This window comes from Eptesicus fuscus, chromosome 12 (assembly GCF_027574615.1).
Source record: "Eptesicus fuscus isolate TK198812 chromosome 12, DD_ASM_mEF_20220401, whole genome shotgun sequence".
Taxonomy (NCBI): domain Eukaryota; kingdom Metazoa; phylum Chordata; class Mammalia; order Chiroptera; family Vespertilionidae; genus Eptesicus; species Eptesicus fuscus.
Window position 1 is genome coordinate 42,603,772 of NC_072484.1, and position 288,358 is coordinate 42,892,129.

The window sequence follows — 288,358 nt, forward strand, 5'->3', positions numbered from 1 at the left end:
GCTCTGGCTCTTTCATCTGATCAAACCTCCTGTAATTCTGAGCTCTGCTGAATCACTTCTGCTATTCCATCTTGTATGCTCCTGTATCAAAATGGGTATTTTTTAAAATGTATCTTGTCATTGCAAGTATTATAGATGTCCCCTTTTTGTTGATAAGCAGGGAATTATCCAAATTGATTCAATTATCTGTAGAGCACCTGGTCCAGTGAAATGTGTAATATGTGCAGAATAAATGAAAAGGAGGCGAAATGCCGAGAAAGCTGTAGAGTCTTATTCTTAAGCGCAATATATATATATATATATATATATATATATATATATATGAATATTATATATATTCTATATATATATTAGAATGTTAAAGTAAAAGATTTGAGAAATTATGTAATAATCTCACCACTTGTGCCAATATATTTTTATAGCTGAAAATTTAGAAAGGCAAAGAGGTTTGCTAAAGTCACCAACTTAGAATGCTTTCTTTTTGTGTGTGTGCGTGTGTGCGTGCGTGCGTGCGTGTGCGTGTGTGTGTGAGTGTGAGAGAGAGAGATAGAGAGAGAGAGAGAGGAGTGTGGGAGGCAGAATTTTAGGATTTTAGGACTGGAGAATAAGTAAGGGAGGGGCTGGAGCAATGGAGGAGATACAAGCTATGGAACACAACTTTTGAATTTTATAAAAAAGAAAAAGAAAATCCAAATACTCAATTCTTTCAGTGCTTCACGTCTTTTGATTTTAAGCTCACTACTATTTCAACTGAATTTCATTCCTAAGAGTAACAGAGTAATCAAAGCAGTGTTCAGTTCTGTGAGATGTTCAGTTCTGCCTGATGTTAGGCTTCTAAACTGTGTAGAAAAAGACAGTGCAATATTCAAAGTTTTCTTGAAACAAAAATAGGGCCAAGTCCACTCTCTTCATTAGTTTCTCATCTCACATGCTCCTTGTGCCTTCTTTCGGCACAAGAACGCTCCGTTGAGACAGCGTCATCCTCTCTGTGACACATTGTGAATTCGCACAGGGAGGAAGGAGATTTGGAGCAGGAGACAAGCAACTGGGACAAACAAGCCATCAGTGTGCAGGATCCCATTTTCAGTAAATGACCTTGCTAATGAAGAGAATGACACTGGAATGCCAACAGTGGCTTAAATAGAATTCTCCAAAATATCACTCTAAATTTAACTTTCTATATAAAGCCTGCCTCAAAGTTTTCCATAACCTATTAAAACATTTTAATGAATATCATTTTGTGATGGAAGGAGGCCATTATAGTGAACTTCCATTGTGTGGGGAATTTGCATTAATAGCTAAAAGGGTATTGGTCTCCGGCTCCTTAGCAACTGCAAGTGATTTCTTATACAATTTTTTCCTGCTTTAAGATGACCTTGTTCTTTTCCTTCCTAATTAATAATCCCAGGGGAGGTTAGTCTGAGAAAATGGTTATGAAAAAAATACCAATTTTATGATTGTGCTCATTGTCAAACTAACATTCAGAAAGAAACAATTAAACTGTTCCCTCTCACTCTCCAGGATGTTCTGAATGGCCTGTTCTATTGAGTTTTGGGAATTACCTTGTCTGAACAAAAATTGGATAACAATAATAATAATGTTTAACATTTGTGGAGTTCTTACAATGTGCAGGAACTGTTCCAAATGTTGTTCATGTATTAACTCAGTTATACTTTATAACAATCCTATGAACTCGGTGCTAATATTATGCCCATTTTATGTATGAGGAAACTGAGGCAGAGAATGATTGAGTAATTTGCCCAAGGTCATATGACTAGTAAGTTGAGAACCAGGATTAAAGTGAGGCTATTGGATTGTTGTTCATTTATAAGCTAGAGGTTCCCCTACTCGACAAAATGTAGGTTCCATGATTCTGCTCAGCATTTACCTCTAGGTAACTACCAGATAGAGATCACCCAAGAATTTGGCAGCTCAGTGAGATTTGTGAATTCTCAAATTCTGGAATATTAGAGTTTAAATGTACTCTAGGAATCTTGTATTCCAAGGTCCTATTTTACAACGGAAGATCCTGAGAGCATTAGTGCAGCTAGCACACGAGAGAAATAAAAATAATACACAGAACTAGAAGCTGTACCCGGGTCTTCAAAACATCTTGAATCTTTTTCCTTTGTTCCTGCATTGAATCTCAGAGTGCTGGGAGAATGAGTTCCCTTATCATGTGCTGGGAAACTTATTTATACTGATATAAATAATTTCAGTAAATGTTAGCTACTATATACCAAGGCCCACCTCAGCTTCTGAGCTACCTGTGGGAATGGTGGGGCCGGCTGGGTCATGACAGTCCAGCTTCTCTGTCAGTCAATCCTGCTTCCTTTCCTTTCTTCCCCTCACTGTTGTGAATCCTGAGAGCCCTCCCCAGCAAACTTCCTGTTGGCTAAGCTCCATCTCAGAGTCTGCTTTTAGGGACACCAGACAGGTGACATTTAACTATGTGTTTCATTGGAATTAAGCAATCCTTACCAAGACACAAGAACAGGTTTGTAGGTGCAATAAACAAGAGCATAAATTTCTATAAATATGTGTAATATATATTTATATCTCATTTAAATTTTGTCTCAAATATAAATAGAGAGAGAATGAGAACATCAATCATCTCTGTCTCAGTCATTCAACCCTTATCCCAAGGTAGCAGATGCTCATGATCAGAGCATGGCTCCTTGGAATGGATGTGCTTGGCAATGGTATTTCACATTCATTGCTATTAGATCAGAATTTGACATTGCTGAGCCTGCAAGTTTCCTTACTTCAGCTGTCCTAGATTGGAAATTGGGAGGGACCAGTTCCAGTTTGAAAACGTCATGTTAACTGCACTTGTTTCCTTGGGCTGCTATAACAATGCACCGCATGGTGCCTTATAACAACAGAAATGTATTCTCTCACAGTTCTGGGGGCTTCAAGTCTGAAATCAAGGTGTCAGCAGGACACCCTCCTGCTGAAAGCTCTAGGAAAGAGTCCTTCCTGTCTCTTCCACCTTCTGGCTGCTGCAGGTGTTCCATGGCTTGTGGCAGCATCACTCCCACCTCTGCTCTGTCTTCACATGTCCTTCTACCCTGAGTGGCTGTATCTCTTCCTTTCTTTAACAACACGAGCCATTGAATTTAGGGCACACTCTATGTCCAGGGTGATTTTATCTTGAGTTTCTAGTTAATTTAATTCCAAATAGAGTCACAGTCTGAGGTTATGGGTGGACACTAATTTTGGGGGATACTATTTAATCCACTACATGAACAAATAAGTTATTCACACAGAAGCCCCTCTTACTGGCACTTGATTCTTTTTTTAGTAATATCACCTGCTCCTTTTGAGAGCATGGTCAGTTTCCCAGGAGACCCTCTCCTCTAATATTGATAATCAGAATTTGGGATTTATTTCTCATTGATTCATGTAATCCTAAGACTCAGTTCATGGACAGGTATCAGTTAGGGTTCTGACAAAGAAACAGAACCAGTAGGCTGATAAAGTAGGATATAAAAAGATTTATTTCAAGGAAATGGCTTAAATGATTATGTGAGCTGCAAAGCCTAAAATGTGTAGGGCAGGCCAGCAGCCTGGAAACTCTCAGGCAGGCATGGGCATTGCAGTCACAGGCAGGATTTCTTCCTCAGGGAAACCTCATCTTTGCTCTTAAGGCCTTCAACTGATTGGATAAGGCCCACCCAGACAATCAAATAGAATGTCCTCTCCTGAAAGCCAACTGACTGTAGACATGGATTACATGTATACACTGCCTTCACAGTGACAACCAGATTGGAGTTTGATTGAGTAGGTCCTATAGCCTAGTCCTGTGGTCGGCAAACTGTGGCTCGCGAGCCACATTCGGCTCTTTGGCCCCTTGAGTGTGGCTCTTCCACAAAATACCACGGCCTGCGTGAGTCTATTTTGAAGAAGTGGCATTAGAAGTTTAAGTTTAAAAAATTTGGCTCTCAAAAGATATTTCAATCATACTGTTGATATTTGGCTCTGTTGACTAATGAGTTTGCCGACCACTGGCCTAGTCAAATTGACTGGGAAAACTACTTAGCACACAAGGGCTGGTCCATTATTGCCTCAACTACTTTATCTGACTCAACTACTTTATCTGACATTGGAAGGTCCTATTTGGCAATGGGTTTTCCTGCTAGGTTATTATGGCCCCTGTGCAAAATTACTTTACCCATTGTAAATTTTTTTAAAATTAAAATTGTTACTATAAGAACTCTAAAATTTTTGTTTGTTTTTACAGAGCAAGTGGACATAAAAATCCTATATAATAAAGAGGTAATATGCAAATTGACCCTCACGCCCTTGCATCACAAGATGGCTGCCCCCATGTCATCAAAAGATGGCCGCCCCCCATGTCATCACAAGATGGCCGCCACAAGATGGCTGTCCCCATGTCATCACAAGATGGCGGCCCCCAGATTGTCACAAGATGGCAAACAGGGGAGGGCAGTTGGGGGCAATTGGGCCAGCAGGGGAGTGGTTAGGGGGTGATCAGGCTGGCAGGCAGAAGCAGTTAGGGCAATCAGGCAGGTAGGCAGGTGAGTAGTTAGGAGCCAGCAGTCCCGGATTGCGAGAAGGATGTCTGACTGCCAGTTTAGGCCGACTGCCAGATCTGGCCTAAACCGGTAGTCAGATATCTCCAAGAGGTCCCAGATTGGAGAGATTGCAGGCTGGGCTGAGGGTGCAGGCTGGACTATGTGCTCTGGGCCTCTAGTATTTTATAGAGGAAAATCTATAAAACCTAGGCTGAGACCTATGCATCTTTCCTTATCCTAACTAAGGTTAGCTATATACAAAGAAATAGATTCTTCACTTGACCACTTTCTCAAGCTCCCAAAATGATGAACTGGAGAGCCTGGATTTGAACTCATGCCTGCCTGACAGCCGAGCTCATTCTTTCTTAATATCATTTAGCCAGTAAGTAGAGGGGCCAGGGCAAGATCTCAGGACTCCTGATTGTCCAGTGTTCTCTGTTACCACACTGAAGGTGATCCCTAACTATGAAATGGAGGCAAAATGGCAGAGTGTCTCATATGAAGGAAGACAGACAAAATAACCTCAAAGTTATTTTTAGCTGCCAAATGCTGTATTTCATATTAAGCTTTGCATTATTCAAATCTAGGCCAAAGCAAATCTATTTATGTTTACACAGGTTGGTATGTCTTTTGTGATAACTGATAATGGCATGAGAGAAGCGTTATGTTCTGTATGAAAATCCATTCACATCCCCAGTTTAGATGAACTAAAAATTAGCCTTATTATGATTGGTAAATATTTTCAAGTATAATTCAATAATAGTTTCAATCTTCTTTTGAAATAAAGCTCTATTTTAAGATAATTTTCTTACGAGTGGAGTAAAACCAGGTCTTAGAAACAAAAACACCAGCTTATCATCACTCAGGTCCTTATTATTTCTGGATGTGTATGATTTTATTTGACATTTAAAAAACTTTAAATACTTCAATGAGCCTGTACAAGAGAAACTTATTAACAAATTTCAACCTACTGTAATGTATCTTTCATGGTCAGGCAGCTTTGTGAAGCAAACTGAGGTCAACTCTAGTTAGTTTGGACATATTTTCATAATAGTTATTTTGTGCCCAGTGTTTCTTTTCTAACATTTGACAGGAGTTACCTGAATAATCACATTAATTATTATTATAAGAAATGTTGCTTACAATTTAGTGTAATTGCTTAACTCTATTATTTTCTATGAAGCCAATGGGATTTTAAGTGATTAGCAGGAATTACAACATTTAGATATTCCAAATTTCCTTTTGTACTTTTCTAGTCTGAAAGGATTTAACTAATTTTCATATTTGAAATTGGTCTCCATTGTTAAAGAGTCATGTATGACTAAGAATATTTAATAGCATTCGCCTTCCTGACATACTTCATTCAGCATTCCAGTCAATCCTGTTTTTTTTCCTAGAGGCTCAGATCCTTCCTTGCAGAGGACTGGTTTCAGCTGCACCACTCCTCAGGGTGATCACGGATTGAAATGCACATTGTAACTGGGTGTGACAAATTCAGTGGGAAAGCATAAAGCTTATCGGAGTGAATAGTATTCATAAGGACAATGCATAGTTTTATATAAATTCATCTGAATAATAAGGAATTCAGTGCAGTTGTTATAGACTTAACTGTTTCCCCAACATTTGAGATTGAAACCATAACCCGCAATGTGACAGCATTTTGAGATAGGGACTTGAAAGAGGCAGTTAAGATTACAGGAGGTCGTAGAGCTGGATCTATTCCAATACTACTGGGGTCCTCATATAGGGATGTGAGCATGCAGAGAAAAGGCCATGTGGGGACACAGTGAGGAGTCCACCATCTACAAGCCGAGGAGAGAGCCCTCAGGAGAAACCAACCTGATCTACAGCTTGATTTTGGACTTCCAGCCTCCAGAACTGGGAGAAAATGAGCCTTAGAGCTTTCTCTGGCGACTGAAGCTGCTCTGGCCCTGTGTGCAGCCAGCCAGAAGTGTTAGAGATTAGGCTCCAATTGTCCACAGTCATAATCTGCTGTATCAGGCATCTTTTGTGGGCTTCTTTCCAATTTCTTCTCACTTTCCCACTTCCCTCTAGTCTCTCTAGAATCACCTCCCAAATAACCTACTTGCACTAAATACTTGTCTCAGTGTCAGCATCTAAGGGAACCCCAACTAAGAGAGCCACTTAGGATTTCTGTGATGGCTCAAGGAAGTTCTATATGAAAAGTATCTGCATAATTTAGTAATAGGCTCAGTAATCTTATATAATAAAGCTCTATTCTAAGATAATTTTTTTAGGAGTGGAGTAAAACTGTGTCTTAGAAACAAAAATAATACTCTATGCTCAATAGTTAGCAGCTCAATAAATGTTATTATTGAGATGGCAGGTTCTTTCTGTTCTTCTGGCCTCCATTCTACACTAAATTCCGAGCTTAATATCTTAATAAGAGCCCTCAAGGGTTCACTACTCTAACTGGGAGAAGAGCTCATAAAGATGGACCAAGGAGCAAAAATATATCAAGGGACTTAGTGTGTTTACCCAAAGCAGGTAGGACTGGTGGCTGGAGCAGCTCAAACTGAGACCTTCCCATGGCCTGTCACACTTGACAGATTACTTTTTACCAATATGGGTTGGATGGGGAGTTTCTGAGGAACAGTATCCTTTTGCATCAAAAACCCTTAAATTAAATGATTATTATTCATAACAACTTACCTGGTTACTTGGTGTTGTACAAAGGGCACAGAGCTGAGACCACAACCCTGGATTTGAGGCCTGCATCCTGTTACTAATTGTGTTCACCTTGGGTAAGTCATTGAATTTTCTCTGGGTCAAAGATGATGCATGTGAACATCAACTGGTCTATTTAGTTTTTACCAAAGCCCTATAAGCTTATGATGTTTTAAAACTCAATGAATGAATTTTCATGAAATATTAATTTGAAAGTAAAAAGAGGTGGCCCAGAGTTGGAGTGTGAGACAACTATGAAAAAACTCAAATGCTAACTTGCAAATTTAAAGTTTGGTTTGTAAAGAACTCACACAACTTGGACGTGCATAGGATTCAAAAGCAAAATATTCTAGATTATTACACGTACTAGGTGCCCAGTGCACGGATTCGTGCACCTTGAAAGGAACTGTGGGCCGTGAGGCTGCGGTGGGCAATGGGGCAGGTCTCAGCCCATCCTCCACACCCCCACCCAGCCCCTCCCACCATGGCCTCTGGTCCCCTGTTTGTCCGCAGCCCTGTTCCCACCACCACCGCTCCCATGTGCTGACAGTGCAGAGCAATTGGGGCCGGTGCCAGCAGCAGGTGCGAGCGGCGGCTGCTGCCCCAAGCGCCCTTCAGGAGCAGGGGGAGGTGGAGAAGCCCTCAGGGGCGATTGGAGCTGGCAGTCCCCACTTCCACTCACTGACAGCGCCGAGCGATTGGGACCTATGCAGGGGTGCCAGCAGTGGGTGCGAGTGGGGCTGGTGCTGGCAGCAGGTGCAATTGCTGGGTGGGACTGCAGGAGCAAAGAATTTTCAGTAACCACCAGAGGCTTGCCCTGATGACAGACAGCACGCCTTGGTCTGGTGTCCCCACTCACCTGCTCCACCATCCCACCAGGGTGTTCTGTGCTCTGCCGCCTACTGCTGACGCCTGCCATGTTCTGCACGTGCCCCCTGGTGGTCAGCGCACGTCATAGCAACTTGTTGTTCAGTTGTTCTGCCATTTGGTCTATTTGCATATTAGCCTTTTATTATATAGGATATAGGATCATTTGAAATGGTGATTTTTAACACTCTGATAGTGCAACTTAGGGGCCTAACCTGAACCATCTGCAAGCAATGAGTTACTTGCAAAGAGCCCTGAGAGCTGTCGAGGAGGTGCTATATGGGAGGGTACAAAATATACATTGTATGAATGATTTCACCAAAAATCAATATGCTGCTCCTTTTCATGCTTGTGTATGGGAATACCAAAGTGAAACTGATATGAAATAAAAAGGAAGCAGACTCACCTATTTATGTTGACCTAGATAATTAAAGAATAAAATTGACCCAAGAGCATATAAAATGAGAAGTTTATATAAAATGAGTATATAAAATGGGTTTTTAAAGATTTTTTTTTCAGCATTTGCAAACACAACACGTGTCTTATGCCCTCTTTTCAGCAAGTGCAAAATTACTAGGTGCTTTTTCTAATCATCCAAACTTGAAACCTTAGAGCTAGCTATGCCAACTCCAGGGCCTTCAGGGAATATATGACATAAGATGAAAGGAGAAAGGGACATTTCATCAAAGGAAGGGTGCACACATCCTTCCCCAACACAACAAAAACCTGGCACATTTCTCATCCACACCTGCTGTGCTTTGTCTTGCACTTTAGCATATTCTCCTTTATTTGTCAACCTTTCCATCCAGATCTGTTCAGTCACCAAAGCTTCGCATTTCTGATGTCTGTCTTGCATCCTACCCTTTCTACTTTACAGCAGTCACCTTCATTGAGCCCGTATCCCTCAGACTTCCACCACATTCTCATATTTTAGGCCTTAAATTATATTTAAAAAATTCATCATTCAACAACGGCCATTCACCCAACTTCCAGCTTGTCACTTTCTTGAAATGTCTGAATCACAAGGTGAATATTATACCTATTGCCATTATTTGTTTTTGCTAATTTTCTTCTTTGCACAATTCAAGACTATATCATCAGTTTGATGTTTAACCCTTCAGTCATGGGCTTCTGCTAAAAAAATATGCTGAAGCTTTCCATCCCCAACAGGCTCAAATCCAGACTTGTTACTAGAGTATTAAGGTCAATTGTTACCTGGAAGCAAGCTCCCTTTCCAGTTTTACGTCCCACTCCTCCTTACACTCTACCCCCAAACAATTAAACTAATCTTTCTTCTGGGAATATTGAGCTTCCTATCATTATACTGTGGCTTCTGTTATTGAACTCTGCTTATAACTTCCCCTTAGTCCCTCTCCTTCATTTATTTAACTCTTTCTAGCTTCCAGATGTCCAATTTATAGAAAGTATCTTCTTCCAATAAATTTTCCCCTACCACAAGATTCAAATCATGAGCTCCTTTATGTCAGATGCTGTGTCATGCATTACCCTTAACTATTAGTAATCATTGCTAGTGATAATAATAAATAGTAATTATTGGCGGCATATATGAATTGATATTGTGAATTATCTTTTTGTATGTCTCATATTCTTGTTTCTATACTATATTGTGATCTCTGAGTCTAGATTCCATTATGTTTTCAAGTTAGAGAAAAAATTATAAACTTTTATAAATCTAGTTAAAACTTTTACTAAATCTCTTTGTTAGCACTATTATTAGATGCTAACAGGCATAGAGTGTTGGAAGTTGTGTCACAGTGGACTTGTCATCTCATAGGTCTGTGTTAACCAGATATATAGACTTAACAGAAATTAAAAGTGGACTATTCTGTAAATCACTTGTTTAATATATATTTATAGAAAAAATTCTACTTATTGAATAAATAAACATAAAATATATAGTTAATCCATTTTTATTAAAAGAATAAACCTATTATCTTATTTCGGAGAAGAAAATGTTCTATAATTTACTGTGATGATTGCATGACTCTAAATTTAGTAAAACTGTGCATTTAATACAGGTGAATTGTACGGTATTTAAATTATACCTCAATAAAGCTGTTAAATTGTATTAACCTACCTAAATATGATAGCTTCTTAAATATATGTGCTTAAATTATATTTAAAAAATTCATCATTCAACAATAGCCATTCACCCAACTTCCAGCTTGTCACTTTCTTGAAATGTCTGAATCATAATGTGAATATTATACCTATTGCCATTATTTTCTTTTCCTCCATACTTTTTCAGGGTTTTTAAACTATGTATAAAGTTTATGTAGACTCCATAAATATCCATTTGTCCTATTTTCTGCCATGACCACATTGAAAGAGCCATGAGGAAAATCGGACCAAACTCATGAATATGGTTAGACACATACCTACATGTACATACTTTAACACTAAGATTGTATTTGCTTTACTGGGTTTTCATTTAAATCTGCTGTGAAGAGATCATGGCAATTTCAGACAGAGTAAAGACAAATGTAAGTTCTTTGACAGAGAGTAGGATAACATAGCACTCTCATTCAGATTGCCACCCAATTAACACGGAATAGTTCCCTCAGTCAATACATCGTTAACTTAATTCCTTTCTAAGTGAACTTCCTCTGTTCCAATATCAGCATATTAGAAGTTATTATCACTCTGTCTCTACCAGATGCTTCTGGTACCAGATTGTTCAGAATCCTTCCGGGCTCCTAACCCCCAAAGTGTAGTGTTACATACAGTGTCTCCTACAGCTTAGAGCATGGCAGTGTTCTAAAACATCACATCACATCTCTATATAGTCAATATGGAAATTTACTGAAAGTAAACCTTTTAATTTAGCTAACGAAACAAATACACCTGTAAACACAGTCTAGCCAAGTAATGTCCCCAGTCTCAGCTTCTTCGAATCCCATTTGGTGCTAACAACTTGTAGTTTTTTGTCTCCTCCTTAAGTTAACACCCCCCCCACCCCCCCGCTTCATAACATTTTAAGGTTCAGTGCTTGAATGAAGGTGGTGCAATGAAAAGTACAGATGATGAGTTCAGAAGTTGTGGTGTTTTTTTTTTTTTCTAATAACCAAGACTTGAAACCTCAGACTCATGACTTTTGACTCTTAGTTGTCCTTGCTACACAATCTGATCAGCTGCTCTTGCATGTATATCTTCTCCCACAGACTAATTTGGCACTGACATGAGAATGGAGTTAGGGTGGGCGAGTAGTGGAAGGAATAGCAAAGGAGAAGCAAGCCCTAAAAGAAATGAGGACCATCTACTAGTATTTCACTTCATTTTCACTTGGTTTTTTTCTCACTATCTGGCATTGGATTAGGTCTCCACACCAGAAAGTAGCAGGAACATAATTATTGTAGTTGAATAGTGACGTGAAGATCTAATCAAAGGTGGGTCTCTTGTAGCTTACAGTTAGTGTTCCCCTAAATTATAGCAGTAGACCATGCACTGAATTATGCCCCAAAGAACTTGGTTACAGGTGTTTGGTCATACCTCAAGTAAGAAAAAAAATTTAATGTTTTAAAATCAAAACCATTGTTGAAGAAGTGTAGCAGAAATTTCAACAGGAAAAAAAGTATGCTTGAAAAAAAATAAACAATATATGTGACTTACTAATAATATCTATAACATAAAAACAGCATTATGTAATGCACCTATAGAAAAATTTGGGCAAATGACATGTTTTTCAAATCATAAGATATATGAATGAAGCACAGCTAAATGATCCTTTAAAATTAAGATACCAGAGGCCTGGTGCACGAAATTTGTGCACGGGTGGGGTCCCTAGGCCTGACAGGGGATCAGGGCCAATTGGGGCCAGGCTAACCAGGGCCAGGATGGAGAGGAGGCGATGGTCATCAGGCCAGGTGCAGAAGGAATGGACGTCGGACACCGACGCCACCATCATTGGTGTCCCGCCACCGTGCAGTTCCCTGCCTCTCCTCACCTCCTTCCCTCTCCACCACAACACCACTGTGGTGACCAGTGGCAGGCCCTGGGGCAAGGGAGGTTGGCTGCGGGCCCCAAGGAGGGAGCCGGTTCTCGGTCCCCCTGGGAAAGAAGCCGCATCTGCCACCATCTACCCCCAGTTCCCCGTCCCAGCCTAGGGGCTAGGGGGAGGGCCTGCGGGAGGTTGGCCAGCCAGGGGAGGTTGGCTATGGGAACACACTGACCACCAGGGGGCAGCTCCTGCATTGAGCATCTGCCCCCTGATGGTCAGTGCACATCATAGCGACCAGTCATTCTGGTTGCTTAGGCTTTTATATATATATATAGATATTAAAGATTTCCAAATTATAAAATATAATAAAAATAGATAGTTCCATAGGAGCAAATATTTTGTACTACTGTACTATTTAAATATGTGACATTGCTTTAAAAGGAAAAACATTATACAAATTGCAATGGCATTTACATCTAAAAATCACTGAAAATTGCAGAGTTTGATTATCCAAAGAAAGCAAGATAAAATGAATACATTTGTGTTTAATTGGAATATTGTGAAGTTTAATGAAATCAAACAACCTTGAAGGGATGTAGGTGATGGTTAATATACCACACTGGATTTTCAGATTAATATTAAAAGAAAACAACCTGATTCATTTCTGTTTATTCCAGTATTGAAACCAAGTGACACTCGTGGGAATTATTAGAGTGACAAATTAAAACAACAGATGGACTTGCAGTTGCCTGTATAAGAATGTCTTTTCACAAAGCCTGCTGACAATTTCAGAGATTATAAGGTGTTCTATTTCATTTCAGATAAAGAACATTACATTTTTTCTTTTTACTTGGCTGTCAATCTTTGAGGGCACCAAAGAAAATGATTTGAAAATGTCATGAAAGTTGCCGAAACTGGTTTGGCTCAGTGGATAGAGCATCGGCCTGCGGACTCAAAGGTCCCAGGTTCAATTCTGGTCAAGGGCATGTACCAGTAGGGGGTGTGCAGGAGGCAGCTGATCGATGTTTCTCTCTCATTGATGTTTCTAACTCCCTCTCCCTTCCTCTCTGTAAAAAATCAATAAAATATATTTAAAATAAAAAGAAAATGTTATGAAAGTCTTTTCTTGGGCCTTTTACAAGACACATCTTGTAAGATATGTATAAGACTCATTATTTTTAATTGATAAAGAGAAGAAAATAATATAAGTAGTTAGTATCTCCTAAAGTATGAATTTTCATATTATATGAGAGCAATTGTTTTAATGGACTACTAGAGGCCCCATGCATGAAGATTCATGCAGGAATGGGCCTTTCTTCCCCTGGCTGCTGGCACCACTTTTGCTCTGGCCCTGGAGCCGCCTTTCCACCTTCCCATGCTGCCCAGAGGCCCGGAGCAGCTGGGGCGGTGTGGAACGCCTGCGTTGTCACCACTCAGCACCTGCATATGCAAATTAACCCACCATCTTTGTTGGGTTAATTTGCATGCCCACTCCTGATTGGCTGGTGGGCATCACGAAGGTACGGTCAATTTGCATCTTTCTCTTTTATTAGTGTAGATAATTTTGACATGGTTTTTAAAGAAAAAACACCCAATTACCTACTATGTCTTTATTTAACATAATTACAAGGTTTTATTCTTAATATATAGGTCACTAAGTTTAAGCAGTCACTCAAACAGTGGCCATGGTAGCAGTTGACTTTGTAAATATTTTGTCCTTAGAGACTTGGGTCAATAGACAGGCCATTTTGTTCTGTATTGTTATTGAATATGTTTTTAATAAATAAATATTTAGGTCACTTACCTAACTTTTATATGAAAAATTCCTATTTTTCATATAATACTCATGCAGATACCCAAAATACATAATGAAGGCCTCTAATGGGGGAAAATGTCTAATTTCAAAGCACCTAATTCTACTGATTATACTGAAAGTCCATGTAGAGAAGACTATATGTTTATAAAATAAATTCTCAAACTGGATCCCAAGGATTTCTGCTTTTAGTAATGGCAGAGTGGCATTTAGTAGGCCAACTCTTTTTCTGGTAACAACTAGAAAGTCTGGATTAAAAAAAGAAACAACTGTCTGAAAGCATTAGAGAGGTGAGAAAGGAATAAAAGAAAAACAATTCTCTGCCCCCAAAATGAAAGTACCCAAAGAAATAAGCCCAACATTCATCACCACATTTTTCTTTGAGACATTTATTGATTCTTAAGAGGTGGTAAAAATTGAGAAGCTGAGCTGAACTTCTGGCAATGTTGTGACTGGGAGCAAACAAAAATTGGAGTATGCAGCCCACAAAGAAAAAGGGAATCTGGCCATCACTCTAGACCAGTGGTCCCAACCTCGTTTTGGCCATGCCCCATCTAAGCATCTCAAAAATCCTAATGCCCCCTCACCCCCCCCAACCTATGACATATAATTCTTATTATTAAAAAAAGAACTCCTATTCACATTGAGGAAGCCTAAAAGGCCATTAAGTTGGTATAAACAAGCTTCCAAAGAACATGGAATCCATGAAAGAGAAAACTAAAAGAATGAAAGGACAGTTGAAGTACTGAGGAAGAAATCACTAAGAAATTGTTAAAAAATAATGATAATATGAAGTGATATGAAAAATAGCAAATAAAGTTTCAAAACATATAATAGAGAACTGAAATGCATAAATATGTCACAAGATATATTTATATACTATATATGAGGTCCCTAGAAGCATAAGAAATGCAAAAAAATCACTATTAATAACTCATTCTCGAATTGCCCCCTTTAAGAATTAAATTGCCCCCCTGTGGGACATGTGTCCCACATTGGGAACCATTGCTCTAGACTCTCAGTTGAAACTAATGGAGCACTATATCCAATAGTATGTGTAAACAAATGGATTTGTTCTTACAGAGGCTGAAATCCAGTTTGAAACCAGATCAATTCTTGATTGAATTAGGGGATCTGTCCCTAGCTTGACTATTCACCAGAAGCAAAACTATATACCTTCTAGACAAATAGAACATCATTCTCTACATGTTTTCTTAAGTTATATGGAGTATTCAGTAAAAAGTTACAATGCATTCCATGAGAAAAAAAAATAGAAGAAACATAAGAGAAGGAAAAAAAATAGTAGGAACAAACACAAAAAGATCTATATATTCAAGTTATTAGACACAAACTTTAAAATAATTATTAATATGCTAAAATGTAGACAACATGATGGGAAATTTTATCAGAGAACTGAAAACACTAAAAAGAATCAAGTGGAAATTCTACAACTAAAACCTACAATAACCTAAAATGAAGAATTGCCTTCACCAGTTTGGCTCAGTAGCTAGAGCGTCAGCCTGCAGACTGAAAGGTCCCGGGTTCGATCATGGTCAAGGGCACATGCCCGGGGTGTGGACTCAATCCCCAGTAGGGGGCATGCAAGATGCAGCCAATCAATGATTCTCTCTCATTGTTGATGTTTCTATTTGTCTCTCTCCCTCTCCCTTCCTCTCTGAAATCAATAAAAATATATTTAAAAAATAAAATAAAGAATTAATAAATGGGTTTGATTACAGATTAGACAGATCTGAAGAAAAGATTCATAGACCTAAAGATAAGTCAACAGAATATATGAATGAAATAGAGATAAAAAAGGATGGGATGTAAGGAACACAGGAGAAAGGTTGAAAATGTGTATAATTGGAGTCATGGAAGAAGAAGGAAAAAAAATGGGGCAGAAGAAATATTTGAAGAGATAATGTGAGGAAATTTTGACACTGATGAAAGTTAGAAATCCACAGAGTTAAGAAGCTCTCTCTACAGAACCATGTGAAGTACCAGAATTAATCTATTCTGTTAGAAATTAAGATAATGATTACTTTGGGAGAATAGAAACTGGAAGAGAGCATGACGGAGGCTTAATTTGAGCAAAATTACTCTTCTTGATTTGGGTGTTTAATCTACATGTAAGTGTATATTCAGTTTGTGAGTTCTCATTGTGGTGCACATTGAAAATATGTTCACTTTATGTATTTTACACTTTAAAGAAAAATATGTAAAATAATAACATTATGCAAATTCCTAAGCAGGATTAATGTAATGAAAATCAACCAAATGTAGCATAGTAAAATTTCTGAAAACAAAACTCAATCATATGCTGCTTACAAGGCACACATCTTTTTTTTTAAAAGAATATATCTTTATTGATTTCAAAGAGGAAGGGGAAGGGAGAGAGATATAGAAACATCAATGATGAGAGAGAATCATTGATCGGCTGCCTCCTGCACACCTCCTACTGGGGATCGAGCCCGTAACCTGGGCATATGAACTTGGCCGGAATGGAACCTGGGACCCTTCAGTCCTCAGGCTAATGCTCTATCCACTGAGCCAAACTGGCTAGGACAAGGCACACATCTTTATTAAAGGGGCAAAAAATAAAAGTTGTAGAAGCCCTAGCCAGTTTGGCTCAGTGGATAGATCATCGGCCTGCCCAGCAAAGGGTCCAGTGTTCGATTCTGGTCAAGGGCACGTACCTTGGTTGCAGGCTCTTTCCCAGCCTGGGCCCTGGTCAGGGTTCCTTCGGGAGGCAACCAAACAATGTGCTTCTCTCACATTTTTATCTTTCCCTCTCTCTTGCACTCTCCCTAAAAATCAACGGAAAAATATCCTCCGGTGAGGATTAACAAACAACAACAACAAAACACCCAAAAAACAAACAAAACGTTGTAGAAGAATTAAGAGATAAATCAGGCCAACTCTTACCAAAAGAAAGTTTATATAACTATAGAGATGTCATGTAAAGTAGACATTACGGCATAAATAATACTAAATGTAAAGAGGGATATTTCATAATGATAAAGGAATCAATCCACTAACAAGATATAACAATTATAAATTTGTATGCAATCTACAAGGTAGCTTTACCTTATAAAAGAAATATTTTAAGAATAGTTGATAAAATAATCCAACCAAAAAACAAGTTAGACTATAGAAAATCTTAACACAATTATAAATTCAATCTGGATGTCAATTTTGACATATATAAAACAAGATAGAGAACACATTATTTTCAAGTACTCACACAATATTTACTGAAATTTTCCTAGTCAAATTTTACCTAGTCATTTTATAAATGAGAAAGTTGAACTGATTATCTCTGAGACAAGAGAAATGAAGCAAGTGGCTCAAGGTTATTATAATAGTATTAGAGCTTTTATCATAATATACATCTTAAATCTTCTTCTCAGTACTATAGCCTCCTCAACATCAATGAGTGAGGCCAAAAGTATATTCTAATAAATACTTTGCAACTTGGTCTTCTGAATGCCTAGACAAGAAGCAGTTGCTATGAAGACTGTAGCATAGACATAAAGGGAAAACTCTATTGTGTATCACTTTCTGGTCTAACTAGTGGTAGAATGGTGTTAGACAGTAAGCAAATGTGGTGTCATAAATACTGGGCTTTCAATTTATATTTGACAACATGACTAGGATGCAATGACTCCAAATACAGTTCATCATAAGTAACTGTAATGTGCTCCAGGAGAGTACACACGGTGAGCAGGACTTTTCTAAACCTTAAACCTCAAACTACTATAATCTTGTGGATTCGAAAGTAACTAGGAGGTCTATAGACAGTTTTGGTGAGTATTTCTTGGATGAGAGTGCCACTTCCCCCTGAGTTCCTGTGCAAAGAAGAACAGACATAGAACAAAGAGTTTAAAGTTTTGGTAAATGCTCTATGTACAAAATATTAATATTAGCACACCTGAGACTAATATTGAACCTTCTTTATGCAATTAGTATATTAGCTACTATTTACTTGATGCTCACATGTGCCAGGCTCTGTGTGAGATAATTTACATATGTTATATTTAATCTTCACAGGAAAATTTTAAGGTGGGCATTCGTCTCTCTCTTTTTTTTTTTTTTAGCTAATGGAGAACCTATAATTCTGAAGGTTTAAGTAACTTACCCAATGTCAATAATTTTAGTTGGGTTCATATCATTTCTATTTATCTTCACTGTCTACTCTTGGTCTATTCTCTACTGCAATCTGATACAGAAAAGTAATTATTCCAGAGGATACTGTGTAAGGTAAAGAGGAATGTGGACTACAGAAGAGCAACAGCAGATAATACAGATGAGGGCATTGATCAGAGAAAAGCCAGAACAAAAGCAGAGCTGATGTGAGTCTGAAAGAAACTGAACATCAGCTAGAGAGACAAACCTGCATTATTCATAGTTTGACTGAATGTGTGTGTGTGTGTGCGTGTGTGTGTGTGTGTGTGTGTGTGTGTGTGGCGGGGAGGCAGAGGGAGTGATGTGTGATATATGATATGTAAGAAAAAGTATGCATCTTTTAAAATTAACTGTTTAGTAAGCTGTATTTTGTTTATTTCATAGTATATTTACAATCGTATTCAATTAATCCTTTTATTAATTAATCCCTAAGTCATCGATTCTCAAACTGTAGCATGCATCAGTCACCTGGGGGACTTGTTAAGCATGAATTGTTGGGTTCCACTTCCAGAGTTCCTGACCTAGTGTGTCTGGGTGATATTCAAACTTTTCCTTTTCTAACAAGTTTTGAGGTGATGTTGATCAAGCTGGTCCAAGGTTACTTTGACAACCATTGCATAATAAATTGTTATAGATTAAACTGAAATTTTCAGGTAGGGATAAACAAATACAGCAAGTGGTTAATAAAAAATAAGGCCTACTATTTACTGAGCAGTTTCTCTTTTACCTATGCTGAATTACTTTATATCAATGACCTCATTTAACCTCCACAACAATCCTTTGAAGTAGATACTGTTGGTTTCCCATTTTATAGATGAGAAAATGATTAGGAAACTTGCCCAAAGTTGCATTGCTAGAACTATTTAAACCCAACTAGTCTGAATCTAAAAGAAGTCCCAAATTTATGTCTGCATGGTTCTCAAATATGTGTGCAAAAGAGAGCATCCAAAGAAGTTTATAAAAATTCAGATTCCTGGGTTCCTTATTCAGAGATTTTGACTCAACATCTTTATAATGAGGCTTAGGAATCTACATTCCCAACCAGCAACCCATTTTTTAGACACTGAACAAGCAGTAAAATTTTCTGGTCCCAGAGCAGGCGGGCCATGTAACTGGTAGAATTCATGATATGTTGGAGAGTGGGAATTTTTGAGCACTCTGGAGAGGCCGTGGACTATACCCCAGATAGAGTTGCCAGTGTTGACACCAGGCCAGGCCTTGAGATATGGCTTCATGGCCCCTTCCCCCTGTACCTCACAAAATAGCATTGCTAGATAGAACACTGTCAGCTTTCTGAAGAACAGGATGACCCTGTGAGTAACATGGTCGTCATTGGCATAATCTTGATGTTACTTGGGAAAAACTGTTTTGTCTTAGGATTGCTTGTTCTGCAAAAACAGGATGTGGTTAATGTGTTTAAAAGTGGTCCTACACCAAGGGTTGCTGCTGTCTGACCTACCTATCTGGAAGGCAGATCAGCCGCCGGCCGGCAATAAAGGTTCCCTAAATTTTAATTTGGTTTGGACTCCAGTGGTCTTTACTCGCATTCGCTCCACAACAGATATTATGTTATAGGATAAAGGTTTATTCTTGTCTGTGGCTGTTGTACAGACCCCATAGATCTTTTTCACCCATGTAAGCTTTTTTTTAAATTTTAATTTTAATTGTTTTTCTTTATTGATTAAGGTATTACATATGTGTCCTTATCTCCCCATTGCTCCCCACCCCCCACTCATGCCCTCACCCCCCTGGTGTCTGTGTCCATTGGTTAGGCTTATATGCATGCATACAAGTCCTTTGGTTGATCTCTCCCTCTTCCCCCAACCCTCCCACTGAGGTTTGATGGTCTGATCAATGCTTCTCTGTCTCTGGATCTGTTTTTATTCATCAGTTTATGTTATTCATTATATTCCACAATTGAGTGCGATCATGTGATATTTATCTTTCTCTGACATATAAACTATTAATTTCAGTTATATTTTTAGTTTATTATTTAACCATTAATTTAACAATTCCATAAAAATTTAAAATACGTGGACCATTATATATGGTAACTAGTGCACACTGATGACATTTACTTCTGCCCTTGGTCAATTGGCTATTCCAATTTAACAGTGATCCCCCAACATTGAAGGGCATCAGAATCCCACAAGGGCTATGTTGGTGGGTGTTGTGCGTTTACTAGTACTTGAATGAGCTTTGTAGGTTGTAATTCAGTAGGACCAGGGTGAAGTCCAAATGGCCCTATTTTTTTACTAGTACAACACTCTAAGTGACTCATATCTTGGAAACCACAGTTTCAGATCTTGTTCTGATGACAGTCTCTTCTAATTGTAAAGAGCTGATTACAGAGAGAAAACTGTGCCTTTTGTTCAGCTGTTTTTGAGTATATGTTCTGTTTGAATCCTTTCACTTTGTTGCCTCAGGGAGTCACAGATGGTGGTCCTGTCAGTCACAGCAGTCCAGCCTAAGATTAGATTGAGAGACCAGAGAGAGGGGCCTGAGCAGCTGAGGGGCTCCCACTCTTCTGATCCCAGATTCTGGGGCTCAGTTGGAGAAGTCACAAGTTATTGCTTCACTGGTTTTTCTGAAGCAGTCACATAATTTCAAGTAGAAAACTCACACAACTGCTTTCTAAAAGCATCAGGAGCAACACTCTGAATCTAGTTTTGGAGCTGAAGGAAAGCCATCCATTCATTCCCCTTCTAAATGCTAAGCAAAGTTATCAGCAATGGGGACTTTGTAAGAAACTAGAAGACATGCCATTGCCCTGGAGGTGGCTTAAATTGATTAGGAGAGTTAGAAAATAAACAAATAAAGAAATAAGTAACCATGGTTCCAACAGTGATAAGCATTACAGAAAAATAAAGCAATAATCTGAAAGAGATGACTGAGGATGAGATGGTGCCACTTAAATAGGGTGCTGACGGGAAAACACTGGGATGAGGTGTCATTTGAGCAAAATCTTAAATGATGAAAAGCAATTAGCTGTGTAAAGAAAAAGTGAGAGCTAGAGGAGAAAAGTTCATAATATTTCTGAGACTGAACAGCCTAGAGCTTCCCAGGAACAGAAGGATGAATAGGTCAGAAATAAAAAAGGGCCAGATCACGGAGGGTTCTGGCGATTAACACAGGCCACACACATGCATGAAGAATGGAATAAATAGAAAGGAAAACAATATTCCTAGATAGAAAGACTAAAAACTATGAATATAAAAACTTCCCCCAGGAAATAAAAAGAATTATTTTGTAACTTAGTAAAGTGATTCTAAAATGGATATGGAAAAAAGTCAAAAAGCAAAAAATTAAATGGGAGATCAGTGACAGAGAACTAGCCTGCTGTGTTTTAAAATATAAAGCCTTAATAATTTGAAAAGTGTATACCTGGGACATTAATCATTTTTTATCCATCATACTGAATAACCAATGAAATAGGAGAAGTAAAAAAAAGATAAAAATAGATATAGAGTTTTATAATGTAATAACAATGGCATTTCAAGTCAATAGGGAATAGATATACATCAGTAAATTGTGATGGGACAAATGGATAACTATCTGGAACCAAATATAGTTAGATCCATACCATGGTCATAGTCTGGGACAAGTCAATTTTAAATGAGAAATGTATATGTTAATATGGAAATGCAAAATGGTATAGCTACTTTAGAAAACAGTGTTGCAGTCTCTTATAAATATGCACTTCATCATATGACCCAGCTAGTGTATTCCTATTCTCAAGAGAAATAAACCCCATGTCCAAAACAAACAAACAAACATGAATATTATGTGGATTTATTTATATTCACCAAAAACTGAAAACAACCAAAATGTCCTTCAACTAGTGCATGAATAAGCAAATTATAGTGTGGCCATACTATGGAACACTACTTAACAATTTTGTTATATACATCTGGTAGAACACTATACTATAAAACTAATAAAAATTTGTAAATAGTGGTTGCAAGTATCAAAATGCATAAATATTATATATACTAGTACGTGATAAATGTAAGAATTACATATATAACACTGAACAAAAAAGTTAATTGCTATAGGATGCATGAATATGTGATGTTTATAAATAGCAAATTAGGACTATCAACCACATATATTTTTAAAGACATATATATATGTGTAGAAGTCTAAAGAGATGAATAGGCTTGATAAACATCGAGTTGGCTGATGTCTCTGGTGTGAAAGTAAATGAACGTAATAATGGTACTTGGGGACATGTGACTCTATTTGTAATACTGTTTAAGTTGAGTGGTGGGTGCAAGAATGTTTGTTATATTATCCTTAATATCTTTTTTAATGTATGGAATAATGTAAAAAAGGATTAAAAATGAAAAATAATGTTTTAGGATTTGCTTCAGAGGGACAGTTGCTTCAGTAGGTAAATAGGACTCATAATCATACCTGCAGCATGGCTTTATCCTGGGGATTAAATTCACTAATAAATAAATGTTCTTAGAGCAGAACCAGTACATTCCAGTGTGCTAATTGAACTCACATTTTAAATGCTTAATAAATATTGCCATTACTATTATTATTGTCATTATTATATTATATTCATAATTACCACAGAAATGGGGTTCATATGAACAAAAAGTCTAATCTTAGCAAACATTGATTACTCTAAGGCAGTAGTCAGCAAACTCATTAGTCAACAGAGCCAAATATCAACAGTACAACGATTGAAATTTCTTTTGAGAGCCAAAAACCGACTTCTGCACATGGGCCACAAAGTTTCAATCACACTGTACATGCATGCCCACACGTGGTATTTTGTGGAAGAGCCACACTCAAGGGGCCAAGGAGCCACATGTGGCTCGCAAGCCGTAGTTTGCCGACCACTGCTGTAAGGAAAAAGCAGATCATGTGCATATTAATTAACTCTGGTTCCTAAAATGTTTATAAAAATCATGATTAAGAAAACAATAGCAATCCTATCTAATAATAGACAAATATGCAAATTGACCATACCCCCGACACACCCACAAGCCACGCCCACCATCCAATCAGAGCGAGTATGCAAATTAACCCAAACCAAGATGGCTACAGCCACAGAGAGCAAGGTTTCCTAGGTAACAGAGGAAGCCAAGCTTTCTGCCTGCCCTTGCCAGGCCTAAGCCTCCACTCAAGCTACAAAGTTTCAATTACAGAAGGTAAACAAATTCAAACAAATGGCGGCAGAATGGAGCTTGAGAGAGGAGGCCAGGGTTGCCGCCGGAAACAGGGGAAGCAAAGCTTTCTGCACACCCTGGCTGGGCCCACCCACTAAGGCAACAAAGTTTCAATTATAACCCTAACACAAATGGCTGCTGGCCTCGGAAGGAGTCCCAGGCTTGGCTCCGCTCCAGGCTACAAAGTTTCAATTGTAGAAGGAAAATAAATTCCAGATACCAGGGCCTCTGCTTGGGTTGCCAGGGGGCATGGCCGGCCTGCAAACCACCACAGGCCCCTCGCTCAGGCCGCCCCACGCCCCAAGGGAACCCCCACCTGATCTGGGACACCCTTCAGGGCAAACCAGCTGGCCCCCACCCCTGTAACCAGGCCTCTATCATATCTAATAAAAGAGTAATATGCAGATTGATCATCACTGCAACACACAATATAGCTGCCCCCATGTTGTCAAAGATCCTGCCCCCATGTGGACACAAGATGGCCACTATAAGATGGCCAGCAGGAGAGGGCAGTTGGGAGGCACCCTGGCTGCAAGGGAAGGCAGTTGGGAGGCACTCTGCCTGCAAGGGAAGGCAGTTGAGAGGGACCAAGCCTGCAAGGGAGGGCAGTTGGAGGTGATCAACCCTGCAGGAGAGGGCAGTTAGGGGTGACCAGGCCGGCAGAGGAGGGAAGTTGAGGGCAAACAGGCTGGCAGCAGAGTGGTTAGGGGGTGATCAGGCTGGCAGGCAGAAGCTGTTAGGGGTAATCAGGAAGGCAGGCAGGCAAGCAGTTGGGAGCCAGCAGTCCTGGATTGTGAGAGGGATGTCCGACTGCCCGTTTAGGCCCGATCCCGGTGGGATCGGGCCTAAACGGGCAGTCGGACATCCCTCAAGGGGTCCCATATTGGAGAGGGTACAGGCTGGGTTGAGGGACAACCCCCCTCCGTGCACGAATTTCATGCACGGGGCCTCTAGTCTTATTAATAAAAGGCTAATATGCAAATCAACCGAATGGCGGAACAACCAGTTGCTATGCCACACACTGACCACCAGAGGGCAGACACTCAATGCAGGATCTGGCCCTGCTGGTCAGTGCACTTGCTCAGGGGAAGCATCACTCAGCCAGAAGCCAGGCTCACGGCTGGCAAGCGCAGCAGTGGTGTCGGGAACCTCTCCCACCTCCATGGCAATCGGACACCCCCCGAGGGCTCTCAGACTGCAAGAGGGCACAGGCTGGGCTGAGGGACACCCTCCAACCCTGAGTGCACGAATACGTGCCCTGGGCCTCTAGTATGCTATAGTAACTTTATAGTTATTTAAAGTTACCCAGATACCTTTCTCTTTGGTAGAAATTTCTTGGCTGTGAATCTTGGCTGAGTCTGTCTCCTTGGAAGCCCAAATAATCAGATATTTCCTTTCCCTCTGGCAGCTCTATTAAGCATGTGACCTAAGTTTGACCAATTAGAAGCTTCCACTCGGGACTTGGACACTTGAATGAATAAGATAAATATAGTGGGAAGTAACACCTCAACAGGACTAGAGATTGATACCCAAAAATAAGTAATAAAATTCACTTAAAAGGTGACAAATATTTTACACCAATTTCAAAACAAAGTCCTATGACTACTATTGTTTACAGATGGGTTCATTCATTTACTACGTAAATACTAGGAAGCTTAGATGGATGTCCTACCACGAGAAAATTCAAAGTCTCATTGGGAAGAAAGTTATAATTACAAGAACAAAGGTGACAGCCGCAACCACCACATTACAGTACAGTGTCAGAAGTGCTATCAGAGAGAGGCATATATCAGATATGTACAGAGGCATACTTGTAAAGAAGAAGTTGAGTCCAGCTGCCTGTAAGGGATCAGAGAGAGGCAGAGGCAGCTTCACTAGGGCACTGGAAATTGGATAAAACTCACTCTGCAGTCAAAAGGAGAAAGTCATTTTGGAAAGAATATTAGATGCAGAAGCATGTAGCCATGAAAAAACCTAGCACATTTAGGGAAATGTGAGTGGTTTTCCCAGAAGCCAGCACTGTGCTTTTACATGAAACCTATTCAAATGTTAGGTTAATACATGACTGAATGAATGCACGCATGAATAAAACTAAGCTTCGGGCAAAGTTTTGGTAATACTGTAAGTCAATAATTTCCCAGCTGATTTGTTAGCCCATGAGCTTGAATGAGTCTAATTCACTTCTCAGCTTAACTGTTGAGAAAGTCCATGACTATTTTTTAGCTAAGAAATCCATTAATAACATTACTACGTATGAGTGTTTACTGCTAATTAAAATATAGGCTACAATCTTACATTTTAAAAAATAATTTTCATGAAATTAATAGAAAATAAGCAGCTTAAATACCATAAATATTAGGTTAACTTACTTAGCACAATAATTTTAAAATCTCATTAGTTATAAATGTAATAATTTTCATGTTATATTGAAAGGTAATTAACCCTACAAAAAAGTGATGTCTCTGGATGAACAAAATGAGAAATATTAAAATATATAGTTTTTTATTTCTGTTTAACATATTGGACAAGAATAACCAGGGGGAAATGCTAGAATTTGTCAAGTGTCCTTAAGGTTTTTATGTTTTGTTCTGTTTATAAATAAGTCTCTTTTAAAGTTAAATTTGTCTAAATTTTACAGAAAAAAATAAAATTAAAATATACCATCTTACTTTTTTTTAAATAGTACTTCAGATCATTGACCTTTATTTAAGTAAGGGTTTCTTTTTTCTTTTCTTTGTTATTGACACTACTACAAATGTCCCCTGTTTTAGCCCTCTTTACCCCCCTCCACCCAGCACCTGCCCCCTACCTTGGGCCTTCACCACACTGTTGTCTGTGTCCATGCTTGTATGTTCTTTGGCTAATCTCTTCCATTTATTTTTAAATTCTCCAAGGTGAACTCAGTGAAGATGGATTGAGAGTTTTGCCAGCTTTCTCAGTGAACATTTTCATAGAGCCCAGTCCATGTGGCATTTCAACTCTGCTGAAAATGTTAGTCTGAACCTTTGAATTTATTGTATTGGTCCTTAAATTTAAGTCTAATTATAAAGAAATCATAGTTTCTTATTTTTCTACTATTATATGTCCCTATCTTATTTGTTATTTAATATTGATCTCTGACCTTCAGAAGAAAGAAGAACCAACGATGCTTAATGACTAACCATCTATAATAATCTATAATAATAAAAGCATAGTATGCTAATTAGACTGGATGTCCATTCAGATGACCTTCTGGATGAAGTCGAGGCTGCAAGGGAAGCCCAGGTCCTGGGTGCCGGAGGGAAACTGGTGCCGGCACCTGAGGGAAGGAAGGCCTACTCTTGCATGAATTTAGTGCATCAGGCCTCTAGTGGATATAATAAAAGCCTGATTGACCGTTACGGTGGAATGACTGGAACGACCAGTTGCTATGATACGCACTGACCACCAGGGGCAGATGCTCAATGCAGGAGTTGCCCCTGGTGGTCAGTTTGCTCCCAAAGGGGGAGTGGCCACTCAGCCAGAAACCAGGCTCATGGCTGGCAAGCACAGTGGCGGTGGTGGGAGCCTCTCCTGCCTCTGCGGCAGCGCTATGGAGCAGCAATCACCGTGGCAAGGAGTGAGCAGATGGGCAGTAAGGAGCGAGGGATCCCGGATTACGAGAGGGATGACCAACTGCCAGCTTTACGCCTGATCCCCCTAAGCCAGCAGTTGGACATCTCCCGAGGCTTCCCGAACTGCAAGAGGGAGCAGGCTGGGCTGAGGGTCCCTCCCCACCAGTGCTTGAATTTTGTGCACCGGGCATCTAGTAGCATGATAGTTTTAAGACATATTCATATAATTTATACAGTCATCATAATGCCATGAGGTCAATATTGTCTAACCTCACCTATTAGTCTCATATCTGAATTCCTGTCTTTCCCTTACAATTGGAGCCTTTCTTTCACCTTAAAACACACTTTACCTTTGTTGTCACTTTACCTCTTCCATTTCTTCATGTTTCTAAGTTAAATTTTACACCCCATACCATGTAATATTTTGGACATATGCAATCCAGGAATCAGTCACCTGGATTTCAACGGTGCCACACTATAATCAGACCTTCACTATTCCATGAGTAAGCTGGTGGGCTCGGGTTGCTCTAGTCCAAGGGATTATAAAGAGTTGATTCTTTCTCTCCCAATGCTGGCCATGTGGGTTTTTACACTTTGCCTTTAAATCACTTATGAGCAAACACACTTCCCTCCTGAGATAATTAATTTTTCTCTACTACGATGACTTTATACCTTCCTTAGTCTCACATTTTATAACACATCTGACCTTGTTATGCTAATGGTACTTCTTTCATGTAGTATTTTCAAGACAAATGAAAAAAGTTCTTGCTTAAGCCATCTGACATGAAATGATAATATCATTTAAAATAAGTCATCTCTCCCTTGAGTGGGCAGATTTGTTGCTGGCAGATCCTGATTTTATGTCTGTAGATATCAAGTACAACTTTCCACCTTGCATGGAACAGAGACCTTATCCATGTTGTTCATATGGGCATCAAGTCCACCCACATCAATTATCTGGAATGGCGATACCTTTATGTTCCCTTAGGGTGGCCAACGTAAACTTGTGTTTATAATCCTGAGTTCCCAATGCCCTTTACTTTTTGACTCTCAGGTACTGACCTTATATTATTTTAAATTCAATAATGCATTATGAAGAAAAATTGAGATATCTTATACAGCATTTTAAGCCTTATTTTCGTTTTTCCCAAAAGCAATGTCAGTTTATCTAGTCTGACATATTGCCCTGTTCTTTATATACTGGGGAAAAAATGGTCTTTTTCTGGTCTTATGTTAGAGCAAAACATGCAGACACACACAAGAGAATAAATATTGGGTGTGATAGTTCTGGCATTTTTCTGGCCATCCTACCTAATAATAGACAAATATGCAAATTGACCATTCCTCCGACACACCCACAAGCCACGCCCACAAGCCACGCCCACCATCCAATCAGAGCGAGTATGCAAATTAACCCAAACCAAGATGGCTACAGCCACAGAGAGCAAGGTTTCCTAGGTAACAGAGGAAGCCAAGCTTTCTGCTTGCCCTTGCCAGGCCTAAGCCTCCACTCAAGCTACAAAGTTTCAATTATAGAAGGTAAACAAATTCAAACAAATGGCGGCAGAATGGAGCTTGAGAGAGCAGGCCAGGGTTGCCGCTGCCAACAGGGGAAGCAAAGCTTTCCGCACACCCTGGCCGGGCCCACCCGCTTAAGGCAACAAAGTTTCAATTATAACCCTGACACAAATGCCTTCCGGCCTCGGAGGGTGCCCCAGGCTTGGCTCCGCTCCAGGCTACAAAGTTTCAATTGTAGAAGGAAAATAAATTCCAGATACCAGGGCCTCTGCTTGGGTTGCCAGGGGGCGTGGCCGGCCTGCAAACCACCACAGGCCCCTCGCTCAGGCCACCCCACACCCCAAGGGAACCCCCACCTGATCTGGGACGCCCTTCAGGGCAAACCAGCTGGCCCCCACCCCTGTAACCAGGCCTCTATCATATCTAATAAAAGAGTAATATGCAGATTGATCATCACTGCAACACACAATATGTTTGCCCCTATGTGGTAAAGATCCTGCCCCCATGTGGACACAAGATGGCCACCACAAGATGGCCACCAGGAGAGGGCAGTTGGGAGGCACCCAGCCTGCAAGGGAGGGCAGTTGGAGGTGATCAACCCTGCAGGAGAGGGCAGTTAGGGGTGACCAGGCCGGCAGAGGAGGGAAGTTGGGAGCAAACAGGCTGGCAGCAGAGTGGTTAGAGGGTGATCAGGCTGGCAGGCAGAAGCGGTTAGGGGCAATCAGGAAGGCAGGCAGGCAAGCAGTCGGGAGCTAGCAGTCCTGGATTGTGAGAGGGATGTCCAACTGCCTGTTTAGGCCCGATCCCAGTGTCCGACTGCCCATTTAGGCCCGATCATCGGGCTTAAACGGGCAGTCGGACATCCCTCAAGGGGTCCCGTATTTGAGAGGGTACAGGCTGGGCTGAGGGACAACCCCCCTCCATGCACAAATTTCGTGCACCGGGCCTCTACTTTCAATATTAAATCCTTAAACTTAAGTGAAGCTTTAAAGTTCAGATGATATATCCCAAAGTTGGCTCCGTTCACAACAACACTTAGTATTTACAGACATTTTTAATCTAATGGTTTAAGCTGTGTTACAGTAGATTTCTCAGAGCTTGATGGCAGTGTGGCTAATCAAAGTTGCGGAGCTAATGCACTGACCCATCCATAGAATGATTATCGGAGATTTATGGCTGCCACAGAGCAGCAGAAACATGCTAATTTGCATAAGGAATTTGAAACACATGGAAATTTGAAATGGTTCAACATGAGACAATTACTGCTATCTTAATTTCTTGCCTCTTTGCATGGCAGTACCCCAAATTGATCAATGCACATTTTCTCATCTTTTTTTTTTAAAAAAAAAAAAAAAAAAGAACGTTTTTCAAATTCTAGTTAACAGCGTGCTCTCCGTTCCTTTTTAATTCCTGAATATGCCACAGAATTACAGAATTTCAAAGGCAAATTGTCATTTATTTCCAAATATGATACCTTTAATTATTCTATAAAGAATAGTCATCTTCAAGATAGACAAAAATAAGAAGAAACTGCAGTTTAATTGATAGACTATAACATAGAAATAAGTTTTACTAGGCGAGAGCTTCAGGTTGTAAATTACTGGATTGAACAGGATGGTAAATCCAGGCACAATGGGAATTGGGGCAAAAAGGGGCCACAAACTATGCTTGACAAGCTCAGGGGAGGCCTGCAAACTCAGAGACCTACGTAATCACAAAGGATGGCCTAAAATTAAAACATTTTAAACTAAAAAGCAGTTTATGGTGGGTAGTCATGTCCTAGGCCCAGGGTCGGCAAACTGCGGCTCGCGAACCACGTGCGGCTCTTTGGCCCCTTGAGTGTGGCTCTTCCACAAAATACCACGGCCTGGGCGAGTCTATTTTGAAGAAGTAGCATTAGAAGAAGTTTAAGTTTAAAAAATTTGTCTCTCAAAAGAAATTTCAATCTTTGTACTGTTGATATTTGGCTCTGTTGACTAAGGAGTTTGCCCACCACTGTCCTAGGCTGGTATTTTCCCTGACAAAGGTCAATCTTTACCTTAACTGAGCCTGTCTATTGTCTTTTTTGCATGTATGATAAGATACTGTTGGAATGTCAAAGTAATTTTCCTTTTCATGTTCCCCTCAAAGCACAAGCACCACTCTGTGGAGACCACAAATTCCCTCATTATTATTGAGTTAATTGTTAACTATTAACTATCCTGCACCCACCTAAGTAAAAAAAGTATGTGTCTATCATTTTACTTTGTATCCAATTCCAGAGGATTCTCCCACTTTGCTTTCTCCCTAATCCAGTGGTTGGCAAACTGCGGCTCGCAAGCCACATGCGGCTCTTTGGCCCCTTGAGTGTGGCTCTTCCACAAAATACCACGGCCTGGGCGAGTCTATTTTGGAGAAGTGGAGTTAGAAGAAGCTTAAGTTTAAAAAATTTGGCTCTCAAAAGAAATTTCAATCATTGTACTGTTGATTTTTAGCTCTGTTGACTAATGAATTTGCCGACCACTGCTCTAATCTATCACCAAGGGATTTCATGTAGTCCACTTACATCTCCTGTTTTGATTGTAATGTATAAAACAAGGTGCAAAACTGCCATTCTCCAGAGCATTATCTCAATCCATTGAGATTCTATTTCCCAGCATTTGTCTACAGTTTGGCTCAAATAAACTCACAAAAATTTTTCCCAGGTTTGAATGTTTTCTGATGTTAATAGAACGCAAACCCATTCCTTGACCATAAACTAAGTTTCACTTTCTCATCAGCTATGGTAAATATAAATGCAACAAATATGGGAAATTGTTTCGATCATTAGAAAATAATGACTATTTACATGAATTGCATTTTTTAGTTTTTGATGACTCTAAAACATATTAGCAACTTTAAGTACAGGTATACATTTGCATGAATATATCATATTGGGATAAATGAAATATACACTGAGTGGCCAGATTATTATGTTATTATGATCTCTGAATGCATAATAATCTGGCCACTCAGTGTGTATGTATGTATATACATATATATATATATATATATATATATATATATATATATATATATCCTATCTAATAAAAGAGTAATATGCAAATTGACCATCACTCCAACACACAAGATAGCTGCCCCCATGTGGTCAAAGATGGCTGCCCCCATGTGAACACAAGATGGCCGCCACAAGATGGCCAGCAGGGGAGGGCAGTTGGGAGTGACCAGGCCCACAAGGGAGGGCAGTTGTGGGCTATCAGGCCAGCAGGGGAGGGCAGTTGGGAGGGACCAGGCCAGCATAGGAGGAATGTTGGGAGTGTCCGGGTCTACAGGGAAGGGCAGTTGGGGTGGACCCAGGTCTGCAGGGGAGAGCAGTTGGGGGGACCAAGCCTGCAGGGGAGGGCAGTTGGGGGGGACCAGGCTTGCAGGGGAGGGCAGTTAGGGGCAATCAGGCTGGCAGGGGAGCAGTTAGGCATCAATCAGGCTGGCAGTGGAGTGGTTAGGGGGTGATCAGGCTGGCAGACAGAAGCAGTTAGGGGCAATCAGGAAGGCAGGATTGTGAGAGGGATGTCCCAGATTGGAGAGGGTGCAGGCTTGGCTGAGGGACACACACCCCGTGCGCGAATTTTGTGCACTGGGCCTCTAGTGTGTGTATATATATATATACACACTAGAGGCCCGGTGCATGAATTCATGCAATGGTGGGGTCCAGCCAGCCTGGCCAGGGGGAGGTGACATGGGCGGTTGGCCGGCCTGCCTGCTGGTCGAACTCCTGGTCGAGGGAACAATTTGCATATTAGCCTTTTATTATATAGGATATACACTGAGTGGCCAGATCATTATGTGTTCAGAGATCACAATAATCTGGCCACTCAATGTATATGATTACCTTACATGCCTAACATCTGGTAACATGGTTCTTATGTAGCAAAACCTAATATCAGATGAAATGGAGTTGGTGAAGCTAAAAAGGAAGGAGAGTGAGGACTCCTGGGCCAGTGCCCAAAAGGACAAGCAGCATGAAGATTCAGAGAAGCCGAGAATACAGTAGCATCTCCTCTCCTGACCTTCTGAGTACAAGGGTGGCCCCAAGAGAACCAAGTGAACTCCTTGAATGTGCAGTCAGAGTTGACTGTCCCAAGGCAAAGAGCTAGTGAAGGAAATGAAGTTCTTTCATCTCTCTTGAGGTAATGACAGAAATTGCATTGCTAAATAAAGCAAACCTTCTACCCCCCAACCCCTCCGCCCCCGGCTGTGCTCCAAGACTGAACACTTTAAGAGCTCTCTGGTTGCTGCCTTTGTGATGAACTTGGCTTTCATATCAATTACCAATGCTTGGGCTAACAGGCTCAAATGTAATTAAACTTAAAATCAAACTTTGATCCTCCAGCATGTAGTGCTGTTTCCAAGGCCTGAATTTCAGACATTAGTGTAAAATGGAAGTGTAATGTTAATTACTTGTATATTATGTGGTCAAAAGGGATCACTGTTGAGTTTCTACTTTAATCATGGAGAGCCCATTTGATACTCAGATGAAAGAGAGGTAACGATTACCCAGGGTGAATTTAAAACTGATTTCATAACCCTGCTCATTTGAACACTCAGTCCCCAGTTTCTTTGCATTTTTTGATCTCCTCCTAATGCTAATTTTTGTACTGAATCACAGGCTGCTGTGTTTTGGTTGTTCCAGCTGAAGCAAAAATGATGCTCTGTCGCAATATCTCAAAACTCAAGAATTGTAATTTGTTGTGTGAAATTGTGTTTTAAATGATAGTGAGTTCTTTATAGGAGAACTAATGAAAGGTATTTCTATGACTCTGTAAAGAAGTTCTCAGAGTGGAATTTCAGATTTTCTTGACTAGAATGTGGAGAGAAATGGATAATTGAGAAGAATCATAGGCAAAGGTCACAGCATGTGTGTGCATGTGGGTGTGTTGTATGCCGGATGTTGTTTACTTTGGAAATAATACCCCACAGCGATATGAGGCCATTTCAATTAGATATAATTATGGCTATAATTAGGCCAATTAAGGAGCATTACTGGAAAGGAGGAATACTTCTGCATCAATGAATATATCTAACCAAGGAACTGTCAGCCAAAAAAAGTAGTGACCATCTAGGGTAAATAATTAGAGTTAATTCAGAAAGATGCACTTTAAGAAGAAAGTGGTATTTTACATTCTCCATGTTATAAATATACTCTAAAAGCTATGTTAGCCATTTCATGTTGATATTATTTTTATCTGTATGGTAAACAAATAAGCCAACTTGTTATTGATTAAACTATAAGGCTCCAGAATCCTTCACCATTTATAATTAATACAGTTTGCCATGCAGCTTAGTCTTTGCTGTTTAATTACAAGGACCTTCTTAAACCAGAGAGCCAAAAAAAATCCAGGTGCCGAGCTGAATTTACTCAGCTGCAATTTTTAAGATTGCTTCATGATCTGCAAAGTGACATCTTGGTATTACTCTGATGCATCCTCAATTGCTTGTGTTAGAATTATCATCAGGTATTCTGATGTTATTTAGACATTAATAATTTTCAAGCAAAGAAAAAAAGCCTCCATAAATACATTCTCTCTCCAACATATAAGAGATTGACAATATTTGAATAAAATTCTTGACATGATTTACAATCTACTGAACCCTGCTGTTCCAGTCCCACATACCAACACTCTTCTTGGCACATAGTAAGTGTTCAGCAAATATTGTTGAATGAAGAAAGGCAAGATAATGAAAACAGCATAGTGTCAAACTGACCCAGCCTCACATATTTTAGCTATATGACTTTAAGCCAGATATTTAACCTCTCTGGGCTTCAAATTCATCCTCTTTTAATAATACCTATCTGACAAGGCTACTGTGAAAATGAAATAAGACACCATAAATAAAGCACATGGAATATTGCCCCTGACATTGTAAGGGTTCAATAAATATTAATTCCTTTCATCAGATGTCTTTGCAATGCTGTGCATGTTGGTAAGTGAGCAGCTGCATCTCAGATAGCATGATACTTCTGGAATGGCTTAACCTCATTTATTTAATTAAAGGTAAATATGTGTGTTACAAAAATAACCACTGTGTAACATTACAATAAAAATATTAGGTTAGTATATATGGAATAAATTCATTGAGCCATCACCAGTATAAACTTATTTGATCCAAAAGTGAAGTGAAATAAGAAATGAGGAATGTCTAAGACTTGGGTTGTTAATGCTGGACAAATATTTTTGAATTAATATTTTGTCTTAGGTGGTATTACAGGGAACAATTGGTCATAAGGAACAGATCGGACTCCAGCTGGCTAAAGCAAAGGAAGACTGTTGTCCAAGCTGACAGCACAATATTAGGGAACATGCGCAGGAATTCAGGTAAACCACCAGACCTGTCAGGAAACAGGCCATTCACATTATTTGTCTCTCTAGGTTTCCTCTCACTCTATAGTCATTTCACCATTGGAAACTCAGCTTTTACTCATTCCTCAAACTGGGCTGCTCCAATCCCAACTTCCCATGGCTCCCTTTTTTCAATTATCCAACCGTGACTAACTAAAGCAATCTCAGTTCCAGGTTTGGGGTGAAACACTTTGACATATGGACTCTTTCTGGCCAGCTGATCATCCCAAATGGTCCTCAGAAAGTTGTAAAAAAGAGGATTTAAGCAAAGGTTGAGCATGACAGGCAAACAAATTAATCTCCTGAATTAGTCTAAAAACCACAATAAATATGTCAAATATATAGTCTTTATTCTAAACACTGTCCAGAGCTTTCCATATATTAGCCACTTTAATTTCTCAGCAATGCTGTGCTGGAACAATAGTTGGTATCTTCGTTCCAGGTGGGGGAAGTGAAGTACTAAAATATGATGCAATTATCCCAGGACCACAGGGCCAGCAAGGGGCAGAGCTGGGCATCTAGTCCTAGGTTTTGGCTTCAGAGTCTGTGAACAGCTCCATGGAACTGCTTTACTACTTGTAAACAAGTTTGACTTTAGAGCTCTGGGCATTGTCATCAAAAGCAACATTTCTAGGCTTCCAAGGACAGAATGGTGTCTTCCTGAATCCAGATCCTCCTGGGTAACCACTACTGACTCAAAGCATCTAGTTGGAATCAAGACAAAACCACCTGTTTCATGTGTTATCAATGGATGGGAGTTCCACCCTGTGAATCAATAGTAAAGTACACAAAATGTTGAAGGAATGCCCTTTTTGTGTCACTCATTCATCAACAAATATATCTCTATTTTTTTCTGTGAATCATCTCTGAGGCAAGCCACAATTTTTTCCTATCATAGGTTTAAACTCTGAAGAAAAGGAGTATTAGCTATCAATCTTATCAACATCTTGAATCAATTGCCTAACAGTGGCATGAAAATATTTGCAGATGTATCACATAGATCAATGTAATTTGTCTGGCCAATGTTCACGTAGTGAGGAAGCTAACTGCCCTCATATGAAGCACATAGTTTGATTACTTCCTGTCTTTGAAAATATATCCATCACCGAATGGTACTTCAAATAGTACTTTTAAATAAGAAAAGCTCTCCAGTACATAGCAAACATCAAATCCTTTTTATTGTAGACTTAAAATATAAGTTGTGGTATCTCAGGTAATTAACTTGATAAAATATGGTTGTAATAAGTCCACTGTGTAAAACAGAGGGGATATTTACACTTGCTAATGATTTCTCCATAAGCTATGAGTGACAAAATATTTTTAAAAGACAGTTAAAAATGAATCTTTGCAATATTTGAGAGGCATATTACAAACTCCCTTCTAGCAGATGTGCCTGTGACAATAAAGAGAAATAAGCTTCCAAATATTCGTGGGCATGTTTGTCCAGCATCCTAACGTGGTGTCCAATAATGTGTGCTGGAGATCAGGCACCTGGGAAGTGGAGTAATTGACTGACTGTGATTAAAGGCTGTGCCAAAGCTTTTGACGCCTTCTGAGGCACCACAACAAAACACATATAACAATGGTTGGTCACAACGCTAACACTGACAATTAACTTTCATGAACTCACTGAAATTTGCAACCTTCTGGTTTCAATTTTACAGTTCAGTTCTGCCAGATGGAGTAGGGAGAAAATAACATACATAATTAAAATCAATGAAGTAATATCAACCCTAACCACTAGGAAAAAAAAAATCAAGCAAGCAAGAAAAAGAAATCCCAATCATATGCTTTCCCACATCTGCAGCCAAAGTTAAAGATCTACATGTCAGAACTTAGAAGCCTTAAAGAATAAATCTTAGCTATGATGCAAAAACTGTAAACAAATCACTTAGGTCAGGATAATACCAAAGAATAATATACAAGACTATAAACAATTAGCTAATTGTTTGACTCAAGGAAAGAGTCAAACTCGCTTGGTTTTTAAAAAGGTAAAGAGTTGTGTGGCTGTTTATGATGATAATTAGAGGAATTGCAATGATAAAACTGAAATAAGGAAAAGTTTGCTACCTTGGGCAAAAATAGATATTCTGGCCAATATAAAGAAGATATAGTATAGTGAGGAGCACAGTGGCTGGCACATAGTAGGCCTTCAATTATTCTTAATTAGTGGATTGTTGACCCCATACAAGACCCTACTTTGAAACAGCATTTAATCCCTGATAAAGCATCACAAAGTAATGGGCAACAGCCAACCAGGAAACAATGGGGATAATCAAATTACCACTTTATTTCTTGAAATGTGTCAGACAATAAATTAAACCCAGATGAGGGAAATAAAGCTATAGCTATGAATAAATTTTATTTTTTGATGGAATAGAACTTACTTTATTATTATTTTTTAAGTTAAAAGGGAACATACATCTTATTCAGCCTACTGATTGAACATAGATTTTTTTTATGCCTTCTTCTGAAATTCCATTGAAATTGGAAAATATTTTTTAAAACTCTTAATAATCAGGCAAATGTCAGATGCTGATAAAACTGAAAAATATATGGGAAATGTGCCACTAATGGGGACAGGTGAACTGCCAACCACATCCAAAGAAATCTCAAACTGATCCAAGTGAATTTGAAAGGAAAGACCCAGGAATAATTCCCCCAAAAGAGAAATATGCTACATTATTTGTAAACATTAAAGAAACCAGCACTATTGAGGAAAAGATGAAGCTAGAAATGAGAAAAAAATGTGAGGCTATAGAACTAAGATAGGAAATAGATGAAAATCTTTAAATTATTAATAACTTCAGTAAGTCAAGAAGTTACACATACACTCATATATGTATGCAAATAAATATACACATATACATATCCTATATCATAAAGAGCTAATATGCAAGTGGTCATCACACACTCACACTGTCACGCCATAAAGGCTCAGACACTCAACACTGAGGAAAGGGGAATGGGGACCAGCCAGGGACAAATGAGTTCACAAGAGAGGAATGGAGACCACCCAGACTGTGGCCCGGGAGAGGGACAAGCTGCCCACCCCATGGTCCCGAGAGCCAGCGCCTGTGGGACAAACTGCCTGCCCTGTGGTTCCAGGTGCCTGTGGTTGTGGCCTGGGTGAAGCCACCTGCCCACAGTCCCCTGCAGCTGTGACCGGCTTGTGTGAAGCAGGCCCGGGTCCTGGGTGCCTGCAGCTAGCCACAGGGAGGGAATCCTGGGTCCGGGTGCGGGGCGAGGCAGAGACGGTTAGGGGCGATCAGGGCAGCAGGGGAGCAGTTAGCAGCAATCAGGCCAATAGGGGATCCATTTAGGGGCAATCAGGCAGGGAGGCAGAGGTGGTTAGGGGTGATCAGGCAGGCATGCAGAGGTGGTTGGGGCGATCACGCAGGCAGGCAGGCAGGCAGGCAGGTGAGCAGTTAGGAGCCAGTGGTCCCAGATTGCAAGAGGCAGTGGGACATTCCCTGAGGGGTCCTGGATTGGAGAAGGTGCAGGCTGGGCTGAGGGACCGCCCCCTGCCCTAGTGCACAAACTTCATGCACCAGGCCTCTAGTTTATGATATAAAACTATTAGCTTTGGGGACAACTAAAAATACTTCATGGAGTAATTTGAAAAGTTTCATTTCCTACTTAGAAAAAAGCATAAATATTTCAATTTGATGACATAAAAGATTCTGTCAAGATATCCTTCCAAAATATATCCTCAAAAATAAGACAGAACTTTCTCTAAGACCTTCAGAAGAAAAGAACACTGACAAGCTGAACATTCAAGAACATAATAATAACATGTACCCTTGGACTGAAGAAAAGCATGTCTTCAGACATACAGGACCCACTCATCAAATAAGATAAATAAAAAAACATAAAATAAAAATCAGACCTAGACACAATCACACTCTCTCAGACACCTCACTCATAGATGAAATTTTAGAACTTAAAGGACTAGATATATCTTTAAAACTTTAAGATGACAGAAAGAATATATGAAAATATATATATATATATATATATATATATATATATATATATATATATTATATTCATAGTATAAGCGGTCTAGACTTCTGAATATCTACACTACTTGTGAATCAAAAAATTACCAAAGACTTAAATATGGTCACAGTACCTATGGGCAAAAAATCTGTAAACATAGGTAGTTTGATTGTAGCAGTCATTGATTATTCCTAGATAAACAGTATAGTGGAATGTATAGTGTTGCCCTCTAAATACATGTCTATACAGAACTTCAAGATGTGATCTTATTTGGAAATAGGGTCACTGCAGTTGTAGTTCTTTAAGATGAGGTCATACTGGAGAAGAGTGGGTCCTAAATCTAGTGGCTGACTCCTTATAAGAAGAGGAGAAGACAGAGACACCAGAGAGGGGAACACCATGTGAAGACAGAGGGGGAGACTAGAAGGATGCATCTACCAGGGCATGCCGAGGACTGCTGGCCACCAGCACACACTGGGTGAAAGGTGAAATGGAACTGAGTCTCCCTCAGGGCCTCCAAAAGGAATCAACCCTGCTGACACCTTGAATTTAGACTTCTAGCCTCCAGAACTATGATAAAATAAATTGATTTGTTTTAAGCCACTACATTTGTGGTAATTTGTTACAACAGCCCTAAGAAACTAATGTAAACATACATCCTTCTTTTCATATGTGTATAAAAATTTAAACTTGGCTCAATAGCAGGCCAAGGCTGAGAATCCTTGCCCTAGAGCAATCATAGGCCTCAAATAAATTAGTCAAAACATCTTTTGATCATGTACAAGGATCATTAAATCTCATGTTATTACACAGAGTGAATACCTATTGCTAAAAGAAATCACCAACATTTTTCTACTAGATGATTACTTATTATAAATTATTGCCATATTATCCTTCTCATAATACCATCCACCTATGTGACATTCTTAAAGCAACAACTTAATGTACCAAAACTGTGTGTTTTTTTACTTCCTGCCTATTCTAGGCATGAACATAATCAGTTATAAAACTCTTAAACCAAATCCTGGCTTAACGTTTTTGTTCCTGGGTCTTACCTTTAAAATAAAAAAGAATGCCAGGTTGGTAAGCAATGTCTAGTCTCTTTGTAGATTCTTTTTCTCCCCCCATTTTATTTTTTACTGGGAGCCAAATAAATTCAAATGGCGAAACTGCGGTCCTTTCTAGGGCCTGTCAAATGACTAAAACAAAAGAGCACATATATACACTAATAGCTGGCATGTTTTTAGAATAATGTACTCCTGAGATGTTATAGAAACAAAGAGGTCTCTCAGTCGCCTCAGGTACTCTATAAAAACATACAACAAATGTGAAATAAGTGGTGTCTCGATATTACCCAAACAATTACTGTTATTCAGTAAAGGCTCACAATGGATACTATGAAAATACTTTTAAGATACCACAGAAACAATTTAGAATGACTATAAAAATGCTTTAGTAGGTCACACACTAAACAGGCCGTGTTGACTTCTTTCAAATTATAATACCCAATAATAAAATTGTAATAGTTCCATAGAGAAATTAAAATGTTCTACTAGGGGGTCTAGTCCTGATTCAAGGAGGGGAAGTTAAGCATATGCATAAAACCTGATTCATTCTCATTCATTCATCTCCTTTCCTCCCTCCCTCCATCCTTCTCTCCTTAGCTACAGAAACTGGAGAGCTTCTAATGAAACATGACTTTCAGCAGCACTGATGTAGGGAAGCTCAGCTGCAGTCTCTCCAATTCACAGTGATAGGCCAGCATGGCAACTGTGATTAGCTTTGGGGTATGTATTTGAAAATTTCTATGCCACCCAAGGTGTTTAGAAGGAACTATCTGATTCTGGTCAAAGCTCATCAATTATCCAAATTTCCTTTTTACTCTTACAAAAGTTCTACAGGGGAAACAGGTTCCTTTCAAAGTCTAATGTTTCCTTTTAGGATTTATCCCCCACAAACCAGGCTACAGTAAAAAAAAAAAAAAAAAAAGGAATGCCTTACTAATCAGAGGATAAATTATGAGCTTAAGGAGAAATTGCAGTGCAGAACCTACCAGGGAAATAGCATAATCCAAGTAAAAACCCTGGAAAGGATCCAAGTCTAGTAAAAAAAGAAATATTGGGGACATGAAGAAAACCTTGGACAACTCCTTTTGGACAATGCTCAGAGAGTCTCATTAGAAAACACTGTCAACAAAGTAAGGCTGAAAAGCCATGCAAACCGTGATTGCTTCAATTCACTTGGCAAACTAAAGACCTTCGGAAAATGCAGTTCTTTAATTCAGAAACAACTGCAATAAAGAACTTGATCCAAATAGACATATTGACCAATCTATTCCAGAACTGATGCTTCAGGAAGGAGCCCTGAATGTCACTGGTGTGAATCACAATGAGATACTTAAAATGTACGAGCTCATTGGGATCTGTTTCATAAAAAATAACATTGAAGATGAGTAAGAATTACTGTTTCCATCTGAAAAACAAACCCCTATCAGCCAAAGCATGATAAAAGTATGTGTTTTTTTTAAAAAAATCCATTCCAAGTACATAATTTTCCACCCAAAATATGACAGATGGGCTTTACTCAAATAAGTGATTGCACTTGGTAAGATAATAGCTGAAATGCTATTTCTTCTGGCGCATGCACAGTTCTACAGCTCCACTTACCAAAGGGTTTCACCTTCGTAGGACATGAGGGCGAATTGACTAAGTATCATTATGTTTCCAAGAAATACACAATACCGCTAGGGACTTTATATGGACGCATAAAGCCATTAAATTGGAGGTTTGTGGTAGTCATAGATGAGCAAATTTCCCTTGTTAAGGCTTACCATGCTCTGGATAAAACTGTAAAACATAAGATACACATTGGGAAAAGGGAAAGTCAGAGATTTTAGTCCATTCCCTGCTTTTCCCTTCACATCTGGTTCCTTATCAGCTGTGAAAGCTGCTGAAAAGTACCCGAGATTTTGCTGCAGGTCTGAACCGCAGGGGTGGAATTGGCAGTAGTAAAACCCAAAAGATTGAGCAACTAAAAGATAATACAGATTGTCTCCTGTTGCGTCTGTTTTCAAATTACTGTGTTTAAATGAACTTCTTTTTCAGCAAACTGTCTGCAGTCTCTCTTCTCCTGGCCTCCAGTGACCTTAACCCTATTTTTTTTTTTTTTATCTCCGAATGTCTCAAAGCACCTGCAACTTTGATCTTTCTCTCAAAAGCTTCATGTGAATAAGTACAACAATTTTTTTTGGATGCACAGTTTGATCAGTCGTTGGACTATTGGAACAACGAAATGTAATTTTACATTATACGCCCTCTTGGTGCATTTATTCAAATAAAAACAATTAAGAAAAAGGGGAATTAAAAGTCAAACTGTAAATCTGGTGCATTTCTTCTCTAGAAGAGGAGTGAGACTACTGGATATGACTGGCTTTTCACATGGCCTGCGATATCAGTTTCAGCTGGTTACAGTCACATTTGAGAGAGTAATGGGATTCTCTCCCACATCTGTATCACAGGCAGCAAGGCGCCTTCGGGAAGAAAAGCAGCACATAGGGAAGAGGAGATGCTTGACCACAGTATTGTTTCTTCTATGTCAAACAGCATGAAAATGAAAATATTTGTCCATTTTGAGCAATGGAGGTTGAATAATTACAATAACCTTTGAGGCTCCTATTTTAGGAACTCTTGTTTCTGTATGTATAGCCTGACTCATCATTACTTCTGTGTGTGAAACACAAACAGAGAGGGCACAGACAACCATTATTTAATAACTAGAGTCCCAGTGCATGAAACTCATGCACTGGTAGGATCCCTAGCAGCTGCCGGCTGCTGGCCAGGGCCTCCCTCCCTTCCCCTGGCTGGCCCCGCCCCCTGGTCAAACTCCTGGACAACTCCTGGTAGAGGGGACAATCTGCATACTACGCTTTTATTATATAGGATAACTGCCAATAACTTATCATTTGTTATCTAACTTTAAGATTAAAAAATACTGCAGATATATTGAAGTCTTCTACATATCTTTTTCCTCTCCCCTGTCTTTTCTTTCATTCTTAGTATTAACCACTAACACGAAAGTGATATATATTTATTTGACCATTATCTAATCATTTTTGACATTTATATAATGTCTAGAGGCCCAGTGCATGAAATTCATACATAGATGCAGTCCCTAGCCCTGGCCAAGGGCCAGGGTACAGCCTGGATCCCTGGGCTGCCCAGCGGCTCTGCATGGAAGCCTGGCGGGCAGCATGCTCTCTCCCGGCTGGCCTTGCAGACTGGCTCTTGCACAAACTCATGGGGAGCCCGACTGGCCCCTGCGGTCAGCGGCTACCGCCCGGCTGACCTGGAAGAGGCCGTGCGAATGCGGAGTGGGCTCCTCGCAGGGTCCTGGCACCTGAGCGTGGGGGCTTCAATGGTGGGTGAGCCCTGGCGTCCCGGGATAGGGTAGCAGAGGGAGTGAGAGCAAGCTTGGCAGACACCCTGCATTCCCACTGCACCTCTGTCCTTGTCACCCCTGCCCCTAGGTAGCTGTCAAGAGGTTGCAGCCCCCGGCCCAGGCACTGCAGGAGGTTGGTTGCCACCACCCATCCCCAGTTCCCAGCCCCAGCCCAGGGCCCAGCCCCAATCAAGTGATCAGGGCCTACTGGCCACTGGTCACTGTCTGTGGGGCTATCGGCTGGGGCCAGGCCCACCACCCGGCTCCCTCAGCACCTGGGAGCTGGGCAGCAGCCCAGCCACCATCGCCCGCCCCCCCCCCCCATCACCGCTGGTGGCCATCTGTGGGGCGACTGGCGGGGCGATCAGGCCCCCGCTCACACCTGCCTTGGCCTGGCACTGCCCGCTCACCTGCTCCATCATCCTGCCATGGTCCCACTCTCATCAGGGCCCATTGGGGCCGGCTGCTCCTCCACTGCCACCAGCTGCCAGGTCCACATCGTTGATGCCCGCCATGTTCTGTGCCGCCCCCTGGTGGTCAGTGCACACCATAGTGCACGTCCCAGTCGAGGGGACAATTTGCATATTAGGCTTTGATTATACAGAATATTGTTTTCTGTGTTCTAGTGTTATATATAAATGGTATCCTGGATGTGCCATATTATGATTTACTTATGATTTCACATTGAAATGAGAGCTTGTCACTCCTCCAGTCTCCATGCTGTCATTCTAAAACCCAGGGTCCATCTAGGTCATACTAGGCTCCCACCGGATTTTGAGTTCACTCTCCAGTCTGCTCCTTCCATCTTCCTCTTATTCACTGTGGTCTAGCCAGACCAACCTACTGACGTTTGTATTTTCTGTTTCCCTGCCTGGAATGCTTTTAAAACAGATTCATAGCACTTTTCAGTGCCTGTCATACATTGAGTGATTAGCTGACTGACTGACTGCTTGCAAGCCCACAAGAATATAAGGCCCATGGAAGATGAGACTTCTTTGGGGTTCATGTTCTATATCTAAAGTCTAGAATAATGCCTGGCCCAATAATAGGGAATAAGTGAATGATACATAATTCCAGTTCATTTATTTCAATTGAATCAAATTCCATGAAATAATAAATGCATATTTACAACATATATAAATAAATACAAGGTATTTATTGATTGGTCTACTATTGCATGTTATGTTGTTTCTAAATTTTTGTTATTACAAACAAGACCACAGTGAACATATATGTGTTACATAAATGTGAATGGTTATACAAGATGTATGCCTAGAAACAAAATTGCTGTATCTTCTGAAAGAAACATCATCAGCCTTGTGTAGCCTAAGGTAAGAAGGAATCCATTTTACTTTTTTCGTAACCACAGCCAATCATTCTAGCATTATTATTAAATAATTGGTCTCTGCCAACTGATTTACCCCCATAAGAACGTGGGTATGTTTCTAAGCTTTCTGTTTTTCGTCATTCATCAATTTTTATTATTGCACAAAATTTATACTATTTTAATAGCTTTGGCTTAGTATTTGGAAGGGCAATTACCCCTTGCTTACACAGGCCTAATTCTTTTACAAAATTGTCTTTTGCTATTTTTATTTCCTTACTTAGGATTTTTATTAAAGTTGCAGGGAATTTATGGAATAATTTTGAAAGAATTGACATAACAAAGATATTGAGTAATTTGCTAAAATAAATAGGCTTGTCTCTTCTATTTAGGTCATTTATGTACTTGAATAATTTAAAAATTATTTTCTATACAGGCTGTATTAGTTTCCTGTGGCTGTCGTAAATATTACCACAAATTCTGTGGCTTAAGACAGCAGAATGCATTCTCTTACAGCTCTGGTGGTGTGAAGTCCAAAGTCAATATGTTTGCAGGGCTGCAGTACCCCTCTAGGGGGGAATCCATTCAGTACCTTCTGTCTTTCAGCTTCAGGAGGTTGTAGGAATTCCTTGATTTGTGGCCTTGTGATCACAACATTGCAACCCCTGCCTCCACTGTCATATCGCCTCCTCCTCTGTGTGTCTCTTATATAGACACTTATCACTGGATTAAGGCCCACTTGTTAATCCAGAATAATCGCTTCATCACTATATCCTTAATTATTACATATTTTTTTCCAAATTAGGTAACATTCACATGTTCCAGATATTAGCCATGGATATTTTTCTGGGAAAGAGGGTGTCATGTAGGTCTGTATATACACATATGTGTGTGTATTTATACACACACACATATATCTATATCTATCTATATACATATAGATAGATATAGATATATAGATATATCTACTATATGCTTAGATATACTCATATAAGCCTCACAATAATAATCTGAGGTACCATTATGATACATGCTTTACAGATGTGAAAACTGAGACTTATCACAATGTATTTCAGGTTTATCTTTACTTCATTTTCACTTAATCGAGCAAATTTGCTCCTATATAGTTTCATTTTTCCCTCTCTTTTTCCTGATATCATATGTATAGTTATAACTGTTGTTTCAACAACCTCATGTTTCTTAAAGAAATGAAGAGAAGAGACTAGAGATACACATGCTGTCTTTTATATTTGCCCACCATATCTTCCTGGAGATTCAGTTGCCTATTTGCTGTCATTTCCTTTCATCCTAAAGGACTTCCCTTAGTGTTTCTCATAGGGCAGGCCTACTCTCAATGAACATGAATTCTCCCAGATTTTGTCTGTTTGGGAGTGTCTTCATTTTCAAAGAATAGTTCTGCTGGATTTAAAATTCTTGGTTAACTGTTTTGAAAATGTCATTCCACTATCTTCTGTTGTCCAGTTTTGCAGATGAGAAGTCAGCTAAATTTCTGACTTTGTTCCTTGCATGTGAGGAGTCAGGTTTCCTTGTTGTTTTCAAGATTTGTTTGTCTTTAGTTTTCAGAGATTTGATTATTATGTATCTAAGTATGGATCTCTGTCTGAGGTTTGTTGAGCTCCATAAGTCACCAGATTTTCATCAATTTTGTGCCATATTTCTTTAATTCATCCCCCTTTCTTTCCTCGATGTCCTTTTGAGATACTTTACACATCAATGGATATGCTTGGCATTGCTTCATAGATCCCTGAAACTCTTCAATTTTGTTTCCTATCTATTGTTCTAATTGTATAATTTCTATTATTCATCTTCAAGTTCACAAATTCATTTTTCTGGCATCTCAAATCTACAGTTAAGCAGCTCCCATAAATTTTTTATTATGATTATTGTTCTTTTTATTCTAGTACTAGAGGCCTGGTGCATGAAATTCGTGCACGGGGGGAGGGGTGTCCCTCAGCCCAGCCTGCACCCTCTCCAATCTGGGACCCCTTGAGGGATATCCAACTGCCCTCTCACAATCCAGGACTGCTGGTTCCCAACCGCTCACCTGCCTGCCTGCCTGATTGCCCCTAACCGCTTCTGCCTGCCAGTCTGATCACCCCCTAACCACTCCCCTGCCAGCCTGATCAACACCTAACTGCTCCCCTGCTGGCCCGATTGCCCCTAACTGCCCTGCCCTGCCGGCCTTGTCACCCCTAACTACCCTCCCCTGCTGGCCTGATCGCCCACAACTATCCTCTCCCGCAGGCCTTGCAGGCCTTGTCCCTCCCAACTGCCCTGCCCTGCCAGCCTGGTCACCCCTAACTGCTCTCCCCTGCAGGCTTGGTCCCTCCCAACTTCCCTTCCCTGCTGGCCATCTTGTGGCAGCCATCTTGTGTCCACATGGGGGCAGCCATCTTTGACCACATGGGGCAGCCATCTTGTGTGTTGGTGTGATGGTCAATTTGCATATTACCTCTTTATTATATACTAGAGGCCCGGTGCACGAAATTCGTGCACGGAGGGGGGTTGTCCCTCAGCCCAGCCTGTACCCTCTCCAATATGGGACCCCTCAAGGGATGTCCGACTGCCCGTTTAGGCCCAATCCCTGGGATCGGGCCTAAACGGGCAGTCGGACATCCCTCTCACAATCCAGGACTGCTGGCTCCCAACTGCTTGCCTGCCTGCCTTCCTGATTGCCCCTAACCGCTTCTGCCTGCCAGCCTGATCACCCCCTAACCATTCTGCTGCCAGCCTGTTTGCCCCCAATTTCCCTCCTCTGCCAGCCTGGTCACCCCTAACTGCCCTCTCCTGCAGGGTTGATCACCTCCAACTGCCCTCCCTTGCAGGCCAGGTGCCTCCCAACTGCCCTCTCCTGCTGGCCATCTTGTGGTGGCGATCCTGTGTCCAGGTGGGGGCAGGATCTTTGACCACATGGGGGCAGCTATATTGTGTGTTGCAGTAATGATCAATCTGCATATTACTCTTTTATTAGATAGGATAGAGGCCTGGTACAGGGGTGGGGGCCAGCTGGTTTGCCCTGAAGGGTGTCCCTGATCAGGGTGGGGTTCCCTTGGGGCATGGGGCGGCCTGAGTGAGGGGCTTGTGGTGGTTTGCAGGCCTACCACGCCCCCTGGCAACGCAAGCGGAGGCCCTGGTATCTGGAATTTATTTTCCTTCTACAATTGAAACTTTGTAGCCTGGAGCAGAGCCAAGCCTGGGGCTCCCTCCGAGGCCTGAATCCATTTGTGTCGGGGTTATAATTGAAACTTTGTTGCCTTAAGCGGGTGGGCCTGGCCACAGTGTGCCGAAAGCTTTGCTTCCCCTGTTGCCGGCGGCAACCCTGACCTGCTCTCTCAAGCTCCATTCTGCCGCCATTTGTTTGAATTTGTTTACCTTCTATAATTGAAACTTTGTAGCTTGAGTGGAGGCTTAGGCCTGCAACGGCTGGCAGAAAGCTTGGCTTCCTCTGTTACCTAGGAAACCTTGCTCTCTGTGTCTGTAGCCATCTTGGTTTGGGTTAATTTGCATGCTTTCTCTGATTGGATGGTGGGCGTGGCTTGTGGGCGTGGCTTGTGGGTGTGTCGGAGGTATGGTCAATTTGCATATTTGTCTATTATTAGATTAGAAGGATTTCCTTTTGGTTCTTATTTATTTATTTATTCATTTTTAAATCTATTTATTATTGATTTTAGAGAGAGAAAAAGAGAGACATCAAAGTGAGAACGAAACATCGATCTGTTATCTCACACATGTGCCCAGACTGGGGATCAAACCCAAAACCTGGGCATGTGCCCTGACCAGGAATTGAACCTGCCACCTTCTGGTGTACAGGACGACATCCAACCAATTGAGTCCACCTGGACTCTTTTTTATGCTTTGAAATTTCTCTACTGAGATTCAATATTTGTTAAGTCATTGTCATATTTTCCCCCTTAATTCTTTGAACACAGTTTTCTTTAGTTCTTTAAACATATTTAGTATGTTTAAACATATTTTAACAAAGACTACTTTGAAGTCTTTGTCTAAGTGTAACACCTGGGCCCACTCAAAATGAAGTTCTATTGACCACTTTTCTTCCTGAGTCCGGATTACACTTTTCTATTTCTTTCCATGTTGTATAATTTCTGCATTAATACTCGTCAGCTTATATAAGACATTCTATCAATTCCAGGTTCCAAAATATTTTTCAAAGTTTTTGTTTTTCATAACATGCCTCAATTTAAACTTCGGAACCTGCCTTCCAGGTAGTGTTTACCTCCTATGTCTTCAGTCAATTTATTCTTATTTTTAATTTTAGACCAATCTTCTACTGGTGTGCTCTATGTCTGCACAGCTTAGTGGTTGACCAGAGATTTGGTGGAAATTGTGCTCAAACACCTTGAGTCACTAAGGTTCCCATCCACTGCTGGTTTGTCTGAGCGAGGGTTGGAGAGCACATTCAGAATTGAGCTATATTTCAGGTCTCTTTGGCTTTCTTTTTTAAAAAATATATATATATTTTTATTTCAGAGATGAAGGGAGAGGGAGAGATAGAAACATCAATGATGAGAGAGAATCACTGATTAGCTGCCTCCTGCATGCCCCCCACTGGGGATAGAGCCTGCAACCCAGCATGTGTCCTTGACCGGAATTGAACCCGGGACCCTTCAGTTCACAGGCTGATGCTTTATCCAGTGAGCCAAAATGGCTAGGGTTTTTTGGCTTTTGTTTTCTGCCAGGCTCTCTTGGGTCTCTCTGCACATGTTGTTTCCTAGGCATGCAGGGGTATGAGGAGAGCTAATAGCTCATCTATGGTTCTCTCACCTCTGGGAGCTCCCTTAAATTCCTCCTTCTTCTGCTGCTCAACCCAACTGAGAGCACAACTTCAGGCTGATAAAGACACTGGTTTCCTCATTTATTTCCTGTCTGTCACATTCAGCTGGCAATGTTACAGGGTTTGTATTTCCATCCAAAATTAGATACACCCTCTACAGAAGCAAAGCTTTGTATCCAGACACATGTTGGTAAAACCCTTACTCTCACCAACCGGGCTATCAGTTAGGGGGTGGAAAGCCTCAGACAAGAAGTCCATAGACTTCTGGTGTTCTTATCCAAAGATCTAGCTGTCTTTTAAAAAATTAACACATCAAATTTTTATCTGCCTTTGGTCACTCTCCAGAGCCCTGAAATGATTGCTTGTGACAAATTGACCAATTTATATTCATTTTTAGGAAAATAATTTCTGACATTTTCATATATCATAGCAAGTAATCACAGATAACAGAATGATTTTAAATTATTTTTGATGCTCAATTCCACAAATTTACATATAGATATATAAATATTTCTATATGTTATGAATACATAGATAGATCTACATATAAAATCATATATATCATACTCATAAACAGAACATGAGAGAGTTTTGTGTCACTATTAATATATTTAAAAAATGAGCTCAGAAGAAGTATGCTCTACATTCTATCTAAGTTGAGGAAGTGGTGTAGCCAAATATGAAGTAGGGTCTTCTGAATTCAAATGCTATGCTTTTTACAACATATCATGTTCCTTTAAATCAAAATCCCAAGTAGAGACATGCCTTAAACCAAGGACTAAGTGTGATTCAATGGAGTAGATGGAGATAACCCAACCAAGAGACAAAAATTTTACCTCTTATAATATTGCCAATCGAATTTCTATGACCCAAGGACAAGTGTAGAACCTTGTAGAAAAGGGCTAGTAATCTCTCCTTTGCATTGCCATTTACACATATGCCCATAACCACCTCACTTCATCTGTCCTCTCTCTCTCCTTCCCTTATCCCTCAAAAACATCAGAACCATAGGCAAATTCAAAACCAGGTCTTCATAAGTAAAAATGTAGTTTTAATTCAGGAGAGAGGAAAAAAAAGTTACTTGCACCAATTGCTTCACTAGTAATTACTAAAGATAAATGTAAACTTGCCAATAAGTTCTAGAGTTCAACACAAATACTGGATAGGAGGATAGATGAGTGGATGGATAGATGGATGGATAAGTAGATAGATGAGATAGATAGATATAGATAGATGATAGATAGGTAGGTAGATAGATAGATAGATAGATGATATAGATAGATAGATAGATAGATAGATAGATGATAGATAGATAGATGATAGATAGGTAGATAGATAGATAGATATATAGATAGATAGATAGATAAACAGATAGATGAGAGATGAGAGAGTGAGCCATACTATGTGTCAGTCATTGGGCTACATTTGATCAAGAGATGTTTAAAGTAAAACTAAGTCTCTGCTTTGATGGAGTTTTGTCTCCTGAAGTATTGGAAATAGAGGAAAGTCAACTTTTTTGTTTTTTCTTATGTTATCTAACATCATTTTGGGCTGTAAATATAGTCTTTTGGCTAATCTTTCAGCCATTTGCACTTTTGGAGAGACATAAAGAAATAATGTTTAGAAATAATTTTAAGTTCTGCAAAGGAATAAAACACCAGAGATCACAAAATTTTGACATGTTATTCTGTATCTCTCTTGTTTATTTAATAAAAGATCTTCATATCTCAAGGCTATGAAGAATATTAATATAAACAAACATAAAATGTTTATTCGCAATACTGTATATGAACACTTGCACAATTACATGTTACTTGAACATAAAAACATTCAACAAGGAGAGAGATGAAAATTTTATATACATATGCTCATCTGAATTCAGGATATGAATACAGCCAATAAAATGCTGAACTAAACTTTCTTTTTGTTTTAATTTTTTAAAAATATATTTTATTGATTTTTTTACAGAGAGGAAGGGAAAGAGATGGAGAGTTAGAAACAGCGATGAGGGAGAAACATCGATCAGCTGCCTCCTGCACACCCCCAACTGGGGATGTGCCCACAACCAAGGTACATGCCCTTGACCAGAATTGAATGTGGGACCCTTCAGTCCGCAGGCTGATGCTCTATCCACTGAGCCAAACCGGTTAGGGCTTCTTTTAATTTTTTGTACCTTTTGTAAAGCACTCCCTTATTATAGTGAATTGTCACTCTTTCAGAATTTTTCTTAAGTACCTATTTTCATAACAACTAAGAAATTAGGAAATATGTGCCTTTAGACTTACCAGTAATGTTGCATAAGGAATGCATTATTTACCATCCTTATAATAAAAGCCTAGGTGGCATCACGCTCTCACATGATGCCCTCATGCACCGTCAGCACAAGATGGCTGCCATAAGATGGCCACCCTCATGTTGTCACAAGATGGCCTCCACAAGATGGCCAGCAGGGGAGGGCAGTTGTGGGTAATCAGGCCGGCAGGGGAGAGCAGTTGGGGATGAACAGGCCTGCAGGGGAGGGCAGTTGGGGGGGATCAGACCGGCAAGGGAGGGCAGTTGGGGGCTACCAGGCTGGCAGGGGAGGGCAGTTGGGGGCGAGATCAGGCTGGCAGGGGAGGACAGTTGGGGGCCATCAGGCCAGCAGGGAGGGCAGTTGGGGTTGACCAGGTCAGCAGGGGAGGGCAGTTGGGGGCCATTAGGCTGGCAGGGAGGGCAGTTGGGGGTGAGATCAGGCTGGCAGGGGAGGGAAGTTGGGAGCAACCAGGTTGTCAGGGGAGGGCAGTTGGGGGCCATCAGGCTGGCAAGGGAGGGCAGTTGTGGGTGATCAGGCCGGTAGGGGTGATTGGGCTGACAAGGGAGGGAGCAGTTAGGGGCAATCAGGCAGGCAGGCAGGCAAGCGGTTAGGAACTAGCAGTCCTGGATTGTGAGAGGGATGTCTGACTGCAGGCAGTCAGACATCCCCCGAGGGGTCCCAGATTGGAGAGGGTGCAGGCTGGGCTGAGGGATACCCCCTCCCATGCACAAATTTCATGCACTGGGCCTCTAGTCAGTGTATAAGATACAAAGCATCAAGAATGAGGGTGTCAGATAGGCTTAAGGGTTGGGAGAGAAGAAAGATGATTTGTCCAAAGTTCAGTCCCTAAACTTAGCTTAGGTTTGAAGCAACAGAGAGGCAGCCTGCTCCACCCCTGATGTTTTGCTTTTACACATCTAACTCTGTATTGATTTCCATGGACTCAGAACTCCTGTTCCTGATAATGAAGAGTAGATTATAGTTCTGCAGACATCTTGTGTCTTATTTTGCATCAGATATGCAAGCTGCAGTGTGAGTTCTGATGTCAGTTTAGTGGTGAGATGAGTCCTTGATTAATATGCCTTCCCCCGAATTAACATATTTTGGTGTATTTTTATTTCTCACTAGAAGCCCGGTGCACAAAATTCATTCACTGGGGGGGGGGGGGGGTGTCCCTCAGCCCAGCCTGCACCCTCTCCAATCTGGGACCCCTCGGGGGATGTCTGATTGCTGCCAGTCGGACATCCCTCTCACAATCTGGGAATGCTGGCTCCTAACCGCTCGCCTGCCTGCCTGCCTGATTGCCCCTAACCGCTTCTGCCTGCCAGCCTGATCACCCCCAACTGCCCTCCACTGCTGGCCTGATCTCATCCCCAACTGCCCTCCTTTGCTGGCCAATTTGGTTCTGATTGGTCAGTTTCTATGCCAGTCAGTGTCAAAAACTCTGCCTCCTAGGCAGCCATTGGCTCCTCACAGTTGACCCAGATTTGGTTCTGATTGGTCGGTTTCTATGCCAGATTTGGTTCTGATTGGTCAGTCTCTGGGCGTATCAATGGGGCCTGATCAGAAAGGCAGGGCTGATCAGCAGCCCTGGTGGAGGCCTGGAGAGAAATGAAGTGCGGCTGCTGACCAGGCCTGGAGCTAAAGAGAGAGGCAAGTGCTGATCAACAGCTGCCACAGAGGCTACGGATCAGACCCTGCTTCTCTCTTCAGGCCTCTCTCTGGGCCTGATTTGCAGCCCCCTCAGCATTAAGTGCTGGGTCACTGTGCCTGCAGCCATAGCAGTCAGCGCTGGGTCGCCACGGCAACCCAGTGCTGACAACAGGACTGACATCCAGTTGGTCTAGCCTCCCAGTCGTTGCGGATATGACGGACACAGGGTTTTTATATATTAGGATTAGAAAACCAGAAGTATTTTCAATTACTTTTGTTGTGAATGAGACAAAGGTGAAAATTATGAAAGCTGATGGGTTCCAAGGCATATGAGCCCCATGGATAACATTGTGCCAATACAGAAATAGATGGAGGGTAGTGCAGGTTGTGGGAACACATTGAATTTCTGAGATGTTAGCTGTTTTTCTTACCACTGATAAACCATTTTTTAGGCTTTACATTTTCTGCAAGCACTGTCTGCAGTAAATTTTATACTAAAAACAAAAGTATTAATTCTTCTCTGACTGCTCCATGTCATTGATCTCTGATAAACAACCTGCATGAAAATACTGTATGTGTTGTCTCACATGGAGTGTGAGAACAATGTCCCTTTATTAGCTTCCATGATAGTTACTATGAATAAGAATTTGACATTAATTTTCTAATTTATATTACAGGACAGTTAATACAAAATTTTCTTAAATACTGAAATTTGTTTGAGAGTTCTTTGCATCTAGTCTTTTAGTTGGAAATATAATTTTTGGCATGACTTATGTCTCTCATTTGCATTAGAAATATTTTTTGGAAGAGGGTATAGGGGGGATAAATGGTGATGGAGAAAAAAATAAAAAAATATTTTACATTCATGAATGACATTTTTATCATTTATAAGAATATCAGAATTACTTGGATATATTCACACAAGTGTGTGTTTATATGTATGTGTATAATAATGTAATACATAGATAATTTATTAGATAACATATTAGGTAGACACTGAAAACAATAACAAATAAATTATATGCACTTTGAGGATAGGGTTAGAGCTGGGTTTTTATTTTTTTATCTAGCTACTACCTAGAACAGTGCCTGCACAAAGCAGACCCCCAATAAATGTTTGTGTAAATAATGATGAATAAGCACATAAACACACACACACACACACACACACACACACACACACACATACACATATATTCACTACAGAGAGAGATGTAAAGTATATTTCACCATGGGTTTAGATCTTTGAAAACACATCTTATTATTATAATTTAGAAAAAATAGTCTAATGCTAACAAACTATGGTTGTTGTTTTTAAAATCTAGATCATAGCAGCAAAAAGCATTCAATGAAGTTACTGAAAACAACCCACCATAATGTACCTAAACCTACTTTTAAATTATTATTAGGTAAGTACCATGCTATTTCATCTTTATCCATGGATGGATGAAACTGTGATAGAATCAGTGAGCTAGAAATAGAAATAAATTCTTCTGATATCTATCTTGATGTAAAGGATTTTGACCAGATTAAAAAAAACCAGCTTGCAAACTTCTTTCAGCTATCGGCAGCGGCAGCGTTGGAAAACTTCCCAAGAGCATAAGGTTAACTCCTAAGGTGCCAATCCTATCTAATAAAAGAGTAATATGCAAATTGACCATCACTCCAACACACAAGATGGCTGCCCCCATGTGGACACAAGATGGTCGCCACAAGATGGCCAGCAGGAGAGGGCAGTTGGGAGGAACTAGGCCTGCAAGGGAAGGTAGTTGTGGGCGATCAGGCCAGCAGGGGAGGGCAGTTGGGAGGGACCAGGCTGACAGAGGAGGGAAGTTGGGGGCAACCGTGCCTGCAGGGAAGGGCAGTTGGGGGGGACCCAGGCCTGCAGCGGAGGGCAGTTGAGGGGGACCAGGCCTGCAGGGGAGGGCAGTTAGGGTGACCAGGCCTGCAGGAAATGGCAGTTAGGAATGACCAGGCCTGTAGGGGAGAGCAGTTAGGGGCAAACAGGCTGGCAGGGGAGCAGTTAGGCATTAATCAGGCTGTCAAGGGAGTGGTTAGGGGGTGATCAGGCTGGCAGGCAGAAGTGGTTAGGGGCAATCAGGAAGGCAGGCAGGCAAGCAGTTGGGAGCCAGCAGTCCTGGATTGTGAGAGGGATGTCTGACTGCCCGTTTAGGCCCGATCCTACCGGGATTGGGCCTAAACGGGCAGTCGGACATCCCTCGAGGGGTCCCATATTGGAGAGGGTGCAGGCTGGGCTGACAGACACACACCCCCTTGCATGAATTTCGTGCACCGGGCCTCTAGTCCTATAATAAGAGGGTTAACATGACAGGTTATTTTTCTTGCTTTCTTCACTCATTCATCCCTTAAATCATTCATTTATTCATTCTTCCTCTAGACATTAGTTGTTCAATGATTAATTTATTTAGCCAATATGTATTGGGCACCTACTACCATAGGCACTAAAGATTCAGAAGTGAATAAGCTAGAGTCCTTGCCCTGAAGAAGCTTCTAGTTATGAGAAATGTATTTATAAACATGCAATTATAACTCAAAATGCAAATGCAACATCAGTGATATGCAGTCTATAATCAATCCCAATAAGCAAACTAACCCAGCAATTGGGGTAAAGCTTTGGGGGTAAGAGACAAGAGGTGGAGGCCGGGAAAGCGCTCCCTGAAGTTATTCAACTTTATTAAGAGGAGCAATCCCTTTGAAAGAGCCTGCTTAAGCAGAGGTTAAATCTAATCCTGTTTTCTTGAAGAGATCACTTATCTTTTCCAAACTCCACTTTCCACATCAGTAAACTGCCAGAGTTGAACATGATTCTGAGTTTGCTTCTATTATAACATCCTATCATTCTAGAACAGCAGGCAAGGAGAAAAAAACAAACAAACCCATCACCAACCCACATCTGATAGTCTTCAAGTTGTCACTACAGTTTTACAGTCACAGGTGGCTGGTGCAGTGACGCTCCCTAAGCTGGAGTTCCCAAGGTATTTGGGCAATTTTAAAGAGGTGGCACACTACACACACATTGTAAAAAAAAATCATAACAACAAGCGCAGTCAAATTCAAATGATTGGGGGGTGGGAGGTGGTGGAACTTAATAAAAATGCACTTAGAGGGAAACCTTGCTGCCAGGACAAAGGTTAGCCTGACAGCAAGGTGTCTTTCATGGTGTGGCCCAAAGCGCTGTGCCAAGGCTACAGGTGTGCACTGTGGGGATAACGACAGTTCCAAAGCAATGCAAGGCTCATCCCAGAGCGCACTTATCCATCTGGTAGGCTGTAGCATATCCTTTTCATTAGTGCTTCCTCAGAGCACAAGCTTTTTTAATCTCTCCAAGAGCCCCTGCAGGAGCACCAGCAATGAACATTAGGAGACAAAGAAATGAACAAGGCCTACGCTCCCTAAATTGAAATCTCAATCTTTCTCTCTTATGCACAACATCCATTCAATATTAGCATAAGGAATTAAATACATGTATATGTGTATATTATCTATCAATCATCTATCTATTATTATCCTTATAAAACCTTATAAAAAATAGAAAATTGAACAATCTTTCAAGATCAGTTTTTTACTTCCTTTTTACCACTGGTGCTTTTTTTAAGAGGTTCATTCTGTATTGAGATAATTTTATTTGGCTTCAAATCAAGTTTCAAAAATTACTACACTTCATAACTTGAAAACTAAGCTAATTTTGAGTGCACAATGAATCAGGGTGATGCCACATAGCTCATTTTAATAAAGCACCTGAGGACAAACTAAGGTGCAGGACATCAGAGAGCTATGTGTTTTAGTTCATCAATACTTGCACTTTCTAGAATGTTAAGGACAGATAGCAGAAAAATTTCTCTTTCTTTCTTTTTTAAGTAGAATAACAATTTTTAAGTAGGGCTGGGTTGTTTGTATCTCTCAGTTATATACTTGCAAAATTCTCCATTTTCCTACAGCTATATGAATGTAGACATATAATTACTTTATTTTTATTATTATTTTTTAATACATTTTATTGATTTTCCACAGAGAGGAAAGGAGAGGGATAGAGAGTTAGAAACATTGATGAGAGAGAAACATCGATCAGCTTAATTACTTTATTGCTACAAATTAAAATATCAATGAATTTCATGTTTTATAAAAATATATTTTAGAATCACTGAATATTGAATTCCTTTTTGACATCTGACAATGACCTTAAACTTTACAGATATCTGCCTTTAAGCATTACTGGCATTTAAAGAACAGATTTATTGTTTGCTAATGAGATATTTCCTTTTATGTGAGTACAGTCCTAGTTGTTCATTTTTTACTTTTTCTCTAAGGTCAAATGTAGGATCAATTTAAAATTTTATAAGTCCCTGTCTAAAACTCTGTCCTACTGTAACCATGATGATCTACAAGGCTGCTTCCATTTCTCATATCAATATATGAGAGTTCTATTAGAATTTTAGGTGACAAATTGCTTGCAGCATGAAGCTGAAAAAAACAAATTAGAGAACTCCATAGCAGTACTGTTAGGGCATTTTCACTACCTATCAAACAGCAGAGTTTAAAATCAATTGGATTATATAAAATTCATTTTTCAACTCCAACTCATGTTTCTCCTTTCCATGAAAAATAAGAAAATTGAATGCAACATGGATATGGAACAAGGCTAAGAATAAATTTTTTTTTTAAGTATTGAAGAATTGAAGACCTAATGTTTAAAATCTAACATGTCAGAAATTTCTTAGCGCTGTAGGTTCTGCCAATGTTAAAAACATGAGAAATGCCTCCCTTTTAGAAATGGAATGGAAATTTAGGGTAAAATGAGTCATATTTTCTTAGTACACTAACTAGGTTCTATTATAAGTAATATACTCTTCACAGCAGCATTAACTCTGCAAGGAAAAGGTTTGTCCTTCTCTGTTTCTTTCACTGACTTCATGAAGGTTAAATACCTGAACTTTTAGTATTTTTGTTCTTCCTACCCATCCACCCCACCTCATTGTTGCTTAGGTTCTAACATCCTCATGGATTATCCAGACAAGTCCGGCTCTAACTTCCCTTCTTATTACTAGTCACACCTCTCTATTTACCTGCTGTTCATGATATCCTAGATGCCCTATTTTACCTTAAATTCAACATATTTGACATCAATATAATTATGTTGTATAAGTACTTCCTCTAAGAGAGCCGATGCTTCTTTGCTGTACTATTATGTCTCCAGTCTCCCAGCAATAGCTAGGAGTCATGCTTGGCCCCATTTTATTCCCACCCCACGTTAACTATTTGCTTTATTGATATTTTTTAGTGTAATGTCCAGCTCTCTTTCCTTTGTTTTCCAATACCAATCTCAGTTGGTAGACTTCCTTCATCTTTTATATACATTATCGATTTTAAAATTTATACCTGTTTTACCCCCTCCAACCTAGCCTACATATTAATCACTTTTCTTGCTGCAAAAAAAAATAGTATATTGTTCCTGTTGCTCTCTTAATCCAAAGTCACTAATGTTTCTCCATTTTCTAGATGATAAAGCTAATTATACTAATTACCTGGTCTACAGGTCTCTTAAAAACACATTTCCAGGCTTCCTTACAATCTCATCTCTCACCACTTCCCTGTGCAGTTCTGTTAGTTGATTCATTATTCCATGGACATGCTACATAGCAACAGCCTCAGTTGTACTATTTCCACTTCTGTAAATCATTTTTCCTTATTTTTCATAAGGCCCCAGCTCCTGCAGCCCTTTATAATGACTTCTCTCAAATGCCCCTATGATTCCTTATTCTCAGCTCCTAACCAGTTGCTGTCACATGTCTTCAGCACATATAAGATCAATAATAATATAGCTGATCTTCTGTCTTTCTGGGAAGTCCTCTTTTTTCTATTACCTAACATGACATTCTGTGCTGTACATACAATAGTCTTCACAAATATCTCTTTGGTCTTGCTGAAGATGATTATAAGAACTATACTACGTAAGTACATGGCTGTCACTAGAAATAATTTCATGGTGAATAGTCTTGGGCCCCTCCCATGTTCATGTTCATCATTCATTCATATTTGACTGGAACCTAAGTTGAACTTTACATAATTTAAGATTTAGGTAACCAGAGGAAAGAAGGAAGAATATTCTTAAGAAATAGAATAGCACATTTAAAGGTATGGGGGAGTGGGCAGTGGCTAGTGAGTAAAAAATTGAGCATGATATAAGTATAGAATATTGTTCACTTGGGAGTATGGCCAGATTGGAATTGTGTAATAAATACAATAAATGTAGAGGTCCAAGATTAGAAACAACTCAAATGTTCACTAAGTAAAAATAATAATTATATATTCATATAATCAAATACTATGTAGCCATGTAAAAGAATAAACACAACAACATAAATAAATCTCACAGGCAAAATTATACATATTGTGTGACTTCACTTATGTTAAATTAAAAAATAGAAAAAATTAATCTATTGCTGGAAGATAAAAAAAATTGTAACCGTCAGAGCATAATGGCTCGGGGGAGGCATAAAAATTCTTCTGATATTCTGGGAATATTCTGTTTTGATCTACATAGTGGTTATAAACAAACAAACAAAAAAGAACATTGAGCCATACACTTAAGTTTTTTCTCTTCACTGTTAGTTAGAATTTAATTTAAAAAAGCAAAAAAAGAGAATGTAGCAAAAATGTAAGCGCTGTACCAATAAAATATCAGTGCCATTTCTTGCTATTTTAAACAGAATTCAAACATTATCAGCAAAAAACCACATAACTTTAAGTAAAGCTCTTTTGTAGATTCAATGCACACAAATGAATGTAAGGATGAATACTCCATTGTGAGGCTAGAGTTTAAGGTGAACTTGCCTTTCTACCAGGAGCACAAGTATGGTGATAGCCAGAGGGAAAGCAGGGTAGGGAGAGATGGAAGAGGAAAAAAGGGGGATAAATAGGGACAGAAAGAGACTTTGGGTAATGGACACACGATGCAGTGTATAGATGATGTCTTGTTGAGTTGTACATTTGAAACCTATATGGTTTTATTAACCAATGTCACCCAAATAAACTCAATAAAAAATAAAATAAACACTAAGATGAGATCCAGACACATAAACCTCAGGAAATTTAATTATGCTACAGTTATGGTAAATTAGGATCACTAATATTCCAGTGAATTAAATATTTGATGATATAGATTGTTTTTAAAATCACTTTATTTTTCAATTACAGTTGACTTCATTATTATATTAGTTTCAGGAGTACATCCCAGAGATTAGACATTACATAATTTACTAAGTGATGCCGAAACCGGTTTGGCTCAGTGGATAGAGCGTCGGCCTGCGGACTGAGGGGTCCCAGGTTCGATTCCGGTCAAGGGCATGTACCTTGGTTGCGGGCACATCCCTGGTAGGGGGTGTGCAGGAGGCAGCTGATCAATGTTTCTCTCTCATCGATGTTTCTAACTCTCTATTCCTCTCCTTTCCTCTCTGTAAAAAAAATTAATAAAATATATCAAAAAAAAAAAAAAGAGGCTGCCTGGGACTCCAGCAGCCTCTTTCAAAAAAAATAAAATAAAAAAAAAATTTACTCAGTAATCATCATAATAAATCTCATATCCATCTGACACCATACATAGTTATTAGAATATTACTGAATATATTCCCTATGCTGTACTTTATATCCCTGTGACTTATTCTGTAACAACCAATTTGCACTTCTTAATCTCTTCACCTTTTTCAGTTTTTTATATCACCCCATCATCATCATAACACTCAATAAATGGTAGCTATTATTTCTTACAAATACTGTGCAATACAAATGAGTATATTAACTCATTTACCTCTCAGAGCTACTCTATAAGTTTGGTACTACTATCTGTATTTTAAAGATGAGGTAGCTGAAGTTGAGAAGTTGAGTAATTTTCCCATTAACCCAAATAGTAAGTGGCAGGGCCAATATTCAAAACAGGTTTGTCTGAGGGCAAAGCTTGTGTCTCATTAATTATTATACTCAACTGTGTCAAGACACTTGGAAATTAAAAGTCAATGCAGAGAGAAGTACTTTGGGAATAAATGTTGGAATAACAGTTCCTGTCTCAGCCCATTTTTACATAATTAAATAAAGAAGAAAATATAAAATAAAACACCTACATTTATGTGAGGAAAGAACATGTAGTTAATGTGTAATAGCTAAAACATAGAAATTTAACCACAGACCTTTAGTGAAAGAAAATTTAAACAGTGAACTTCAGAAAATTGCCCACTGAAGGAAATTTGAAAAGGTGAACTTCAGAAAAAAGAAATAGCTCCCCAAAAGAAGGTCTGAAAGACAAGAAAAAAAGAGCAAAATTTTGTTTAAAACCTGAATAAATATTTAAAATATAGGGTGTCCCCCCAAAATGTATACATATTTTAACAGCTGATAGCTCAATTTTGAAAATGAAATGTGTTTTTTTAAAATATATTTTTATTGATTCCAGAGAAGAAGGGAGAGGGAGACATCAATGATGAGAGAGAATCATTAATCAGCTGCCTCCTCCTGCACGCCCCCTGCTGGGGATTGAGCCCACAATTCGGGCCTGTGCCCTTGACCGGAATCAAACCTGGGACCCTTCAGTCTGCAGGCCGACACTCTATCCACTGAGCCAAACCAGATAGGGCTGAAGTGTATTTTAATAAACACTGTCTTTACAATTATTAAAAATACGTGTATACATTTTTTGGGACACCTATATATTTATCAGAAGTAATTATGTTGAATGAGAATAAATATAAAAATAAAAGATAAAATAAAGACCCTGTACAATAATCATCTATACTACTAATAGAGAAATATGCAAATTGGCTGGGATGCCGTCATATAATGACCAATCAGGACGGGGCCGGGGCTGTGGCAGAGAGCTCTCAGCAGGCCTGCGCCGGGAGTCCGAAGGGCGCGGAGCAGAAGGGAGAGTAGATAGGCAGTTAGGGGGACCAGGCCAAGAGGGGAGAGAAGATAGGCAGTTAGGGCAATCAGGCCAGGAGGGGAGCGCAGATAGGCAGTTAGGGCGATCAGGCCAGGAGGGGAGTGCAGATAGGCAGTTAGGGGGATCAGGCCAGCAGCGGAGAGCAGTTAGGCAGTTAGGGGGATCAGGCCAGGAGGGGAGAGCCAGTGATGGCGAACCTATGACGCGCGTGTCAGCACTGACACGCGTAGCCATTTCTGATGACACGGGGCCGCTGAGGCGGCCGCATGCCGAGGATGAAACATTTGCTGCTCCTGAGGATGAAACATTTGTGAAATAATGTTTTTTCCTCAAAGTGACACACTACCCGAGTTATGCTCAGTTTTTTGGCAAAGTTTGACACACCAAGCTCAAAAGGTTGCCCATCACTGGGGAGAGCAGTTAGGCAGTTAGGGGGATTAGGCCAGGAGGGGAGCAGTTAGGGGCATTAGGCAGGCAGGCAGGTGAGCGGTTAGGAGCCAGTGGTTCCAGATTCCATGCCTTAACTTCTCACAACACTCTCTCCCCAGCATTTTCTTTCAGGCTTTTGTTTGCTTCAACTGTAGCCTTTTGCCCCAGACAATAGATTGCATCCCTTTGGAAGCCAGGTGGTCCTACCCTGAGAATGCAGGCTGTCATAGTCAAGACCAGCCCTAAGCTGGGGAGTGGTTGAGACAAGGCAAGTAAAAATGCTACAAAGCTTTCCTACTGTTTTTAAATTGCCTTTTTTTTTTTTTGCATTTGCTTGGTTGCTGTAACCTTAGACTATTTTGCTGCAATTTGACAAAGTTGGTTTTGATAGTTTGGCTTGGTTTTTCAGTGTGGCTGTTACCAGTAGGGATGAACCCTTGGAGTTATCTACTCTGCCATTTTACCAGCGATCCAGAAGCATTGTTTTGAATGCAATATTTTCATGGAAATAGTTAAGTTGCTCTATGATAGAGTTGTTTTTTTTAGTGTGACCAGAACTGAATAGCATAATATTCTCCAATTACATGTATTTATATATAAAAACCTTTATTGTGTGCCTGTATCATCATAGAAATATTTGCCAAATTACTCAAATAGAAGAGTGGAATAGGAAGGTAACTAGCTGTCTTGCCATCAAAAGTAAGGCAGTCTAGTATATTGGAAATAACCCAGACCTGAAAACCCAGAAACCCTGGTTTTTAGTTGTAGCTCATAGTTTAATTAGCTGTGTGGCTGCTGTGGACGAAAAGAGGCCACATGCTAACCTGACTAGCTCAGGGAAGGCCTTGCAAACTATAGAGACCTATAGTAACCAAAAAGGATGGTCTGAAATTAAAACTTTTTAACTAAAAGCAGTTTATAGCAGATAGTTATGTCCTAGGCTAGATTCTTCCCTGACAAAAGTCAATTTTTACCTTAACTAAGTCTGTCTGTTGTCTTTTGCATTTATGATAACTAATCATTGGAATGTCAGGGTAACTTGTAACTTCCCTTTTTCTAGACTCCTCAGGGCACAACCAATGCCCCAAGGTGCCAGGAGGGAGACCACAAATTCTTTCACTGTTATTGTTATCATGTTAATTGTTGACTGTTAACTATCCTGTACCCACCTATGTAAAAGAAGCATGTGTCTATCAATTTACTTTTTATCCAATCCCAGAGGTTTTCCTGCCCTTTGCTTTCTCCCGCCTCCCTAATCTATCACCAAAGGATTTCATGTAACCCACTTAGGTCTCCTCCTTTGACTGTAATGTATAAAACAAGGTGCAAAACTGCCATTCTCTGGAGCATTATCCCAATATGTTGAGATTCTGCTTCCCTGCAACAGTTTGGCTCAAATAAACACAAAAACTCTTTACAGGTTTGAAATTTTCTTACGTTAACACTATAATTTAGCTCTTTTCTTTCTAGATTTTTCTACCTGTAGAATAAAGTTACCAGATGAGCTGTCTGTGAAGTTTTATCAGTCCTAAATTTCCATGGAGTGGCAGAAGAGAGGATGTAATTTATAGTTTTCAGCTGAATATACTTCACAATATATGATTTAAGTGAAGACTGAACAAACTTACATATAAATACAATGCAGCAGTTTGGGGATAAAAGTTCACATTGCGTGTCTGTGTCTTCCTAAGCCTGCTTCAGAAACTGGGTTGAAGGCTTAATATTGCCTTGAGTCCACTCAACATATTGTCTAATAGTTTGCTATGAATATTTAATTTGCAGTGTCAATAGTAATTAAAACAGGTCAAGTTTTGCATTTGTAAATATAAAAATACAAATAGTGAATTCTGAAATATTTAAAGAGGTCAATGATTTGTTATAGAGAGCACAATGACACTTGTAGCAAGGGGCCTAATTAAAACATATTGACATATAATTAAAAATAATAAAATGACTAATAGCTTTCAAATTTTTCTTATTTGAATTTGAACATTTTATTCAGTTTCCTGAAGACCAAAATGATGCTTCTCAGATTTCTACAGACCTGTAAAATCCTGTTTTTCTTTTATACTATAACTAGAGGCCCAGTACATGAAATTTGTACATGGAGGGGGGGTTCCCTCAACTCAGCCTGCACCCTTTCCAATTGAGAACCCCTTTCGGGATGTCCGATTGCCATTTTAGGCCGGATCCCAGGGATTGGGCCTAAACTGGCAGTCAGACATCCCTCTCACAATCTGGGGCCACTGGCTCCTAACTGCTCACCTGGCTGCCTGCCTGATTGCCCCTAACTGCCTCTGCCTGCCAGCCTGATCACCCCTAACTGCCCTTTCCTGCAGGCCTGATGTCGCCCCCAACTGCCCTCCTCTGCTGGCCAATTTGGTTCTGATTGGTTGGTTCCAATGCCAGCGTCTACAGCTTCGCCTCCTAGGCAGCCATTGGTTCCCCACAGCACCCAGATTTGGTTCTCATTGTTCAGTTCCTATGCCAGTCAGCATCAAAAGCTCTGCCTCCTAAGCAGCCATTGGCTCCCCACAGCACCCAGATTTGGTTCTCATTGGTCGGTTCTTATCCCAGTCAGCATCAGAAGTTCCATCTCCTAGGCAGCCATTGGTTCCCCACAGCACCCAGATTTGGTTCTCATTGTTCAGTTCCTATGCCAGTCAGCATCAAAAGCTCCGCCTCCTAGGCAGCCATTGGCTCCCCACAGCACCCAGATTTGGTTCTCATTGGTCGGTTCCTATGCCAGTCAGCATCTCCAGGCCTATCTCTGGGCCTGATCAAAGAGGCAGGTATTAACAGCAGTCCCCAAGGAGGCCAGGAGAGAAAGAAAAGCCTGGCTGCTGGTGAAGATCAGAAAGAAAGAGGGAGAGAGAGAGGTAAGTACACTGATCAACAGCTTCCACTGAGGCTGAAGATCAGACCCTGACTCACTTTCTGAGTCTCAGCCAACTGGGCAGTCAGTGCTGGGTTGCCAGGCTGCAGCTGGGCAACCCAGGGCTGACTTCTGGATGGTCTGCATTTGGTCGCAGGCTCGGTCCCTTCGCAAGCCTAAAGCCTCCACCCCAGGCTTTAGGCTTGGGAAGCGGGCACTCCCCCTCCACCCCCGCCTCTCCGATCACAGGCTCCACCCCTTCCCAAGCCTAAAGCCTCCGCCCCAGGCCCCTCCCCACTCTGATGGCCGGCTGGGAGTGACCTGGGTGCCGAGGAGGTTCCCGGGACCCAGGTATGTATGCAAATTAACTGTCATCTTTGTTGGGTTAATTTGCATACTCACTCTGATTGGCTGTGGATGTAGCGGAGGTACGGTCAATTTACATGTTTCTCTATTATTATGTAAGATTGATCAAATAAATGTGTAGACTTAGAAACTGAGATCTGATTCCAAAATATTCTTCAAAGAAACAAGAGCTTCAAGAATCTGCCAGTAGAGTAGCATTTAAGTTATAGAGCGTAGTGAGAAAAATATTTATTTTCAGCACAATTTCTGAGCATACTTGGCTCTTGTATGGGTAATATTACACCTAAGGAGACTTTCTTAATGGACAGAAATAAGTAAGCACTTTCATTCCACATCAGTTTTGCTCACAATTGATATTAAGAATAAATCGCATCTAGAAGTCTCCATGTGTTATTACTCTAATATACAGTGAGCACTTGATTGGTCAATGCAAATTTAGCCAAATTTGAGGCACAAAAGGTAATGATAGAGATGGCTAAGATAAGAGCAGCCAGTTTCTTAGAATTCCTACTATTGACAAGTTTTATATTAAGTGCTATAGATATGTTTGTATTTAAATCTCACAAAACCATGCAAGGTGGGTAAGATCATCACCATTTTAAAGATGAAGAAACTAAGATTCAATGAAGCAAACTGCATTGTGTGAACATTAGCACAGTGTGATTGGAATTAGAGGATAAAATGCAGGAAGGACCAGTTTGCACCTGAGACCTCAATGGCTGCTTGGCTTTTACAAAGTGACCTTTTTGGAGTCCCCCATCTATAAAATGAGAGCAGCAGCATTTACACTGTGTGATTGTTGTAAAATTTCAGTAAAATTTCCATGAATCATCTGATATATAAGAGGTACTAAGTAAATGATAGTAATTATTATCAGAGCAGCAGAGAGAGCATTCAATCCCAGGTCTACCCTCCCAAAACTTTTCCTTCAGTATACCATTTTGCTTTTTCATTTATAAACAACAATCAAACAAATCCCTTCCCCCCAGTTTTGCTGCAGCATTACAAGGTCACACAGGTGGTGGAGAGATGACTAGACTTGCCACTGGCAAACGTGTACTCTTTTTTTTATCTGGGTCCCAAAGGACCAAAATAACTATATGCTTGGATACTCGCTGAACTTCTCCAAAATGCTAACCCATGTTCTATAAAAAGAGGCTATAATAGGATTTTTCTTGGTCACCTAACAAGGTTACTTAGGTGTGAAATAAATTGAAGAAATAGTGAAACATAAGGTTTATTATTACATTATAGTACATAGTATGTAAAGTAAGGAATTATTATGATTATAATTATATTATTTTAAATTCAATTTATGAAAATTTCACATTAGAATTTTAATATCTCCAATGCACATTGGAGAATTTGCAGTCAAATTCTAACCTACCACTTAGAATTTGACTGACTAAATGTGAACTAACCAAATAAGAGAACTAAAATAGAAAGCAGTTCTTTCACTAAGTGATCATTTTTAAGTGTACTTAACTAAAGATAATAGCCACATTTATTGAGTACTTACATTTATTTAGAACATTGCAGGCCCTGTTCTAAATATTTTATATGTATTTGCTCATTTATTCCTATGCACATATTCTTCTAAAAACATCAGTGTTCAGTCTTCTAAAATATTAATGAAAGTTGGTTAAGAGTTACATATTGTAGCATGCATTTATTAGCTAGTTGCATTTGAGTAGATAATTTAAGAAATCAAAGAATTGGCCTTGATTTATTAATCAGATTGAGGTTACTTTATAATTTGACTTCAAAGGGGCACCTTTCTTCCTATGAGCCAAGATCCTTTTCACTCTCATTCTAGCGTCTGTCAAGAAGGATGCTGACAGGTCACAGAGAGGTTTTCCAAACATATGAAGCATCTATTTGAGAGCTCAGCCAACGTCCCCACTGTCAATTTATTTTAATGACAATCTTCTGGCTGAGTGACAATGAATGCCCAATCACAACTCTATTTTTCTTCAGGATAGCAACCACAGGCTTAAAATTTTGAGTCACTTAAAAAATATTAGATTTTCAAATTTGATCAAAATTTATATTATCAGAGTGAAGGTATTAATATTGGCTATCAAACATGAGTTTTATAAGTTATAAAGCAGTTTGAAAAAAATCTAAGTGCATTTCTCCCATAATAGAGGATAGGCTTACTTATTCATATTTCTATAAATTCTTGAAGGTCATATGGCCAGGATTGAATCTGCTCTAGTCCAAGGACAGGGTATGACTTAGTACATTTTTAATGAGGGAAAGCTTGGGAAATCTTTTCTCATTATGCCAACTAAGGCTATACTGTCTTCATTCTTGTCTTATTTATTTCCTCTTGTTCCCATTTGTTCTCTCATTCATGTTTTGGATTTTTATTATGTGTAAGATACATCTCAATGTTGAGAGGTTCAAATGAGAAAGAATTGAATGTCCTGCCTCTTAAAGATCTGGTGAGGCATGGAAACAATTGGTTGTACTAGTCACTGTGCTCTCTTCATGGTATGATTATTTCCAATATGAGTTCAATTTTCAGAATTCCAATCACCTAGAAACCATGGTATAGCAACATTTAATTATTTTGCCTAATTAATATAATACATCAACCACTCTTGTGGCTCTTAATATATTATCATGTCTTCAATACTTAATTATTTACGTATGCTAATCATCTATTAGATTGCAAGCACAAGCTGATTCATTTTTTGTATTCTCTAAAACAATTATCCCAATGTGCATTGGAGATACAAAAAAAATTATTTACTCAATGAAAGAACAAAAATGAAATGACCGAATCTTAGGTTAAATCTGTTGCTAGTAATAGGATATTTCTTATTCCTACTATTTACTTTTTCAAAGTTCATTACTTTTTTTAAAGCATATGTTGAAATTTTAATTAAAAAATTTTTCCTAACATCAGGCTTTAAGTATTAAATATTTTTCAATTACTTACTGATAGAATTATTATTAGTAACTAATTGATAAATAAAACACATGTTACAAATTTGGAAAAAAAATTATGCTTAAGAGTAAAAGATTAGTAACAATGCATCTACTAATGAGATGAGTTGGGAGAGTTGTATACCTAGGTAATAGAAGACTTTAATATTTTCAGTAGTTCCCTTGTTTGTTAACATGCAATATGACTCAGAATGGATAACAGGTATACCTTTCTTTTTGTAGTTTTGTTTCTTTATTCCCTCTGAAGTCTACTACTTGAGTTTTTAAAACCAATTGCATGCACAAAAAGCTAACAAAAACTGTGAGGATAATTTTTTAGATGAGATAAGCATGGTAAAAAATAATAAATAAATCTGGTTGATACTGGGGATTAAAATTAGACATCTTTTTATGTAAATTAAAAAGCAGATTTTCCAAAAAAAAAAAAAAAAGTAGATTTTCCACCCCAAAAGGAATTCATTTATTTTCTCATCTATCCTATATAATAAAAGCCTAATATGCTAAGTGTCCGGTCATCTGGTCGTCTGTTCAACCAATCAAAGTGTAATATGCTAATGATATGCTAAGGCTGCTCAACCACTTGCTATGATATGCACTGACCACCAGGGAGCAGACAGTCGACTGGTGAACCAGTCGCTATGACATGCACTGACCACCAGGGAGTAGACACTCTGATTGGTAGGTTAGCTTGCTGCTGAGGTCTGGCCAATCGGGACTGAGCGAGACTGGCCAGACATGCCCTGGAGCCCTCCCGCAGTCCCTTCCCGATGGCCAACTTCTTGCATCCTTCCCCAGCCCCCTTTGTGCACCAGTAGGGTCCCTTGGCCTGGCCTGTGTCCTCTCACATTCCGGGACCCGTCGGGGGATGTCGGAGAGCCGGTTTTGGCCCAATCCTGCAGGCCAGGCCGAGGGATCCCATTGGTGCACAAATTTGTGCACTGGGCCTCTAGTCCTATATAATAAAAGTCCAGCGACTGAAATGGCATAATGATAAGAACGACCAGAGACCAGACGACCACAGCTTCTCACCCCGGCTGGCACCCCCCCCCCCCCCCCCCCCCAGTGAGTGGTTAGGGAGGATCAGGCAGGCAGAGGTGGTTAGGGGCGATCAGGCAGGCAGAGGCGGTTAGGGGTGATCTGACAGGCAGGTAGAATGGTTAAGGGTGGTCAGGTAGGCAGAGGCAGTTAGGGGCAATCAGGCAGGCGAGTGGTTAGGGGCAATCAGTCAGGCAGAGGCAGTTAGGGGCGATCTGACAGGCAGGCAGAGGCAGTTATGGGTGATCAGGCAGACAGGCAGTTAGGGACAATCAGGCAGGCAGAGACGGTTAGAGGCGATCAGGCAGGCAGAGGTGGTTAGGGGAAATCAGGCAGGCAGGCAGAGGAATTAGGGGCGATCAGACAGGCAGGCAGAGGTGGTTAGGGGCAATCAGGCAGGCAGGCAAGTGGTTAGGGGCAATCAGGCAGGCAGGCAAGCAGTTAGGGGCCAGCGTCCCAGATTGTGAGAGGGATGTCTGACTGCTGGTTTAGGCCCAATCTGCAGGGATCCCTGCGGGATCAGGCCTAAACTGGCAGTTGGACATCCCCCAAGGAGTCCCGAATTTCAAGAGGGTGCAGGATGGGCTGAGGAACCCCCTCCCCGCCCTCCATGAACAAATTTCATGCACCAGGCCTCTAGTAAATATATAAAAGCCTAAGTGACGGTTATGACCAAAATGACCAGTTGACCAGTCACTATGATGAGCACTGACCACCAGGGGGCAGACGCTCAATGGAGGAGCGGCCCCTGGTGGTCAGTGCACTCCCACAGCCAACTTCCCACAGTCCCTCTTCCAGGCTGGACCACCTCCAGGGGTCCCTCCCTGCCGTTGGCCGGCCCCCTGATAGGCCTCAAACGCTGGCCAGGCCAACGGACCCCATCCATGCACGAATTTGTGCACCGGGCCTCTAGTTCTTTATAAAATGAGAATTATTTTTTCATACAATTAATATGGCACTGAGTTGTGCCACCTTGGGGAAGGGTGATGCAGGTAAAATAAATCTCTTCCTTTTATGCTCTCCAATGTGTCCAAAGTAATATTTATTTTGCCCCAATGGTGTGCTAGAACCTCTTCTTGGGGAACCAAGACCTCCACAAAAGCCCTCTCTTCTGTGGGTGACTGTCTGAGACCTATTCTCCATAGGTGCCTAGACTGTGACCAACGTGGGCCAGAGCTGGTTTGCATCTGCTGTAGAGTCCCTAGCTGTGTCCAAAGTTAGCAAGCACAGGGCTGGACAAGACTCCTCCTGGGCCCCTGGCATATGTAGCTGGACCCCCCAGCTCCCAAAAAGGCATTATTGTCCATGGAAGGACACCCTGTTGTTGAGGGGGGGAGATATGAGCAAGGCACACTTTATTTGGCCATGTTGTTGATGCCACTATATGAAAGTTCATTCATTTTTTTTAAAGACACCGTTGATGCCCTAGATGGTTTGGCTCAGTGGGTAGAGTGTCAGCCTGCAGACTGAAGGGCCCCGGGTTTGATTCTGGTCAAGGGCACATGCCCGGGTGTGGGCTTGATCTCCAGTAGGGGGTGTGCAGGAGGCAGCAGATCAATGATTCTCTCTCATCATTGATGTTTCTATCTCTCTCTCCCTCTCTCTTCCTCTCTGAAATCAATAAAAATATATGTTAAAAAAAAAGAGAGAGACACCGTTGGCCCATAAAAACATGGACAAAGGAATGATTTGTGTGCAAGTGGTGAAATATGTCCCCAAGAGTACAGGGGTGCTCAGCCAGGGTCTCAGGAAGGGGTGAGCCCCAAGATCTTGGGCCCTCAGCATCTCAAGATCAGGAATGAAAGAAGCCCATGAATGAGGCATTCTGCTGTGTGATTTGGTAACTAACTTCATTTAATCCCTCACAACTCTGTGAGGGAAGTGTTATCTCAGTGTGCACAGATTGAGACTCTGAGATTCCCGCAGCCTGCGCCTTGCCCAAGGTTATGCAGTTAAGGGGGTAGAAGATTTTGGATAGAAACTTGTGTTTATTTGACACTAAGCCACAGTTTTTTGTCCCCCACCACTCCACCATCCGGAAAAGCTGTGTGTTTATGACTTGTCTGGGGTAGAATGAGCTCTAGGGGATTAATGTTTTTTGCCTATCAAGATGGAATATTAAAAAAAAAAAAAAAAAAGAAGGAAAATCAAGCAGGGAAGCACCACGTTGGGGAGCTGTGGCTTCCACTTCAATCTGAGTTCTATACCTAGTGGTCGCTCAGTTTATCTGTACTGCCCTGCCCCAGGCAACCGACATTGGGACTATGTATCAGCCTCTTCAGGCTCTTAGCAGCTCTCCTGTGTCTCGGGTTTCTAATTCCATGCACATGCATAAGCCATCCATTCGTACTGGAGTTTTAAATCACATCAAAACAAGATATACTTTTTACTTCTTAATATTTAAAATCCAATGGAATTTAACCTTTCTCTCTACTTTTTTTGTAGAACTTCACAAATACCATCAGAGAAGCTTCCACAGAGGCAACCAATGTCAGAGTTACTTCTACAAAATGAGCAGAAATGTAATTTGCAGCCATTTCTTAACAACTTCAAGGAGATTTTCCAATTTAAACAGTGAGAATAATTGGATTGCAGAGAATTATAGCCTACTACATCTTGACAACTTTTGACAAGCATTTTTCCCATCTACGACAGAATCTTAGCTTTTAAAGTATAGAAATAGAGTTTTTGAAAAACACTGTGATGTCCAAGATACGCAGAACTAACAGGAAACTTAGTGGAAGGAGCTTTGTGCCATTTCACAGCGCATCGCAACTCCCAAAGAGGAAAAATCAAGATATGGCCATCAAAATTATGTGCATGCATGCCCTGTGACCGCACACAATGGGAACAGAAAGGAAGACACACAGTTGAAGCAGGCTGAAGAAATGACAAACATGCATCTTGAAATTAATGATCACCTACTATGTTTTGCCTTATTGTGCTAAGTCTCACCTCTGTTGCTTAAAGCAATGTGTGTTTCTGCTTTCTCACTTCTTTAAATAGCACTTGCAGAGAGTGATAAAATAACACAGGGCTCAGTGTGAATAGACAGAATCATTTAAACAAATGGATTTGTAAAACATGATTGTTTTAAGCCTGTCCGTGTCAGGCCTGCAATTTGAATTAAACATAAGGTGACTTCTTTCACTGAATCAATAATTGCAAATAGCATTGCTCGCAACCACGTTTTATTTCACAGACAAAAATGGTTCTTAAAAGATTTCTGAAGGCTATGCTTCAGCCACCTGCTGTTGAAGTTATTTGCTTATTTTATTTTTGCAAAATTTTTTCCTCTGCAGCATTAAAACAGATAGACCTGGAGTCAGCTCACTTGGAGCTGGAGTGCAGGGATGTTTAAAGGGCAATTTTCTTAATGGAGGCCATCACTTCCTGCATTCTTCCTACTGGCAAATCAGAACAGAAGAGCATGGGGTTCCCAGAAGCTGTGTGCCTAAAATTCTGACCAGTGTCAGCTGACTTGCTATCAGAGGCAATTTATACCACTTTTGTAGAGTCTTCTCGTGCATATGAACTTAGGACTTCTAAAATGTTCGTTTTATAGGCAACTTATGGAATCTTTTTTAATAGATTCAATAGTAGTCCTGATTAGTGAATAATTAAGAAACTAGATGGCATTTTCTCTTGATTGAGGCTGTTTGAGACAAGAAGCAGTTAGAGGACCCAGCTAAGCTGTGCCCAGACTCCTGGCCCATGGGAACTGTGAAATAATACATATGTGTTGTCCTAAGTCACTAAAATTATGGTAATTTATTCTACATCAGTAGAAGACAAATACACTTCTATACAAGTGCCTAACGATCCTTATATTGTCCATCTTCAGCCCCATCTCCCCTCCCCCTCCACACCTACATCACACAACAGAACCCAATTTAAATGCCTACATGATATTTTTCAAAGGAGTTACTTAGTAAGTGTTAGAAACTTTGGATGGTACCAGTACCTTCCAAAGATGTAAAATTTAAGGATAAATGTTACATGAGCCTTAAGAAGTCCTCCACATTTAGAGAAAACAGTAAGGGGAAATTCTAACTCTTCTTCCTTTGATGGAAGTGCACTGACGCTGGAAATAAGGAAGGAAGATGTAGACAAATCTCTTCATTTGAATGACAAGTGCTGAAATGAAGAAAGATATGGGCAAGGGGACAAGTTATTTTGCCCAAACAGCAGTCAGTGGCCATGCCAAACTTGGGAATAATAGGGTTGCTCTGTGACTTAGTTTATGCCTCATTCTGCAGATATTTCTTAATATGCAAGACCACAAGACCAGGAAGGACATGAGGCCCACTATATAACTCAACTTCAGGTTGAACCAAAATGGAAAGTTGGCCCTTGGTACACTACCTTCACAAAAGCAGTGAAGAAACCACCATACAGAAGTGAATTTCCACATGTGGGATGATCCATAAGCTCAGATCTTCCTAAATTCACTTAAGTCTGATGGCTTACCCGTGTTCCAATTAAAGGTTTGAAAGAAAATTACTGTAGCATCTGGGTGATTTTTGAAAGGATCCCAGGTTCCCATGCCTACTAATTTGGGATGAATACTACATCTCATTCACCTTTCAAGAGTAAAGGACCACGGGGTCAGAAAACTAGCTAAGTAGCTAGATGGCTGCATTCTTATGGTGGCTGATACAACCCTACCCAATAGGCCTCTCCATAGCTCTTTGTTATTATCTAATACTTAGAGGCCCAGTGCATGAAAATCGTGCTCTGGGGGGTAGAGGGGGGCTTCAGCCCAGCCTGTGCTCTCTCACAGTCTGGGACCCCTTGGGTGATGTCTGCCTGCCAGCTTAGGTCTGCTCCCCCCGGGTATTGGGCCTAAGCTGGCAGTCAGACATCCATCTTGCAGACCAGGGCTCTCGCAGTCTGGGACCCCTCCCTCCTTACCACCTGCCTGCAGCGGAGGTGGGAGAGGCTCCTGAAACTGCCACTGTGCTCACCAGCTGTGAGCCTGGCTTCTGGCTGAGCGGCGTTCCCCTTGTGGGAGCGCACTGACCACCAGGGGGCAGCTCCTGCATTGAGCGTCTTGCCCCTGGTGGTCAGTGTGTGTCATAGCAACCAGTAGTTCTGCCATTCAGTCAATTTGCATATTAATCTTTTATTAGATAGGATTAACCCCTTTGCCCCTCCTGCTCCAGATTCACTAGCCTCTCCTATCATAGGAACATGTTAGACACAGTCCCGTCCTGGGCCTTTCCCATGCAGTTCTCTCTGTCTGGATTGTTCTTCTTATCTTTTAATGCTTTCAAGGTTTTGCTCCAATTTCACTTTCTTGGTGAGGCCAATCCCCAAGCCTATAACTCCCCAACTCACCTATTTTACTCTTCTCCAAAGTATTAACTACCTTCTGACTTATTACACGCTTATTATGTTTACTATTTTTCTTCAGCCACAGAATATAAGCTCCCAGAGTATAAAAATTCTGTGTTGTTTTTTTTGTTACTGGTGTTCCCAGTGCTATTGAAAGTACTTAATAAATATTTTTTGAATGAAATAATACCTTAGGATTATTTTTAAAAAGTAGATCATATAGTCTACATCCCAAAAAAGCAGAAAAATGAAACCATGTTATGGAGGAAGTGTTTAACAATATCTTTTGGAAATATACATTTTAAGAACACACATTACACAAATAGTAGACAGATCAGGTGAATATGCCAACATAAAACACATATATGTATCATTGGTGTTCCTGAGGCTAAAACAAATGGAAAAAAAGACAATAATAAAATGTGATAGAAGAAAATGTACTACATGGGGACATACCTATGGAAACTGCCAATGGTCCATAACTCAAAAGTTAAAAATCAGTTTACTCACAAAATGAGAAACTTTGACTTCATTTCAGACCTTTTCTCACAATAAAAGTCCAATATGGTTCAGTCTTTAGAATTTTAATGAGAAAAAATTACTGACAAAATTTACATGCTGAGCTAATTTGTTGTTTTTATGACTTGGCATCTGAAGGAAAATTATCAGATAGGAACGTCCTCATTAATATTTACCAACTACTCATTAACAATTTATTCAAAATTTTATTAAATTAATGAAAATTTGTTCCATAAAGAATTCAAAGTAATGGGATGTTGTAAAATAGAAAGATTGGGCAAAAGCACTGAAACCATTTAAATGTAGAGTTACATACAATGTAAAGAAATGCAGTCAATGTGGTTATCAAATATAGTTCAAGTGTTACAAATATTTCTTTAAAGAAAAACCATAGTATGCTTTAACAACAATAATAATTATAAAACAAACTTAAAATTGTATCAATAAAAGAGGAAGGCAATAAGCAGTTAAACTAATGTTATCTTTAAAAGATAATAATATTAATGCTAGTGTTATTATCTTTAAAGGGGTGTAATTCATATATGTGTTTAACTGTGGGAATTAAATATTACATCTCATTTGTTGCAATAATGCTTAATAAACAAAGATAGCTAAAAGAATTAAAAATATGATGAAACTGTTCCAAATAATTAAATAACATTAAGTTAAAGAAAACACAGTTTATATTGCATAATACATAAATTTAAGAAATCAACCGTGGATACATATTAAAGTGAAAAATAAAATAAGATGAAAGAATAAAATTAAACATATTAATTATGACAGTAATCCTGAATAGTTAAACAGGTTATCTTATTTAATAAAATGGAGAAATTATTAGATTAAGATTTAAAAAGCAATTAATCAAGTCCAATTATTTTCATGGGATCTAAAAAACAGATAACTTAAAAACAGTGTTGCATAAAGCTTTAAAATAAAATAATTACCATAGATAGTACATAAAAGTAAAAAATTAACTAGAAGTTGACATATTAGTTCCAGAAAAAAAATCCACATCCAGATTGTTTTATTAGTATATTCTGTGAAACATTTGAGAAAAAATAATCCAATTCTACACAAACTCTTCCAAAAAAACAAGAGGATGAAGTATTTACCAATTCATTTATGAGGCCAACATTACCTTTATAACAACAAAGCCGTAGCAAGAAAACTACAGATGATGATCCCTCATGAAAATAAACATGAAAGTTCCACAAAATAGCAGCAAATTGAATCCAGCAATATAAAATGTTGAGATATAAATGGAAAACTTTAAGGAATGCAAAAAATGAAAAATGCTGCTAATACAGAAAAGTAGACTTAAAGTTTTTTAAACTGAAAAGTTGGTTTTTATAAGTATACCCAAAAGCTTATTATTTGGGACATAAGTAATAAAAGAAGACAAATCAGGTAAAAATAGAGAGAAAAATCATAACTTAAAAAATTAATGTTACCAAAGAGGAAATGAACATAAATTTTCAAAAATAATTTGTATGTCTCCATAAACATATATTGTAAATATATCAATGAAATTCATAACATACAATCAAAACTAAACAATAATTAGAAATATGGAAAGTAATTATGCTAGATTTTGGAGAAATAAATCATAAAAAATCTTTCTAAAATAGTGTCAATATCAATTTTAAAATAAATGATTGCTAACTCCATATAATATATATATATATATATTTATATATATAAATGTTCCATTATATGGAAATACTAGAAGTTTTAAATCATTCTTAAAATCAAACATAACCAGTATATCAAAAGTTTATATTACCAAAAAATAGAAAACTGCAAACCATTCTAATATAAGTAAGAATAAAATACTGGCTGAGTTTACCAAGAATTTTGTTAAATGTGCCCATGATCAAAAAGATATGTTTATTGCAATGCAAGAATAATTTGACATAGTAAACCTAAAACTAGAATTCACTACATCATTAGGTAAAGAAGGAAATAACATTTTCTTTTAAGGAACCTAGGGAATAATCTTGAAGAAGTAGAAGAAAAAGACTGAATCCCAGGAAAATTCCCAACCCTACTATAGCTCATTTCAAAGGCAAATGTGTAAGATTGGCTAAAATAGTTTTGTAGGAAGTGCATTTAAAGTAGGACTTATCAGAAATTTAAAAATATTTTTTATTTAAGTATCATAAAGTGATGCCGATTTAAATAGTGATGCATTTATTTATGAATAACCAGATCCATTAAAGAAAATAAATTTTATAAAATGATTTTAGAACTGGGAATGAGAATAAGGATTATTTTTTACATATGGACCTCAAGGTTTATAAATGCACAAATAAATAAACACAAATAAAATAATGAACTCTTGGGTACAGAGAACAGATTGACAACTGTCAGAGGGGAGGGGATTGGGGACTGGGTGACAAGGGTGAAGGGATTAAGCAAAGAAAAAAAAAAGAAATACTCATGGACACAGACAACCATATGGTGATTACCAGAGGAAAGGGAGGGGGGTTAATGAAGTTTGAAGAGGATAAAGGGGAATAAACAGTGATAGAAGGAGACTTGACTGGGGGCAGTGAGCACACAATACAATATATAGATGATGTATTGTACAATTGCACACCTGAAACCTGTAAATTTTATTAACCAATGGATGTCACCCCAATAAATTCAATAAAAAATAAATAAAAGTAAAATAATAAACTCTTGAGCCCTGCTTAATGATTTTTAAATGTGTAATAATTCTTGCATATTAAATGTTTAAAGTAAAATATGAAACCATAAAATAAAGAGAAAATATATAGGACCTTATAAACAAATTAAAGGCAGAAACATAATTTGTAATGAAAACAAGCTTAAAATTTTGAATATTTTTATTTACTTAATTATATTAAATCTCTAAAGGATTAAACAAATTATAATTTAATATAAATATTTACATCCTATGAGAAATATGGCAAAATGGAGCTCATTCAAATATGAAGAGAAATAAGACATGAATCCAAATAGTAAAAAAAAAAAAACACTTGTAAATATATTGACAGGAAATTCATAGAAGAAATACAAACTGTAAATTAATATTTGAAGAACATTTATACTTAGCAGCACTCAAAATGAGGTGAGATTAGACAGCTTCTTGCATATTTATAAGAGTGATAATCCTCCATACTTCCACCATCCTATCACAAACTGCAGATATTACTATTTGCTTGTGACTAAATTTTTAATATGTGTAGCAAGGATATTTGCACATGGTTTTTGAAAATTTAAAAGTTATATGTACTGCAAGTTCCTTTGCATTTTTCCCTCTCAAAAACAACAGTATCTTACCTAATACTAGACAAACATGTAAATTGACCGTACCTCTGCTATGCCCACCAGCCAATCAGGAGTGATATGCAAATTAACCCAACAAAGATGGAGGTTAATTTGCATACATAGGCACCGAGCGACCGGGGGCAGGCGGGATGCTTGCATTGTTGCCATGGCAATGACACAGGCATTCTGCCCCACCCCCAGTCTCTCAGGGCCTCTGGGCAGCTTGGGAAGGCGGGGCCGGAGCAGAAAGAGGTGGCTCTGGCCAGAGTGAAAGCGGTGCCGTCAGGCAAGGAAAGAAAGGCCCATTCTAGCATGAATCTTCATGCATCGGGCTTCTAGTCAGTAATAATTACTTATGGGAATGTTAAAGCAGAGAATAATGTATAGAATTTTACAATAGAATGTGATTTTGTGTATGTTTTCCTGATAACTTTGTGAGATCTACTTAGTAATATCTATGTTGAGATACATACTTTGAAATGTGCTTTAAAATGAGTTCCTTTACATTTTTCTTGCAATTATCATATCTATTAAAATAAAGTACTAACTTTAACTTAATCAGGGTCACATGATCATGTATTGACATGATCACACATGATGACTTGAGAACTATTTCTATTGTTAGTATTATTTTTTAAAAAACTCTACTAAATACTCATGAAATATTCCTAAAACCAAACCATTAATTTTACATGCCATAAACATATTTATGTGTGAATTTGATTCACACATCAATTTAAAAAACCAAGGCAGCATATCTGTCCCCACTGAACAAAGGAGAATAGAAAATTGCCTGAAGAGAATTACTGCTTCTTGCCTTCAGATGAGCCGGAGCTGCTTCTACTTATTAGATTGGTGCCAAACACTTTTCTAAACCCCTCACACTCTTAGGCTTGATCTGAGACCATTAGCTAGCATGGCCAGGTTTTCTGTACCAAGTCTTTAAGAAACAGCTGCTTAAATATTAGTATAAAATATAGACTAATTCAATTACACAGCATTCAAAGATTGTTTTCTAACTGCATTCCTGCCATCTGGAAAAATTTTCCACATACACCAATCTAAAGTAGCCAAAAGGAATTCGGTCACATACTTTGGTTGACTTTATTCTTAACTTTGTTTACTATTGAATATTTTCTTATTTATTTTCTATTGGACTAAAATCATCAGCTTTTAAAAGGAACCTTATTAATGTCCTGTTTAAGATTAAACAGTGCTTAGCACATGACTGAGGCTCAGTTATTATCTATCAATGCGTGACTGTCAGTTATGGTATTGAAATACTATCTACTTATATATAACTAGAGGCCCAGTGCACAAAATTCATGCATGGCAGGGAGGGGGGTAGGGTGGGGGTGTTGTCCCTCAGCCCAGCCTGCAGTCTCTCCAATCTGGGACCCCTCAAGGGACCTTCATTTTTTCCTTCAAGAGTGTGGTGGAAAAACCCTAGATCACCTTCTTGGATTCTTATAACCCAAATTACCAAGAACACTGCAAGTGGTGGCCTACAGGGAGCTTAGCCAATGAGTTGTCAGAAAAGGTATTTACTCTCAAACTGGTTTGGCTCAGTAGATAGACCATGGGCCTGCAGACTGAAGGGTCCCAGGTTTGATTCCTGTTAAGGGCATGTACCTTGGTTGGAGGCATATCCCCAGTGGGGCGTGTGCAGGAGGCAGCTAATGGATGTTTCTCTCTCATTGATATTTCTGACTGTCTATCCCTCTCCCCTCTTCTCTGTAAAAAAAATCAATAAAAATTTTTTTTAAAAAGGTGTATCCTCTGCAGCTCATGCAGCCCCTGCGTTGTGTCCACTGGGCTAGGGGCATGTCCCTGCCACCTGGTGGTGGCTGCCGGGGTCTCTGCACACCCCAGAGGCCAGCAGCCATCCCCCTGTGGAGGGCGCTGGGCTGGGGGCGTGGACACAAACCGCCACTTGGTGCTGGAGCTTGGAAAGCCTCTGGGGTGGGTCGGGAACATCCCCATCTCCAAACGCCCCGAGGCCAGGAGCCAGCCCCACCATGGGCCCCAGGCTCGAGGCTTGCAGGGACCCCGGGCAGCACGCAGTAGTGGCCGCCAGGGTCTTGGCACACCCCAGAGGCCAGCAGCCAGTGTCCGGTCCTGGGCACCTGGCTGGGGGCGTGGCCCCAAACTGCCGCTTCCTGCAGGAGCCTTTGCAAGTGGCTGGGGGAGGCCAGCAGCCAGCCTGACCATGAGCCTCAGGCTCGGGGCATGCAGGGACCCTGAGCAGCACTCAGCAGTGGCCACCAGGGTCTCAGCACACACCAGAAGCCAGCAGCAGCTCCCCGTCCTGGGCACCTGGCTGCGGGTGTGGCCCCAAACCGCTGCTTCATGCGGGAGCCTTTGTAAGCTGCTGGGGGTGGGGCTTGGCGCCTACACCCATAGGCTTTGAGTGGCCAGGGGGTGTTCTGGGACCCCTGCTGCTCAGGACCTAAGCACAGGCCTACAGGCTAGGAGCGGCCTGGGTCTGGAGGATGTTTCCTGGACCCAGGCCACTCAGCGCCTGCATATGCAAATTAACCGCCATCTTGTTCGCTCTGATTGGCTGTGGGTGTAGCGAAGGTGCGGTCAATTTGCATGTTTCTCTTTTATAAGGTAGGATAAACCACAAGCAGATGAGAGATTTTGAAAATTGAGCCACTATGACACAAGTTGCAAACTAGAATTTAATAGATTGTTAGGCTGAATGCAGCTCAAATTGCTAAATTGTTTCACTCACTTTTCATTTCATAAGATGGGAGATAATTTGGCTACTTATTGGTATATTTCATATGGTATTGGCCTCACTGTCAGCAAACCGGATCCAAACTTGATTCTGTCAATAAAAAGCTACTGTCTTAAAACAAATCTTCACTCTTTACAGTTTTTATTTTTGGTCAAAATTTTCCAGTGAAATACAATCATCTTACTTCACTTGCAATGCTACACAAAACAGCACTCTATGACAAAATAACTTTGGGAAACCAATAAAATGAAGTTTTTTATTAGAGACACTCAATTCATATTAACATATCAAAGGTTTTGAGAGCCCCCAATTAAGGTAATTTTTAATTTTTGTTAACCTCCAATTATCCAAAATTATTTGAACATTAAATATTTTATGTCAGATGGATTCTAGATTTATTGGGGTGATCACTGCATAATTATATAAATGTCTAATCACTATGTGGTACACCTGAAACTAATACAATATTGTATGTCAAATGTAATTTAAATATAAATAAAAACAAGACAGAAATAAACCTTTAGTTTTCTTTGGAAAGGTGTGTGTGTGTGTGTGTGTGTGTGTGTGTGTGTGTGTTAGTTAATCCTCAACCTAGTTTTTAGGGCGAGTGGAAGAGAGAGGAGAAGACAGAGAGAAACATCTATGGGTTGCCTTCTGCACTCACCCCACCCCAGGCCAGGTAGGTGTCTGCAACCAAGGTAAGTGCCCTTGACCAGAATCCAACCTGAGACCCTTCAGTCTGCAGGCCAACAATCTATCTGATCTATCCACTGAACCAAACCAGCTAGGGCTGGAAAGGCTCTTAAAACTCCAGAGAGCTGGTCCCTACCCTTTGGTATTCCTGGATTAGGCAATTTTTTATTCTTTCACAGAATTTTTACATACAAAATTACAATAATACCACAGGTAGGTCAGAACCATTTGAAATTTTGAAAAAGTAAGCTGTTTTATGTTAATAAATAATATACAAAAAATAGAATATTTAATAAAGGTATGTATCTGTACAAATGTAATTGAAATATGTGTCTTTGTACAAATGTAACTTTCTAAATATTAAAATATATTATTCCATAAGGGAAACTTGCAATAAATTTCATAAGGCAAAACAAAACAGCTCAAGATGTATAGTTAATATGAAGCAAGACTATAAATTAGTGACAAAAATTTTGAAGAGGAAAATACTTTGACCTGAAATTTAAGAAAAAAATCCTCTTTAAAAATTCTTAAATCAAAAAAAGAAACCAATGGACATGCTTCCCCAAACAATTCTGAGCTCTGTTTCTCTAGGCAAACAGAGCTCAGAATTGTTTGGGGAATCATGTCCATCAAAATTCCAAAATAATTAGAAGACTATCACATTTGGAGTGAAGTGTTGGCCACATTCAAGAAAGGGGTTAGTGACAGAGTTGAACATGAGACACATGCTAGGAAGAGGAGCCTGGTCCAATCCACTGACAAATCTCCTCCAAGAAACGGACAATATTCTGGAGGTAATAACAATGTGGACTCAGATGTAATTCCCCAAGATTGGAGATGCTTGTTTGTCAGCATAGGGTTTGTATTTTTGCATAACTAATATATCTTTTAAAAATAAAACTCCCTATTGGTATGTCTCACTCAGGCCATCAGGAAGAGGGATGTAACTTGGCTTTCTCAGGTGAGGAGTCTCAGCGGGTGGAGGGATGGTGACCAGTGCAATGAAAATATAAGTCCCTCAGCTCTTCAGATACCACTTCTACAGTCCAAAGACTGGTGACAATGTGAGGAAATGCATTGCCTGGATTGTGCACAGACTGAATAAGATGCTCCAAGTCGGCAGCCTAGACTATGAAGAATATCACAGATGCATCAAACTTCCTTATCCAGTTGGTCCAAGGCCCTGCCTAGTTGGGACTCCCTAACTGTAAGAGAGCTCCATGTGATTCATCAGAAAAGGAGACAAAGCTACAGAAAATATTCTTACCCAAGTTCTGTTTTAAGCCAGAGCTGTGCCCAGGGAGCACAGGGAAGCCACCAGGAGGCTGATGCCCCTTGTGAACACAATGGCTTTTCCACAAAGAGCTAGTCCATCCTCAATTCCTTCCATCCTTAAGTTTATCAAAATGTTCCTCATGCAAATTTTAAAAAATATTATATATAGTATTTTTATTATTTTATTCAACTTACCCTAATATAATTCCTGAGAATTAAAATTATTTTTAAGTAAAAATGATGTGAATATAGAAATTTTTTACAATTGAACAGTCACAGTTCTGGCATGAAAAATTACTCACTAAATGTTCGTTGAATGAATGACTATTAATTTGGTGTTAAATCAGCTGAGCCTTTCGTACAGCCTTTAAAAGGTAAACAAAAATAAATTTCTCTAAACCTGCCTGATATTTAAATCCTGAATCTGTTTGTTTGCATGAGAGAAAAAGAAGATAATGAGTGTGACATCTGTTATCCCCAAATAAACTAGATTTGTAGGGCATTTTGCCCAGAGACTTTTTTATTTCATTTTGGAAATTAAGCTCAAGGTAGCTGACACCAGGAGGCACCACGGAGGGTAGCATATAAACCTAACTTTCCCCAGCCTTTTTCCACACAAGCTTAGCTGAGAGAGACATGAAAATACACAATCCAGCCAGGGATTAGATAATTTTCCTTTAGAAAGTAAGCTTTCTACTAAAATGTCAAAATAAAAGTATTTAAACCTTCAATATCTACATGTACACCTTACATTAAAAATACCATTTGAAGCAAAATGAGAAGGAAAACTAACATCGAAGTTGAAATAGCTGTCATGTTAAACTCGCTTAAGAGCTGTCTGGAGTATGTCATAAGCCAAGATCACATGGGCTCCTAGGACCTCCACATTTGTTCTTCTTGTCTAAATTCTGCTTTCCACCCATCCCTGCCTGGACCTACACTAGTTCCTCGCTCTATTTTTAGGATTCCTTCCCGGGTATCTGATGTGTGTGGAGGTTTATCAGTTCAACCTCCTCTAAATTTCTATAAATCCAGGATTTTGTTCACCCAACCAGGTGCCAGCGAGGCTTTTGCTTGTCAGCTCACCTCATTTCGATGCAGGCTTTATCTCCTGCAGGGCTCCAATTAGTCCCTGTGCTCGTGAAGATGCTCAGAGTCACTTGACACATTCAGAATCAAAACTCCTCTCTGTGTTGACTTCCACCTGGCAGAAACTTAGCAAGGGATCTGTAAAGACCACACCACCTAATGTCTTTCCTTTTGGGGGGGCTTCCTCTTCCTTAGGGCTTTAGAGACTGGATAAGTCAGTGTTTCTTTCATTGTGCAATTAATTATTTACCTCTCTTCTCCTTATTAACCTCTTCTGCCTGATCAATGCTACGACCTGGCTATTGAACATTCAGAAAATGACAGTGTCATTACTTTTTACTCTAGAACTTTTATTTTTTTCTCTTTATTGAATTTATTGGGATGATACTGGTTAACAAAATTATACCGGTTTCAGGTGCACAATTCTATAACACATCATCTGTATATTGTATTGTGTGTTCCCCATGCCAAGTCAAGTCTCCTTCCATCACAATTCATCCCCCAATACTCTACTCCACCTCCTTCCCCTCGGGGAATCACCCCACTGTTGTCCATGTCCATGAGTTTTTTTCTTTTCTACTCAATCCCTCCACCACCACCCCAACCAGCCCCCTCCCTGACGGCTGTCAGCCTGCTCTCTATCTCTGAGTATGTCTCTATTTTGCTCATTAGTTCATTAGGTCCCACATATGAGTGAAATCATACAGTTAGACATTCCACCATTTGTTTATTTTTAATATTTAACATTTCAAACAAACATGTTTTTATATAATGTTTTTCTCACTGAGGGGGAGGGCTTCATCTCATGGTCCAGTAAAAGAGCTCATATTCAAAGAACATGTTGGTACTCCATAACACAGAACACTTAAGCTTAGCGACACTCACTCACCTTACCCTGAATCATGCAGCAAGTCTGCTATCCTGTTATTCTAGTTCTGTGACTTTCCTATTACACAAGATTTAACCTCTCCATAGTTTCTTTACTAGTTTTTGCTTGAAGAAAAATGAGTGCTTAAGCTAATAGACAATTTGTCTGCCTTGTGTTGCATTTGTTGTCTAGGCTACTAGTAGCAAGTACAGAAGCAAGTGCAAGAGGGAGAAAAGACCATCCTCTGGCTAAGTTCCAAGAGGTGTTGGTTCTAGTCCTGACTGCCTTGTTGTGGCCTAAGGTTTGGTGTTGGACCATTTACTTTATAATCTTGGTATCATTTTCTGACAGAATGTTAGACTAGGTTATCTTTAAGGAGATTTTCAATCACAATGTCCTATCAAACTCTATTTGACATATACCTTAATAGTGAAGTCCAACTACTTAAGTTACATTAACTTTTTTAATACTATGATATAATCTAGTGTGAGTAGGGCGGGAGCTATTTTCTATGCCCTTACACCTAAAGCACTTGACTTCTCCTTAGTCCACTAAGGAAATACATATAGTAAGCATTCAACAAATACATGCTGGCAAAATGAGGAAAGAGGAAGAAAAGAGATGAGAACTGAAAAAGAGTAAGAAAACAAGCAAACTTTCTCTTTAAAATCAACCATCTCCTATTCACCTAAATTGTTAGGGCAGACTAAATTATGATCTGTCCCTGGAAATTAACACCCTTTACAACCTGTTTTCATTGGCACAGAAAAGCACCCGCACTCTTCACCCTAGTATTTCTTTTCTCTCTTGAAATTATGGGGGTAATGTTTCTTTCCAATACTGTTCTCCTCTGTGCTCTTAAGCACTGCACTTAACTCAGAATAATTGACTACGTGACATCTTGAGATAGGAGTGATGTTAGGTCAGCAATCTAAGTCACATATCAAACTAAGATGGTATTATGGGACACATCACATTTTAATCAGTCGGAGCTTAGATAAACGCAGGAATATTGATAGCATTTATGATTTGTCTAGCAGCCTGTGGTGGGACTGAGCAATAGCAGTTTGAAATATAGTCCGTGGATGTTAATTAACATTAATCGTAATGGAACTCCTGTGGTATTATTACATGATGTCCGTGTGAATTCTCTAATAATTTATAATGCTTGATGTGATCCCACAGCATGTGACAAGATGTATGATTTTCTGTAGCTCTGCTTGATCTGCAGCACAAATTGACTTTGGAGGCCATGGGATCCGTGGCTAATACATACCCCTTACAGGAGTCTCCCTTCTACAGAGGCATTTCCGCTCTTCCAGAATCAAGAGATAGCATCAGGTGCTCAACTGAAACATAATTGTATAGTGACTAAACACTATCTCTCAGGAAATACATAATTTTTCACAGGGACTTATAATTGGAAAGTAGTTTCTTAATTACTAGTTCATGGTTTCCTGGTTCAGATGCCATGATTTTGAGCCCCTGATGCTCTAATCGTAGACTAATTGCATCCTTGAAATCTAATTGTCCTGTTCCAATCCTGACAGCCACATGTTTTTGCAACTGCTTCCTGGGAGGTGTAAGAGGGAAGGGAAAATGAGGGACTTATAATAGCAGACTAACAAATTTAAGGATACTTAGTCCCACTCCCAAAATTCTTCAAAGCCTTGAAATCTCAAGAGGGAAAGAAGCAGTCACATGTTAATGATACGTTTCCTCCGTGTTATTAAAGCCCTCCCACCAGTGTTATGTTAGGTGCCTGAAAAATGAGTGAAAAAAAATGCTAAGAAATGCTAATTGTATTCAACTGGCCTTTTTCCCCCTCTAATTTGTACCCACAAATTAGCTCTTGTTAATCTACTTGTAAATATCAGTTGCAAAAATATGAGAAGCAAATGAACAGTCTTGCAGCAAATGATGTATTTTTTCCTCCAGAACGATCTTTCCATTTTCCTGCCCACTTATCCATACATTGAAATTGGTGCTAGTGAGTGAGACACAAAGAATTTCAGCTGGTGTGAAAGACTTCATTTGCCTCTTTCTATGCAAAACCAACAGACCCTTAGCCTGTGGGGGGAAAAAATGCATATTTCTTCCTTTTGAAAATATCACAGAAGCAGCTGCTCCTTAGCTATTTTGGGTGGATTTTCTGAGAACAGCTTGTAACTGCAATACTGTATATGGTAGAAGGTTGGCAAGAGCCTGGCTATGGGAGGGGAATAAGTAAGACCTAAAACCAGGGCAAGCTCCAGTAACTGACAAATGGGTGTTGGGGATGGAGAAAAAGGCCATGCCCCCAAAAGGAAAGAAATGGGTGGGAAGACCCAATGATCCTAATGGCAACATTGTTAGCCTTTTTATTTATCTAAATCAAGCTCCACACTGCCAATCTGGTAACACAATTTTTTTGTAAGAAAAGACATCCATTAGTAGTGAAGACAGCAGAAAGAATAAGGAAGAATAAAAGAAGAGAAATTCAAATGTAAATGCAATCCCAAGCTGCAGCAAGGCAACAGGTCCCGGCCTCCTTGCCTCTGCACTGGGTCTGAGGACAGCTCAGCAGAGCCGGAGCTTACAGACACCTTAGTTCCACATTGGCCTGCACATCATCTCTCTGGCTATAGGCTAAAGAGTTTTAGGTCCCTATTCTGAGTCATAGTGTCCAATCCTTGTGTGCGGCAGAGAAACATGGTTAACTGTGGAGAGTGAGTTAGTAGTCAGAGTGTCATCAGAAGAGCATCAGTACCTGAAGTCCAGCGGATAAAACAGAGCCTCTCAGAACCCAGGTTCTTAGTCATCAGAAAGGTTCAAAGCAGCAGTTACTTTGAGACATCAGGCTCTAGAAAACACGCTCATGACAACCTGATGTGTTATTCCCCAAGTTCTATGAGCTTTTATTCAAACATCTAATCTCCAAATTGCAAGTATTTTATAATCTCAACATCTCAAATCTAACTCTAACCTGGATTCTCCCAGGAAAATCTATCTGTGTTAATCATAGTTTCACCCGCTTTTGTTTCAAATATTTAGAAATTAACAACTCTTCTGATTGATTCATACAGGAATTCTATTTTTGATATTCGTTTCTAACTAACTCCTCACTGCTGCCCTTAACTGTAGATATTTCATTTTAAAAAATCACCAATTGATGAGTCATATGAGGCAAATAAAAATTCCAGTTTTCTGAACATTTTGAAACATAAAGTCTACCTGAAAATAATGCATTTATGAACACTAGAAGAATTGTTCATGGTGACCCTTTCATAACCTCTAGTGCTTTGGAAATCTAAAAGGATGTTTATGTTATCACAATGATCAAAGTCATTCTGAACTTTAATGAGGAAGGTCAGGGATGCTAGATGTCCTGAAATGCACTCACAGTCCTATACGATTGAAGATTCACTCTGCACTATGTAAGACTGTCAGAAATCCCACAGGACATTCTTAGAGATGAAATGACATTTATAACTTCCTAAATCTATAGCATAACTCTGTTTTAAGTATATACATAAGGTTTTTTTTTTTTTTTTTGCATGGGCTTAGTATACATTGACTATTCTAGAAATGCAACTACTGTGTAAATGAGAAAAGACTGTACTTTCTTTGGACCTTAACCAGGAGTTGATTACCATTCTGTAAAACCACAACATCATGGAAATGCCATTCATAAAATCTGAGTTGCAATACAGTGCACCCACATCAGACCACATCTGCGGCAGTCACACTTATGGTGATTCCATATGGAGGTGCAAACACTGACCACTTCATGAGCATCTTGGAAATACAGATTTCCTTTCCCTTAAAAGGAACCTCCCTAGATCAATTACAGATGTATCCCTAACTGCTGTTTAGTTCATTTGGATGAGGTTTTTCTTGTTATCATGTAATTGCCTCAAGGCGAGGGTCTGTGCCTTGGACCGCCATCAGCAAAGCATGCTCGTTCTCAGAACCCTCTACTCTCTCAACTTGGACCGAGGCCTACTGAGTTCTTTGGCACTCGAACTCTACAGTCAGGTTCTGACACTTTTCTCTTGTTCTTTCTTCTCCTTTCTCAAGGTCTGACTGACTTGAATAATGTAACCCTCTCTGTGTCTCCGAGATAACCTTGGTACTTCCCCCTCCTCCTAAAGAGTCCTCTTCTCAGTCAGTACAGACATACCTCATTTTATTGCGCTTTATTTTGCTGTGTTTTGCAGGATTTGTGTTTTTCACAAATTGAGGGTTTGTGGCAACCGTGCATGGGACAAGTCTATTGGTGCCATTTTTCTAACAGGCTCAAATGATGTTTTTGTGTTTTTTTTTTAGCAATAAAGTATTTTTTAATTAAGATCATGCATTGCATTGATTTTTTTCAGACATAATGCTATTGCACACTTAATAGACTATAGTCTAATGCAGTGATGGGCAACCTTTTGAGCTTGGTGTGTCAAACTTCGCCAAAAAACTGAGCATAACTCGGGTAGTGTGTCACTTTGAGGAAAAAACGAACTCCAAGACTCTAGTCGCAAATGTTTCATCCTCAGGAGCAGCAAATGTTTCATCCTCGGCATGCGGCCGCGTGTCATCAGAAATGGCTATGCATGTCAGTGCTGACATGCGTGTCATAGGTTCGTCATCACTGGTCTAGTGTAAACAAATCTTTGATATGCATTTGAAAACTGATGAATTCATGTAACTTTCGTTATTGTGATGTTCCCCTTATTAAGATGGCTTAGAACCAAACCCACAATATCTCTGATGTATGCCTGTATATAATTCCTGCTCTTAGATGATAAAATTATTCAAATCCAAATAAAATGGTCTGTCTTTTCCTCAGTAGTGTAGATATAGTCATACAAAGACTCAAAAGTCTGGTCCTTATAGGTTCCTATAATCAAAATGCATATATCAGACATCACAGCCATGAAAATCATCCAATTGCCTTTCTCTGACAGAATTAAGTCACTTGTTATATTTGACTTTATATAGACTTTTCTACAGAGATGAAACTGAATTAATCAATTGGCAAACTTTTCTTATACTCTTTGTACTTATATTAATCACTACCAATCGATAAATTGACATTCTTTTTTCTATGTAAATCTTTTGTGAGCTGAGTTGACTGACTCCATTCCCTGGGTCCATTCAGAAATGCAAATATCCTGTCTAATCTGCCAGATTTTAAGAAGACTTCCAAAAATTTAAGGATAAGTGAGTCCTTATACTCAAACTGGGTTAGTGTAAATGGAATTTATGATATTTTGTGGTAGTACTGTTGGTATGCTATTTAATTAGTATATAGGTGGGCCACCATTTACCAGGTTTAAGAGACCACGAGGATGAAAGAGGGAATATATACTTTGAACTATTATGTGACTTTAACAATTGTGGAATAGGAGGCATTCATGAGTCCATGTGGATGTTGAATATTTCACTCAACTAGCTTCATGACCTTCAGCATGATATAGTCTTTTAATGAGGAACAAAATATAAAAGAACGTCTCATAGTATATACACTACTTATTTTTTTAAAAAGAGAAAAAAAATAAACTAGAGTCTATACCATTTCAAGTCCAAAAGGGAATTCCCATTTTCAGCAATGTTAGAAATCTGACAGCCTGACATGCATAATGAAATTCAGTCAACACTATGAAAGAATGAAATAGATTAATACTGTGGGAATGGGAAGGAAATCACAGATTTTGTTACCCAGAAGAATGTACAATGTCAAAATAAGAGCTACACAAATGGGTAAATATTAGGAGAAAAAACTAATAAGGAATCAAGTAATAAAATACATTTGGAGATGCATAGTTTTTTGGAATTATAAATGTCTCTAATAATTATACAAAGAAGTCCTAAAAAGTGAAAATTATGTGAACTGTGCCTTCAGAAATATTACATAAAATAATTGCTATATACAGTGTCGTTAAATAAGCTAATTACCTGTTACAATTTTGTTACTAGACTTTATTTTTTAGAGTAGTTTTAGGTTCAAAGAAAAACTGAGTGGAAGGTACAGAGATTCTAATGCATAGGCTCCCCTATTATTAATGACTAGAGGCCTGGTGCATAAAATTCGAGCATGGGGGGGGGGCCCTCAGCCCAGCCTACACCCTCTCCAATCTGGGACCCCTTGAGGGATGTCTGACTGCCCATGTAGGCACGATCCCACCCTATACGGGTAGTAGGACATCCCTGTCACAATCCTGGACTGCTGGCTCTCAACTGTTCGCCTGCCTGACTTCCTGATTGCCCCTAATCGCTTCTGCCTGCCAGCCGGATCACCCCTAACCACTCCCCTGCCAGCCTGATTGATGCCTAACTGCTCCCCTGCCAGCCTGATTGCCCTTAACTGCGCTCCCTGATGGCTTGGTCACCCCTAACTGCCCTCCCCTGCAGGCTTGATTGCCCGTAACTGCCCTCCCTTGCAGACCTGGTCCTTCCCAACTGCCCACCCCTACTGGCCATCTTGTGGTGGCCATCTTGTGTCCACATGGGGGCAGCCATCTTGTGTGTTGGAGTGATGGTCAATTTGCATATTATCTTTTATTAGACAGGATAGAGGCCTGGTGCATGGGTGGGGCTGGCTGGTTTGCCCTGAAGGGTGTCCCGGATCAGGGTGGGGGTTCCCTTGGGGCATGAGGTGGCCTGGGTGAGGGGCCTGTGGTGGTTTGCAGGCCATCCATGCCCCCCAGCAACCCAAGTGGAGGCCCTGGTATCTGGGATTTATTTATCTTCTATAATTGAAACTTTGTAGCCTTGAGTGGAGGCCAGGGCTGGTCAGGGTGGGTGGAAAGCTTGGCTTCCCCCATCGCCAGGAAAACTCAAGCCTCCTACTCTCTACAGCTCCATGGCTGCCACCATTTTTGTTGGGATTTATTTATCTTCTATAATTGAAACTTTGTAGCCTTGAGCAGAGGCCAAGGCAGGCCAGGAAGCTTGGCTTCCTCCATCGCCTGGGGCAACCCAAACCTCCCACTCTCTCCAGCTCTGTGGCTGCCGCTATTTTTGTTGGGATTTATTTATCTTCTATAATTGAAACTTTGTAGCCTTGAGTGGAGTCCAGGGCCAGCCAGGGTGTGCAGGAAGCTTGGCTTCCACCATTGCTGGGGAAACCCAAGCCTTATGCTTGTTCATTGGCCACAGCCATCTTGGTTGGATTAATTTGCATACCTGCTCCTGATTGGCTGGTGGGCGTGGCTTGTGGGTGTAGCTGAGGTATGGTCAATTTGCATATTACTCTTTTATTAGATAGGATTTTTAAAATGTGTGTGTTGGGGGGATGTAATAATCACTACTGAAAGAAAAGTCATAAGTATCTACAACACTTGGAAATAAGTGAAATCTACTAATATCTGGGATTAGCCATCAGTATGAAATAACATGAGAGGTTTTCTGAAGCCTCTGTGGAAACAAGATATCAAACAGAAAATAACCAAAGCATAATGTGATCACAACTAAGGAACCTGGAAAAAATTCCCTTAATTTTTTATACAGTCTTTCTTCATACAAAATATAGGATATGCACATTGGGAAGTCTAGGTAAAGAGGATGCCCCATAACCAGGAGTGATCAATTTGCCTGTGACACAGAATGAGAGAGCAGGCCCAAACGAGCACTCCAACTCTGATGAGTGAACAGCCATCAAAACCATCATGGTCCTCCCAGTATCTTCTTTTTTTGGCTCCGGTTGAGCATATATACTTCTGTCTACAATTGAGTTCAGGAAGAATAAACAGCCCACTTGGGTGTTTCCCCCCACCCCACCCCCACCCCATGATATTTAATTATCTGCATTCTGTTTAAAGAAAGAAACAAACACTCTTTTTCATCCATCCAAATTCTAAGTGAACACTGTCTATAGTCATAATAACATCAGACTTTAGGTATGCATTTGAAAAACAAGTTCTTAAACTGTACATCTATTGTAACAAAGCAATCACAACAAGGAATATGAAGATTGATGTGACATTTTTGACATCCACACAGTTGTAAACCATGTGAAAAGTTTAACCTTTTGCACTCGGATGTCGAGTGTGACGGTTATTGAATGTATCAATAATTTGAAATATAAAAAAATCCAAATAAATAAGTTTGTATGAAAAGAAACTCCAATTTTTTATTCTACTGCCGCGCTTTGTAAAATCTGGGGTATTTAAAAAATTAAATGCCAAGTAGAATAAAGGAATTGAGGAAAAAGCAAGCGAGTGCAAAGGGTTAAAAATGTTTATTTTATAAGAATTTAGAGTATAAACAAAAAGAGTGCAAGAAGTGCATGATTAAATGACAAGTTAACTACATAAGTGGTAAAAGACATCTATCTATCTATCTATCGATCTATCTATCTATCTATCTATCTATATAAAGGCAGTGACCATAATGATTGAAGGCTCGATCGAACACTGGAAGTCAGTCCTGCAACCCAGTCCCCGGGCAACCCAGTCAGTCCCCGGGCAACCCAGCATTGACTGCTGCCGCTGTGGGCGCAGTAGCCCAACACTGACCGCTGTGGGTGCAGTGACTCAGCACTGAGGGGGCTGCAGATCAGGCCTGGAGAGAGGCCTGGAGAGAGAAGCAGGGTCTGATCTCTAGCCTCCGTGGCAGCTGCTGATCAGCCCTCTCCTTCTCTCTGGGCCTCTGCAGGGGCTGCTAATCAGCCCCACCTCTCTGATCAGGCCTGGAGATAGGCCCGGAGATGCTGACTGGCATAGAAACCACCAATCAGAACCAAATCTGGGTGAGCTGTGAGGGGCCAATGGCTGCCTAGGAGGTGGAGCTTTTGACACTGACTGGCATAGAAACTGACCAATCAGAACCTAATCTGGGTGAACTATGAAGGCAGATCCTAAGGTGGGGGCTGAGGAGGGGTTTTAAGGCAGTTGCAGGTGAGATCAGGCTGGCAGGAGAATGCAGTTAGGGGTGCGATCAGGCCGGCAGGGGAGGGCAGTTGGGGGCAAGATCAGGCCAGCAAGAGAGGTCAGTTAGGGGTGATCAGGCAGGAAGGCAGAGGCAGTTAGGGGTGATCAGGCAGGCAGGCAGTAAGCAGTTAGGAGCTAGCAATCCCAGATTGTGAGAGGGAAGTCCCCGATTGGAGAGGGTGCAGGCTGGGCTGAGGGAATCCTTCCCCGCCCCCCCCCCCCCCCCCCCCCCCCCCCTTGCACCAGGCCACTAGTAAAGTACGATTTAACTTTTCAGACTGAACTCGGAGAGACCAAGAGGAGACAAAAATTATTTTAAATATATATTTAGGCTTATGGTTTCTACTTTTATTGTAGAGATCTAGAAAGAGCATCATTTCCACCTTTTAACAACAACAACAACAAAATGACAAATTTCACATTCTCAACTTTTCTTGAACCCATCAGAAAGCTGAGGTTGCAAGGTGATAAACTAGCTTAAAATCCCAGGAAATATGGGTGCATGTGGGTAGGGAGAAATCAGAAGCACCTGTTCATCAGGGCAGAGGCAGACAGACACTGTTACAAATAATTCAACTAGACTTGTTCACAAATGCATGGCTGCCATGTATGGGCTGATGAAAGTGGGAAGCCTGGGAGAATACAGATAGAGGGAGAGTTTGCATCCACTAAAGGCTCTTCTCACTGAACCTCCCTGAATGAGTTCTGAGGATGCGTTCCCTTGCCTCATGGGGCAGGAGAACAGCAGCTTGGCAGAGGAGCACAATTTCCCACTCAAATCCTTCTCTCTTCTTTCAGAAGAGTGGCTCCTATTAGTCTGATTTTTTTAATTAAAAAATATTCAAAATTTATTTTTAAAAGGTGACATTTCTTGCTGAGATTTACAAGAAAAACAGTGCTAAATATATACATTAGTCTTATGATTTTCAAAGCTCTTATATGTATATTTTCTCATTCAATTATCACAATAGTTCTGTGGATTAAGTATTAGTTTCCTCATTTATAAATTGGAATGAGGAAGCCCACAGAAGCTAAATGCCCTTTTTCTTTTTCTATATTTAGTATATGGTAAAATCAGACTTAAAAAAAGCATTTCCATCATCAAAATCAGTGTTCAATATAGTTTTATTTTGTTTCTTCTACTCTGTTGCATATTTAAGAGATAAAATTTTTATTGACAAATCCTATAGAAGCTACTTTGGATAGTTTAAGGTTTAATCCTATTATTATAGGTAGGGGCTTAGAGATTTGAAACTGCCTTTTATGCATATAAAAGCATTGTATAGGTAGAAAATCCCAGTGACGCTGCAAAAATGCTTTTAGAACTAAAATATGAGTTTAGCAAGGTCACTGCACACAAGGTTAAAATACAATAATCATATGGCCTACTATTATGGTTGGTCCACTGGGAGTTTCTACTGAATGGAGTAATTGTTTGTCATGGTCTCTTAGCTTTTCCTTATCTGAACCTAACTATCTCCCAGGTTTTGGGGGGTCTCTCAGAATTGTTCAGTTTAGGGTTCCCCGTTTTTCTCCCAGCCTCTTAAATGTGCAGCTTAAGATTTAGTAAATAAACTCAAGGTAACTGTGAAGTTTCTTGAAACACTTCTCTGTGTAGCTTTTCCCTTTGTGATATCCTGTCTATTTTTCTAGCTATTTTAGCTGCCCCAAACTTGTATCTCAGTCTCCACAACTCATCAAACCTCGAGGCTCTGCTTAAGATCCCCAAACCTGAAATGGATTCCGCAAATGCTTCGAGATAGAAAGCTGGGATGATTGTCCTGGCTTGCCTCATTTTTCCCTTCTTTTAGGGATTATGACTTTTCGCTTCTTGCTGTCCAGTGTTGAAAGCAGTTATTTCTTATTTTGCCCAGTGTTCTAGTTGTTTATGACATGAGGTAAAATCCAATCCTGATTTCTTCATCACAGCTAGAATTGAAAGCATGAACTTTATCATATTAAAATAAACAGATTCATTATACTTTAGTGCTATATTTACATTAATAGTAAAACACAATATAAGATGTCGAAGACATTTAATAGCCATTGTTATAGTTTATTCTTCATTCTTATTTGAGCTAATGGAATGGAAAGTTTGAGATACTGATTATGCTGATCAGTTTAGTCTATGGCCTTCCAAGCAAGGAAATGAGAAGGTGGTACACAGATAGATAGTTTTAATATATATATATATATATATTTTTATATTATTTTGTTTGTTTGTTTTTTTTAAATTTCTTTATTGATTAAGGTATCACATATTTGTCCTCATCCCCCCATTCCCATCCCACACCCCTCCCCACGGATGCCCCAACTCCCTGTTGAACTTAACCATTGGTTAGGCTCATATGCATGCACACAAGTCCTTTGGTTGATCTCTCTCCCCTCCCCTCCCCCTCCCCTATCCTCCCTCTGAGGCCCGATAGTCCGATCGATGCCTCCTTGTTTCTGGTTCTGTTCTTGTTCATCAGTCTATGTTGTTCATCATTTCCCCTAGATGAGTGAGATCATGTGTCACTAGAGATATACTTATAAGAACTGAATGTGAGACGAGCAATAATAGTTATGCTGACAGGCAAATGAATCAGTCTGTAGTGAGTTTCTTTCTGGACCAACAGTTCTTTTGAGACCCAATATCAATGACCACCAGTTCCTTATGTGTACATGTCGGCACTGACCCCTCAGCTCTGGATGGTGGACAAATGGTGATAATGCAGGTCCGACTCCCTCTGGTTTGGTCTCGGCCGGACCCAGGGGCACGGCTTCACCCCGACTCAGGGGCGCGTGGCCTCACCCAGACCCAGGGGGCGCGTGGCCTCACCTGGACCCAGGTGCGCGCGGCCTCACCTTAATATATATATATTTTTAATATTGAAAGTTTCAAATGTACAGAAACTATAGGAAGATAGTACAAAGAGCTGCTGTTTACCTGTATTAGTTTTCTATGCTATGTAACCAATTACTACATAGGTGGAAGGGTAAAACAACATACATGTGTTATCTCACAATTTCTGTCATGAGAGGAGACATAGCTACGCTGGGTATGCTCTCAGTCTCTCCATCAAGGTGTCAGGTAATGTTCTTTCCTGGAGTTTGGGATCATCTTCCACACTCACATGGCTGTTGGTAGAATTCCATTTCTTGCAGCTGAAGCATTGAGGTACCTATTTTCTTCCTGGCTGTCAGCTTCAGGACACTCAGCTCCTAGAGGTCACTTGCCATTTCTTGCCAGGTGGCCTCCTCTCAGATCTTCTCCTAATGCAGCAGCTTACTTCTTCAAAGCCAACAGAAGGGTGTCTCTGACATCTAGATTCTCATTTAAAGGGCCCACCTGTTTAGATTAGACCTGCTTAGGATAATCTCCCTTTGATTAATGTAAGACGGATGATTTGATATTTTAATTGCATCTGCAATGTCTCTTCACATTTGCCAGATAGTGTAATCTAATCACAGTGACAGCCTTGTAGTCACAGGTCTCACCCACACTCAAGAAGCAGGGAGTATACAGGATGTACACAACAGGGGTCATCTCAGCATCACCTGTCAGAATGTTCTTTGCACAGCTGCCCTATAATAACATTTTGCCACATTCACATTTGCTTTAATTCTGTGTGTGTGTGTGTGTGTGTGTGTGTGTGTGTGTGTGTCTTTTAATATATATATTTAAAAGGAGACATAAAATCTCTAAGGTAAGAGAGAGCAACATTATGGAAATTTGAGAGAATAAAATTAAGAATACACACAAAGAGTCAAATAAGTTAATGCAACAGAACTTCCACTGTCACCCTGAAATTACTACAACCAATGGAGGTCAGCTCTGCGTGGCAACAGGAAGGCTCAGAATGTAGGCAAAGGAAGTAAGGGCAGCAATGGAAAGCCTGTGGCTTCAGGTCTCAGTCCTGATTTTGAGCCTGCTTCGCCATTTACATTTGTTTATGGCTTTTGGGGAGTTATTTAGCTTCTGTGAGTCTCAATTTATCACATATAACATATACATTAAGCATAAGGATGAAATGAGACTATGAATCTTAAGGGTCTGTATACAGAAGGCACTCAGCGAACTATGCAACTGTTGATAGCTGCTGAATGGGGAAATGTTGACTGTAATTTTTTAAATAGCAGAATAAGTAATTTTCAGGTTTTGATGCTTATATAAGAAAATGTTAAGTTTGATACTGATGTAGCCATTTCACTGTTAGTTCCAACTCAAGACTTTCAAGGCACAGACACACTGATGTAACTAATACCAAGAAGAGTGACCGAATCTGTGAGTGAACAGCTGACACAACAGTAAGCATTAATATGTCAAATACTGGACAAATGCTGCCGAAGCTCTCAGATCAAACACCATGTCTATGAAAAACTGTGTGAGGTGGTAAAACAAGGCATAAGAGAGAAGCTAATGTGTTTGTATCATTTGTGAAAGAATTAAGAATTTATCTGAGAATCTGATAAATTCAAGTATCACAGAAAAACCTGGCTATTTGGGCTTAAATATTGGTATAAAAAATGTAAGAATTGTTACGAAGAAAATTTGTGACATTATAATCATTGTAACACTATCTCTCACTCTGTAATAACCTCACTCAGCTACAAAGAAAACTTTTGTGGGGGGAAAAAAAGGAAGAAGAAAGAAAACCTTGTTTGTGGCAATGCTAATTAGAATAACATAGTGTTAAGGAAATGATCGTTATTTTATTTTGATTGAAATTCTGCCACTACTTCATATCATTTTCATGATTATAAAACTATAACCCCAGTTTTGTAGCAAGATAATTAAAACATTTAATTTTCAGTCAAAATGTGCTTAAACCGGATGCCTCAAAAAGCTCACTGATATTTAAGTCTTACTGAAATACCCATCCTGTTCTGGAAGATCTTGACAGCTGGGTATCAGTTGTACCGACCTAAACAAGCATTTTCTTTGGTGACAGCAGGTAGGAAAATTATATGAATTACGGTAAGTTAAAAACCAGTATTTTCAAAGGCAGATTCATCATTTTTGCTTTAACAGTAGCATCACTGTGCAACTACATGAAGGGATAGCTGTGAGCCTCGCTGATAGGGAAGGCTGAAAAAGTAGAATATTTACTCAGGGAAAATGGCTCTGGAGGGCAGCTCAGGCACATTCAAGGTCACTGTGATTTACCCACAAGTATTAACAGACCTCTTAAGATGTTCAAGCTCTGGCTAAGAAAATTCATTGGGCACAAGTAGAGGAGGAATTAAGGTATTTAAAAAGGGGTTGTGATGCAATGGGGAAAACATTTTATTTAAATGAATATTCATGTAAAGATTTTTAAAGCTCTGGACTAAAATTTAGCATGTTTCTCCAAAATCTAGGTTTGGTTTGAAGTAATGACAAATGAAATTAGGCTGACTCATCTTTTATGCTTCCCCATCTGTCCTTTTCTTAGACCTGACTGCCTGTAGCTTGGGCTCATCCCTGGAAGCCTGCAATCCTGGGAGATGAACTTAGCAGTTATTAGCACAAGGTTTTGGATGACAAAGACACAATTAATTATTTAAGATGGAAATATGATGTGAGGAGAAGCTGACCCAGAAGTGAACACCAAAGACTGCAGCTTTTGCTAAAGATGATGATGTTAGGAAGAGAACCTACAAAGGGGCAGCCAAAAAGGTAATAAGGGAAATAGGAGATATGTGTAAAACACACTGAACTATCAGAGAGAGAGAGAGAGGAAGAGATCCATAGAGATAACATAGGCAGCTGTAGTTAATTTCCAAGAACAGTTTTAGTGAAGTGTTGGAGGCAGAAACAAAACTGAAGCATTTGAAGAGTGAAATATTTATGAGAAAATTAAGAATATATGGAAATGGAATGGGCAGGCACCCTGAGCCCATCTATCCACAGGGCGCTCGTGGGAGCTGCTGTGAGCCCTTGCTGGGTGTGATCTTGGACAAACAGGGACGCACTCCCCCCCCCACCTCACTCCCGGCAGTAGAAATTCTGAATTCACTCATCCTGGATACCTGCCCACTGATGTCTCAATTATGTGGCTTCAGTGCCAGGGCCCTTCAGAGTGCTTCAGTGCCCCTCACTGGCAAATGCACTGCAGGTGCCCCTGTGAGCCACCACTAGGAACGCGCACCTATCCACCACAGGTGCGACAGCAAAAGCTGAGTTTTTCCACCCCACAACTACAGAGCTCTGGACACCACAGTCACGCCTTTCCAGAGCGCAGGCCTCCTAAGCCCCATCACCCCAACAGACGGTTCCTGGGTGCCATTGTGAGTCCCCACTGGGCATGGGCGATTTCAATCAAGGGCGCAAGACAGCAAAAATTGGGACACCCCCCTCCATGGCTGCTCACTTCTAGACATCGCAGTTGTGCCTTTCCAGCTCGCAGGCCTACATCAAGAGAACCCAAATAGTTCAAGTAGGGAGCTATGCTAGATTACCAAGCCCAGGAAACCTGAGAGAACACACCAGTAGCACCATCCCCAAAAGAACCTGGGTAGCAAAGCAATCAGATCTACAATTACAATGTTACAGCAAAACATGGGAAGACAAAAAGCAATCCCCAAAGGAAAGAATCCCCAAAGGAGGAATTACTAGAAAGGTAGTTAAATGAAATTGAGGCTAGTAACATATCAGAGAAATAATTCAGAGTAATGGTTATAAGAATGCTCAAATGGCTGGATGACAAATATACACAACTCAATGAGAATTATAAGGAGCTGAATGAGAATGTCACCAACATGAAAAGGAACCAAAAGGAGATGAAGAATGACATAGCTGCAATAAAGAACACAATGGAAGGCTTAAACAGTAGACTAGAAGAGGCTGAGGACCACATCAGCTAATTAGAAGACAAGGTAGGAAAAAACACACAAACACAGCAGCAACTGGAAAGAAGACTTAAAAAGCAAGAGGAGAGCCTAAGGGAGCTTTGGGACAACACACAACGAAACAACATCTGCAAATAGGGGTACCAGAAGGAGAGAAAGAGAGGCAAGGAATAGAAAACCTGTTTGAAGAAATAATGATGGAAAACTTCCCTGATATTGGCAAGAAAAAAACTATGCAAGTCCAAGAAGCACAGAGTCCCAAACAAGATGAACCCAAAAGACCGACACCAAGACACATCATAATTAAATTGGCAAACACCAATGACAAAGTAAGAATCTTAAAGGCTGCCAGAAAGAGACAGAAAGTTACCTACAAGGGATCTCCTACAAGGAATATCAACTGATTTCTCAACAGAAACACACCAGACCAGAAGGGAGTGAAATGAAATATACAAATTGATGCAAAACAAGGGACTGAATCCAAGAATACTATACCCAGCAAGGCTATCATTCAAAAATTGAAGGTGGAATCAGGAGCTTCACAGACAAAAAAAGGACTAAGAAAGTTTATTACTACCAAGCCAGCAATGTAAGAAATGCCAAAAGGACTGCTGGAAAAAGAAGAAACAGAAAGGCAAGAAGAAACACAAACATCTAATCTAATAATAGACAAATATGCAAATTGACCATACCTCCGACACACCCATAAGCCACGCCCACAAGCCACGCCCACCATCCAATCAGGGCGAGTATGCAAATTAACCCAAATCAAGATGGCTACAGCCACAGAGAGCAAGGTTCCCTAGGTAACAGAGGAAGCCAAGCTTTCTGCCAGCCGTTGCAGGCCTAAGCCTCCACTCAAGCTACAAAGTTTTAATTATAGAAGGTAAACAAATTCAAACAAATGGCGGCAGAATGGAGCTTGAGAGAGCAGGCCAGGGTTGCCGCCAGCAACAGGGGTAGCAAAGCTTTCCGCACACCCTGGCCGGGCCCACCCGCTTAAGGCAACAAAGTTTCAATTATAACCCCAACACAAATGGCTGCCGGCCTCGGAGGGAGCCCCAGGCTTGGCTCTGCTCCAGGCTACAAAGTTTCAGTTGTAGAAGGAAAATAAATTCCAGATACCAGGGTCTCCGCTTGCATCCGAGGGGGTGTGGCAGGCCTGCAAACCACCACAGGCCCCTCGCTCAGGCTGCCCCACGCCCCAAGGGAACCCCACCCTGATCAGGGACACCCTTCAGGGCAAACCAGCTGGCCCCCACCCCTGTACCAGGCCTCTATCCTATCTAATAAAAGAGAACTATGCAGATTGATCATCACTGCAACACACAATATAGCTGCCCCCATGTGGACACAAGATGGCCACCACAAGATGGCCAGCAGGAGAGGGCAGTTGGGAGGCACCTGGCCTGCAAGGGAGGGCAGTTGAGAGGGACCAGGCCTGCAAGGAAGGGCAGTTGGAGGTGATCAACCCTGCAGGAGAGGGCAGTTAGGAGTGACCAGGCCAGCAGAGGAGGGAAGTTGGAGGCAAACAGGCTGGCATGGGAGTGATTAGGGGGTGATCAGGCTGGCAGGCAGAAGTGGTTAGGGGCAATCAGGAAGGCAGGCAGGCAAGCAGTTGGGAGCCAGCAGTCCTGGATTATGAGAGGGATGTCCGACTGCCCGTTTAGGCCCGATCCCAAGGATCGGGCCTAAACGGGCAGTCGGACATCCTTTGAGGGGTCCGAGATTGGAGAGGGTACAGGCTGGACTGAGAGACAACCCCCCTCCGTGCACGAATTTCGTGCACCGGGCCTCTAGTTAAGAATAAAAATGACAGCAAACAAGTACTTATCAATAATAACATTAAACATAAATGGATTAAATGCATCAATCGAAAGACATAGGGTAGCTGAATGGATAAGAAAACATGACCCATATATTTGCTGTCTGCAAGAGACAAACCTCAGAACAAAGGATTCACACAGACTGAGAGTGAAGGGATGTAAAAAACATTGTTCAGGCAAATGGAAATGAGAAAAAAGCTGGGGTTGCAATACTTACATCTGATAAAATAGACCTAAAAGAAAGGACATAACAAGAGGCAAGGAAGGCCACTACATAATACTAAAGTGAGCAATTCAACAAGAAGATATAACTCTGGTAAACATATATGCATCCAATACAGGAGCACCCAAATACATAAAACAACTTCTGGAAGATATCAAGGGAGAGACTGATAGCAATATAGTCATAGTAGGGGACTTTAATACTCCACTGATACCACTGGATAAATCCTCTAAACAAAAAATCAGCAAAGAAACAGCAATCCTAAATGACTCACTAGATCAGATGGACTTAATTGACATCTTCAGGACATTTTACACCAAAGCCACAGAATATACATTCTTCTCCAGTGCACATGGGTCATTTTCAAAGATAGACCACATATTAGGATGCAGGCAAAGTCTCTTCAAATTCAATAAGATAGAAATCATAACAAGCATCTTCTCAGACCATAATGGCATAAAACTAGAAATCAACTACAATAAAAAAAAAATCAAACACTTGGAGGCTAAATAGCATGCTATTAAACAATGATTGGGTTACCAAAGAGAACAAAGAAGAAATTAAGAGAATCCTGGAAACAAATGACAATGAAAACACAACAATCCAAAATCTATGGGACACAATGAAAGCAGTCCTGAGAGGGAAGTTCATAGCTCTACAGGCCTACCTCAAAAAACAACAAAAAAATGGTAATAAGCTATCTAAGCTTGCAACTTAAAGAACTAGAAAGAGAGCAACAAGAAAAGCCCAGAGTAACCAGAAGGAAGGAGATAATAAAGATCAGACACAAATAAATGACATAGAGACCAAAAAAACAATATATAAGATCAATTAAATCAAGAGCTGGTTCTTTGAAAGGATAAACAAGATTGATGAATCTCTAGCCAGGATCAACAAGAATCAAAAAGAGAGGACCCAAATAAACAAAATCAGAAATGAAAGAGGTGATGTAACAACTGACATCACAGATATACAAAGGATTGTAAAAAATACTATGAACAACTCTACTCCTACAAATTGGACAACCCTGACGAAATGGACACATTCCTAGAAAAATACAAGCTTCCAAAACTCAATCAAGAAGATTCAAAAAACCTGAATAGGCCGATAACTACTGATGAAATTGAAATAGTAATCAAAAAGCTTCCAGCAAACAAAAGCCCAGCTCTGGATGGCTTCACAGAACATTCACAGAAGAATTAAAACCAATCCTTCTCAGACTTTTCAAAAAAATTCAAGAAGAAGGCACACTTCCAAACTCTTTCTATGAAGCCAGCATTACCCTAATCCCAAACCAGATAAAGACACCACAAAGAAAGAGAATGACAGGCCAATATCCCTGATGAACATAGATTCTAAAATCCTCAACAAAATTCTAGCAAACCGGATCCAGCATTACATTAGAAAGATCATACACCATGACCAAATGGGATTTATTCCAGGAATGCAAGGCTGGTACAATATCTGCAAATCAAGAAATGTGATATATCACATAAACAAAGCGAGAGACAAAAATCACATAATCATATCAATTGATGTAGAAAAGGCATTTGACATAATCCAACACCCTTTTCTAATAAAAATGCTCAGCAAAGTGGGAATAGAGGGATCATACCTCAACATAATAAAAGCCTTATATGACAAACCTACAGCCAACATCATACTCAATGGGCAAAAACTAAAACCATTTCCCTTAAGAACAGGAACAATACAGGGATGCCCGCTTTCACCACTCCTGTTCAACATAGTACTGTAAGTGCTAGCCACAGCAATCAGATAAGGAGAAGAAATAAAGGGCATCCAAATTGGAAAAGAAGAAGTAAAATTGTCCTTATTCACAGATGACATGATACTGTACTTAGAAAACCCTAAAGACTCCATCAAAAAATTATTAGACTTAATAAATTAATTTGGCAATGTAGCAGGAAACAAAATTAATGCCAAGAAATCTATGGCATTTCTATACATCAACAGTGAACTTACAGAAAGAGAGACTAAGAATACAATTCCATTTACCATCACACCAAAAAAAATTAAGATACCTAGGAATAAACTTAACTAAGGAAGTAAAAAAAACCTCTATTCTGAAAACTATAGGACATTTAAAAAAAGAGATAGAGGAAGATATAAATAGATGGAAGAGCATACCATGTTCATGGATTGGTAGAATCAACATCATTAAATTGTCCATACTACCCAAAGCAATCTATAGATTCAATGCACTCCCCATTAAAATACCAACAGCATATTTCACAGACCTAGAACGAACTCTCCAAAAATTCATCTGGAATAAAAAAAAGACCTTGAATAGCTGCAGCAATCCTGAGAAAGAAGAGCAATGTAGGAGGGATCTCAATGCCAGATATCAAGTTGTATCACAAAGCCACTGTTCTAAAACTGCCTGGTATTGGCACAAGAACAGACATATAGACCAATGGAATAGACTAGAGAACCCAGAAATCAACCCAAAACACTGTGCTCAATTAATATTTGACAAAGGAGGCAAGAGCATACAACGGAGTCAAGACAGTCTCTTCAATAAATGGTGTTGTGAAAATTGGACAGATACATGCAAAAAAAATAAAACTAGACCACCAACTTGCACCACACACAAAAAAATTAAAATGGATAAATGACTTAAATATGACAGGAAACGATAAAAATATTAGAGGAATCCACAGGCAGCAAAATCTCAGACATATGCCGAAGCAACATCTTCACCGATACAGCTCCTAGGGCAATAGAAACTAAAGAGAAAATAAAAAGGGACTACATCAAAATAAAAAGCTTCTGCACAGCAAAAGAAACCATCAACAAAACAACAAGAAAGCCCACTGCATAGGAGAACATATTTGCCAATGTTTTCTCTGATAAGGGTTTAATCTCCAACATTTACCGGGAACTCATACAACTTAACAAAAGGAAGATAAACAACCCAATCAAAAAATGGGCAATGGACCTAAATAGATACTTTTCGAAAGAGGACAGAAGGAAGGCCAAGAGACATATGAAAACATGCTCAAAGTCACTAATCATCCAAGAGATGCAAATCAAAACAACAATGAGGTACCATCTCACACCTGTCAGAATGGCTATCATCAACAATTCAACAAATGACAAGTGCTGGTGAGTATGAGGAGAAAAAGGAACCCTCGTGCACTGCTGGATGGAATGCAGACTGGTGCAGCCACTGTGGAGAACAGTATGGAGTTTCCTCAAAAAACTAAAAATGGAACTCCCATTTGACCCAGTGATCCCACTTCTAGGAATATATCCCAAGAAACTAGAAACATCAATCAGAAAGGATATATGCACCCCTATGTTCCTAGCAGCACAATTCACCATAGCTAAGATCTGGAAACAGCCTAAGTGCCCATAGCAGATGGGTGGGTTACAAAACTATGGTACATCTACACAATGGAATACTATGCTGCTGTAAAAAAAAAGGAACTCTTACCATTTGCAACAGCATGGATGGAACTGGAGAGCATTATGCTAAGTGAAATAAGCCAGTCAGAGAAAGCTAAATATCACATGATTTCACTCATTTGTGGAATATATTGAACAACATAAACTGATGAACAAAAATAGAGCCAGCGGGGGAAAATATTTTAGAATATAATAGAAGTAACCCTGTTATTTGCAGATTTTTGATATTTCCTACAACTTTTGTAATATCATACTACGTTAGTATAGTTTTGGTAATATTATTATACTTAAAATCCTTTTTTCTTGAAATATTAATGTTTATTGCATGTAATATTATTAGATTTACAATCATTTTTATTGAATAATTTTTGTTTATTGCATGTAACATTATTATATTTACAATCATTTTTCTTGAGATATTAATGTTTATTGCACGTATTATTATATTTAAGATCATTTTTCTTAAAGTGTTTATTGTCTGTAAAAAAAAATCTGTATACACAACTCCTTTCAGGGGATCCAAGCAAATGGAAGTAGAATGCCATAGATATTAGATTAGAACATGTTGAAATGATGAGGGCAAGTTCAAGTCAGGTTTAGTTTTTACATGAAAGCTAGTTGCAATCTATTAAAGGAGGCTGCAGATCCCACACTGAGGAATTTATTAGGCTTTATTCTGTGGGTGATGTGGCATCTTCTGCATCCTCCTCCCACCTCCTGCAACACTGTAGTCAGTATTGATGATGTGCTGGTAATTGCTCAGGCAGCCTCACTGTGGGGCCCCAGTGACATGAGGCATGGTTATGAGGCATAATTAAGTAGAACGTGTTGCTGAATATAAAATGTATACTTCAGAATATCATAGGTCAAAACACAATGTAAACACTTTAGTATGGTTAAAGGTTATTGAAATATGGAGGACAGTTTGGAATTTCACGTAATTTTCCCATCTTCTTGTAGAGGGTTTGTTTTGCTCTTTGACCTTAAATGGAGTTTTGTCTTCCTCTTTCAATTATTCCATATATAATAGACCCATGAAGCTTACTCCACATGGATCCAAAAAGGAAAATGGATATAGCCAAAGCAGTGAAGTTAGTCAAGCCCTCACCAGGCTTTCAGACTTTTTATTCCCAGTCTTTTAAAAGAGAACTCCTTGTTTCCATATTAATAGAAAAGCTTGGAGGATTGTGCAAAGAATCAATGTTGAATTGGGGTGGGGGTTATTATTTGTGTTATTTAAGAGAAAGTTCTAACCCACAGGAAGAAGAAAATTCCTCTGGGACTGTAAATGAGGTAGTCTAAATGGAGTGGAGGGACAAGCAGGTTTGAGATAGAAGAGTCATGGTTACGGCTATGGATGGAAATACCAACTAGGATGGAATGAAAACATCCAGGTAAGTTTGGGTGAATCTGAGGACCTCAGACTTATGTCTCTCTACCCAGGCCCAGACTGGGAAGACTGTAAGTATTTGAGAGGAGTTCTAAATTTGAAGCATTACATACACATGCTATGGACATAAAAGAGGAGAAATGGCTGATGAAGGTCCTGGAAGCAACCTTACCTCTGGTTTTGTGCCAGAGCAGTGATCTGAACACCAGAGTTTGCGTGTTCCTGAGACTACACATATATTTTCCAAGGGTAATAATTTTTGAAGGTTTATGTTAAGTAAAGTTAATTTGCACGTGTTCAACTTCCAAATGTACTCCTTCCAAATTGCACTTGCCTGGAAACTGACAAAGAACTCACCCCTTCTCCTTTTACAATAGTTCTTCCATTTTACAAAACAAGAACATATTCTTTGGTATGTTGCCCCAATTGTAAAAACTTATGGAACACAATAAAAGGGACAATATGAATGATTGGTATTTTTGTTGAGAAAGTATATGAGTCAAATAATTGAATTAAAAAGGTTAATTTGTAAATCAGATAGTTATTCAGTCTTTATGTTAAAAAATTCAGGTGGGATCTAGAGTTTCCAACTGTTAAATCATTAAAAGTACTCTTTATTATACATCACATTGTGAAATTTGGCATATAACTAGGGAAGACATAAACAATTGAATGATATTGCTATAATAAAACCACTGTCATTCTCAAATATTTATGTATGTGGACAAGATTTCTGAACACCTACATCTGTAAATTTTTTTTAATGAATAGAATTATTAATCTTATTCAATGAAAGGTAACATTCATCCATAAATTCTTAAAATAATTAAAAATATCTTCATCTTTTGTATATGGAATGGATTTTCAATAAAATTTTACCTTTTTAATAGATATTCATTAAATTTTATAATATATTTGATTCTTTAGATTAACTGGGTACTTATAATAATGGAGTTGATAAACACAAAGAAATAATATTTTTTATCATTTACACCTAATGCTCACAGAAATGAAAAAAAATTAATATTTTTATAGAACAGTACGGAGGGGTAGATCAGTTGGATTTCACTACATTAGTGCTTCATAAAAAACAACACCAAACCTTAGTATCACACAACAATTATATCTTACTAGAGGCCTGGTGCAAGAAATTCATGCACGGGGTGGGGGTGTGTGTCCCTCAGCCCAGCCTGCACCCTCTCCAATCTGGGACCCCTCAAGGGATGGTAGGATTGGGCCTAAACGGGCAGTCAGACATACCTCTCACAATCCAGGCCTGCTGGCTCCCAACTGCTCACCTGCCTGCCTTCCTGATTGCCTCTAATCGCTTCTGCCTGCCAGCCTGATCACCCCCTAACCACTCCCCTGCCCGCCTGATTGATGCCTAACTGCTCCCCTGCCAGCCTGTTTGCCCCTAACTGCCCTCCCCTACAGGCCTGGTCACCCCTAACTGCCCTCCCCTGAAGACCTGGTCACCCCTAACTGCACTCCTCTGCAGGTCTGGTCACCCCTAACAGCCCTCCCCTGCAGGCCTGGTCTCCCCCAACTGCTCTACCCTGCAGGCCTGGTCACCCCTAACTGCCCTCCCCTGAAGGCCTGGTCACCCCTAACTGCCCTCCCCTGCAGGCTTGATCACCCCCCAACTGCCCTCCCTTGCAGGCCTAGTCCCTCCCAACTGCCCTCTCCTGCTGGTCATCTTGTGGCAGCCATCTTATGTCCACATGGGGGCAGCCATCTTTGACCATATGGGGGCAGACATTTTGTGTGTTGGAGTGATGGTCAATTTGCATATTACTTTTTCATTAGATAGGATAGAGGCCTGGTTCATGGGTGGGGGCTGGCTGGTTTGCCCTGAAGAGTGTCCCGGATCGGGGTGGGGGTTCCCTTGGGGCATGGGGTGGCCTGGGCAAGGGGCCTATGGTGGTTTGCAGGCTGGCCACACACCCCCAGCGACCCAAGTGGAGGCCCTGGTATCTAGGATTTATTTATCTACTATAATTGAAACTTTGTAGCCTTGAGCAGAGGCCAGGGCAGGCCAGGGCATGCCAGGGCAGGCGGGAAGCTTGGCTTCCCAGATCACCAGGGGCAACCCAAGCCTCCTGCTCTCTCTAGCTCTATGGCTGCCGCCATTTTTGTTGGGATTCATTTATCTTCTATAATTGAAACTTTGTAGCCTTGAGAGGAGGCCAGGGCCGGCCAGGGTGGGTGGGAAGCTTGGCTTCCTCCATTGCTGGGGCAACCCAAGCCTCCTGCTTGCTCCAGCTTTGTGGCCAGCCGCCATCTTGGTTGGATTAATTTGCATACTCGCTCCTGATTGGCTGGTGGACATGGCTGTGGGTTTAGCGGAGTGATGGTTAATTTGCATGTTTCTCTTTTATTAGTGTAGATTTGCTCATTCATCTGGAGAAGCTGGAGTTGGCTTTGTGACTCTGTTTATCTTGAGCTGGTCTTGCTCACACACCTGTGTGTTTCACTGTTGACTGATTAGGAGACACTCAGCTCTGCTTCAGGGATCCTTCATCCTCCAGTAGAGGGTGAGCCCAGTCACCCAAGAGCTTCAAACACTTCTGCTCACATCACATTCCCAGCATCACATTGGCCAAAGCCAGTCACAGAAGCAACACCAGAGTCAAACTGGGAAGACAATACAAAGTTACCTGGCAAAGGATGGCTGAAGCATTAGTTCTAGTTTTGCAACCTACCACAGGGTGATAATTAAAAGTCTTTCAAGCATTAAAATAGATAAGAACAAATTCTGAAGGGAAAATGAAAGAGAAATATAAACCGTAGAGGTAAAGGACCAAGAAGAATTTGTGAGTCTTAAAGAAGAGTTTGTTCAATGTTTGTAATATAGATGATGGTGAGTATCAAATCATTATGAATTCAGTTACACTGGATATATTTTTTAAAGGTGAGGCAGCAGTTCTATTTTAAAATGTCAATATTTACAACATACTAAACTTCTATCCTTTGCAACTATTTAAATTTATGATGAAATAAACTAAAAATGTGTGAGTAGTGATTGAATAGACTTTCAAACTTATTTTGGGGATAGGTAAGCAAAATAAATTGAATTCCACTTATAAAGACTTTGCAGAACCCAAGCTCAAGTCTGACCAGAGTTCATCATATTCGGGCTCCTCACAACAAGAGGCAAAAATATCAGCAAGGCCGACCTTCTTTTTTGGTAAGCACTTAGATGTGAGATTTCTGTGTCATGTGCAAAGTCCCTATATTAACTCAAACTTTCCTAAGCCTTATGGCATAGCTAGAAATCCTGAATTAGACTTTAGGTCTGGGTAAACAACTCATGGGTCATTACAGCCTTAAGGACTGAGATAGGAAGTGAATTACATGGCCTTAACGACCAGCAGCAGAGGAAGATACACAGAAGGAAGTCTCACCATAAGACCATGCCCTCTTTAAGATTAACAAGTATCATTGTTAATCATACACTATAACAAGTATCATTTGGCAAATCATACACCAAATTCCTGGCCATTTCACTTCAGCAAAAACAGTACGGAGAGGCACTGAGCAAACAAGCTGGATCACATTATAGTGGAGACAATGAGATCCCAGGCTGATGTCTGGAAACCAGAAGGAACAGCATCTCAACCCGAGGAGAGAATGGCAATGAGACACAAAGCCAGCTCTCAGGTGCCAGGAGGCTTTGCCAGACTTTCCCTGCACCCAGCAGCATCCTCGTGGGAAGGAGGAGGGGAAGGGAGATTCCTTGAGAAAAAGGTTACCTTCTGAGTTATGACCCACAAAAGACTATTAAAGGAGAAGAGACTGAGATGTTTTAATTTAAAAGATTGAATGGTTTCTGACAACCACATGAATGTGTGCTTCAGAGCAAGATGTAATCCATTATTGGAAAATTCATGCTCTATATTTTGTACATCTAAGTTGCAGTCTCCTAACATTGACTTGGCTACAAATAACAGTAAAAGTGAAGAATATAGAAACTTCTGAATGTTATAAAATGCCAAGCAAAATTTAGTCCATTTTAGATAATGATACAGAAATTTTAAGAGTACTCATATAGTATTTTTTATATCCATGAAAACAATTGAATATTTGATACAAATAAAAGAATATGTGTATTAACTCAAGAAAATAGTACCAATATAAGGTGATTTAGAAAAAATATATAGATTTGGGGGTAAAAAATCACCCATCCATATAAGAAATTTCTTATCAAGTCATTATAATCTATTATACCTAGGTTGTAGACTTATTTCATCTATTCATTTTATGAATGCTTAGTGTTTAGCTTTGATAGAAAAACTAAATTATGCACGTATTGAAATTTAGTCCTGCCTGTCTGAAGCAAGCAAATTAACTAAATGATTTCTCAATTTTCCTTCCAAGGCCTATGATTTAATGAAGTTGTGTGAAAGATGACTAAACAGAAAATGCATGGTAATGCTATCAACCTTGAGTGTTTTCCTTTAGAGACGTGGGTGGCTTCAGAGCCTTGATAGGAAGGGGAGTGTGACCTTTTAATGAAGGACTGAGACACATTACATGTATTCATGAGGTATCTACCGAAACCCATTACAGCAATTGCTTAGGCCTCTTTATTGTGAGGTCAGAAAAACAGGACAGAATATTTTTTAGGGCTGGCTTTAAGAAGGGACCCAGAATTGGATATGCTGGGATAAATGACTAATGCGTCTGTGTCAGTCACAATCCAGTCAAGAGACAGAAATCCTAATAGCTCTTCTAATAGAGAGGATATAATATGCAGAATTAAGTCTGTATAAAGAATCGCTAACTATAGTAACTGAAAAGGCAAAACAAAACCACTGAGCCATGATGGAGGCAGCACCTGCCTGAAGCAGCTATCACACCCATGCTAAGATGACATCTTTAAGTGGGGCTCTGGGGGACTGAAAATCATATCTTTCAAGGTCTGGCTGGTGCCCATGTCCCTAAGGCTGGCTTTGCAAATGTTACATACATTCCAAAAGGGTTAATTTCTGCCTCTCTAAAGAACTGCTGCTATTGGGTGAAGAAGTAAGACTGGGGGAGTTGGGGAGATGATTAAGAGTACAAACTTATAACCAGTAGATAAATAAGGCCTGGAGATCTAATGCACAGCACAGTGATTATAGGCAATAATACTCTATTATAAACTTCAAAGTTGCTAATAGACTAGATAATTCTGTGACGTGATAGGGTGTTAGCTCATCCAGAGGTAATCATATCTAATCTAATAATAGACAAATATGCAAATTGACCATACCTCCGACACACCTAGAAGTCACGCCCACAAGCCACACCCACCACCCAATCAGAGCAAGTATGCAAATTAACCCAAACCAAGATGGCTACAGCCACAGAGAGCAAGGTTTCCTAGGTAACGGAGGAAGCCAAGCTTTCTGCCAGCCGTTGCAGGCCTAAGCCTCCACTCAAGCTACAAAGTTTCAATTATAGAAGGTAAACAAATTCAAACAAATGGCAGCAGAATGGAGCTTGAGAGAGCAGGCCAAGGTTGCTGCCGGGAACAGGGGAAGCAAAGCTTTCCGCACACCCTGGCTGGGCCCACCCGCTTAAGGCAACAAAGTTTCAATTATAACCCCAACACAAATGGCTATGGGCCTCAGAGGGAGCCCCAGGCTTGGCTCTGCTCCAGGCTACATAGTTTCAGTTGTAGAAGGAAAATAAATTCCAGATACCAGGGCCTCTGCTTGCGTTGCCAGGGGGCGTGGCCTGCCTGCAAACCACCACAGGCCCCTTGCTCAGGCCGCCCCATACCCCAAGGGAACCCCCACCTGATCTGGGACGCCCTTCAGGGCAAACCAGCTGGCCCCCACCCCTGTACCAGGCCTCTATCCTATCTAATAAAAGAGTACTATGCAGATTGATCATCACTGCAACACACAATATAGCTGCCCCCATGTGGTCAAAGATCCTGCCCCCATGTGGACACAAGATGGCCACCACAAGATGGCCAGCAGGAGAGGGCAGTTGGGAGGCACCTGGCCTGCAAGGGAGGGCAGTTGAGAAGGACCAGGCCTGCAAGGAAGGGCAGTTGGAAGTGATCAACCCTGCAGGAGAGGGCAGTTAGGGATGACCAGGCCGACAGAGGAGGGAAGTTGGGGGCAAACAGGCTGGCAGCAGAGTGGTTAGGGGGTGATCAGGCTGGCAGGCAGACGCGGTTAGGGGCAATCAGGAAGGCAGACAGGCAAGCAGTTGGGAGCCAGCAGTCCTGGATTGTGAGAGGGATGTCCGACTCCCCTGAGATCGGGCCTAAATGGGCAGTCGGACATCCCTTGAGGGGTCCCAGATTGGAGAGGGTACAGGCTGCGCTGAGGGACAACCCCCCTCCGTGCACAAATTTCGTGCACCGGGCCTCTAGTAGCAATATATAAATGTATCAAATAAACAGTTGTATACCTTAAATTTTATATGCCAATTATATCTCAATAAAAATACATTTTAAAAAAAATGAATCAAGAAACAAATGGAACAAGTCCATTTCCTTTCCATCCCCTGCTCCAGTTTTGAATTCTCTCTCTAGCACATCTAATGGCAGAGTCTTGTTAAGGAGATAATTGCTAAGCAAAAATGTGGTTTTCAGAGTCCCAGCTTTAGTAAGATGAAGCAGAGCAAAGAAGAGTGAGTTTGAAGCTAAAAACCAAGAGCTTGATAATTAGAATAGGCCAAAAATATATAGACAGCAGATTTTCAAGTCTATAGAAAACAAATGCATGGAAGTGTACATCCAAAAGGTCAAAGACAAAAACATCAAAAAATGATTTAAAGAGTAAATCCTAACAGTGATAGGTCAAATACAATATCTTTATATTTTCATCAGAAAAAGATGCTGATGTTGAGGGGTGAAAATTTTTATGGTTTCATTTCAAAATATACTTGGGGCTCAGACTTGCTCTTTTGCAGCGGGAGATAAGAGTGATGTTGATGCCACTTCAGCCTCAGCTCTCTGAGATTGTCCAACTCAAGAGATGTTTTTTAGCACTAAAGAGCAGTACAGACAGAGAGCCATTCTGATTGTTCAGGTAGGACCTAGAGAGCAAAAACATCATTATTGAGTCTCTCGGTTGAAAACCCAATCCAAAAACTTAATCCAAGTGTTACGTCTGACTCCTGCAGAGCTGTGCTGTGAACCCATCTGTGATTGCTCGCCTAGAAATAACGTGGCACCTGTGTGAAAACATGAGAGGGTCTGTACCCTGGATTTTGTGTTGTGTATGTTTTCCTTTGCCATCCAGTTGCTAATTCTCTCTCACTTTCTGTATTGTTCACACCACAAACTACATGCTTAATAAGGTTATAATCAAAATGAATATGCAAACAATGAATAAGATCATTGCTTTAAGAAGATACAAAGATGTTCTTTCCAGATTTATGAAGATATTAAAAGTTACAGAGTAAACCTTTCCTAAAATTATAGATCTAAAGTATGACAGAATTATAGAACCCCAATACATTGACCCTTAATCCATAGTAATTTTCATTATATAATGTCACCTCCCTAATATCAATATAAACAACTTCAATGGTACCATAAAGAATGTTGGGTATGAACTAGAATTATTTTTTAGAATAGGACACAAGTCAAACTGGATGTGCCAAGACATGGGTCATTTCCATTTGGCCCCATATGAAAGGCCTGAAAAGCCTTAGACTAGATCAGCTATTGTGATCCCCAGAACCATGTGGTTCACACTGATTCAATTAATAAAACTGACTTAGAAGGAGGTATATTATCCAATGCCTTTTACAGAGTACAGAGGGAGTAGGAGAACTTTTAATTCATTTAACAAAACTATCACCCAGTTCTAGAGTGCCAAGCATGTATGAGGTGCTGAATTAGTAAGATGAAGAGGACATGGTCCTGTTACCAAGGAATTCAGATTCTCACTGAGTCACATCAGATAAAGATGACCCGTAAAGTATTAACTGTTACATTGAGATAGACACAAAATGCCATGAATGGAGACAGAGAACATGAGATATTTGTCATCCTTACACAGGAACCAACTCATCTGTTAATGTTTTCCAGTTATAATGCATACCAAGTCAATATGTCTACCCCATAACTAGACTCCATAGAACAACTCCCAAATTATTAGGAATACTTTTCTTTAGTTCAATAATAGCTACTGTAACTTCTAAGACAAGCAGCAAACTTTCACAGACACAGTAGGGTTCACACACATCTCAGAATTAGTTTGGGTGAACCACTTACAATAAAACTGCCCTCCCTTTACCAGACCTCTCCAAAGTATTTAGAAGCACAAAATACATGGCAACCAGGTCAGCGTTTTTGTGTATGTGTGAGAGAAGAATCAATGTGGGCATCTAAGGCCCTGGCAAAATGCCGTGATATGACAGGTTACAGGAGAAAGGAGGCTCAGACAAAGAAAATAAGGGAGAAAATGGGAACAAGTGACGTGTCAGAAAATCCATTTTATGTTATGTACTATTGTTCTTCTTCTATATGCCAGAGACCTAGAGGCATGCCAAACGCAAATGGATAGTGGAGATAAAACACACACACACACACACACCTATATAATAAAAGGCTAATATGCAAATGGTCATCACACCCTCACGTGTAATGACTGATCAGCAGGAGTCTGCGTGTGCAGCAGGCGCGTGCGGGTGGGCGGGGCTGCATGAGTGACAAGGCGTGTGAGGGTGGGCAGGGCTGTGTGACTGGTCACCAGGAGATGCATGGAGCACCTCTTGATGCCCCTCCCCCCAGCTCCCACCTCTCTCCTGCAGAAGTGGTGCAGTTCCCACCAGCTCCCACAGGATCCCGCAGAAGCAGTGGGCTACCTACTGTGTGTGATTTCACGTGCTGGGCCACTAGTGTGTGTGTGTGTGTATATATATGTATACATATATACATATATATATATACACACACACACACATATAGGGTAGGGCAAGAGTAGTTTACAGTTGTTCATATGGAAAAATGATACAATAATTAATAAATAATAATACAGGAATAAACTCTATATTTGACATACTCACAACTGTAAACCTGCTTTTGCTCCACCCTGCATATATATATATATATATATATATATATATATATATATATATATATATATATATAATAGTCATAGAATTAACAATCATATCTAAGTAAATCTCTAAGACCCATCAAATAGATATTCTCAATATATAATCAAAATTATGATAGTCTTCATTGCTTCTAGATCTCTTCTCCTTTCTCTCTCTCTCTCTAAGTACACAGCAGCCAAAAGGCAGGCAATTCTGCATTTTGAGATTGCAGAGTAACAGCAAGAATAAGCCTATGTTCACTTGACATCAGCATTTCAGACCAGAGCCTCTGATTTTCAAGAATCAGAAACAAGAATACTATTTCCACCAGGTTACATCTGAGCCAGAGGGATAGCAACAGATTTTAAGGAAGAGAGAAACCGGAAACAGTCTAAGACTTGGGAAATCAACCTGCACAGACCCTCATCACATAAAATTGCCATGCTCCTCACCAACAGGAAGTCTTGAAACTGCTGCTAATCTTAGTAGTAACAAACACACCAGATCGAATCCTTGGCAATTGCCTTCTTGATTCCTGCTTTCACTAAGCTCTTAAAGAATTCATTTATCACTTGGGCCATGTGGTGATAAATGGAGTTCATTCAGTGCATCCTCTCTAATTAATTAGTTTGTTTTCTGTGCTATTATTGGAGACACAAGTGTATCTATTAGCCCTTGGGGAGTTCTCTCGCATGCAGGCTTTGAAAAAGGTGTTTCACAGCCCTGTAAGGTGCTGGCTCCCTAATGATGTTTGGGCTTCAATAGGAAGTAGAAGACCTTCCCAGGAAATCAGATTTTCCTCCAGCCCAAAAGGGAAAATAAATATCTGCAGGATTGTGCTTCTCTTGAAGTGGCTATAGTTTCAAAGCAATACAATATAACCTCTCTTTCTGACATGCATTTTGTCAGACTGAGGTTGAGCAGTTAGGTTGCTAATTAAGTTAACAAGTGCTGTGTGCAGCTTAATTTGGCAACAAGCTATCCTACAGACTGTTCAATAAGAAAAGCAGCATTTAGGTAATGATTCTGGTTTTAAGCTTGGAATTAAGCTAAAACTATAATGACTCCTATGAAGGGACAGCTGATGTATGTGTTCAAAAGGCAGAAAAGGAGGATATGCTGTGTCATGCATTGGATTAGCACAGCTTTCATTTACAGATTTACTGCTCAGCACAGCTGAAATAGGGGTAATTACCTGTGTGCATTTTTAATTCATCAGAATTCATTTAAAATGTGTTTCTCTGCCCAACTTCCTCCTTGTAGTGGGCATTTTGCCCAACTGAAAATTGACTTTTAGTGATGAATTTCCATTGCAGTGGGTTAAATGTGGGTATGACTTATCTTCCTGTTATCTTCTGTTGATTTGCCTCGCCTCCAGTTTCTAGGGGCTAAAAAATAATTCACTGGTTCATTTATTCAATAAATATTTACTGAGCACCTATAATGTGCCAGACATTGCACTAAACTCCATGGACTCAGAAAAAAAGATATGCTTAAAGTGGGATCTTGATACAGACTCCAAAAGAATAATCATGTGTTTATCCCATCAAAGAAAACCATAGTTGGGGGAGAAATGTACCAGATTAAGATCCCAGAGAACAGGACTTAGGTGTATAATGTATAAAAATACCTAAACTCATTCACTAACCAAGGAAAGAAAATGAAATAAGCAAGTTGTCTAATCTTTCTGGGCCTCATTAGTTCATTTATAAAATGGAAAACTGACCAATTTGTTAAGGTCCCCTTAAGTAGAATTATTTTCCTTGTATTTTTTAACTTTTTGTGTTGAGGTATATAACATCATGTAAGTTTCAGGTATACAACACTATCATTTGACATCTGTATACACTTCAAAGTGGATGGTAATCAAAAAACTAGTTACTATCCATCACCTTATAGTTGATCCCCTTCACCCATTTTGGCCATCCCCCCACCCCGCCCAACCCTCTTCCCCTCTGATAACTACTAATCTAAGCAGATTTCTTGAATAATCCAAATTCTGACATGACTTACCCTCAACCAAATGCTATTTCCTTAACCTAGAGTTCCTTTTCCTTCCTGCCTCCATTTTTGTATCTTAAAAGACTACTCAATAAAGTCTGTAGTCTATATGTTGTATTGTATCAGTGTCAATTTCCTGGTTTTGATTAAAGTACTAGTTATATAAGATGGTACCATTGGGGAAAACTAGGAGATGAGTACATGGGATCTCTCCATGTTGTTTTTGCAACTTCTTAAGAGTCTGTAATTATTTAAACATATAAAAAATTAAAAACCACAAAATGTACACCTACCTCAAAATTAAAATTGAAATCCATCTACTCTTCCCTTTCCTCTGTAACGTTCTGCCTATATTTTAGTTAGTTACAAATCTACCTGCCTCTCTTGATTTTAAATTGAGAGATAAAACTGCACACATTTATCTTTGTATCCTCCACAGACTGTAGAATAGTTTCCTTTATAACCCAGGCTCATTCAGTTAAATTCAACAAACTGGGTTCAAAACACTGGTTAAAACATCTCTTTACATCTCTTATCTCATCGGGAAAGCTCTTTCTTACATTATCTTTTCCCTTTAGCGCCTTTGAACAGAATCTGTATGCAGAACATGTAGAAGCATACTGTTCACATACTCATTCTCTCAGGATGCCTACCAGGAAAATGTGACTGGCAGAAACACTCACCTGGATACCAAGGACAAAGAGAGTTAATTAACCAGTGATGGCAGAATGTAGTACATAATAAAGTAGCATGACAGAAAGAGGGGTTATGTTATACAAACATGCAGGTCTGCAATGTCTTGTTCTGGATTTTGGTTTGCAAATGGAAGACAATTAAAATAAAGTACACTTCTATCTGCCTCTGAAGATGCCTTTCCTAAGGCTTTTTGAGGATTTATAATTCCAACATTAAATCATACATATGTAATGTGGCTACCTGGAGATTAACACAACAAGGAGGGGCTCCAAGAGGTCATTGCTACCCTCTTATGAAATGTATCTGTAAAAGTTGGTAGCAGTTGGGATCAGTCAACTGTAGCTACTAAGAGAAAGATTGTTGTGCCTATGTATTTTACTACTTGTTAAATATAGGTCATTGCAAATTATTAAAATGTAATTTCAATAAAATTAAAATGGAATTAAATTAATAAATTAAGTCAATGGCAACCACTATTTGAGAACATAGATAAGCTTTTGAAAGAAAAACAATATTCAGGATAGAAAATTGTAAAAGACAATAAAATTTTTAATTGTTTATACTGTATAATTTAAAATGGTACTTGTATTTAATTTTGCCACTAGGAATAATTGATACAATGTCTTGAAATATTCCAGTCATGTATAAAGAATTAGAATGCAATTTCTAATGGTTATTCATTTTCCCAAAAAACCTTGTTCAGGATAAATATAAGTTCCAATTTATCAATAATTTAAATAAAAACTCTAAAAAATTACTATTTATCTACTTGGATGACAGTTAAATTTTATACTCATTTTGTCTTAGCAATATTTCTTCCATATGCCTTTGATCTGAATATACTGGTACAGTGGTGATACTTAAACATATACATAAAAGTTCCTCATCACTAATTGGACCAATGTAACAAATGTGACCAAACAAGTGAATATAATTAAATCCACTAATTTTTTTAATATTTTGAGCTATTTTATAGACCTTAACTAAATTAAGGTGCTGCACATATTAAAGTAGAAGTGTGGATTCAGCTTTGTAAATTAAGATTAATATTAATCATATCAGAAAACTAAATAACTAAAATAGGAAGGCTATTTGTATATCAATATTAATAGACAACACAGGACATAGTATGGACTCTCACTATACTAGTACGTAGCTATTTACACTGAGTGGCCAGATTATTATGATCTCTGAATGCATAATTATCTGGCCACTCAATGTATGTCCTATATAATAAAAGGCTAGTATGCAAATTGTCCCCTCAACCAGGAGTTTGACCAGCAGGCAGGCCAGCTAACTGCCCATGTCTCCTCCTCCTGGCCAAGATAGCCAGACTCCACCCATGCACGAATTCATGCCCTGGGCCTCTAATATGTATATACACTGAGTGGCCAGATTATTATGCATTCAGAGATCATAATAATCTGGCACTCAGTGTATATGGGAGGCATTGGTTGTCTGAAAAGCTTCCTTCAAAGTCATAAGCTATGTGATTGCTATGGTAGGCAGGTTACTAGCCTCCCCTAACACCACCACCACCAAGATGCTCATGCCCTAATCCCCAGAACCTTTGAATGTATTATGTTACATGGCAAGAGGGAATTAATACAGCAGATAGAATTGAGGTTGCTAATGAGTTGATTGAAAAATAGGCAAAAAAAAGAAAAAAAAAAGAAAAATAGGCAGTTATCCAGGATTACCTTGGTGGACCCAATGAAATCACAAGGGTCCTTAAAAGTAGAAGAATCAGAGTCAGAGTGATGTGAAAGACTTAACCAGCCATTGATGGCTTTTAAAATGGAGGAAGGGATGCAGGTGTGTTCTAGAAGCTAGAAAAGGCAAGAAAATGTATTGTCTCTAGAGCCTCCAGAAATAACACAATTTTGCTGATGCTTTGAGTTTAGCCAATGAATCCCACTTCAGACTTCTGACCTCTAGAACTGTAAGATAATATACATCTGTAGGATTTTAAACCACTAAGTGTGGGATAATTTGTCATAGCAGCAATGAAAAACTAATACAACTGTACTTCGAGCTTCTGGTTCTGCATGTAAGGAGTTTGGAAGTTGCCAGGACATTTGAACAACAACTAAAAACCTGAACAAATTGAAATACATCCCATGATGATGTTTCAGTCAACAATGAACCACATAGACAACAGTGGTCCCATTAGATTATAATGAAGCTAGATTTTCTGTAAGAAATGAAAGGATTTGTGGTTCAGGAAAATTTTATATTTCTCTGAAGGGAGCAGTATCAGTGGGGCTTGAAATAGATTTCCTCTCACTCACAGCACAATTCTGAGTGCATATATTGCAACCCAATTAGTCAGCCATTGACCTATTTCAGCACAGAGGAGTAGTTCCCCAAGTGCTACACAGTCAGAGGGTGCTACAGCCCTCCCAGATCTAGATGGATGGTCTTCAGGGTACATTGCTGAAAATTCTTGGTTGAGGACCTAAGGTTCTGTACAAGGACACAGGTCCATGGAGCTACCTTTAACAGTTATGACATGTCACTGCCACTTTAGTAAAAGCTTTCTGTGGCCACCTTTCACTCCCTCCTAAAATCAGTATTGTGGTGATCTACACCTTCCCCAGCCAGTTACTCTTTAATATTTCCAATTAATCTAGTCCACATCCCTGGAAAGAAGCAAGGGAAGAGCTTGTAGGACAGTATTTACAAAATCTACAGTGGTGCATAGTAATGTCCTAGGCTTCACAGTCATTCACCACTCACTTACTGACTCACCCAGAGCAAGTCAAGTCCTGCAAGCTCCATTCATGGTAAATGCCCTATACAGGTCACCATTTTTTGTCTTTTATATTATATTTATACTGTACCTTTTCTATATTTAGATACACAGATACTTATCATCCTATCTAATAAAGATGGAATATGCTAATTGACCCCATGCCATCACAAAGATGGCGCCACCCACAGCCAATAAGGAGGGAATATGCTAATCGACTTCCATGCCCTCAAAGATGGTGGTGCCCACAGCCACAAGATGGCAGCGTCCAGTCCCCTCAGCCCTGCCAGGGTGGCAGGCACGCAGCAAGGCCGGGCCTGTCCCTAGGCGGGCCCAGCCGCTCCGCATGCCTGCCTTTGGAGTCCCCCAGTCCCTTTAGCCCCCCAGCCACCCAGGGCCAGCCTGAGGAGCAGGCAAGCCTTGGATGGTGGCTGCCCAGCTGCTCAGGGCTGGCCCAAGGTACAGGCAAGCCTCGGATGTCGGCTGCCCAGACAACACCCGAGGGGCAGGCAAGCCTCAGATGGTGGCTGCTCAGCTGCCCAGGGTTGCCAGAGGCGCAGGTAAGCCTCAGATGGTGGCTGCCCAGCCGACGACCAAGGCACAGGCAAGTCTCAAATGGCAGCTCCCCAGCCGCCCAGGGCTGCCCGAGGCTCAGGTAACCAGGGCTGGCCGAGGCTTCCACTGCTGGCAGTGCCAGCAGCAGGGGTGTGATGGGGGCATCGCCTTCTCCTAATTGGCAGGTCACCTCCCACCCCTGAGGGTTCCCAGACTGTGAGAGGGGGCAGGCCAGACTGAGGGACGCCCCCCTCCAGTGCATGAATTTTCATGCACCGGGCCTCTAGTTGTGTTATAATTGCCTACAGTATTCAGTACTATAACATGCTATATAGGTTTGTGGCCTAGCAGCAATAGGCTATACCTATAGCCTGAGTGTATAATAGGCTATACCATCTAAGGTTTGTGTAAGTGCATTCTCTGATGCTCACATCACAAAATCACCTAACACATTTCTCAGACTGTATTCTGTCATTAAGCAGAGAGTAACAATTTATTGAGACAGGGACTTAAAAATGGAAACTGCCTGCTACAGAAACACGTACCAGGGTAGAAAAACCTGAACTGTAATTGACATCTTGCCACAGCTCGGTGCAGAAAACTCTGAGAGGTAAAAACCCAAGGAGACCCAGTCATAGGGAAGCCCCCACAAGTTTGTGAGATTTACTTCCAGGAGCTTGACCAGGTTTCTATCTAAGGAACATTCCATTTTCCTTTCATGAGAGAAAGAGAGGGAAGCTGAACTATTTTGAAATATACCACGGCACTCTGTCCTTCTAAACAAGGCCTGCCCTCAGGAGAAACTAGGTAAGTAAAGCCTAACCTGCTGGGATATTATCAGAGCACAGTACCAGGCAAAGAACACATTTGAAAAGATAAATCAAGCCTCAAACCGAGATATGCAGGGAGGCTAGAATTATCAGACCAGAAATTTATAACACTGTGATTAATATGTTTAAGGACTCTAATGGAAAAAGTAGATGGCAAGCAAGGAAGATGAGCAATGTAATCAGAAAAATGTAAACCCTAAGAAGGAACCAAAAAGAAATGATTAGATATAAAAACACCATAATATAAATGAATAATTCATTTGATAGCAAAAACTCTCAGTAAACTAGAAATAGAAGGGAACTTCCTCAACTTGATAAATAATCACACACATAAAAGAAACCCTATAATTAATGGCATATTTTATAGTGAGAAACTTTAAGCTTTCCCACACAGCACAGGTACAAGACAAGAAAATGCCCTCTCACCATTCCTTTTCAACATCATACTAAAATTTTTAGCTAATGCAATAGGATAAGAAAAGAAAAAAATATATATTGGGAAGGAAGAAATAAAACCACCTTTGTTCACAGATGACATAATTGTCTATGTAGAAATATGAAAGAATTGACCCAAAACTCCTGGAACTAATAAAGGTTATAGCAAGGTTGCAAGAAACAAGAATGAACAAGTGGGATTGACATTAAGAACACAATACCAATTACATTAGTACCACCCAAAATAAAATATGTAGGTATATATATATATAATAGAAAATGTAAAAGATCTATAGGAGGAAAACTACAAAACTTTGAGGGACAAAATCAAATAACTAAATAAATGAAGAGACAGTCCTTGTTCATAGATAGAAATCGTATCAAGTTCTTCTCAACTTGATTCAATGCAATCCCAGGAAGTTATTTTGTGGATACTGACAAACTGATTCTGAAGTTTATATGAAGAGGCAAAAGACCTAGAGTAGCTACCACAATATTGAAGAGGAACAATAAAGTTGATGGACTGACACTATCTGAATTCAAGACTTACTATAAAATGACAGTAATCAAGGCAGTGTGGTATTGGCAAAACAACAGACAAATAGATTAATTGAATAGATAGCCCAGAAATAGAGCCACTTTAATACAGTCAACTGATCTTTAACAAAGTTAAAGGCAATGTGATGAAGCAAAGATATTCCCTTTAGCAAATGGTGCTGGAACAACTGAATATCCACATGCAAAAATATCAAGGTAGATACAGAACTTATACCCTTTAAAAAATAAACTCAAATGGAATACAAATCTTAATGTAAAACACAAAACTATAAAATTTTCCTTAAAATATTCTATATATGTTTGTATTGGTTTCACATCTTTATAAAAAGGACATCATGCTGTAGATATTCTTTAAGGCTTACTGTGTCTCTTAATCTTAGATTGCTTAGGGTCATCTATATTGTTGTGTGTCTTCCTAATTCATTAGTTTTGACTACTGCATAATATCCCATTTTTTTAGTAAATAGGCTACAGCATGTCTAAAGAAAATCATACAGCGCTTCTTTTTTTTTTTTAAATATATTTTATTGATTTTTTACAGAGAGGAAGAGAGAGGGATAGAGAGTTAGAAACATCGATCAGCTGCCTCTTGCACACCCCCTACTGGGGATGTGCCCGCAACCAAGGTACATGCCCTTGACCGGAATCGAACCCGGGACCCTTGAGTCCGCAGGCCGACGCTCTATTCACTGAGCCAAACCGGCTTCGGCCAGAGCTTCTAATAAGATTTTTGTTTTGACAACTAATCCCTTAATCCTTCTGAATTTTCTTGTATATTACACAAAACAGAGATCTAAATTCATCTTTTTCCATATGTTTAACATTAATGTCCAATTTCATTTATTTGCCAGTCCCTCATTTTTCCACTCATCTGAAATGCCCTATTTATAATATTCCAAAATTCCATTGATGTGTAAGTCTGTTTCTTGGTTCTCTATTTCATTGATCAATTGGTCTATTTCTGCACCAATGAAATACTGACTCACTTTTATTAACTTCTTAGTAAATTCTGGTATCTGATAAGATAACTTTCTCCTCTCTTCAAAAACAGTCTAGCTAAGTTTTGGTCCTTTACTCTTCCATGAAAAAAAATTAATATCTTCTTATTAAATCAATAAACTAGATTTGATTGTAAATGTATTAGAAACTTGTCTATTTAAGTGAAAATTTGTATTTTTACATATCCTGTGTTCTTATTCATGATCATGATAGTTCTTTAAGGTATATTGTGATTAAAGTATTTTTTACAATTTTCCTACAGATTTCTTGTACATTTTTGTTATATTTTTTAAATTAAATTCATTGTGATGACATTGGTTAATAAAATTATATAGGTTTCAAATGTACAATTCTAAGATATATCATCTGTATATTGCATTGTGTGACAACCACCAAAATGAGTAATATTTTCTGATGCTACTATAAATATCTTTTCGCCGAAACCGGTTTGGCTCAGTGGATAGAGCGTCGGTCTGCGGACTGAAAGGTCCCAGGTTCGATTCCGGTCAAGGGCATGTACATTGGTTGCGGGCACATCGCCGGTGGGGGGTGTGCAGGAGGCAGCTGGTCGATGTATCTCTCTCATCGATGTTCCTAGCTCTCTATCCTTCTCCCTTTCTCTCTGTGAAAAATCAATAAAATATATTAAAAAAAAATAAAAATAAAAAATAAATATATTTTCTTTAATTGTTTCTGAGTACTTTGTTCTTGGTATATAAAAACTCAACTGACTTAATTTTAATCCTCCCCTGAGGATATATTTTTTTTCATTGATTTTTTTTCTTTTTTTAGAGAGAGTGGAAGGGAGAGGAAGACAGAGAGAAACACTTATGTGAGAGAGACACATCGATTGTTTGCCTCCCATATACCCCTGACCAGGGCTGAGAGCCTGCAACTGAGGTGTGTGCCCTTGACCAGAATTTAATCCAGGACCCTTCAGTCTGCAGGCTGACACTCTACCCACTGAGCCACACTGGCTAGGGCTCAACTAACTTAATTTTATATCTAATATTCTTGGAGAAATTTTTCTATAATTTCTAATGATTTTTAGAATCTTTTGGCTTTTCATGAAAACAACCTTATCACATATAAATAATTTTTAATTTCCTACATTTCACTCCTTAGTCCTCTAATTCCTTTTTCTTTTCTCACTAGAGGCCCAGTGCATGAAATTCATGCACAGTGGGGGGGGGGGTAGGAGTGTCCCTCAGCCCAGCCTCCACCCTCTCGCAATCTGGGACCCCTCAGGGGATGTCCAACTGCTGGTTTAGGCCTGATCCCAGGGGTCAGACATCCCTCTCACAATCTGGGACCACTCGCCTGTCTGCCTGCCTAATAGCCCCTAATCAATCTGCCTGCCTGCCTGATCGCCCCTAATCACTTGCCTGCATGCCTCATGGCCCCTAACCACCTCTGCCTGCCTGCCTGCCTGAACTTCCCTAACTGCCTCTGCCTGCCTGATGCCCCTAACCACTCCGCCTGCCTGCCTGATGCCTCTAACTGCTCGCCTGCCTGCCTGATCGCTCCTAACTGCTCACCTGCCTGCCTGATTGCCCCTAACCACTTGCCTGCATGCCTCATGGCCCCTTATGGCCTCTGCCTGCATACCTGAACTCCCCTAACTGCCTCTGCCTGCCTGATCTCCCCTAACCACTTTGCCTGCCTGCCTGATGCCCCTAACTGCTCGCCTGCCTGCCTGATCACTCCTAACCACTTGCCTGCCTACCTGATTGCCCCTAACCCCTCTCTTGCCTGCCTGATCACCCCTAACTACTCGCCTGCCTGCCTCATTGCCCCTAACCACTCACCTGCCTGCCTCATGGCCCCTAACCACCTCTGCCTGCCTGCCTGATCGCCCCTAACCACTTGCCTGCCTGCCTGATCACCCGTAACTGCTCGCCTGCCTGCCTGATCACCCCTAACCGCCTCTGCCTCATTCCCCCGCCACCACAGCTTCATCCAGAAGGAATCTGGAATGACATCCTGAAGGTCGTTTGGCTGCCCAGTCTAATTAGCATATTACGCTTTTATTATTATAGGTTACACTGTCTCAGATTGCCATTAGAAGTTGTGATGGGAACATTTTGTCTCATTCCTTATTTTAACGATAATGCTTGGACAGTTATAACTTGAGACTGGTGTTTGCTTTTATTTATTATTGATACTATTTGTGAGGTTAGAAAAGTTCCCTTTTATTGCTAATTTACTAAAAATTTTGTGTTGAATGAGTAATTTTATCAGGCATCTTTTCCACTTAATGGGATTATCTAAATTTTTCATTTTAATTTATTAATGTGATAAATAACATTTATGGATTATCTGCTAGAAACTATTCTTATGTATATTCTTATGAATATTCTATTCATGGTATATTCTTTTTTATACATATTTGCATTTAATCTGCTATGTTAACATTTTTTGTGCCAATATATTAAAAAATGAAATGGCCTGAGCTTTTCCATTTTTATATTTTAAAATGGGTTGTACTAGCCTCTCTGAATGAGCTGAGAAATGTTTCTTCTTTTTCTATTATGAAATTTTGGAGGAAAAAACACACACATAGATGTATGCATTTTTATTTTTAGAATTGAATAGAAAATCTATTATAGTGGTTACCTTGAGGAAAAGGGATAAAGATTTGGGGAATAGAGCATGATGATAAGGGAGAAGGAGACTTCTATTTTCATTGTAATTTCCCCAGGCTGTTTGGTTTATTCATCACATTCATATATTATATATTATATCTTAAAGAAAACATGTTGAGGAATGGATTTATTCTATTCATCACAAATATAAAGTATAAACTCATCCTATCAACCCCTTTATAACAACATTAGAGTTAGCCACCAGGATGCACACACAGAGCCTAAGTTAAACACCTGGTACTGACTTTGCAGTTCAGATTTTACTAAACCTCCTGCGCCTTATCTCTCCCATCAGGGATATTTGATGTCTTGCTGCCCAGAATCCAATGTTCATTGTCCTAGTAACTCACTCCAGTTTTCATCTAGAGGAACGCTATCCTCTTCCACTATCAATGCTTATGACCATTCCAACTTTGGAAATGTTCACATTGCCCAGTCCCAGGCCAACCAGCAAACTACATTCAGCTGTTTGATGATCTCTGTCTATCCAATCACAGTGAGTCTTAATATTCCTGTTGGAAATGATGGGCCAAAGAAAGACTAGTGTTTCATGGGTGTGAAGAATGTAAGGCCTGGAACTTCCTCCTGTGTACACACTCTTGGGTGCACAGAGGAAGACAGCTGGGGAATGGGCAGAGAGCAGAAGCCGGGCTCTGGGGACAACACTGAAGTCCCTCACTCAGTCCGTTCCTGAAGCTCCAGACCCAGGCAGTGATTATTCTGTTACCTGAACAAACAAGTCTCTCTTCTGTCTGAGTCAGAGTGAATCTAGCCTTATTTCGCTTACTACACCAAGTTCCTTGACTGGCAGCACTGCCAAGCAATGTCCGTCCCTGGAAGAAAGGTACATACACGCAGAGCAGTGCTTACACATGCAGCAAAATAAAATAAACAGATCAACAGTCTGCATTCCAGAAATTGTTGTCTTATACAGCTTTAATGATTGCACCTAGAGTGGAAACTTCTGAGGCATGTGGGCTCTTAAATGGCAGAGATAGGTGAGCCAGGCAGAAAGTTTTTGAGACCTGTTGGAATCTGGACATTGCCACTGGGTACCCTTGGGGGATTAATAAACTTTTTGGAACTCAGTTTCCCCAGGTTTCTGAGAGACATAATAAGGTTTCCTAGCAGGTTTTTGTAAGAGTTGTATGAAATCAGAACCGGTTGACATACACTAGATGTTCAATGAGTCACAGAACACTGTGGTTTTCCTTTTATTAACAAAAGTGGTATGTATTACCTCAAAAACTCTTTCTATACACTAAAATGGTCCAAGGCTTTACTAGCTTGGGGTATCTCGCATCACAAGTTGGACCTGATTTCTATTTTTTTGGTTGGTATTTTTCCCTTTCACTATTTCCTTCCTGTTCCAGAATAGAGAGAGACATAAAGAGTGTGTCTATCTTCCCTTGAGGCTGCTGCCCAGGCTCTCACCCTCCCATTGTGGGGCCCTGTCTTCAGACCAAGTGCCCCTTCACCTGGGTCCCTGTGTGCACAACTGCCGCCAGGAGACTCAGCTCCCAGCTGCCCTGTGGCCCTCTCAGGGTTGGTACTGGCACAGAGCTGTACTCTTCCCCTGTGCCCACTTGTCACCAGTTATTCGCTTTGTTCGTCTGTGGGACCTCACTGCTGTTTGTGAGGTTTGGCTCATTGCCCTTCCAGGCCCTGTTAGAAGTGTCACCCTTGCCACATCTCACATCTGTTTCCAGCTGCCCTGCCTCTGTGCCACAGACAGGTGCTCTGTTCCTCTTTCCCACCCCCACGCGGATTAACTCCCCTCTACAGCTCTGGATAATGCCTACAGGGCCATTTCCTCTAAGCCCCTACTCCAAGTTTCAATTCGTGATACACCAGCATGCAATCTTAACAAAAGAAGCTTACCTTAGTCTCAGTCACTAAAACAGCTCTAGGAAATATTTATCTATTTGTGTATTTCCATTCTGCATTACAGCTTTCTCCTCTAATACAGTTTGTGGCTATAAAGTAGTGGGTACAAATGCAGTCCAATTTATTTTTCAAGAAATAAGTATGGATTTTATGTTTTATTATAAATTGCTGCTAGTGTAAAAATTTACCTCTTATAATAGCTTACTTTATTATTTTTGAAGTTGCCAGAGTGATCTTTTTTTCATTTTATATAGCTGATAACTTTATTTTGCAATTGACAGAAATAATTTCAAACTAGGATATGCCATCTCCACAAAACAAATAAATTGTATTTTCATATGACTAAAGAGAAAAATAGGCCTCAGATAAAAATGGAATAATAGAAAGGATCGTGTTTCAATTTTATAGTCTTTTTTCTGTCCATGATGCAACATTTGACTTGTAACCTTCCTTTTATGTGTGCCATCTGCATACTGTTACAATACAGGAAATGTGAGATGAATCCAGATCATTTGGGCCCATAATACCAGTAGTAACTATGAACATAGCATCCTTGTAGAATGAGCCTGGTCTGAGGCATTGGACTAGAAGTCATGTAATTTCTATCTCCCATTCACTATTCATTTGTTATGTCCTTCAGCAAATCATTTAAAAAGCCTCAGACTTTTCAATGAAATAGAATAATACCTATTCCCATCAAAGGCATTTGTAGAAAAAAAATTCAGAATTAAAACGTCTTGGCATTTATATAAAAGGGCTTTAAAAGAATAATTCCAGGGCAGTAATTTGCAAACAAGCCCTATCTACCTCAGCCACCACCTTTATATATGCAGATGCCTTGTTAACCTCAACAGAGGGAGCAGCACAGAACTGTCCCCAGCTAATGTAATAATAAATGCATCCATCAGGCCCTGACTACATGTCAGGTGCTGCTCTAAGTGCTTTGCATATATCACCTCTGTTAATCCTCACACTCACTCTATGAGGCACTCTTGTTAGTTCAGTTGAGGGAAGTCAGTTAGGCAGTTGAGGGGAAGCAGGCAGCAGGATAGATTGATTGCCTAGGGTTATACAGCTGACACCGGATGGAGTCATGTTTAACTGTGAGTTCTGATCCAGAAGCTGGGTGTTAGCCACCTCCTGAGGTATGAGGAGCAAGTGTGTTTAAGATAAAAAGAAAAACCCAGTGTGGCTGTAATAAGAGCAGCAAGAAGGGAACAGTAGGGGTGAGGTGAAGAGATGGAAAGGGAATACCATGTACGGCAATGAGGAGCCACTGCAGGGACTTAAATGGACACACGGCCAGAAATAGTGATGAAAATGAACATAAGGATAGGTCTTGAAAGAGCCAAGATTCTAGTGAGAGAAACAGGTATTTTCAAATGTAATTGCAGGGAGTACAAATTGGCATAAAAATTTTGATGGGCAAATAGACACTATCTCTAAATCTAAAATAACGTTTGCAAGCAGCAACGCTTCATATTCCATAGAAGTCCTTGCATATGTACAATGATGTTAATATTATTGAAAATCAAAATCAGTCTAAATGTCTATCAAAAGGATATCAAATTCATACAATGTATTATAACCATAAAATGAAATACAATGCAGCTATTATAAAAGAATAAGATGAATCTGCATATATTATTACCCTGTAAAGAGTTTTAAAACAGCAAAGTTTGGGGTTCTAGGTATAGCTCTATCCCAATTTTCTTAAATAAGTTTATATATATATATACATATATTTATATATATGTATATATATATATATATATATGTGTGTGTGTGTGTGTGTGTGTGTGTGTTTATATATATACATAGGCTTTATATTTTAATCACTCTTACTTTGCAGTATTTTATTAAAATTATTCATTAAAATGTAATGTTTATCAGTAAAGATACTCCAATACATAATAAATGTATAGGAAATATTTTAGGGGGTGAATGCACTTTTACCATAAAACAACAGAAAAAGATATTTTGCAAAGCATAGATTAAAACGGACAGGCAAAAAATTAGATGCTTGCTATTTTTGGTCAGAATGCTCCTCTATGAAAAATTGATGCCAACAAGCAATAATATAATCAACTTAAGTTTACATGGGTAGAGAACAAATTCCATTTCCAACACTTTACATACTTTGTTATTATTTTATTGGTTTATTTATTACCAATATAGTATGAAATATTTGCAGGTAGTGATGTTTCTATTTGTTTTTGACCCTCAATGCCTTAGAACAATGATTGGTCCATTGTAAGCATCTAAGAAATAACTGTTCAACATTAACATTCTCCTAAAAGCTAACATTGATTCCTTAAACTTAGGATATCTGAAACGTGGTTGTCAAACTGCGGCTCGCGAGCCACATGCGGCTCTTTGGGCCCTTGAGTGTGGCTCTTCCACAAAATACCACGACCTGGGAGAGTCTATTTCAAAGAAGTGGCGTTAGAAGAAGTTTAAGTTTAAAAATTTGGCTCTCAAAAGAAATTTCAATCGTTGTACTGTTGATATTTGGCTCTGTTGACTAATGAGTTTGCCGACCACTGCCCTAGAAAACAGAAAAATGTTTTGAGGCCATTATGAAAGTTAAACAGAAACAGGTATTGGGGTTCTTGAAACAGTGGTGAAAATGAACATAAGGCTAAGCCTTCAAAGAGCCAACATTCTAGTGGGGGGGAAACAGGTATTTTCAAAGACAAGTTCAAGAACCCCAATTCGCCATATAGAGAGAACAATCAAACTTACTACTAACAAAAATGATCGTAGCTGCAACTCAATCTGATCTCTGAAATGATATTCCTCCAGGCAGCGCAGAGACTTTCTTCAAGGATAATGTCACAGCCGAATAAGAGCTCATCAAGAACCTGGAATGCCCATTAAAATCATTTCAAATGCTCTCTGCTGAAGCCAGCACAGCATCGTTTAATTACACAGAATTTCTGATTGCTTATCATCATCCTTTTTCTCATTCAGCTCTTCACCCCTTGTACTTCTCCTCTATGGAGAGTCCCCATCAGTCTGAATAGCAGTTTTGTCACAGAATATGTGAACCAGTGAAAGAAAGAAGAGGATTAGTGACTGAAAGAGAAATTAACAGTGAGCAGGTCTTTTCTCTGAAATTCCTATAACATCTCATTCACTAACTTTTTATCTGATCGTCAGATTCAAACTTTAAATCTCACTTCTCTTAACTGGTAACAAATATTAATATGCCTCATTTGAATGAGACTTATAAAATAGTGAAATATTGTGGAATTAAAAAGCAATGCCTCATAGATCATTGGTTCAACGGGATTTAGAGATACACTGAAAAACAATTTTATAGCTTTCTTGGTATATAATGGAATGAAAAGAAATATTATGTTTTCATAGGAAAAATGTCTTATATTTTGACATGCAAGATAGTAACTTCAATGTAGAACAATAATGTAACTTATTCTATGGGGATAACCTTGATTTATGAGATTTAAGACTTCTCTATCAAAACCAGAGGAAAGCTATTAAGTCAATACTCATCCACTCTGATTTTAGTCTTGCAGGTTCTATGAAGATTCCAATTTCAACAGTCTCAGCATATTGAGATTAAATAATTCAGAGAGACAAACTGTATACTTAAATTATTCCTTTAATCAGCCACCCTCCAAAAGCATAATTGTTCTTTCAACTGAAAAAAAGAGCAAAAACTGCATAAATCTTCATTTTCATTTTACTCTTTCTGTGATATGGCGTAGGTTTTCTCCCCCTAAAAAAATTAAGCATAACTATGGATAAGCCCATTCAGATAACTTTTCAAGGAAACATATTACCTCTGTTTCCAGTACAGTTCTATTGGAAGTCATTGACAATTGATACTTGACAACCTGAAAGCATTTGCTGAATTGGAGCAGGTGCAGGTGTCCACAGACGGAACAACAAAGCCCTCCTTGATGTAATTACACTAATTATTTGGTGATTGCTACTTCCTGATCAGGGATATATTCAGTCATAAAATAGTACTGTAGAATTACCCGTGGATTATGTATGAAACTCACGGAGGAAGGGGAAGAGCACACAAGAAGGCTCTTCAGTATTTTCAGTTGATGCAGGGTGAGTGACAGCTCTAGGCGGAGTTCTGTGCGGGGCTGTGACTAATGCATTGTGTTTATTTAAAAGAAAATGGGGACATGGAGTACAGCAGAGTACTTCTAAAGACATTGTTTGTGGTAAGGATAAGCTAGCATAAGCAATATAGCCCTCATTATTTGCATATGCATCATGTAAATGGTGAGATGCTGATGGACTGGACTCCAGTAATGGTAGTACTCAATTTTGCTGTAAGCCTGAAACAGCTATAAAATATGAAGTCTGTTTTAAAAGTTAACTAATTAGTATGGGGAAAAATCAAATTATAAAACAAGATGTGCCTTATAACCACACTGTAAATATACACATACACACATACAAAATCAAATTATAGACATAAAAATATAATATAGAGTTGATAGAATTAGAAATAAATTGTCTTTTCTTTTTTCCTAATTCTCGAGAATACTTTAATTATATTTTTAAAAATAGGAAATGTATCAAACAAAAGTGCATTGCCACAAAACTCTATAATTAATGCCCTTTGTTGACAGTGTCCTTAGAACTGTTAAATATGGATAGACTAGTGACCTGTGCACGGATTCGTGCACCTTAAAAGGAAATTAATTAGAAGGTGGCCAGCGGGGCAGAACTGGGGGGAAAGGGCTAGACATGTCCTGGAGCCAACCTCCTGCAGTCCCTCCCTGGCCAGCTGCACCTGGGTGGCTCCGTGGCTCAAAAGGCATCTGCAGAGTGAGTGGGGTCCTTCCAGCAGGTGGGGTCCCTTGGCCTGGCCTGCAGGGATCAGGCTGAAACTGGCTCTCCGACATCTCCTTAGGGGTCCCAGAGTGTGAGAGGGCACTCTGCAAAGTTGCTGTCATACAGGGTGTGGAATGCAAAAGCAAGTGTGCAATAAACTAGATTCGGGGCCGAGAGTGCCCCACCAAAACATAACCCACAGTCGAAGATGGAATCGCATGGCCCCACAAGATATTGGGCTCCCTCCTCTCTGGTTTCGGGGTGCATCACCTGAAAACCACTGCTGCCAAGTCACTGCAGCTCATCAGCTCCTGAGTTGAGTGTCTGCCCTCTGGTGGTCAGTGTGCATCATAGTGACCCTTCTGACGAAGGGAAGGACACTTAGCATATTAGCCTTTTATATATATATATAGATATGTATTCTCTCCCTCTTTCCCTGGTTCTTTTTTCTTGCTCCTCACTGCTTCTGCAGTATGACTGAGAACCAATGTAGCAAGTCTTTAAATATTTATAGAACTACCTATACTTTCTTGCTTCCTGAACTCCCCAAAACAGAGACATTTCTAGAATTATGGAGAAGGGCTAAGAAGTGGCATGTTACTAAGGGGAAGTTCATTATCTTTCATTTTAGTCATGTAGCATTACCTGAAATAGTGGTTCACTTTTTGCATAGTCCCATTAGATGAGTGTCATCATTTATAAGTGCTGGCACACAGAGATTTGGAGCGCTATGTTGTTAGCCTTAGTCTGTATCAAACAGTGGGTCTGCATTCTTCTTCTGCTCAACCAGTGGCATATTTATAACATCGTACTTTTGCAAATGGCTGCTCTCTTTCACATTTAGGAGCATAACACAAACCAATATATATTGTATATTTGAGGGCAACATATTAGGTATTTGCACTTGAAATTCCTTTATCTCTTTGGCCAATACAAAGAGATTTTAATGCAAGGAATTTGTTATCTAGTGCATTGAGGACTTTTGCTTTGTTTTATTTTATTTATATTTGATTTGTACTAAATAGTATCAAATTTCCTGCATCTATACCTGAATTTTCATGTAGAACACTTTCCCCTCATATTCAGAGCCTCTCAATGGCCTGCCACAGCAATGACCGACCAGCAAATCTAGATCAAAACTATCAATTATTTCCTCAAAGTCTTAAAGATTTTTGCATAGTCTCTATCCCGCTACTTCCAAGTAAAGTCCACACTCATGATCACGGTATCCAAAATTTTCTCCCTTCACAGAGTTCCTTCCCAATCAAATATCCCACTGCTCCATGGTGAGGAATTCCTTCTCTTGAACAGCCAGACTATCTACTTTGTCCTCAGCATGACATCCACATTGCATCCTACACCTTTACTTCTGGACAGGTTCCTCCTTAAAGTCCCTTGGACCTCTTTGCTTAGTGTTGAGTGGAGTGTTCCTATGAAGATGGCACTGAAGTTGTCTTGATCCTAATCCTTGAATACATATTTCACTCCCCATTCCCAAAACGCAATGGGTCAAAGACAAAGATTAAGCTAGCGGCATTCTGGAAGTTGAGTTTTCATGCTTTGAGAAATGAACAACATTAATGTAAGACCTTTGAAAAAGATAGAATAGGGAATTCTAGATCATAACCACTTTTCTTTCTCTGACATGTGTACCTCTGAGTATTAAAGCCTCCTAAATTAATCTTACAAACTAACTGTATGCCTTATTTTTTCCCCTGAAATAATTGTAGAGAGACCAAGATATTTTCTGTATGTTGCAACAGATATTTAATAGAGATATACAACTATGTATAAGAAATATTTGATGTATAACCAGAGGACAATATCCAGACATCCAGTCTGAAAAGAGAATCCATTAATAAACACAGTGAGTCCGGTTTATTCTCTAGTCATTTGGAGGGTGAATTGAATAAAGTACAAACAAGTCCCCTCCTGTGCTTTCTGCCAGGTTATCACTTGAATAAGATTTTGTGATAGGGTTACCCACCTGGGGAACCCACATGAAATCAGCGGCTACAATATCAGAGGAATGGACTCATTTCAGGTACTTTAATTAGAATTACATAGATTCTATAACTAAGGGCTTTCTATCAAAAGCATTGGCAGAGATCTACCTTTGATCTTTGAAATTAACTGTATATGTGCACACACACAAACTCCAAAAAATAAACAGAGGTATTTATAATTAACTAAAGAGGTATTTATAATTAACATGAAATTCTTGCACAGGGCGGAGAGGGGAAGGGGAGAAGGGTCCCTCAGTCCGGCCTGCACCCTCTCATCTGTCTGCTTGCCTGATCGCCCCTAACCACTCTGCCTGCCTGCCTGATCGCCCCTAATCCCTAATCCCTTTGTCTGCCTGCCTCATCGCCCCAACCACTCTGCCTGTCTACCTCATCTCCCCTAACTACTCTGCCTGCCTGCCTGCCTGATCACCCTAACCACCTCTGCCTCAGCCCCCGTCACTGCAGCTTTGTCAGGAAGGACATCCGGAATGACGTCCAGAAGTTCATTTGGCTGTCTGGTCTAATTAGCATATCACACTTTTATTATTATAGATATGCAAGTTTAACATTAGCTTATAATCTTTCCTATAATTTTTCCTGCCCAGGTATTTGCAATGCCCAGAGTCAGGTGGAGCTAGGGTGGATTTCAGTCCATTTTTTTCTCAATTCTATACTAACAATAATAATAATAATAATAATAATAATAATACATATTGATCACTTACTATATGCAAGGCACTATTCTATGCTTTAATTACTTACAAAGAATTATCAAGTATTCTAAGCTCTAAATACGAGTCTTTCTACTCATTTAATTCTCACATCAATTCTCCATTTTATGAATGAGGAAATAGATACACTTACTCTGAATCATTTTCAATAACTCAGAAACTCATAGGTGCTCTTTGGTTCCACTGGCAAATGCATGAGACCTCTCTCGGGCCTACCTATAACTAGACAAGACCTTGCCGTTTTTACTACCGCTGCCTTGCCATGCTCTTAGGCAGAAATACCAATGGGGGCTTACTGTAGCCTCTGGCTTCATCTGAGAAAAGTTTACACAGATCTGTCTATCCCACTCCACTCTCCCATCATCAACATTGCTTATAGTAATTACTCAATACATTAGGCTGAACAAATAAAATATTTAGCTAAATATATATTAACTAGAGGCCTGTTGCATGAAGAGATTTGTGCAATAGGCCTTCCTTCCTTTGGCTTCCAACACCAGTTTTCCTCCGGCACCTGGGACCCAGGACTGCGCTCTGACCAGAGTCTGCCATCTTCGTCTTTGCTGCAGACTCTGGCTGGAGTCTGCCATCTTCGTCTTTGCTGCAGACTCTGGAAACCACAGAAACCTGAAAAGGGTTAATACTAAGGCCACCACTGAGAAAGCAAGTATTTCAAAAGCAAATTTACACAGCCCTCTTTTTTTCCCTGGGATCAACTCATTAATCAGCACCAATGTATTATTATCTAATAATAATGGAAGCAAATCTAACCATTAAAATTTTCAAGGGTCATACTAACCCAAGACTCTCAGTTTCTATAATTGCTATCACTGATACAAAGAAGAGTAATCCTGAATGTTTTATGATTACAATCTACTTTAATTGAATTGGTTTCCTTACAACTGATTATGTGACTACGTTCACTGCTGTTCGGTGTGTCATGCGCAGCTTTCACATAAGCAAATAAAAACCACGCTAGCGGAAAAGTCCTTCCGACGTCACTTTCTTAATAAAATAAATGATATAAATAAGCCAATACCTTAAGAGTACTGCTAACATTGGAACTAGTTTGATTTCACTTAGGAAGAAAAAAATAGAAGTTTATATAAGCCAATATAAAGTTGAGTAGCAAAATTTACTACTATTAAATACTAGTAAATGTGCAACCTGGCCACAGTATATTTCTTAAAGTCTGGAAAGGCAAAAAAGAAAAGGTTGTTGTATTCTAGGAAGATATATTCTATCTTTCAAAAAAAAATAAGCACACCATATTCCATAACAAAAATGTAAGTGACTATAGCCAACCTCTCTACCCCAGTGGTATTTGGGAGAGCTGCAATGAAGACATGAGACCTGTTAACATGGATGGCATGTGTCAGTCAATGTCTGTGCATGACAGTGCTATAGCAAAATAATAAAACATGTTAAAAAACAACATGAAGATGGAGCTCAAGAACTATAACATAGCAACTGATTCAAGGCAAATGATCTTACTTCTGATTATAATTATAATTATAAAATCCATGTGAAAACAAAAAAACTTTAATATCAGTGTTAATTGAAAGAATGTAAAACACACAATAGGATTATAGTGATATTAAAAACATTTTTAATCCAGAAAAATTGTGAGGAGGATTCTACATAAACAGTATATTTGATTACAGCAATAAGAATAATAAAGGTTCCCCCCCCCCAAAAAAAAAAAAATAACCCATTATTTCATTAACTTTCTATATCATCAAAAAGTAAGGAAACCTAGTTGGAGTAAAAATTCCAAATAAAGGTAAAATTAATTCAAAACAAAAAATTTCATAATTTATAGTAAGCACAAGGTAAAGAAAGTCTCCCCTTTTAGGCTTACTGCAATCAGATAACCTAGAATTATCCTGCAAACTATTTGTACAAATAGAAAACAGAAAGATGGCCTGTTGCGTACTCTCACCTGTTAGGAAGACTGCTCAGGGGTAGCCCTGTGCACTTTGAAAATCATAGATGGTAATACTTAACTTGGAATAGCACACCTTGCCACGAAACATGTTAAACTGCCAGCACGTTATTGAACTGTGGCACTGGATATTTCATTACCTTTAACACAATTTACCCTAATCTCCCTATACTTGCTTTGTCAAATGTGACCATAGACATCCTTCCATTTCCTGGCAAATGCTGAGAATGAATCATTACTAACACTGTAGCAAATACCTAAAGGGCACTGTGAGTTTATAGTTATAATAAAATGTTTTATCTAATGTAGCATTTTAGCACTTTCTGGTGTCCCTCTAATGCTCAAGTGACAATTGTGCCATTGGGCTGTTTTATGAGGCGTTTGTTCAGTTCCAGAGTAGATAAACTGGAAGAATGCAGTGAAGGTTAGCAATTTCATCCTCCTGGTAGAGCTGGGTTATGACTTAGAAGTGTGTCAAAGAGTACATGACAGAATGCTCTGCATAGATTTCTTTTCTGAGTGTGTTTTTATTGGCCACTAAATGAAAAATTATAGTTAAATTACTGCAAAGTTAATATTGCTTAAAAAATACAAGAAGAAATTTGCTGTTGAAAAACAAATCCCAAGTAAATTGCAAAGAGTATATAGCTTATTTACAATTGATAGTGTGTCGAATTTAATAATGTTAAGTGATGGATTTCCTTTCCTTTGTAGGTTTGTGTCTGTCTATAGTCCCTAGTAAATAAATTATTGGAAATATTAAATCATCCTGAGTTTTCCTTAGAATAAGCAGCAACTAGATTGAACACTTGTATAAACCACGTGCCAACATTTGAGTCATAGCATTGTTAGGATTTCACATAAATTGGCTCTTCACTAAAACTTCCACAATTCTCAGATGGAAATTTTAGAGAAGAACAGCATGCAGAAGATAACATGTGAGTCATAATTACTTTTTGAGTCAGCTTTTTAAAAAAATTTTTTTATTGATTTTAGAGGGAAAAGAAGAGAGCGGGGGAGAGAGGGAAAGAAACATTGATGTAAGAGAAATACATCTATTGGCTGGCTCCTATATGTGCCCCAACCAGGGGACTGAACCTGAAACCTGGGCATGTACCCTGACCAGGAACTGAACCAGAGACCTTGCGGTGCACAGGGTGATGAATACTCAACAAAGTGAGCCACACCTGCCAGGGCAAAAATATACATAGGTCCTGTTTGTGTAGCCCATGTTTACTGACCAGAACGTCAGGGAAATTTTTATTACTGTTTTTTATTTCTCCAAATCAAAATTGCTAAGTTCCTGTCTACAAGACTCATAGACATGTCCTGTTTCCTCCTTAATTAGCAACTCCACTCCCCTGCATTTCCCCCCAACACATTCCCAGCTTGTATCTGTTTCAATGTAGGAAAAAGTTGGTTGGGTTTCCATAGTAAAGAGAGCACTGATGTCTAATTAACCTTCTTTGGTGTAGTTCACATAGTCTCCAATATTGCTGGTAAATGTGGGCTTCCTGAGGCCCAGGGCTGCTGAAGGTCCATATTGTGAGGTTAGGGCTATTACCCAGGCCTCTTGATTATTGTTAACAGACAACAATAGCTCAGCCTCTGAGCTCAAATTGTTCAAGTCTGCATCTTCCAGATTCCCAGGTGCCATTCCCTTATTCCTAGATCTTTCAATTTAGGTATCACTCATAGCCATTCCCTCATGTCTTAGAATAATTTGGAATTCAGGCTCCTAGGACTGGAATTCCTTTTCTGCCAAGGGATTCATCTTTTTCTATCCCAGGCATAGGAACTCCCCATAACCATAGGCAGTTTCTATTGTCCCCAAACCCCCATGTGAATCCCATTGTTTCTTTCCATGTCTCATAATTTTCATTGCAAACTTGACACTTTGCATACTACAGAGATTCTGGATACTGGTCAATCTTTTCTTAGACTTGTTTTGTGGCTGCTGTTTTCAGTTGGGATAAATCTGTGAAGTCCATTTCCCCTGCAGTCTATAGCCTGCTGTGTCCCAGCTCACTATTTTTTCCTTGTTTTTATCTTTTAGCCTAGCTTACTAGGGTTCTCCCCTGGGTCCACATAAATCACTTTCTGGTCTAAGTTTGTGTTTAAGTCCCCTTCGCCAATTAACTTCTTACTCTTTCTCATTGGATGTATGTGTAGTTCAGAGACTGCTTTCATGATTCAGGGACTTTGTGATTGGACTGTGGTTAGCCAGGAACTAATAGCTTGGGGTTCTCTTTCAGTCATCTTTATGAACAAGAAGCATTGAGCATGCACACACACAGTATTCCAGACCACCAGGGATGACTATGCTTTCATTTTTAAGCCCAGCTCCTTAGAAGTCATCTGTGGGACAGAGTAGTTTATTTGTCAGCCACTCTTTGGTCAGAGGTAGTTCTTAAGTCTCATGAGCCAGTAAGTTTTGGGGCCCTTTGTCAATGGACCCGTGAGTAACCTGGGAAATGCTTTCAAGTTGGCTTCATTTTCCACACTGACTGTTCCCGACTGCAGCCTAGCATCTGGGAACAGCCTTCTGGACCCATGGGCTGAGTGGTATCCCAGTAGGTCTTACTTTGCTTCCCTCTGTTAACCTCCTGGTTGGTCTGTCCCTTTACTTGTTGCTACTAGTATCATGGAGCTGCCCTACCCCTTTTAATTGCGCATCACCAAGATCTCCATTGTTATTGAAAATGCCCTTTGTCATGAACTTCTCCATGCTCCATGCTCAGTTCCAAGTAAAGTCAGTGTCCTCAGGCAGAGTTATGTAGATTTCAATTCTGCCTCTCTCCCTGGACCCAGGCCCCTACAACACTTTGCTGTTGCCGGGGGCACAGAAACCAGCCACATTCTCACAGAGTAACACTCCTACTCCACAAGTGGACCCTGACAATGGGAGGATGGCAGCCACTCATCTTTGTGGCTTACCTCTCCCAGCATGGAAACTCTGATTATGAGCCAGCTGGAGTGGGGCAGTGGGAACCCAGTTTTCTCCACCTACCATGCCTGGAGTAGAGCTACCACCCTAGCAATGAGGGCTGGGCGGCGGGCAGAAGAGAGGCCAATCCTCTTAGCCATGCTTACTTGGAATGGAGCTTCTACAACATGGAGCTGGTGTGGGAGTGGAGAGATGAGTGATAATGATGGCCTACCCCCTGGGATTAAGCTGTAGACCAGACTGGGAGATGTGGGGGGAAAGAGTCTCCATCTTCATAGCCACACATTCCAGAGTAGAGCTGTCATAGCATGGGACAGGGGAGGGGAAAGATGCATGGGCGCAGGACCTTGCTCAAATGCAACAGATTCACACAGTTCTTACAGAGATTTCATTCATTTTCTTGTCTCCATTTGCTGTATGTCCTCATGAAATTTTCCAGACAATTTCAATGGTTTTCACTCTGGTTTTTGTTTAATTATTTTCATGTTGAATTGGGTCCACTGAGACCCTCACACAGTCACTTGGGCTGTCCTTGCACAATTGTTGTTGTTGGTCCATACTGCAATTTTATTTTTCTCTTTGACAAAATAATTGTATGAGAAAGAACTGTGTACTTTGTTTTGAAATTTCCAAAAGATTGGATTTTTATTGTTTTACCTTTTAATTTCTCATATTGCTATTACTACTCAGTTTTATTTTATTGTAATTTAAATAATGTTTTTTTTCTGAAATTAATTTTAGATCTTTTCTGTCACCTAGTATATAATTATATTTGCTGTGTTTGGGGGGGGGGGATAAAAACAAGAAACAAGTTGTCTAAGAAAGAATCAGTATGTCCAAATTGGAAGATACTTACTGATAAACTGATCTTCATGCTTAGTTTCATCACAAACTAAATTTAAGAAAATCTCAACATGGGTTAACTTTGCTATCAAATCCTCACCGGGAAGCAGGTCATCTATGAATGACACAGCATCAATTTTGTAGAAAATTTATGGTGTATTAAAGAGTGAAAGATAATTTTCTTTCTAGCCTTTATTATTATAACAGGGAAGCACAAAACCATGGAGGAGGATGAAAAGAAGGGAAAAATGGTGCATTGACATGTAGCCTTTTGTAACAGCTGAATGATCACAACTGAGAATAGAAATGTGTTTGAGCAGCCATGTGTTATTATTTTCCTATAATATACCAAAGGATATTACTGTCCAATGTGAACTGGTATTAAATATTTATATCCATTATATCAAGGGGGACATTTATATGCTATACTATGAAATGATAAAGAGATAGATCAAGGTAGTTACAATGGTGTTAATAAGCATAAAATTAGGTAAATAAATATTTTCATTAAAATAAGAAAAAGGAGAAGAAGCATCTCACAGAGCACTCAAATACTGTTTATCCTTCCTTAATTTTGCGGGTTATGAAAATGCATGGCCTTTGTTGGGATGAGACTCATTATGTCCTTGAGAAGAGCATGGTAGGAGAGACTGGCAGTATTTACCTCTGACTGTAACCAAAGTTCAGTGTACCATGTTATGTTAAAGATGAAAAGTCATTAGAACTAAAAACTTTGTTGGCCAAATTGCCAAGAGAATAATATTCTCTTGAGACAGAGGCATATCACTGAGAGCAAGAAGGAGGATGACCTGTTAATTGACAGAGTAACTCTGGGGGTGAAAGAGGAATTTTCAAGATTATATTTTGTTGCCCATCTAAAATACAGCTGAAGGAAAATGATTGTCATTTTGTTTCAAATATCGCAAAATGAGAACAATGAAAGCTGAAGGAATTGCTAATTCATATAGTGAATTTGGAAAGAAAAAGTCTGAAATAAAATTGGCAGCTACAAAACCAGGCAGAACAGCAGTTCAGAGCCTAGATTTTGAAGGTTCAACTATCTGAGTTAGTATCATGACTTCATCCCTTATTCACAGTGTGCTACAATAAAAAAAAGTTATAGAAATGTATTCATATAAATTTCTTTAAACAATTATAGGAAAATGCTAACTACTAATGAATCATAATTGTCAACATCATCCTCATCACTATCACTATAATACTTCATCCACTCTTACTAAGACTCTCTTCTTAATTAATCAATCAATCAACTTTTTAAAATGAGAGGTTTAAAACATAAAGCAAGTATGTCCTAATAGAACTACATGTAGGGCAAGGATTTTAGACCCATAATAGGGTAGAACAATTACTATATTTATCCAGGATTCCTTCATAGTCATCATCTTGGAATCCATAACTTGGTCTAAACTTAAACACCTAGCCTTACAAAATGTCAGTGATAAATTATAATTAAATATTTCTTAAAATTAAACAGCCCATGGTATATTTGACCACCCTTAGAGGGAACCAATAGCAAAGAAGGAGGGAGGGAGAGTCTTCATTTCTTGGTTGAGGTTTTTCTCCCTAAACATGAAATGCAACAATAACTAAGACCTTAAAATATATTTTAAAATATCATCATGTGATACCCTAGAGTTTCCTTAGAAATATAAACAAACAAACAAGTATATAAAAGTTATTTAGGGATAAGTTTACCTGTCCTTAAAAACTAAGATTACACATTCTACATGATTTTCTTCTTTCCACCAGTGCTTGTTCTGTCTAGTGTTGGACACCATCCTTCATTACCCTCTAATCCACTTAGAGAAAACAGGGTTATATATTAAATTATACAAACAGTACATGTGCCAGGATCCCTATGGAACTCTCTGATTTAGTCTGTTTGTCCTGGCATTATCATTCTTGGGCTTCTAAGGGGTCAATGTGAAGACCAATTGAATCTTTGTTAAATCCCTTTTAAGATATTCAGAGTCTGAAGAGGCCGAATAGGAAACCAGGGTCACCTGAGCTAAGCTGATTCAGTACCTCCTTTAGGTTATGGGACTGCCCAGTCTGCATATTCTTCTCTTCATCTTTATGATTGCCACTCCCTAGACTCAACTTGGTATGACCTCTGTATCTACCACTAGATATAAAAATTGAAGCCATAACTGAGACACCAAGATAAAAACAGGAACTTCCACCACCAAAAATAGAAGGTAAGGAAATTTTTGCAAACCTATTCCTCATTTTTTTCACCCATGCTTTCAAATCCAGCATATGGAGAGGGCTAGTATGTAGATTACAATGAGGTATTTGGGAGAGATAGCTATTGCTTCCTTTTTCATATTCTATCAACCTCTTTAGAGAAAGGCTTTGGCAGATTCTGCATTCTCACCTTAGACTTACTGAGGAATCAACAAAGAGACCACTTGGAGAACGTGCCATTTGTCCCCTATAGTTATGGGGATACTGGACTGGGGCTGAGTCCTGCTGAGGAACCTAGCACAAGACAGAGGTTTAGAGCTACAGTGTTCTGCTGTCTTGACTCACCGTGCAAATACAGAAGCTGGGAGTTGAGAGTGAGTATATGTTTCTCACTGACCACATATGCAACACATAGGAGAGAGCTAGGAAGTCTGATGTGCTATCAGAAAATTTGCATATTTAACATGTGTCATAGGTAATCCTAATGCAAATGTTCTGAGGCCCAACTATCTAAAATAATGTATGCTGTAGGTGTGTATAAATATGTGTGTGTGCATGTGTGTAAGAATCCATACTTTATCCTTTTGCTTTCCTGTATTCTTAAATATCTTTCCTGAGTCCATCCTTTAAGACTTGAAGGTCACTTCTCCTTAAAGATGTTACTAATCACTCCTCAATATGCCCTAGATGAATCTATTATCAGAATATCTTGTACCTCTTTTCCTTTTGGCATTTGTTCCTTATATTATCTAATTTATTTACATACCTAGTTTCCAACCAGGCTCTGAACTTTTTGGAGACAGTAACTCTACTTTATTCATTTAAATGTCTCTAGGGTCAAGCATAGTAAATGGTATATGATATATAAATAACTGTTTACTCAACGAAAAATTTAGCAAATGACCTTTTCCTTGTTGAGGTCTTTGAGATTAAAGAAATTTACATTCAGTACTATTTCTTCTATGTGAATATTTCCTTTCAGCATTTTTCCATTTCCTAATTCTCTAGGTCACCATGTTAGAATAAAATGTGAAGGTAAGAACACTGCATGTGTGCCAGGAGAAAGGGGCAAGCTATTGAAATATGAGGAGCCCCTAATAAGATCAATCAAGCAGGAAAGAAGCAGAATACTAAATCAAGAATGCGTTCTAACATCTAGCTCATTCACATAGGAATAAACTGTGAAAAGATAACAGGTATGCAGTGTGCTTTATTCCTCTGTCCACTCTGGATTCATATACTTTCAGATTATAAATATCTATTTATTACCATATCAATATTCATTCTCAGAATTTTAATTGGATTAGAGAAGACTGAGTTGAGAATGGCTGAAATAAGAACTATGATTCAACATAAGCATCAATTATATACAAGAGTGACTACAGTGCACAGTTCCAATACCTATCTAAAATTCTTCTGACCAAAGGGCAGGTTAATGACAGAAAATGGGAATAGTCAAGAAATTATCATTTCTCTTTACTGTGTTCTAAATTGTTCTTATTTTAGAATCTAAATCCTATTGATCTGTCTCTGTTCTCTACACACTTTCTTATTTCATATAGTTTTGGATAGGGGTGATTGCTTCCTATGTTAAGTTCCTTATTAAAGAAAATTCTTATTCAGTAAGTAACTGTCTGAAGTTAACATTTCTGGCCCATGTTTTCTGTTAACTGTATTTTAAATAGTTCGCCTACTCTGCTGGCTAAGCACCTGCCACCATATACTTTTAGCTCAGTCATGAGGTCTTTTTCATTTGCTTTGTTCTAGAACATAACTCCTCATCTATGTGTTTCTTGCCATTCTTCCCCATGCTCTATGCTCTACTCACACAATAGAGATAAGAACTCACTTTCTTTTTGTCAGGAAACCTAAATTTCGGATACATAAAAAAACATGGCCACCATGGTATTTCTTGTAAAAGTCTATTAAATGATAATTTAATTCCTATTAAATATGCAAACTATATCAGGCAAAGCAGATGTACTGATGTGATATTTACCTTTTGAGATCAGCTAGCTGGCTTATTTGTTCTGACACCATAATTTGAAAGTTGTTAACCAGTAACAAATGTTTATATATAATTCACTGTAAAATGGGACACCAGCAACAGAATTATAGGGATACTACATAATAGTTACTAGTGACTAGTCAGTAAAAGTGAGCTGCCCCTTTTAGAAGGCAAATCAGGCAGTGATGTATAGCCAAGGTCAAAACATAAGACTCTAAAGGTCAAAAGACCAGGTTTAAAGGCCTGGAGTCAGAGCGGATGGAGATGACCATGGTATCCACGGAGGTGGAATTCACCAGCCATATGAACCTCCACTTCTAACACTCCTCAGGACAGCATGATTTACAATGGCATGTTGAGTTCTCATGCTAGTCATAATGGTTATGACTTAGCAAATTCAGAAAGCCTAGCCAAGCACAGCCTTCCTTTTCTCTCTTGCCATGCTTCTATGATCTCATTTTAGGCTTCTCTTTACAAGAGCACACTTACAATAATTCAAATCAGCAGGTAATCCGCATGTAAAATAAAACATCTGAGTCTGAGATCTAAGATGATTTCTTTTCTAAAAGGGCAAAAAGGAAAACTCCACAGTCCTGTCAGCCCTCCGTTAATGAGCGCTGAGTTCACAGCTCCAGGTTCTGTAAACCTCATTTAGATGTGGCAGCAAGAACCAGGCTGTATTAAAGGTCTGAAACATGAACAATAATTAAGAAGGCTCAGTGCCAACTCCTTTTCATCTTTAACTGCTGCTTACCGTTCATATACAACAAATACTAAAAGGTCATCAAAACTCATTTTATAATGAGTGCATTATTTGTGCTTCCAACATTTTTCCTTTTAAACAAAGGTAGCAATAAGGCTGAGAACAGGATTTGGCCACAGGGAGCAGGAATAGCCCGAGGAGGCCCAAATGCAGGCTGCACAGCGGAGTGTATGCTCTGAAAATCTTTTTAGAATCACACCCTACACATCATTTAGAGGTAATGTTCTTACTAAGAGGAATCAGGAGACAATGTTTATTATCTCCCACTTCAGCCACTTTCTACCTAGGAAAACTTGAAAAAGTATCTTCTTACATTCTTGATTTTCTCATCTATAAAGTGGGGGGAGGGAAATGTACAGTAATCTTTGCCCTAGTATTTTCCTCCTAGGATTATTATGTTGATCAAGTGAATGAAATTGTATGAAAGTGTTTAAGAGAGTTATAGACTACACTAACAGGTAATGTGTAATATTTCTATTATTTAACCCTTCTCTAACTTTCATTTTTGTTCTCATAAAAAATAATTTTTATTCCATTGGAGGGAATCTGTTTGAGAGTCTTCAGTAGAGGAGAGGACTTGGGCTGGTTCATCCATAACCTTCTTGTGATTAATGAAGAACATTTGTGAAATCGTCTATGTGGAAAGTTACTAGTGACTAGTCAGTAAAAGTGAGCTGAGCATTATGAAGTTACATTTTTAGGGGTTTTATATAAAAATGTCTATATAAAAGAAATAAAACTGAGTAACATAAAAAATTGTTAAATTGTTCCTAATTTGAAGTTGAAATAAAATTCTAAATCTTCATAAAACTATTGCCATCACCAGTACGAATACTTAGAAAGGGCACTAATAACAATTCTACCACATGTAAATATTAGCTATTATTATTAAATCACCATCATCTGTAGCATTAGTACTGCCACTCCTACAGGTAAGTATTAACTAAAATCTTAATATGTAGAAAGCATCTGTCACAAGTTTTACAGCTATTATTATTTCACTAAAACAACGGAAACATCCTAGGAGGTAGGTGTTTTACAGAAAGAACCTAAGTGACTTCTTTCTTTGGTCAGTAAGTGGCAGCACCTGGATCCAGATCTCACTGGTATTAAAGATAGGTCTGTAACCTGCTGAGGAGTCCCCGACATGTAGAAACGCATTGGTATCATGCTGTGGAGTGGCACTGGGTGCTCCCGGAATGTAAAGTGAATGTCTGGTTTTGACTCTCGGGACATGTACACAATATAGTGATTATACACAAGTTCTCTCAGCATCTGTGAAACAGGGACTAGAAAGTGGTCCCTGTAGGTAAAGAAATGGGCAGACCACAAATAAAATCATGTCCAAATTTCCAAAGGGCAGATTAATTCCCTGAATGTAATATTTCTGGGTTAAAAATAAGTTTTCATTTTATTTTGACACCAAAAATAGTACTGAATGAAAAATCACATCCCAATAATGTTCTGACCATAATTACATTATTTTAGGGAAGAATTGTATGTTTTCCTTGATACACATTTGTATGTTTTTACTTTTTAGTGAAAATCTTAACAAACATATAAAATTCTGGCTTTAAAGGGAGGCAGAAAGATTTCCCAAATGGCCCTAAAACTTGCCTTGTGGCTGTTTTATTTGGCCAGGATAATTTTGGATTCTCTATCTATGGTTGCACTATTAACATGCATATTTGGCTCACTCCTTCTAATGAAGATGGTGAGCCTTTGAACAAGCATCTTTGGCATAATAAGGACTGGTACATTTTAATTACTGTGCAATGTGACCATTGATATATCTTCACAGCCATAAGCCTCACCATTGAAGTAGATGCTGATAGAATTATCAAGAGAATGTTTTGCAAAAACCTAGATTTTTATAAAAACGATTTCACTGAAGGTCAACAAACACATTATAATTCCAAGGTTTGCTTTTATCCAATTTGCCCCACTTAGTGAAAAAGTGTATCCCCTTTTGGGGAATCTGTTCCACCTGAAATTCAGAAGTCATGCTCATCTCAAGTCCTTCATTTTAAAAGATGCTAAGACTATCTGCAGCTTTGCAAATATACACAGAGGATTTGGGCAGCTCTTCCCACTAGGGATAAGCTGTATTTTGGAAATAAATGCAGAAGCCTTCACTGACCCTTGATACAAACAAGTGAAAAGTGATTGTTCTTTGAAGTCAAGCGATATTTTCATGTAGATTTTTACTCTGACTTGTAAGAAAGAGAACAGACCTTGGCAAATACAAAAGAGGCTGCATTTACATACTGCTTCCAGCAAATCCTGAGAATGAAAAATCACCACAAGAATATAAAGCATGCATACCACTGTCCTATCATAAGCACTGCAATCAAACTGACTGCTCAGCAACCCACAGAGAAGTCAAATATGCACTTCAGAGAGACATCTTTGGTCATGCCTCCAAGCAGTCAAATGAACCAAACTGCTTGACATTTTTCATTCACGTTCCACTTTGGTGTCTTTTCCAGTGCTTCTTTCTCTAGACAGACTTTGTTATATCCGCTTCTTGAGGAGTCCACATCCTACCCACAATGTAAGGACTATCTCTTTTCCATATACTCCATCTGAGTTTTAATAAATAAACATATAATTAAACAAACTTTCTACTCAATAATTATAGCAATAACTGCTACGGTCTGAATGTTTGATCCTCTCAAAATTCATGTGTGGAAATCCTAATGCTAATGTGATGTTATTAAGAGGGAGGGCCTTTGGGAGGTGCTTAGGTCATGAGAGCGGAAACTTCATAAATGGAATTAATTCTTTTATAAGAGACCTCAGTAAGCTCCCTAGCCCCTTCCTCCATGTGTAGACACAAGAAGCCAGAAACCTGGAATAGGGTCCTCACCCAACCATGCTGGCACCCTGATTTCAGACACCCAGCCTCCAGAACTGAGAGATCTCTGCTGTTTATCAGCTGCCTGGTCTGTAGAATATTGTTACACTAGTAGCAGTGCTCAAATGGAGCACTGAAACAAAAGTACTAACAAAAATTCATTTTTTAGTTTCTGGCATGTTCTGGCATTTTATATGTTATCTATAGCAATCCTCACAATTCCCTAAACCATCAAGTTTATGATCCTCTTGTTACAGGAAAGGAAATTGAAGCCATGGAAAGTTCAGTAACTTGCTTAGATCAAGCTGCATACAGCAGAATTAGGTCTGCCCGACTCCAAAACTCCTGTTCCTTCAAGGGTGCTGCACTGACTCTACACAGATAATGTCTGAGTAAGGAGACAAGGTCTCGAGCTGTACCAAGGCAAGGCTCTTCTTAATTTGAGAATACCAAGTAGATTTGGGTCCTTTAGTCTTTTTAAAAGGGGTTTTAAAAAAAATATTGCAAATTGCATACACTATTACTGCATTAACCAAATAGTTTGTTATAATATACTAGAGACCTGGTGCATGAAATTTGTGCATGGGTGGGGGTCTCTCAGCCCTCTCCAATCCAGGACTCCTCAGGGGATGTCCGACTGCTGGTTTAGGCCCGACCCCACACACTGGCAGTCGGACATCCCTCTCGCAATATGAGAGCACTGGCTCCTAACCACTCGCCTGCCTACCTGCCTGATTGACCCTAACTACCTCTGCCTGCTGGCCTGATCGCCCCTAAATGCCCTCCCCTGCCAGCCTGATCACCCCTAACCACCTCTGCCTCAGCCCCTGCCACCATGGCTTTGTCCAGAAGATGTCTGGTCTAATTAGCATTTACCCTTTTATTAGTATAGATTACAAGTATATCTTATAAGTTGATGTTTCATGTTGTCCATCAATTCATAATCATTCAGAAAATTATTTGATCAGTGTCTTGATCCTGCTGTATTTAATGTATTCTTCAGTCCCTCTCTTGTCCTGTTTTGTCATGTGCTTACATGTGTGAATAATCCTTTTCTACTATGGTTCCACATAGAATAATTTTAATTTTTATCTGAGCTTTGTTTTCATTTGTAAAATAACTGTAGAGTTCCATTATCCCTCTCCATCAGTCTGTTTACTGCTTTCTCATTACACCTCCCCCTACATTTTACCCTCCATATAGTGCACATTTTTCTATTCTTGTTTTCATAAGAGAAAGAAAGTGACACTTCCACTGCTGCTCCCATGGCTCTTGATGCCTCCACTGCATGTCCACATACTCCTCTCCATCTTGCATGGTTTATGCTTGGCTGCTGGCTCAGCTGCAGCTGCCTGTCACCAGGTTTCCTCTGGTAACCATTTTCCCCAGTTCTTTTACAATCCATTAGTTGAATTCAGGAAGCAACACTAAAAGCATCCCCTTGGAGTGTGGAATGGGTTCTGTTGTTCACCTTTTAATCAACTCTGTGAACAATATAATTTTCTGTTCATTTTCCCTTGAGAAATCATGTTATTTTAGATAGAAACAATTGGTTTTCTGGCAGAGGACTTCTTTGACCATTCTTTGCAAAAATGAAACAAATCCATATTCTTATTTGTGTCCTAATATTATCCCCCAATGGTTCCCAAACTGTTCTGGAAATGTGTTGATGAGTCATTTCTGATGATGTAGCATTGGTCTTTAACTCTTTGCTACCAAATCATGTGTTATGAAAAGTCATGTTAGCCAAACTTCAGGAAAATAAAAAAATTTCCTGAAATGTTAGGAAATTGCAAAGATGTTGATCTGAATACAATGAACTGAGTTCATTTGAAATGTATTATACATTAACCATCAATAAGTACAGCCTGATTTATTACTACATAACCAATGTTCATAATGAGAAATTTGCTTATATCTTTACGGATTTGAAAACTAAAACTAACATACCATAAATAACATACCACAAAAAACATACCATAAAAAAAGAGCTAAGGAGTAAATTCAATGAAATAAAAGAACAAATTTGACCTCTAATTCAGGTAATAAATTATTCAAGTATGTACTGTTAGAATAAACCACACAATGCAAGTTTAGATGAGATAATAGTAGATCTTATCATCTGGATCTTGGTTAAGCACAGAGATGTGATTATTACAGACAGACCTTCCATATTTCAGATGATTAAAAACAATTTTGAGGCTCGGTGAACAACATGAATAACTCCACAAAGGGGAATATTATTTTGAATACAATAAAGGATTCAATGAATTGTTCACTGGTTTTTGACAAAACATCATTTTTAATGACTAGTGGAGCATGAGCTATGCATGAAAGAGAAAAAACTTTACCTAATTCACCCAAAATATCATGTTCCCCAGACATTTATTGCTTCACATCACTTTAAAGCAAAGAAAGTATTGTTTGAAAGATCCTTGTGCTTGAAAATTGCCATTCAACTTGTTAGGATGTCCAATGTTAATTCTGAAAAAAGCAAAAAAAAACCCACAAAAACCCACCTTTCTTAAAACAGATTCACACTAAGAAGAAAATAATGCAGAATTTTGAAATCAGTTGCTTCAACTCCAGATATGTTAGTAGAGCAATAGTCTACAGTAGAGGATATTTTTTATTCTCCATTTGGAAATTGTTAGTTTTCCTAATGATGAGTTAACAATCAACACCTTATTATGTGAGTAGCAAGTGTTTAACGCAGGGCTTTGTATAGCTTGACTTTTCTCAACTGCACTGTATTACACCTGAGTCATTTGAATTGCAGCTGTGAAAGGAGAAATCAGTTGGATTCCTCAATTAATTCTGCATGTGGTTGGCTTCCCAAGGAAAACTAATGCTCTTTCAGCTTATCTAAGTAAAAACCAGTCAACACTTCACATTGTGTTCAACACTGCATAGTGAGAAAAAAGAACTTGTGAGTATCAATATTATAAAAGGCCAGTGGCTGTAACGCCGTAATGACCAAACGATCAATCGGTCACCAGGAAGTGCAAGGAGCACCTCTCGGTCCCTCCTCCCGGCCCACAAGTTGCTTGGGTGGTGGGGTGGGGCTCAGGGCTCAGGCAGCATGGAGGGGCTTGTGTGGTGCTCACAGCTCACGCTTCGCAGAGGGGCTGGTGGTTTGTGCAGCGAGGCAGGGCTCGCAGCTCACGCGGTGAGGCGGGGCTCACATGGCCTGGTGGCTCGCGATGGGTCTGGGGTCCAAAACTCCATGACATATTTTAAGAAACTTAATGGACCCACTCATGGTCAGTTGAATTCTGGATCTCACCTCTGCTGCTACAATCATCTGGTCTACAAATTCTCTGTTAAAAGCTATGCTTTATATTTGAGAACCCAAAGGTCTAGAATAAATTTAAAAATTTAAAAATATTCTTAGAGCTGAGAAAATTTTCTTTTAAAACAAACACTAGGGAGGATTTTCTAGAATAAGGCAATGGTTTAAATACCTGGAGGATGTAATAAAAATTTAAAATGTGCTTAACTCAAATCATCTACATTTGTAAACATCAGATGCCACTGTGGAGGTTAGCTAATCTCTAACAGGAAAATTGTCATTATATCTACATCAGAGAAAAGCTTTAAATAAATTTTCTCAGTGAAATCACTTAAATTTCAATCTTATTGTCATTGTCATTTTTTACTACAGGCAGTCCTTGGGTTATTTCTGACTCGACGTACTTCGTTTCGTGGTTATGTCGCCATCTCCCATTTATTTATAAAATAAAAAATGTTCTGTTATTTCAACATATGTACATATGTGCTTTATGTTTTTTATTATTTATTTACCACAAGTAAAGATCAGGAATTGTTATCTTTCTTTTAAATTTTTTTACTGTTTCACTTCATCATTTCACTTCATTACTACTCCATGTGAGTGACATAGGTACTTATGTAGGTGGGTTCCGACTTACGGTGAAAATTGCATTATATCACACATAGAAATGGATCTCCAACATAACCCAAGGGCCTACTGCATACATTAAAATATAAAACTAGTATTTTACCAACGCTTAGAATCCCTTTATCATAAGGTATTTTTAAATAAAAGCAAACATACTTTATAGTAATATAATTTGTCAAAAATTATTATTCTCTCCGTTTAAAAATAATAATCCTATGCAATCTACATTTATCATTAATTTTACCAAAGGACCAAAGGTTAACAGGCAAATACTTGCTTCTAAAACATCTGGTGTGTCAAAAATTATTTATTTTTTCTCCCCAAAACAAAAATACTCTCTAGATAATAAATTTTAAACAAATTAACAAAGAAAAAAGGAATGAACTTCTAAAAACTTACTTATCTCTTAATTACATAGTTGCAAGAAAGCCATGAATTGCTTTCTCAATGAGAAGTCACCAGAATCATGACATAGTGAAGAATTATTTTAGAAAATGTCATGCCATAAATACTTTCCTACATGTGAATTTACCAAAAGTGGTCATTTATATAGATAAATCTTCTCTCTTTTATTATGCAGTACTTTTTTGAGGAGTCAGAACTCAAACAGAAAAGAAAGAGCATTGTGATATGATTGGAACAACTGAAGATCTTCACAGATATAGAAAAATGGGGTCAAAGATCATAATAATGGGAAGAGGAAACAAGGAAACAAAACCCATTCTGAACTCTGCTTCTATGGAGAGAACCTTAAAATGTGATGATAAAGGGTGAAATATCTGACAATATAGCTTCTTGGAGGTGAGTTAAAAATTCTCCAAGACAATAAAGAAATTTAAACAAACAAACAAAAAAACAAACAAACAAACAAAAAACCAACAACACCAAAAAAAAAAAAATTCTCCAAGATTATCCTAATTCAGAATATAAGAAAAACAGTAATCCATTGAAAAATACAGTTTTAGTCCAATATGTCAAGTTACTTTAATTAGTAAGATATTTTTCTTTTACTTTCAAAGAAGGACAAATATATTTTCTGCTAGCAATACAGTAATTTATACGTAGAGATCTCTAGAAGAACCAAACTATAAAAAGCCTATTCAAGGAATATCTACTCTCTCATTGACCAAAGATAATAATATTGTCAAGGATATACTATGTTTTTCCAGAGTAGAATACTAAACATGTTATACAACTACTAGTGCCCTGGTGCATGGATTTGTGCTCATTGAAAGGAAATTAATTAGAAGGTGGCCAGCGGGGTGGGAGGGGGTAAGATGGGCCAGACACACCCTGGAGCCAACCTCCCAAGTCCTTCCCCAACCAGCCGCACCTGGGGTGACACAGCAGCTAGAAGGGCATCTGCGGAGTGAGCAGGGTCCCTCCGGCAGGTGGGGTCCCTTGGCCTGGCCTGTGGGGATAGGGCCAAAACCGGCTCTCCGACATCCCCTGAGGGGTCCTGGATTGTGAGAGGGAGGTTCCCTTGAGTGACACACCCCAGAATCAGGTTCCCTCCTCTCTGATTCTGGGTTGTGTCACCCGAGAACCACCACTGCCAAGTCACCGCAGTTCAGCAGCTCCTGCATTGAGCATCTGGCCCCTGATGGTCAGGGCGTGTCATAGCTACCGGTTGGAGCAGCTGCCCCCTGGTGGTCATTGCATGTCATAGCTACTGGTCGGATGGTAGAATGGTCGAGTAGCCTTTTATATATATATAGATATCACTTATGTATGTTTATTGCACCCTACTAGTCTGCATTATGTTGCCTTAAATACCTAAACATCTCAAAAACCTATTATGGAAGAGTCTAAACCCACTATCTAAATGAATCAAGCTCATTATTAACTGTTCTCATACTTTATTTGTATCAAATAAGCTTTGTAAAATTTGTAAAATAAATATATGTTAGCTCTTCACATGATAAATAAAATATATGCTTTGTAAAATAAATATTTGTTAGCTCTTCATATGATTTCATGAAAATAGCTTCCAATAAAACATAGTGCATTGAGTTTCAAAAGTTGTTAGAAAAATATTCATAGGCATTAGAGGCATTAGATTACTTCTTTCCTTTAGCATTATCTGATGCCCATCTAAGATGAAGAGATATTAGAATTGCTACTCCACCACAGTGTATTAGGTTTAAGTATTAACAGTGAAAGATCTGAGCTCTAACACATTCTGGGAAATCTATAAATCCTGCTCTAACAGTAAGTTGGTACATGAGAGAACTATAAATGCATGATTTTATACTATGTATATTATTCAAATGAGAAATATATCCAGCTTACATAGGGCCATTGTTATGAGAAGCTCAGCAGACATAAGAATATTTGGAGCCCTATTCTCCCAGTGTAGTATAAGATACTCACTAAAGACCAATAAAGAATTTAGAAATTGCATTATCTAAGTGGGGTTATTAGGATAGCACTGGATACAATGCAGCCATAATATTCCAAGAGAGTTCTGTGATGTACTGAAATAGTTAATGCATCTTTTACATGTGTTTTTGTTTTGTTTTGTTTCAAACAAGATATATTTTATAAACCAGGAGAATCCAATAAATTCCTTATGTAACAACTTTTACATTATCCAAACACTCTTCCAGAGTGGTAGCTATTAACAGTACTATTTTTCTTGTCTTATATTCTTTATTTAATTTAATTAAAATTCACTAATGTTTCTTAAAATTTCTCTCTTTTAATTTTATAATCATTTTTAGTTATTCAAATACCTAGTCTCTAATTTTCTCTGTCTCTAAAATGATGCTAAGACAGAGGACACATTTTTTAAAGCAGTAACATTAAATGTTACAAGACTAATACATGAGAATACAAATATCTTATTTAAGAAGTCATACTTAACAGAGTCATTTCTATAGAATGATATTTTCCTTAATATATATGTAATGGAAAATTTATTTGCCTGCAATGGTGTTGGCTAAAGTGAAGTAGTAAACTAGGCTTGGCCCACAATCTGACTCTTGGCGAACCTGATAAAGCTGAAAAATGAATTTAACTAATCAATATCCCTAAGCTAAATAAAGAATAATTCTTAGAAACATTAGTCTTGACATTAATGTGGTATTTATCCCTTAAGAATGTGACCAGGAGTTTTTTTTAATACTTTCAATAATTTAATGGCCTTTGCTTTAGACATATTTTAAAAGAGAACCAGAGCATAAAGCAAAAGAAGAGCCTTTCTCCTGGTGTGTGTGTGTGTGTGTGTGTGTGTGTGTGTGTGTGTGTGTGTGTTCACAATAGTCATAAAGTTGTTAGAAATTGTCAGGTTGGATAACAGACAAACTGAATTTGACAATGACTCTCTTTTTGACTATGCTTGGACTTTTTTTAGTTGAAGCAACTATGATTCATAAAAGAATCATTTTTGTGGAACTTATGAGATAAAAATGTCTAGAGAAAATATAAAAACAGACACAGATAAACTTTATGAAGAACCTTAAAACTCATGAAAATATTTTTTTGTTTGCCCTTGGTCATTTTGGAAGATTCATCACTTTGATACTAAATTTGATAGATGAGATAAAGTTATCTAAGTTCATTACTGTTTATTGCTGGAAGTCTAATAAAAAATACTGGCAAGTTTACTCCATAACAATTACTCCATAATAATATATTTTAATTTATTTTAAAATTGCATTTTACAAAGCAGATTTTTTTTTCTGCAAAGTAGCCTAGAAACTTTATGCAAAGCTTATTTTATAACAGTTAAAAAAGGAGACTTAATTTCCCAGTTATACATCAACAACTGTAAACCTACTTTTGTCCACCTTTTATACAAGCAACATCCTATCTAATAAAAGAGAAACATGCAAATTAACCACCACTCCGCTATACCCACAAGCCATGCCCACAAGCCAATCAGGAGCAAGTATGCAAATTAACCCAACCAAGATGGCTATGGCCACGGAGAGAGCAGGAGGGAGGCTTGGGTTTCCCCGGTGATGGAGGAAGCCAAGCTTTCCACACACCCTGGCTGGCCAAGGCCTCCACTTAAGGCTACAAAGTTTCAATTATAGAAGATAAATAAATCCAGTGCCGCCAGAGAGTGAGCAGAAGGCTTGACTCCACTCCAGGCTACAAAGTTTCAATTGTAGAAGATAAATAAATCCGAGATACCAGGGCCTTCTCTTGGGTCGCCGGGGGGCGTGGCTGGCCTGCAAACCAACACAGGCCTCTCGCCCAGGCTGCCCCACACCCCAAGGGAACCCCCACCCTGATCCGGGACTCCCTTCAGGGCAAACCAGCTGGCCCCCACCCATGCACCAGGCCTCTATCCTATCTAATAAAAGAGTAATATGCAGGTTGACCATCACTCCAACACAGAAGATGCCTGCCCCCATGTGGTCAAAGATCCTGCCCCCATGTGGACACAAGATGGCCACCACAAGATGGCCAGCAGGGGAGGGCAGTTGTGGGTGAGTAGGCCAGCAGGGGAGGGCAGTTGGGAGGGACCAGGCCTGCAAGGGAGGGCAGTTGGGGGCGATCAAACCTGCAGGGGAGGGCAGTTAGGGGTGACCAGGCCAGGCAGAGGAGGGAAGTTGGGATAAACAGGCCTGCAGGGGAGCAGATAGACATCAATCAGGCTGGCAGGGGAGTGGTTAGGGGGTGATCAGGCTGGCAGGCAGAAGCAGTTAGGGGCAATCAGGAAGGCAGGTAGGCAAGCAGTTGGGAGCCAGCAGTCCTGGATTGTGAGAGGGATGTGGGATCGAGCTTAAACGGGCAGTCAGACATCCCTCGAGGAGTCCCAGATTGGAGAGGGTGCAGGCTGGGCTGAGGGACAACCCCCCCCCCCCCGACACACACACCCCTGGGCCTCTAGTAGCTATATAATAATATATTCATATACAGTATAAATATTAATAACTATACAATGTATATAATATAATTATATAACATACTCCACTGTTATTCAATTCACTAAAGTATAGATTTCTAAGCCAAATGCAACATTCAGAAATATATGATTTTGCTAACTTTTATAATTTCAGGAAACACTTTAGCAATCTTGAACTTATGAAACAGAATAGATAATATTTTAAAGTTGGAAAATCTTAATAGCCTCAGTTCACATATATTATACTGATTTTAAAATATGTTCAAAGTCAGAAAGAGTTCATACGTGATGAAAGTCACACAAATTGTAATAAATCCAGGAGTAGATGTAATATTAACCACTCATTTACTCCTCAAATGTGACTGTTAATGAATCAGTCATTGGTCTCATGGAATGTACATTCTAATAAGGAAAGACAGAAAATAAAAGAGAGACAAAAAGAAAGCAAATTACACTCTAATTTAAGCAGTGATAAGAAAAAGATCAAATGACAGATGGGGATGGGGGTAGGGGTGGGGGTGGTGGTGGTGGGAAAGAAGAGAGAAGCATAACTAGAAGCAAAACGTAGAGAATTCAAAGAACAGAGGTTTTTGTTTTTTAGAAAAACACAAAACATTATAATTTTCTCAAAAATATTTGAAAGTTATAACTATAAAATATGAACAAGATATTATGAAAAGGGATCAATTAGAGAAGATGAAAGTATTATTAAAAGATTTTTAAAAGTCCAATAGGGAGAGAGACATGAAAAAATATGAGAAAAGCTAAGGCATATTGAGGCTCTAGTTCTAATTATTCAGTATTCTGTAAAATGGAAAAAAGGAAATGAATAAGAGAAAATTATCAAAACTATTGCAAAGAATTTCTCAGAACTAAAAGATACCATTTTTATATTGAAAAGCCCTATTATTACACAATATGCACAATAAATTAAAATAGACCTACATGTAGAAACTTGTTTTTGAAATTGAATAAACCAATCATAAAGGTAAATTCTAAGAAAATATTCCAAATAGGGAAAAATATTCAAGAAAATTGAGGGGGAAAAAATCACAGGACATCTACAAAGAATGTTAATGTTAACTTCTGTGTTGGAGTGATGGTCAACCTGCATATTACTCTTTTATTAGATAGGATAGAGGCCTGGTGCATGGGTGGGGGCCAGCTGGTTTGCCCTGAAGGGAGTCCCGGATCAGGGTGGGGGTTCCCTTGGGGTGTGGGGCAGCCTGGGCGAGAGGCCTGTGTTGGAATGTTAATGTTAATAAAGCATCAGAATTCTCATCACCAGCACCAGATTCTAGAAGACAATATAAAAATTTCTTTAAAAATTCTGAACTAAAACTTGCTTTTAACCTATAATATTGTATATCCAAACAACTATTAAATTTAATAAGGAAAGCAGGAATTTCCATGCATACACAAACTCAGAAAATTTACCTCATAGATGCCCCTTCTCTGAAGATGAACTCGAAGTAAAAATGAATAAGCCAAGAAAATGGAAGTCTAGATGGCTCCAATGCAGGAGTGCAGTGAATGAAAATCTCAGCATGAGAGCTATGCCATGGTCTAGAAAGAACCGTCCGGACTGGTACAAAACAAACAAACAAACAAACTAACAAACAATAAAGCACCTCTGGGAGAAAGGCTTCTAGGGGTCCAGGGGTTTAGTAACTAGAAGGTATTATTGAGAACTCAGAAAAAAATTAAGCAGAAAAGGCAAATTGTGGAAGAGAAAAAGTGCAATTAGAAACTTGAGAACAACAACAAAAAAAGAGATATGCAAGACATTCATGGTTCAAATACAAAATACAAAGCAAAATAAAAAATGTTACATTGTTTTAAGTATTTGATGATATGAAAGAAAGGAAAATATTATTGAGGATTTATGACCTAATGGTTCTGATATTCAATACATAGCGAAGCAAATGAAATCCCAACATACCACTTAGGTTGAACTTATAGAGTACTTATAAGGTCATTGAGGCAGTTTGAAATCATACTTAAACACTATTTGACATTCCTCCCATCATTAGGTAAGATCTATGTCCCCTATCCTACCCTTGATCCTGGGTCAACCACTGTGACTCCCACTTAACCAAGAGAATGTGGAAGATATGGCACTGAGTCATCCCTGAGGCTAGGATATAAAAGAGCACACAGCTTTCTTCTCATTCTCTTTGGATACTTACCTTTGATTTTTGTTTTGTTTTTGTTGTTGTTTTAATATATTTTATTGATTTTTTTTTACAGAGAGGAAGGGAGAGGGAGAGAGAGTTAGAAACATTGATGAGAGAGAAACATCAATCAGCTGCCTCCTGCACACCCCCTACTGGGGATGTGCCCGCAACCACGGTACATGCCCTTGACTGGAATCGAACCTGGGACCCTTGAGTCCGCAGGCGGACGTTCTATCCACTGAGCCAAACCAGTTAGGGCTGGATACTTACCTTTGGAGACTTGAGCCACCACATAAAGAGTCCAAGTATTCTGAAGCTTCCATGCTGTGAGGAAGCCCAAGCCACATGGAGAAACTAAGTCTAGATGCTCTGACTGACAGTTCCAGCTGAGATCACAGCATCATCTAGCATCAACCTCCAGATACCTTTGTGGTAACATCATAATTATTGAAATACCAAAGAAACTCCATATGAGATCATCCAACTAAAATGTGTCAGTCTTTGAGTCTGTTAAACTGGGGCCCCAGACACTGTGGGGCAGAAACTAAGTTGTCCCTACTGGACGATGGCTGAATTTCTAACAATGGAGTCTGTGAGATTAATAAAATTCTTATTTTATGCTACTCTGTTTTTGGGTGGTTTTTATGCAGCAATGGGTAACTGGTACACTGTATCTGATTTAAGCTGATTAAATATATTTACAAAATTGAACAGAAGAATAATAGCAAAATAAAAATATCAAACATTGGAAAAAGAAGAGAGGATAATGGACCAGTGTAAGTGAGCTAAAACTTTATTTCATACTAGAGGCGTGGTGCATGACATTCATCACTGGAGGGAGGGGGGGAGTGGTCCCTCAGCCTGGCCTGCACCCTCTCACAGTCCAGGACCCCGCGGGGGGATGTCTGACTGCTGGCTTAGACCTGCTTCATGGGAAGCAGGCTTAAGCTGGCAGTTGGATATCCCCCCTGAGGGGTCCTCAGTGCTGCTGCAGAGGTGGAGAGGCTCCCCTCTGTGCTCGCCAACCACGAGCCTGGCTTCTGACTGAGAGGGGCTTCCCCTGTGGGAGTGCACTGACCACCAGGGGGGAGCTCCTGAATTGAGTGTCTGCCCCCTGGTGGTCAGTGCATGTCATAGTGACTGGTTGTTCTGCTGTTTGGTCGATTTACATATTAGCCTTTTATTATATTAGCCTTTTATTATATAGGATATTTGGGAAATGTTAGATAAAGATGATATAAAACATGTGGAAATTACCTAAAGAAAACTTAAAATATAAGCAATTTTAAAAAGTCTTCCTCTGCAGAGTAATAACTGACTTTAGTAAGATTCAAGAAATAGTTCATATTCATCATAAGTTCTTCTGTTTTATTTTGTTATCAAGTATAATGTATTACTTGATTAATTTTTCTAATTTTGATTCATGATCTCCAAATGCAAAATAAAAATAAATTTAAAATTTTAATGCAGCAAGATGTTATATTTTTTCTTATTAAATTATCCAACTAGAAAATTATTATCTTTATTGTGGAGGGTGCAATTAGGTCAATGTTCTTACATGCTGTTGATACAAATGGTACTTTGTAAAAAGCAATCAGACTTGGAAGAAACCCATCCATATATTCATGCTTGCAAATAAATTTTCATGCTCAGAGATGTTCATTTCAGCATTAACTATTTGGTAAAAGATCTCAGTTTAGCTTAGACTTTATCAGTGCTGAGCAGTCATGCTTGCTTGGGGAACTGGTGGGGTAGAATTGATAAGATGCTTATTTGAATGTGGTTTGAGGAGATTCCTGGGACAATGTGAATGCTCCTTTTACTGCTGGTGATCAAACAGATCTTAAGAGGGCCATTAAATTAATGGCATAGGCTGCAAAATTGTCATACATCAGGGGTGAGAAACTCCTTGAAAATAATTCTCATAATTGCACATCTGAACTCCCTGCATACAAATAAATTAGAATTCATTTCAAGGCAGTGAACATAAAACAACTTGGTCAGAAATTATAGTACAGTTTCATGACTCTTTGAATAAAGAGTAAGACAAAGGACAGATATAATTTATTTTCTCACTTTTTCTCATGCTGCTCCTGAGTTAGTTCTGTGGAGGGTTTAGCTCTTCATTCTATCAACTGCACCAAGAAGTTTTCATAGAGATTTGGCAATGAATGAGCATAATAGGCCAGGTATTCCCAGCAGAAATCAGTGTATTCATAAGCATATGTTAAGTCACACCTGAGGACACCTAGATATATTTTGGGGAAATAAATAACTTCCTTGGTTCTACTCCAAATCTGTTCATGCAGGAAGTTAAACAGATGTAAGCAAGAACAAGGGAAGTTAAAACTGTATATCAAAAATATTGAAGAGAAGTCAAAACTATCTCTCATTTGTGGAATACAATGAACAACATAAACTGATGAACAAAAACAGATCCAGAGACAGAGAAGCATCGATCAGATAGTCAAACCTCAGAGGGAAGGCCAGGGAGGGTGGGAGGAAGGGGGAGAGATCAACCAAAGGACTTTTATACATGCATATAAGCATAACCAATGGACACAGACACTAGGGGGGTGAGGGCACAAGCGGGGGAGTGCGGGGGAGTAATGGGGGGATAAGGACACATATGTAATATTTTAATCAATGAAGAATAAAATAAAAAATAATAATTTAAAAAAAAACCTATCTTCCAGAGTGTGGTTAATTATGGTATAGTTCATTCTGAAATAACAATGGTTGCCAAAAGTAAAATAAATGCTTATACAATACAGCAAAACAGAAAGAAAATAATCCTAAAGTTTATATGGAGAGATAAAAGATATAGAATAGCTAAGCAGAATTGGAAAAGAAAAAGCTGGAGAGAACTGACACTACCTGACTTTAAGACTTACTAGGAAGCTACAGTAATCAACAAAGCGTGGTACTAGTGAAAGAACAAATAGAACAATGGAAGAGAATAGAGAACCTAGCAATAGATACACATAAATATAGTCAGCTGATCTTTGACAAAGATGCAAAGGCAATACAATATGGAAAAGTTAGTCTTTTCAACAAATGGAGTAGGAATAACTGGGCATCCACATGTAAAAAAAAGAAAAAGAAAAGAAATCTAGACACAGACCTGACACTCTACAAAATTAACTCAAAATGGGTAGTAGACTTAAATATAAAACACAAAACTATAAAATTTTTAGAAGATAACACAGGAGAAAAACTACTGATCTGGGGAATGATGGTGACTTTTTAGATACAATACCAAATATATGATTCATGACAAAAAGAATTGATAAGCTGGACTTAGTTAAAAGCTTCTGATGTGCAATAAACAATATTAAGAGAATGAAAAGACAAGCTACAGACTAGAATAAAATATTTGCAAAAGGCCCATATTTGATAAGGGCCTCTTTTCCAAAATATACAGAGAAACTTTATATTCAACAATAAGAAAATAGACCAGCAGATTAAAAATTGGGCCAAAGACCCTAACAGATATAAGGAAGATATACAAATGACAAATAAGCTCATGAAAAGAAGCTCCAAATCATGTATCCTGAAGGAAATACAAATTAAAAGCCAACAAACAAAAAACAGTGAGATACCATCACACACTTATTAGAATGACCAAAATTTTTAAAAATCAGCAATAGTAAATGCTGGCAATGTTGTGGAACAACAGAAATTCTCATTTTCTGCTGGTGGGAATGCAAAATTGTACAGCCATTTTGAAGACAGTTTGGCAGTTTCTTACAAAATGAAACATACTTTTACCATTCAATCCAGCCAATAATTGGGCTACTAGGTATTTACTCAAAGAAGTTGGAGACTTATGTCTACACAAAAATCTGCACATGGATATTTATAGCAGCTTTATTTAAATGCCAGGACATCAAAACACCCAGATGTCCTTCAGTGGGTAAGTGGACAACTACGCTGTGGTGTATCCAGACAATGAAACATTACTTAGCACTAAATAGAAATAAGCTATTGATCCATGAAGACAGAGAGGGACTTCCAATGCATATGACTAAGTGAAAGCATCCAATCCAAAATATCTACATAGAGCATTACAACTATGTCACAATCTGGAAAAGGCAAACTATGGAGACAGAGAAAAGATTAGTGGTTGCCAGAGAAAGAGATGAATAGATGGAGCACAGAGGATTTTCATGGCAGTGAAAATACTCTGTAGGATACTGAGAAGGTGAATACATGTCATTTACATTTGTCCAAACCAACCAAGAGTAAAACACCAAGAGTGAACCTTAATGTAAACTAGGGGCATTGAGTAATAATGATGCACCGACTGGCAAATGTCCTACTCCGTTGGAGATTGTTGATAATGGCAAAGGCTATACAGGCATATTGTGATTCACTTCATGGTGCTTCACAGATGTTGGTTTTTGGTTTTTTGTTTTTCACAAATTGTAGGCAAGACCCTCCACCAGCAAAAAGATTAAGACTTGCTTTATTGCAGTGATCTGGCGCTGGACCCACAATATCTTCAAGGTCTGTCTGTACATGTTGGGGACAGGGTATAAGGAAAATATTAAATTAAAATGAAAAGTAAGTTAAATATGGCATGTGTTAAAGTGCAGTTTAATTCTTGGCCATTGCTCAAGCTAACATCACAGGTGAGCAGAGGTCCTCTACTCATCATGGGGACTGGAAATTACCAAACTATAAACATATCCAATTAGTCAATATTGTGAAGGATGCAATTACGCCAGTATTCTCATATGTGGTTGAGGCAAATACACCTTGGTAAAAAGCAACTTGTCATCAGTGCAGAAAGTCTGAGCGCTGGAGGATCGACATCCAACAAGCAAACGCCCTGGCCCAGATGTGACACACATGCCTCCACTCAGAACTCATTGTCCTGGAAACAGTGACACAGCCGCACACAACCCAAGCAGGCCAGGCAGTAAAATCCTGCCTTGTCTCCAGAAAGCTGACTGATAAGCAGGAAATATAAAGGAAAAATTTTATGGTAAGTAAACTTTAAGGACCTTATCATTAGATTCATTTGACATAATCCTTCCTCTCTTCTGTCCTCTCCTCTATTCTCCACTTATCTCCCTCCCACACCTCTTTGCTTCTCCCCTTTCTTCCTCCTTCCCTTCTTCTCTCCATTTCTATTATTACTTTTGATAACATATAACCAGAAGATATTATGATTATTTATATAACAGAAGCCTTTGCCTTTTTAACTAAATGAACTTCATGTTGACCCTATTTAGTGATTCTTCCCACTGTCAATTGAAGCTGCATTCCATCATTCTTTAGTAGAGAAAATGGGAGCTGAATGTCACTACTGACAGCAGAATGACACCCTCAAAGTGCAGTTAAAGTTCTCATAGTTGCTATGTGACATTTTAAAAAAAGGGAATTTAAAAGATATATTATCGGACATGACAAAGTTATCCCTACCTCCTGTCTTCTGTCACTATCTTTCATTCTACAAAGTACTACAAAATTAATCTTCTTAAAGCACAGTTCTGATCATGTCATCACTATTGAAAATATTTCAACCATTCCACATTCCCTGCAGAATAAATTTTTAATCAGGGAAGATAGATAAATGTATTTATTGTGGCAAAATATCAGAAGACATGAGGTATCAATAGTGTTGGAAAATAATATCATGGTTGATTCTTTGTTTAAATTTATTTTTCTATTATAGTCAATAATTGATATTAGTTTCAGGTGTACAACAAAGTGATTAGACATGTATACACCTTACATTGTAGCAGAGATGCCTATATGGCTACCAGCAATTCCCAGTTTATATCCTGTCTCTAGAAACTGCAAGTGCAGTTCTGGCTTTGGGCCCCTACACGGTCCTTGGCCAGAACCTGTTTCCCTGCAGCTGGCATTGTTCCTGGGAGGAGGCACCTCAGCACTGTGACTAAGGGGAGAAGCATTAAAGAGGATTGAGGTTGGTGGGTTGGTAGGTGATGTGTAGCATGAGCCAGCTAGACCCCTTACTGAGAAGCCTATGATGAGAGGTCCCTGGGATCCAACTATTTCTCATCACAGGTCTCCTAAAATAGCCCAAGATCACCCAGCTGGTGTGGCTCAGTGATTGAGCGCCAGCCTAGGAACTAGGAAGTCATTTTTTCAATTCCCTGTCAGGACATATGCCCTGGTTATGGGTTTGATCCCCTGTAGGGGCCTTTCGGGAGGCAGCAGATCACTGATTCCCTCGAATCACTGATGTTTCTATCTCTTTCTCTCCCCTTCCCCCTTCCTCTCTGAAATCAATAAAAATATATTTAAAAAAAACACACACAACCTCTCAACATCCCAACAGATTGGGTTCCTCTGGGTATAATGTTGGTGGTAGCCGCAGTGCCTTGGGCCTGATTCCACCATCTCTAGGCAGCCCAACATGCTTAGCACTTCCCAGTCCATTCTCTCTATGCTCAGAGCATCCCAGCCCATCCTCTCCCTGCCCCTCAATTAGGAACCACACTTACTCCCCTGCTCACGCCCAAAGCCAGGTAGCCACTTAGTTCACCCTGTGTGCTCAAACTGCACCCTGTTTGCCTTCCTTGGAAATCCCACACTCCACCTAGTACAAAGGCCAGACCTCTCTTTGAATAATTCTTTCCTACCTGACAGGCAATACCAATTCACTTTACATAAATAGCAATTTCATTTATTCTCTTAAATTATTAATGAAAAACAGTATTTAAAAGGTTCCCTACTCTGGTTATTATACAATGAGTATTTCTTGCTTTACTCTAATTTCACTGGTGTGTAAAGGATTAATGAGGCACAGCTCACAGATTGATATTCCTATTTATTAGTTTTTGTTCTTTTGCTAAACGTGCCCTATGCAATCTTTGATAATCGCTCAAGTTATTGAAAAAGAGTTTGTGTGGCCTTAATATTATTTGCTTATTAATCTGTGACAAGCCATAACATTTGATAATTTCACCATGACTACCTCGTGAAGTTTGCTCACTTTGTCTCTGATTAAAGTTGCAGCACACTTACAATGCCAACAACTTTTGGAAGTATTCTGGGGGAGCTATATAAATATCACCATTGTTTTCACTTGCAATATCCAAAAGACACTGAAAATGGTCTTCAACAACATAATCACATACCTCAGCTTTGATCTGAGGAACTGTGTCTAATGCCAACTCAATCTTGTCCCATTAATATGAAACACCAACATTTTTAATACCTACCAGTAAGAATCTTCTTGAGATAGTGTCTGTGCTGTGCTGGAAATACAAACTGTGTCTACAACTGATCCTAAAACTTCCATTAAAATAAATCATTTAACAGTGGCTCAAGAATATAAATCCTCAATTTGATCAAGCCTGGCTATATTTTGACTACTAAGAATTTCACCCAAGGAGGATCAGGGCTACAGCACGCCCAAACTTCTTCCATATAGTTTTAAAACCACAAGGTGGGTAAAAACTGTTGTTTAGGTGGCAGTCTTTTGACTCATCCATCCATCTGAGACAATCTGATGTGTTAACAAGACATTAAAAGAAAATCCTAAAACAATGCCCTCAGGCAGAAGGGTCACCTCTTAGACCTCATTCTACTCTTTAGTGACTCTGTATTTTCATTTTAATGTTTTTAATTTCTTATCCCTTATTTTATAACCTTATAATTTCAGTATGATGACCTTAGGAACCTCTGTGATATAAGATAGAAAACCTCTGTGGCCAATCACAAAGCTCTTGAGTTGGAGGTCCTCAACAATGAACTGCTGAGTTAGTTAGCTCATGTTGATGAATAGCACTCCGAAGAGCTACTATGTTCCTTTCATTTTCTCATTGTAACTATCCAACTCGTGTGCCACTTCCTCATGAAGCATCCTCCCAGAAGATGCTTTTTTCAGTATTGACAGTATACAAATAAAAAAAAACTAGCAAACAATTAAAGGCAGACTTGTCATTACACTTATTTATTCATCTTCTACCTGCTCCCATTTAACTGTAAGCTTCACAAGAAAAGCCTTTTCTGGAGACCCTTTCCACGGGAAGAGGAAATACAGTCATGGCTACCTTCTCAGTGTATAGAAGAATGTCTGGCACAAAGAGAGAGCTCAATAAATATTTGTGACTCAATGTATAATTGATGGGTTAGAGGAGGATCCAAGATGGCTGCCGACAGGACTACAGGCTGCAAGATAGTGTGAGTGAGAGAACAAAAGGAGAGTGCGTGGATGTGAGGGGAGTGTCTGTATTTGTGAGAGAGGGACAGCTATATTCCACAGGACTGTTGGGAACTGGTGGACTGGACTCCCCTGGCTGGGCAGCCTCTACTGCTGCTGAAATCTCTCCTGGAGTGGCCAGCTTTGCTGCAGAGATCGATCCATCTTGAAGGGGAGACCGGCAGTGATCAGAGGCCCAGCTTTACCTTCAACTTGGGAGACCTCAGATACCTCCTGGGACCCTACAACCACAATGCCCAGGGACCAGATGCCTCAGCTGTGAACACACGGACACTGGGACTCCAGCCTCCCAGACCATGGGCACCTAAAAAGTCTGCCCAGGGGGAGACAAAGCAGTGTCAAATATGAGGACAGGGCCTGTGCCTTCTCACGGAGCAGATAGAAGGAACAGCTGAATCGAACAACACCCACCTGGAATTGGCAAATTAAACAAAGCTGGTGAGGCAATCCACAGACAGAAAGATCAGATATCACCTAGAGAAAAGTGAGGTTTGGGATCCAGGCTGGAGGGAGAAATGCACACAGCAGGAACTAGAGTCTCAGAGAAAGACTACGCCCCGCAAAATCCGCGGCCGTTGGGGTCAGTGTAGCCCTCGAATGTGGAAGGGGGTCCACAGGGCTGCTGGCAGAAGGGGACTCTAGATATTAGCCCACAGCTGGGCTGGGCCCAGAAAGGCAGCCTGAATTTCTATACCGGCTGTGCAGTGCCAGGGGAAAAAGACGCGAGTTGGCACGCCTCCTTTGGCTTTTTTTCCTTTTTACCTCCTTGTTTTTGCTTGCTAAGTCCAGTACATAGGATCTTCCAATTAAAAACACTCACCAAGACTGTAGGGGAAAGTTGTTTTTGTGGAAACTGGGAATCAGAGTGGGAGAGATGAACAGAAAACTAGCTCTGGGGCAGTCCATCCCTCCAACCCAGTATTAAGTGCAGCAGAGAAGGAAAAATCTAGACACCTTTCAGCCCCATATATTAATACAGAAACACTGCCACCCAGGGATTGTGTCAGGAATTGACTCTTGTGTGAATGCAACTAAAGGCAGGCTGAGAAACAAAGTAAGCAGAGAGATCCCGCCTGCTTAAAAATAAGGTTGTGGCTTATGACACAGAGGAGCAGTGGATCGCAGGGAACTTCAATACTGTGCTGACTACCTGACAGGAAACAGACGTGCCAAGCAGAACAGTAGAGGAAGTGAATGACCTTCACTACTTCACTTTTTAATTTTTTATCTTTTACTTAAGAAACCAACTTTATTATTATTACTACTATTATTTTACCTTTCTTAAAAGTTTTATTTTATTTTATTTTGGATTAGTGTTCTACATTTTATTTTTATTTTGCTTTTAGCATTATTTTACTCTATCTCAATTTTTCCTTTGTGCCAACACTCTCTTCCTCACTTTTCCCCTTTATTGTCCTGTTTCTCTTACCCTGTTTCTGCTTTAGTTTTTCCTTTATCCTTTCTTTTTGCTGCCTGTTAAAAATTGATTACTCATACATCTAATTTCCTCTCCACTGCTCCAAGTCCATGCACACTTCTCTCTTCTCTTCTCTTTACTATCCAAAAATTTGTTCCCGCACTCTCTCTCTCTTTTTTTCATTTTTCTTTCTTTCTGTCTTCTTGTTGTTGTTTGTTTGATTGTTGGTTAGTTTGTTTTGTTTTTTCATTTTTTTTTTTTGCTTCTGTTTTTCCTCTCCTTGCTTGTTCTCTTCTTCTCTTAATAGCTTAATTAATTCCAATCACCAACTCAGGCCTATCTACTCTCTATTCTCCTTTTCCAATAGTAAACAAATACATAGATAGATAGATTAAAGGGGAAATTTATATTTATATATATATTTTTTTCTTATATATATATATTTAATATATGTATATATTCTTTTTTTGTATTTTGATTTTTACTTTTCTTCTTATACACTCATTCTCTTTCTACCTCCTCTATTCTGAATTGTGGCTATTTCCCTATTCATTCAATTCCTTGACCTTATCTTTTGGAAATAAGCTCTGCCTCCTCAGATCCATCTGGGTGTTTGTTGTTTGCATTTTTTGTATTAGTTGTTGTTTTTTTGGAGTTTTCTCCCCATATACATATATTTCCCCCCTTCTTTTTTCTTCTCTTTCTTTTCTCTCTTACATTTTTTCCTTTTCTTAATATCATTTTTGCACTCTTTTCTAGCCCCTAATTATCTTTTCTCTGGTGGTCACCTTTATTTGGGGTTATTAGTATTGTGAATACATTTGTGTTTGGTTCCCTGTGCATTGTGGTGTTGTATTTTGTGCCTTTAAGTCAATGCAGGAAAGAGAGAGCTACATAACCAGACAACCTGAGAGGAGCAATCATGGGGAGATAGAGAAACAGCCCGCATATGAAAGAAAAGGAGGAATCATCAGAAAAGAAAGTAAACGAAATGGAGGCAAGCAATATGTCAGAGAAAGAATGTAGAGCAATGGTCATAAGGACACTGAAAAGGTTGGAAGACAAATTCAACAATATGTGTAAGAACAAAGAGGAAATGAACAAGAACCAAGAAGAAATGAAAATGACATTGCTGCAATAAAGAACTCAATAGAAAGCATCAATAGTAGACTAGAAGAAGCCTCTGTGGTGGGGGCTGAAGCAGAGGCAGTTAGTGGTGATGAGGCAGACAGGAAAGTGTTTAGGGGCGATGAGGCAGGCAGGTGAGTGGTTAGGAGCGATGAGGCAGGCAGGCAAGCAGTAAGGAGTGATCAGGCAGGCAGGTGAGTAGTTGGGGGTGATCAGGCAGGTAGGCAAGTGGTTAGAGGTGATGAGGCAGGCAGGCAGAGTGGTTAGGGGCAATCAGGTAGGCAGGCAGGTGAGCAGTTAAGAACCCGCTCTCCCAGATTTGGAGGGGGATGTCCAATTGCCCAAAGCCCCAAAGCCGCAGGGATTGGGCCTAAACCAGCAGTCAGACATCCCCCTAGGGGTCCCAAATTGCGAGAGAGTGCAGGCCCAGCTGAGGGACCCCTCCCGCCCCATGCATGAATTTCGTGCACCAGGCCTCTAGTCATTAGATAAATATTTGTTAGTTTATTTTAAAGAAATTCCTAAAATAAATCCTTGGAAAGGAGTTAGGATGAACAAGCTTTCTTGAGATACAGTGATGACCTAGAAAACAGCCCAATACATAATCATTACTTAGGAATTTGTACATACTGTAGTTAGCAAAGGGATCGTGCTCCCGCAATTAGGAGCAGCTGCTCTTGGGAATGGTGCTGTTCATAAATTATAGTCAGTCCTCCAAAACCATAGCCATAGCTATGCTGCCATTAACAATGTCAAAGAACTTACGTATTAAATCTCTCCCTCACCTTTGGAAATGCTCTTTTAAAACTTGCGTTCTTCAAAACATTTTTACTGTCTTACTGCAACAGGTCTAGCCACTCAGATCATGATGCTACTATACTCAGCTCATTGGCTGAGAGCATTTACTCTATGGGATGTTAATACTCAATTACATTTGGTTGAATAAATAGCTAGACATGTTGGGAGATAGTTGGAAGACATGAATCTCTCACACTTGTAAGCAGGACACAGATTGCCATTTTCTTCTCGAATATCTCTACAATGATATTTATAGTGAAATGTAATATCAAATGCAATATTTACTGTCGGTTTGCCCTTTCTATTTATATAAGACAAGAATATGCCACTGTGCTAGACATTAGGCACATAGCAGTGAATGAAACCTTTTCTAGAGTTTCTAGATAGTGCATGAAGAAATAAAAGAAAGAAACAAGAATGACTGTCATTATTCACAGATTATATGACTTGAAACACATATGTACCTATATTAATATCCTATGTCTGCTATAACAATTACCACAAACTTAGTGATTTCAACCAACAGAAATTTATTCCCTCAAAGTCTGGAAGCTAGAAATGAAGTGTTGGTAGGACTGTATTCCTCCAAAGGCTCCAGGGAAGAACCTGAACTCTTCCAGCTTCTGGAGGGTTCTAGGAGTGCCTGGGCCAGGGCTGCATCACTCTTATCCAGGGGTGGCGAACCTTTTTTCTGCCAAGGGTCATTTGGATACTTACTAGTATAACTTCATTCAAGGTCCATACAAAATTATCAACTTAAAAATTAGTCTGCTATGTTTGGTCAAACATTTACTAACTCAAACAAACAAAATGATTTCAAGGGCCTTATACAGACAGCAGGACAGACATTCCCCACCCCTGCAATCTCTGTGTCCATATTTAAAAGGCTTCTCTCCTGTATCTTCTCCCATTCTCGTATCTCATAGGAACACTTGCCATTGAATTTAGGGCCCACCCTAATCAAATACAAACTCATCATTGAGATCCTTATGTATATCTACAAAAGCCCTTTATCCAATTAAGATCATAGTTACAAGCTCTAGGTAGATATACCTTTTGGAGGCCACCATTCAACTGACTACAGTGACAAACAACTAGTATCCCCAATATATAAAGAAGTTCCACAAATTGGTAAAATGAAGAAAAAAAACACAATTTAAAAATGCAAAACAAAAAAAAACAAAAAAAAAAAGAAAGAAAGAAACCTCAATCAGGTATTTCACAAAAGGCATTTCACTCACCCAGTTAATATAATATGAAAAATGTTCAACTTTATTAGTGGTGTCCTCACCACAATATTTCATATCCTATGGTAAGTGATGCATTAATCTGACTCACTGCTAGAGGAAGTTTTGCACCTGTCATTTTCACACTTGCTTCACCAGCAACTGGTACAAGGTCTGGATGTCTGGACATAGTTGTTATATTGACTGGAATATTGGATTATTTCATTCATGTAATCTCCTATCCTAACAGTAGTTTTAAGGATAGAAAGAGGGAGAGGAAAGAATACGTAAAGTCAAGAAGAAACACGCAGCCCCTGGGTATCTGAGCATCTGACAAAATAAGCATGAGGGCCAGCAGAAAGGGAATATTTAATGGAGCACAGAAGTTTTAGGGTACCAGTGATAAAATCTATTATTTAACATTTCCTGAGGTTACCTTGGCTAAGAGGCCAATGTTCCATGCACAGAGTGGAAAAGGACTCCCAAATGTGGAGCGAAAACTATTTTCTCTTCCAGATTTCTAAGGCATATCCTCCTTCATCTGGAACTGTCTCAGCTCCGAGCAGTGATGCTCCGCTGCCTTTGTCTTGATAGCTACACAAAACCTGAGTGAGAGAAGTTAAACTGATGTCTTAGCTGTGCCATCAATTGAAAGTTAAGTTGTGCGATTTGCTATAAAAATGAAGGTGTCCGGGCTGGTATTGTTAAGTGGTTAGAGCACCAGCTCATGCACCAAAGAGCTGTGGGTTCAATTCCTGATCAAGGGCATGTACCTGGGTTTTATGTTCATCTCTGGTGCCCAACCGAGGCCGTGTGCAGAGAGGCAACCAATCAATGTGTCTCTCTCACATCAATTTGTGTGTGTTTTTTTTTCTCTCTCTCTCCTCCTCCCTCTCTCCCTTCCACTCTCTCTAAAAATCAATGGTAAAAATATCCTCATGTGAGGATTAACAAAACCAAAACAAGCAAAAATAAATAAAGGCTACATGGGATAATCTCTAAGGCCACCAATAGTTCTGACTTCTAGACAGATGCGTACCTATCCCCTCAAAATGTAAGCCTGGGCCAAGCTGGCATGGCTCAGTCATTGAGCAATGACCTAAGAACCAGGAGGTCATAGGTCCCATTCCCAGTCAGGGCACATGTCCAGGACCCCCAGTGTGGGGAATGCAGGAGGTAGCCGATCAATGATTCTCTCTCTTCATTGGTGTTTCTCTCTCTCTCTCTCTCCCTCTCCCTCCCTCTCTGAAATCAATAAAAATATGTATATTTTTAAATGTAAGCCTGAGATTATGTACTTGAAGTTCTGAAAGTCACAGCAGATGGCTTACATTCTCAGTATTGGTTTGGATCCAAATAAGATTAAGGATTTTCCAAAAGTTACAGATTCAAATGATGACGTATGTGAAGGTACCTCATTCTCAGAAAATGCTTTTGTTATAATAACTCCATGTGTTAAGTACACTTCTATCCACTTTGTGGCAGAGAAAGCCATGGTAACGGTGGATTATGTAATTTAGCCAAGAACTCAGAGGTATGTACTAGTTCAGTGCTACTTTAGAAGTGTGTTGTTTAATCTCCATGTATTGGGGAATTTTTCATTTATCTTTCTGTTATGGACTTCATTCTAGTTTAATTCCAGTGTGATCTGAGAGCAGACATTGTATGTTTTCTATTCTTTTAAATTTGTTAAGGTTTATCTTATGGCTCAGAATGTGGTGTATCTTGGTTAATGTTCCATGTAAGTATGAGAAGAATGCATGCTTTGCTATCATTGAATAAAATAGTCTATAGATGTCAATTATATCCAGTTGATTGATGGTGTTGTTGAGTTTAACTCTGTCTTTACTCATTTTCTGTATACTGGATTTGCACATTTCTGAAGAGAGTGTTAACATCTCCAACTATAATAGTGGACTTATCTCAGTTTTTCCCTCACATATTTCAATGCATATTTCCAAGTGGTTTCTTTTCTTTTCCCCCTTTAAGAAGCACAAGGAGATTTTTCTCCAGTGTTTCCTGTGAGAACCTGATGGAACTCAAGGAGAAATAACCATAAAAGTGTGGGGGCCTCATAAGACTTGTTCCCTGTGGAACTTATAGCTCTCAGACTTGCCCACACTGAATCTCCAGTAACTCATCTATTGTAGTTCAGCTTCTCCTACCCCAGCCCTGGTTCCCAGGGAGGTTTCTACTAAAGAGTTTCTGCTCCAGGAAGCTGTGATTCTCTGTATTAGCCTTCCTGCCTCTCCAATCTTGAGTGCAGCTGTTGTCCTATGATCTCATTTCTTTTTTTTTTTTTAATATATTTTATTGATTTTTTTACAGAGAGGAAGGGAGAGGAATAGAGAGCTAGAAACATCGATGAGAGAGAAACATCGACCAGCTGCCTCCTGCACAACCCCTACTGGGGATGTGCCCGCAACCAATGTACATGCCCTTAGACCGGAATTGAACCTGGGACCTTTCAGTCCGCAGACTGACGCTCTATCCACTGAGCCAAACCGGTTTCGGCTATGATCTCATTTCTGCTGTGAATATAAAAAGGTTGTTGGTTTTTCAATTTTTCAGCTTTTTCTTATTGTTAGTCAACTTTGTCCTCTGACCTACCTTGAATGCTTACCTTTAATTTCTACAGAGTTTTAGAAAACAACACAAACCTTATGTCCTAGAGTTCTTTAGGTTCTTAAACATTTTAGAGCCACAGACTCTTGAGAATATCACAAACCCACAGAACTAAATTCTAGAATAATGAATAAACAACAAACAAAAGCAACAATAATATTTAATGTAATTTCAGGGGGTTTATGAGTCAAAGGTTTTAACATTCTGTTCTAGACTTTTTGACCATTGAGCATTGCTAGATTAGTCTCAGATAACATTCCTTTATCTAAATATATTATGGAGGAAAATATGGATTTTCCAAATATTTGGAAATACCTTCTCCCCACCCTCATATTGTATTTATTGCATTGGTCTCCTCTTCTTTAGTCCTCCCAGATACTCTACACACACTTTTAAGTTGAATTGAGTCACATCTATCTCCCTCAACAAAAAACCAAGGCCACTGCCATCTATACAAGTCTGCTAAAGTCACTGCCATGTACAAGTATCACACTCTACATAAAATAGAACACAAAAGGAGAAAATTAAAGGAGAAAAAATTATAATACATACTATTGTAGAAACCTACTCCAACACCAGAACATTCAAGAACTGATAACAATTAGGGGCCACTAGTATCCACATTTTTCTTATTTTGAGACCCATCATTTTTGCTTGTAGTAACAGCAGGTTTCTTTACTTACATCAACAATAATGATAAATATAAAGAGTCATACTGTTGACCTGAATAACACACCGCATTAAAAGGCTAATGCCAACTGGAGCTCTATGGTTTTGTTTTTGTTTTTAAAATCTTAGGCTGCATCAATTCCATATTGAGAAAAAATATATTTCTACAAGTGGAAAACAACTGAAGTCTGGCCATATTTATCAACCAGATAACTTTATTAAATCCCTGATGCTAAAGATGAGATAGGGTTAATTTATTCAGTCATTATACCTAATGTTCAGCCAGGTCTGAAAACTTCACTATAAAATGAACTTTTGCAATATAGAAAGAAGTTTCTAAAGGGAAAGATCTATCTATGTAAAAATTCTCAGTCCAGTTGTCCCATATGCTTAAAAATGAGAGATTAAATTGTTGAATCTTTACTGAAGGAAAATGCAGTTTTTTCTTCTTTGTCTGCTTTTACTAAAAACAGGATTTATCTAAGCAATGGTTATCATAATATGGGTGAACACATCTGTGCTCCTGGCTTATGACACCTCAGGGTATGTTTATCTCCACTCTGCTTTTATGGCTCACAGCACCCCAGAGTGCAGCAAGCTCCTAATGGCTCTACAAAGCAAAGCCAGTAATTTTTTACCACTTCAGACAGTTACTATCCCAGATGATGATTGCAAGTTCGATGGGATTCCGTTCTTCCTCTGCATTGCTTACCCCAGATTGTTTAATAATTATATGTAGTATCATAGTCCTGAGAGATATACTTTCTGTCCACATGGCCATTTTCATACAAGTGAACATACCTAAATGTTCATATTTCATATTCAAATTTAATAATTCAATCATTGTAGGTCAGGTGGCTAGATCTAAAGACAAAAGGTAATAAAAAGCAATATTTCTCTCAAGGTCTCAGTGGAAATTACAATGATGCTTAAAATTTAACAACAAAAATGCATTATTAAGATAGGAAAAAAGTACCAACTCAGATTAGTGTGTAAGACTGATAGTATCACAATTATTTCCTTTGTGTTTGAATTTCATTGTATAGTTCTATAGTACAACCTCAGTGGACCACCTCATGAGAGTTCTTCTATAAAATCATATTTTATATATATTTTATATATGAATATATAGGTATACATATGTTATATATGTATATAAAGGTATATACTATGTCATATATATGTATATATAGAAATACATATGTGTATATATATAAATATATATACATATATCTGTATAAGTATGTTATACAAATAAGTCAGAAAAATTATTATTTTCTTCAGTAGTTTTACTTTAACAATAATACAGCAGTAGAATACTATAATGACATCATATACAGTCAAAAAAAGTTATTTAAGATATTGACTTAGGTATGTCGCCAAATTCATTTCAATGAAAATTATGTCTCCAAGACAACCAACTTGAAACATTAAACCTTAGTGATTCAAGGCACAGAGTATTTACATTTTTCTTTTCTAATTTATAACTTCAAAAAAGTTATCCAGTTCTTCCAAAATCGCTATCTTTTCTTCCAGGGTAATTAAAGTCACAATGTATTAAACTTCACATTTCTTAAGCTAAAAAAAAAAATCCATTATTAAATTCCCAGTCTGCATGTTTATTATCATCTATAAGTACACACTGATGACCAACAAATGTAAATTATAAGCTAATAAGCATATTTTGAAAATATTAAAACCATGACATTTAAACAGCCATTGAGCTCAAATCCTTAGTTTTTCAAGCACTTTCTGCATAGTGCACACTTTAGGAATATGAATAGGTCTGAACAGCTGTGAATTTCCAGTAGGACACACAGGGTTTGCAGAGAATCAACTCTGTGGCCAACTTAGAGTCAAATATGGTAATGAGCCCATAAAAAACCAAACCAATATTAGACTTCCCTGAAATTCACCACAGCACCTAGCATTGGGCATATAGTGGCCAGATTATTATGATCTCTGAACGCATAATAATCTGGCCACTCAGTGTGTGTGTGTGTGTGTGTGTGTGTGTGTGTGTGTATTAGAGGCCCAGGGCATGAATTCATGCATGGGTGGGGTCCTGCCAGCCTGGCCAGAGGGAGGGGACATGGGCGGTTGGCCGGCCTGCCTGCTGGTCGAACTCCTGGTCAAGGGGACAATTTGCATATTAACCTTTTATTATATAGAATATACACTGAGTGGCCAGATTATTATGCGTTCAGAGATCATAATAATCTGGCCACTCAGTGTATTAATGGTAAACATATCACTTTTAATCTGATTGGTTGAGGAATTAGTTGAATAACAGAAATTGACTGTGATTAAGAAAAGATTAGCAAGTAAATGAACAGCAACAAATGAATAAATTTAACTGTCTTAAACCATTACATTAGGATGGCTGTAAAGAAAGCTGTCCTTGGAATCAATGCCATCTCTAGAGATTTATAGGCCAAAGGAGCAAAAGTAGGAAAATATAAGAATAGTGAATAATCAAGGAGAGACCAGAGACAATTATTTACTCATGTTTAGAAACAATTTCATAGACGAATCCCCCCAAAATAATATCCTATATAATAAAAGGCTAATATGCATATTGTCCCCTCAGGAGTTCGACCAACCAGGAGTTTGACTGCTTGCTATGATGTGCGCTGACCACCAGGGGGAGGTGCGGTACGAAGGAAAGCCCCGGCCGGCAGCTGGCAGCTGGGGGAAGGAAGGCTCTAGCTGGCCATGATCACCAGCCAGGCCTAGGGACCTTACTCATACACGAATTTCATGCACCAGGCCTCTAGTCTAACATAATATTCACCAAAGATATTTTTAATCTAATAGAGGGATCAAACAACAGTTAAGAAATTGAATATCTTTCAAAAAATAAAACGAAAAGCATACCTGCCTATCCCATTGTTGGCAATCAACTAAAGTAGGAAATTCTTGGCAGCTTTTAGGTATTTTAGAATTTGAAGCAATGATGAGATGACCTATTTAAATCCTGTATATAGGTGACCATTTCTCAGATTTGATTTATATCCAGTTCTTGCTATCCATCTCCATGGGCTTTGATTCTTTTATCCCTCTTCTATCCTTTTAATACTTTTCTGACATAGATGCCTATGCTCCCTTATTTGACAGATACTAAATTAAAAAAAAAAAAAAGCTAAGTCATCAGGAAAGGAAGAAATAAACAAACCCAACAATTGCACCACACTTGAATTCACAAACTTTCCTATACTTGATGCTTGAAAGAGAAAAGAAAAAAGAAAAGAAAAGAAAACAGAGTCAGACAGTTGGTAGGACTGATAAGTTTTCCACTTTGCTGACATATAATCTTACCAGTGGCCACACTGCTCTGTGACCAGACCCGGTGGGAACAGAGCCCAAGCAGGGGGTTGCTGCCAGGGCTTCATGTAGGCTACAATCACACAGGCAGATTGAGACCCCAAGCAAAGTCTGTTTTTTCCCCAGGGGACTAGTATCCCTGGGCAAACAGCCAAGTGGCTATCTGCAAGTGATATAAGAACGGCTAAAGTGCTCATTAAGAATTTGTCTGAACTGGTTTTTCCCAAATAGTACACAAGAGACTTTTTCAATAGTGTGAAGCCACAGACGGGTTATGTATCAATAGAGCCGAGTCGCTTAGTGGCACTTTGGGTAGAGCACTTCCCCTTTATGATCAATAAATTTCGTAGAAGTGGGTACTTTTACTTAGGGGACTTTTCCCAGTGAGAGAAATTCTATTCTTATCAGCTCCTTTTATGTATGTACATAAAGAAAGATGTTTGTGAGTCTATAAAAAGTACCCTTGATCTTGTTTGATAGACTGTGTCCTCCTTGGAGTGAATAGGCTTTCAAGTGGGTGACTGCATTTGCAAATGAATGGCAGTATGTGTGCCAAATTTGTTCCCCAGCCACAAAAGTAACAGGATGAGGATTTTATTTCTAGAAGAGGATTTCAAAACAGGTCAGTTCTCATTTACTCCTCAGCGGGTGCTGCTAAAACACTAGAAAAAGTAAGACATGGCCATTAAACACAGCAGACAAAACAATGTGTACATCAATCAATGCCTAGAAATAGGCTTTGAAATGTTATTTATTACCCATTTTCATCAAATATGCATTACTCTAATGATCGGCATATTATGAAGACAGGCATTTTAGAGATAAATTATAGGATGGACTAAAAAAGATTGCTATCATCTTGGCAACGAAGGGTAGTTTAATTTTTTTAAATCATGTAATTGTTATGGAAAGAATCTGTATAAATCAAGCATTTCAGAGACAGGATTTTTATCAGCCATGGCAACCCTCTCTAACTTTCCACACAAAACCATATCAAGATACATAATAAAGTTAAATGTGAAATTGTTACAGTCAAAGTCTGCTTTGTTATTGAAGTTCTGCTCTACTTACTTGGATGATATTGGTGTGAATAGATTCAAAGCACCAATATGAGAGACTTTCAACCCTGTTTTCAAAAGTATTTATAGATTGGCACCTGGAGAGTTACAGTAGTGGTTCTTGAAAAGTCAATACAGAAATCTAGTGCATGATCTTCTCTTCCTTCATTAGAGAAATTGGCAGCTGAGCGGAACCCGCTGGTTGTCTGACACCAGTACAAGTCATGTTAACAAATAGTTCTCACCAGAGGCAGCCACAAGCAGCACAGCTTGAAACCCTCAGCACCACTTACAAGTGATGATATACTGTTGCTGCTTCTCTGTCCATTTAAATCCTTACTAAGCTCAAAACTCTTCCAATGTCTTCTCTTCTACAACCACTTTTGTACTCAGCACTTTGTACGCCAAATCACATGTTTTTACATGGCCAAGAATATTATCCTGTTCACAGTCCTAATGTTATGTGCATTTTGTTCCACCAGTTAATAGTTAGAACTAATTGTTGGAAATTCATAGATTTTGTGCCTTGGATTTGGATATTTACACTCTTGCTCAGTCATGAGGTTTCTGACCTCTGAGTGAGCAGAATGGACCCAAATGTAAGATTGGAAGATGCCTAATATGAGAATACATGGAACAGCTATCGAGAGTTGCAGTGGGGCATTTTTGGTGGAGAAGGGAAACAGGTGTTGGAGGAAATGTTAAGACTGGACTAAAATTAAGAAAAGCAATTAAAGGAATTAGCACTCAACCTCCAGTTACCAAAGGAAGTGTGACAAAGAAAACAGTAAGGGAGAACAGGAGAAAAAGAATGACCAAATGGCTCGTTTAGAGGATGTCAGGCTTTGAAAAAGCTACATTTGTGCATATCTGTATATATAAAAGGCTAATATGCTAAGTGTCCCTCCAACCATCTGACCAGTCACTATGACATGCACTGACCGCCAGGGGGCAGATGCTCAATGCAGGAGCTGCTGTGATGCACACTGGCCATTTACAAAGAAACAGCACCACAGACCTGGTGCCGACAAAGCAACACCCAGCTTCCCCCAAGTGGGACACAGGCTCCGTCACTACCCCAGAGCGACACCCCAAAAATCACAGCCAATGATGCCAAGACCTCATGGCACAAAATGTGGCCCACAGCCTAGCCCAGCCCAGAAACGGTGGCTGTGGACATCGGGTAATGATGTCATGTAGCAATGCCCAGCTTCCTCTCCCTAGCGACTCATCTCCTTGGAGTTTGTTCAGCCCAGGAACACAACTTGCTTTATAGCCAGGTGCAAACATTTACACTTTAACCAAATGTCTGTGAAGCGTTTTCACGTGCCTCATCTCATTTGATCCTCAGAGAAGTCCTGGGGTAGGTAGATAGGAGACTCTGTAGAATCCTATTTTCTTTTCATTAGCCAGAAAATGGAGATTTAGAAAGTTTAGAAACTTGACCCAACTGAAAAGAAGTAAGAAGTGGTGGACCTTGAAAATGACTTCAGGTTTTCTCACTGCGCAGAATATAGTCAAACACTGCTACAGTTAAATATTTCACCCTTTGTCCTCCCTGCGGATCTACAATAATAATCTGCTTCATGTTGATATTTACTGCTGTGTTGCTGACAATTACCTGAAAGAGAAGTTGGGGTGCTTCAACTAAATCAGAAAGCAGGTCTAATTAAGCAAGTTTATCTATACTAGTATATGTAAAGCTCTCGCTGGCACCAATCACACACATGTGTTTCTATCTGTCATTGCCGATCATGAATTTGGTTGACACTTCTATTATAGAGAAAGGGCAAATAGCAATATTAAAATATTTCTTCTAATTAATTTTCTTTCAATGTGCCTGAATTTGTGCACCGGGCCTCTAGTGTGAAATAAGGAAGAGCAGGACTTTTAGCAAAAATAAAGTTAGCAGTTTTTCTTTCTTGCTGTTATTTAGCAGACATGATTTATTCTGTAATTCTAGATATTTTGAGTCTAAGTATCTAGAATGATCCTAGTAACCATCACTTGATGAATGATCTGTAGACTAGTCTAACATCCATTTGCTTATGCCTGGTGATGTCCTTTGTTCTATTTCCATCATAGTTTTCTTGTTACTTAATTAAGCTTTCCAGGAAACCCAACACAAATTGGAAGAATCACTAAAATTGTGTCATTAAGGTGACTTCTATTTAGAGTCAGTTTGATAGAATTATAAAGGAAAAGCCAAAACCCAAGATTAAAAAAATAAAAGAAGGAAATTGATGTTTAGTTTAGGGGGAAAAGAGAGTCCTTTTCCCCTAAAAGGAAAGAGAAAGATGGCAAAAAGAGATAAAGTAAAAGCATCTAACCACTTAGAAGGCTGAGGAAGGATTAATATAAAATGAAAGAGCCTATTCATTAATTAGCCATGGAGCTCAGAGGGTTCAAAACAATTATATTAATATTGTAGCCAGATTTCAAAGCACCCCTATGACATAGAATAATTGAGCATGCATCTAAGGAATAACATGAGTAAGCATATATTGTGACATAGTTACATTTACAGGGAAATAATTAATGAGTTTCATATGAGGTAATTGGAGTAGTCAGACTCCTATCTTACTCCCCATCTCATAAAGTCAAATGCATAGCACAAACAGCAGCATTATCTTCCTAGGCAAAACTCCAAAGGCTATTCTCTAAAGGAAATAAAATCAATATTAGGCAATGGTTACTAGGATCATTCTAGATACTTAGACTCAAAATATCATGGTGAGCACCCTCTTCTCCTTTCCTCTCCTGCTGAATAAAATGCTATTGGTATTGACTTTAGGTTGGGGAATGGGGGTATAAGCCTGTCCCCTGGATCATGTAGTTCTACATATCAAAGTGGCCTTACCCAGAGCTTTTTTGAGAAAATATCCTAGAAAAGCTTCTTACCTTCCTGACAGCATAGAAAACCTATATCCTTCTCAAAAATGAATAGGGAATGCCAGATATTTGAAGAAAACTAGCAGAATATAAGAGAAATAACAAAAACAAACATTATGCCGAAACCGGTTTGGTTCAATGGATAGAGCCTTGGCCTGCGGACTGAAAGGTCCCAGGTTCGATTCCGGTCAAGGGCATGTACCTTGGTTGCGGGCACATCCCCAGTAGGGGGTGTGCAAGAGGCAGCTGGTCGCTGTTTCTCTCTCATCGATGTTTCTAACTCTCTATCCCTCTCTCTTCCTCACTGTAATAAATCAATAAAATATATTGAAAAAAAAGAAATGTACTTTCCAATAACAGAATTAAAAAAAACAAAACAAAACATTATAAGTGGTCTTACAGAAGGTTAAGAAAACAGAAATAGACTCTGAGAACCTTGAATATGTTCAGAGTGATCAGAGGAAGTATTACATTGATAAAATCAAAACATAAAGCTATAAACTAGAAATAACCAAAGAAGATGAAAAAGGTCTCAGAAGATGAAAAAGGTCTCAGAGATTAAACATATTATTATAAAATTTATAAATGAATGAGAAATAAGGTTGAGGATATCCCTTAGAACCGTGGTCGGCAAACTGCAGCTCGCGAGCCACATGCGGCTCTTTGGCCCCTTGAGTGTGGCTCTTCCACAAAATACCACAGCCTGGGTGAGTCTATTTTGAAGAAATGGCATTAGAAGAAGTTTAAGTTTAAAAAATTTGGCTCTCAAAAGATTTTTTAACTGTTGATATTTGGCTCTGTTGACTAATGAGTGTGCCGACCACTGCCTTAGAATATAAAGTGCAAAAAAAAATAAAGGGTCAGAAACTATGAAAGAGGAAACAGAAAATAAAGGCACATCTAGCTAACAGAAATTCTGAAAGGAGAGAGCAAGAAAGTGAAGAGCAGTGCACACCAAAATAACAATCGAAACGAATTTCTCAGAGCTGAAAGAGAACATATCACCAGCTTGAAGACAAGTAGAAACAGACACCCCAAATGAACAAAAGGAGACCCATGTTTAGTAAATGAAATTGCAAAACATTAGGAATAAAAAGTAGAGCCTAAAAGCTTCTTTATAGTATAAAGTAATTGCCTTCCAAGGAAAATGAGCCAATGTGGCTTCAAATGTCTCATCAGCCCACTGGATACAAGATAACATTGGAGCAGCAGTGACGGGAAAACAATATGAAGGTTCCTCAAAAAGTTATAAACAGACCTATCATAGATGCAGCAATTCCACTTCTGGATATATACCCAAAGGAAATAAAAGCAGGATATTGAAAATATATCTGCACTCCTATGTGTATTGCAGCATTATTCACAATAACCAAGAAGTGGAAACAACCTAAGTATCCATCAACAGATAAATGGATCAAGACGATGTGGTATATATACAATGGAATATTAATCAGCCAAGAAAAAGAAGGAATGGATGAATAAACCTTGAAGACATTTTGCTAAGAGAGATAAGTCAGACAAAGACAAATACTGTATGATATCACTTATATGTGAAATTTTAAAAAGCCAAACTCTTAAAAACAGAGAGTAAAATAATGGTCACCAGGGGCTGTGATGTATCTTACAAAGAAAGTTCATGCATTAAATAAGTTTTCTGAAGGCATGAGTTACAGTATTGTTGGTTGTAAATTCAATGTTAATTAATTAACATTTTTTATTATATTGTTAATGAATCAATAAATGTTTTAAATAACATATTATTTATATATTAAATATGGTGTCTTTAAACAGAAATACACATAAAACAAAGAAGATGAAGGGATTAACCAAAAAACATATAAGGTATACATAACATATAGACACAGACAACAGTGTGGTGATAGCCAGAGGGAGAGAGGGGTAGGTGGGTGGGTGGAGGTGAGAAAAGGGGGGGGGGTAATGGGGAAAGAAAGTGACTTTGCGTGGGATGATGGGTGCATGATGCAGTGTGCAGAAGAAGTTTTATTGAGTTGTACAGTTGAAACCTGTCTTGGTTTTGTGAACCAATGTAACCTCAATAAATTTCATTTAAAATTAAAAAAACAACAACTTTGTAATCAGAGACTCACATGAACCTAATCCCATATTTCCTCTAGTAGCAATGGTTCTGTATTCACTACTACAGTGTTCACAGTGACTTTATAGAACATAACTAATAGGAATAATGAGAATCACTGGATGTATGAAGGGATAGATGGATGGATAGATAGACGGATGGATAGAGATAGATAAATAATTGACTCTGTAAGTATATATATGTACACCCACATGTGTATATGTACATGTAAATATAAATACACATGTATAAACACACACACAGCAAGCAGAACAAAAAGTAATTAACATCTACTGAATCTGAGGAAAAGGTATATGGAAATTTCTTTCTTAATTCTTCCAACTTTTACATTTAATGTGAAGTGTTATCAAAATTAAATTTTGTCAACATGCATAATGGAGAATAAATTATTACAAGACACTTGCTTACAAGAGACACAAATTGGTTTCTTTTCCCCTGAAAATTGGAAATCAAATGGGAATGCAGTCATCTGATGGTATTCTATGGACAATTACAGAGAGAGATACTGGTTAAATAAAATTCAGGTACCAGGAGAAATAAGCTGTTCATGCAGTAAAGACGAAGTAACCACAAGACACAAAAGAGAAGCAATGACTTTTTTAGTGGCTACTGGAGCTCAGGGAATGTGTAGCATGAACAAGACATGGTAAGGAGCAGGGTAGAATATGAACATTGGCCCTGAAGAGACTGTTTCTGTTGGGATCTACTAGAGGGAGAAGGATGCAGTCACAAAAAAAGGCCACGTTCCCAGGAATAAGGACAACCAGTCTGGGCTTTTCTTTAAAGTACCCATTCAGTTAGCTCTGCCCTTCTGACAGAGTAAATGGGCTTAGATTGGAGAAGCTCTGTTATGCTGAAGGGAATCTTTGCTCATTCCTCCTGTCCTTCCTGGGTGGCAACCATTCAAGTACTGATGGCAAATAGGCAGTGCATTTTACTTTTAATTAAAATATGTTCCTTATATTATGAAGCCATTAGTTCCTGACATAATATTCTACCACTCATTTATAATATTAATGGATCCGGGTTCTTAAAACTTTTAGTTATAATTTTAACATTAAGGCTCATATTTTTCAGTAAGAAATAGCTATCCTTAAAAAATTCAGTTACACACTATATAGTTTCTTTGATGTCAAACATCTGACTTAAAAATAAAGGAGCCCAACACTGCTATTGTTTTCATTCTTTGTTTTCACTTTTAACTGATTATTTTAATAGAAATAGCTCAGATAATTGTATACATATGGATTTTCCCATCCAATTCTTGGAGATAAAATAATAAACTAAAATGATAAAAATTTATAAAGTAAGTCATTCATTCCACTTAAAACATAACAGTTTTCTTGAGACCATAGTGTTAATATTGTAATTAAATGAAAGATTTAGGACTTGATTTGATTAAACAAATGTTTGTTGACACTATGTACTGAAAGGTCCATGTCTTCAAGGAGCTCACACAAGGTATATACATAAATATATACAATTAGAAGCCCAATGCACGAAGATTCGTGCAAGAATGGGCCTTCCTTTTCCTGGCTGCTGGCACCGCCTTTCAGCTCCTGCCCCAGAGCCTCCTCTTTCAGCTGGGGTGGTGTGGAACGCCTGCGTCGTTGCCATGGCGACGATGCAAGTGTCCCGCCCCACCCCCTGCAGCTCCACTTGCGCCTGCGTATGCAAATTAAACCACCATCTTTGTTGTGTTAATTTGCATACTCACTCCTGATTGGCTGGTGGGCGTTGCAAAGGTATGGTCAATTTGCATCTTTCTCTTTTATTAGTGTAGATCATAATTGTAATAAATTATATTATAGCTAGCAGAGGTTATAGTGAATATTAGGGGGAAATGAATATTTACTGATCACCTATAATACATTTACCACTAGGTAACTCGTGCCATCTTTATAAAAACCTCATGATGTCATATTTTATAGATGTTCTGAGGCTCAGAGAAGTGACATCACCTGGTCATGGTAAGTAGCAGAACTAAGATTCAAACCCCTACTTCCAATTTTAAAAAAATATATTCCATAAAAGTACAGCTGAAGAAGTAATCATTCCACTTTGATGACTTAAGGAAGGCTTTCAAAAAGAAGTGGCATGGAGGCTTGTCTTTGAACATTACTGTAATGGCAGCTCAGGTCAGTGACTGTGGAGATAGTAGATATGTATTCTTGAAATAGAATCAGCTGGCCAGTATGCATTTGGTGAACTATGGATAAATTTAAGTTGATTCTGAGTTTCTAGCTCCAGTGGTATCATTCATTAAAGCAGAAATTGCAAAATAAAAACAGGTTTGTGAAGAAAGATAACTCACTTAAATGACTGATTCACAACCAATTATAATATCAATACCTTATCTTTATCTGACTTTAATGGTAAAAGAAAAGATAACTGGGCACAAGAGGAAAATTTAAAAATATATGTTTTTGTAGGTCAAAATATGTATAAACACTTTGGAATATTTGAAAACTCTATAAATGAAATGTTCTAAAACTAAAGGTGAAAAAAGCATTTTTCAACAATTCAATTATTTAGCTAAAATTGTTTTAGTTTTTGTTTGTTCTTTTTTCCCACTCCATGATAGTAAAACTGTCAGCAATTAATTAATGTTTTTTGAAGCTGCAGTCTTTATGAACTTCAAAAAAAAAACTTAGCAGAAACATTGAGCCTAATGATGTGCCCCTGGATTTCAAACCCAGGATTGTTTAGGATGCCTAAAGTTGTCCCACTGGGATGTTTAAATTTCTGTGGATACTCTCAAAACAATCCCTTCTGACCCTGAGTTAACTGTCAATCTTCTGAGGTTGGCTCTTGTCAAGGAGAGCTGTGGGTGACATGGAAACAGAGGCTTCCAACTAGGTTAATCCACTAGAGTCGTGAAGCTGGAATCCCATGTGTTCCCAGGTGCCCTCCCACCTCCTGCTGCTCTAAGGGCCTCCCATTTGATCAGAGTGTAACCAAGGGGGAGAAAGTTTAAAAAAGAAAAAAAAAGAGGAATATGAAACTTACTAAGGCAAAAATACTATTCAAAGTCAGTTTCGTATTTTATTCAAACTGTCATTCTTCAATCTACAGAAATAAAAAATAATTTTTTGGGTGGGAGAATATATTATTGCCTTCCCCACAAAGGAGTGATCTCACCCAGTCAGGTTAAGACTTTCTATTCTGTCTTCCTGAAGCTTCCTGAAGACTATTCTTGAGGTAATAAATTCTGTGGCTTTCCTGACCACTATACTATGTAAAAGCAGTATTTTCTTGTCATTTGAAAAATTCACTCTTCTAGGCCTCAAGAGATGCCTCTTAGATTTAATATTCCAGGAACTATCAAAGCCTGCACTCACCTGACACTTGGACTTCAGCTACATGATCATATAAACTCTCTACTGACATCTCTTCAGGTCTAATGCTTAATTATTTTGCTTCCAGGAAGGACTCCACTACTTACCAGGTATGTGACCTTGAGAGAGATGCAATAATTTCTCTGTGTCTCAATTCCTTTATTTTTAATACATTTTAATAGTATCTATCTCAGAGGATTATTATCCTAATAAAAGGGTAATATTCAAATTGACCGTCACTCCAACACACAAGATGGCCGCCCCGTGTAGTCAAAGATGGCTGCCACAAAATGGCCAGCAGGGGAGGGCAGGCAGTTGGGAGGGACCAGGCCTGCAAGGGAGGGCAGTTGGGAGGAACCAGGCCTGCAGGGGAGGGCAGTTGAGAGGGTCCAGGCCTGCAGGGAGGGCAGTTGGGGGGAACAGGCCTGCAGGGGAGGGCAGTTGGGGGGGGGGGGAACCAGGCCAGCAGGGGAGAGCAGTTAGGGGCAACCAGGCCAGGAGGAAAGGGCAGTTGGGGGTGACCAGGCCAGCAGGGGAGGGCAATTAGGGGCAACCAGGCTGGCAAGAGAGTGCAGTTAGGGGTGACCAGGCCAGCAGGGGAGGGCAGTTGGGGATGACCAGGCCAGCAGGGGAGGGCAGTTAGGGGCAATCGGGCCACCAGGGGAGCAGTTAGGCGTCGATCAGGCTGGCAGGGGAGTGGTTAGGAGGTTATCAGGCTGGCAGGCAGAAGCAGTTAGGGGCAATCAGGCAGGCAGGCAGGCAAGTGGTTGGGAGCCAGCAGTCCTGAGTTGTGAGAGGGATCCCAGATTGGAGACAGTGTAGGCTGGGCTGAGGGACACACCCCCTCATGCATGAATTTTGTGCTCCGGGCCTCTAGTCCTATATAATAAAAGCCTAATATGCTAAGTGTCCAATCATCCATTCAACTAATCCAGTGGTCGGCAAACTCATTAGTCAATAGAGCCAAATATCAACAGTATTTCTTTTGAGAGCCAAATTTTTTAAACTTAAATTTCTTCTAATGCCACTTCTTCAAAATAGACTTGCCCAGGCCATGGTATTTTGTAGAAGAGCCACACTCAAGGGGTCAAAGAGCTGCATGTGGCTCACGAACCGCAGTTTGCCGACCAGGGAACTAATCAAAGCATAATATGTTAATGATATGCTAAGGCCGCTCAACTGCTCGCTATGACATGCACTGACCATCTGGGGGCAGACACTCTGACTGGTAGGTTAGCTTGCTGCTGGGGTCTGGCCAATCAGGACTGAACGAGATTGGTCGGACATGCCCTGGAGCCCTCCCATGGTCCCTCCCTGGCTGGCCCACCTCCCTCATCCCTCCCCAACCCCAATCATGCACCAGTGGGGTTCCTTGGCCTGGCCTGGGCCCTCTTGTAATCCGGGACCCAATGGGGGAATTCGTGCACCAGGCCTCTAGTATAAATTAAATTATTCAATGTATAAGATAGACTACTGCCCTATTTCTATGGTAAGGCTCAATAAGTCTTAACTATTATTTTCATCACAGACATATACAATGTCTTAACACATGAACAGTTAATGATGCCTACCTATAAGGTGAAGAACTAGAAGAACTAGGGGGAAATATGAGAAGAGTGAACTTGAAATTATATCTAGCTAATAATAATAGCACCATCTTATATTTATACTAGAGGCCCGGTGCACGAAATTCGTGCATGGGGGGGAGGGGTGTCCCTCAGCCCAGCTTGCAACCTCTCCAATCTGGGACCCCTTGAGGGTGGTTAGACATCCCTCTCACACTCCAGGACTGTTGGCTCCCAATTTCCCTCCCCTGCAGGCCTGGACCCCCCCAACTGCCCTCCCCTGCTGGCCTAGTCCCCCGCAACTGCCCTCCCCTGCAGGCCTGGTCCCTCCCCAACTGCCCTCCCCTGTAGTCCTGGTCCACCCCAACTGCCCTCCCCTGCTGACCTGGTCTCTCCCAACTGCCCTCCCCTACAGGCTTGGGTCCCCCCCCAACTGTCCTCTCCTGCAGGCCTGGTCCCCCCCAACTGCCCTCCCCTGCTGGCCTGGTCCCCCCCAACTGCCCTCCCCTGCAGGCCTGGTCCCCCCCAACTGTCCTCCCCTGCAGGCTGGGTCCCCCCCAACTGCCCTCCATTGCAGGCCTGGTCCCCCCAAACTGCCCTCCTCTGCAGTCCTGGTCCACCCCAACTGCCCTCCCCTGCTGACCTGGTCTCTCTGAACTGCCCTCCTCTGCCAGCCCGGTCACCCCTAACTGCCCTCCCCTGCAAGCCTGGTCATCCCTAATTGCCCTCCCTGCTTGCCTGATCGCCCACAACTGCCCTCCCCTGAAGGCCTGTTCCCCCCCAACTGCCCTCCCCTGCAGGCCTGGTGCCCCCCAACTGCCCTCCTCTGCTGGCCTAGTCACCCCTGATTTCCCACAACTGCCCTCCCCAGCAGGCCATTTTGTGGCAGCCATCTTGTGTCCACATGGGGACAGCCATTTTTGACCACATGGGGGTGGCCATCTTGTGTCTTAGAGTGACAGTCAATTTGCATATTACTCTTTTATTAGATAGGATACCACTTACATTTAGCAAACTGTTTTAAAAATTTTACATATATTAAATCATTTTGTTCTATAATTTTATAAGGTTTATACTTCTATTGTCATCACCATTTTACAGACAAGGCAACTGAGGCAGAAGCAACTTAAATAACTTGTCCAATGTCACGCAGCTAAGTGGCAGAGTTGGCATTATCCCAGGAAGTCTGCAGATAAATTCTACATCCTTAGTTATTATGTAATATTATATCCCATAATGGTTGCTGAATAACTGTTATTATTTTATTAGTCGTATAATTGTGGCTGCTTCCCTTGTTGCTGACCCTTATCCTTTTAGAAAAATCCAGCTCAGGAGAATATAGGTGAGAAAGTGAAGCGAGTGCATCCTTCAGTAGCATCACAAGCATTGAGAGAGCAGGAAACCAGGTCTCACTCAACAGCATTTCTGAAATTGGGAGGATTAGATACGGACAGGAAACCAAACTAAATTTAGCTCTGATTTTGGTTAAGTATATATATTCACACTTTAAGTGATACAACAGTTGTGAAAATCCTAACTTTTTAATAAATCATTCTGAACCCTTAGGTAAAACTATGGAGAATAATTTTGGAGAAGAAAATGCAAAGAATATATAGATCAAAGCAGCAGAGTGGTTGAATGGGAGGCATCAATGGAAAAATCAAAGGTACTTTATGAATCCAAAAAAAGATTTAAAATCTTTTAAGGTAGAGCAGTACTATTGAGGTTGCACAAAGAGGTGGTAGAATGGAGGGTTTGGCAAACTATGGCCTATAGGTCAAATATGGCCGGACACCTATTTTTGTATAGTCCTGGGAGCTAACAATGATCTTTACTTTTTTGAATGGTTGGAAAAAAGAAATATAAGAATATAATTTGTAAGACATAAAAATTAAATAAAATTAAAATTTCAGTTTCCATAAGTAACATTTTATTGAAACACAGCCAATCCATTTGCTTATGTTTTGCCTGCATCAGCTTTCTCACTGCAACAGCAGAGGCGAGTAGTCCCAACAGTGACCATATGGCCACCAAGTCCAAATGTGTCCTATCTGGTCCTTGACAGAAAAAGTTTGTCAACCTCTGGCACAGTGCAGTGGAAAATAACTTAAGTTTCTGCCAAAAAAAATTTTAATTAGTGTCACGTGGATAAAAATTGCTACATTTCTACTGCCTTAGGTGTCCTCACCTATAAAATGAGAGTTGGCATCAGTCACAGTCCTTCTCAGACTAACCCCTCAGGACCACTGGAGTTGGCTAGGAGCAATCATCGAAGGGCAGATGTCAACAGGAAAGGTCTTTGCCCTTCTTCAACTTGTAGCATGATTCCTGCACCTGATTTTTGAATAAGAATTTTGAAGAATGACTGCAGTGTATAAAAACAGAAACCCCAGATTTGACCAGCACTGAAAGGGCCTCTCTCATGTGGGTAGGCCTCATTCTGAACTCCATCATTCCTACATTGTCCCCATTCCTATAGCATGTGCCTTTGGTGCTCACTTGTCCAGGCCTGTCATGGACCAGAGGAGGCAGGTTCACTTTCTCTACTGTAAAGTCTCTATGTTCATCAGTGAAAAATTTTAAGTCCTTTCACTCAAAGCTTTGGGTTTATAAATACCTTGCTCTTTGAAAATACCAAGAATAAGCCCTTGTCTAGATTACTCTGGGCTTTAAAATTCCTAAATGCATCAGAAAGAAACAATGGACAGTTTCTTAGATAGAAGGGAAAAGAAAGGATGGGGACTAAAAAAAAATAGATTAGCCCCCGAATTTTTATCCCTTTAGTCAAGAAAGACTCGAGCCACCTGAAAAAATGAAAGATTGCAAGAACCAAGTTGGTTGGGGGATAAAAATGCATTCATGATATTGAATAACCATTTTTGAATTTACATTGATCTTCTTATAGAAACATCAAGTGACTAGTTGCTTGCTTCACTGCTATGATGATCTCCATGCACAAATTCCATTTGTTTCTGAGGATATGAAAGAATGGAATATCCTCTGGCAGGTGGATATCCTTTTATTAAGGATGACAAAAGACTCTGAGATACATTCTCACCCTTGTAATGATTTTGCATTTAGGAAATATGTTATTTTTGCAGTCTGATTTCTACTCAAAGATGGCAAAAAGGCAACTTTATGGTTAAAAGAGAAATGTTTAGCATGGCTTATTAAAAATGTATAGCACTTCTCCAACAGAAAATAGCTCTCCAAATGCTATAGTTTGGTAGGCTAAGTGTAAATGAAATGGGAACACACTCAAAATATACCTGAATTTAAAAACCAAAAGAGAAAAAAGACTCTAGGCAAAAAAGAAAAAAGTATCACGATTTTGCAAAGCCTGACTCATTTAGAAAGTTATTAGAAACATTTTGCTAAACACACCACAGCTAGTATTTCTTGTCCCTTTGGAATTGTTCAGTGGGGGAAAAAGTGTCTGACTGTGGAGAAAACACAATATTCTTGGTGCCATCATTTCAAATTGAAAAGTCTGCTGTGCTTCCTGTCTAATGCTCCTGTGTGCTCTTGCTCTGAGCTGGGAAACACTAGCCATGGCAGAAGCAGCTGCATGGCACTGAGGTGTGAAATTATCTGTAAACATATTTGGTGGAAGGGTCTAAGTTTATTCATTGTCATCACTGAAGTAATTGTAAGGACAGAGTAGCAACTGAACAGACCAGTGACATCTGTACAAAATACAAATTCTTTGTTTCTCTCTGTCAATATATATTCTGCAATAATATTTCCAATATAGTTTTTTATTACAAAATTTTAGCAAAGATGTAGAGCTTTAAGTGAGTTTAGAATAGTCTTTCAATGTCACCTCCTGTCTTACCCAATTTCCTATCCCAGTTCTCTGAAAAATAACCAGGATGCTCCCACATCAGGGGACGTCTCTTTTAAGCATTCCTCAGAAAATGGCATTACAGTAATTAGAATTGGGGCATATTTTAAAAGCAAGTGGAAGAAAGCTATGCAGATTTTAAGAAACGGTTATGAAACTACTACCATCATAACTCCACCAAGAGGCAGAGTTGAGTGGTCCACTGAGGATGCAAGTGTGGGGGTGACCTGAAGTTCAATTTGGAAATTAGAACAATGGATCAGCCCCTTGAATGAAAATTACCCTTATCTACAAAGCAAGAATAACTCTAGTGCAGTGAACTGATTTCCTCTCAGAGAGTTGGATAAGCTTTGCTTCCCCTAGTGAGAGTTTACTACTTAATAGCTTAAAAAACGTAAGTAGAGGAACCAGGATTGAACACACCTTCACCCTGTCCCAGGATTGAGAGAAAAACACCTTCATTCTGACTCAGGCTCAACTTCCTGTTTTTCTTTTCTCACCTATGATAATTATAACTGCCCTGGTCCTCTTGATTGTGAAGTGTTTAACCTGCTTTTATTTTGTGTTATATTTTTCTCTTGACACCTTTATTTAAATGTATGCAAATATATGTAAAGTGACTATCCCGAAGCTCAGTGCAATGGTTCTTTATGCCTGACCATCAGCCCCCACAGCAGCCCAAGATAGAAACATTATTAGTTTCATTTGGAAGAAAGAGACCCTGCAAGGTTAAGCAACTTGCTTATGTGGCCCAACTGGTGTGGGAATCAGTCTAACTTCAAAGCCTGTACAGGTTTGTCTAAAACAGTCTGTTACACATGATCCTGAGGATACATTGAAGGGCTTCAGAGTTCTCCATATTTTAAGCTTTTTTATAAAAAAGTTGTGGAAAGTGTACAATTCTTCCTACACATTCGATATTTTTTATGTATGTTTTGAATTTTGATGATTACCTGAAAAGTTAATCCTATATAATAAAAGCCCAGCGACCAAATGGCAGAGAGACCAGAATGACCAGTTGACCAGTCGCTATGACGTGCACTGACTACCAGGCTGCAGATGCTCAACGCAGGAACTGCCCCCTGGTGGTTAGTGTGCTCCTAGAGTGGGAGCACTGCTCGGCTGACCGTGATGAGCAGCACTCCCACGGCAGGCTGATCCCCGCAGGCCACACCCCCACCAGTGCACAAATTCCGTGCACCAGGCCTATAGTATTTATATATATATATAATATCACCTAAATAAAATGCTCCAATGATTTCCCACTGCCATTCAAAGAGAATCCAGACTCCTTACCTCATTTTACAAGGCTTCTTATGATCTGGTTCCTGCCCACTTCTCTAGCCTGGTCTCCCATCTCTTCCACCCCACACCATGCCCTCACATAGTAAGCTCCCAGAAGGCAGGTCCCTCCTCTGAAATGTTTTCTAGCATACTTATAACAATGCCTCAAAAAACATAACAGTAATTCACAAAACAAATACTTTAGAATAAGTGGATGCTTATATTGACACTAGATAATTGCTGAAAGGTTAGGGAAAGAAAAAAAAAAAAGAAAAAAAAACAAAACAGGCAGACCTAATAAGTAAATGATGCAATAAATCAAAGAAAGGCCAAACTGTGGCTTGTTGCACTGCCTGAATGAACGTTTCTCAGGAATTTAAATTAAAAAGGGTGGAAAATGTGGATCTTCCCACACACTCATAGTGGTATGGCATGTTGAACAAAGATTCTGCATTAGTCACAATGCAAATATTGCTTTAATTTCCTCAAAATAGCATCATTAATCACATTAAGTTCAAGTTATTGCTTGAATTCGTTTTTATATTTTTGTTTAACTTTAATTCAAATTATATTTAAATATAATTTTATATCATATATACTTACGCTTATTTACATATATTGCTATATAATTTGATATGCATTTATATATTTAAATATATAAATTATAATTTATTTGTAAATTATAGATTTACCAGTTACAGAAGTATAATGAGCTTCCACTCTGTTTCTGATAATATAAACTAGCAGCATTATTATACAAGCACCTTAAATGGATTCATAGATTACTCAAGTCTGGGAAACACTGTTTTATTCCATGCTTTCTAACATTTCACATCTCCAAACTATCCTTTAAAACCATTAGTTTTTAATTAAATATTAAGTATAAATTGTGACTAAAGTATCCAGCATATAAACTGTCGACAGGAAAGATTTTAGTGTGTCTCAAAGAGTTGATGTCATCCTTCACGCAATTAATGATAGGCATCGTGGGAGGGAGAAAGCTGGCACAGTAGGTTAACTAAGTGGTTCTCACAGTGTGGTCACACGACCAGCAGCACCTGGGAACGTACCAGAAATGCACATTCTTGGGCTCCATCCCATACCTACTGCACCCGGAAACTTAAGGGTAGGACCCAGATAGCTGTGTCCTAACAAGCCTCCCACCTGATGCCCCTAACCTAGACATCACTGGAGAAGATAATGGCTCAGATAATATTAAGAATCTGAAAAAGGCTTACTTTTTAATAGGTTTTTTATTTTAATTTATAAAATGTGTTTCCCTTTCATATGCATCATATCTTTCTAGGTTTTTCTTTATTTTTTTTCTTATTTTCTGTAGACCTCTTAAGGTTAATGTCAGTTAAACAAACAAAATACCTTTTGAATCAACAGGATGTGTTTACAAGATTCCAAACCAAGTAATAAACTTATCATCTACTTCAATTAAACACAGAAGTGAAAAATGAAAGTACGCATTCCCCCAGTTTGCCCCTGCCCACAACGTAAGGAGAGTGAGCATCATACATAATTCCAGACAGATGGTCACAGTTTGAAAAGCCACTTCTGAAATGAGGACTGGGAAGAGATGCACAACTATTCAGGAACCTACACTTGAGTCTCACACTGGAGCCCCCACGCTGCCATCACTTCATTGGCTGTGCTTATAGAACTCTGAAGTCTGAAATTCGCATGGAATAGGCATCTTTTTGTAATATGTTTTCATTGATTTCAGAGAGAGAAAAGGAGGAGATAGAAACACCAATGATGAGAGAGAATCATAGACTGGCCGCCTCCTACTAGAGATTGAACCTGCATATTGAGTATGTGCCTGGACCAGGAATTGAACTGTGACCTCCTGGTTCATGAGTTGATGTTCAACCGCTGAGCCACACCAGCTGGATGGAATAGGCATCTTAAAGCCAGGAGGCTTCCAAAAGAAATGAGCTGCATTCAACTTGCAAATCTGTTTATCTTGAATTTGTCTAGGAGAGAAATGGAAATGCAGTTTCCTCAAGAAAGATCCAAAGAAGGACAATTATCCCTCTTAAACATACCATTTAAAATAATTGTTTCCCCCCACCCCCCACACACACACACAAAAATTTCCTCATTGGCCCCTTAGTGTGTTCTTGAATTATTTAGAACAAAAATGGAGCATCTCCTCTCTACAGAAAGACACCACGTGATTCACAAGCACTCCAGGAAAACAAAATAATCCCCTCATTCATCTCAGAAGCTGGGCCCTGCAGGAGCAGGGGGCCTGGCAACTCTGGCACCAGGGAAGCTTTCACACCAGGTCCCCTGACAAAATTATCAGCTGGGAGAGGAAAGTGGCTCCTGTTGTGCCTGAGTCACAAAACAGCTAGGAATCTGAAGCATCCTCTCCAAGGAAGCTGCTTTGTGTGCAAGTCATTGCGAAAAGGGAAGGAAGCTGAAGAGAAGAAAGGAAAATTGGATCCAAAAGAAAATGCATTGTCTCTTCCAGAGATACACTCTTATTGTGTGACATGCATCCCTTTGTTTGGCTGTAACCTGTGTAACTATAAAAAGGCCCTGTGTCCTCTGATTCCAAGGAGGATTTATGAGCATGCAGGCTAGAGAGCAACCTTCGTGAGTAATCTCAGAGCTGGCAGCAATGGAAGAATCAGGGCCTATTTACTGAAACTGTGGTTAATGTATTTATCTGTGCAAGGATCACTCCTTCCTTCCTCCATCTCTAAGACAACTCACACAAGAGCCAGAAATTCATTCCAGGATTCATGAATTCAAAACCTATTATAAGTTCAAAAGGTTTTCTTAGAACCAAAATCTATAAGAGGTTCAATAATGGTAGAAAACCTATATTATTCTCTGAGAAAAGTGTTATAATAAACAAGATCATTGCTGGCTGTATTTGCAGGAGGTAAGGTACAATTAAAGGCGACTATCTGAGAAATAAAAACAAAATAGTCAACTGTGTCTTAAAGGGTCAAAATGTTCAACATACACTTTCAAGGAAAACATGTCTGAAATTTCTGCCTTTTGATGGTTCATATGTAAACTCAGGAAAGAATGGTTTCTAAGACTCCTAAAATCTAAAAATCATTCTTAGTACGTATTTTAAAGTAAAAGTATCATCATCATTCACAGGAAGGAGCATAGGTTTGGGCCAGGCAGTTCAGAATTCAAATCCAAGCTCTAATGATGTCTTTGTTTGTATGTGTTTGGGTAAGCTACTATATATCTCAAGCTCTGACTGATACAACTGATATTTATTTACTTAGTGCTTCCCATGTGCTATTTCTAGATTCTTGGCCAACTGAAAGGTAAAGCATGGCTGGAGGTGAATGAGTGAGGGGAGAGAAAGTTAGAGAGCTAAGCAGAGCCAGGCCAAATAGTGCCCTAAGGCCATAATAGTCTTCAGCTTGTATGCTTCCTAAGAGAAAAGCCCTTGGAGGGATTCCATGGGGGGGGGGGGGGGCAGGCTTTGCTGCAGGGTTCAGCAGGACCTCTCTGTGTGCTCTGCAGAGGGGCAGGACACCAGTTAGGAGGCTTTTGCAATCATCTAGATGAGTGATAATGTGGTCATGAACAAGGGCAAGTGGTCACTGGAAAAATTCTGAAGGTAAAGCAAGTATAATTTGCTGATGGATTCAATAATGGATATGAAAGAAAAAGGGAAGGCAAAAAGCGCCAAGATTTTTGGTCTGAGCAAGTGGAAAAATAAAGTAGTCATTAACTGAGACTGCAAAGAGCAGGTTAGGGTCAGGAATATCAAGAGCCCAGCTTTGACCGAGTAAATGTAAAATTCCTGTTAGATATGCTACCTAAAGACTTAAGAAAGATACGATGTCCAAGGACTCCACAATTAGAGATCAGAGTAAGGGTGGGGGGGCGGAGGAGGAAGGGAGGGAGGGAGGGAGGGAGAAAGGGAGAGAGAGAGAGAGAGAGAGAGAGAGAGAGAGAGAGAGAGAGAGAGAAACAGTTGCCAGACATCACTCATGGCCCAGTGAGGTTAGTGGGCTATGAACATGGTGCGATTTTCTCCTGCAATGTTTGACTGTTCAATGTGCTGGTGAAGAGTTACAGGTAGCCAAGGGAGCTGACCAAACAGGTGCTATGAGATGAGGGCAGGGCAAGGGAAACAAGTATGTATATAGAGTGATTACAGTGACTGAGCACAGCATTTAAGCTGGGTAAAGAAGGATGCGAAGAGAGAAGGTAGGAAGGATCATGAAAATGGGATAGGTTGATGGATTGAAGATAGGAGTAGATGCTTTAAGGAGGCATAATGTATAGATATGAAATTCAAACTTGCATATTTTTAGCGAGAGTATGTGGTCTTGGAATGTCAATGGGAATCAAAGAGGACACCTACCTTACCTTCAGATCTAGTGGTATGTGGTATTTGGGAAAGAAAACAGCTACCCCTTAAGAGGGCCTCATAGTAAATCACCAGGAAAAACCAGTTTCTATTAAAACAAGAGGGTGAAGAAAACAATCACAGCAGACATTGAAGATGTTGGGGATTTTCAGAAGCCAACTGTGGAAGGGGTCAGCAGCTGGATAGATGGGAGATGCGGTTGGGGAAGTTGGTGCTTGGAGTCATGTGACTATTAGATATTAGGTGTAAAAAATGACCTCAGGAGCCTGGACCTCAATGGATGTGAACCAGCCATGATGAGATTAGCTCACATGGCCCCTGCCCTCCCCTCTGTTAAGGACATTCCTGTTGGGAGACATGGGAAGGAGAGGAGCATAGCCAGGAGTAGGGCAGGTTATGGGGCCTACCTGGGTCCACAAAGGTTATTTTACCCCTAATAACTTCAATCTGCTAATTATAAACCTAGTTCTAATTACTGTCCACACTTGAAAGTGATAAAATACTATTTATTAAAAATTATTCTAAAAATCAAATTTGCCTGAACTAGGTGAACTCTCAGCAGTTTTAACTAACTTTTGCTCCCATTAGTTTAGCTGTACCTCTTCGATAAAAAGAATATTCTATTTACTGCATAATTCTTTACCCCTATCTCTTGAATTTTAAGAATTTACTCTTTTCATAGAGCTGCAACATTATCTACTTGAATGTTAGCAATTTATTAAAGGGAGGCACAGGTGGTTTCAGGAAAAGCATTCATGCCCCACTGGCCGAAGGATGCCATTTCCTTTGGTTTCTTCACATCTCGTGTTTAATGCTCCTTTCTCTCCTCCTGGCCCCCTGGTGTGCCAGGTGACACACTGCCTTCCCTTCACTGTCCATTCCTGCTGCTTCCTCCTTCTGCCTGCTCAGTCCCCCAAACTGTCTTGCTCCTCAATAGAATAGTCTCAGTTGGTGTTAGAAGAAATTTGATCACAGAGTAATTAGCTCTATCTAAGCAATGATTGATTCAAAGGTAAAAACAGGTACTTTCAGCAAGAGAAAGAAAAGAGTTTGTTAACTCAAATAACTTGTATTAGATAAAAATATGTATATCTTTTAATTGAGGAGCTGCGAGGAAGGACTACCTACCAGTGGCCTTCATCTACTCTTAACCTGTTCCTGTTTCCATTACTCCCCCTATCACAGCACAGGCACCACACATAATCGAAACTCAGAGGCATGACACACCAAGGCTCACCCCAAATCAGGAGCTATGATGTGCCTTTCCAAGTCAAAAACACTGTCTCCTCTATTAGAACCACTAGCCTCTGTTAATTGTTTGTTTTGTTTTGTTTTGTTTTGTTTTTCCCACAACTGCTTCTTATTAGTGGGAAGGACACTTTTTTTGTTTGTTTGTTAAAATAAGTGTCATGAAACATTTGGCTGTATTAATCTCCCATCTGTAAAACACACTTTACTGGGATTGTCAGTAAGGTGTGTGTCCTCTCTGATACAGCTATTGCTGTATGAATGGATTTTCTCTTGGCACTTTGAGGTATAGCTCTGTGGGTATCTGGGTTATTGGCACTCACTGAAGTTCTTAGACTGGCTGCCAGACCCATTCCTATAATGCTGTATGAAAATATATGTGACAATTTTGCAGCCCAGAATACAACTTGGCATCTAGCTTCCAGCTCTATTTGAGTATTGAAATGAATTCTGTAAACTCTTAGATTCATAGATGGGACCATTCAGTTGCTTTGCTTGTTTTTACTTGTTAATATAATACTTTCACCATTTCCATTCCTTGCTTTGGATAGTCTCGGGGTTTTACCACATGGAAACAAAACTTCTTGAGATTCAACAATACCCAACTATCCACTTAGAGCTGACCCATTCTGGAAATTCTTCAAACTAGACAGATGCAGAAAAATATTTTTTTCTTTAATATCCTTTTTCTCTGAACATGATGGAACAAAGTAGCTAGGCTTTCCCCAGGCAAGTGATGTGTCTAAATGGACGGGTAGGTAGGACCTTGATCTATGAGTTAAAAAAAAAAAAAAAAAAGTGGATATGAGGCTTAAAATGGCAGTAATTTGCTTTTATTTTTTTAAATTGTATTCTTATTGCTTAATGTAGAAACAAAATTCAACTAAAGGGACCCTGAGGTAATATTAACAAATGCTTACTCATCCATCTGTACAGAGAACTTTGATAGAAAATGACATGTCCCAGGAAGCCTTCCACTACAGCGTAAAAATTCTCCTTCATAAAAAATTCTCCTTCCCAAAATTTTCCATGCAGCCAATAATAAATATTATGATTCCTTGATCATCAACTATCCCCACACACTCAGGTTTGGGATACCAGCGATCATTGTTAGTTCCTGTAAAGATGTGATGATAAAGAGGCAGCAAGAACAGTCCTCCAGTGACACAATGAAGACAGGAAATAAGAAATATGGTGTGTGTTTCCCAAACTGATTTTACAGGCATCCCTTTATTGTTATGGCCCTGGGTACTTAACCAGTTTCATCATTTGTGAAAGGAGGAGATTAGAAACAAATTAACTTGATGTTCTAATGTCATGCTTCACAGCTCCTATCTAATATTTGAGTTTTATTTTAACTTCTTGTTAGATATTCTCTTAAAATACCCAAAATTAAATTTTAAATGTGATGACTAATTCACCAATTGTTTTATTTTCCTAAAGTGAACTTGCATGCATCTCAATCAAGTATCAAAGGCCTACAGAAAAGTATATTTTACCAAAGGAATATTCTTTCCGTGGGCCTTTCCTAGTTCAGGAAGAGGCCATCTTTGTGCAGAGTTCCTAGGGGGAAGAAAAGAGGCCGACACTCCAAAGTAATAGAGAAAGTGGAAAGAACACGAGAGCCAAGTTGAATACAGAAAGGCCTGCTCACAACAGAAGGCAAATTTGCTTTCCCCATTAACAGAAAACCTGTTAGAGATTTTTTACGCAGGAGGGAAAAGAATTGTAGGGAAAGGAAATTGTTTTTCCTGGTTTTCCATCTGCTGGACTCCTGTTCACGGGAAAGAAAAATCATTGGGAGGAAAATGCAAGGCTCTAAAAAAGGAGCATTGACTTGGCTCCTGCCCTTTCCCTACGTGCAATTTTCCTGTGCTCTTTAAGAATATGTGTATTCTTGCCCCTTTTTATCACTTATATATTAAAAAAAAAAACTCTAGGGAACTTAGAACTGGGCTATTGGTTTGCCCCTTTTAAGACAAAGTCTCAGATGCCTATAAAATAGCTGATGGAGAGCAGTGACCACTTGCTATTCTCTTCTTACCAGTGGGTTCCAACATAATATATTTCAAATGGCCCCTCCTGGGGGAAAAGAAGCTGAAAGAGGGTGTAAATCAATATGACCTGCAACTCTTTAATAGTCAGAGCTCCTGCAATACTTAATGTTTCCATCCTCGTGGGAGAGCAGCTATTCCGATTCCTGTTAAAGGAAAAGCTGTAATACTCTCCACAAAATAGATTGGTTAGTCAATAGCCAGATGATTTGTCTGTTTACCCTTGCCATGTTATATTCCTTCCCCAATGGAGAATTATTCTTAGGATTCTAAATTAGTATCCTTTAATTATTATTTTTTAAAAATAAAGATAAGTTTGTTTTTATTCTATACACTATGTGTGTGAGTTCATCTTACCAACTTTTATTTTCAAAAAAAAAAAAAACAACACACACCTTCATTTCTGTTTTTGTGTCTTAATTCTTAACACAATTTGCAAAATGGCCATTAAAGTTGACCTTGCATAATGTGTATATACCCAGGAAAAATAAGCCTCAGTAAGATGCTAGTTTTATTTTAGCTGGTTTTTCCCATTTTGAGCAGCAGACTCTTGACCCTAATTGGAGGTAAGCTCTATACTTATGCTGTCCAACTCAGTAGCCACTAGTCACATGAGACAGTTTAGATTTAAATTAATAAAAGTAAAATAAAATAAAAAATTTAGTTCCGCAGATGCCTAGCCACATTTCAACTGTTCAGTAGGCACATGTGGTTAGTGGCTGCCATACTGCACAGCATAAATGTATAGCATTTCCATCTCTGCGGAAAGTTCTATTGGACAGCACTGGTCCAGACCATTTGAGTTTCTCTGTATGGCAATGCCTACAGAGGTTATTAAACCAAGCTTTCCAGAAAGGTATAAAACATTTTGATGGTAATTACTGATCTCATGCTCTGCAGAACAATGAATATATAACTTATTTTTGAGGCAGTCTATGTTTTGAGTAAAACCCTGTGTACTTGACATCTTAGGCAATGATATCTTTAATGGCCTTTCATGGATGAGATAGTTTTTACATGTTGCTGGCCAGTGAGTATTCACTTAGCCTTTCCCCCCACCCAACAATTTAGGTTGCACTCTGTCTCCACAGTAGTTTGAGCAGAATATTGAAATATTCTGCTAATTTCTACTTTAATATTTTATTTAAAATTATGATAATATGCATCCAAAGATGTGCATGTTGCATAATTGTAATATAACCATCAACAAGAAAGTTAGATGCAGCCAAATTGGTAAACCTTTACCTCCAATGGTATATTTCAAGAACAGAATGATGTAATTAGATATGTCCAAAGTAGTGAATATTAAGCTTCAGTTGGATGGTATGTGAATCTAGATAGGACAAGCTGAGTGAAGGAATACAGAAAAGGTTAGTCTGGGGTCCTGGAAGGATCTCTATGACTCATCTCCTTTCATCTTGTGATACTAATAACTACTATGGCTGCATAAGAAAAACTAGAGGATCTCTTGGCTCACAGATCTTTGAAGCACAATCTGCTATCCAGAAATCAGTCCTATGGCCCCAAAGTTCAAGAAAACTTGGAAATCTGTATTTTCTCATAGCCTATGAAGAGGAAATGTGTGATGACTTATCACATTGGTTCTACCATATCTCATTGGTTCTACCCATACAGAAAATACCCTGGCATTTTCACTTGATTTCTGGCTAATGGAACTCACTCACATCCTGCCCAAGAAAGAAAACCCCTCTCATCACTGCAACAAGCTTAGAGACCAGTATCTCAGAACAACTGTTTTAGCCTCCATATGGTCGGGATGTGGTGACTCTGAACCAGGTAATCTTAGGGTTAAAAATGGGAAGGTTTAGACTCCCTATCTCTTCTCCCAATATGAAACACTGGAGCAAAGACAGAATTCATTTAAAAGAGAAGAATGCAGCCACAAAGCAGTCATTGCTTCATAGCAATTTTCATGTCCCTCTGGCAGAATTTGTGGAGTTCCTGCTCCCCAACCAGGGAACAGGAGAGGTTCCTAATACAGGCCCTGATTCAGCTTTCTAGGGGAACATTCTGGACCATTGTAGCTTCTGGCTCTTACTCCAGAGGCTCCTCCTTAGTCAGTATCCTCCTTGGCAATATCTGAAGTGTGAGGGAGATGGGGAGAGGAAGCATGCTCTACTTAAGGGCTATTCATAGCCTTTGAAGTCTCCTGTTCATGGAAGGACCCAACAGCTGTTTTAAGTTTGGAACAAAGGTTTTATTAGTAAAGGCTCATGGATTCTTTGTTACTAAAATTCTCTTGGTAATTCGAAATGCTTCTAATTCACTTGCCTTCAGCCAATTCCATGTGCTGGTAACTACAACCAAAATTCTTTCTAAACACAGTTGTTCAATGTAATGGTGCCTACCCTGAGGTTATATGAAACAATGAAATAATGAGCCACATCCTTAACCTGACTGGCTCCCTGAGTCATGTGATTCAGCTGAAGTTTTGCTGGACCTTTGTCACTCAAAGCCTTTACAAATTTTCTAGAAGCAGAAGGTTTTTCCAAGATTTAAGACCCAGAGTCTCAGGAAGCTCTCTGTTTTGGTGTCTGCTTGCCAATTTGGGTAACACACAATGGTACAGCTTGCACACAATAATTCTGGTTTCTGGATTCTTCCCTTAAAGCTGTAAGCTGAGAAGGTGCAAAGTCTCATATAGTATATAATAATCCTTAAAATATGTTCCATAACATGCACCACTATCTTTTTAGCATCCATATCCATTTCTTTACTGCTTGTTCTCCAAGTGCTAAGCACCTGCCCAATATTTCCAGTTAGTGTTAGAATAGCACCTTATTTCCAGTATCAGTCAGGCTTTGATCATCAAATTCATAGGAACCTTTCTAGGAATTTCAGGTAGGAACAGTTTTATGGTAACACTGGAAAGCTGGTGAGATGCAGATCAGGAGGCCACCTCCAGCAAATCCTTAAGGCACCTAGGCAGATGCCGCCAACTATGACTCCCTCCTTGTCAGACCTGAGGGGATCCATTTTGCCCCAAGCCCATGTCTGCTTTATGCTGAGACAGCCATCCCTTGCTCAATGCTCTTACTGGATATACAGATGGATCTAAAGTCTTCTCTTGTTAGTTCTAGCAAGGCTTCTTAATGCTGCAGGCCTCTCTCTTTAACCACATTTCTCTGTCTGTGGTCTTCTCTCAGCTGCATTTACTCTGTAAACTCTGCATTCCTATGAACTGGTGGTTTCTCCTGGTCCTGAGAATGGACCCCACTCAGCATGTCTTTTAGCAACAATCCTAGGGCATGTCACAAGTGGTCAATATTATATGGGTTACAATTTCAGTAATGGGTAGAGGAACAGAATAAGTTCCCTTTGTTGATGATAGATATTGTGACTTCAGAGAAATGAACTATTTTCTTCAAATTCTATATGGCTCCTGCTGGACTGTGGCTGGAGTTCACAGCAATACAATCTCTAGAAATTCCAGCACTTTTTAGGGAAAAGGGATTTATTACTAGAATAGGGAGAAAGCTGGTGACCCAGGCTCTCCTCTACTCCAGCCCTTCTCTGCTTTTCACAGAGGATCGAACAAGAGTGAAATATAATAGGGGTCATCTTATAAAATTATTTTTTAAGTGCCAGACAGAAGTATGGAACCAAAGGGCCCTATACGATCTTTGTTTCCTGTATCCTCAGAAAGTAACATAATACCCAGTTCTTTGTTCTACGAACTTCAACATAATGGAGGCTTTAGAAGTTGTGGTTAAAATTCAAGTAAATTGCCGTCATCAGTTTTCCTTTACCATCTTTCTTTGTTTAAAACTTTAGCCCTTTCTACCTATTCACAAACAAACATAAAAGGAGCATCATAGTCGTTTTATAGGCAGCCAAAATTTTACTAAGGAAATAAAAGACATGGAATGAACAATGAAACATCACCAGAGACTTCTAATGGTATTTGACAACCTGCCAGAAGACAGAATAGACACTAAGACAGAATCAAAGACCAGCCAACAGGCATGCTGATCTGCCACAGTAGCTGTCCAAACCTCCCAGAAATGAATTGGAAATTAACACATAATTGCTGTTTTCTAATTTTTGTTTTTCCCAGAAGTAAATATGAGAAAGGACTTTTGTTACTATATCTATACTTTTTAAAAGCACACTAATTACTCCCTCCTCAAAATGAAAACCTACAAATTTTTAAGCATGAAAATAAGAAAAAGAAGGAAGCTATATAAGGGATTCTAAATACCAGCTGTACCGGTTATTAATGCAGATTTTGTAATCAAAGAAAACATGATAATTTCAAGAGAAACATCAAAAGTGCTTTATTCAAAGTAATGTCCATCACTAGCTACACATTTCCCCATCTTTCAGGTAATTTGTGGATACCATCCCAATAGAACTTTTCTTGTTTTGAGGCAAACCATTCAGAGACCAAATTTTCCACTTCTTCATATGTTTTGAAGTACTGTTCAGAAAGTGTATGTGCCATTGATCAGCACAAGTGGTAATCTGAAGGAGCAAGGTCTGGTGAATATGGCAGGTGGATTAATACTTCCCAGGCAAGATCTTTTAACATGTCTTTAACTGGTTTTGAAGTGTGTGATGGTGTGTCATCATGAAGCAAAATTACTTTGCCGTGTCTTCTGGCACATTCTGGTCGTTTTATGGTCAAAGTGTGGTTCAAATTGATTATTTGTTGTCGGTAGAGATCAGTATTAATGGTTTCACCTGGTTTTAGAGGCTCATAATACACCACACCTTCCTGATCCCACCAAACGCAGAGCATTGTCTTCTTTCAGAAGTGATTTGGCCTTGCAGTCGATGTTGATGGTTGACCTGGATCAACCCATGTTTTTGTGCGTTTGGGCTTCTCAAAATAAACCCACTTTTCATCACTAGTCACAATTCGACACAAAAAGGACATTCTTTCATGCCATTGAAGCAACATTTTACTGATGACTTTTTGGTTTTCCATTTATCTTTTGTTCAGTTGATGTGGCACCCATTTTCCTTCCTTTAAAATCTTTCCCATTGCCTGTAAATGGTCAGAAATTGTTTGCTGAGCAATATTTAATCTTTCTACAAATTGTTTTTGAGTTTGACATGCATTTTCATCCAATAACTAGAGGCCTGGTGCACGAAATTTGTGCACAAGAGGGGTCCCCTCAGCCCAGCCTGTACCCTCTCCAATCCAGGACCCCTCAGGGAATGTCTGACACTGGTTTAGGCCCTCTCACAATCCAGGACTGCTGGCTCCTAAATGCCCACCTTCCTGCCTGCCTGATCACCCCTAACTGCCCCCCCTGCTGGCCTAGTCACCCTCAAAAGCCCCCCTGCCAGTCTGGTCACCCTTCACTGCCCCCCCCTGCTGACCTGGTCACCCCCAATTGTCCCCTCTGCTGACCTGGGTGCCCCTCACTTCCCCCCTGCCAGCCTGGTCACCCCTCACTGCCTCCCTCTGCCGGCCTGATCACCATTCACTGCCCACCCTGTCGGCCTGGTCACCCCAATGCAGCCTGCTGGTCAGTCATTTGGTCATCCCTCACTAACCCTCCTGCCAGTCTGGTCACCCTACCCAGCTTGCTGATTGGTCATTACTGTGAGTGCATCCTGACCAATTTGAGTATTACCCTTTTATTAGTATAGATGCTTGTAATTGTTGGTCTTCAAACTTTTTTAGTTGACCTGGATGTTCTTTGTCTTTCACATCGAAATTATCACTTTTAAAGCATTTAAACCAGCATTCACAAGTATCTTGAGATGGAGCATGTTCACCATAAGCTTCCTGAAGTATACGATAACTTACAGCAGCACTTTTCTTCAAAATAAAGTAATTAATTAAAACTTCCCACAAATGCTCTTTTTTTTTTTTTGGCATGAAATTCAACATTTTTAAGTGTAAAAATATCTATGATGTTAACACCTTTAGAAAATTTGACATATGAAGTTTTGAAGCTTGCTATCAATACAACAAAATAGCATACATGTCAAATCACATGTAAGCAACATATGTATAACTCCATCTATTGAAAAAAAATCCACATTATTAACTGGTACACCTGGTAATGAAAATCACAGTGAGAAAGAATGAGTTTTTCCTTTTACCCTCTTCTAAGATAGGAGAGCAGAGAGATACTTAATGAAATTAGATGGCAGTAAATTTAGATCTAATAATAGGTAACACTTCATTACTGAGGGGGTATATGGAATTCTCTGCAGCAAGAGGTCATGAGATGAGCACAGAGGCTGGATTTTAAAAAGGAGCAGATCATTTTTACGTCCACTAACAAACTCCTGAGTGTGGCAAGCAAAGATAATGAAAAAGGTAATCTGACCACTGGCATCAGGATACAAACCATTTGCTTAAGTCAGCCTGCAAAGGAATTGCCTCCCTCTCTTATAGGGCACTTTACAACTGAATGAATGGGTCGTGGTTCTATATAGCTTCCTGTGAACCAGGGGGGTTAAAGTCATTACTGGAGAGAAGGTTCTAGGCTCACTGATTCAGTATTCAAATGCTTAGAGCACATTATGGTAGTCCACAATCCTGGGACTTACTCTTAAATGATGTAAAATATACATTTCTTAAATTGTCTAATTGCAATGGGAGTCTTCATTCATCATCAGCCTTCCATAGTCGTAAACAGCAAGGGAGCCATAGCTAGAAATTTTGTATAAGTCACTTGAGCAAAACCTCAAAGCTACAATTAGCCTGCTTTATATACATCAGCAGTACTATGAAAAAGTGGGGGACAATACCTGTTTCTTTTGAATATCACATATTTTATATAAATGCAAATCAGGCCCTAACCGGTGTGGCTCAATGAGTAGAGCGTCGGCCTGCGGACTGAAGGGTCCCAGGTTCGATTCCGGCCAAGGGCATGTACCTTGGTTGCGGGCACATACCCAGTGAAGAGTGTGCAGGAGGCAGCTGATCGATGTTTCTCTCCCATCGATGTTTCTAACTCTCTATCCCTCTCCCTTCTTCTCTGTAAAAATTCAATAAAATACATTTTTTTAAAAAATGCAAATCAGACAATGCTAGGCACAGTTTGTGGGCCAAAGAGTTGCAGTGGGAATGAAGTAGTAAGACCATCGTCAGGGAGCACACAGCATAGTGGAGAAGGCAGGGCCAAACACAGTGTTTCTCTTATTCTAGTCTTAGAGAAGTGAATGACTAATTCAGATGAAGTTGCTAACCCAGTTCTCTCTGCAGCAACTGTGAGGGAGGGATAACTGTTCTTTTTTTTTGTGTGTGTGTGTGTTTTTTTTTTTTAATGAATCTTTATTGTTCAGATTACAATTGTTTCTCCTTTTCCCCCCCATATCTCCCCACCACCCAGTTCCCACCCCTCTCTCCCCTTACCTCCCCCCCTCACTGTCCTTATCCATAGGTGTATGATTTTTGTCCAGTCTCTTCCCGTACTCCCCACACAGACACCCCTTTCCCCCTGAGAATTATCAATCCACTCCCATTCTATGCCTCTGATTCTATTAAGTTCACCAGTTTATTCTGTTCCTCAGATTTTTAATTCACTTGACTTTTAGATTCACTTGTTGATAGATATGCATTTGTTGTTCATAATTTTTTATCTTTCTTCTTTTTCCTCTTTTTAAAGAATACCTTTCAGCATTTCATATAATACTGGTTTGGTGGTGATGAACTCCTTTAGCTTTTTCTTATCTGTGAAAATTTTTATCTGCCCTTCAATTCTGAATGATAGCTTTGCTGGGTAGAGTAGTCTTGGTTGTAGGTTCCTGCTATTCATCACTTTGAATATTTCTTGCCACTCCCGTCTGGCCTGCATGGTTTCTGTTGAGAAATTAGCTGATAATCGTATGGGAGCTCCCTTGTAGGTAACTAACTGTTTTTCTCTTGCTGCTTGTAAGATTCTCTCTTTGTCTTTTGCCCTTGGCATTTTAATTATGATGTGTCTTGGTGTGGTCCTCTTTGGATTCCTTTTGTTTGGGGTTCTGTGTGCTTCCTGGACTTGAAAGTCTATTTCTTTCATCAGGTGGGGGAAGTTTTCATTCATTATTTCTTCAAATAGGTTTTCAGCATCTTGCTCTCTCTCTTCTTCTGGTACCCCTATAATTCTGATGTTGGTTCGATTGAAGTTGTCCCAGAGGCTTCTTACACTACCTTCAACTTTCTGAATTCTCTTTTCCTCATGCTTCTTTGGAGGAGTGTCCTTGGCCTCTTTGTTTTCCAAATCTTTGAGTTGATGCTTGCGATCCTCTTGTCTGCTGTTGGGTCTCTGTATAATATTTTTTATCTCAGTCAGTGTAGGTTTAATTTCTAGTTGGTCCTTTTTCATATCCTCGAGGGTCTCATTGAATTTATCGGCCTTTTCCATGAAATTCTTGAAAAACCTTATAACCATGGTTTTGAACTCTATGTCCAGTCGCTTGTTCTCCTCCATTTCTTTGGTTTGTGATCTGTTTCCTTGCTTCCTCATTTTCGCTGCTTCCCTGAATTGGTAGGGTAGCTTTGTGTACTAGATGTCCTATTGGTTCAATGGGTCAGTCTCCCAGTTACCTGAGGTGGACACTCTTGGTTTACCCTTGTGTACTGTGTTTCCCCTAGCAGGAGTTAGAGCAAGAACTAGTTTTCTCCTCCTTTGCTTGGGCAGTTTTGGAGCAGTCTGACTGGAGCTGCAGTTTATTTGGTTAAGCTGCCACAGAACAGGCCATTTATATGCAAAAGCCGCTGTGTGGAGCCTGGGCGGGTTTCTAGAATGTGCGGGGCGGGGTCTCAGGGCTGGGCGGGGTCTCAGGGCTGGGCAGGGTCTCAGGGCCTCCCTAGGCTAGGGAGTGGCCAACGGCAATGGCTGCCGTCAGCCGTCTCTGCCTTTCCACATTTCCAAGTCCCTGTGCCCCGCGTTCCAGCGCAGTAAAACAATGATTGCTGGGCACACCTCTGCAAAAAAGTCACTCTCACTTTCCGACTGGATGGCTGAGAGTCCAGCTTCTCCCCTTAGGTGTCTGGGTCCCCCGAGTGTCCCCAGAAACTGGATTTCAGAGTGATCGGGAGCTTGTCTCCCTGTGGGTTGAAGAAAAACCGCGCACCAAGTTGCCCGCCGCCAGCCCGATTCGCGCGCCTCCGAACCTCAGCTTTTCAGCGTTTGTGCTCCTTTCTCCCCTTAGTTGTAAATCTACCACTCAGCCAGCTTTCCCGTGGTTCTGGGTGGTAGACGTTTTGTCTTTTAGTTGTATTTTTGAAATTGTTGTGCGAGGCAGCAGATTAGTTGTTTAACCATGCTGCCATCTTGGTTCCTCCGGGATAACTGTTCTTATCAGCCAGTCTCTGTTGGAAGCTGAGTTCATCACCTTAAACATCAATGAATTATAACACTGAGAACAATACCATCCTCTGGCTATAAAGGGATTCTTTCACCTAGCAAGCCAGTTTCTTCTAAATACTTCTAAAAGCAGCAAATAGATGCTACTTGTGTAGACAATTCACACGACTTGTCCCACCCACAACATATGCAGAAAACAGAATAGTTTGTGTGGCAGGATCCTAAACCTATTATTTTGCTTACTTATTAAATAAGCCAACATTTATATTCAAGAAGTGTAAGGTCCAGGGCAGGAGATAAGGTCAGAAATGGAACCAGGTTGTCAAAATGTAATGGGAATGAATACTATGTTGAAGGCTTTAGAAGCCAAGCCAGAGGGTTTGAAATTTATTCTACAGGTAACAGGTACCATTGACAATTTTGAGGTGGGTAACAGCATCATTAAGTACTAGTTCTCAAAATAACACATATATGGTAGTATAGAACTATTTGAGAGGGGAAGCAAAAAGATGTTAAAAAGCTATTTCAATACCCAAGAAAAATTATGAGGATCCAAAATATAGTAATGCCAGTGAAAAAATAGAGACAACATCTTCAAGAGAAATGGAATCTTCAGAATGTTGTGATTAACTTAATATGGGGAGGGGGTTAGAAAGTTCTTAGAATAACTCCAACAGATCAAACAATGCTATGATTTGAGAATGATTCACTAGCCTATCTATATGTCAAAACTCCCATGAAGTTTCATAAAAATACAGATGTCCCTGACCCAGTCCTAGATATGATGACATAGTAGGGCTGGAATAAAAGTCAGGCACTTGTGTGTTTCACAAATCTCACAGGTTGATGTGAACCCAGACTTAGAAGCACTGACATAGGGAATATAGGAAACCTGCAGATTTGAATAGTGAAAGAAAAAGATAACTTTCCTTTTGAAAATAATGCAATTTTGTTACTTGTGAAAATAAAAAACCCAGGAGGGACTGGTATATACTGTATGTGTCTTGCTCTGTATCTGGCACACAGGGCATCTCATAAGTATTAATTTAATTGAAGGAGTGAACATTCCTGGGCAATCAAAAACATGGGAGTGGATTTATTTCCTGAGATACAACATGGCAGGATGGAAAAAAGATAAACTTTGCAAACAGAAGGTTCCAGTTCCAGCTCAAGCATTTACTGGCTGTGTGGCATTGAACAATTTACTCAGTTTCTCTGAGATTTAGTTTCCTCAACTTTGAAACTGCTTCAATGCTTTTTGAGAGACCTAAGTTACATATATATATATATATAGCTATGTAGTATAATTAATAGATAAATCACCTCAGATTGAGTACAAACTCAATAAATGGTGATTACTGATATGTTAATCATTATCCTTATATGGACTTTGAAGTGACAGAGACGACCTAAGAAAGTTTGTAAGTCAAAGAAGAGGGACAATAACCCTTAAGTTCATAAATAATAAAAGGGCAGACAGGAGAACAAAAAGTAACAAGAGTCCCAAGAGAGAGAACTCCTTTGTTTAGGGGATTATATATTCCCAAATGTTCACTTGCTTGCAGTGGCCACACCCGTTCTGGCCACTATCTCTGTGCCCAGGTGTGACTGACAAGCAAGTGCCTTCCCTATGTCAACCTAACTTTACTATTTTCCCTTTGTTGGAACCCTGGGGAGTGTGAAGCTGTAGGTTCCTGGTAAAGTTGTCCAAATGACATGCCTATAATGTCTCACTTCCCCGTTTGCTCCTTTCCTGTTATTAATAACTAGCTAATTACAATGGTATCATTCAAACAATAGTATAATTTACATTATTTCCTGTACCCACTTAGCACCATGCATAGTTATCATAAGATTATTAAATATATTCCCTGTGTTGTATTTTCAAGAACACATTTAAAGTAAATGAAGTTACTGGTCACACAGACAATTGGGAGAACTCAATCATAGGAATTTCAAGCACTTAAGGGCAGGAAGACTGCACACATTACAAAGGCATAGACTAATGGAGTTTGTTAGTCTTCATAGATGAACAAGTGAATATGAAGAACACTTTGTGAGACCATTATAAGCATCCTTCCATGAATTTAAGAAAGTAAGATAAAATAAAATCTGACCAATCTCTACTATTCTGAAAAATCTATTCCCTGAGAGAAAATAAAGAAAAGGTCACTCCAATGGGGTTTTATCAACTTCCTCATGCTTCCTGTTTATTCTCTCTCTTTTTTTTTTAATTGAGTTCAGAGAGGGAGGGAGAGGAATAGAGAGAAACATCAATGATGAGAGAGAATCATTGATTGGCTGCCTCCTGCACATCCCCTACTGGGGAGAGGGGATCGAGCTCACAACCAGGGCATGTGCCCTTGGCCTGAATAGAACTTGGGACCCTTTAGTCCACAAGCCTACGCTCCATCCACTGAGCCAAACTAGCTAGGGCCCTGTTTGTTCTTATCAGTCTCTGTTGAGAGAGAGAAGAAAAGGCAAGTATTTGAAACCAGAGAATGCTGGATATAAATTTGAAAAGTATTGAGACTTTTCTTTAGTTTGTTTAATTTTCTCAGGCTTCTTTGGAAACTTTTTTGCAACCAGTTCCAAGATATGTATGGTAAAATGTATTCAGACTTAGGTAGTTACTAGAGATGAAAAGGTAGCATTGAAACAAAGTGTTTAAATAAAAAAAGAAAAATGAAACAATAGAAGGCTTTGAGCTGTTTTCACACACATCAAACATATTCACAAGATAGCATGGCCTTTGCTAAACTCATTATGAGATGGTGTTTTGTTTCATGTTTAATGAAGTAGACCTATAATATTTCAAGGTATTCATTTTAATATAATCAATGATCCATTTTGCAGGCTCTTCCCGTCACTTGAGAGCTTTAAAAGTTTAGAAGGCACATCACAGAACCAACTAGCTAGAAAGGTCACTCTCCTGCCTTTGCCAGCCCTCTTTGGTATTCACTGCTCCGGCTTTTTGTAGTCATCAGAGTAACAGCCCAACATTGTATGTCTGCAAATCACAGGGAACAGAGAGGTCCCATGGGAGTCCTTTCCTTAGACATGGGGGCACGGCATTCCATCAGAGCAGGAACTAGATAAGAAATCTCTTCGCACATCCTTTCATCTTTCCACTCAGATTTCTATCCTGAATCCTGTTGAGAGATCCAAGAATCATGGAGCAAGTTCTCTATAATTGCATTTGTAAATTCTCCATCTGGAGAGTGTCTCTGATGCCAACTTTGAGATTGTATTGCATTCCCAAAAAACATGGGCAGCAAGTTCCACTTGAATGTCTGATTTTACCATGTCACAAAGAAATCCCAACAAATCCAGCCCATCACATAGGTTTGATAACCACAAGATGAAAAATTTAAACTCATACAGTAAGAAGATTGTGTTTTCTTAAAACCCAAATAAATTCATTTGTTTTGTAAATCTCACTTATTAATATGAATCTGTGGCTTAAAAAAAAAAGTATATGTCCTATAGCACTTAAGGTATTTCTAGAGATGCAGGGAGAAGAAACTTTGCTAGCTTGGTGGTGTTCCATGAGGCTAATTGCCTGGAGAATTGATGTAATAATGCAATGACAACAGGCTGTGCTCGATATATTGCACTTTTAGTGCAGCAGGGAACTGGAGCGGCAGCTTTTGCTCGTCTCTCAGCTTAAGGAATTACATTCTTCCTCAGTTGGTAACATTAATGATCAGAATATGTTGTCACAGAACTTTGGAATTTAATCTAGCCATGTGTATCTTTTGGATGTGCTTTTTTTGAGTGTTTTAAATCTTAATTCCTAAATGCATCTTCAAATAACAGATGTTAAAATATGTATGGTACTAGTAACGGAATTTACCCACCTGCATGTTTTTAACAGCCCCACTTACATGTATTAATGACACCTCCGTGCTTCCTAGACCTACACTCTCCTCACTGGCTTCTCTCACCATTAGGCCTGTGGTCAAGCCTGTTCAGAACTGGACCTCGAACAGAAACTCTGGGAAAACACCATGTGAAGGAATGTGTGGGACTCACATCTTATTCTAACTTGTTTTCCTAAAAAAATACTTTGATGTGATTTGAGTCCTTCCTTGATCACAGGGAAGGTTTTGAAAGATTGCTTATGTAAAGAAGTCAGGGCCCATATTCATTGCTTACTTGTTATTAACATCACTAGAGGCCCGGTGCATGAAATTTGTGCGGGGGGGTGGGGTTTGTCCCTCAGCCCAACCTGCACCCTCTCCAATTGGGACCCCTCTCACAATCCAGGACTACTGGCTCCCAACTGCTTACCTGCCTGCCTTCCTGATTGCCCCTAACTGCTTTCTGCCTGTCAGCCTGATCACCCCCTAACTACTCCCATGCCAGCCTGATTGATGCCTAACTGCTCCCCTGCCAGCCTGGTCCCCCCTAACTGCCCTCCTCTACCAGCCTGGTCACCTCTAATTGTCCTCCCTTGCAGGCTTAGTCCCCCCAACTACTCTCCCCTGCAGGCCTGGGTCCCCCCCAACTGCCCTTCCCTGCAGGCCCGGTCACCCCCTACTTCCCTCCCCTGCAGGCCTGGTAACCCCTAACTGCCCTCCCCTGCAGGCTTGATCGCCCCCAACTGCCCTCCCTTGAAGGCCTGGTCCCTCCCAACTGCCTTCCCCTACTGGCCATCTTGTGGCGGCCATCTTGTGTCCACATGGAGCAGCCATCTTTGACCACACGGGGGCAGCCATTTGTGTGTTGGAGTGACAGTCAATTTGCATATTATTCTTTTATTAGATAGGATTATTAAAGAGAAGATATTCAGTCCCATGAGACAAAGGTGTAATCAAAGGGATAAAAGTGATGGCAGTAAGAGTAGGATAGGTACTATGTCTTTTACATGTGTTCCTTCACTTTCATTCTTCAGACTGCTTTGTCCTCCAAACCAATCTTCTCCATCACTTTCAAACTGGAATATGTGGTGCCTTATTACTGGGGCCCTGCACCATGGTCTCACACCTTCCTCATAACATCCCGGTCCATATTCCGGGCTTTTCTAGGCCACTCTGCATTATCTCTGCCTGGAGCTGTGGGGAATTCCATAGCCAACTGGCATGGCCCAGCATGGAGCTGGCACAAAGTGCTCAGCACAGAACCTAGGAACATTCTGGAAATTCTACTCATTCTGCAATGATGCTCAATTATGAAGGCTTTGCTGCTGTTAATCCCAGTCTTCATTTCCTTAGTCAGACATGTTTCCGATGGTTGTTTTGTCATTTCTCCTATTATTTCTAACACAAATGAAAACAATATGGAAGATAAGGGTGGTAAAAATCTTGATAAGAAAAAATTCCATTTTTAATTAGGAAAGCTTTTAGAACAGCCATATGGCTGCCTTCAGTCCTTCCATCTCTATTTTGTCTACTCAAGAAACATGACTTCCCAGGAGCTCATTGCATCCTAAAAGTGGCTAAGGAAAAAGGATATGAAGATGCCTTCATAGTCTCTCTACCCCAGACCTAAACTTAGCATCACTAATTTCCTCCCTTTAAGTTAAAAAGTCCTGGAGGCATTATCAATATTTACCTATTTCATCCTAAACTTTCTGTGAACTTGATTCAGGGACTGTGTTCAGAAACTACAAAATAACTTAATAAAAAGGAAGCAGAACAATAACCAACACTCCCAGGTACCAGATGTTTGATGCCGCGCAGATAAAGTAGCCAGGAGATTTCTGGGTTCCATCCGTATGCTTTTAATTTATGCACACTCACCCCTAACCCTTCTTTTCAGGTGCTCAGGGACAGAATTCTTTGAGACAAAGAAATTTAAAGCTGTAGTCCTGACATACTCCCTCCCTTTATTTAGGCATCCCTTCGTGGTTAACCAAAATGCATGCACTCTATTCTGAAAGCAATTTCTCCCCAAAGAATTGTATCATTTATAACATATTTACAGTATAAAAATGGTCTTTTGACTCAAGAGCTATAAAAGAATAAATAAACCCTTCAGTCTTTGGAATTTTCCCCTCCATATTTCCAATCCTAGTTTCTCATGTCTGTCCTCATGTTTATCCCAAAGCAAGTCCCTGAAGGCAAAGATTCCTGAGAGGATGTGGATATGGGCTGAAGATTTCTTGGGCTTACTTGTCAGCTACGTAGTTTGGTGTGAGCCATGTGATACATCGCTGCAATATATCAAGCTGCTAATTCTGAGGCTTAGTGTTAATCCAGGACTCAATGAAAATTTTCCTGTAACCTCTTGATGCTAATCTTCTTGATGTTAATCTTCTGTCCCCCCTCTCCCCTGCCCCCAACATTTGGGACCTGTATGTACGCACAGAAGCACAGAACAAGTTTCAGCCACAACACACGGACTCCTGCTGATGATTATGCCTTGTTGTGTTAAGCCTGCTAAATTCTAATGCTCTAATTCCATAGCTGTGTCCCCAAACTATTAGGTAATCAACCCAAATGTCAGCAATCCAGGGTTTACTAAAGTGGTGACTGGAAATGGTGCTTGGAGCAAAAATGGTAGAGAGCACTGATCTCTCAAATGATTAAAACTAGCTTTCTCCTGTTATCTTTTACTAGAGGGCCGGTGCACAAATTCATGCACAGGTGGGGTCCTATGGCCTGGTCAGTGATCAGGGCCCATAGCCGTCTCGTCCAGCCCTGATCAGGGCCGATTGGGGCCCACTGGCTGCAGGGAGGGACCGCAGAGGTTGACTGGCCACAGGAGGCTGGCTGTGGGAGCACACTGATCACCAGGGCACAGCTCCTGCATTGAACATCTGCCCCCTGGTGGTCAGTGTGTGTCATAGCGACCGGTCGACTGTTCATTCAGTTGTCCAGCCCCTTAGGCTTTTAAATATATAGATTAGTCTTGTTTTCATTACTTTTGTCATGTTTTCACTGATGATAAGCATATAAAGTGGGATATTCTTCATTGTATGCCTTACATTTTCACATGAATGAGTTATTCAGTTGAATGAATATAAGTAATCACGGTGATAAAGGCAACAATACAAACAGAGGGCTCTGTTCTCTACTTAGGAAAAGGAAAGAAAAGGAAAAACTCATTTGATGATGTCAACCTAAGATTTTTGAGAAGTAACAGATTGTTATGGATCAGCTGGTGGCAGGGTAGTGAAAACATTAGTGTGTGTGCGTGTGTGTGCACGCACATGCACATGGTGTTGTTGTTTTTTGTGTTTTTTTAATGCAACATAAATGCTCTGTTTACTTCTTTCCATGGAAATGACCTTAGAGCAGAAATAAGGAACCTACTGCAGGAGGACTGTTTGAGATGGCACGACTGATCAGCACTCCCTCAACCCTCTATCTCTTTTCAGATCATATCTAACAGTGAGCTTCTTCCCTTTCTCATGCCTTCTAATTTTGCTGTTTTATAACTGGCCTAATGACTGAATGTACTTATTTATTTACTGGATGATTTCTTCTTCTTTTTTTTTTTCTATCCTCTCAACCCAACACACTTTTTTAAAAATATATATATTTTATTGATTTTTTTACAGAGAGGAAGGGAGAGGGATAGAGAGTTAGAAACATCAATCAGCTGCCTCCTGCACACCCCTTACTGGGGATGTGCCCGCAACCAAGGTACATGCCCTTGACCTGAATTGAACCTGGGACCCTTCAGTCCGCAGGCCAACGCTCTATCCACTGAGCCAAACCGGTTAGGGCCCAACACACTTTTAACATCATTTCAAACACAGCAGCTTTGGGCTGTAATATGCGTAAAACTCTCAATGATAAATAGTGTCCTGCTAAACTGATTATATTGATGTTGCTAAGCAGTGAGGGTCCTCACAGATCAGTGCATAAATGGCACCTGATGATAAGCTTGGGGAAAGGCTTTGTGTATCACACTGTACCTGAGAATCCACGATACATGTTGTATTTAATGAATAACTAATGTGTGCCAGAAAGAGATATAGAGACAGGGCCAGAGGACCCACTGGAAGCAGCGATACTTTAGTCGTGACTAGACCACCAGGAGAATGTTTATCTTCTCTAGAGCAACTACAGAGAATTTACAAAAATTACCCACGAATATCCACCCAACCCCATTTGCGAAAAAGCTGTCCTATTCCTCCTCAATCCCCATCCTCACCCCCCTCACATCCCCTCACCCCCAGCTGTACATTTTCAACATTATCAATAGGGAGTTCATTGCCAAGGCAGAGACAGTGAAGAATGATATGAAGGCATACATCCTCGTCATACTGAATTGTAACTCGAATTTCATGTCCCCATAGAAACAACATGAGTACTTATAGGTACATATAGTTGAAATAGCACACCTCATGTAACACCTCCAGGAAACAGTGAGTGGCACAGGTTTGCTGGGGGACATGCAGTTTTAACCTTCGAGAAATTTATTGTTTTAAATAGGAAACGAGGTTATCAGTTCTGAAAACTATCAATGTAAAGCTTTTTTTTTGGGGGGGGGGGCACTTGCTGACTGACTATATTTCAGGCACTGTAGTTAAAAAGGACTCCAATAAAGGTATTATTATTCTCATTTCATAAATATGAAAATTGAAACTCAGAAAGGTTAAGTAATTTGCCCAATTTACCACCTTTAAGTGCTAGAGTAGAGACTTGAATACTATAGTGTCTGTTGGCAAACCACATTATTTTCAAACTCCCCTGGCTGATAATTTCAGCATACAACTGATTCACAGATTGGAAATTACCCACATTAAAAAAAAAAAGTGTGAACATGACTTTATTTTGCCATTAACAAAAATTAAAGCAAAATTCATAATCCTGTCAACAGAGTAAGTCAAACTGGTTTCATTTTCCTGTATTCCTTTCAGGCTTGTTTGTGTTCAAATTCTGACTCGGCAGCTCAAAACCACAACACCTTTGGCAAGTTATTTAATTTCTTCATACCTCAATTTCAATCTGTTAAAATGAAGGCGATGATAATACCTTCCCCATAGTACTATTGTGAGCATTCTCATAGATAATGTGTGTAACATGGTTGGGATCATCCCTGGCATAGGATGCAAAGTCAATCAATATTATGTTATACTAGAGGCCTGATGCACAAAATTCATGCATGTGGGTGGGAGGAGGGGATCCCTCAGCCCGGCCTGCCGCCTCTCTCAATCCGGGACCCCTCACTCCTAACAGCCTTCCTGCTCGCTCCTTACCATTTGGCTCTCCACTCCTTACAGCTTAGCTTGCTGCTCCTTAGCACTGCACGGAGGTGGGAGAGGCTCCTGCTACTGCCGCTGTGCTCACTCGCCAGCCATGAGCCACCAGGGGGCAGCTCCTGCATTGAGCGTCTGCCCCCTGGTCGTCAGTGCACGTCATGCAACTGGTCATTCCGCTATAACGGTCGTTGGGTTTTATATATATAGACTGGAGGCTCAATGCACAAAATTTGTGCATGGGTAGGGTCCCTAGGCCTGGCCGGCTATCAGGGTCGATCTGTGGGACGACTGGTGGGGTGATGGGGGGGAGCCCCCCGCTGGCACCTGCCTTGGCTGGCCTGGGGCCTGTGGGCTGGGGCAGAACTTGCATTGAGTGTCTGCCCCCTGGTGGTCAGTGCACGTCATAGTGACTGGTCGTTCCACCGGTTGTTCCGCCTTTGGTCAATTTGAATATTAGGCTTTTATTATATAGGATTACTTGTGATCATGGCAGATTTATCAGCCCATTGCTCCCTAATATGGCAGTTGGGGTATGGGGGTGCCAGTGAGCACACATGTCCATGGGGCACTCTACACCTGAAGTTCACGTTCGGACTTGTGATCACTGTTGGTCTCTGCTGAAGGAAGGCTGACCAGGTTTGTTCCTTGGGTCTGTATTAGTTTCCTATTACTGATGTAACAAATTACCACACAGTCAGTGGCCTAAAATAATGCAACTATATAATTTTACAGTTCTGGAGGTCAGAGTCCTAAAAACAAGGTTTCAGCGGGGCTGTGTTCCTTCTGGGGGCTCTAGACAAGAACGTGTTTCCATTTTTCCAACTCTGGAAGCTGCCAGCATTCCATGGCTCATCACTACATCACTGCTCCAACCTCTGCTTCCATCTTCCCAACTCCTACTCTAACTCTGAGCTCTTGACCCCCCCTTTTCACCTTTACAGGGGTCGCTATGATTACACTGGATTCACCAGGTAATTTTCATCTTAAGATCCTTAACTTAATCACAGCTGCAATGTCCTTTTCTGCCATATAAGTTAGCATATTTACAGGTCCTGGCATTAGGACATGGACATCTTTAGGAGGGTCATTATTCTGCATAACAAATGCCCCTGACATCAATGTCCACTAAGTAGAGGTGCATGTGTGACTTGCTCATTTGCTCGGACTGAGTATAACAACCCTCCTCTATGTATTTCTGACACACCTTAGTGCTCACCCTTTCAGGTCTCAGTCACAGCTCCTGGGTAAATCCTGGCTGAACTGACCCTCCCATGGATTATGTGTCAAGATCATATCCTCCTCAAGACAAACCTTTTATGGAAGGCTCTCATCTTAGCCACTGACTTCTTCTCTCACAGCATCTACTGCACAGTCTCTCACTTTTGGACTCATGCCGTGCCAATGGGAGTGAGTGAGGGCTTAGCAGCTCTAATTCACAACTGTCTCTCCGCCAAAGCTGACTGTGCCGCCATGTTCACCCTGCTGGGTCTGCATTGTGGTGCCACAAGCTTACCAGGCAAGACAGATGTGCCTTTCCCCACCACCTAAAGTTCCACATGCAAAGTGGCATATGGAAGGCTCTTTGCTTTTGGCTTCCCCATCACTGCATCTAATATCATCCCCCAGCTTGGGGGTGGGTTGGGGGTGGGGGACAATGACAAGATGGCCTCAATACTTTACTCTCCTTAACTCCCTCTTGGTCTCCAACTTATCATATGCACAAGAATGAGACGGGCAGTGAACTGGCTTCCTTCCCTGTCCTTCATTTTACTTCCCTTTCCTTCCTGAAGAAGCATTTGCCCTGCCTTAGACCCTAGAGCCAAAATGGTAGGAAAAGCCTCTTGATACTGAAAAAACATAAAACACTATCTTTGTTACAGGGACCATTTTATATTCCATTTGCTTTACCACACTAATGTTTTGGTTGACTAAATGATATTTATAATTATTATTTGTAATGACTACATAATATTCCTTCATAGAAAGAAACATTCTAAAGCATTGTAGTAGTGTGAGCAATATGTACATTTTCCAGGGTTGTCATGTTCTCTTTGAATTGTTTTCACAGGATAAATAAAAAGCTCTTAATTGGAGTTCTTGCATCAGGAGAATAAAGGTTTACAATTCTTAAACCATATTTTCACATTGATTTCCAAAAAAATGTCATTCCCATTTACACTGATAGCTACAATATGGGCCTATGCACATTTCACAGCGTGTTTTTCAACATATAATATTCTCATTTTTTAAAATGTTATGATAAATAATAGCAAATATGCATACGAAGTCTTATTCTAAGCCAGGAAGTATTTCATCAATACACACACACACACACACACACACACACACACACACACACAAGCATAAACATACATTAGATGCTCAGAGAATCCCTGTATCATATTTTATTCAATTTACTGTAACAGATGAAAACCAGAAGCAGAGAAATTAAGTAATCTTCCAGGTTCACACAGTTAGAATATGAGGTAATTTCACTGATGCTCTAAATTTAAGTTCTTTGTAGTGTAGTTGGATATTTTTCCATAAGCATGCTAATTATGTCTCCTCTTAAGGAAGTCTTAGGGGAGTTTTACTGTGTGTGTATTTTTTAAATTAAACTAAAAAAGTACAGGTTTTAATATAATATATGCTAATCTTCTGGCTATTCTTTCTGTGATATTTTCATAGTCTATTAATAATAACTTTTTATATATTTAGTCTACCTGCTATGATAAAAATATAATTATTTATATAACCTTTGTCCTGGTGCTTTGTTTAAAAGAAGGAATATAAGAGGAAATCTTATAGACCAGTTTCTAAAAAAAAAATTAAAAAATAGCCTACTGGGATTTCCTAATACTTAAAATTACACATAATATCTAAAAGGACATTTCATCACATGTAATATTAACTTTAATTTATTTCACCTGGCATGCAATGAGCCATATTTCTTTCAATGGCTAAGCTGTTGCCAGGTTCTAAATTAGGCTCTTATGGAAGCTGCATTAACTCCTCAGGAGAGTACTGCTGCAGAGCACAGACAGTGCATTCGGAATGGCAGGGAGGTTGTACTTGCTGGAGAGAGCAAGACCTCGGCCAGGGGAAGCCACTGCGCATAGTCATGGGAGGCCTGCCATGCTGACAGGTGGCCTGTCCCCTGGGCTGCGGGCAGGGGCTGCTCTCAGCTCAGCTGTGACTGGCAGTGAAGCTAGCTGGACAGTTGACTTATCAACACAGTTCATACCTAAGAGCTAAATGGAGACAGGAAGCTTGACAAGGTCCTGATCTGTTCTTGGCAGGATGATAAAATGTGTAAAGTTTATTTATTCTACTAGAAAGCTTCTCTCGGTTTTCTTTGCCTTCCCTCCATACCATCAATTTCCCCATTTCTGCCAACCAACTTCCCAAATCCACTTCCTACCTAATTCATCAAACTCAGATTCCAGAATTGATTTTAATACCACTTAGCCAATCAAAATATTTATTAAGCACCTAGCAGTTGAAACTATAATAGCAATGAAGACACAGTCCCTGCCCTGAAAGAGCTTCCACTTAGTATCTTAGTGTGAATTCAGTCTACCTGCTGCCTTCCCAAAAGTATTTGAAATTAACCTTTATTTCTTATAAATTAAATTTCATGTATCAATAATTAGATGCCGGCAATAACTTAAGTGACAAAAGAGACTTCCTGGTGCCCTTGCAAATATCCATCTCTGTCCCTTCTTTTCTCTTTCATCATGTATCCCTAGACACATTTTCAATACCTATATAGAGACTTCAAAACTCCAATGTTTTCTAATTTGCTATGGAAAGAAAAGTGAATTGAGTGTCAAATTCACCATACTACTTGTCCAATGAAAAAACCAATAACAAAATGCTTTTCCAATGTAAAATATGTGTTGCATAAAAATGAGGCATATCTAAATGAAAATAGAGACAGAACAACACTGTGGTAAATATATTTTGAAACATAATAGCTTACGGCTACAGACCATTCCAACCTTTATCTTCAGAAGGGAACAATTACTCACAGTCATGTGGTGTCTATGAATTATCATTACTCACCTGTGCAGACGTGTAAATGTTACTGTAGCACTTAGTCATGTGATATTACTCTACTTTTAATAGAATATTTTAATGAACAAAATGAACTAACAAGCAAAATAGAAATAAAAATGAACTAACAAGCAAAGTAGAGACAGACCCATAGATAGAAAGCAAGCTGGCAGCTATCTGAGGTGAGGCGGGGGAGTGGAGGGATTGAGCAAAAAAAAAAGAGAGAGAGAGAAAAGGTCATCGTCACTGATAACAGAGTGGTGATTGCCAAGGGGAGGAGAGTGGGGCGAGGGGGGGGGTGCGGTGGATGAGTGTAAGGGGAGATAAATGGTGATAGAAGCAGACTTGACGGGTTGGTGAACACACAATACAGATGATGTGTTGTAGAGTTGTGCACCTGAAACCTGTATAATTTTGTTAACCAGTGTCATCCCAATAAATTCAATAAAAAAATAGAATATTTGTGTTGATACAGTTAGTAAATTTTAAAATATGTTATTTTATGCACTAAAGAACCTGTTTTATTACAAGGAAAGAGTATGAAGAAAGGAGAAATAAAAACATGAAGAGGACAGTAGAGTAGGAGAAAAGAAATAGGAAACAGATAACAAAACTCTACTGAGTAGTTGGTAAAGCTAGGTGTTTTCACATGAATTATCTCACTTAAAAAATAAGCATTTTTTTCATTAGATTAACCTCTGTATTATTCAGTATTCTCCAAAGAAGCAGAACCAGTAGAATATATGTATGTATATATGTGTGTATAGAGAAAGGCAGAGACAGAGACAAAGAGACAACGAGAGATTTTTTTTAAAGAATGGGCTCATGTGATTAACAAGTCTGAAATCTGAAGGGCATGCCAGCAAGCTGAAAATCCAGTGAGTTTATATTATCTAAAATGTTGAATCTGAAGCTGGAAACTCAGGTAGAATTTCTAAGGCACAGTCTGGAAGTAAAACTTCTTTCCTCTTCTGAGGACATCAGTATTTCTTTTAAGGCCATCAACCAATTAGATAAAGTCCACCTGCATTAAGGAGGGTAGTGTGCTTTACTCAGGGTATAGACTGAAATGTTAATTGCATCTGAAAAATACCTTCACAGTAGCATTTAGACTGGTATTTGACTAAACGATGAGGCACCATAGCCTAGCCAAATTGATGCATAAATTAACATCACATCCTTATTTTCAGAAATGGGAAAATGGAGGTTCAGAGATGTTAATAACTTATCCAGGGTACACACAAGAATTGTGGCTTAAAGGAAAGGAGCAGTGTACAAGCTTTGGGAAAATGTCTACATATGCATCCCAGCTGTAGAAATTATAAACTGTGGGAACTTGGGAAATTAACACACCTGTATTTTAGTTCTTCCATCTATATAAGGAGTTACATGGCATACTTTCTGTGGTTGTTTTAAAAACTCAAAGCAATGTGTTTGGATAGTATGCATGGAATATAAACAGGCCTCCAATATACATGTGCTTCTATTTTACCATCCCTCACAGGATGGAACCAGATTCAAACTCAAGGTTGGCTAGCTTCAGGCGAATTTTCTAATTAATAAAACTCATGTCTCAATGTATGAATGTGAAGCACTAATGTGTTTTACACAGAAGTGTCCATGCCGTGGGTGAATGTCATTGCTTTAGGAAACACTGGAGGATAGCATCTTGTGGGTACCTGAAGCCTTCCATCAGGTTCTGAGAAGAACAGAGGGGCAGGGGGAAGAATATCTAATTTTAAAAAATCAGTATAACAAGGTCAGTACCCTCAGAGGAGTTTAATCTAGTCTGGAAGAGAGACATGTGTTTGCATCACATGGAGTCCAGAACTGAGCAGCTAAAGGAGCATATTCGAGCTCTTCTATTAGGGCAGAACCACATTCAAACATCCCCTCACCGGAATGACTGACACCAATAGAAAAGAATAATGGGTTCATTATCATTTCCAATAATTTTTGTGGAGGCACAGTTCCTGCAGGGATATATGAACCATCTCAGGAAGGTAAATATAATGTCCATGGTGTATAATATAGTTAGGCCATTATGTATGTTCATGAGACAATACTACTAACCTGGTGCAATTGCAGTGGTTAATGACCAGCTTGCTGTAGCATGAATACCTGCTTTTCACTTCGGGCTGTTAAATAGCAGACAGTAACTTGCTGGTCATAATCTGGTCTGTTGGGATGATTATTGGAAAAGGCGTACTTTCCAGTATATATAGTTAGATACAAAGGTAAGTTTTGCGATAAGCAAGAGATCCTCTTCATCCTTTAGTTTAAAATAATACATGTAATAGGAGTGCCTTTCTATTTTAAGTTTTGATCTATTATGTGCACAGAGGAGAGGAAAAAAAAACAGTTAACTACACATTTACAAAGCTCCCTTTTAAAAATTCCCTCCGAAGCACAACTTACTACTTACTCTTTCTTCTGCACTGTGACTACCTTCCTACATCTCAGAGGTGATCAACATATAAGTTAATAATCATAACTCCCTCGTGTTGAGATATGAAGTAGAATTTAATTTACCAATTGCTTAAGTTCCCTTCAAGCCTAAAACTGTAATTTATTGTAAGTAAATGGCTGTTCGAGTGCAGTCTGTGGCTCCACACTCTTGCCTACTCCGAACCATCCACCATTCCTCTAGTGAGCTCATATTTAAGAGCTTATTCAATTATTTCCTCCCCTACAAATTCTTTCCTGTCAGCTCCCCCTGTACCCAACCAAATGGTATCATTAATTTCTCCCTCATGTGTACCCCTTGTGCACTATATGTTGTGCATGGAGTTTTAACAAGGTATAATGCTTGAGAGCACTCTTTTGTTATGTGGCTGGCTACTGGTAAACTGTATGTTTTTGGGGCCAGGGACTGTGTTTTATTTATCTTCTATTCCCAATGTTTAGAGTGTACCTGGAATACATTAAACAATTAATAATACTGGATGAATAAATGAGAGAGAATATCATCATTGCTCCTACTGTATAAGTGCTTCGAGCTAGCAATTTTTGCACTGGAGAGTTTGTCATGATGAATGTGAGTCTTGGAATTAGAACATTAGAGACAGAAGGGACTTTGAGAAACATCCAGTATCTCATTTTACAAATAAAGAAACCTTGGCCCATGAAGATTATTTTTCTAAGGTGATACACGTTGTAGGTGCCAGTGCTGGGATTGGAATTTAAAACTCCCAACAATTTGTCGGATGCCTGGACCCTTTACCTGGCTCTCTTGAAAACAAAGTGAAGTGCATTTTCTTTCAAGGAGGTTGTATACTGACCTACCTATTAATTCACAATGGCCTCCTGCCACTTACAACCAGTGAGCTTGTTATTACAGCATTAATTCTGCTTTTCCCAAAGGTTGTTACTTTCTTAAAAGATTCCTGTGACGTAGCTTCTTGATGAGATATATTCAGATTTTAAGGTTGCTGTTTTTTATACACAATTACTGAATAAATATAAGAAATGTCACTTTCCTGGTAATATATAATAGATATATAAAGTGTATACATTTTACCAATGTAGGGCTTTTTAAAATCAACAGTAGCCCTAACTGGTTTGGCTCAGTGGATAGAGCGTCGGCCTGCGGACTGAAAGGTCCTAGGTTCGATTCCGGTCAAGGGCATGTACCTTGGTTGCGGGTACATCCCCAGTAGGAGGTGTGCCAGAGGCAGCTGATCGATGTTTCTCTCTCATTGATGTTTCTAGCTCTCTATCCCTCTCACTTCCTCTCTGTAAAAAATCAATAAAATATATTTAAAAAAAATAAAAATCAACAGTACATCACCTGCTGTGCTCATGTTACACTGTACACTGAGGGGCACCCATTGTTATTCTCTACTGAATTAGCCTCTATCATAAAAATAACCATGTCAGTGAAGTAAACTTATCTTCACAAACAGAGATTTGTTCCCCATTTTTAAAAATTGAGTACTTTATAATTTAGTAGCTAAAATAATCATGTATAGGTCTGCTAATTCCACTTTGGACTTTAATTATATGTGTACTGGTGAGACCTGAAAGCAGCATGCAGATTCAGACAGAAGAGTTAGATCTCAAGATTACTGATAATGGAATGCCAACAGGGGAATTCTTGCTTTTAACATGTTTAAGACAAATTTTAAAGTCTGAATTACCAATTTCAAGAGAACACTTTACTTTTTTTCCTGTATTTGTACATTTGTTGAAGTGTAAAAGTTTATATTAAGTCAGCTTTAAAATGACAAGAAATGGTTGGCCTTCAAATGACAAATTAGGATGTAGGTTTGGAGTTGTTAGAGTGTCAGTCAATTTGACTGACAAATTTCACTGCTGAATTAAGCTTTAAATTTTCTATAAACTTGACGGCCAGTCGCAGTGTTTAATGTAGTCTCCAATTCACTGTAAAAATGCTGTTTTCTGGAGAGAATAAAAAATGTTGCATGGTTGGTAAGGGTGGTGCATGCATAGTTCAGGCTTTCCTTCAAATCATTGTCCACGTGTCCTTTCATAAGAATAACTGACCTTCCTTTCTCTGACCTCAACAGAATATTTTCACTCTGAACACCAATACACTAGGCAAGCATTGGCGTAAAATTGTGCTGTGTAGCACAGAAGGTGAAAGATAAAAGGAACCATAAAAATGATCAAGTACAACCCGAACATATCACAAGTAGAAGTGAGCTGACATGCCACTGGTTAGTGCCATAAGGAGACCAAAGCCCATGATTCCATGTTCCTACTCATATCTTTTTTTCACATCCATGCCATCATGGGACAATTCTTCATTTAAAAGTCTTAGGTGTATCCCCTCTTTAATAGTTTAGTAGCATCTGTTTTAAGTGAATGAAAAATCCATATCATGTATTCGAACACAGAATTCAGAGATGTGATTCGGTGCCATGTTTTGAGAAAGATTTTGTTGAAACACTTAATATCAGTCTTGGAAAACAAAGTAAGACTAGATTGCACTTTTTCAACATGATGAAATATATTTGTTTGTTCTTCAACAGTGAGGGAGGCTGATGCAATAGCATGACCCTTGGAAATACTAAAATGCAGGGTAGTGACCATGAAATGAATTCCTGTCAAAAATCCATCTCGATGATCTAAAAATTAATGTGTTTGTTTACAAAGCAACTAGAAGGTAGCCTGTAAGTATAAACTGGAAGGAAAAGAAAAAGGGTCAGCCTCTATGTCATCAGTATTATATATTGAGTTTCAGAAAAATAAAAATTATCAGTAGACATGTAGAATTATATTTACACTAGAGGCCCCGTGCATGAAATTCAGGCACGAAGTGGGGGAGGTCCCCCCAGCCCAGCCTGCACCCTCTCCAATCCGGGACCCCTCGGGGGATGTCCGATTGGGCCTAAACCGGCAGTTGGACATCCCTCTCGCAATCCTGGACCGCTGGCTCCTAATTGCTCACCTGCCTGCCTGCCTGATCACCCCTAACTGCCCTCCCGCCTGGCCTGGTCACCCCTAACTGCCCCCCGCTGCCAGCCAGGTTGCCCCCAACTACCCCCTCCCTGCCAGCCTGGTTGCTCCTAACTGCCCCCACCCCCGCTGGCCTGGTCACCCTACTGCTCCCCCCCTTGCTGGCCTGGTTGCCCCAAAATGCCCCCCCTCTGGCCTGCTTGCCCCTCAGTGCCCCTCCAGCCAGTCATGTCACCTCTTACTGCCCCTCCTGCCAGCCTGGTCGCCCCCAACTGCCCCCCTCTGCTGGCCTGGTCACCACTAACTGCCCCCCCTGCTGGCCTGGTTTCCCTCAACTGCCCCCCCCCTCCCCCGCTGCCAGCCTGGTTGCCTCTCACAGCCCCCCTGCTGGCCTGGTCACCACACACAGCCTGCTGTTCAGTTGTTTGGTCATCCTTCACTACCCCCCCTGCCTGCCTGGTCATAAGCAGCCATCTTATGAGAGCATTATGGTCAATTTGCATATTACCTCTTTATTATATAGGATATATGCAAAGTTAACCTAAAAGTATTTTACTGGGGAAAAGAAGTTCAAGTGAACACTTTGCATAGGTAATTTACAGAATACACACAACTGTATGATAAACATAAGAAGAGATGGTCAACCTCACTAGCAATCAGGCAAAAGTAAAATAAAACACAATTTTTCATCTATCTTACTATAAAAATTATAATGATTGACAATAATTACTGCTGAGTATTTTATGGGAAATCAGGCTTTAACTTTTGGAGAGAGAGAACATGAAAATAGGTAGAGTTTTTGGGCTGATGATTCAGTATCATCAGCCCAAATTTTAAAATGTACATTGACCTCTGACCAAGCAATTACATTTCTAGGAATCTCTTACTCAAAAATATTCATATGTATACAAAGCTAGGTCTTTAAGAATGGTCATTACAGCATTGTCAAATTAAAACTTTAAAAATAATCTAAGTGTTTGCCAATAAATTCAATATTGTGCATATGTATGAAATACTATGAAGTCATTAACAGGAATGAGGAGAACATACATATGTAAATGTGGAAAGATAAAAAAGACATGCTAAGCAAAACCAGCAAATCACAAAATATAATTCTATTTACATATTTTAAAAGCTGCCCCTGTAACTATGCCTATATTTCAAAAGTAGTTCACTATGAATACTAGTATAAGTGTATAGAAAAGGTCCTACAAATATATAAGAGCATTAACAGTAATTGCACTATGATGAAGAAAAAAGAAATTTTACTATCATATAAAAATAAATAGCCCTATTTTTTAAAACAAGCATTTGTTCATTTATTACTTTTATAAATATTTATTTATACACACATTTAAACTATATTAACTAAAGATTAACTGATTCTGCCAATTCATACTAGTTGTCAATAATTAGCAAATTATTCATACTTAACAAGGAATGTCAAATTGTCAGAAAGTGCTTAAAACAAGTTTTCTAACAAGACTTTAAAAATATATACATATATGGTATATATATATATGTATATATATGTGTGTATATATATATATATATATGCACGCATACACATATGTATTCACATAATCAATTTATTTGTATGATTTAGTCTCATAACCTATAAAGAATTTGTGAGATATAGGAAAGTTTCTATTTAAATCCTGTCATCATTACTCAAAGTTCTGAATTACTATAGCCAAGATTAATGGGCATTTACTGAAATGATGTCATTTGTATTTATGGAAATTAGTGAAACATAAAATTTCATCTTAGCCTGTTTAAAATACGTAAGTTTCTTCTAATATGGTTTTAGCCACATTATGCTTTTTAAAATAATTTGATTATCTTTTTTAATGTCCTAGGTGAAGTAGTAGTCAGACTCTTGATAGCTGATCTTCAATTATTAACCAAAAAAAAAGCAAAACATTTAACCTAATAGGATAGAAAAATAACAACAATATAAAACAAACTTTAGTAATCATATGTGAAAATGAGGATAAAATTAGGAAGAAATTAATAACCTAAGCTTTTATTTTTTAAAAAAATATATTTTATTGATTTTTTACAGAGAGGAAGGGAGAGAGAGATAGAGAGGTTAGAAACATCGATGAAAGAGAAACATCAATCAGCTGCCTCCTGCACACCCCCTACTGGGGATGTGCCCGCAACCAAGGTACATGCCCTTGACCAGAATCGAACCTGGGACCTTTCAGTCCGCAGGCCTATGCTCTATCCACTGAGCCAAACCGGTTTCGGTAATAACCTAAGCTTTTAACTGGAATTTTTAATGTGAGGTTTTTGGGACATGACATGCAGTCTCAACTCATAATATTTCTCTACCCTCTAGTGTTACATATACCTAGTTCCTTTATTTACTTAAGCTATTTAGCCCCTGAAACAACTAAAGTTTGTTATCCTGAGCAAAGAATATGAACAGGTAATATTTTAGAAGAAATCAATGAAACACATCAATAAATTTAAAAAATATATTTCTCACTCAGAAATTTGGCAAAAACAGAATTACTGACATTAATCAACACTGGCATGGTTGTAAGAAACAGAAAATTCTTTACTTTGTTAAATTGGTGTTATCTTTTTGGAGGACATGTGATAAACATTTATTAAAATTTTACAGGTGCATCACCTTTGATCTAGAGATTCCACTTTTAAATATTCATTTGTAGGAAACATATACATTAACAATAATATTAATTGAAACATTTTTATGATAGTGAAATAATAGAAATTAATGTCCACCAAGAAAATATTGGTTGGATAAGTTCCATAAAAATAAAATACTGAGTACTATTCAATCATTAAACAGAATTAAATAGATCTATACTACTATATAGGAAAAAGATGCAAAAATATGCATACCACTATCTTATTAACAACCAAATCTAGACAACTTTACTACAAACACCATGTAAATGGAATATTGCATAGTATTCAGCTGGCCAATCACAGGATCTAATCTTACTGGACAAGTTAAGTTGGCAAATGTGAACAAATGACCAGGCTAGACCAAGAAAAGACAGTCTGTTTTTTTTCTAGCTGTGGCTATCAAGAAAAACTACCACTTCTCCAAGTACCTTCCCTTTATGCAAGTAAAAGGGCTGTTTAAGAACTCCAATCCACTGTAGAAATAAGCAATAAACATATGTAAAGGTGATTATTTCATTGGCTATGAGGAAAAAAATTAAAACCACAATGCAATAATACTATTATGCACACAGGAGAATAGCTAAAATGAAAACAATGGATAAATTTTAAATATTGATGAGGATATTAAGCAACCATACAGGAGGGTGAAATAAAGTTGATTCAACCATTTTGGAAACTTGTTTGACAGTGTCTACTGAAGCTGATCATTTGCATATCCTCTGATCCAGCATATACCCAACTAAAATGAGTACTCTTCCAAAAACATACACTAGACTTCGCATAGCCCCAATCTGGAAACTACCAAATGTCCATTTGCCAAGCGTTTAGCATATAATAATCAAAAGGAAAACTATAGATTTTACATGTAAGTAATTTTTATGATGGTCATGAAGAAGCAAAATTAAAAGGTTAACTTTTGTTCATCCCTCAGTCTGCTTATGCAAGATAGCTACATAGTGGAGAAGTCACATTAAGAAAATCCAGAATCATATTAATAATTATTAATGGAGGACTTAAGGGAAAAGCAATATAAAAATCATTTCCCTCACCCTTCATTTTCCATTTCTTTTCATCTTTTTGCTGTATGTTCTACACACAAGATGGCAGAGAAATTCTAATAACTATTTTGTCAGTAAACAATATCATGCATCAATTGGCAGACTCCAAATTTTCCAGTGGCTAAAGGAAGCATGAAATAGCCACAGCAGTTCTTGGTACATAGAAAATACACTAAACCTTAGTTGCTCTTCTCTTTCCTATGTTAAGAAATGGTTGAAATAAGGATTATTGGATGGCTAGATTAGATATTGTTATTACATTATCTAACCCAGTTTCATCAGTCACTGAAAAATGCATCAGCAAGCCTTTTGCTTTCTGCCTCTGGAGGCTTTGTCTCACCTTGTTATTTCACAAAATTAGTCTCATCTACAGACTTCCAGGAACACACAGGAAATACTTGGCTTCTGTGTGATGTCTGCACTACCAGAGGACACCAAGAAGGAGCAGAGAACAGATCACAGATCAAGGAAGTGGCTTTGAACAATCTGCATGCACTATTTCTCTCACACAGCATGATGATAACAACCATCTTTATTTTACAATAAGAAATTAATATTGCATTAATTATTGTTCCTTAATATTTTAGAGTACTATAAATGCTCCAATAAAAATTGCTATGCTGATCAAAATATTTCCTGTTTCATTAAAACTATGAACTCTCCCTCATAACTGCAAAATGAGCAATAAAGTTTGATAGCATGGCACACTCAAGATTGCCTATTGGATAAGGGTGATTTTTCTCAAAAATGTGTTATACGAATGTATTAAATATTTGATGGTTAATAAAAGCAAAATAACATCCCTTTCCACTAAGCTGCCTCAAATATCAATTATATAAAATAAGATTTGCTAAGCTAGTGATTTTCTAAGTAGCCACAAATGCTTCCTTAATTCCTGATGGATTTCTTCTTTGTTCCTCAGAATGAATGTGTTGTTGTTTTCAATATCTGGTGAACTCACTTTTTTATGGCAAAGATTTACTTAACAAGCCTTTTCATTCTGTCTTGGATTTCACACTGATGCTTCTGACAATGAGTTATCAGGGAACACTCTCTCCGACATAAAAGCATTGACACAAAACCAGGATTCCTTGTACCTATGCATTCTAATTATTTGATCTCTGGGCTGGTTTGTCTCAATCATATTTGAGGACTTAACGGTATTTGCAAACATACTATTGTTCACTGAAAACATCACCTAGTGTTGTTGCTTGCTCACTTCTCCTGGTGTCTACACCCTTGTGAAATCCCTTCCCTCAGTGATTTTTGGGATCTGCTATGTGACCTTTGGCACATTAGCAAAGGCAAAGCAAACAGAAGCTGGAGAAGTACTTAGGTCTTACTGTTTAGGGGACTCAGATGCCAGGTGGAGAGATCACATGGAGAAGAACTAAGGTGCCTTGGCTAACAGACCCAAGCAACTGTCAGACATGTGAGGGAGCCATTCGGAACAAGAGAGCCCCAGCCTACCTGCTAAATAACCACAATTACGTAAATTAGTCCAGCCAACACCAGATGGAGCAGAGCTGAGCCCTGCCCAAAGTGCTGACCTGCAAATTGGGAGCAAATAAATGGTTCTTGTTTAAAACAATTAAAAATTATTTAGTTCTACTCTGCCTTTCCCTATTCCTGTGAGCCAGAACAGGGACATAAGGCTGAGGAGCAAGGCTCGGTTATGTGTGAAAAGACAAAGCTTGGAGGAAACTTGCAGGCAGAAACAAGAGGTGTTTTATCTGACCAGGATAGATCAAATAGGGGGTGATGAACATCTCATTTGGGGCCACTGTGGCCAAGTGATGACTGGTATCCTATATGATAAAAGGCTAATATGCAAATTGACCAACCGGCAGAATGACTGGTCGCTATGATGCACACTGACCACTACGGGGCAGACACTCAGCACAGGAGCTGCCTCCTGGTGGTCAGTGCACTTCCACAGGGGGAGCATCACTCAGCCAGAAGCCAGGCTCATGGCTAAGGAGTGCAGCGGGAGCCTCTCCTGCCTCCACAGCTAAGGATATCTGACTGTGGCTTAGGCCCACTTCCAACAGGGAGTGGGCCTAAGCCATCAGTTGGCCAGCCCCCGAGGGCTCCTGGACTTCGAGAGGGCATAGGCTGGGCTGAGGAACACCCCCTCAGTGCACGAATTTCATGCACTGGGCCTCTAGTACTAATATAACCACTGAACACATTGTCAATATGTCAGCCACCTGAAAGTAAATATAACTCAGTGAGGATGACACCAAATTGCTTTAATTGTTTCTACCAGGTGAATCAGTTCTCAAAATAAAAATCAGGCTTGCTTGGAATAATAAAGTTATTCTTCTTGCACCCCTGGCTTATAGGATATTTGTACAATTAAATGTGTTTATAAATGCCTGACTGCTATAACTTAAAAGAAAAACAAACACCTATTTTACGATATATAATTCTTTGGTAATTCCCCATTGCACAAGTCTATAGTTGATCAATTGTTGACATTACTGACTGAACTTGACAGTGTTCTCTTTTATTCATTAATCCATACATTTATCAGTTATTTATAGAGTATCTTTCCTGTGCCCAGCATTGAGCCAGATATTGACAGACAATGTAAGAAGGTCCTCATGGGACTTCCATAGCCTCAAAACACATTTAAAAGACAAGATAACTAAAAATCATTATAAGTGTTCTGAAGTAATGAAACAAGGTGATTTTGAGAAAACACTTTAGCTAGCTAGCTAGCTAACTAGATAGATAGATGATAGATAGATAGATAGATAGATAGATAGATAGATAGATAGATAGTTTCTTTAGATAGGATGGTATCAACAAAGACCCATCTGAGCACAGGTTATTTCAGATCTGAAAAATGAGAGGGAGTCATCCAGGGCTAGTCATCACAGATCACTGTAGGTCTACTAGTTTCTATGATAATGACTACATATCAAAAGTGGCCTCACTTTTACATACTGTCAGCCAACAGTGAACATTGCAAGGAAGACAATTCTGCATCGCTATAATCAATGAAACTGGAAATTTATTGAAAAATAGACAATAGATCAAATTAACTGGTTGGGTATGTGTTTGTGTTTTTTCACTTTCTGACTAATCCTGATGGAACTTTATGAAAATACAAGTCTTTCTTTACCACTATGTTATTTCTACTCACATGTCTATTGAAAATTTAGCTTATGATAAAACCAGGCTTGATCTCTAAATAAATTTGCTTGCATGAATCCTTCTAATGAATTTGAGTTTATTTTAGATAGATGATAGATAGATAGATAGATAGATAGATAGATAGATAGATAGATAGATACTATTTTGTACCATTTTGCAGGTGAAAAAACTGAAGTATATTATGAGAAATGGCATAGGGTTGTTTTGAAGATAAAAAGAACAGTCTATAGCTCTTGATTTCTAACATTCAACTCATTAACCTGGACCTTTTCCTTGTATTCTTTAAAGTTTTTGTTTCATCCTAGAGAAAAATGTTACATTTATATTTTGCACATGAGAGAGAATTCTCATATACATTTTTGGCTGAACTAGATTCATAGAAAAGAAACACACTGAGCATAAAAATAGAGTGTGGTGGTAGAAGCAAGCCATGTACAGTAATAGCTATTTCACACTTTCAGAAAGTTGATTCCAGCATGGTTTGCAATTACAGGAACAGAGAGACATACGCTAATTAGCTATTGAGTCCCTATGTTCTTCTTTAAGGAAAGTCATCGATCTTTGCCCTCAGAAAGTTATTTTTATACAATCACACGTGCAAGGCAGTGGGTGACGGACCACCTGTGGGGTCCTCCTTTCAACTTTGGTCTTGGAAATTAAAATAATCCTACTTTTATTTACAGGGAGTTTTGAGTCTTCCAAATAGTCTGGAATATGGCTATGGTCACCAAGTGAACTATATTTAATTACCTATGGCTAATTACTTGTGCATCACTCAAATATACTTAATAGTATAATTTCAAAGCTGTGTAGGAGGCCTTTTAACAGTGCCCCTTTAAATCTTGATAGCAATAGTCCTGTGGCTAGAGTTATGTGTATTATTGCTCTAAAATGCTGATGAGAGAAACAAATCTGATAAGAAAATGTAAGAAGAAACATATTTGGCAACTATGAGCTTAATAAGAGATTATGTCTGCTTTAACATTGAAGATATTTTTATACACAATTTGAGATCTTATGTATTTCTAGTCCAATAGGACATTCATTATCTTAAAAATAAGATAGATTTATATATTCTGCAATTGATTTTTAAAAAGAATACCATAATGTATTTGATTTTTAAGCCTTTATTCTATTACATTACTAAAACCTCTGACTAATATTAAAAGCACTGCAATTGTTCATTGGGGTGAAGTTGGGAGTAGAATTAGGGTTGAGATTTCTAACTACTATGCCAAGTGATCAAGGTAAGATTGTACATGAGTCTCGTTCCTTACCCAGTATTAATAATAAATTACATAGAAGAAAATATAGGTAATAATTGTGGATCTTGATCTTAGAGGAGATTTTGTGATTTTGACCCAAAGGCAAGGGAAATAAAGGCAAAAATAAATGAATGGGGCTATATCAAACTAAAAAGCTTCTGTACTGCAAAAGAAACTACCAACAAAACAAAAAGGCAACCAACTAAATGGGAGAAGATATTTGCACCCTTTTAAAATATGTCAAATCACATCATCCCTTCATTAACATCCCTCATATTTCACTCCATTTCACTAAACTAAAATCCCAAATCCAGTTGCTTACGGTATTCCTCAATACCTTTCAGATCTCATTTCCTGCTACTCTCCCTCTCTCACTCCAGCAATGCCACAATGGTTTCTCGTGTTCCCGTAACACTATGTGCCTCTGTTATGTGCCACCAGACCTCCCCTAGAAGGCTGATGACCTTACTCTTTCAACTCATTGCTTGAATGTCATTTTCTGAATGAGGCCTATTTGTAATACCTTATTCAACACTGCAAACTGCCCACAGACCCTCACCCTGGAATTCTACTCCCCTCTACCATACTGATTTTTATCCCAAACGCATAGTTCTTTTTATCATATTTATTTTTGTCATATTACACTAGAACATAAGTTCCAGGGAACAAAGATCTTGGCTATGAGTACATAGAATGGTGCCTGACACAAAGCAGGGACCTCCTAAATATCTGTTGATTGAATTTTCTCATTATATGGCTCCAAACTTGAGGAGTCTCACCCCAGTTCCTGTATGGAATCTGTGTCTCTTCTGGAGCAAATACAGCCTGGGGTGATCACAGCCTTGAATACTTCCATTGGAAGTTATGACGGACTCCCACAAATTGAACACAATCTGTTCAGAGTTCCAAGGAGTTGTCAAAATACATATAAATAACACCCATAAGATTTGGAAACACAGAATCTCAGAATTAAACATGATCAGTTTAGCAGCCTGCAATTTGAGCACAGTACTATTAACTTAAAGTGTAGACCAAAACATCTCACATTTCTGTCTTGTGACAATGCTCATGAGAGATGATAATCTCTTATGCAGAACATTCTATTTGTGTGCCTGGGATTATGCACTGCTCCTTGCATAATGTCACTACATAATAAGGTTTTCCCCTCTGTCCTGGAATCCAACGTGGAATCATACCTAATAAAAGAGGAATATTCAAATTGACCCTAACTCTGCTACACCCACAAGCCACGCCCACCAGCCAAACAGGAGCAAATATGCAAATAAACCCAACCAAGATGGCTAAGCCACATAGAGCAGGAGAGAGGCTTGAGTTTCCCCAGTAACAAAGGAAGCCAAGATTTCTGCCAGCCTCAGCCTCCACTCAAGGCTACAAAGTTTCAATTATATAAGGTAAACAAATTCAAACAAAAATGGTGGCAGCCACTGAGCTGGAAAGAGCAGGAGGCAAGGGTTGCCCCCAGTAATGGAGGAAGATAAACTGCAGCCCTGGCTGGCCTAGGCCTCCGCTCCAGGCTACAAAGTTTCAATTATAGAAGATACACAAACCCTAAAAGAAATGGTTGCTGGCCACAGAGTGAGCAGGAGGCTTGGCTCCACTCCAGGCTATAAAGTTTCAATTTTAGAAGATATATAAATCCCAGATACCAGGACCTCTGCTTGGGTTGCCAGGGGGCGTGGCCAGCCTGCAAACCACCACAGGCCCTTCACCCAGGCCTCCCCATGCCCCAAGGGAACCCCCACCCTGATCCAGGATACCCTTCAGGGCAAACCAGCTGGCCCCCACCCATGCACCAGGCCTCTATCCTATCTAATAAAAGAGTAATATGCAGATTGACCATCACTCCAACACACAAGATGGCTGCCCCCATGTGGTCAAAGATCCTGCCCTGATGTGGACACAAGATGGCCAGCATAAGATGGCCAGAGGGAAGGGCAGTTGGGAGGGACCAGGCCTGCAAGGGAGGGCAGTTGGTGGCAATCAAGCCTGCAGGGGAGGGCAGTTAGGGGTGACCAGGCCAGCAGAGGAGGGAAGTTGGGGGTGACCGGGCCTGCAGGGAAGGGCAGTTGGGTGGGACCCAGGCCTGCAGGGAGAGCAGTTGGGGGGAACCAGGCCTGCAGGGAAGGGCAGTTAGGGGCAAACACGCTGGCAGGGGAGCAGTTAGGCATCAATCAGGCTGTCAGGGGAGTGGTTAGGGGGTGATCAGGCTGGCAGGCAGACGTGGTTTAGGGGCAATCAGGAAGGCAGGAAGGCGAGCAGTTGGGAGCCAACAGTCCTGGATTGTGAGAGGGATGTCCAACTGCCCGTTTAGGCCCGATCCTGGTGGGATCGGGCCTAAACGGGCAGTCGGACATCCCTCGAGGGGTCCCAGATTGGTGAGGGTGCAGGCTGGCCTGAGGGACACCCCCCACCGTGCATGAATTTCATTCACCGGGCCTCTAGTCTACACTAATAAAAGCAAAATATGTAAACTGACTGTACCTCTGTGACATCCACCAGCCAATCAGGAGGAAATATGCAAATTAGCAGGACAAAGATGTTGGTGGCCCCGCCCCCCCAGCCACTTCAGGTGTGGAGCATCCTGGCGGGGCAGGACACCTGCTATGAGGGGGAGGATGGGGGGCAGAGGGAGCTATAGGAGCAGCGCTCCAGCCAGAGCAAAGTGAAGACTCTGGCCGGAGCGAAGCGAAGACTGCAGACTCCGGCTGGAGTCAGCAAGAAACCTGCAGACTCCCGCTGGAGCGAAGGTGGAAGGCGGTGGCCGGAGCAAAGGCCTGGGTCCCGGGTGCCGGAGGAAAATCAGTGACGACAGCCAGGTGAAGGAAGGCCTATTGCATGAATCTTCATGCAACAGGCCTCTAGTTGAGAAATATCTCTGTTCTGTACTCTCTTCTCCCCTGTGAACAGGATAATTATAACCTGTGAGTTCCAGGCCCTGTACTCTCTGTCTTCTTTCAGTCTTTCTCCACCAGAATACAAAGTCTGACCAACTCTGCCATTCCTGTAACTATACTCTTGCTCAGAAATGTTTTTAGCTTGTACTTTCCAATCATCAAAGGAAAGTCTCCCCTTTGTGTCCACATTTGAGTGGAATCCCGGTCTACAGGCTTCAGAACTTGGTATTCCACTCTTTCTTCTTTCTAAGTCTGTTTCTCAGGGACCCTGAGAAAATTGGGATATGCCATTTGCTCTCCCAAACTCTGCTGTCCTCTGCTTCCACACCCATTGGAATGCGAGCAACTTCTATTTTGATGGTAACATAAACATTGCTAGTTTAACTTCTTCTGACCCTGCTTCCTCTGGGGTTCTAGGCCACTCAGATGTTACCTTAACCCTTCAGCTGTGCTTTGTAAACTTTAAATCATTCAATGAATGTCCCCTGACTTTGCTTTCACTTTCCAAGTTTCTATATTGACTTCAATAATTTTTTCCCCAATAATCCAGTTTCTCCCTGAATTCCCAGAGTTCTCCTTTCAAAATCCAAGCAATACTTTTCTGTTCACAAATACCCACACTCAGTGGTCAAAAATACTTTCATAGTTCTCTCTGTTCTAGGAACTGGATTTGCTCAGAAGCAAGGAATCCCAAAGTTTGGTTCTCTTAAAGTCCACTTTGGACTTTAAATTGTAAATAAGTCAAGAAAATCTCCTTTATAACAATAGCACCCTGACATTCTAAATCCCAAAATTTGTATTGCCATAATAAAACTGAAATACACGCCCACTTCCTAGCCTTGGCTAAAAGCTAGAAAAACAGTCCAGCTGGTGCGGTTCAGTGGTTGACATTAACCTATGAATCAGGAAGTCACGGTTCAATTCCTGGTCAGGCAACATGCCCCAGTTGCAAGCTTGATCCCCAGTAGGTGGCATGCAGGAAGCAACTGATCAATGATTCTCTCTCATCATTGATGTTTCTATCTCTCTCTCTCTCTCTGCCTCTCCCTTCTTCTCTGAAATCAATAAAAATACATTTTTAAAAAAAGTCCAGAACATATAAATGATAATCCAGGGGAGAAAGGGAATGCCAATGCCAGTCAGCAGGTCCAGATATATGCACAAGGAGGTTTGTTAGGTTTAGTGTGAGTTCTCTCTGGCTTTTAAAACAAATTTCCATCCTATCCAAGACTAGATTCTTTATCATTCCATGTGGTTTGTTACCCAGCAGACATGCAGCTGCTCTTGTGAAATCTGTCCCGGCACAAAAAATGAACTCTTGTCCCTACAACATGAGTTTCTGCCTATCCCTTTTCTAGCACAGAAGTCATATTCCCTCCATGTGGAACACTGTCCCTGAAATTTACAGCTATTCCCACAGTGTGAGGTTCCCAAGAGCGTCTGCTTCTCAAACTCTAGTCCTCAATGGGTACCTTTGCCTTACTCTGCTAAAGCAGGGTGATCGTTAGAATCTGTGATTCTCTTATCAACTGACTGCTCCAAATTCTTATGGGGCTGTGAAGAGGGCACATAGGCATATTGACCCTGTTTATTACCACCCATATTTGTGACCCCAGCACTAATGTTTTTAGCAAGCTGATTTAGACCATAATAAAACCACGAGACCTCTTGACCCATCAAGTTTATAGTGTAGACAAGAGAAAAGCCAGGTAGTCCCTTTGACCTCTTCCTCCTAGATCACATGGGTGTTCCTAGCCTTTTGCATCCCATTATCCTGATAATGAGAGAGAAAGAGACATGGATATGCTACTGTAAACAGAGTCAAGTTCATCATAAATGTATCAAATGAGGCAGTTACTTGGAGCCTCACTTATGTAAGGGTAAAGTTAGATTTCAGACATAGAATAAGAAAACCATAACATCCCCAAGAATGCAGACTGTTGCCCATGAAAATGTTTCCACTCCAGTATAGTTTATGTTAATTACACATTATGTATTTCTGAGGTGAAATATAAATCTATCTCTGAGTGCACAGAGCTACAATAATATGTTAACTTCATAGCTAAAAATTTGTACAATGTATGGTGAAAATTTACAAGTTTAAGACGATTGAGAAGAGACATAGTATTATTTTTACTTGTTTAAGTATCATGTTTATCTGCCCTTCAGCTATCGATGTTGAATATCTTCCCATTCTCTCCACAGGCCTTGGCTACTCAACCTCTAACTGTTTTTTAGTCATCATTATCATTCCTCTCCCCACCCCCAAACCCTGAATCTCCATGTCTGTTTATTATAATGTTTAATGGCATCTTTGTGTGTATATTCCATTGCCCACACAGAAATATCAAAACTTCAAGTTTTCTCATTGAACAGTTTATGCATTGATCAAACTGTTATTTTCTGAGCACTAGCTAAGATGTGGATATATACAGATGAAAAAGAACCTTCTAGAACCAAACATCAATTATTATAACTGTGACAAGGTACTATGGGAGCACAAAGGGAAATTGCTTAACTCTGCCAAGAAAAACAAGAGACTTCCCAGAAGAGATAACATTTGAGGTGATTTCAGAAGGAGGAGTTCAACCTGAAGACAAAGGGATACCTGACATTATTCACAGAGGCAAGCATATGGTAGGTGCATAGAAGGATAAGACAGATTGAGACATTGAAGGAACTATAAGTATATTAGCCTGATTTTCTCCTAAGTCACAGTGGTAAAAAAAGTGGGAGGGTTGGAAAGGTAGACAGCAGAGAATGGCGTTGTGTACTGTGGTAGCAAATTAGAATTTGATCTTCTGGGGACTAAACACTTTTAATGAAATATTTTGATACTAAAGTGATTAAAAAGATGTAGTATATAAAAATCACTCTGGTCTTAGTATACAAGGTGGAATAAGGACTAGAGGGAGGGCCTGATTTAAGGCAGTGGGAAGGAGAAGCCATTCTAAATTGCAGGACAGGCATTATTAAGAGGCTTGTCATAGTTCATGTGCCACTGGTGTAATCGATTCTCCCCAAGAATACTTCACCACTGAGCACCGCAGGAAAGAAGTCACCCTGCCATTAAGCAAAGACTCAGGAATATAATTTGATCTGAAGATTCACATTCGTCTAAAAGTCTACCACAGACCTTCTTCCTACCACAAATCTACAAGCCTTCCTTATTCTATAGACTTTACCCCTGATTTCCCTCCCATATTGATAGACAACTGCCCCCAACGCCTCAAAAGAGAAAATCTTTCAACTTGTCCTCTAGATCCCACCCTCTCTCACCGGTAGATGAACTTCTCTTCTATAGGTACATCTTTCACAATTGCATCCTCTTTTCCCACCTACTGGATCACTATTTTCAACCCACAAACATGCTGTGAAATCTCAGTTTGTTAAAAAAAAATAATAATTTCCCCCTAAGTCTCCCTGCAGATATGTCAATGCTCTATTTTACTTCCCCTCACATTTTTTTTAAAAGGTCGTTACATTGTTTTGTCTAATTCATCTCACATTTACTTTAAAAATTACAAAGTATGCCAATACATAAGAATTGGTATTTTACCATCACAATCAGCCTCTCAACTCTTGGGTCTCACCCCTCTCAACTGCTTACGTGCATCATATACTCTCAAGCCTCCATGCTCTCTTGTTGGTTTTATCATGTCAGGATAGAATGTCTTTTTCAATCTCCTCTTCCTATGAAAATGTCATTAATCATTCAAAGTGTAGTTTAGAAACCAACTACTCCATAACATCTTTCTCAATCTCTTCAGTCAGATTAATAATTTTTCTCTTCACTTCCTACTTTTACCTCTACTATTATATTCTTATCAACTCTACCTGGAATTACAGTTAATGATTCAAGGCTCAAGGATATATTTCATAATTTCTAATTTAAGGTCATATATATATAACACCCAAAATAAATTATAAATTTTGGTAAAGGAGAATTCTTACCTTCATTTTCCCCACAGTAGAATCTAGCATCATGCCCCACTTATAACAAATGCTTATTTACTTAATTAAGAGTAAATCAAGCGCTAGCCAGTTTGCTCAGTGGATAGAGCATTAGCCTGTGGACTGAAGGGTCCCAGGCTTGATTCCAGTCAAGGGCACATGCTTGGGTTGTGGGCTTGGTCCCCAGTAGGGGATATTAGAGAACAGAGGGAAGATCTAGAGGTTTTAAACAGCAGGGGGTGTTATTTAATCAGATTCGTACATTAGAAAAATCACTTTTCCTCTATTGTATGCAGAGATCAATTTAGAAGCAAATACTACAATTTCAGTGAGAAATTATGGGGATGTTTGAATCACGGAGAAGTTGTAAATTTTGAGAGCTATGTATGATGCTAAAGCCACACACCATGACTGCTTGATTGAACGTTGAAAGTGACTAAGCAAAAGACAGCAATGATGACTTCCTAGCTCAGGACACTGGGACCAGTTGGGCCCCTCAGTGAGAGAGAATTTAAAAAGACATGTAACTTGAAAGACTATAATGAACTCTTTCAGAAAGGGTTAACTTTTCATATTTGGGCACAGAATATGGGCTAATGAATTTACAGACAAATGTGGCTTATCATTGTCATCACCATAATCCTTTACTAGTGAAGAACCCTTTGGGGTATGAGTTCTTTAGAGAACTTGATGAAAACTATAAACTCTATAACCAGGTTAACCAGCCCCATATACCCTGAACCAATCAATGGATCCTGTGTCAAAATCCCCTGCTCAGTAGACAGATGTATGAACATTAATCCAATCTGGATCCCCTCCCAAGAGGACACACGTGAGTGAACTGTGAGTGAATTGACCCATTCAGCCTAGCAGTTTATCACCTAATAATGTCATTTTTAAAACACTAAAAATATACAAACCTGTGCTTAATTTTTTTTCATTTCCTCCATTTTTGTTAACATTTATAATGAGAACTTGACTCAAAAATTTTTTTGTTTAAGTGAGATTTGCCCAAATGCATCAGTGGAAGTGAGCATCTGATTCCAGTTTCAGGCTTACCTGCCACCAGGCTCCCCTCCTCACTGAAAAAGCATTTTTGGAAATCTGTATAATGTCCACGCATTGAAGGGTTACACAGAGGTGAAGAAGATGCTAGCAAACAGGCTCATTAATTCTCCCTCTCTTTTTTTCTGTTTATAGAAGGTATTACAGATGTCCCCTTTGTTTTTTTTTTCCCATTGACCCCTCTATATCCCACATCTGCCCCTCCCAGACCTTCACCACACTATTGCCTGTGTCCATGGGCTATGCATAAATGCATATAAATTTCCCATTAATCTCTCCTCTCTCACCCTCCCACTCATGGCTTCCTTCTGAAATTCATCAGTCTAACTTGAATAAGGTTAAAGTCACTATGAATTAACTCTCTAAAATTTCAACATCTTAATAAACATTAAATCCCTTCAATTAAGTATTGTATAAATAAAATAATTACTTTTCACATTCATGATTTGGATTCCAACCAAAGCACAGCATTATAATAATTTTAAGTTGTACATCAAGAGCAAAACAGCCTTGGAAGAATAATAAAATTAATGAAATGTAGACCCACTCTCTACCAAACAAATCTCTGTTTCCAAATAAAGTCAACAATACCTGGGTATGTTCAAGCAGAACTCACATGAAGCAGAGATTAATAATCAGGTCATTAAACAGGTAACCTGGACAGTGAGAATGTGGCTTCTACAGTGCCAAAGACTTTGGGGGCAGCTCAGTTCAATATTTACTAAACCAGCTCACCAGATGGGAGCATTAATGACTGAATCAATGTGTTGGAGGAAGAGCATCTAGTCTTTAAATGATTGCTTTATCCATCCTATTTACAACGCTTTTCCTTTTCTGTATATAAACTACCATGATGATGATAACAATGATTTAGTCAGGAACAAAGAATGTTCAAATCCCTCCCTTGTGAATTTCTATGTAATGAATAATGAAAATACAGTCATTTTTGTTAGCATAGCTATTTCATGTTCCTTTGAATGATCTATAAGGGAGTTACTATATTTATGTTCTTCTTTTACAAAAGAAATTGCTCTTCTATAATTATAGTTATATAGTAAAGGATTTTCTTATTGAATTTTCTTTTTCGACAAAATTGACTTCTTTATTGACTTTAGGAGTGAAAACTAGTAAGTCGAATATGGCATAAAAGGAATATTTGTCCATATGCTTATATCATTTACTACAATCTGAACTCAGCTGGAATATTAATAGCGTCTGGTTTCTCATACAAATGTAAGGGCACATTTACAAATGGAAAAGTCAGTGACTATTCCAAACAGGCATATAAATCCACTCCAATAGTCACTTGAATTGTTAACTGAAGAAACTATGCAAAGGAAAACCAAACAAGAGACACGTGCTTGACACAGCAACATTCTGGCTTGAAGAAAATTAGCACATGAGACAAGGAACTAGATGCAGCACCATTCCCGTCTGCTTTTCTCATATGCCTTAGAATTGAAGATAACAAATGACTACGGCTGGGATGCAAGTTGGCTAGAAAACAATCCAAAGGGTCCAAATAACTCTTTTCATTTCTGGAAACAGAGCAAATGCCACGATTTCTAACAAATATGCATATTTGGTCATAAGAAACGCTGGCTGGGAGACTGGATGTCTCCATGTATCTCTATGATCACTATGAGAAAAATAAAAGTCATTACCTGTGCAACATGGAATTTATAGGGTATTGTTGTGGCTAAAGGACATGTTCAACCTGATAAAAGCCAATTCCTCTCCTAATTCAAAATGAGTTTGGTATGCTTGTCTATTAGGCACTATCCACTCTTTCCTGAGATTGGTGATGATAAACCAGTCTCAGAATAATGCCTGTGCATTGAAGGGTTACTCTTCATTATGGGAACTCTTTCCTTCATTCTGACAGGAAAGCTTTGACTTATTTGAGGTGATGAGAGTGATGATTTATCAGTGACATTTTACTGTCTGTTAAAGAATGGCACCATACTACATGATGCAGACATGAAAAGGTGCAGCCTGTTGAAGACTATGACAGAAGTCTCATAATAAATTAGCAATAAGGCCATGATGCACTGCTTTTTGACTGTATTAGTATTGTTATAAGATTTCTTTGTCTTTGAACTATAATAGGCTATTGTATAATTCTAAGACACTTCATCCTGCAATGTCATATGTTTTTCTCATAATGACAGTTATTAGCAAATATGAAAAGATTCATTTAGAATTTTGACATGAAGCTGTAACACATGAATTTTGATCCAAAAAATTAAAGCCATTTTTGAGCAGATATGCCCCTGTTTAGTATACAGACAGATTTTTCTTTAAAAAAATAAAAACTATAGTAAAATTGCAGGGGAGGGGAAAATTAAGTAAAAGAAATATATGAAGAAATATGGTTTACTAAAATGAAAAAGAAAAACATGCTTTGTGTTTGTTGGGTTATATTGAGGGATATTCTGTACTCATCAATAGCTATTCTTGATTTAAGTGATGACTGAAAATGGTCAAGAACATAAATTCTTATTCTACTGGAAGCATGAATAAATACATATCAACAGCAATCTCATATAGAATCGGTACTCAGAGAATTCACTCTCTCTGAAGGGCTACTCCTTGTCAAGGTTAACTCTGGGAACAAAAGAGTATTTTAAAACAACATAAACCTATACCCCTCTCAAAAACACATCTATTTGGAAGATACTTGTGTACTCAGATCCAATCATCCCTAATAGCCATGGTCCCTTACAGTACCAGATAACACAAAACTAATACAAATATATTTGCCTCCTAGAAGGAGCTTAGAAACCATGGTATCTACCTGAACTCCACTCTACCACTAAAGCAATGCCTGGGTACAACCTGGACAAGAAAATTAAACCACCAAAAATTCATGAGCCATATAATGCCACTGCCTTCTTCCTTCTCCCTTCAATTGATTCCTTCTATAACCTAGGTTCCCAGAACACAAAAGGGTCACAAATGAAGTTTCTCATGTCTCCATGTCTACATATCTTTGGTTTTGCATGACTTCTAATATTTCCAAAATATTAACATTATGCTTTAAAGAGCCCATGTTTTCTAAACTTGTATATTAGTAAAGTTACATTCATATGGGAAAGATGTAGAAAAAATAGAAGTTACTTTTTTTAAAAAAATTGTTCAGGCGATAATTGAAAAGAACCAGCTAGGAGACTATTTCACAATAGAATAGGCACTCTAGGCTATTTTACCTTAAGTAAAAAAATATCAAATGGTTAACAAAGTAGGTACAGATGCTAAGGGTTCACATATTTTTGCCTTTCTGTGTTCATACCAACTAATTTTAAATATTAAATCTCCTTGTGGCCTCTGCGATATTAATATTACTTATTACTAGATGTGAATCTAGGCCATGCAAAGAGGAAAAAGGAATAAAGAGGGGAAAAGAAAGAAAGGGTGCCCCAATGGCCTATTTCTGCATACTAAACCAGCTGCCAATTCTTCCTGGGGACTTAAGACTGAACAACGAGAACATGAGACAATCAGTCTATCCTGATGTCCCACCCACAACCAGAAACTGACTAAAGGCTTTAAAGTAGGGGTGGGGAACCTTTGTTCTCTCAAGGGCCATTTGAATATTTATAACATCATTCGCTTAATATAAATTTGTGTTGCAATGAAAAAAGCTCCTAGATTCATTCAATTTTGATTTCCTGGGCCAGAAGAAACAGTTAAAAAAAAAAGGTTTAGCATGGATTGAAACAAGCGAATATTCTAGAAAAATTAATTGAAGGGACAAAAAGGTGTTCCTAAAGTGTTAACTAAAATTTTTATTGGTAGTTCATCTCATGATAAAATCGCGCACCATGTAATGAACCTAAAACAGTAATATTATAGTGCAAAAAATTAAAATTTAAAAGCCATCAAGACTACATTATAAAATTTTCAAAAGCCTCCTAATATTTAAATCAAAAAAAGGGGGAGATAGTAGAAGAATATCATGTAAGGAAAAATATCCTGTAAGTAAATTACATCTAGAAAATTAATACTTTAGAAAATTAATTGTAAGGCTAAAAGCAAGATACCCATGAAAAACATACAAGGTGTCAAAAGAAGCCAGAGGAAAATCATTTGGGCAAAAAATGAAATAGGATCCCAAGTCAAATTTATAGAAAATATTCCTTTATTAACTTTTGGTCGAGAATATGTTTGTATATTTTCAGAAAACAACTCCGAGACCATGTAGATTCCAGCAACAGAGAGGAATCGACAGGACTACTCCAGCCATGAAGACAGAAGAGAAGCAGTCCAGAGATGGAAGACGCTGATGTCGCCTTGCCATACTAGCAGTCAGCAGCTGTGCGTCACTGCAGGTTGCCCAGGACCAAACCAGAGAGAGTCGGACCTGCATTACCACCATTTTTCCACCATCCAGAACTGAAATGTCATTGCTGACATGTACACATAAGGAACTGTTTGACATTGAAACTGGGTCTCAAAAGAACTGTTGGCCCAGAAAGAAACTCACTACAGATTGATTCATTTCCCTGTCAGCATAACCATTATTGCTTGTCTCATTTTCGGTTCTTATAAGTGTATTTCTAATAGCACATGATCTCACTCATCTAGGGGAAATAATGAACAACATAGACTGATGAACAAGAACAGATCCAGAAACAAGGAGGCATGGATCAAACTGTCGGGCCTCAGAGGGAGGGTAGGGAAGGGTGGGGGCAAAGGGGAGAGATCATCCAAAGGACTTGTGTGCATGCATATGAGCCTAACCAGTGGTTAAGGACTACAGGGGAGTGGGGGCATGCGTGGGGAGGGGTGTGGGATGGGAATGGGGGGATGAGGACAAATATGTGATACCTTAATCAATAAAGAAATTTAAAAAAACAAAAATAAATAAATAAATAAACATTAAAAAAAAGTCATAAGATGTCTTGCAACAGGCTTGTAGGAAGCTCAGGATGCTGATGATTATACTCTGGAAGCATTCACGTAAACACAAAAGACATGTAAATTGTAGACCATTTTGAAGAGTCAGCACAATGGTAAAAACCTAAAATTAACCTGCAGTAGGGAAATCCGATAGCAGTCAAAGATCTTCATTGATGACTTAAAGCTAAACGTTTCTCTCAGATTCTGCTCTCTCAGCAACATAGTGTCAAGCCTGTAGACTAATAAAAGGGGATGAGAAAGAAAAAAAAAGTTTAGCATGGATCCCAGTACATTCCAGCCATGATGACTTTTATTTAGTGACTTCCCAGGATGGAGAAAACATAGATTTAGAGTCATGCAACTGCCCCAGAGAGCATCTGAATGTTTTAGAACAGAGAAATCACCATCCTTGAAAAGTAGCTACATTATCATAATTTAAGATAATTTGGAAAACAGTTATTGTACAACATCACTTAGGTCCCAATATTTGAATATAACTATTTCCATTCATGAGCTGAATTTGATGAATAGTATTACAATTGTATTTCAATGCTGAGCTTGCCCATTAAAAAACTGTCCATTTATGTCCCAGATGTTCTCAACTCACAATAAGCTCACATTCTGCTTTTGCTTTGAGGTTTGCCAACATGAACTTGTAAGAGTTCTTTTGGGAATCCTGCTGGCTCCATATGCCCTGAACTTTAAATGAACCAACTCCTAAGCTCAGTAAATGAACAGACAGCAACATTTCATTGGCAGAATCAATAGTCAAGTATCAGGCACAGAAAAATGATCCTGAATCTTCCCTTCACCCAGGTAAAAATGAAGAGAAGGATCTGCAGTAAGTATTCTATGGTTTAACTTGAACATCTCTAAATTAAAGCAATCTGGACCCTCTATCTTTCCCTTTACTGGATTACTCTGATTTGTACTGAGAACCATCAGATTAGAGGAGTATTGAAATATAATATATATTGAGGATATGGGGAAGTTACCAGATTCCCAAGTTCCACCAAACTTTTTAGTCAACTTTTAATTTAGTATTTTGAACTACATAGTAGTTTGCATCATTTGGGGTATTTTCTTTTTTTAAAATTTAAATTATTTATTGTTTAAAGTATTACATGAGTTTCCTTTTTCCCCCATTGACTTCTCCCCGGCCACCCCCATTCCCCAGCACATGCCCTCACCCTGCTACTGTCTGTGTCCATTGGTTATGCTCATATGCATGCATACAAGTCCTCTAAATGATCTCTTACCCCCTCACCCTCTGCCTTCCCTCATAGGTTGGGAAAGTCTGTTCGATGCTTCTATGTTCATCAGTTTATGTTGTTCATTATATTCCACAAATGCATGAGATCATGTGATATTTATCTTTCTCTGACTGGCTTATTTCACTTAGCATGATGCTCTCCAGGTCCATCCATGCTATTGCAAATGGTAAGAATTCCTTCTTTTTTACAGCAGCATAGCATTCTATTGTGTATATGTATCACATCTTTTTAATCCACTCAGCTACTAATGGGCACTTAGGCTGTTTCCAAATCTTAGCTATTGTAAATTGTGCTGCTATGAACATAGGGGTGCATATATCCTTTCTGATTGGTGTTTCTAGTTGCTTGGGATATATTCCTAGAACTGGGGTTATTGGGTCCAACGGAAGTTTCATTTTCAGTTTTTTGAGGAACCTCCATACTGTTCTCCACAGTGGCTGCACCAGTCTGCATTCCCACCAGCAGTGAACCAGGGTTCCTTTTTCTCCACATCCTCAACAGCACTTGTCATTTGTTGATTTGTTGATGATAGCCATTCTGACAGGTGTGAGATGGTCCCTCATTGTCATTTTGATTTCTCTCAAATGATTAGTGACTTTGAGCATATTTTCATATGTCTCTCGACCTTCAGTATGTCCTCTTCTGAAAATGTTTATTTAGGTCCTTTGCCCATTTTTTTATTGGATTGTGTATTTTCCTTCAGTTAAGTTTTATGAGTTCTCTATAAATTTTGGAGATTAAACCCTTATCAGAGATAACATTTGCAAATATGTTCTCCCATGCAGTGACTTTCTTGTTTTTTGTTCATGGTTTATTTTGCTGTGCAGAAGCTTTTTATTTTGATGTAGTCCCATTTGTTTATTTTCTCCTTAGCTACCATTGTCCTAGAAGCTGTATCAGTACAGTTGGGGGATTTTCAAAATTGCTCCCCAATCTCCTTTCAGAGTACCTCCAGAACTTTTTTGACTGCTTCTTTTTTCTTTTAACTCCAACAAAGTATTTTCCTTCCCTCTCAAGCAATAAAGTCATTTTTCCTTCTCCATTGAAAAGTTGGTTTTTTTCTGAGTCTTTATAAACACAATGAGAACACTTCCTCCAGTGCTTACTTTAATTCAATTTCTTCATCTTCTTATCATCACACAATAGTGCACCAACTTTTAGAATAAAATCAGTTCAGAACAGGCCCATCTCTTTTGATATGAAGTTTCTTTCACGTCAATAGGATCTAGAAGTCTTGAAATAAGGAATAAGCAGCATGAAAATCAGGACTTTTATGGGATCAGATGCAAGGCTCCCTACCCAGTTAAGTTTTCTAATAATTGATTTCAAATATTGGTTCTCATAAATAACATCAGAAGCAGCCAGTTCTGCAGATTCCCAGAGCTGCTACATACTCCTGTGGTTTAATGCCTAATTGGGAAATTTTATCCAACCACAGCAGACAGTAGAGAAAACACTCGCATCAAGTAGGAAAAACATTCTAGGGTCACTTTTCACAAATAAGGTTAAGACACTACTGTTTTAATTTTCAAAAGGAGTCCTACTTCTCCTTCTTACCATCCAAATATATATGCATATATATCATTTTAGACAGTTCTTCAATAGAGCAGTAAGGATTTGATGTCCTTTTTCCAGTTGATGGCTTCATAGATTAACTGCCTGTCCCCGATGTCTTGTTGAAAAGGTTAATATAACCTGCTCCATCATCATGTCCACTCATGGAGTTTTTGCACCTGCTTCACTCGATATCTGAGAAAGGAATCACACTATTTATTTCTGTAATTCAATAACTTCAAATAGATAGGCTACTCTTTCTTCCTGCCAAGAGACAATTTGAGGTGATTTGCTAAGATTTAGTCACATACACTACATGAAACTAAATGTTTCAGTATAGCACAGTCAGGGACAGTGAGAATCTGAAAAGTTTATACTTACATCATGAGAGAGGGAGGGTACAGAAATTGAGTCTAAAATTAACCACTCACCCAAAGGACTTGAATAAATCTTGTGTTAAGATTTATGATTTACTGAAAATCATAAAAATGATAATGTAAATCAGGAATATATTAAAGACATTAGGATGTTTATTGTTGTAGTATAACTAGTGTTGAGTTAAGTAAATACATTTAAGGCTCACCCAAATATTTTCATTTTATTTCCCCTGAAAGTTAGCCAGAAATTAATGGTGACAATAAGAGATTATCTATCTATCATCTATCTACTACCTACCTACCCTGGGTCCAATTTTTTTTTAAATAAAAATTATGTATATTTAAGTGGTGCAAAATGATGGTTTGAAAATTGAATTTTTCAAAGTAATTCATGTACTTCATTTGTTGTAGTAAAAGGTTTATAACAAAAAATAGCAAAGCCTGTCCCATCGCTCCCCACTACCAATCCCCACTGTACTACTGTTTCTCCCATTATTTACCTTCATATATTTTTTAAACTGCTATTTAACTTCTTAATTTTAAGAATTATCTGTCAACTTCATTTTATCTCTCATACACCACCATCATCCCACATCCCACCTACCCATCTACTGCTACATCTCAATTAACTTGTATATATAAGACAGTATGTCAAATAAAATGTCATATGTTATTTAATGTATAATTTAATATATTGACATGTGTATATTAATATATCCAATAAAAGCTAGTGGTTACATTACCATGTCTGGCCTGTACTAAGCAAAGCCTTGAGTGATACCTGTGTGAACATATATACAAAACCTCATGCATCTGTTTGCTTTTTCCTCCCATAGCATCCTTCCATCGTGCCTCAAATGCCTGCTGCAGTCTGGACTGGTTGCTCTTTGGTCATGTTGCATTGTGTCAGTCCCAGGATTTCCCTTTACTGTACTGACATCCTCAGATTCCCTTTCATTGCTATCACTACACTTAAAATAAAAAAAGCAAAATTATCATGATAGAAAGGTCAGTGGTTATAAGAAACTGGGGTTCAGAGAAAGAGTTAACTGCACAGGGGCACAAGGAAATTTGGAAAGGGGGGTTAATTAAAATGTTTTATATTATAAATGTGGTAGTGGTGACATGTCTATGTTTATTTGTCAAAACTCATCAAGTTATATATTAAACACTGGTGAATGTTATTATATGAAAATTATTCCTTGATAAAGATAATAAAATACAATGCAGGTCTTATAATACATGCCATGGTAAAGCACTTACAATATATTATTAAAGTAAGTAGATTTATCAATGGACTGCCAAGAAATGGCTGCCTTTGTCAGGCAGTTTAATAGAAGAGTTTCATTGTGGCAACTAATTTATAAAGATGTTGGAAGAACTGAAAGGTCAACTATGGAAAGATTATCAGACCAGACAATAGCAACATCTAAGTCACTACCCCACCTAAAACAGGGAAAGATGAAAAAATAGATGATAGGAGGGAAAGAGGAAGGGAGAACAAATAAGAGATGGTATTTTCAGATCTTAGTAACAGGGACATCTGGGAGGAGTCAGTATCTGGCAGGAGATGTCCAGTGAGAGCATCACAGACGATGAGGCTCTCTAAAGGGATCTGAACTATTGGCAAAGACACTGACCCTTTGACAGAGAAGAATGGCAAGAAATAGCCTAAGTCTCTCCTTCCTCCCACCTGCCCATAGGGCTTTTCTTTGGCTGAAACTAGCAGAAGCCATTTGGCAAGGGAACCAAAAGAAGAGTTTACAGAGGTTAATTACCTACGACCTATGATACACAGTACAGCAGAGAAAGGATGGTTTAGATGTGTGGAGAAAGGTATGCAAAAATATGGCCATGACCAGAATTACCTCTGGTGGAATAATGGGTAGTTCTTAATTCCTTTCTTATACTTTAGCTTTTTTAAAAATATACACTTCTTCACAATCAATAATGAACAGTTATACAAATTGAATCAAGTTCGAAGATTCTCTATATTTTGAAGGAATCAAAGGGAATACAACGAATTGTCTCAAGTTTTCCATACATTTTATTTTCTCCTCTTAAAAAAAAAAAAGGGAGAGAAGCTCTGTGTTCATTTTGGACTTAACTAGTCAGTGAAAGCATTAAGTCCTCAGCCATCCCTCCTTAATTATGTTACATACAATGTTGTTTTAAAATGTTCCAGCAGAGCTTGGCGTGTAGGGCTTTCACATCAGCCAGCTGGAAAGACCACCATTACAGAACAGAGCCAGAAAACACTGCAAACATGAGTGGTGGAATCACATGGGCAACTTACCCAAAGGCCAGATGCCTTTCACAGTTTAACCAAAGATGCTGGGCAGAGATGATTAACTGAGGGCCAACCAGACCTCATGAAATATATTTGGGTGATTTTTGCAGAGCTTTATGAACAATATCTTCCCAATTTCACAAGCAAAGATAATTGTTCTGAGCAAACATTTTTGTTAAATGAAGTCACAGTATTATTTTAAAATCTCAGGGCATCAGAGTTCAACCATAGAAATAGAACTAGTAGGAGTACATATATATATAGATACATATACACATCCACATCCATATACATGTGTCTATATATAATACACACATATATAGATAGATGTATATACATCTATCTATATTTATATGTTATAGAGAGATGTATTACAGGAATTGGCTTACGCAATTGTAGAGGCTGGCTAAGCATTCTCACAATCTGTAGGCAGGGCACAAACAAGCCGGAAGCCAACAGGCAAAGGCTGAAGCTGCTGTCACAAGCAGAGAGGAAGGGCAGATCCAGCAAAAGGAGAGCAACTTTGAGAAGCTGGGAATCTCTATTGCCATGAAGAGTCCAGTCTCTTAAGGGCTTATCTGATTAGGTCTGGCCTACCAAGGATAATCTTCATAGTTTAATGTTAACTCATCTGGGACTTTCATTACATCTATAAAATCCCTTCACAGAAGCACCTTGTTTAGTGTTTAATTGAATAACTAGAAGATGTGTGTATGCTGCAAATGGCTGCTGCCCTTTTTTTGTCCCTAGAGTTTAGCCTTGCTAAATCGACACATCAAAAACTATCACAATCAGAACCACATTTTTAAAATTCTAATATATAAAAAGCCAGGGGCCGTCATGACCTAAATGACCAGACAGATGACCGAACAGCAGGCTGCATGGGGCAACCAGGCCGGTGGGGGAGGGGCAGTTACGGGCAACCAGGCCAGCAGGCAGAGGCAGTTAGGGGTGATCAGGCTGGTGTGGGGGGGCAGTTAGGGGCAATCAGGCAGGCAGGCAGGTGAGCAGTTAGGAGCCAGCAGTCCTGGATTGTGAGAGGGATATTCAACTGCCGGTTTAGGCCACATCCCTGGGATTGGGCCTAAACCGGCAGTTGAACATCCCCGGAGGGGTCCTGGATTGGAGAGGGTGCAGGCTGAGCTGAGGGGACCCCCACCCCCATGCACAAATTTCATGCACTGGGCCTCTAGTATCCTATATAATAAAAGAGTAATATGCAAATAGACCGAGTGGCAGAATAACCAAACAACCAATCAAAGCGTAATATGCTAATGATATGCTAAGGCTACTCAACCACTCGCTATGATGTGCACTGACCACCAGGGGCAGGATGCTCCGACCGGTAGGTTAGCTTGCTGCTCAGGTCTGGACAATTGGGACTGAGAGAGATGGGCCAGACACACCCTGGAGCCCTACCATGGTCCTTCCTTGGCCCGATCGTGCACTGGTGGGGTCTCTCAGTCTGGCCTGCACCCTCTCGCAATCCAGGACCCCTCGGGGGATGTTGGAGAGCCCGTTTCAGCCTGATCCCACAGGCTACTCCCCTTGGGAAGGTGCCAGACGCAGAGCTCATGGCTGGCGAGCCTCTCCCAATCAGGACTGATTGGGTGTGAGACCGCAGCAGGCACAGTGGGGCCAGGATGAGCGGGAGCTGCAGGTAGGAGCTGCAGGCAGCATTGGACTGTTGTTTCAACCTCATCCCTGCAGGCCACCCAGAGGGAACCCACCCATGCATGAATTCGTGCACCAGGCCTCTACTATATATAAATATATACATATACATAAATATTATCATTTGTCATTGTTTTAAAAATCCAAATATCTCCCTACCACCAGAAGTATCTGTCATTTCTTCATTGTAAGGCTGAGTGGTGCATGGCAGATGCTCAATAAGTCCTGAATGAATGGGTGAATAAATATTTTCTTCTATAGGTGCTGCAAAATCAAAACATATGTTAAGTCCACTAATATGAAATTCATTTTCCTTTGAAAAAAAAGTGAAGACGAAACTACACGGATATGAAAAGAGATGATGACATTAATAAATGACATTTGATAGCCAAGAAGAGTGCTTCTGGCTTTTGTCCTCATCCCCTTCACTTCTGGTTCATCCCCTCAACCTGTCTGCTCTCCGCCCAGCAGAGCTGGCACAGGGTGTGCACTCCGTGTGGGCTAGAGTGCTAATTCGAGTTTCACAGTCAGATGAATAGTCAGTAGTTTCACAGTCAGATGAATAGTCTCTGACTTTGCCTTCATTCCTTTCCTAATAGAAGTCTTCCCATATCCATGGGGTTATCTGTCTCTAAATTATAATCTTACTGTAACTTTTACCAAACTCCATTAGAATTGGCCATTAACTTGTGTATTTCATCCTCCTCGATTGTTAACTCCTTGCCAACAGGGCCAACTTTATTCACATGATAGCCCAAGAACCAAGTTCCTGCAACATACTAGGAGCTCATTGAATCAGTGATGCAATGAACAAAGAATGAACTGTGCCCTTGCCTTAAATTCCTGAAAAACCCTAACTTCTTGAAATTAAGTTTCTGAGTAAACTCTTTCTTTTCACCTCAATCCCATCAGTAATCCTAAAAAAGAGGACAAAAATAAAACTCAATTGTCAGTGGATATGTTGTTGGCCAGTAATAGATCTGCTATTTCTCCTAGGATTTTTTTAAAATTTAAATTAAAAAGTTCTCATCTTGATGAGCTCTGCAGACTCAGTGTGGAGAAGCTCAGTATTGATTAACAGAGGCATTTAAGTCTGAGGAAACATGGTCAAATAAATAAACTCCAGGAAAGACTCAGTAAGCACCCTCATAGATCAAGGACAATCTCTTGAGACCATAAGCCTGAATTATTAGAGGTTTCATGTTTGTATTTCCTGTCATACACTCAATTTTCCCTCAGGAGAGCAATTGAAAAATAAAAACAAAACAAAACAAAAACACTCATGGACATAAAAACAACCTATAATCTATTTCAGCTTCTAAGTGAAAAGCAGTAGCTAGCAAGGTTCATTCTGCTAACAAACTAATGCCAGGGAAAAGCCAGAAATTTGCCACGTTCAGCATTCAATTTCACAGCATTTTGCCTTAGAACTGTTTTAGAATAACCAAGTGAATATTTTATTGGAATTTCCAAACAGGATAACTTTTTACCAGTTTGTTATAAAAGCTTATGTTCTCAGTCACTAATTCATAAATAAGCCGTATTATGCTACATGCATTCCACTGCTCTTAGGCTGTTTTGGGGTATCTCATAGATTCCTAAGTAGTGAAAGTTGCCAAGGTCACAGGAAGAACATTTTAAGAAATAGACATTTTTAAATTTCATAATTAGGGATCAAAATTCCCTCTTTTGCTAACTACTGGTGAGAGACTTGCCTCTGTGCTCAGACCCTAAAGCTATGTTCCTCTAGCCTCCCCTGCCCCCAGCTGAAACGCTGGTCCATCCTGTCATTGGTGGTAGAGCACTGAAAACAAAGCTAAAACTGACAGGAGGGGGACTTCTAATATATTCTCCTGCTCTTTGGAATGTTGTGGAAAGACCCAAGTTGACCCTTGAACCTCCATCTAAGAATAGTGATTGTGAGGAAGTCCAATAGAGCATGCAAATAACCAAAAGAGTAGCTACCAATCCATTCACAACTGATAACAAGAAGTGCATTAGTTATCTGCTGCTGTGTAATAAATTCTCACAGCCAATCAAATCATGCATTTTCTTTATGATCTACCTATATCTCATCTTCCCCATGAAGCCTTCCAGGGCTTCTAAAAATCCAACATTGTGTCATATGTCATGTTGGATTATTGCTTCAAATGTTTCTCATTTCCCAAAATTAATTATAAGCTCCTTGAGGATAGGGTCCATAGCATCTTATCCTTCTGTGTCTCCCAAAGCCCAAGCAAGATAGTACCTTCCTCAAGAATAGGCTCTAGTACATGCACTCAGAAGTCAATTTAAAACTGATAGCTTGATTTTACTTAGAATTAGAACCATGCTGAGTTTATGAGGAAGATAATTTTTAAAAAGTAAAAGGATTGCAGGGAGAAAAGCTGTGTATAGATTTCTTGTTTCACCCCTACAATTTATCAGTTCAGAAAATGTCAACTGTGGTACAACACAGTACTGAGCCTTCCAAAAACACAAGCAAAACAAAACACTCCTCTGGGAATCGTTTCATTTTGCACCTAGGGGAAGAAATCATTTTCAAGGAAGTTTGAGGTCTAGTTTCTCATTGTTAACTTGTTTTGTGACTTTGTACAAATCCTGCAGTCTTTGAGGCTTTATGCCTTCTGCTATTGAAATGAGAAAGGCTGCCCTGGGTGGTTTTACTGTCCCGTACAAGTATAAATCTCAAGCTGAGGACTTCTAACCTCACTCACAGTTCAGAAACTTGTACAGTGTATCACTTAAATGGAAATTAGGACACTTTATGGGAGATGAACTTAGATCATTCAATTCTACCTGTTTTGCTGGGCATTATACTTCAAGGGACTGCCCACAAAGGCAATGAAATGCTATTAATTAGCTTCCTGGGGGCCCTAAACTATGAAAGTTTTCCTTCTTTTTTAATAACCTAATTTTTTCTCCCTATCCTAAATATGTCTGCATAGGAAATTTTTTTTAAAATATATTTTATTGATTTTTTACAGAGAGGAAGGGAGAGGGATAGAGAGTTAGAAACATCGATGAGAGAGAAACATCGATTAGCTGCCTCCTGCACACTCCCCACTGGGGATGTGCCCACAACCAAGGTACATGCCCTTGACCGGAATCGAACCTGGGACCTTTCAGTCCGCAGGCCGACACTCTATCCACTGAGCCAAACTGGTTTTGGCAGCATAGGAAAATTTTAATATTTAAATATGTGTGTCTTCCAGATCAACCCTAAACACACCTTTCCTTAACTTAGAAAATGCAAACAAATAATGAGAAAAATGCCAGGAAAATAGTGAAAATTTCCAAAGAAATGAAAATACAAACAGAAAAATATTAGAAGCACTATTTATTAGCCCAAATACATCTATAACTCCCTGCTTTGAAAATTTTTCCAGAGAGATCTTTATGCTCTGTTCTATGCCTTTTTTTCCAACAGTGGAGAAGCTCATCTGACCTTAGATGGTATTATAAGGTGTTACAAAGAGAAAGCTCTACAACCCTCACTTGGAAGTGAGAACTTCGGAGCAAAGTCTTTACTTAGAGATAACCAAATACGTCTCGAGAAGGCATGTGGCGCAGTCAATCCTGAAATTTGAAGAGACACAGCAAGGAGTGTTTTATCATGCCTGTTCATTTTTAAACCCCTGAAGGGAGATTAGCAACAGAGTAAATACACATAAAAAAAAAATCTTCACCATCCAGAATGCAAGCGTTATAGGGGACAAATTCCTAAAATTGTGTTATGCTACAAAGTTGCTCTGAAGTTGCCTCTGGTTGGTATCTGGTAGCTCTTGGCATAAAAAGCCAAGCAGGATGTGAGGGGCAGCCTGCTACTGATCTAAAAAAAGGAGCATCTTCTGTTGGGAAAATAAATGCTTGATCAGTAGAATGTTGACTTCGTACAGTTGACTGCGTTGAGCTTCATCTATTCATAAAAGAGAGGCTACTTTAGAGCAAGTCATACATGAGCTAGCTGCAAGGAGGTAAGGTGGAGATGGAAAAGGATAATCTCTCTGAACATCTGTCATGACTACACATAAAACATCACTACAAAGTCAAATGCAATCTGTTTGGTAATTTGGCCTGTTGAGCCTCAGCAATATGAATGAGTATCTGCAGTCACGACTATGTGTTTTATCTGTTTCTATGGTGCCGATCACTACATACCAGGGCAAGCAAAGGAGGCATAACCCACAAAATCAACAGGTCAATAGAAAAGACACATTTGACCACTGAAGTCGGAGAACGAGGCGCACATTATCTTATGCTCTCTTGTTCTTTTCCAAGCCGAGTCAGGCGGGAAACTAAGCACACTCGCCCTTCCAGTAGCTGCCAGTTTACTGTGCCTTTCTGGACAGATGAAGCCACAGGCCACCGTCACTCTGCATCTTGTCAGCAGCGATGGCAGTGGACAGACGAGCAAGAGCAGCGGCCCCCCTGTTCCCACCACAGTGAGAAGGGAAAGCAGTGCTCCCACAGAGCTGGCACCTGTGGTGCTAACTCACACCCAGCATGGCTCCTCCAGGCTTGGCTGCCTACTGCACAGTGAGGGCCTTTTGTAATTTATTTAGACGCATTTTGACCTTATTTTCTTGGCACTGTCATGTGAGAGTATGTTCTTTTGGAGAGTATGGGGACAGGGGGTGGGGTGCCCAGCACTGCCTGGCTTTATCCCCTCCTGCGGATTAGCCAGTGCAGAGCAGTTGGCCGTCTCACCCTCTCCATCAGAGCATCACCATCCATGCTGGAGATGGTATTTTCAAGTCTTCCATTTAGATCAGAACTTTAAAACATGAGGAGGAACAAAATAGACTATCTGGTGTCATTTATTAGCCTTTAACCATAAAATCCCTGTAATGATTTTCTTTTTCTTAAAGCAGTTGCTGGCCGGATTTTTCCAAACAACAAATGTCCCTGATTTCAAAATAATCCTCCAGAATAAAAAATCCACAAGTATTTGAAATGAAACAATACTGCAATTCTTTACATAGACAAAGATACCCTTATAATGATGAGTTTTAATATATATATTTTATTGATTTTTTTACAGAGAGGAAGGGAGAGGGATAGAGAGTTAGAAACATCGATGAGAGAGAAACATCAATCAGCTGCCTCCTGCACACCTCCTACTGGAGATGTGCCCGCAACCAAGGTACATGCCCTTGACCAGAATCGAACCTGGAACCTTTCAGTCCGCAGACCGACGCTCTATCCACTGAGCCAAACCGGTTAGGGCTATAATGATGAGTTTTAAATGGGCACCATCTCCACAGTTGTAAACAGATATCATTTCAAGGATCACGACAGAGCTGGCCATTGCTTTAGAGTCAATGTATCACCCTTTCTTAAGCCATTGAAAAACACTCAATAAGTATCTTTTAAAAGAAGTTACTTCCCTTATGATTTTTATACCTAAACTTACAGTGTTAAAATTCAACTCCCCTCATATTATATTCTTATTTATTCAAAATAATCATTCATATTTAAATTATGGAGAATATTTTAGTACATCACTAACTGTCAATCTCTATGTTTTTATAATACTTTCGTACTAGGACACAAGAGACCCGTATCAAATTTGTGGCTGATACCAAAATAGAATGAATAGTTGTAATATTATGATTCAGTGAGAATAGAGTTGGAAGGGGCCCCAGAGTCCAATTTCTACTTAATTCCTTAATTTTCCCCATGAGACACATAAAAAAGAAATTAAATAAACTGGCCCAAATTGCATAATCAATCTTCTGAATTTGGCCAGTATTTCACATGATTACTATACTGTACCAGGACACATGGCAGAGCCAGAACTAAATGTATCTGTTGCATTTACTCCTAATTGGATAAATTTAATTGTAGCTCATTACCTCCCCCTCATCTCCACTGTTGCTCTCAAACTTCACACTCTGTTTTATTTTCCTTCATTGGTCTTATCAAGATTGAAAATTATATTATGTACATACTCAATTGCTTGCTCAATGTCCATCTCCCTCACTGGAATGGAAGTGTTCTGGTGGCATGAATCATACCTTCCTTATTCTCTGCTATATTTCTATCAATGAGAAAAATGCCTGGCACATAACAGGAATACACACCAAAAACAAACAAAACAAAAAGAAAAACAACACTTGAAAAACTAATTAATCCATTAACAGTTGAGATTTTTAAAAGACGAACTTGCATTTCACTGAATTTTTAAAAGACCAACTTGCATTTCACCAGCAGCCCCATAGTGTGAGAAGAGCAGATTCCCTAATACCATCTCCTAATGATCTTCATAGTCCAGCTTGGTTGACATTGACCTAAACTCAACTCCAACCAAATTTCCACCCCTGCTACGCCATTGAAACTGCATACTCAAATGTTTCCCCAAGCCTTCATATTCTAATGCCCAGTGGCCTTTTCTATATCTTTTTCTCTTTTGCTCTCTCTTATGGCATTTGCCATGTAGGAAATTGTCTGTGCCTTGGTCTCTCTCTTTTCTAAGCGATGTCTGATTTTTCTTGATATAAGGCCATTTTTTTTTTCTCTTTTTACCTTGACCATCTGACTTACCACAAATTCTCACTGTTTAACTGACATCTCTCTGCACAAACCCCTGATCTCAGTTTCCAGCCCTATTTTCTCTATAAGATCTGGAAACTTTTCTTTGAACTTGTACTAGATATTTCTTCTCACATGTGCTCCATCACCTAAAACTCACTGTGTCTAACACTACCTATTTTTGACATTTATGTTTATGAAAATATATCTTTTTCTCCCAGTCAGATTAAAGGAAATGTGCATTATACTTTCTGGATTCCTGTATCAATAAGCAAACATAGTGCCTTGGGCTTTTGGGGTATTTAATAAATATCTGCACTTGACCAATATCAATATGGTGAGTGTCATGGTAGAATTGTGTCCCCAAAAAATGCAATACTGGAATCCTAAACTCTGGACAGGACCTCAAAATTGTGCTGTTGAAAATGTGATTAGTTAATACTAGTATGAGGTCACACTGAGGTAGGCTGGGGCACTTAGTCCAATATCACTGGTGTTTTTATATGAACAAGAGAGAGACACACAGGTGAAGAATACCAGTGACAGTGGAGAGAGAGATTGAAGAATGCAAAGGAATACCAGCAAATACCAGAAGCTAAATGAGGCAAGAAAAGATCCTATCCCATATATTTTAAAGGGAGCATGGCCCTTCATTTCAGATTTCTAGCACGCAAAACTAAGAGGAAATAAAATTCTGTTGTTTTAACCCACTTAATCTATGGCATTTTGCATGGCAACCCTAAGAAATACTAGTAAATGCATGAGTAGGAGGGATCAGATGACACTGAAGTCAATCCCAAATCTTCTATTTAATTATGTGAGCTTGGAAAGCTTATGAACTTCTCTTGTGTTTCATTGTCTTACCTGTAAAATGGGGATAATATCTCTGTTTCACAGGATTTTTGCAAGAGTTACATTTGTAATGTATATTACAAACTTATATATAGAACCTATCCCAGAGTATGTGCTCAAAATTAGCATCTTATTTTCCATTTGCATTTTGAAATAAGCTTTTTATTTATAGAAACTAGTGTATTCAGTCAATATTTATTGAATATATTCCTGGGTTAGGCACTACTCTAGCATTTGGCATACAGAAATAAACAGAAAGACACTTACTCAAGAAGCTTACCTATAGATAATAAGCCTATTTTTTTCTCTTATTAAATGGATGAATGAATTAAAATTGTCATTGCATTTTATCCTAAACTCTGCTTCAAAGAAGTATTATGATTTTAAAAAAAGAGTAGATTTGGCTATTAAGCTACAGCAGATCCTTGTCAGGGTATCAAAGTACTAGGAGCCATCATTACATGATATCTTGCCATGGTATAAAGCAACATTACCTTTATACCTTTCCATTGACAGTGAAAAGGGAAGAAAAACAATTTTTATTACTTTTAACTGCAATTCCACATTTTAATGAAATGCTGTATGAAACCAATTAAATGTAGCATATACAAAATATATTAAAAGGTCAAACTGTCATATATAAAGATATCTCCAAGTAAATCTTCACCATTGAAAGGAAAAAAATATCACCCTCAATGTATTTTTCAACTGTAAAAAGAAAAACCCTCATGCAGTTATGATCATTTTCTAAAATTTATTTAATGACACTAGGGTAATGAAAATTTTAACTAAATGCTGTTGAAAATGTAAAGCAGTATAACAAAATAACTACAAAATGTTCATAAGCTTTAGAATATTAAGAAAGAACAGAGAGAATCAACACACAGGCATACTTCATTTTATCCCGCTTTGTTTTAGCATGCTTTATTGTGCTTCACAGATACTGCCCTTTTTACAAATGGAATGTTTGTGGCAGTCCTGGCCTGACCAAGTCCATTAGCACCATTTTCCAACAGCATCTGTTCATTTTGTGCTTCTAGGTCACATGTTGGTAATTCTCTCAACATTCTTTCATTATTATCATATTTGCTGTGGTGATCTATGATCAGTGATCTGTGATGTTATTATTGTAATTGTTTTAAGGGTGCCACAAACTGCTCTCATATAAGACAGTGTCTTAACAGATAAAAACACCGAGTGTTCTGACGGCTGTACCAATAGGCCACTGCCCCGTCTCTCTCTCTCTCCTCAGGTCTCCCTATTTCCTGAGACACAACAATATTGAAATTGGGCCAATTACTGTCAGAGCCTACAATGGCCTCTAAGTGGCCAAGTAAGGAAGAGTCACTTGTGTCTCACTTTAAAATTCAGTGAGGAAGGCATGTCGGAAGCACACATAGGCGGAAGCGAGGTAGGTCTCTTGTGCCAAACATGTAAGTTCTGAATGCAAACAAAACGTTCTTGAAGAAAATCGAAAGTTTTACTTCAGTGAATGTCTGAATAATAAGAAAGGAAGACAGGCTTGCTGCTGATATGGGAAAAGTTTTAGTGGCCTGGATAGAAGATCAAACCAGCTACAACTTTCCCTGAAACCAAAGCCTAATTCAGAGCAAAGACCTAACCCTCTTCAATTCTGAGAGAGGTGAGAAAGCTACAGAAGAAAAGTTTGAAGCTAGCAGAAATTGGTTCATGTGGTTTAAGGAAAGAAGCTGTCTCCAAAACATAAAAGTGCAATGAAGCAGCAAAGACTGATGTAGAAGCTGCTACAAGTTATCGAGAAGATCTTGTTGAGATCATTAATGAAGGTGGCTACTCTCAACAACAGTTTTCAAAGTTTGGTGGCATTTACTATTTTAGCACATGTCAACCTGGATGAGTCACATTTCAAATGCACAGGAGCCACATTTGGGGTACGGCTATGTTACCATTCTGGACAGCGAAACTCTAGAGACCTGGTCAAAATATTACTGCTCATTGTCAATGCACCTGGTCACCCAAGAGCTCTGATAGAGATGTTTTATGCCTAGTAACACAACATCCATTCAGTAGTCCATGGGTCAAGGAATAATTTCAACTTACAAGTCTTATTATTTAAAACTGCGGTTGCCAACTGGTGGTCCGCGGACCACTGGTGGTCTGTGAGGTCCGAAAGGTTGGCTGATTTAAAAGATACATTTTGTAAGACTATAGCTGCCATAGGTAGTGACTCCTCTGATGGATCTGGACAAAGTAAAGTGAAAACCTTCTGGAAAGGATTTATCATTCGAGTTGACATTAAGCACATTTGTGAACAGGTCAAAATATCAATATTGACAGGAGTTTAGAAGTTACTTCAGCCCCTCATGGATGACTTTCAGGAGTTCTAGATGGCAGTGGAGGAAGTAATTGCAGAAATGATAGAAATGGCAAGAGAACTAGAATTAGAAGTGGAGCCTTAAGATGTGATTATATGGCTGCCATCTCATGATAAAAACTTTTATGAATGAGGAGTTTTTTCTTATGGATGAGCAAAGAAAGTGGTTTCTTGAGAAGGAATCTATTACTAGTGAAGATGCTGTGAAGGTTGTTGCAATGACAACAAAGGATATAGAGTATTGCGTAATCTTTGCAATAAAGCTGCAGCGGTGTTGAGAGGATGGACTCCAGTTATGAAAGAAGTTCTGTAAGTAAAATGCTATCAAACAGCCTCACATGCTACAGAGAAATTGCTTATGAAAGGAAGAGTCCATTGATGTGGCAGACTTCATTGTTATCTTAAGAAATTGCCACAGCCACTCCAACCTTCAGTAACCAACCTTCAGCAACCCCCACCAGCCATTAACATCAAGGCAAGACCCACTATCAGCAAAAGATTATAAGTCGCTGAAGGCTCAGATGATGGTTAGCATTTTTTAGCAATAAGTATTTTTTAATTAAGTAATTTTTAAAATTACATTGTTTTTTAGACATGATGCTAGCGCATACTTACTAGATTACAATATAGTGTCAACATAATTTTTTTATGTACTGGTAAACCAAAAAATTCATGTGACTTACTTTATTGCAATGTTTGCTTACTGTGGCGGTCCAGACCCAAACCTGTAGTAGCTCTGAGGTATGCTGGTAATGTTTTATCTCAAAGACAAGGTATTACTTTATAGATATTTAATATATTTATTAACAGGAAGTATGTCAAATACCTGATTTGAGTGTCATAGGAAGCGCCCTAGTATGATTCTCTCCCTTGTCCCATTTCTCTCTGACTCTGACCAGGTCTCTAGAGTTCGCTGTCCAGAATGGTAACATAGCCATAACCCCAAATGTGGCTCCTGTGCATTTGAAATGTGACTAATCCAGGTTGATGTGTGCTAAAAGAGTAATGCCACCAAACTTTGAAGACTTACTATGAAAAAAAAATGTTTTAATATATTAATGATATTTTATATTGATTATAATTTGAAATAACAATCTTTTGGTTATATTGGGTTAAATAAAATATATTGTAAAAATTAAACCCACCTGTCTTTTTCCTTCTATGATGTATCCACCAGGAAATTTAAACTTCCATATGTGGTTCACATCTGCAGCTCACTTTGTATTTCTATCGGACAGTGTTGCTCATGTTAAGGAGTCACAGTGGTGGGTACTGGCAAGGGCTTGTTGTAGTAAAGATCAGGAATTAAGTTATTAACTCATCTCTACCACGCTGATTGATCTAACTACACTTTCCTGTAAATGAGCTTCATTCAAACTATGAACCAGCTGTGGACCAACTTCCTCTGCTGAGCAAGAACCAGAGCAACACATTTACATTCTGACATTTTGGTAAACCCACCATCACTGAGTAATTAACATGCCCTCACTAGTCCCTTGTCCGAAACCCAGGAAAGCTCTCTGACTGGCTTGGTTTAAGGAAGGTACCCAGCATGAGAACAATCAACTGCAGCCAAGTGGGTGGGATCTATAGGAAAATGCAGCTCTGTGCTAATCACAGGGTTGGAGGGAGGGAGGGAGGGAGGGAGGGAGGGAGGGAGGGAGAAGTTCCCATGAGAAGGATGATAATGCTCCTAAGAAGACCTAAAAGAAGAGGGCAAGGAATTTAACTGCATTATGGTATGAATGTGTTGATAATATTGCAGAGAAATCCTTGCACTGTGTTTCTTTTTGTAAGAGGTATCTATTGCTGCTTTGACCCAATACCCTTCCTTTGCAGAACAAAGTTGTTCTATGTGGAATTTTATCCTTTCTAAATTGTTCTAATGATAATATTCATCACAGTTAACATCCCATCCCCACCCACTGGATAATGGGGAAGTGTATGTGACTCAGACCTAGTCAAGCATAGTGTCACATTCCTTTGGGCACAGCTAACAGCTATTGTTCTACAGGTGAGAACATGACTGAAGGATGACCAATCACATTCCTTCTGGAACTGAATTATAAAATATAAGGTAAAAGTTTTATTTCCACTGTGATTGATAAAGGAAAAGGATGGGAATCTGAGACTATTAAGGGATCTCTTCCCTGGATGCACAAGGAGGACCATCTTCAATAATACAGAACAAAGACAATACAGAGGGAAGCAAAGCTGATAGAATCGGAGAGAAAAGAAAACAAAAGGAAGAGAAGGAAGAGAAGAGGGAAACTGTGTAAGCCCTGGGAGCTGAGCTAGCCATACTGAGGTCTAAGCAATCATGGACTTCCCAGTTCTGGAACATGCACATTCCCTGTTTTACTTTATTCTAGATTAGATTTTTTGTATTAAAAAGAATCTATTATGATTATCTTGACCAGACCAATTAAACCTTTGACTTTCAATCTTAGTGTTAGCACTAAGCTACCCTGAAAAATGCCAGAAAGCTTACAATAAACCAGGGGTCATGAAATATAGACAAATTCTATAAACAGAAGGCAAGCTTAAGTGTGATATTCCTTTCCTTAAAATAAGCGAGCTGCATATAATCCCATGTGTCTCATCTGTGGCTCACACATCTATCACAGCATCCTAAAGCCTGATGCAGTTATCAACTTACTTTTCTGTCTCCACTACTGGACTTGAAGCTTCTTGAGGGTAAGACACAACTTAATTTATCTTTATTTGATGATAGCCTCACACGGTACTAGGCAATGCATGCTTATAGAAAGAGCGTAGAAAGGAATTAAAATGGAGAGAGAAACTATATTGTACACAGCTTTTGCAGGCACTTATTTGAATTATGCTTTCACAGGTATGAGACAATTTTTTGTTGTCTCTCTGTTTTACTATTGGTTTGTACCATAATAACTCATGGAGGGATGGTCTGCTGCTAAGGAAAGAATAATGTAATCATCATTATCATCATCATACCACTTAACATTCTCAAAATCCCAGGTACTCTGCTAATTGCTTGTATCTTTTCTGTTCAGAATGCTGAGTTTGGAATTGCAAAGATGAAAACACCTTGGAGTACTTTATATTATAGCATTCTGTAGTACTTTATAGTTTGCAGAATACTTTCATGTATATTATCTTGCTTGCAATTCTTTGAAACTCAGTGAGGTAGATGGGAAAATATAATATCTGATAATTGATATGAAAAAACACCTCAAGAAATGAGAAGATTTTTCTTAAGTAACTATATGAGCACATCAGAATAAGATTGCAGGTCTCCTGACTCCACACCAGTACTTGTTCCACTATAGAAAGGGCATTTAACATCATTACAAATTAACCAAAAAGAGTGAGACACCTGGAGAATCTGTGAATCATACTGGTAATGGTTTTATCGGTGCCCCTTACTTCCCATTTCCCAGGCATCCTCAAGCTTAATTTCTGCATGAAAATCCTCCCCCTCCATCTCCCTCCCTTCCTCTTGGAATGAAACCAAGTACCATGATTGTAACTACTGAGAGGTTTTGCTTGCAAACAGAAAGCTACTTACTTTTTCCCTAAAACAGTGGTCGGCAAACTGCAGCTCGCGAGCCACATGCAGCTCTTTGGCCCCTTGAGTGTGGCTCTTCCACAAAATACCACGTGTGGGCGGGCACGTACAGTGCGATTGAAACTTTGTGGCCCATGCGCAGAAGTCAGTTTTCAGCTCTCAAAAGAAATTTCAATCATTGTACTGTTGATATTTGGCTCTGTTGACTATTGAGTTTGCCGACCACTGCCCTAAAAGTAATGCCTGCTTCTACTAAATAAAAGACCATGAACCATGACAGGGAAAACACCATGCCCTGTAATTCAAAGAAAACCTTTCCTTGGTATTTCTGCTAGGGCAGCTGGTTCTGATGGCGACAAACAATGCCCAGGCTCCTTCTGGTCTCAAGATACTGAGTAGCAGAAGCTGTAGTATAAGGAAGACAAATTTTGCCTTCTCATTGCTGCCCTCATATAATTTCTTAGAATAGGTGCATTTTTAGCTACATGGTGGGTGCACCATAAAATCTCATATATATACACATCATACACACAGAGAAACATACACTAAAATAAATAAAAGAACAGACTATGCAATTTGCACAGTTAGTTTTATGTTGAAATTGAAAGTCTCTAAAACAGTGGGTGAATAGATTTCATTTTTTATGATTTTTTTCATTTGTAATAATTTTTAGAGTCTCTGTATAGCTTTGATGACTTACCGTCTATTTTTTTTTATTTTTATATTTATTTTTAAATATTTTTATTGAGGTATTATATGTGTACATATCTTACTATTAACCCCCCACCCCACACCCACACATGCCCTCCCCCCCCAGAGTTTTGCGTCCATTGTTTATGCTTATATGCATGCATACAAGTCCTTCGTTTGATTTCATAACTCCCCCACCTTTCCCAAACTTTCCCCCTGTACTTTGAAAGTCTGTTTGATGCTTTACTGTCTCTGTATCTATCTTTTTGTTCACCACTTTATAATGTTCTTTACTATCCCTAAATGAGTGAGATCATGTGGTATTTTTCTTTCATTGACTGGCTTATTTCACTTAGCATAATGTTCTCCAATTCCATCCAGGTTGCTGCAAATGATGAGAATTTCTTCTTTTTTATGGCAGCATAGTATTCCATTGTGTAGATGTACCACAGTTTTCTGATCCACTCATCTGCTGACGGGCACCTAGGCTGTTTCCAAATCTTAGCTATTGTAAATTGTGCTGCTATGAACATAGGGGTGCATATATCCTTTCTGATTGGTTTTTCTAGTTTCTTCGGATATATTCCCAGGAGTGGGATTACTGGGTCAAATGGGAGTTCCATTTTCAGTTTTTTGAGGAAACTCCATACTGTTCTCCACAGTGGCTGCACCAGTCTGCATTCCCACCAGCAGTACACGAGGGTTCCTTTTTCTCCGCATCCTCGCCAACACTTGTTGTTTGTTGATTTGTTGATGATAGCCATTCTGACAGGTGTGAGATGGTACCTCATTGTTGTTTTGATTTGCATCTCTCGGATAATAAGTGACTTTGAACATGTTTTCATGTGTCTCTTGGCCTTCCTTCTGTCTTCTTTTGAAAATATTCTGTTTAGGTCTGTTGCCCATTTTTTTATTGGATCATTTATCTTCCTCTTATTGAGTTGCATAAGCTGCCTGTAGATGTTGGAGATTAAACCTTTATCAGTGATAGCATTTGCAAATATGTTTTCCCATGCAGTGGGCTTTCTTGTTGTTTTGTTGATGGTTTCTTTTGCTGTAAAAAAGCTTTTTATTTTGATGTAGTCCCATTTGTTAATTTTCTCTTTAGCTTCCATTGCCCTAGAGGCAGTGTCAGTGAAGAAGTTCTTGTGGCATATGTCTGAGATTTTGTTGCCTGTGGATTCCTCTAGTATTTTTATGGTTTCCCGTCTTATGTTTAAGTCCTGTATCCATTTTGAGTTTATTTTTGTGTATGGTGTAAGTTGGTGATCTAGTTTCATTTTTTTGCATGTATCTGTCCAGTTTTCCCAACACCATTTATTGAAGAGACTGTCTTGACTCCATTGTATGTTCATGCCTCCTTTGTCAAATATTAATTGAGCATAGTGGTTTGGGTCGATATCTGGGTTCTCTATTCTGTTCCATTGATAAATATGTCTGTTCTTGTGCCAGTACCAGGCTGTTTTGAGAACAGTGGCTTTGTAATACAGCCTGAAATCTGGTATTGAGATCCCACCTACTTTATTCTTCTTTCTGAGGATTGCTGAGGCTAGTCGGGGTCTTTTTTTATTCCAGATGAATTTTTGGAGAGTTCTTTCTAGGTCTGTGAAATATGCTGTTGGTATTTTGATGGGGAGTGCATTGAATCTGTAGATTGCTTTGGGTAGTATGGACATTTTAATGATGTTGATTCTACCAATCAGGAACATGGTATGTTCTTCCATCTGTTTACATCTTCCTCTATCTCTTTTTTCAGTGTCCTGTAGTTTTCTGCGTATAGGTCTTTTACCTCCTTAGTTAAGTTTATTCCTAGGTATCTTAATTTTTTTGGTGCGATGGTAAATGGGATTGCTTTTTTAGTCTCTCTTTCTGTAAGTTCATTATTGGTGTATAGAAAAGCCATAGATTTCTTGGCGTTAATTTTGTATCCCGCTACATTGCCGAATTCATTTATTAAGTCTATTAGTTTTTTGATGGAATCTTTTGGGTTTTTTATGTACAATATCATGTCATCTGCAAATAAGGACAGCTTCACTTCTTCTTTTCCAATTTGGATGCCTCTTATTTCTTCTTCTTGCCTAATTGCGATAGCTAATATTTCCAGTACTATGTCAAATAGAAGTGGTGAGAGTGGGCATCCCTGTCTTGTTCCTGATCTTAGGGGAAAAGGTTTTAGTTTTTGCCCATTGAGTATGATGTTTGCTGTGGGTTTATCATAAATAGCTTTTATTATGTTGAGGTATGAGCCTTCTATTCCCACCTTGTTGAGAGTTTTTATCAAGAAAGGGTGTTGGATTTTGTCAAATGCTTTTTCTGCATCTATTGATATGACTATGTGATTTTTATCTCTCAATTTGTTTATGTGATGTATCACGTTTATTGATTTGCGGATATTGTACCATCCTTGCATTCCTGGAATAAATCCTACTTGGTCATGGTGTATGATCTTTCTGATGTACTGCTGGAGCCGATTTGCTAGAATTTTGTTGAGGATTTTGGCATCAATGTTCATGAGGGATATTGGCCTGTAATTCTCTTTCATTGAGTTGTCTTTATCTGGTTTTGGTATTAGGGTGATGCTGGCTTCATAGAAGGAGCTTGGAAGTGTTCCTTCCTCTTGAATTTTTTGGAATAGTCTGAAGAGGATAGGTTTTAGTTCTTCCTTGAAAGTTTGATAAAACTCTCCTGTGAAGCCATCTGGCCCCGGGCTTTTGTTTGCTGGAAGCTTTTTGATGACTGCTTCAATTTCTTCCATAGTTACTGGCATGTTGAGCTGTTTAGAATCTTCCTGATTGAGTTTTGGAAGGTTGTATTTTTCTAGGAATATGTCAATTTCCTCTAGGTTGTCCAGTTTGTTGGAATAGAGTTGTTCGTAGTATTTTGTAACAATCCTTTGTATTTCGTCGGGGTCTGTTGTTATTTCACCTCTTTCATTTCTGATTTTGTTTATTTGGGTCCTCTCTCTTTGCTTCTTGGTGAGCCTGGCTAGAGGTCCATCAATCTTGTTTATCCTTTCAAAGAACCAGCTCTTGGTTTTGTTGATCTTTTGTATTGTTTCTTTGGTCTCTATGTCGTTTATCTCCGCTCTGATCTTTATTATTTCTTTCCTTCTGCTTACACTGGGCTTATCTTGTTGCTCTCTCTCTAACTCTTTGAGTTGTTGGGTTAGGTAATTTATTACCATTGTTTCTTGTTTTTTGAAGTAGGCTTGTAGAGCTATGAACTTCCCTCTCAGGACTGCTTTCATTGTGTCCCATAGATTTTGGATTGTTGTGTTTTCATTGTCGTTTGTTGCCATGATGTTTTTTATTTCTTCCTTGATGTCTTTGGTAACCCAGTCATGGTTTAATAACATGCTGTTTAGTCTCCAAGTGTTTGATTTCTTTGGGTTGTTTTTATTGTAGTTGATTTCCAGTTTTATGCCACTGTGATCTGAGAAGATACTTGATATGATTTCTATCTTCTTGAATTTGGAGAGACTTTGCCTATGTCCTAACATATGGTCTATCTTTGAAAATGACCCATGTGCACTTGAGAAGAATGTATATTCTGTGGCTTTGGGGTGAAATGTTCTGAAGATGTCGATTAATTCCATCTGTTCTAGTGAGTCATTTAGGATTGATGTTTCTTTGCTGATTTTTTGTTTAGAGGATTTGTCCAATGGTGATAGTGGGGTATTGAAGTCTCCTACTATGATTGTATTACTGTCAATCTCTCCTTTGATATCTTCCAGGAGTTTTTTAATGTATCTTGGTGCTCCTGTATTGGGTGCATATATGTTTACCAGAGTTATTTCTTCTTGTTGGATTTCTCCCTTTAGTATTATGAAGTGGCCTTCATTATCTCTTGTTATGTCCTTCACTTTGAGATCTAATTTGTCAGATATAAGTATTGCAACCCCAGCTTTTTTTTCATTTCCATTTGCCTGGAAAACCTTTTTCCATCCCTTTACTCTCAGTCTGTATGCATCCTTTTTTTTGAGGTGGGTTTCCTGTAGACAGCAGATATCTGGGTTTTGTTTTCTTATCCAGTCTGTTACCCTGTGTCTTTTGATTGGGGCATTCAATCCATTTACATTTAAAGTTATTATTGATAGGTACTTATTTGACGCCATTTTTATTCTATACCCCTGTGTACCTTCTTTGCTTCCTATTTCTTTCTTTTTTTTACAGCAGACCCTTTAGCATTTCTTTCATTGCTGGTTTGGTGGTGATAAACTCCCTTAGTCCTTTTTTGTCTCTGAAGCTCCTGATTTCACCTTCAATTTTGATTGATAGCCTTGCTGGGTACAGTATTCTTGGATTTAGACCCTTCCTTTGCATGACTTGGTATATTTCATTCCATTCCCTTCTGGCCTGATGAGTTTCTGTTGAGAAATCAGTTGCTAGTCTGATGGGGGTTCCTTTGTATGTAACTGTCTGTCTCTCTCTGGCCGCTTGTAAGATTCTTACTTTGTCGTTGGTGTTTGCCAACTTAACTATAATGTGCCTTGGCGTCAGTCTTTTGGGGTTCATTTTGCTTGGAACTCTGTGAGCTTCTTGGATTTGTGTGGGTTTTTTCTTCCCTATATCAGGGAAGTTTTCTGTTATTATTTCTTCAAACAGGTTTTCTATTCCTTGCTCAGTTTCCTTTCCTTCTGGCACCCCTATTATCCTGATGTTGTTTTGTTTTGTATTGTCCCGAAGTTCCCTTACGCTCTCCTCAATCTTTCTAATTTTTGTTTCTAGAAGCTGTTGTAATTGGGTATTTTTTTCCATCTTGTCTTCTAGCTCACTTATGCGGTCCTCTGCTTCATCTAGTCTACTCTTGATGCTTTCTATTGAGTTCTTTACAGCAGCGATGTCACTTTTCATTTCTTCTTGGTTCTTCTTCATTTCTTCTTGGTTCTTACTCATATTGTCGAATTTGTCTTCCATCCTTTTCAGCCACTTTATGACCATTTCTCTGAATTCTTTCTCTGATAGGTTGTTTGCCTCTAAATCGTTTACTTCCTTTTCTGGTGATGCCTGCTTCTCTTTCCTGTGGGGGCTGTTTCTTTGTCTCCCCATGGTCTCTCTTCTCCGGATGTCTGGTTATATAGATTTCTCTCTCTGGCGTTGATTTAAAGGTATAAAATACAACACAACCAGGCACAACAGACAAGACACTGAACAGAATTGTATTCACGATATTAATAACCTCCAATAAAGGTAACCACCAGCGAAAGACAAATTAGGGAATAGGAGTGGAAGAGGGAGAGTAAAAAGAAAGAACAACAACGAAGAAAAAAACAACAACAAAGAGTGTGAATCTGAACTTGGGAAAAGAGCAGAAAGAAAGAAAAGAAATAACAGAAAAGAAAAAGAAAAGAAAAAAAAAGTAAGAGAGACAAGAATGATACTAAGAGAGAAAAGGGGAACAAACTATATATATGGGGAGTAAACTCCACTAGAACAACCACTATTCCCAGCAAATTCCAGCAACACGAGCCTGGAGATTAATACAAACTGCAACAGCAGCTAATATCAAGTGAGGCAAGGGAAAACAAAAGTAAAAAACAAACAAAAACAAAGCAAACAAAAGAACCAACCAAACCAACAAAAAGAATAATCTAAACAATCTCATAAAAAAGCATAAAAATTCAATCTAATCAACATTCAAGCAAACAACAACAAAAGGCCCGAGAGAAAAATAATTTTTTAAAGGTAGCGTAGAGAGAGGTTTGTATGGATTTGGAGCAGGGGGTTGGGAATTAGATATATAAGTAGGGTGAAGTTTTAGCAGGGAGTAAACTGAAAAAGTAGGGAAAATCTAAAGCCAGAAAGGGTTAAGATAAACTGGGACCAAAAGGGGAAAGGTTAGGAGAGTGATGGCATAATGTTAGCTTTGAGATAGGGTAAAGCGATTGTAAGGGAAAGATGCAAATCGAATGTAGGACACTAATCCAAAAATAAAAGAAAGAGAAAATCAAATGACATTAAAAAAAAAAAAAAAAGTAAAATAATAGTAATAATAGTGCTGATTGAAAATAAAAATGTAATAATTAAAAAGGTGAAAATCAAGTGAGGAAAAAGAAAAAAATATTAGTTTCTTAAGTAAAAGATGCAAAAAATGAAAATAAAAAAATATGAGAATAAAAAATTTAAAAAATTGAAAAAAGAATTGAAAATTAAAAAATAGGAAGACTAAAATGTGCAGTAGCGGCTGTCATTCACTTCCTCTATTATTCTGTTTGGTACGCCTTTTTCCCAGTCTGGGCGGTATTTCAGTTCAGCTTCATTCCAGGGCTCCTCAGTGTTGGAAGCCAGTCCTGCTTTTTAAGCCAGCCCTATCTTAATTTCTCGTATTTATTTTTGATTACACCAGAGACAATTAGCGTTTCAGCCCCTGGGTGGCAGTGTTTCTGAATTGACTTCCGGGCCTCTCTAGCTCTTTTTTCTTTTTTTTTTTCCCCCTTCTATGGCACTCACTACCGGTTTGTGGAGATGTGCGCCTCAGAGCTGCCTCTCTGATGGTCACACGCAGCTCTGGCCCCAGGTTCCGAAAAAACACCTTCCCCCTGCAGTCTTTCAGGGTTTCCACCTGGGTTTGCCTCTGTATTGGGCTTAGCAATCAGAGTCGGAAAGAGCCCAGGTGTGCGGACCGTGGGTCTGTGCCCCAGACTAAGGAGCCTGCACTCCTTTGAAAATTCTTAGTCTGACCCTCCTCGTCAGATTAAAATGAGATGCTTTCAAGAGGTCACTTCTGTTAGCAGCTCAGAAGACCCCCCTCCTCATTCACGGATCACGGCAGTTCCAACTGCCGCCGATTTTTCTAGGCACAGACCTCCCGGCTCCTGCCGGTCCTGCGGCTGCCGCGCTTCCCTCACCCAGCGCCTCCCTCACCCACCGCGGGGATCAGAAACCGCAGCTTATTTCAGACAAAATCTGACCTTTCCGTGGTGCAGTGAAGAGTTTCTTTGAATCCAAATGTTTGCGCTGATAGGGGACCGGTGGTCTGGTGCTCCCAGCAGTTCAGTGTTTGCAGTTGTCGCGGAAAGTCAGGTTTCCACTAAAATCCTCCTTTCCTTGCAAGATGGCGAGGCGCCCGGCGAGCCCGCAGCTCCAGGAGGGGACCCAGCCCCTGTGGGTGCTGCGCGGTCAGAGGAACACTGCCCAGCACTCCCCCGCCTTCTCCTGGAGTTTAGCTGTCCCTTGGCTTGCCCACATACACTCCCTCTGCGAGCCTCTGCTGCTCCGACTCTCCGCCCCAGGAACAGACTCCAAACCCGACTCTATTCCGTCGCCATTTTCCCTTACCGTCTATTTTATCCACAGTAGAAAAAGAGAGGTGGCACTTGAAGACACTACAATAATTTCTTAAGAGTTAGATTTTTTTTTTTACAAGAGACTGTAAAAGAATGGGAATCTTATTTTAGCCTGCCAGGAAAAGAAAGCTTAAGAGTAAATTCTTGGAACAACTCATTTATTTTATCCTTCTATAAAGAACTTTCAGACTGCTACCACCTTCAGTCAAAGAATATTAATTGAGTCCTACTATGTGACAGGCCCTACTATGTGTCTGGGGCTAAAAACATATCTTCCTGCCTCCTAGCACATACTTTAGCTATCCATTCAACAAATTTATTGAGCATCCTGTATGTTCTAGGTACTGCATGCCAAAAGCACTACTAAAATCCATGCCTTCATGGAACGACATCCCAGTGGAGAAAAGAGATAATGAGCAATAAATGTTAAAATAGACTATCTACATTCAGAAATTGAAAAATTTTTTAAGAAAATAAGAAATTCAGAGTGCTGCTGGGAGGGAATTCTGTTTTAGGTAAAGAGATCAGCAGAAACCCTGTAACAAGCAATACTTATGTGGAGCCTTGAAAATGTGAAGAAGCAAACTACATGCAGATCTGGAAGAGTGTTGGAGGCAAAGGCCACTGGGCAGAGAGCCGTTTGGCTGAAGTGTGTTGAGCAAGAGAAATAGCAGTAGGGGATAACAATGGACATTGTACAGAAGGGTAGGGGCTAAGCAAGCAGTGGAACTAATGAGAAATTTGGACTTTATGCTAAGTGCGACACAAGACCCTAAGAAAAGTGGCATGCTTGAGAACATACACTCTTGGCATTGAGTAAAGGATAATCTCCAGGTTTGGGAAGTGGAAACAGAAGGAGCAGATTGAGGCTCTGCTGCAATCTAAGAAGGAGACAGAGATAGTGAGCATCGTACTAATACAAATGTAACAATGTCCTTCACTATTCTACTGGACTTACATTTATTACTTTTTTTGGACTCTGTGTTCAATATTTGAACCATGTGATAATAACCCTTTGAGATAGGTACTATAATCATGCCCACTTTACAGCTATGAAGAAATCTGAGTAAATTTAAGTGGTTACTCAAGACTACACAGATAATAACTGATTAGGGGAATGTGAAGGTATAGCGAACTGTAAAGTTAGAAGAAATAAGACCACCTTCACTTCTGATACCAATTGCAAGTTCAAGGATCCCAAGACCATCTCATGCATCCAAAACTCACTAGAAGGACTCACAGAACTCATTGATGGCTATTATGCTCATGGTTATGGTTTATTACAGGGAAGAGAGTAAGACAGAAATCAGTCAAGGGAAAATGCATATAGGGTAAAGTCCAAGAAAGTACTGAACATGATGCTAGACAGTGTCATTTACTGTGGAATCAAGACAGCATTCGTTTGTTGGTAACCCTGTATGAAAATATACCCAAAGTATTGCCAATCAGAGAAGCTCATCTGAGCCTCAATGTTCATGATTTTCATTGGCACCCCATTACATAGGCATGATTAAGTGGCTGATTTCTGTCCCTAGTCCTTTTGGAGTTACTGATACTATGCAATCCAAAATCCTCTCCCAAATCACATCGTTCATCCTTCTCTTGTGGCCAATCCGTGTAGATATCTCTATGCCTTTTAGTTCCCATTACAGAAAGAGAAAGAGATGGGGAAATAATAAGAAAAAAAATGAGGAAGAGAGACTTACTGTTGCATGGAGCAGGCCACGAGTCCATTCTAGCTTCATAAGCAGTGACTAGAGGCATGTACACAGGGGCAGGTTCTCTATAGCAGTGGATTGGCTACTGAAAATGTGAATCCACAGTGAGAAAAGAAGCTTGTGCTACAATGAAAATCAATGCACTGCTACTTTCATCAATAAAGTCTTACTATAGAAAAACAAATGCAAAAAGTCAGTTGAACTAAACAGAGTGCTTAGTGACACAGTTCATTTACATTCTGGCAATAGCTCCTTATATCTTACTAGAGGCCCAGTGCATGAAATTCGTGCACAGGGGGGTGGGGTGTCCCTCAGCTCAGTCTGCACCCTCTCCAATCTGGGACCCCTCGGGGGATATCCGACTGCCGACTGCCGGTGTGGGATCGGGCCTAAACTGGCAGTTGTACATCCCTCTCACAATCTAGACTGCTGGATCCCAACCACTCACCTGCCTGCCTGACTGATTGCCCCTAACTGCTTCTGCCTGCCAGCCTGATCACCCTAACCACTCCCCTGCCAGCCTGATTGATGCATAACTGCTCCCCTGCCAGCCTGATTGCCCCCAACTGCCCTTCCCTCCTGGCCCAGTTGCCCCCAACTGCCCTCCCCTGCCGGCCCAGTCACCCCTAACTGCCCTCCCCTGCTGGCCTGGTTGCCCCCAACTACACTACCCTGCTGGCCCGGTCACCCCTAACTGCCCTTCCCTGCTGGCCTGGTTGCCCCTAACTGCCCTCCCATGCAGGCTTTGTCCTCCTCAACTGCCCTCCCCTGCTGGCCTGATCACCCACAACTGCCCTTCCCTGCCTGCCATCTTGTGGCCATCTTGTGACCACATGGAGGTGGCCATCTTGTGCGAGGGTGTGATGGTCAATTTGCATATTACCTCTTTATTATATAGGATATAGGACTGAGGACTAGTATCAAAGACTGTAGCCACACTTTGAGTAACACTGCTCTAAAAAGAGCTGTGGATTAAATAGTCATTTGGAATAACACAAGATGCAATATATGTTGATGTCAGTGATCAAAAATTAGCAAAAATGTCCTTCTAGCAAACCCATGAGGAAAGGATTCTGAATAATATACAAAAGTGTAAGAAAGACTCATCCCCAAGCATCAGACCATATTTCTAAAGATAGTAAGAAATGAGCTTAGCCGAAACCGGTTTGGCTCAGTGGATAGAGCGTCAGCCTGCGGACTGAAAGGTCCCAGGTTCGATTCCGGTCAAGGGCATGTACATTGGTTGCGGGCACATCCCCAGTAGGGGGTGTGCAGGAGGCATCTGGTTGATGTTTCTCTCTCATCGATGTTTCTAGCTCTCTATGTCTCTCCCTTCCTCTCTGTAAAAAAACAATAAAATATATTTAAAAAAAGAAAAAAAGAAATGAGCTTAAAGTTTAATTCACCACTGAAAATAACTTGCACTACTAGCAGTAAAGATGTATGTTTTTATAAAGAAAGAAGAGTGAACCCCAAGAGCCTTAGAGGTATGCCTTTATAGCTTACTTTTATTCCTCTCTACCCGGTACAGTCATCAGAGTGACCTGGGAAGCATAAAAGTCAGAGAGTATTTTTTAAACCCTCTTCAAGGCTGTTAGGAGGTATAAAATATACACCTTGAGTAAAATAAATGTATGCACCTCAAGAAGGTAATAAATCACTGGTAGCTTTATTGTTGTCAGTCATTGGTTCTTGAAGGGCAAATTGTACTTGATTCTTGACTTGGTCTTTGCTTCACTGGTCAGCAACTTTTCTTAGAAGTTACAAATTTTCACTGTTGACAACTCTGGGATTTTTTTAAAGTCACACAGAAATAAGTCAGACAGAGAAAAACAAATACCATATGATTTCACTTATATGTGAAATCTAAAAAACAAAATAAACAAACAAGAAAACATAAACAAACTCATAGATACAGAGAATAAATTGATGGTTGCCAGATGAAAGGTGGTTTGGAGGATGGGTGGAAAAGAGGCAAGATTGAAAAGTACAAACTGCCAGTTATAAAAATAGTCATGGGAGCCCTAACCGATTTTGCTCAGTGGCTGGAGCGTCAGCCTGCGGACTCAAGGTCCCAGGTTTGATTCTGGTCAAGGGCATGTACCTTGGTTGCGGGCACATACCCAGTAGGGAGTGTGCAGGAAGCAGCTAATCGATGTTTCTAACTCTACATCTCTCTCCCTTCCTCTCTGTAAAAAAAAAAAAAAAAAAATCAATAAAATATATATTTTTTAAAAATAGTCATGGGGATGTGAAGCATAGGGACTATGTCACTAATATTGTAATAATTATGTGTGGTGCCAGATGGGTACTACTTTGATTGGGGGGATTATTTCATAAGGTATATAAATGTCTAATCACTATGTTATTTGTACACCTGAAGCTCATATAATATTTTATGTCATGTAATTTAAAAATAATTTGAAAGAGTCATGTTTTTTAAATATTAGTTCATGGCTATATTGGTGTGCAATTCAATTCTACAAACTTTACTTGAATGCCTATGTGCCAGGAACTGCTTCCTCTCCGCTCTGGAGGGAAGGCAGAAAGGAGTAAAATGTCATCATGAAACTCATATAACTCCTTAGGGGAGACCAATGTGTGCACACATAACTAGAAATTAAGGTAGGTTGCATCTAGTGCTATAACTGGGCAAGAAAAGGGAATAATTCTGACTATGGGAACACAAGAGTACTTCACAGAACTGGTTCTTGAAGGATAAGTAGAATTTCAAGAGGCAAGGGGCGTAAAGAACATTCCAGGCAGAGGAAATAACTGACTCCAAAAGTGAAGATCATTTGCAATCTTCTAAGACTAGTCCATAAGATGTGCTGGGAAAAGGGTGGACAAAGAGTATAAGAGCATGCAGGCTCACAATTCATGGAATTGTGGGTAGTCCAAGGCTACAAGATCACAAGGGCTGTATAGAAGAGCGTTGGGCTCTGAGGCTGGGATGTTGATTAGGGCCAGGTTATGAAAGGCTCTGAATATTATGCTGAGGAATTTAGAGCAAGCAAGAAATGATACAAGATTTATGACATTGTAAAACAGCCTCTGTGGTATATTATATTTGAAGTTTCCTTTCCCTCCTTCTTTTTTTTTGCTCAGCCCCCAAACCCACCAACAAAAAGTCTCCCGCCAGTGACTGCATATAAGGATGAAATTCCAGCTCCTGGGCACTGCGATCATCTACCCAATGTTCCCTTGGCTCGGTGTTGTGCAGCCCTTCCCTTTGGATATCCCATTCCCCACCCCCTTCCCCTAAATAAATTTAATTTATTTGAATCACCATCTGAGATGGCTATTTAGCCTACCCGGGTGTGTTAACCCACCACAGTACTAACCCACCTTGTTTGCCTTTCAATTAAAGTATCTTTTTCATATCTAAAAATAATTTTTTTTAATTTTTGTT